Below are 260,120 nucleotides of genomic sequence, written 5' to 3' on the forward strand. Positions count from 1 at the left end.
TGTTTTACAAATGTAAATGTTTGTAAATGTTTTACAAAACTGACAATACTGGAAGATTAAAACGTTCCATCAAATAAACATTTTTATTTCAGAAATTTTCGGTGTAATAATGGCAAATTTGGTAAAAAATAGATTGTTCCATTTAGTCAAACACTTTTTCATTTAGTCTTTACAGTTCAAAGTTTTATTTTTGTTTTATTGTACGATGACATGAGAAAATTTCATTCACTCTATGAACTTGAAATGAATGGTTTTATATGTTGATTTTAGGTGATTTGAGAAAAACTGTGACTTTTCATCGTACATTTGTAGAAAATAAAGCATGGCGACCCCATCCTTTTTTCTCTAATATTTGATTATTCTCATATGCCAGAATTCAATAATTCCTGGCAACTGTTAAGTCTTCTACATGTGTTGCTCTCCAGCTTGATCTTGTGTACAAGTATGAATCACTGTCGATTGAGTGCCCTATGACCCAAACTCTTCAGCTAAATCAGAGTCACAGCTATCACTCTCACTGCCAGTATGCAATATTTACATATACAGGATTTGTTAACAAACTGAATATTGTGTGTTTCAAACTGTATTTGATACATTGCATAGAAATATTGAAAAAAATTGTCAACAGTTAAAGCTTCTGCCCATTACAAGACCAACTTGTCGATTTTACGAAAATTGAATGGCAGTCATACATTTTTAGATTTTTTGAGATAAAAGTCATAAAATGCGACAAAATGGTTCTGGATTTTGTTTAATTGTTACTAATATTAGAACCTGACATCGAAATTTCCCCCCCCCCCCCCGCCGTAGGCAGAGCAAAACTTTCAAGTCCCCTTCTACCCCTAGAATTTTTGAATTCCCCTGAATTCCTCCGGCCCCCTCACCACTTTTTGTGAAGGCAGCCTTATGTGACATAAGAATCAGTACATGTTCAATGTTGATCTGAATATGCTGTGTGTACTGAGTTGTCAATGCAGGAAACAACTGTGTAGTACTAGTTTCATGAATGCATTTCCGTAGAAGCACATATTTAGTGTAAATGTCATGGGAGGAATTGCCACTCTCTGTTTTAGTCTCCATGAAGCCATGCCAGATCCCATTAAATCCAGACTATTCTCTCCAGTGCACAACAGTACTCCGTCATGTCAGATGGCAGATTTCATTCAAACTTTGCGGGTGGATATTGTGATAGTGCCAGACTGAGTATATGATGGCTCAAGACCGATAGTTCATTTCCCATAGGCCACCAGGGTAGCGTTGGGCTAAATTTCCCAATTTTAAAACATTTAGCGGCACGAATTCTGTTTATAGGTGTTAGAGCAATGTCAGCTTGACAACTAATATTGAATATTTCTGTGGGCAAAGTTTGAGTAAGTGAAGAAATCATGAATTGTAAAGAGCGCCATCTGTGGCGTTTTTTGCAGAAATCCATGCCTTTTGCTATAAATTTACTTTGGCCATATAACTTTCAATATTATAACAGAATGATGCAAGCCGTCTTTCACGTGCCACAATCTGCATTTTGATTCGAACAGAACTCAAAAGTAAAAAAGTCAGCACTATTAGGGTAACGAATCCTGAAGTGAATTATAAGTCTGCCACAGTATGCACCTCAGTTAGTTTTTACAATACGATGAACGGTCTTCTTAATTTTGCTCATTTGTACGTTTTCCATGGACAGCAAAGGGCAAGATTTTCACCTCTACTGTCCATGGTTTTCTCCGTCAGTACCCACCTGTGGTTAACTACGTCTGAAATAATTTCATTTAAACCCAGACAGCAAAGGGGGATCTCTCTTCAGTGTCTCTGAGATTTAAACCGGCACAGATTTTATACAACGGCGGCATACGTATGCCAGTCTCTGTTTTTCACTATCAAGTCCAATAAGCTCACGGCGAATGCATGTCGATCATTTATTAGTAACATGTTCACTCTTGTGAGCTGTTGTCATACCTGCCTGTCTGCACTGTGTCTATCTGTCTGTCTGTCTGTCTGTCTGTCTGTCTGCCTGTCTGTCTGTTGACATTATATCTCAAGAATCACTCAACAGATTGGAATTAATTAAGTACATAGCTAAATTTTACTTATGAATGGCGAGAACTGAAAAGTCAAAGAAAGATATTAAGCGGTGACATGAAAGTGATTATACTAGTTTTCAAGGTCGTTTAGCAGTTTCTTGTCGATGATATGGCTCATTTGTATTTTTAACGAACTTTAACAATTAGAGATACATGTATGTATCAGGAGAGAATTGATCAAAGTCAATTAAACTTGCGATAAATGTGCATAATAAAAAGATATACTGGTAGCGGAAGACATTAGTTTCATGTCAGTAAATTTGAATATTTTTAATTAAAGCTACATATTAACGAAACTTGAAAAAATATTACTCATAACATCATGTTTTTAATAACAAATATATCGACGATGTCATCAAAATACGACCAACAATGCCACACAGGGGATTATGGCGCGAGGAGGGTAAGAGGTCATATTTTTGAGATGGTTAGAGGTTTCACCCATTTTAACGGGGGAACACGAACACTTTGCCTGCCACTCCCTGCAATAATAAGTGAACGTTCATTAAACTAATATTTGTATAACTTAACTCTTTTGTTTTAGCAAAGTCTTGCGTTAGGTTTATGAAAACGTCAGCTTTTTACATTGAACAGCCATATTGTTGTCTCAGCGTTTTGTAAGACTTTCATTATGATAAATATCACCAGGCAGATATCAAAGAACTGAAGACAACTAATGAATTGTCAAAACGATTGGAAATGTATGAAGCAAACTTTTCGCTGTCAATCTCCTTTGAAAGCAGTGTCTAAAAAAGGTAAACATCTACCTCTTTCTAATCAAGTAACAACACAAAAACATTAACTCTCAGCTTGTTAGGAAGTCTTTAGCGCAATAAACATTTGCAAATGTAATTCTCTGATAAAGTAATGTTTCTACTGACTCGGGGACAGTTTAGTAAATTATACTGATGACTGCAATGTGACATGACCTGAAAAAGTATCGATATGGAAACGTTTAAGGCCTGCCAGCAGTTTGTTGTCTCAGGCGTTGTCTCTGAGTCGTGGACAAAATTTCACCATTCATTTGAACCATTTCGCTCTCTCCCTTGTCTCAAGAGTCAGTATAAATACAGTCATCTTTTCTTTTGAGCACTCATCAAAACGTACAAGCACAGGTGCCTGGAATTACCAGTGTGGTATCTCTGTGTATACCACACTGGCAATCCAAGGCACCTGTGCGTACTACTAACTTTGAAGTAACAAAACTATTTGGCGACTTCCCTGCGCCAACTCCCCCCGTGCAAATGGCTACTACTCACAATTTTGCAAAATACACTGAACATCATTTGTACGATTTGTCGTTAGTACTTTAGTACTTTCCGTCCCCTTTCCAACTTACTGTAATTAGCCCCAAGCTATTACATTTCGTTAGCGATAAGTAATGTGAACACACCTGTTGATTTTGAAATATACCAGGTTGGAACACCGACCTTACACGTCCAATGTGTTTTTTTAAGTTCCATTAAGCTTATGTGTGTAACTTGCATGATGCATTTTGTATTTTTTTCTGTTTGCGAATTAAAGTTTCATCTTTTACTATCGAACTCGTGTCGGAATGCCTACATCAAAGTGTTATACACAGATTATACGTGTTGAATGTCTAACTTTCTTCTTGACAGCTGATTCTTATCGCGGAATAATATTCAATCATAAAGAAAAATACCGCACAGAGTACACAATGTGTCGTGTGTGTAAGGCTAACTTTTCGTCTACTTAAGTTAACCTTGAATTTACTCGTTTGCAAGTAAGAAAAAGATGAACATATTTCAAAAGCAACAGCTATTGTCACTGTTACTAACGCCACATAGTTGACAGACTATAATACAATGTCAACAAATCACGATGCATTGATGGTTGTCAAGCACGTGACCGATGACATCGCGTACGTCGGGGTTGGGGTGTGACGGATGCTTTCACAGGGATTGGTGAAAATGTGACTGATTTGTAAGATAATCTATGGTGACAAAACTACTCAATAGATAGGGAATAGTCCGCGATCACAAAAGTGTTTTTATCATTTATTAATTGGTCAACTTGTTCCGAAGTGGCATCAACAGACGGACATTTACTCATTTACTCAGGAGATTTACTCAACACGTCAGAAATTTTACGTAGCGTAATTTTTTCCTAAATTTAAGGATATGAACCACCAATCTTGCCGTTTCTAGAGTTTTTGCTAATTTAAAAGTGACTCTGTACTCGGTGGCACATCATTTTATCCATGAATGGCACCAGAGCGTTACGGAACAATAAAAAATCGTTATGCAAATTGATCTTCTGTATCCTTGTACGATAAATGTGATTTTCACACATTTCAGGAAAGTCAGCAGTAACGCGACATCAAGTTTCTTGTGTAATTGCAGGGCGAGTAATACAATGGTCACCAGTCGTGATGTCATCGCTGGTCACATGGTCTGACAGAAATTAAACACGTGGAGTGGCTTTTCGTTCGTACAGGCAAGTAGGTAAAATTCATTCAGTATCAGTCCACAAGGTGACTGAGTTGTCGAATCGAGTTAATATTATACATATAACACGGAGGAACAGCAAATAAATGTGCAAATAATCTACGTAATAAGCTAATTACTGCCGTCATGACGTTGACAGAACCACAGGATTTTGAACCTCACAAGGAATCTATAGTTATGACAAATACATTTGTCAAGTTGTAATTTCTGCACAGAGCTCACCCCCAGCAAGCGTGACAAACAAGTAGTATTGTGATCGTCTGTTTTATTCCAACACTGGTGTTTATCGCATCTATCGACAATTTGATTCAATAGAGAGGTTTCAAACAAACCAAGGGCAACCCAGTCCCCGAAATTAACACCCCGAAATCATTCTGTCAAAACTATTTCATTAGACCACAGGCTCTCTCACCACGTCTTCCACGAGTAATTCTTTTTTATTAAATTTTCAAAAATGCCCTGGAACACAGCTCGAAGATTTGAAGGTGTGAATTTTCCAAGAAACGAATCCGATTTCACTGGTGAATTTTTCTATCGGATGAAAGAAACGCGGTCCACTATCAACCGATCAGCAACAAGGAACCAGCAAGATGATTTGTTCTACAAGTTCGTTACGGCTAAACTTGCAACCTACAGCAAGGGAATGTTTCCCAACTATGACCCCGATATAAGGGCATCGCTTGGATCTTCAAGTTCACGAGGATCATATGGGAGAACCCGAGGTAAGAGAAACTTGGGAAATATTCGATTGTCCAGCCTTGCGACCTCCAATAACGTTTTGAGGGACATTCAAACAATTCACGATGAAAAATCCGAGCAAGCAAGGAGGATCATACAGGATGAATTGCGAGCCAGAGTTAGCAGACAATTGACCGCCGGATCATCACAAAATATGCCGACAATCGATATCAACAAAGTTCTAACCCTAGCTGAAGCTGGCGGTGGTATCTTGACGCCAGAAAAATTAGCACCGTCACCACTAGTCAGCAGAAAGAAAGACAATCTCAGAAAACATGAACGACAGTCTCTTGAATCAGCTCAACTTGAACTTGAAGATGTTAACAACTCCGAACAACACAGAATATACCGTTTACCGTCGTTTAAGCTGCAAAAGGGAAATCTCAACGTCACAAACCAGTCCGAACTTATGATTGATTTGGAAGGATCATATGTTAATAGTGGTAACCATGGCAACTCTGCCAAACAAGAAACAAAAGTGAACAAATCCAAAAAGGACAAAAGCAGTAAAAAATCTAAAAACGACTTGTCAGGCTGGCGAAACGAAAGAAAGGAAAACGGAAATGATGATGAAGGCAATGCTCACCAAGACACAACCATTGAAGAATACTATGAAGACTATAAGAGCGAAGCGTCGTCGACTTGTAACGAGAAATCTTTTCTTCCTCCTATCATCGAAAACGATTCGGAAAGAGAGAAAAACAACTCAGACCACACACATGACGAAGCGACACATATGAGCCAAAAACAAACCAGACCCGATACCAAACCGTCAACTAAATATAACAAGGACGGGTTTGAAACCACTGAAGTGACCAGCTCAGTGAAGAAATCCGTCAGCTTTCAAATAGATCAGCTTGAATCTGTCAGATTTATTTCACCTCTGAAAGAACAAAGAAACTCTGGAAATGATGAAAGAAGTGAAAACTCTGTCGATACCTTGAAAGATGACCATTTGCCTCCTTGGCGATTGCTTGGCGCCATTATCAAATCGAAGGGGAAATTTAGAAAAAAGAAAAAGAAGAAAATAGAACCAGCATCTGCTTTCTCTCAACGGGCTGGAAGTCCTATACCAAGAGAATATATTTCAGAGTCAACAGATGATGCATTCACTGAGAAACCGATGTCAACTATCAAAGGAAAGAAGAAACGGAAAAGAGATAACAGAAAAATACAGTCAACGGCGTATGAAGACATCTCCGAAACCAAAGTAGCTGATCTGGTAGAGCACCCTGAAGAGAAGGTCAAAAATCACAGAGACATCACATCCTCGCAGATCAAAACTTTACCAAGTGGATTTTTCTACGAACGTCGGCGTCAACGACTACCGAGCACTGAATACATCAGTGATGAAGATTTTCGAAGTCGAATACAGAACATTCTCGAAAGTGACAATGAAAAACTAGCTGACAACCCTAAAGAGCAGCCTCCAACTCGGGTCGAAGACACGGAAGACGCACAAAGTTGGCGGAGTGATCCGCCATTCTTGTTACCGGAGTTCCGTCGACCTGATAATTCTCCATTTGTGACGTCATGTGTTGCCTGGAATGAAGTATCCAAACGTGAGAATAGAGGGACGATAGAAGAAAAAGATATTCAAGTTACAGGTCTCTTACTCCAAATGAGAAATTGTAGATACATTAGATGGGGAAAGAAAGACCTCGAAATATTGAAAAGACTTGAAGAACTAGAGGATTGTGCCTTTTTGTAGCATTTTTACTGGTTTTCATTTTAAAACATACTTTCTATCAATCCTGTCGGTATATGGTATCGGTGATTCCTTGCACTGGTTTTTATTTTGTAAATTTAATAAAAGGCATGATTTTAATACCACCTGATGGTAGAGAGTATTTAAAGTCTTGAAGTATGCGATGATCCAATTTTACTACCTAAGACAAGTGGTGGCTGTAGTGAGCGATACGCAGTATGATTGTTGTATCTCTATTGTAACGATACTAGTGACGTCACACATTGTTCACAGTGGTCATTCTGTATCCTATTGAGCTATTCACATGAAGTTGATTTCAGAAATGCCAACACAGTGTGTTTATCACAAATGGATGGAATTGTAGGATTGCTGATGTACATAAAACTATTCCAATTTCAAAAGTTAAACAGTCGCCGTCATTATCTATCGGACACAATAATGTCAGGCCAAATGATTATGTAAGCTTATTTGCGAAGTTCAGCGGCCAATGGCCCTTTAAAAACGAAAATGTGGATCGAAGTCGTCGAGGAGCGAGAATTTCCCTTCTCTGATCGCTTTTGAAACTAGAAGCATTTAGGTCACACTTTTCAACTTTGAGGGCAGTCACATTCCTTCCTAGGATTTTCCGGTATAATTTAATGTGAACACTCTCAGCAATTTGTTCTCCGTAGCATGACTGTTCCACTTCAACTTATTCTAAACGAATAATGAACTTATTCCTTGACAGGCAGTGATACTCTGTTTGCTGACGCTAGACAAGATAAATTTTTAAGGTACAAAATTTCGAATATAAGCGCGGGGCCTGCTATAGGACGAAGAGTGATGGTTTGAAAAATGAAAATTACTGAAAAAAGTTGTCGCTTGCCACCGTAGTGTTTATGTCATGCAACATGAAAGCCTTATGCCATTTTAAGATTTATACTTGATTGATGATTGATTGATTTGAATAGGCCTCGAGGCAAGTAGAAATACAAGAGTTACTTTGATTTGCACGAGAAAGTAAATAAAAAGAGACACCCAGGGAAGAATATATATATATATATATATATATATATATATATATATATATATATATATATATATATATATATATATATATATATATATATATATATATATATATATATATATATATATATATATATATATATATATATATATATATATATATATATATATAGTGTATTTGTTCACACATATTGTTCAGAGGTGTGTCATTGAATGCACAAACACATGTATTGATATGTATATTATGTATACAAACCACGTAGATATGGTATGACTTGCTTTCGATAACTAATTTCATCGTTGAAATACTATAAACATTACAGCAGCTCTTTAGTAATAAGCTGAAAGCGAACGGCGAATATAAAAGCCATCAAGTCAAGAGATCCATTTATGCATTACATCTCCTAGCAACCATTTCTTTACAGTATCCGTCGCTTCCGGTTCAACTTTTACCCTGAATGGTTGCAATATCCTTTGGAGGCTGCTTTGGTGTCAGCTAATATCGCCTAAATTACAAGTAAATGCAGTGTGGCAGTTAGCTGTTCAGAAGAATACATTCATCATGGTAGAAAATAAATCTGTACATTAAATGTGATATTAAACAATGCTGAGAAGACATACACAGTGTATGTATTATCCAAGATGTTGACTGTGTTTGCTTCTTGAAAAGTAATCTTGATTTTCTGTTTTTAAAGATTTATTTGCTTTGGTTTTTTTGTTGTTAATCATAGTACTGGGAAAGCGTTTGCTTGATAGACTCCATCGTTCTATTTCAATGCCTTTCTCTCTCGGGAATTCCGTTTACAACTGGTGTGAAGTAAACTCGAAAAAAAACCGCTAATAGATTCACATCAACCCATTCACTCATGTAAATATTTTTAAAATTATATTAATAATCTCTAAAGTACTTCAGTAATAATCTTACCTACAGAAGTACTGAAAACACAAATATGTTAAATCTCTATCGGAGACAGATATTCGGAACCTCAAGTGTTTCCAATACTTTTCTGATCACCGCTTCTGTTGCTTCATTTTGAAGCTTGTGAAGTAAATTAAGTTGTCACCGTCTTATTTTTGAAAATGAAACTTTTATTTTCCCCATTGAGTTAGCACAGGGACTGCAACTATTTTGAATTTTAAATTTGAATTAGTATATTCGTTTCCATAACGCCAAACTTTGCACGGTGACCCCTGATTTTTATTCTTGATTTTGAAAGAATGGTTGAAAGTTTCCTAGAGGAAAGTTACTACAAAATCTTTAGGTCTTCCTGTTTCGAGGCAAATATTTACCTTAACAGTGAGTTATGTTGATATCAAATTTATCACGTTGCTGGCTTTATTACATCCTCCTGCCAATAAGTCAGTTTTGAGAAGGGCAAATATCAGTAATTATTCAGCAGACCGGTGTTGTGTTGACATACTCTTATGGTTAGGCAATATATTACCAAAGTGTCAATTCCAACCCTTCAAAAAATCCCTACAGCTTTTGAATAATAGATTATCGGTTGACGGAGGTACGGACTGACGGATGTAACCTCTTCTGCAAGGCATCGACTTTCGTGATTTCTTTTTAACGAGCCAGTCATTTGCATCGACTTCTGGTTACTCACTCAATGATGGGTTGAAATCACAGTTGGTGATGTACTGGAGTATTGCCATCGCAAATCTCATATCCCATGTATTTTCGGTAAACTACATTGCCATTACTCGCAATGACGTTCGTTTGTAGACTTGAATTGAAAGCGTACAGATTATTTTCTCATAGTGGCCTGATAGCGGGATAGCGGGAAGGCCAGAGTCTATGAATATAATTTAAACAAATATATACACATACCATGTAAAACTCGTCAAATAGGTTCAATATTGCCATTGCAAGATATATGACATTCCTAACAATGATATATTTACAACCGTTTTCTATTATCTTATTAAGATACTCATTTATTATCTTTGCACAGAAAACTTCCATACTTTGTTGTGTGTCACAGTGCTAACATGAAATGGACTCATTTATTATCGTTGCACAGAAAACTTCCATACTTTGTTGTGTGTCACAGTGCTAATATTGAAATGGGGTCCTAATGATGTTATTTCAGTCATTTATACAAGTTTAGTATATGTTTATTATCATATTGATTTGTAAATAAGGTGGATGTGATAGGAACTTTGAGATATAAATTGTACTGTTTGTAAGACTACCGATGGATTTCACTTACACTACGGAGAGTGGCGAGCAAAAATCGATGGCTGGACCAAACCATTTGTAACTATCGTGGGATGCTGTTCTCTTTGCTCAACTTTCCTCCAAAACAGAAAATCAACTCAACAGCACTGGAAAAAGTCGTAATATTTCTATTCTTAGCGGTAGATGTGAGAAATTGTGATTTTGACCATACCTTCCTTGGTAGCAAAATGCGTATACAATGTTTAGATTGATACAAAATCGATTTCTCCATTCACCCTCCCCTCCATGTGAAACTGGAGATGGAAACATACCAGACGTGAAAGGAAAATCGAACGAAAAACAAATATTGGATTACATTTAGCATCCCTAGCAGTGAGTCAATAGCCAACTTCGTTACCATGGTGATATTACGCTGTCGATCACGCTGAGAAAGCGGCTGTCATCGAAACACTCTGATAATTCCACATTAGCAGCCATACTGTATCGCGGTAGTGGCTCATCTCTCAGACGTTCAATCTCAGAGCAGCTCTGCTTTCAAGAATAGAAGCTGCTACATCGTGTAAGCCATCGAGAAGTTAAACATCCTTGTTAGTTATGACAGAGCAATGGGAATCATGTACTCTGCGCTGTCGTTGTTTTGTTGTATCACTGTCGTGCTGTTCAGTGAAGGTAAGCACACTTGCTATATTCAATCCCATGATGAAATATTTAATGCAAGATTTGTTTCTGTAACAATACCCGCAGAAGCCAAAAATACTGCATCAGGTCTTTCATATCGTTGCGATAGTTTCAGAGAATTCAATAGAAAAAATGCTATGTAAATATCTTGACGAGCCACAAACGACAATTTGTGACCAACAGGTAATCACTCCAGAGGTTTATGGAAGCATGTCGTTCGTTTCGGTATGCAAATGTAACCGTAATTTTCGTATTTTCCTGGATAAACATTGATATGCCAATGATCCTTTAACGCAAATAATAATGATGAATTCAAATTTCACTCTGAATGATAATGAATGGATAAAAACTATCAAACTCCTTTACAAATTGTTGGAAGACTAAGTACTTAGAATAATAGCTGTACAAACGTACACTTTGCCATGTATGGATCAGCCATTACCTGGCAAAAGACGTGTGTCTCACAAACCAATTTTTACTGTATAATTGGCATAAAAGGGTACTACGTACATCAACTGGGAACTGCCATCAATTAATCTCTCGTCTGTTTGCCTTCCCATACTCACAGTTTGCATGGCCAATATCTACACAGGTAGAGTTTGTTTTCATCTATTACACAGCAACGGACTATATTAGATGCGTAAATCCAAACTTTGTTTTCCGTTTATGAAATACCGGGATGAATCTCGCGATGGACGATGTCGTATTTTGTAGAATGCTGTTTGTAATCCAGAACTTAAACACGTCATTTAATGACACAGAAGCATTTCTCATATTAATGTCAATTTTGCATTACTGTGACAACTTCCAGATATTATTCGAAAACACTAAAACAGAAAATTAGGTTTTAATTGACGGTATTTACATCTTCACATTCGATATGTACTCTAACATTCAAATTTGTATATTTCCGTCCGTTCAATTTCAAGACAGAACCTTGCATTCAGGTTTGCATCACATTGGTGTTTAGGTATCAACATTTCTTTAAATGAAACCTATGCTGACTACAAAATTTTCTATGTTGAATTTGTTTGTCTAATGTCACATTAAATACGACCAAGCTGTCATAAAAAGCAGCCAAATATTTTATATTGCACGGTTATCTGATCTTAATCAATAGATTATTCTGATGTATCCATGATTATGTGACGTCTGACTGAGATAACGTTGTCAGGTCCAACGATGAGTCTCCAATTTATGCCCTGTTTGTGTCTGTTACAGCGCTACCGGTAATTCTGCTTTGATATACTGTCACAGCCTTGCAAAACAATCAAAACAGAGAGGAAATATACGAAGAACAGCTACATTAACTTAACAAAGGTTACGGGGTCACACAATTCGTTATGCAAATTGGTCCTATGATATACATTTGAAGAAATTAAAATTCAGTGTACGTCTAAATCATGAAATTCTGCAAACCAATCTTTTCCGCTGATTACTACTAGACTGACAAGATAGTACAAATAGTATTAACTATCGGCGTAAAAGGTATTCTGATAAACAGCGTGGTGCAATTATCAATTCTGTGTCCTGTATATCAATGGTGTGTCCTTGTATGCATGCATTTTACCGTCCAATAATGGTGAACGCATCGGGACTGTGTCAAGAAGATTCATGCATTGACTACAAGCATAGAAGCAATTGTCTTGTACATCGGAATTGATGTCGAATTTCTGTTTGATTTTTTACCTCCATTTATTTCTTTTTTGTCGTCGATTTATTTACCGCAATATATTGTCATGTCATCGTTCACTTGTCCAATACTAGCGACAAACACAAAGCAATTCATGTGAAGGAATAGAATGACCTTTACCAACCACCATAACCTCATCATTTTTTTGAAAAGGTAGTTTTTATGGTTGAAAACTTTAGATAGAAACTGTAAAATTGGTAGTTATTGACAGGCAATGATACCGTATGTTAGAATGTTTGTATGCAAATCAGGTTACTTCAACTATACTTGCTCTGTAGCCATATTGAGTGTTTTTACAAAACTCCACAACTTCCATATTCCGATCCATCTATTGAATATGGCTAGTAATTTCTCTTCAATTGCAATCCAAAACAGAAGTCACCAAAACAGAACAATTTCTAAGTCATTCTGTCGTCGGTGCAAAAACTCAAATAATTCGTTGTCTACGTTTCGTATGATAGCTTATAAATTGAATTCTGCGTTTAATCTTATGTAGAATATACATGAACCCGTTTTTCAACAATCTACGTACAACGAAGTAGTTTCCATATATGTATGTTCTCTTTTATATCAACCAGGTCCTGCTTTTAACAGCACAAATTTGTACACTTTTCCTATTCTGTCTCTTCGTATAATTACTGTGTTGAAGTTGCTAAATGTGTCGCGTGGATATATCGTGATGTTGCTGATCTTTTATGCTGCACTCTGTAATTACATTGCAGAGCCCTAGCGCAGCGATAATATGCTCCATCAATGACATAATCACTGGTGAAAGAAAGTAATTAGAGCAACCAGCTGTGTCTTCCTCCAACATCATTTTGAAATTTAATTCACATTCACTTATGACATGCAATACATTGAAGATTATCGACAATCGGAAATCAAATTCCTTTGGTATTTAAATTGTGTTTTGAACCGCTGGTAGCCGAAGCTCTGTAGGTACAACCATGACTAGATCGAGGTTAACTAATGGCTATACATCGAAAGAAAGAAAGAAACGCGTTTATCCAGTTCTATTTGTGACAACACATCAATAATTAGAGAAAGCTTGAGAGGAATGAGACGTAAAATGTCGGGAAAGTTCATGGTAATCCTCTTTCTAGGTGTAGGTGTCACTGTTTGATATGTCTGAGCATTTTTTAAATGACAATGTCAGTTATCTTTTCAAATACAAAGAATGTGGACCCTGGTCACAAAGGTCAAATTTCAATTCAAGCACAATTTATAATGATGGACTATGTCATTGTCAAAATGTTTTTTTGCAAATTCGGATAAGTGTTGCCCAGATTTAAAAATGTCTGAGATGATACGACCCCATGCAACACCAGAAGACATTTTGCAATGTAATGAAGTATACATAAATTAGTTTATGAATATTTTAATAATTTGCTAACGTTGGTAACAAATATTTGACATCATCTGCCAAACTGGATACGTAAGGTAGAACGCACCTCGAGGACAGATATTTGGACTCTCAAATTTCTACAATTCTTTTCTGATCTACCACTTGTTGGGACTCGTTGTAAAGCTCTTGGAGAAAGAATAACATTCACCGTCACAGTTTTTCGAAAATCTGAAATTTAATTGTTTTCCCCAAACAGTAACGTTAGTCACAGTGATGGCGGCAATTTTATATTTCGAATATCGCAAAATGTTGGGCAATTTGTTCCGCTATATCCAAACTTTGCACGGTGACCCCCGATTTTCATTGTTGATTTAAAGACAACGAAGCTGAAAGATAGCTGAATAAGTTCGATAACCCCAGTTCTCCTGTCAACATATCCTTGTACTTTTGCAAATTCTATCATATATTTGTGGTGACTTGACTTATCCCTTGATCAACGTTTCTGACAAAATGGTCAAGTCATTACTTTAGACGATGCCATTTTGTGAGGGTCAGGTATTAACGGACGGTAAATTCAATGAATACGACTGTTTACCCAAGATGTCAGTAGTCACTGTCAAGACTGCCCATATTTAACGTCAGTTGTGTTCGTAACAGCGACAATAGAAAGTTATTATATACAGTACATGACGCATAGTCCGGTTACACCGAGTCAAATTAACAGTTACATGTGCAAATAATCTTGAACAGCGACTGTTACTTCTCAAATCATACTATAGTCACCGCTATGTTAAACTGATGGAGACAAACTAGCCGAAGATATCACTTTGTATTACTCTATCGGGCTTATTAGCTACGTACTGGCCATATTGATAGACATTAGAATTAACGAGAGGGCGATATGGAATACAATCTGGCCCTTTTCATTAATTCATCATTTGAAAACGAATTATTTGCAAGGATCAAAATATTTCAAACTTCGCAGCTTCCAGTTGCCTGTGGTAAATACTCACTTGACGAGCCAGATTACCGTTGTTATGACAAAATGTTGCTAGGCAACATGATACAGTGACAGGTGACACATGGACTTTCGTTCCTTTGCTAAAGACGGAATCTCATAGAAATGGATCTACTCGATCACAGATTTGTCAAGAGTGACACGTAAATTACAAAGTCATGTACAAAGTCACAGAAAATCCAGCATTAGACTCATAAATATCAATTGCGTCATTTAGTGCCTCTACTGTATATTCTCAGCAAATAGCTTTCAGTGAACATTTTCAATGCTGCTACTGATGATAATGACAACGATGACGATGACAACAATGATGATGACGTCACCTTCGTTTATAAATTCATCAAGTCAAACTTGTATGGCTAAATACCATGTTAATAGGCTTAATGTCATATGTCATCGCGTCACTAAATTCCGTAGTGCCATATAAACCAAACTGTTGTAGCAGATTTTTTTTAATGAAGGCTGTTATGGTTCATAATGTTTACCACAAAAGTGCAGATGCTGTTTAAAGGCGTACTTGCCGTAATCTCGCCATTTTGTTGTCTTGGAGTGGTTCCTACTTTTCTAAATATCTACAATTCGATGTAACGTAACTTAATGATGTTTCTATTGCCTACAGGGAATTTGGTAATGCCATTTTACCGGTTATCGCTCTCTCAGATAATGTGAAACAAAACATTTATGATCTTGCGGAAATACCATATGTTCCGTCGTCATCATTAGTTTAATTCAACGGCAGGGAAGTAGACGCCTAACAATTTCCAATATGACAACAACTCTCAATAAGTACACAGATGGAAGAGACGCCGAGCGCCATTAAATATATAAAAACATTACAAAGGATTTTCGTCACAGTTCGTATATTACGAAAAATAGTATACCAATTTCAAGCGATAAACAGGTTGTTATATTTTCTCAGATAAGGAGACGAAGCTAAACCACTTTATACAATAAACCTTTATGTAATAAAGGTAGGTAAAAATTTGGGTCGTTTTTCATCGGCGAATACTTGATTGGATGTTGTGAGAACGCGAAAGTACATTTACATGCACCTACACAAAGGGAGGCAGGAATACTATTTCTTTTGAGGCTACGGAGTTATGATGGTTTTATTGTGGTGCACTGGCGCAAACATAATTCAATAAAATTGTAGAAACGTGAGCCAATATTTGATCCTTTGAGTAATGAAACACAAACGAATCAGAAAGGATAACAACACAAATGAGTGACTGGCACAGTAACCTGTACTTATCATATTATACTCTTTATATTTTATGTAGTTCAATAAAATATCAACTGTCCATTAGGATCGCGGTATTCGAGTTTTTGTTTGATGCAGTGATAAAATTAACTTTATTATTCAACACTATCATCGGAATAAAATATCATTAAAATGTTTATTAATGTAACAGCCGACGCAGTTTGGTCGGTATTCGTACTGGGGCCACTAAGGGGTTCTGTAATTTGTGCCACTGTGGTAACATTTCATTCTAGGTATTTTCTGTCATTGAATTCGGGAAGCATTCACTTTGCGTGGTGAATTGTACCATTTACATTTGATGGCAAATGTAAATCATACATACCTCTGCAATATAATCATAAAATCATTTCATTATGACACCTTAATGAAGATTGGTTTTTAATGAGACGTTACATTTAAATGTTATATTTAGTTCTTCATAAATTACCGTACATAAGAACGAAAACACCGACGTTCGAAAGCAAGCGGCCTTAGGGACAAACGTTTCATTTTCCGATACCTGCCCCCGACAAATAGAGCGAAATTTCGAGGGAACGAATGTTGGCAATGGAGATATTTGGAGTCACCTTGGGAAACAAAGTGAAAACCACTCAAGATGTAAGGTCGTCTCATTTCTGCAGCTCTAAGCAACGATAAATAATAGTACATGCAGTAACTAGCTACCGTCTTTTACAACACATAAAATAAATCGATTAATTTGGTAGTCTTTTGATTTTATGGACGGAATAATTGTTCCTTGCCATCCTCGACATTACTAGTAACAGTGATAAAATATGACAAAGTTTAACATAGGAGAACATGAAGCTTTCTTAATGAAGCTTTCTTAACACTTGTGGTCAACGTACTGATAATAGAATCTGTATCAGAGAGATTTAATCACTTGTAGTCATCGTACTGATAATAGAATCTGTATCAGAGAGATTGAATCACTTGTAGTCAACGTACTGATAATAGAATCTGTATCAGAGAGATTGAATCACTTGTAGTCAACGTAATGATAATAGAATCTATATCAGAGAGATTTAATCACTAGTAGTCAACGTAATGATAATAGAATCTATATCAGAGAGATTTAATCACTGGTAGTCAACGTACTGATAATAGAATCTGTATCAGAGAGATTGAATCACTTGTAGTCAACGTAATGATAATAGAATCCGTATCAGAGAGATTGAATCACTTGTAGTCAACGTACTGATAATAGAATCTGTATCAGAGAGATTTAATCACTAGTAGTCAACGTAATGATAATAGAATCTGTATCAGAGAGATTGAATCACTTGTAGTCAACGTACTGACAATAGAATCTGTATCAGAGAGATTGAATCACTTGTAGTCAACGTACTGATAATAGAATCTATATCAGAGAGATTTAATCACTAGTAGTCAACGTAATGATAATAGAATCTGTATCAGAGAGATGGAATCACTTGTAGTCAACGTAATGCTAATCGAATCTGTATCAGAGAGATTTAATCACTTGTAGTCAACGTACTGACAATACATTCTGTATCAGAGAGATTGAATCACTTGTAGTCAACGTAATGATAATAGAATCTATATCAGAGAGATTTAATCACTAGTAGTCAACGTAATGATAATAGAATCTATATCAGAGAGATTTAATCACTTGTAGTCAACGTACTGACAATACATTCTGTATCAGAGAGATTGAATCACTTGTAGTCAACGTAATGATAATAGAATCTGTATCAGAGAGATTGAATCACTTGTAGTCAACGTAATGATAATAGAATCCGTATCAGAGAGATTTAATCACTAGTAGTCAACGTAATGATAATAGAATCTATATCAGAGAGATTTAATCACTTGTAGTCAACGTACTGACAATACATTCTGTATCAGAGAGATTGAATCACTTGTAGTCAACGTAATGATAATAGAATCCGTATCAGAGAGATTTAACCATATAGCTGAATAACAGTAAAGGCTAGATTTGAATCGTGAATGTATCCTTGTGTTGCTCTCTTAATATATATCTGACAGTGGATACATATATCTGACAGTGGATATACATATATCTGGCAGTGGATACATATATCTGACAGTGGATACATATATCTGACAGTGGATATATATTTCATTCAGTGTATATGTTGTTTCAGAAATCAGCGCCACCACTGTTTTCGTCGCCAACATGTAAATGGGTTGTAAATCTACAGTGTTTATGAACTGAATAACCCGGCGCAGTCTTCCACTGTACTAATCAGAAGGCCTTGCATCGAGAGCATTGGACTCTACCAAAGACCCGACAAAGTGCATAGATGTTGAAAGAAGAGATAACATTACTGATTCTGGGAAAAATCGTTGATTTTTTTATAGAAAAGTCAGGTACACCAAAACCAATCATCCTTAAAATAGGAAGTACGAGTTTGCAAAGTGTTTCATACACACATTCGTTGATTGATGGTAAATAAGTTTTTTTTCACATGTCCAAATATTATACTTTGAATAGTTTCCTTGTCGTGCAAAGAACAGGAGTACCTAACCAGGTTGCTGCAGCGGGAGAGTAACCGGGACTAACAATTGAGCAAAAACTGTAGGCTTCCCTTATGGGAATAACAGTAGGTTTTGTTTCTGATCATTACCCAGCAAACAAAGAGGTCTAATCGCATATTTCCATATTCTATTTTTTGTCATTACAAATTGGTTGTCTTTACTCTGTTGAAACCATCTGAGCTGCTAATCGATGTAACAATACCAAGAAGGATACTGGCTTTGCCTATACAAACATCTATATGCTCGCATATGGGGCAGTTTTTCTCATAGACTTTTAAGTTTTCGTTGTACCCAAAGCTCCTTGCAAATACAAATTGAAATCACGGCCAAAGAAAGCACATTTCCATTCACTGTACAAAAGGCAAGTGTGCGCAGTCTATCAACGTTGAAATGTCCTAGAAAAGTAGCACCTTTCTCTTCACTCCAGGGTTTATGATTTAACAAACAGGAATGGCATGGCCAACAGCAATTGACTGTAGTTACCCTCCGGGCATGAACGCAATATCCGCACTAACTTTATCCTCTGTACTCCGGTTCAGCCCTGCGGCGACAATATCCCCGTCGTCTGTCCACCCTAATTTCATTAAGCCACCCGTAAACCGTACAAATATGGTTTGAGAGACGTCGCCGAAATCTTCCTGAGGAAGTTAAGACTGCCCTTGTGCAGTTGTGCGAATGGCAGCCGTACTGAAACTGGTGAGGATGCTGACAGCTTCATATAAGCGATGGGACGCAATTTAAGTTTATTTGGCAAAGTGTTGGAGTGATTGGAAAGCTACAAAACTGGTGAATTATGAACATGCACCAAATGCTGAGTTTGCTTCACATTTGCTTGACATTCATCATTAATTCTGGAAAGAGGCAATGTTTATCAACAAGAAACTCGTGCAGCAGCAGATGGGACGACCCCTGCCTTTAAAGCAAGAGCTACAATGTGTAATATACAAAGTGAACCAATGCACACTAACAACGTACATATTTCAAGAATCAACTATTTGTCCATATCTGTGTACTTATTATTCAACCTCACCAATATTCAGCATATCATTGCCATTGGTCATAGGTATCTAAGCTTATGACCCGCACTATGAAACTTATCAATTTCATATTTATATTTATATCCCCCAAACTATTTGACAACAAATTTGTTTATTTTCAGGTTCAGCTTTGAATTGTTTCGACTGCAGTGAACAGTTTCCTGTAAAATATGATCACACAGATTGCCAATTTCGAGTAAATGACACATTTAATACACGTCAATGTCAACCGCATGAAATATATTGTATGGTAAGAAACTATTTGTCTGATTTTTCTTCTATATGATGTTAGGTCGTGCAATAGATCGATGGTAGATCATTTATTGGATAGTAACGGTCAAATGAGTCACGGTATCAGACTGAAATCTGATTGGATAGTACCGGTCAAATGAATCACGGTTACAAACACGATTGGAACTAATTTGGGATAATTGGATGGTGTCAGTCTAATCTGCAAATGTAAGCTCATCTGCTTTTCTGTTTAAGTTAAACACTTGTTCTTAAGAGTATATTGTAATATTGCCACATTCAGCTATAGGGCACCTAACAATTGTGAGAAATATGAAAAATATGAAAATCCAATTATCCCAAATTAGTTCCAATCGTGTTGGTATCAGACTGAAATCTGATAGACACAGAAGAAACTGAAAGCATTTAACTTGTCATTTTTGTTCTTACTCTTTTCAAACGATTTTATAAACTCTATACTGGTTTTTCGTGGAATTCTAGGAAATCTTTCCTTGGAGATTCAGGTGAATTACCGGCACTTTTTCGGGGCATGAGTTACACAAATAGAATGTTACAGCCCGCATTATCATTAAGGAAACTGATGGAGTTTCAAAAGGCGTGTATTTGTCCACTGTTTCATTCCTCCATTTGATTTCCTATTATATACTGATGGGTTTCATTTCAATATTGCTACTTTGGCAGGTAGAACGTTCGGAAACTAATGGTGTGGTGACTAGTTTCGCAAGGAACTGTGCGGACGAATGTGACTGGGGTTGCCGATATAACGGTTTTGGTGTGACCAGTAAACGATGCGTATCATGCTGTACACGAGATGGTTGTAATACCGACAATGGTGCCATACAAATCAACGCAAACTACTGGACGTCATCGTTTGTCGTTACCTTTATTGTTTGTCTTGACTTACTGCTAAAGAGAAGGTCATAGAACATACAACACACGCTCCTGTCACAAAACTTTCATCCATTTCAATACGGGGATTAGCAAAGCCGAATGAAAGAGATAGGAAAAACAAGTATGTTACAGCCGAGGGAACGCAACTAAACTCTTCAATCATGTTCAATTGCCACATTGAAATGGTTTAATGAGTGATTATGCAGTCGAAAGGTTCTGCCTGTATAACGAATGGAATACCTTTATAAAAATTCGTCAATGTTAACACCTGTCGGTTAGCAAACTTTGATACAGAGAGAAAATGATGCTATTTCTGCTATGATCATAGTGAATGCATCCCTGTGAAATATATTGAAATTTTAAACTCTGGTATACTTCGCTAGTCTATACCTTGTGTAGACTCATTTCGACCTTGTTCGAAAATATATATTTTTGTTTTCGTAATTTCGAAAGTTGTCATTTTTTCTCATATAGTAAATAAATATAGATAATCGTTGCCATCTGACCTTTAAATGTTCGTAAACTCGACGTAGATTGCCTTTCGAGTCAAAAACTTTTCGCGGTGGCTAATGATTTATATTTTTGATTTAGAGAGAGGATATTTTAATTGTCCTTGAGTAAAATATGATCACTTGTTTTAAACTATACTTTTCGAAGTGTGTTAATACGAAATTGTGTTCGAGGTGTATGTTACCTTAATAAGAAATTATATTCAAGTTGAATAAGCACTGTGTTATGTTCACTGTTGGGCTAGACACACATTTGTTATTAGCTCGCGTGTTGTGCAATACTATCGGGTCTTAACCTTCCACTGACATTAAGACAGCATGAAAGGCGTCAACACCAGGAATTTTCATGGAGTTTTCCATTCGTCATGAAGGCAGCATCCATGGATGATATGATCCTACAATGCCAATAGACAGTGTGCACTTTGGAATACCAATAGTTAGAATAATCAGCTGCATAAATGCTGCTGAGTTTAGAAAAAATATATCCCTCCTGTTTAATTCAGTAATGCGAACAGCTTATGTTGGTATGTCACCAAAAGGAAAGGATGTAAAGACACTTTCAAATGTGATGTATAGAAACGAGTTAAATACGCGTATTGTTTAAGTTGTTTTGTGAAGGCTTTTATTGCACATGTATAAGTGGGAAAGTAGATGCATTTGATCTAACTTTCCGTCTTTGAGAGAATTAAAAAATATTCTTCGTCAGAAGCAGCGTCTGTTAGTAAATTACACCGCTGGCTTAGTCAAGAACTATTCATTTTAATAAAATATGTCTTTGTTACAAGTCTATCTGTTGTGTAATTGTATGTCATTTTATCGGCAAATGACGATGACGACTATTCTCTAATTTGATACATGCAAGTCTCTTCGTATAAAACATCAGAGATAAGTTACAATTTAACTGAGGTAGTGTGTAAATATCTTTTCTCTGTGTAAATTCCTCTGATTCAAAATTGACAACTCCAACCGTGGACGTCAAAGCCATAGATGATGATTACGAAACAGTGACAATGAACTATGCATTACATCAGTACATTCGTTGAGGGACAGCAAATCCAACCGATATTCTTACTTAATTTGTTTCACTGTTACGTTTGGTAGTGCATCAGAATATCAAACACTCCACCATCAATTTTGTTTTTTTTTTGGTTTTTGTATTTTTTTGTGGTTTTTTTTGTTGTTTTTTTTTTGGGGGGGGCGGTCAAAAAAGTGCTAAAATATCTCAAGTAAAGAACACTTATGTATATAACAGTCTAAATCTCTGTGAGCACCCACAGGGGCATTATCATAATATCGAGCACAGAATATTCCACACATGTTACTATTCCTAATATAGACTTCCTAAAATATAGCAGGTCTGACATTATATTTCCTTAATATATGTGCACGAGGAGATAATCACACAGGCGACATTTTACATTCTCTGTCCAGATTCATCCAGATTGTATCCTTGATATCTACATTTACTATATCAAAGAGGACTCATTTGATAAATATTGTGCCGGAGGAGTTTTGAATGTTTCGAGATAATTCAAAAATTATGTCAGTTATTTCCAGAGACTTACTTGGCAGTAGCCGAAAGCCTACGCAAACTGAAAACCTGCCATAGAGGTGTGAGTAACCGCAGGGTGCAATGCAGAGGGGAATCTCGGCTAGCTTTCCTAGCTGTAACACTTGAGGCGCACTTCACAGAAGGTCTCCGACGTCGGAAAAAGTAAACAGAAACGTATTACAGATTTAATGAATATCCCTTTTATTCTATGAGTAGCGCCCGCACAGGCGAAAACAACGTTCCTACAGTTAACACCGTAGCAACCAATTTTTCTGGTGATTGATTTACGATAAAAAATTAAAATAAATAAATTAAATAAAGAACTCAAATAGGTAGAAATAGATCAATATAATCCGTGACATTATTCGGTCAACCATTTTTTCACCCTGAGATCAGAGAATGAAAGTCGAAGTAGGCCTATGGGTAAATTTCATGATTTCATCGATTCACTTGACCATTTACATTAAAATTGGACCAAATTTCGATCTTAAATTTGCTCTGTTAGCATTCTATTTCTGAATTAAGAATGACACGTTCAGTGCGGTATTTTTGCAGCCAACCTTATTTGTAATCAATAATGCAAATAGGAATTACGAATAGCGTGAAATACTAAATTTGGTGTTGGTTTTCCTGGATACCAAAAGCAACCTCAATGACGAAACTTCTAGTCGAATTTAGACATTAGAAATAGGCTCTACGTGATTTCTACTGACCCATTTTCAACATAACTTCGTAGGTCTTGGACCCGATTTAGTTAAGTTACATCAAAGTAAAGCCACCGGACACGATCAGGACATAATTGTAACAATTTCTTGGAACACCCGCACTTAATGTGACAATTTTATTAACCTTTACGTGCGCAATTTTACGATAATTCTTAGCTGTGATATTGCAGCACAGTACCGCTGTGAGCCAACCCATAGGCTTTCTTGGTAGTTTACTATGACACCGATCGCTGTCGCTGATTTAGGTAAGCTCGGAAAATTTTCAACCTCTTTCCCGGCAAACCTGTCCCTGGCAGCCCATTCAATGCAATTCCAATCGTCGCACTTTAAGTACGGGGAATGCGTCGCCCCTTTAATTAGCGCAAAGATTCTTATGTTTACAGTCATTGGTGTTGTTGTTCTATTATCCTCTACAATCTTATAAAAATTACACAAGTATTAGACAAAGAACTTTCGATAGTTATTAAATTTGTGAATCATATAACTAAAATGCAGGTAGTTATGAAACACATCGTATGATAGCACTACTCTTTGGCAGTCATTGTCTTTTCTAAAGTGGACCCACGAAGAAAAGATGCAATACTTTGCAAGCGTGATGACTAAAATGACAAATCTAATCAACAAAGATCCATGTAGTGGTTTATAACCTAATACAATGATGTGGAAATCTACAGATATTTGAATATCAAGTTTTGACATCAAAGAATTGACCTGCTGCAAGAATAGGCCAAGCCTTTTGCAATCCAGAAATATGTGCTGGTATGAATCAGTCACATTGCAAACTTTACATTTTCCGCTGGTATCAATGTTCCACTGTAAAAGATTCAGGCCATTCAGAAGGATATTATGTATAATTTTAAAATTAAGCCCGATAGTTTGATGAATCCATATTTTATGCCACTGAGAAGAAGTGTAAAATTTAATATTTTGATTGCAAATGCCTTCTCTATAGGAATGTAAAAAGCGCTTTGATAAGAGGGTTGAGTAAAATAGTTTTGAAGATAACTTTTTAAGGTTTCGTGAAATACAGAGTTTCCCCCCTTGAAAAAAGGACATTGTGAGAACGTCGTATGTAATCAATCCGTGTTCCTGCAAGTGTTCTTTTCCAGCTTGAAGGTATTGCTTTTCTAACGATAGTCATTTCAGATATCCAATTTCTTTTATCTTTCAACTTCCGTAAAATATGATTTGCATCGATAGACCCTGTCTCACTGTCTAGGATATTATTGACAAAGACGATATCCGAGTCAATCCAGTTCTTAAAGTAAGGGCTTTGACCATTACACAAAAATATTTTCGTTTCCCCAAATAATTTGATTCTAAATATCTAGGTGACTGGGATTTGGCAGAATCATATTTCCCCCTCCAGTCTCGTGCCATACCTGAACAATATTCCTGTAAAATTCTAATTTGCAGTATTGAATGTATGGAAATACAACGCTAATTTGATAATTAAGATTGAAGATTAAGAGATCTGGCCCAGAAAGTTCCAATGTTTTAAAAGGTATAGCTTTCCATTTTGCATCGTCACTGGTATACAGTCTACGAATCCAAGATGCATATAAAGACTGTAAAATAAAAATATCCGGCATGTTCATTCCTCCGATTATCGTCCTTCTTTTGATTTTGTCGATGCCGTTGTGCCATAAAAATTGTAGAATAAACGATTGATTTGTTTCAGATAAGTGTCTGGGCATCCAAGCGTTGTCATGGCAAATAAGATTTGTGGCATTGCTAGAGATTTTATTATAGTAATTTTACCATACAGTGTTAAATGTATCTTTCCCCATATTTCTAGAGTTGATTTTAGTCTCTCTATTTTTTTCTCCCAGTTTAAAAGGACTAACTTTGCATGGTCATATCCAAAATATATACCTAGAGATTTTATTGGATCTGACACCCAAGTTAACTCTGCGAACTTATCATTTCGATCTTTATATTTTCCTAACCAGAGACCTGATGATTTGGATACATTTAATTGTAGACCTGATAAGTTCCCGAAGTGTTTTACAACTGCAATTGCTGTTGGTATTGAGGATTCATCAGACACAAAGAGAGTCGTATCATCAGCGACTTGAGATATTTTAATTTCAGTTCTACAAGGATATTTTCCGACCCGAATAGGTCCAACACTAATACCAGGAATATCAGAATTCTGTCTAATGTTGCAAGCCATAATTTCAACTGCGAGAAGGAACAATAGGGCAGAAAGAGGACATCCCTGACGGATGCACCTGTGTAATTTGAAATATGGAGAGCTCCAACCGTTATTGATAATGCTACTTTCACCACCATTATAAATGGTTTTAATATATTGAACAAATTGTGGACCGAAACCAAATTTGGTAAGTAGTTCAAATAAGAAATTCCATTCCAGAGAGTCGAAAGCTTTTGAGAAGTCGAGGAACAGAGTCGCGCCGAAAATACCCTCGTCTTCTGCATAATCAATGATATCTTTTATTAAACGGATGTTTTGTGCAATATATCGACCTTTAATGCAGGCAGTTTGATCGGAATCAATTATGTGTGGTAAGATAATCTGTAGTCGTCGAGCAAGTACTTAAGTGCTAGGGCTAATATTTTATAGTCTGTGTTGAGGAGACTGATTGGCCTCCAATTGTTTAAAATTTCACGATCATTCTTTTTATGGATTAAGCGAATAGTTGCGCGACCTTGCGAAGCTGATAGTTCACCTGTCTTAGGGTGACCCTATTTTTTTATTTGTTTCTCATCTCCAGAGGAATACTCAAGCAGGGCGGGCGGGCGAAATAAAAAAAAACAAGACCCAAAAAAACTATTTGTTTCAGTTCAATGTTTTGTCCATTCAGTCGCTGCAATTTCTTGCCTTTCAATTAAGTGTTCTCTCATTTTAGTCTCTACAATTTTTAAGTACATTGCAGTGTTTCATCTAGGATGCTACACCAGGACAAGTCCCCCTCTACAGGAATTTTGAATTTTGAGGGGGATTTTAAAAATTGGGGGATTTAACTGAAACATATAAGTTTTAATGTTGCAATGATGTCACTTTTGATACACATACTACAAGCTATAGATCACTTGCTTACACAATCCAAGCTGCTTGCTGCAAACACAATCCTCTATAAGATTTTTTCAAAAGTCAACAAATTTGGGTGTCACTGTTGTGAGTTTATAGGTTTTCCAAGAGTGACGGATGGCTCATTAATATTCATAAGTATTAATATTCTTGAAAAAATTGCAGTACATTTTGTATGCTACAGTATTCTGTATGTTTGTTTGTACATATTCTGTATGTTTGCTTTCTTAAGGCTTGAAGTACATTCAAGCATATTGGGTTTCCTCTGGGTCAGCAGGTTACGTTCTCAAAAAATGAGAATGGTGTGCTAAAAAAATTCTCATTTTGAGAAAAATCTTTTCATGCAATAATTACCGCAGACTTTTTCCTCCTCAATGATTAGGCCATCCCAGTACACCCTAAATTTTACTGTATTTCTTGAATTGATTCTAATTGATACAGTCAATTGAAGCAAATAATTCATTCATAAATTTGAACTTGTGAAGTCCGATATCTTTATTTCCAGTGAAAATACTGAAATGTAAGACAGTGAAAGTAGCAATGTAGACTTCATTTTCCAATATTTTGTTCTGTGCAGCAATGTTGTCTTGTTATATTCCCTAAATGACAATAGAATACCAGGTATTAAGGCAAAACAAATCAAGTTTGTTTCTCATCCTTGGTTGCTTACAAAAATGATGCGGTGACATGCTTTTTTATATCATATTCGGGGGGTTTTGTGAGCTTTGATATTTATGTAAATTGGTTCGTACACGTTGACCTTTGTTGCACCATAGTACAAAGTGCTGTGCTTGGTGGACGGACCATGGATAGTAGAAGCGAGACTACCAATGATTGTACAAGTTACGCATCAAAAAGACATACAAAATAAAAGACACAAATGTAAACCTATCAATAATAATGGTTTGATTCGCTGAACAAAATAAATGGGGATGTCAAAATAGACCAATTTGACCGAATAAAAAAATAAATATTACCAACATTCCCAAAACGAATCAAATGATTTTCGAAGTTAAATTAGACCCTCGAATATATCTAAAAGTGCGTGCCGTCAATCTTCGAATCATATACTGAGTGAGATTTGAGTTACGGAACTGATATGACCATCTTTAAAATTATTTTCTATCTTCGATTTCAAACGTTGGTAGCTCTCTATGACGTTCAAATCTGCTGCATAGGGATAACTTCATCTTGCCGAGCTCACGTAGTTCAAAACGGCAATGCTCTTTTTTTGCGAAGTCCCCCAGCAATTTCTCAGTTTGCAGCTCTCGCGCAGCCGAAGATAATCGATTTTTTTCTTTGTCTGATCAAGCTTACCACCGGTAATGCCTTATTAAAGTTTCGGAGATCGGACCTCTTACTACATGTAGTTTTGTCATCGTCGATCGTAAGCAGTAACGACCGCTCCGAATCTAAATAACCCCCATGTGCCATGTGACGTCTGCTGTGTATCCGCTTTTCAAATGCATTGTCCAATTAAAAGATGGTTTTCATGCCGAAAGTGGTCCCAACATCAAAACCTGTGCATTACGAGCGCGGAGACTTAATTATGATTGAGACAGGGCCATTGATTGGTTGAAGATTTTCGACGATGTCATTTTAGTAGACGAACTTAGTCGTCTTCTTTTGCGTGCAAAACCATGAAGTTTCCGGCCCAGGTTCGCGTTACAAACTCAGCAACATAAAAGGTTTGGCGTAAAAACTATGTTTACATTTCCCTTCGAACGTTTTTTCATAGTGATTAATGGTATATATTGCAGTTTCGAAGGCCAAATATCTTCGCAAAATGTATGAATACTAACTAGAATATTTTCGTAAACATCTGATTTTCTTCTGAAAATGCGAAAAAAAACGTGCGGCAGCACAATTGCTCCAATTGCTTTTTTTCAGTCACACGGCAGCACACAGGTACCATAATAACAACAGCTGGCCATTTCCACTGTACCTGCAAGGGATTTTTTCATTGTTAACTGAACTGTATGCACTTACACAAAGCAAGAAAAAATCTCTAGTAGTTATAAAAGAATGTTTTGTAGCTTCTGAAAAAAATTAATTTTCTTGTTTGTCATGTTTTTACTGTACTTATATCATCCCTAACCACTGTAAAGTTTGGATCAACTAGCTGGTCTTGTAGTCTTGTGCGTAGACTCAGTAGAGTTAAAACGAACAACTCAGGAGGTCGGACCGGCCCTAGCCAAGTTTTTAATGCGAAGTTTCTCGACGTCAGACTTGCTCCAATTGCTTTTTGTCAGTCATTTTAGAATGGGAAAATAAAAAACAGAAAGGCTGGTTGTCACAGACAGTTAACTTTAGGGTTTTTTGCCTGAAAAACAAGTCAGTGTTTGTTCATTTAATTCAAAAATTGGACCCATTGACATCACAGCCTTCTTGTGACTTTCGGACACCTGGTACCACCACTAACATCAGTGGTTCAGGATGGTCCTATTTAAATTTGTAAATTACAAATGTCCCATGGACCTGGTAATGTATTGCCTTGAACGGCAATGATTATTGGACCAGTTTAATGTCATATTGCCAAACCCGGGTGGATATGTCTGCTGGTGGATTTCAGTCCCCGAGCATATCAACAGCCTGGTATTCAATAATCGATAAACAACATGAATAGTACTAGTAATTTGAATACTGGTTTGGGTCTAGACCGGATCGACAGAACTACCCCTGATGGGCCATTGAGGGCGAATGGTTCATCAGTCAGAGTTTGCCCACGGATTATATTAAAAGATGTCCTTAAAGGGAATTTAGAATGTGACTGCTCTGTGTCGCCATGTCACACAAGGAATTGTAAAACATGTGCAATTTTGATAACTGACGCTATAATACAGACCAACTTATCCAAAAAGACATACCACACTAAGGCATTTGAAGACCTTTCTTGCCAAACCCAAAATGTCATTTATGGCATTGACTCCACTTTGAGTGGGTTGATATATGTCGGAGAGACTGGAGAAAAACTATCTAAGAGAATGTGTGGCCATAGGTCAGGTATAAATAATAACTTGCCGACATGCCTATACACTCATTTTAACGGTCCTCGACATTCCATACTAAACATGAAAGTCCGAATATTGGAAAAAATCTATCATCCTTCCAATAGTTCTAAACTAAGCAGGAGCTACCGCAAGCAACGTGAACACTATTGGATCACTGAACTTGGTACAGCTATGCCCTATGGATGTAACGATAACATTCTAGGGGTGGGTAATTTATCCAGCCCTAGGGGGAGTCGTGTAAATGTGATGGGTTTATTTAACTCTCACACTAGAAGACGACGAAGCCATGGGCATAGACATGGTAATACCAGCTGTCCTCCAAAGTTCAGTGATCTATTGTCTATGCTTAATCAGCCGTTAGGAGTTCACAGAATAAGAATTACTTTGCTTGCTTGCTCCTTGCAGAAATTGAGATTGCTACTGTCAAGAGTTCAAACCATGAATATCAACCAAAACAGCCCTGATTATCGTTTAGTTCAAATGATTATCGATATCAATTACCGGCTGTTTAATTCAGTAAGGACAGAACTCTTGAACAGTGGCAAGGGTTTATTTTTTCATGTACCATTTGCAAACAAAGGGATTGACCAAATAAACAGCAATATTTTGCATGATAAGAAAGTTGTGGAAAAAATACCTCCATATTTTAAATTTCAAGAACCACCTGTAGTTTCCTACTCATACACAAAAACCATTGGTAGGAAACTTTTTAACTAAAACAATGTCTTGAAAAATGTCGACTTTCCTTCAAACAACAGCAGAACTTGCAATTGCTTGTCATCCCCATTTTGCTATAAACCACTTGGTCACATAATAACTGGTGACCTGACCATCATTACCAACAGCAAACTTCGGCAACTCTTTCAATATGGCCCAAAATATCGAGAGCCACAAAATATTAATTGGAAATTTAATTTTAGAATTATCATGGATGCCGCCGAAAAATATGCAAGACAGTTGGCTGCAGTTGAGGAAGTCGATGTGGAATGCCTCTCTGACTGGCTGAGCAAAGTCAGAGATAAATTAAAGTCATGTATTTCACATATCCGTTCTCACAGTAAAGATGTCAATACTTCAACAGTATTAGATGACCCATCTGTCAAAGTATGCCTTGATTCTTTACACAACGAATATGTTGTAGTTCCTGCAGACAAAGCTTCAAACAACATTATCTTTGTCTGTAAGAATTATTATATCCGGTGTATAATAGATAAATTAAATCTTCATTCAGATAAGAGTAATACAACCTACACTCATTCCTCCCTCACTAATGAAGACATTTTTTCAAACCATTCATCTGTGCTCAATGAATGTGGCATTCCTTTGAAAGAAAAGGACAAAAAACTGCCTATGTTGTATTGGATACCTAAACTGCACAAGAACCCTTACAAACAACGTTTTATTGCAGGATCAAGCAATTGCACTACAAAACATCTGTCTAAATTATTGACTATAATTTTGACAACCATCAAAAATGGTCTTTTTCGGTATTGTGACAAAGTGTATGAAATGAGTGGGTTGAATCAAATGTGGATACTAAAAAATTCGAAGGGATTGTCGCTTGATTTAAAAGTCAAGAAAGTAAAGAAATACAAGTTCTGCTCAATCTGAACATTGACTTTTCCACATTATACGCCACAATTCCCCACGATAAACTTAAAACAAGGCTGTCATCTCTTGTTAAACAAGCTTTCCTGCATAAAAATGGCAGTAGAAGGTACCAATACATTACCATCAAACATAGGTCAGGTTATTTCAGTAAGAACATGGATGCCCAGCATAAATACACAGATGAAGAAATTGTTAAAATGCTTAATTTCTGAATCGACAACATATTTGTTAAGTTTGGCGACATGACATTTCAACAATCTATCGGCATACCAATGGGTACAAATTGTGCATCCCTTCTTGCAGACTTATTTCTGTATTCATATGAAGCAGAGTTCCTACAATCTCTCTACAAAGAAGGGTCTAAAAAACTTGCTAGGCGTTTTAACTACACGCACAGATATATCGATGATCTGATTAGTCTAGACGATCCAGACATATCAAATTACTTACATCATATTTACCCTGATGAGTTGGAAATCAAAGCAACAACAGAGGGTAGGAACTCTGCTTCATATCTTGATCTGTGCCTACAAGTGAGTACTAACTAAACTAAGTTGTATGACAAAAGGGATGATTTCGATTTTGAAATCATAATTTATCCCCACTTGTCAAGTAATATTCCATCTGCACCTGCTTATGGTGTGTACGTGTCTCAACTTCTCAGGTATTGTAGGGCTTGTGATTCCTATGTTGATTTTCAACTGAGATACAGCTCATTGGCATCAAAATTACTGAGACAAGGATACACAACAAAAAGACTCGTCAGGACTTTCAAAAAGTTCTACGGTCGATATGACGACATTGTGGCCAAATATGACACCTCGGTCACTCAAATGATTAGCGACAGCATTCCCGGCTTTGACTTATTACAGTGATTCATATCCTGTATCATTTCATACAATATTTAGACAATTTTGGGACTAATCCTGACGGGTGTAGCATGCTAGCAGGGTACGCTTACCCATTCCGGACACTGGTACCACCACTAATTATCAGTAGTTCGGGATGGTCCTTCTTAAATTAGTAAATCATAAATGTCCCATGGACCTGGTAATGTATGGAAATGATTATTGGACCAGTTTAATGTTATATTTCATTGCATGCAGTCCCGTCACAGTGCCAATGCCATTCACTGAACTCCGGACCTGAACTAAACACGTACGTTTCTGTAACAGTAAAGTCCAATTTTTCGTGTTAATTTTTGCTACCAGAACTATTTTCATAGTGTTGTGGACATTCATACCATGCACAAAAACTTCAGTTGTCTCCTTTTCTCAATCCTATAGACATAAATGTGACACAGAAACCTAATCGAGCTAGGGCAATGAACTTTCGTGAACGTGAGTCTCAACGGGCTGCCAGGTTTTCATATGCAAAATCAACGTACCGAAATTAACGCGTGGTATTGTTTCAAAAAGTATCAAAATCGAACTAAAATTATAGTTCCTTTTATGTATATGTTCTTTCTACACTATACGATGTCAGTTGCCACACTATTAACAGGTACCGATAACGGGTCAAATGCATCGAAATGTGACACCTATGATATTTGATATGCCATTCCAGCCAGCTCAGTGCAGTGCGCGACGGGTCGCCCCTCCTATGTACAATTAGGGGCACCCGGCAAACCAAAGAGGGGAATCGCGCAGCCCAGATGAAAAATACATGCTAGGATGATCGCCTCAGAGGCGGCGCAAATAAAAAAGTATTTTTTTTTTATTTTCATGTCGGAGCTGAAATTTACGGTCGGTCGGGAGATGAAAAACACAAATAAAAATGTCGCCAAATGTTTCAAGAAAAGAATTATGCACGGGTCCAACAATATGCCAGCACTTTTTGTAAAATTCCGCTGGCAGACCATCAGGTCCAGGGGTTTTCCCATTTTTTAAATTTTCAACAGCTTTAGTACATTCATGGAAAGATAGTTCTAAATCACATATTTTCCTTTCATTTTCCGTTACACGTTTAGGAGTGTCAGTATGCTCTAAATAGTTTTGTATTTCAGTGACTGGAATATCAGCGGAGGTATATAACGTTTTGTAAAAATTCAAACAGCAATCCAAAATCTTGTCTACAGAACCCCGGGTACAGAACGCAGTTGTATCATTCACTTTTAATGAAGCAATATTGTTTTGAACATTACGACGGCGTTCCAAGTTCAAGAAGAATTTCGTACACCTTTCTCCTTGCAGTGACCAGGTGGCTCTAGATCTAACGCGCGCTCCTACAAGCTGTTTATCATATTGTAGTTGAATTTCTTGTTTCAGAGTGTTATATTGATCTAGAACTTTAGAATCAAGTGTTTCATCAGTGTTCGAAATAACACCTGTCCGGCAGTCCGAGACTGGTTGCTTTTCTGCAGGACTTGTAAAATAAAAAAGTTACCAGTCCGGCGGACAGGTTGACTTACAGTGAGGGAGTCTTCTTTAAAACTATATGTCTGCTTAATTTTTTCTCTCGGCTCCCATTCAAATTTTATGGCAAGACAGTTTTCTTTCCCGTAAATTCATCCTACTCAACAGCGCATAACAGAAATACTTGGCACTTAAAAGTAATCGCAGTATCAGGACTGGTAAGTTTTTGGCAGGACAGGCAACTTTTTAAGTTACCAGTCCTGGTGACTGGTTGATATTTTCCACAAATTTAGAATCAAGTGTTTCATCTAACTTATTCTCGAGAACCTGCAGATCATTTTCAAGCTGCTGCGCTTTCTCTTTCTTTGTTCTGCAGCATTTTGTGAATTAAATATACTGAATTGTTTTATTCTCTTTTTCGTAATGTCCAACAAAAGCTTCTGACTAACGTGATTTGTGTTAAATTCAGAAACGGTATCATCTACCACTCTTTTAACTCCTTGGATGTATTCCACTTCGTCCAAAATAGAGGTATTTAATCGAAAGAGACCCGGTCCTCTCTCAACACAGGGTCTGATGATCGGAAAGAAAACATGGTCTTATAGAGGATTTCAGAACGTCTGACATTCTAACGATTTTGACAGTAAGAAATAATCAAGCCGACAAGCTATTATAGGTTGAGATTGACGCCAGGTAAACTGTTTGCAGTTTGGATGTTGCGTTCTCCAAATATCGATCAGTTTAAAAGTTTTACAGAGACACGTCAACAATATCGTCAACAGAATGTGGCAGATCTTTCACTCGAATTCGAGTTGCTCCAAGAGCACGCATTGTGGTTGCAAATGAAAGTTAGTATGTTCAAGAATGTCGACAGATCTTCCTCGCAAGGTGATACCATTGTTAAGCAAATGAAGTTGAGATTGTCTGTCTCTGACATGAATACGCCACAAGGCACGAACTTTTTGCACTGAAATCAAATTGTTGCAATGGATTTCTTGAATCAAGCAATGATATAATTCTTCAGAAATCAAAGGCTTTTCCTTGATTCCCCAAAGTCAATAAGTGAGCGTTTGAATATGAAAACCGTGAACTCACGACGTTCAGGTTGACCGTGATGGCCAACCGAGGTCCATTCAGTGTGCAGGTCACTATCGGCCATTTTCAAGAGTGGGCACTTCGAACACTTGAAATCAGAAATCTATCGTCAAAAGGCTCCGCCGATGTGAACAAACAAGATCAGCAGGATGAGGAGGTGGAACAAACTTTCGGGAGACGAGTTGAGAATCCAAATTTTCAAAAAACGGAGAGCCCAGAACTCGTGTTACCGTAGCGAACGGGATCTATTGTTCCGGTACCGAAGATTGCCAGTCTTTTACGGAACACTTCTGTAACCCTGCTCCCGCTGCTGCCATCTTTAGTCACCTAGTTATGTACGGAAAATTGCCTGTTCCGTATCGGATACACCTGTCACCCATTCCCGCCGTCCGACTTTCTACTCCTCGCAAATTTTACTGGTCGGTATTGCCAAACCTTTACCGAGCACATATGTCGTCTAATTCCCGATACTCGACAACATAGGCCTACATCCAAGACTTCCCGGTCGTCGCACTTTAAGTACGGGAAATTTGTCGCCCTCTTGTCAGCGCACCTGTCGTCCAATCGCCGCCATCCAACATTCAAATACCCGTACTTGAGGTACCGAAGATTGTCAGTCTTTACCGGTCAATCAGTTACCCTGCTCCCGTCGCCTGACATCCTTATTCACGCTCTTTATGTACGGAAAATTGACAGGTTTTTATCGGATACACCTGTCGCCGATTACCGCCGCCCAACTTCTGTCCGCGGAAATTTTAGAGATCGGTATTGCCATATCTTTACCGTGCACATTGGTCGCCTAATTCCCGATATTCGACAACATAGGCCAACAGCCGTACTGTCAAGACTTTGTTTGACCACTGAGGAGCAGTACGATACTTTCTTAAGCTTCTATCAGCACGGCCGTCAACTGCCTCGAGGAAGATATTAAAATCCCCGTAGAACCGTGCCAGTCCCACACATCAATAGGCATTTCTGCCATATAATTTTCGCTGACTCATTGAAAGGTAAATATCGTTTAAAAAGAAAATCAATCTAAATTTATGTTTGGCAGGTATAGATTGTTCCATCTGCGGCAAATGTAGAGTCTGACGCAGATTAAAATTTGTACGTTTTTGTCTTAATTTACTTTTCTGACGGGAGATTGGTAGTACTGCAGTGGCATAATTGTTGGCTTTTGCCCGTTTCTGGGCATTGAAATTCCCGCACTTGAGGTACGGAAAATAGTCAGCTGTTTATCGGTCACTTGTCGCAAGCTGCCCGCTCAAAGTTATTCAATTTCACGGACCTTAGGTACGGCAGATTGTCACCCGCTGACGGCCATTTCAGTCCACATTTTTGGTACGGAAAATGACAACCCTTTACCGGGCACAACTGTGGTCTGCTGCCCATAGACAGTGATTCCAATCTACGCGCTTTTAGTACGGGAATTGGCAATCTCTTTTCCGGCATATTTGTCCCAGGCAGCCCATTCAATGCAATTCCAATCGTCGCACTTTAAGTACGGGAAATTTGTCGCCCTTGAGTTAGCGCACCTGTCGTCCAATCGCCGCCATCCAACATTCAAATACCCGTACTTGAGGTACCGAAGATTGTCAGTCTTTACCGGTCAATCAGTTACCCTGCTCCCGTCGCCTGACATCCTTATTCACGCTCTTTATGTACGGAAAATTGACAGTTTTTTATCGGATACACCTGTCGCCGATTACCGCCGCCCAACTTCTGTCCGCGGAAATTTTAGAGATCGGTATTGCCATATCTTTACCGTGCACATTGGTCGCCTAATTCCCGATATTCGACAACATAGGCCAACAGCCGTACTGTCAAGACTGTGTTTGACCACTGAGGAGCAGTACGATACTTTCTTAAGCTTCTATCAGCACGGCCGTCAACTGCCTCGAGGAAGATATTAAAATCCCCGTAGAACCGTGCCAGTCCCACACATCAATAGGCATTTCTGCCATATAATTTTCGCTGACTCATTGAAAGGTAAATATCGTTTAAAAAAGAAAATCAATCTAAATTTATGTTTGGCAGGTATAGATTGTTCCATCTGCGGCAAATGTAGACGCAGAATAAAATTTGTACGTTTTTGTCTTAATTTACTTTTCTGACGGGAGATTGGTAGTACTGCAGTGGCATAATTGTTAGCTTTTGCCCGTTTCTGGGCATTGAAATTCCCGCACTTGAGGTACGGAAGATGGTCAGCTGTTTATCGGGCACTTGTCGCAAGCTGCCCGCTCAAATTCATTCAATTTCACGGACCTTAGGTACGGCAGATTGTCAATCCTTTTTTGGGTAAAACTTTCGCTAACTGCCCGTTGACGGCCATTCTAATCCACATTCTTTGGTACGGAAAATGGCGACCCTTTTCCGGGCTCAACTGTGGTCTACTGCCCGTTGACAGCGATTCCAATCTACGCGCTTTTTGTACGGGAAATTTTCAACCTTTTTTCCGGCATACTTGTCCCGGGCAGCCCATTCAATGCAATTTCAATCGTCGCACTTTAAGTACGGGGAATTTGTCGCCTTTGAATTAGCGCACCTGTCGTCCAATCGCCGCCATCCAACATTCAAATACCCCGGTCTATTCTAGACTAGAAGTACGCACTACGACACAATAAATAAAGGATTGCGGTGCCAGTACACTATCCTGTGCAGGACCGAATGTTTATTAACTGAAAAGTTAACCATGGCAACACGACAAAATGCAAAGCAAATAAACTAAGAGAAGGGGCTCTTCTGTCTATAAGCAAGGCAAACTCCCCGCGAAGAGACTCAAAAAAGCATACACGAAACAAGCACATAGCCGCCAAGGAAAAAACCAGAGAACAAAAACCCTAAAAGCTAAAATTAGGGAAAAAATGCGACTGGGAAACCTGTACCCGATTGCAGTGCTACATGTGCTCAAAGATATCGGGCAAATCTTGAAAATTAACTGAAAATTTTGAACGCAAAGCGAAAAATCAAAATGAAACAATACAAATTCAAAAATTGAAAGAAAAAATATTACAAAGCAAAGAAAAATGTATGCTGCACAGTGAGTGGCACACTGCTAGACTGACAATATTTCAAAACCGACACACTGGACAAACATCCTAACACCTGCCGACAGGCCACCCATTGGCTAACAATGACGTCACGCTAAGACAATAATTTCCCGCTATTCTTCAAACCGCGGGAAATTTCATGTCTATTCTAGACTATAACTACGCATACGACACAATAAATAAAGGATTGTGGTGCCAGTACACTATAGACTCAACTTTAAAGAACGGGAAAAAGAGAAAAACAAAAAAACTTTTACAAATTATAAAAGTAAACTCTGAGAAACAGCTAAACGATTTTCCAAAGACTCTACCACATAGGCGTCCTTGGAATTAGATCTCCATCTTCCATGACGTTGCCAACACCGATCTCCAATGCCAGCACTAGCGGCAGCAGTAGCTCCGCCTGAACGAAGGGAATGTAACCCAAACGACTTGTCATCAGCACCCACCTCCTTCAGACGTGCAATAATGCACTCTCTTGCTCTGCTATAACTAAGCTTTTTATTAACAGAAACTAATCTACAAATGCTATTAGATCTATAAAGTGGACGGAACAAAAAACTGGAAGAAGAAAATTCAACATCAGCCGCCTCGGCATATCTCAATAACATAGCATAAGGGCAGGCGATAGAACTAAGCTTGGAAATTACTAACTTATCGCCCTGCCGATACTGATCTGTTTTACTGCGTTGAAAACACAAAACAAGATGGCCTGGATTAACAAGCAAATCACAACATCTCAAATTACTATATAAATTCATTCCAATCTCAAGAAACCTGTGAAACTTAGCAAAATAATCGCAAGATATCGCAACACTAATAAATCATTACATGACTGATACTTTAAACAAAGTGCACGTAACATATCACTAGACACGGGATCTTTTCTTCCTCTAACAATGCAGCATGTCTCTTGGAAGTCTCCAATAAATTGATGACAAAAGGATGTGAAGTAGGGTCTACATGACCGCATACACTATGTGCCCACTTGATCCCACAAACAACACTTGAAATAACGCCAGGAGAACAATTTTGTTCTAGTAAATAAGTAACAAACAAAGCAACGTGCACCGGATTCCCTGGCAAGGAAATCTCTCCCTTGTTGCGGATAAATTGGTCCCAACGCTTGAAGTAACTGTAATACTTTTTAACTGTATTGTCACTTCTTGAAGCAATCAAATGAATGGGTAACTTCTCTGCCAGTCGCTCCAAGTCCGGATTCTGTAAAGATGCTCCCACTGCTGTCTTAACAGTGTTGTCAAGATCTAGACCTGCAAGCAATAACATCAATGGGAATATAAATCGTTTAGCTCGAAAAATCAACTCGAAGTGCAATCATACAAAAATTCAGAGGACGACCTGAAAAAATCCCGTTTCTACCTATAGCCCTCTGACAATGACGCCGGATTTCGGCAGAATACGAACTGATCGAATGAAATCAGCGTACATATCACCGTTTGGCATCAAAAATGGCCAAAAAGGCGCCGATCGCCACAAAGGAACCACTAAAGTCCCCTTAGCTCTATCAGAATTCAACTTCTTTACAACTCTTATTATTATAGTCGGAGGAGGAACTAGCCAATTATTTTCTCCTTCCCAGGATAGAGAAAAAGCATCTGCGGCCGCTGAACTGGACACCAAAATCTGGAATTAAAAATACCACATTTTGCATTGTAGTTAGAAGCAAATCTGTCAACAGTGTGAGGTCCCCAAATATTATCCAAGAATCTGAACACATCGTCACTTATACTCCAATCATCGTCATCAACATACTTACTGAGCAAATCTGCCTTCACATTGTTCTCTCTTGGCACCCAACGTGGAAACAGAACAACATCGATACCGGCCAAAAAGTTAACGATAGCAACCGCCAGATGTTGCAACTCGGGAATTCTACTCCCAGCTTGAAGAATCCAGACAACATTCTTGTTGTCAGTATTTAGTTGCACCTTTTTACCTCTAAGAACTTCACTGTTACTTCGCAAAACACGATAAACCGCTTGTAATTCTCTCCAAGTCGAACTTTTCTGACATTCAACCTTTGACCACAATCCGACAGTTTCTTTCCCATCGTGACAAACCAGATAATCACCATAACCAGTAGCCGAAGCATCTGTAAACACAATTTCCGAACACTGATCAACATGTGAAAGACTAGTGCCGTTCTAGCTGCAAAATTGTAGCTCTACGGTGAGGCGGTCGGTGAGTTTTGGTTTTTGCGACCTCGCTCACCAGTAGAGCTACAATGCCGAAGGCCCTGAAGCATACAAATAAGGGGAGAACCATTTGATTTTTTTGGGGTATGGAGGAAATGGGTATGGGAGCAATTTTTTTTCCTGTCACAGTGACAGCAATTTTTTTTTTCTGCTGTCAGAGCTGCGTCAATTTTTTTTTTCAAATGGAGTAGCAATGCAATTTTTTTTTCTTTGTCATCAAGTTTGTGATGCGTTGTCATTATTTACGGCCTGAAACTCAGAAATTTTGAGTGACGCCCCCCCTCAACCATGATGAATTTGAGTAACTCCTCTCTCTAACTCTAAAATTTTGACTGATCCCGCCCACTTAGAAAAGTTAAATACAAATACATGTATTTGTAAAATTTACAAAATACAGCAACAGTAAAGACCTTTGAAATCCTGATGTACTCTGCTAGACTATCATTAGTTATCTCATGATGGTTCAAAAAAGGGTGAACCCATCAAAATGAAATTGCAAGTCACAATAAAATAAAGATATAAAAGCTCACGTAGTATCTAACCATATAATATATTGTTTAATTTGGATGGGTATTATGACAGGGTTTTCACTAGGATATCTGACGGCAGAATTTGAAAGTACAGGGGGAACATGCCAGAGGCTTAGGGGGGAAGAGTCACAGGGGCTTTCCCCTATCTTGCATGGAAAGTTTTAAGATATTGATGTGTGCAATGGTGCAGTCTGGTGCAATCTGAGAGGTGTTTTTTAATTTTTTTACTATGTGAAACTGTTATAACACCCCAAGGGGGAGAGCACGAGAGGGGGTTTCCCCCTCTCGTATTGGAAATTTTGGGAAATTGATGTGTTTCATGGTGCAATCTGAGAGGAGTTTCAGGTTATTTGCACTCGGTAAAACTGTTTGAAAATGACATTGAACACTGCAATATTTTTTTACATTTTATGCATGATCAGTGTTTGTGTCACAATATTCAACAACCAAACAATGACAATACAATTTGTAAAAAACAGTTCTGTTTGCCAGAGACTGAAGATAAATAAATATACAGGAATGGAAAATCTGTGACCTTCTTGTGTCATTTCTCCAGCTGCCAGCTTCTAATGAAAAGCCTGAATATGGTATGTTTAACTGTCAAAATGGTCATTGAACTGAGGTAAATGAAAACATGTTTCTGTGATAATAAAGGATGAATTCACAACAGTTCAGTTTTGTCCTAGATCCTGTGAAAATTTTGAGAAATTGATGTGCGCCACGGTGCAGTGTAGTGCAATCCGAGAGGTATTTTAAATTTGTCTTTTACCAGTAAAACTGTTAGAAGACCCAAGGGTGGGAGAGCACGAGAGGGGGTGCCCCCCTCTCGCATTGAAAATTTTGAGAAATGGATGTGTGCAATGGTGCAATCTGAGATGTGTTTCAATTTGTTTCGCCAAAAAAAATTGAGTAACCCCGCCCCCTTCTTCCTCTCCACATTTTGAGTAACGCCCCCCTGAAGTTTTCAATTTTTTAGTGCATGACCCCCTCCCTTGTATTTCATTATATTTGTTGTTCCTCAATTTTTCATGGTCAACTTGTACATCTTCCTAATATATTATCTTAATATTTTTTATATTGAGAGAATAATATATTGATTTTAACACTAGTTTATTGACTCCTGTCTTGTTTTAAAATTTTCACAATTTACAGAAGTCAAAAAGTCCCCTTTAGATAGTGCCTATGCCATTGAGATATTGCAACAGAAATCCTGAAATATGATTTCTTGGGTCAGAAAAGGGAAGGAAAACATTGAGTGTACGGAGGTGAAAAGTAGACCTATAGTAGTATGTAGTGCATGCTTATATTAGGGATTTTACATGAAATTGATAAATAGCTACAATAATGATAAATTATATATCAAAAGAAAGTTCTCTTCAAGACCAATTGATTGCATTTTGTTTGATGAAAATTGGTTCAGTACGTGCAGAGATATGTCCTGTTGAATTTGAAAAAATCAGCTTCCTATTTAGAAATTATGCAATGGTAGACACCTGTAGTTTTCATTACAACCAGGTGACCCCATATTGAACAATGTTTGAGGAAACTAGAATTGCAATTTCTAGTGCTTTTTGCAATAACCCAAGCATTTCTTATCGAAAATTGATGAAATTTTTTGTGGATATTGCTGATGAAATGTTCAATGGTTTTTAATTATTATAAATGAAAAATATTATTTAGAATGCTGTTTACAAGGTAAACAAATAAACAATACCTGTAAACAATCAAATGATACCTGTGACATTGATCACTGTATGAATTATGTATTGTGAACATCAACAGAAATATGATAATCATATTCCATCATATATTACTTTGCATATATGAAAAAAGTTATTTAGATTTATGTTTACAAGGTAAACAAATAAACAACAATACCTGTAAACAATCTAATGATACCTGTGACATTTTAGAACTTGATTTAAATTTAACAAAATATTTTTTATATTTTTTTTTAATTTGTACTTCTGAATTTCTTTTAATATTTTTTGTGTGATTACAACTTTATTAAATGATAATGAAATATGTCTGATTAATGTAGATTTTAAGTTTAACAATTACAGAGAACAATTACAGTCAAAAAAAACTTCGTTCTCAACCCTTTTACTATGCCGTAAAACAGCAACACGCATTTATAGAATGAACAACTGCATTAAAATGGATGCAAAATTACGCTGCCCCGGAAATACCATAGGCCCTCGAAGTCAGCGGTCCGAAATACAAACCAGTATAAAAACCAACTTTTCCAAAGTCCGGAACACCATCAATGAGGAAAGAACAAATTAATAATCTACGGCCTTTTTCTTCAGAGAGAACCAAAATAGTCCCCTTCTCGGGAACTAAAGATCGAAACTAAAATTTCAGTATAGTATCGGCAAAGTGTGGTGCACGTACGTGAGCAGTTCAGTATGGTATCGCCAAAGTGCGGTGCACGTGAGTATGCCTACACTGCAGTGCTGGCTTGACAACTTCTCAGTGTCTATCGAAAAATATCACCCGGAAATCAAACTACTTCGAACAAGATAACGTTTGAAAGGGTAAAGTATATAAATATATGTCTAGATCCTTGCGTTTAATAAGAAATCAGACAAATCTAGCTGCAAAATCGTGAACGTCGGAACTCAGCTTAGACCTCCCAACACAGAACATGCGGCGAAGCGCTGATTACTTGTATGTGATTCCTGGGAGTGCCCGGATGTAAAGTTTGGGGTGAAACCATACTTGCTAAAAAGGGCCTTAAGCATCATTTTTCGCATCGTCAGACTTGTAATTATTGCAGAATTACAATTAATATTTATCATAAAATCAATTTTTGGGCCGAAACGTTTAAGAAAATCAAGATTTTCTTTCAAAAAAAACACAAACAAAACACAAAGTTTGATCATTGATTGAGTTTTTCTCGGCCGATTTTAACGTTCGCCCCCTCAAAATGAAGCCCATGATCTCGTCTTTCGTGCCATCCCTAAAAAATAGTGATGCATTCGGAATAAGTCATGCGGAGAACCTATCAAAGAGGTATAAGTTCGATCTCCTTCGAAGGACATTCGAGATTACGGCACAACGCTCATAATGGACGCCAAAATCGCCGGTACGCGTGAGTTTGTTGTCGTGCTGCTTTGCCATTTATCGTAGTACAAAAGTGAATTTTTCCCAAAATGAAGTTAAAATAATAATCTTCAACACTACAGTTTCATTTTCTCTGATTATTTGGTCTATTTAAGAATTAACACGAAAGTTCGGACTAGACCTGCATCGAACGCGTACGTTCAACACGAATGTCATGTGACCTAAAATCCCTACTTATATCATAAGTGCTGGGAAAAAAACATAAGAATTGCTTGTGGTAAAAACATTTGCGCCGCCTATGGCGGCGCGCCGGCAAAGAATATATGAGAATAGGGTTTCCAAATTTTGCTAATTTCTGGTGCATTGTGACAATTTTTTTTTTCACTTCTGTCTGTTATGACAATTTTTTTTTTCTCAGGCCATGACAGGATCAATTTTTTTTTCTTCTATCTCACCTGGCGACAAATTTTTTTTTCTCAAAATCCTCCATACCCCCCCCCGAAATCAAATGGTGTTCCCCTAAGCACGCTGCACATGGCACGGCATTTTGATGTAAAATCCCATATATTTACTACATTTGGTCATACTGATTTATCACTACTGAAGATTAAACAATATAATATTATATAGGGCTCAGCCCTTGGTGTCGCGCCAGGGGTTAAGATTGGCAATGTTATTTGTATTGATTCATGATAAACTGTAATTGTTACTTCATAAACGTTTATATGACAACTATGCCCAGTTTCCCTCTGATGAAAGCAGTTCACGTACTTACACGACGTCAAACCCTGCAGCAGGGCAGGTATAGATTTTCTGTAGCGTGTAAAAATTTTGGACAAAAATTGGCAATTTTTACAATGATAACAGCCTATGGCGTTAAACAAGGGACGTATTATGCAATAATTATCATTGCAATGGTAACCGCACTGCCCACCTTCCACTTGCAAGCTGAAAACTATAGCGTTCCGTCTAAAAACTTGCAATTTTTTAATCTAATTATTGACACAGGGGGCGCTCTTCTATAATTCAATCCCAGCATTCTTTGCGTATGCCCCCGTTCATATGCACGACAGTTTTCTCCGTTTATCTGTATCAACGATACTTTGTATCAGCGACAAGGTGTATAATAACATTTACTGGCTAATAAAAGAGGTATATTTTATAAAAGGCATGTTATATCATAATAATTTGTTTCGTATTTGTTTATTTACGAGTACTCAAAAAAAAAAAACATGGCGGCGCCCAATGAGAAAGAAGGGTACACTTCCGGTTACTCGCATAGTATATTATGAATAAGCGCATGCGTAGTCAGTAAGCCGCTGGCGCGACTACTACACTAACCTTGTCGTTTATGGGGTTTGCTATTTGTTCAAATACGTCGATCGCGTTCCAAAAACATTTCTTGGAGCCGCCATTACCAACTTCCGGTAATGGCGGCTCCCTGAAACACGCTCAATGTTTATAAAATGCGATCGACGTGTCTGTGCTAATACCAAACCCCATAAACGACAAGGTTAGTGTAGTATAGTGTTTAGTCTTCAGTAGTGATAAATCGGTACGACCAAATGCAGTACATATGTGGGATTTTACATGAAACGCCGCGTCATGTGTGGCGCGCTTATTTTGTATGCTACAGGGCCTTCGGCATTGTAGCTCTACTGGTGAGCGATGTCGCAAAAACCAAAACTCACCGACCGCCTCACCGTAGAGCTACAATTTTGCAGCTAGTGCCGTTCAAGCGACAAACATTGTGAAGCCAAAATTATAATTCGTCTAAGGCAAACGAATCAATACGAACAACAGAATCCCAACTTGCCCGCTTTTCGAGGCAAATATACAAATATCTTGTTCGAAGTCTGACCAGTGGGCCTATGCCACCCTGCATCGAAATTATTTGACCAATGATAGAAGCCAGATATCTAGCCTTGAACAATAAAACACCCTTTGCAATCTCAATTCACTAAGCAACGAATGGAATCAGTCAATTTTCTGATTATTTTATCTGTTACAGATATCAGTCCCCGCTGCATATCAAAGCGATGACCCAACCTTTCGATCAGCAGCTGTGGCTGCCAGTGACATTTCTCATCAGCAATAAGAACCCAAAGGAGCAAATGTCTGGACTTGACAATCCGACTTACCCGACTTGCATCCTTCACTCCTGCTCCACCCCCTAAACCATCATCAAAAAACACGAAAATCTTAAAAGCCAAGAGAACGCCACCAGGACACGAGAACTCTTGTGACTTTGGTAAAAATGTACGGCGCTGTAGCCAAACCAAAAGGCAGAACGTTGAACACAAAAAACACGTGTTTCTTATCCCCAGCGAATTTCCAGGCAAAACCTAAATAGGTTCTATGAAAATGAAAAATTTCAATGTAATGATACGCAGATTTGATTTCAAAAGAAAAAAGAAAATCACCAACAGAAAAAACCTGTCTTGCTAAGGAGACATCTTCACAACGAAACTTAAATTTATATAAACACAAATTAACATGCCTGCAGTCTAAAACCAATCTAGATTTCCCACTGCCGCTAACAGCAACCGTCAAAGGATTTACTACACAAGGCGCCTCTGAAACTTTAGAAATGCATCCCTTAGAAAGCAACTTAGATAAATCTTGCTCCACAAAAACAGTGTTGATTAACGCCGAACGATTGTTCGGAAAAAAAGCCCTAACCGGTAAATCTTTCAACGGCAATTTGTAACCATTGTTAATTACGTCCAAAACAGAAACACTAGCGCCCGCAGATTCCCAAAATTTAACAGCCGAAACCAACCTGCCACGAGGAGAAACCAGTGGCCCTTCGAAATCACCATCGTTCAGACCACGACAATTAACATTTTCCAGTGATGAGGACTTGCCAATTGACTCATTAAAAACCAACAAATCGGAAAAATTTCTATGGCCCAAAACATTCACGACGACATCACAATTATTATCCATCTTCGAGTAGGATGTAAACTCAACAAAGTTATCAAAAGAACTACTTACATGTATCTTGTCAACACCCGCAGTGGAGGTAGTTCTTGTAGCCTGCATCAAAGGACATTCATTCCGCCAATGGCTAATTTTACCACAAGCAAATCATGTATGCATGAACCAGGTTTTCTCTGACTAAAGGTGCCATACGATGAAGAAGTAGCTGTAGAAATCTTGTCTTTTTCTGAAGGCGGGTATGGACTCCATCGTGAGTTACCAAAGTTCAAAACATTAGAACGGCGTTTGGCGCTTTGCTCTTTTTTTTCTTAGCGGCTCGTGCTGCTGACTTGTATATTCTTTTTTCATTGTCGGATCCGTCTGCCAACTCGTGGGTTTCATATTCATCGACTGTATACCAACCATACTCAGATTTATCTGCCATACGGACTAGCTTTTGCCTGTGAGTAACGAGTTCAATACCTTTTATAATTTGCTGTTTAGCCTCGGTGACATGGTTGTCAACAGGATCTGGTAAAGACTGCAACTGAGAATGGGCTTCAGCCAAGTGATCTCCAACTCTTTGGTTATACTTGTATTGAGCTTCACAGCCTTTCTTCTTAAATGCTGGGGTTTCGGAATACTTGATCTCTTTAATAGCCGAGAGCTTAGAAGTGGCAAATTGACGCTGGCCGTCGGTAATGTCCTTGAGACCGTCAAATCGGGCTGCCATCAACTTTTCTAAGTCGCCCAAAAGTTTATGACTGCTTCTGTCCACAGCCTGATTAACCTGACTTTGTACCAAGGTTTGTAAGTTCTGCATCTCTAGAGAGTGTCCTTAAGGCTGTTGTGCCATGACGTAGAAAAAAACAAAAATCAAGCAGAACTAGAAACAAGAAAAATGGATGCTGCACAGTGAGTGACACACTGCTAGACTGACAATATTTCAAAACCGACACACTGGACAAACATCCTAACACCTGCCGACAGGCCACCCATTGGCTAACAATGACGTCACGCTAAGACAATAATTTCCCGCTATTCTTCAAACCGCGGGAAATTTCATTACTTGAGGTACCGAAGATTGTCAGTCTTTTATCGACACTTCTGTTACCCTGCCCCGCCGCCTGACATCCTTATTCACGCTCTTTATGTTCGGAAAATTGTCTGTTCTTTTCGGATACACCTGTCACCAAATTCCCGACGTTCGACTTTCTAGTCCTCGGCAATCTTAGTGGTTGGTATTGCTGAACCTTTACCGAGCACATTTGTCGCCTAATTCCCCATACTCGACAACATAAGCTTACATCCGTTCTGTCAAGACAGTCAAGACTTGGTTCGACCACTCAGGAGCAGTACCATGCATACTTTCTTAAACTTCTATCAGCACGGCCGTCAATTGCCGCGGGGGGGGGGGGGGGAAGATATCAAAATCCGTGTAGAACTATGCCACACCTACGGAACACAATTAAGCTAAATTAGCGACACCGATCGGTGTCGTAGTAAACTACCATAAAAACCCCGTATGGGTTGGCTCGCAGCGCAGCGGTACCGTGGCCGTGACCCTTGACTCGAACGCGTTCGATAGACGCCACTAGCACCGCGGGAATATCACAGCTAAGAATTACCCTAAAATTGCGTGCGTAAGGTTCATAAAATTGTCACATCTATACTGCGGGTCTTCCAAAAAATTGTTACAATTATGTCTTAATCGTGTCCGGTGGCTTTACTTTGTGTCACTTATATTGACCTTAATCGGGTCAAGGACATACGAAGTGATATTGAAAATAGGTAAGTAGAAATCACGTGGAGCCAGTTTCTAATTTCTCATTTTGATTTGCTGTGAACATCTTGCACAACTAGAAGTTTCGTCATTGAGGTTCTATTCGTATTCAGGAAAACCGACACCAAATTTAGTATTTCACGCTATTCGTAATTTCAATTTGCATTATTGATTACAAATAAGGTTGGCCGCAAAAGATACCTCGCTGAACGTGTCATTCTTAATTCAGACATAGAATGCTAACAGAGCAAATTCAAGATCGAAATTTTGTCAAATTTTAATGTAAATGGTCAAGTGAACAGATGAAATCATGAAATTTGCCCAGATTTCGACTTTCATTCTCTGATTTCAGTGTGAAAAAATGGTTGGCCGAATAATGTCACAGATTATTACGGGGTTAAAAACTCGAAAATTAAAAAGTTGTAATTACGAGAATTGACAACCAGCAATCAAGAGAATTAAAATCTCCTAATTACGAGAATCCGAAACTCGTAATCAGGAGAATCAAAAAGGGTCCGTGGCTAATGGCGGCCAAGTAAAATTCTAATATTTCTCGAAATCGACTAAATTAGCTTTTTGGCATAATTTCAGTTTTTGGGGTTAGTTTTAATTCAGATATTGCATTTTTGGTATTCACTATCCAGGATTTGACGCTAGAAAAAGTCGTAATTACGAGATGTTCTCGTATTTTCTTCAAAAAAAATGGCATCACTATGCTTCCATAGATGAGAATCAAAAGCCTCTCAAAATTGTACGGTATTTAGTATGCCAGAATGTGTGCAAAATGATAATGTTGTAGTGTCAATATCTAAGGATTCATATAAAAATTTAATTGTCATCAAGTCACTTGTAGTTGATAACAAATATGATAAAAATAGCCGTCTTTTTGTTCTTATTTGCCATTTTCAATTATGCTGTGGTTCGTGCAAGGGGACTGCTTCAATAATACACAATGCCCCTTGACTGTTCTTTGCAGTAGAGAGGATCAGTGTAAGGACAATTACTGTAAAGTATCGATCTATATCTGTCTAAATAAGAACTTGGATTTTTTATATCTTTGCTAGCAATAATTGGGAAATTTGGAAATCTGTCCGACTTCCTAATATACAGCTGCTCGGCTATGTCGGAGAAACAATGAAATCATACAGAAGAACAGTTCAAATATTTCAGAAGAGATTATGTTGAATGCAAACCCTACATGGGAAAAACTCCATTCTATGCTTGATTTTGAAAAAAATCAACATTAAATTGGTAGGTAGCAATTTATCTGTAGCAATTTATTTGTAATATGGGGATTATCTCAGGGGGCTGGCCGACTTGTCGGAGAGGACATTGATAATTTAAAGGTGCAATCCCTTCACAATTTCTCGGCTCAGTTATTAGTTTTAACCAAGCCTGTATACAACACTACGTTAGGTCAGTTCATAACTTTTCAGGTAGCGATGTTGAACATAGCGTGTAGCGCCATCTGGAGATTAAGTTGAACATCTAAATCGTTTGGTCACATGCAACCTAACAATATACATGTATACTAGCCATATGAAGAGTCATTGTAGTCAGGGAATGAAGACTGTCGAAAGGCACCCTCAAACACTGAGTCGCTAACAATCCATTCAAGATATCGCAACATCATTGAAATTCCCCAGAAACCTATGTTAAGCTGGAATTGGTCGAGACCGAATTATGCGAGTGCAATCAGAGAGAAATAAATATACAAGGCCATACATAAAACGATTTCTTCATTAACGAATGAAACAAAAGTCAACCTATATTCAGTGCATTTGATTCTCCATCAAGCCAGCCCGATATGAAAGAAAACTGCCCACAGAGCACATGGTTTGATCGCCCAATTATATTGTATGTATTTTCGTTCCTCATCATTGACACATATTTTATTTGTTATGTCTAAAATATCATTTCTATGGCAACAGTTTCTAAAAATAGCGCCAAACAACAGCAACATTATTTGATGATGCATAGAATTTCTGTTTCAGAAACTCTTTAAATTTAAACACCTGACAAAGTAAAAAGAAAAAATTACAGCCGACACTGGTCTCTGTTAGGCTGAACACAAGTTGTGACAATGACCAAGTGGAAGTAACTTCACAGAAAAATGTTGAAGCTGCACGATGACTGAATCAATACTGAGTAAAAAAACACTTTCTGTAGATAAAAACACTGAGTTGGAAAGGATAAAAATACGATTGGAACTAATTTGCGATAATTGGATTGTGAAGTAATGCTGTAAATGATTTTTCCTTTTAAGTTAACACTTGTTTTTATGAATGATTTGTAATATTGCAACATTCAGCTAAAGGGCACCTAACATTTTTGAGAAATTTGAAAAAAATGAAGATCCAATTATCCCAAATTAGTTCCAATTATGTTTAAAGAACATGTGTTAGAATTCATCTTCTAAATATTACAGCATGTCTTCACCACAGATAATTATATTCCCCGCTTGATTTACTCAATGATGACAGTCACATCAATGTGGAACATCAATCCGTTTGTTCATATTTTTTATAATTATTTGTCAAAATTAGAAGACTATGCAATTTATTTTTACAAAATTACTGAAGAAAGCATATTTTGTTAAACACAATACATCTTTAGAAAAACACCTGAATTGAATAATTATATCATTATGCTGCTGTACAGAACGACTTTTATGAGGGCATTGTGATTCAATTCAGAGCATGTGTCCGTTTACCCACGATCCTGCACATCGATTTCACCTCAGACAACTTCCTGAGGGGTTAAGTAGTTCAATCTAGTGTGTTTTTCCATGAACAATTGTCGTATCGGCATGACTCTTACGCCGCTCTATGCAAACTGTCGGAAAGTCTTCGTATGTTATGTTTTCTACTTCAGATTGTATTGAGGGTCAAAGATCAAGGGAGTGCTCTGACGGGTTTGCTTCAGAGCTTACGACTCTTTATATGGCAAGTACCAAGACGTAGACTGAACAAAAAACGTTCTTTTTAAGATAATCCAGTTGCCACAAAATCTACGTAGTTGCACTCTTTACAGGGGAAAGTACGCTGAAGGTTACTTTTATTTAGAACGCGATATTATCTTGTGTAAATAAATATTTCTTGAGAATAAAATTTTAAACGTGTTATCAAGACATACCTAATCATATTACCTTTTGCGCATGCTTCACATAAATAGAGCTACAATCAAACGGACACAGTTTATCACCACCGGAAAAACGTTTCGACTCATTTACTTGTCTAAAATGCACCAAATATTGTACTCCTTTTTGACGCAGAGTAGATGTGTAGAAACAGTTTGGTCCTCTTGAAGGCTCAAGCAAGGCTCAGGCACATGTGATATGTTCTTATATTCGAGCAGTTTTGAATTCTATGTTTATACCTCCAGGCCACACATTTTGTAAAATACACACAGATCAGGTTGCTTTACTCGAAGGCGTCAATCACCATTAATGCAATAAGAGCCAGTATCATATGTTAGATAACCCCTGTCATGACATTTCTGAATTTCTTTCAAGGTTTGTATAAGAAGCAAAGTAGCCTCAAGTCGGACAAGCGCAAGGCATTGACATTGACGGGTTAATGATCATATTTCGTTTCGAATATGAAACGTTCCAACTGAATAAGACAACAATATTTAAAAGCAAGACAACTTCTAGTTTTGTTAATGTCTCAGTACCGAAGTGACACATATCTGTGAAACATATCATGACACATCTGAAGAATGATTGTGTTACAACGTCAGTATCACGTGTACACTACATGTTAATGCATGTTACAACGTCAGTATCACGTGGACACTACATGTTAATGCATGTTCCACGACTGACTATTTTAGTATCCCAGGGAAAAAAAATAAACAATATAATTATCAGAAGACAATCGTATAGAATTTCTTCCATTCGTTTCACATACTTCCATCGAAAATGTATCCGCAATTAGATAAATATATGGGTGTGTTATCAAATGTTTTCATGAGTTTCGTAGGGAAAATATCCTGTCAGACGTAGCCAACGGGTAATTCACACTTTGATCAAGAAAACTATCACAGACCACCGACGGTGGATGGAGGGACTGTGCATAGACTAAGAGGATGTCTTTAAGCAAAGTTTTTAAAAAATGTAATCAATCATTATACTCTGTAATTCACCTGAAATAAATACACACTTCATTACCATAATTAATTGTTCTACATCATGACATCACAATATGTTTCAGTTCAACCATAACATAGACTGTTTAAACAGTAATTAATATACACAGGAAAGTTCAAATTGGTAAAGTTAAGATTCCAAGGTATCGTTACGACCTTGTGTAGGAAGATCATGTTAGTTACATATAAGCTGCACGCTGTAGTTTAAGACATCTTCCTTACAATGGTACACAATGCGTGTGACAAGTGACAATGTACACAATGCATGTGACAACTGACAATGGTACACAATGCATGTGACTAGTGACAATGGTACACAATGCATGTGACAACTGACAATGGTACACAATGCATGTGACAACTGACAATGGTATACAATACATGTGACTAGTGACAATAGTACACAATGCATGTGACAAGTGACAATGGTAAACAATGCATGTGACTAGTGACAACGGTACACAATGCATGTGACAACTGACAATGGTACACAATGCATGTGACTAGTGACAACGGTACACAATGCATGTGACAACTGACAATGGTACACAATGCATGTGACTAGTGACAACGGTACACAATGCATGTGACAACTGACAATTTATCAATTTTCCAGACTTCAGCACGTATCTAATATGTGTATGAAATCCGAAGAACCACAATTATGCGCTTAATGACCTACATTTGCTTTAAAATGAAAGACAGAGGGGGGAGGGAGGGAGGGAGGGAAACGCTCTGAAGAGAGCAGAACGCAATCGAGGGCACCAACGGTCTCAGATACGGAAGACCAAGTCGAAGACACCGATAAAAAGTAAAGTGCACTGTGAGACAGGTTGGCACAAGCGAGCAGAATAGATAGACACAGTTACTTAATGACACAGATAATTGAAATTACAGAGTCGATCTATTTTTTATTTTCATATCAAACAGAAAGGGACACCGAGAGGGGTTTACGGGCCAGGTTGACATACAGACACGGACATGGAGGAGGGTGACTGACCAGGTAGACATACAGACAGAGGCACGGAGGAGGGTGACTGACCAGGTAGACATACAGACAGAGGCACGGAGGAGGGTGACTGACCAGGTAGACATACAGACAGAGGCACGGAGGAGGGTGACTGACCAGGTAGACATACAGACAGAGACATGGAGGTTTACGGGCCAGGTAGACATACAAACAGAGCTACGAAGGAGGGTGACAGGCCAGGTAGACATACAGACAGAGGCACGGAGGAGGGTGACTGACCAGGTAGACATACAGACAGGGGCACGGTGGCGGGTGACTGACTAGGTAGACATACAGACAGGGGCACGGAGGAGGGTGACTGACCAGGTAGACATACAGACAGAGATATGGAGGGTGACTGACCAGGTAGACATACAAACAGAGACATGGAGGTTGACGAGTCAGGTAGATATACAAACGGAGCTACGAAGGAGGGTGACAGGCCAGGTAGACATACAGACAGAGGCACGAAGGAGGGTGACGGGCCAGGTAGACATACAGACAGGGGCACGGTGGCGGATGACTGACCAGGTAGACATACAGATAGAGGCATAGAGAGGGTGACTGACCAGGTAGACATACAGACAGGGGCACGGTGGCGGGTGACTGACCAGGTAGACATACAGACAGAGGCATAGAGGAGGATGACGGGCCAGGTAAACGTTGATGTAGACAAATAAAAGAGACAGGCGCTGTGTCTATACATATGCGTTTCACTTTCTGGTTGGAAGACGATCACAAGGTGGCAGTAGTACTCGAAACGACGAAATATCTTCGACCGACGCATAATTTCACTTCTTACCCTTTCGCTGTCCACCATCAAACCGAGCCATGTACTTATATAAGAGGACAGCCACAAATGACAAGTTTATTGTATGGTTTAGAATGGACATGTTGCCGATTCGCACATCGGATATCTCTAATATGTATTTCACTTACTGTCAAACTAAGCAGTTTTAATGCACCGGCGTACATTATTGCGCTGCATTGGATGTCGTAAGCTCTCCTTATTCAATGAAGTTTATTCCCATCAATTCTAGAGACATACTAACATTATTGACGCGTCCTGGTTATGACAAATACGAGGAGAAAATGACTGATGAAGACACGCCATAGATAATAATCATACCTAGAGTTATAAATCCGTTGCGTTTTCAAGATGGCGGTATAGTGAAGTCTGAGCGCCAAGACTACTTCCGTTGTCGTTGAATGATATTTTACTGAAGAATATCAGGAAATTAACTCAGTTCATGAAGAAAGACAAACTAACAAAGCAATGTAGGTACATACGTTCATGCACCACTGACACACGCTAGACACGCCTACCTACTTGTGTACATTCAAAACGCAAACAAACTTTGAGGTAGAAAATAAGTTGCAAAGGATATTTGACATCACCTCACATACCTACATCTCAATGCATCTTGTTTTCTCCAACAAACCTCCAAACAACTTGTCAAATGTCATTACAGTAAATATTTACAATACATTGTGACATGGAAATCGCAAAGTTATGATGTATCTTGAAACACCTTGTGATTATGTCAAATACCACAGTCATGTTTTTTCTTTGCGTGACCTTGTCATCTTTGAAAGCATACAATTCATTTATACAATTTGAAAATTGATGTTTCGTTAAGTACGTCATTCTATTTGATCGATGATCGACAAACGAATCAATATAAGATCGACTGAACGATTCTGCACAACACATTCTCCATGCAAAAATTAGCCACTCACTTCCGACATCACATCAAGAATTTACCTGCCGAGAAAATGGAATTACCCACGGCCGTTCCTGTTGGCCAGTTACACTGTACGATTCCAAATGGAAATCTTATTATCGACGATATACTCCATCAGAAGATATGCGGTACGAGCAGTTGCCTTGGTGTGTTTGTTCGATCTAAAGTCAACACACTTCATGTATTCATCTATGCGACAATCTCATCCCGATTGTCAGTTGAAAATTTGGACTGAAATTGTGACAAGGATTCAACACAGAAACTGGATTTCATGTGACTGCTTCTGGAATTCGCCGTAACGATATTTGTCAAAATAGATGTACATATGGCTGACGGTAATGTATGATCTTTAATTGTATTTCGGTGTTTTATTTTAGATGAAACTTGTATGGCAGAAACAATGCAATTTTCAATCTACACTGTCTTCACAGCTATGAGAGGTACACAAAGTAATACGCCTGTTAAATCACGTTGTGTTTCATTCATCGTTGACAATTTTCCAATGCAAACTTAATCTGAATGAGATTAATAGGTACTGTACAACATATGATGTATGTATATTGTCATTAGCACGGTAGATGTTCCTCCTAGGAGAAATATGAGCCTGGGGAAGTAATAGTGGGTGTTTGTTCGCATCGATATTACCCTTACGACTTACTGATTTATTTTAATAACGTGGATGTCGTATGTGTCAGGAACATCTGACGCCCAAGGCTTACGTATGGTTAGAGAGCCTATTACAGGGCTTTATATGTCTACTAGTCAGTCATTTCAGAGAGAATACATGCTCTGAAAGAAATATCGTAGATAAAAGTTGATCGATTACACAGAGACATGTCAACAAGGCTAGGTGACCTGACCTAAGCTTGAGTTTTTTCTCAGCCGCAAATATTTAACGACAATTGGAGTGTCATATTTAACAAACCGTCTCTAGAAGGTCTGCGATACAATATTGTGACGCAATTGAAATGATGAGGAGCATAATAAAGAGTAATAACAGTGTATTCAAATTGTCAAACTTGAATAAATAAGTCACCTGTCAATAATTTTCATAACTAAAGGATCATACAAATGATAGTCAAACATCGTCTTCGAGTCGACCTCATAAAAATCTGTAAGCAATACTCGTCGTTGTAAAATTGATCCCGATACCGCTATCTCTTCAGAAAATCAAAGTAAGCCATGCTCTTAGTATGTCACATTAAGCAACGGATGTGCTTCAACGACCTATGATCTTCCTGAACATTAATAATGCAGCCGTCTTTGTCAAATGCAAATTATTGTACAAGTATCTCGCCTTGTGTTTTGTCGACGTCCGTTCCCATTTCCCTGTTCGTGGTCGAATACGACAAAATTCCACCCAGTATTCCTTGCAGCAGCGTTAGCGTAAATTGTAAACGTTGTCTGTAGTTTTTGGTTAATAAATCGTGAATATTGTCACGAAAATTCTTATAAATATGAAATCGTTTAAATCACCTTTTGGTTCTTTTATTTATTTCAGATTAACCCTAACTAAGACAGTCAATTCTTGAAAAAGCGAGAATCGCGAACTGAATTTTAAACACTTTTCCATGATATGTTTGCAAGCATCGACGAGAAATATAATAAGATGGAAGTTGGGAGGGTGGTGCAGATGATGAATAGAATAAGATGGAAGTTGGGAGGGTGGTGCAGATGATGAAAGTCTTGAGAGGAAGACTCAAGCTGTCCTGTAGATCGTCCCATTTCATTTCATCCTATCCATGTCAGCAGCCATGAATATCAAATAGCTGCCCTGCTGCCAAACGCGTTCCCGTGTTTAATATTGCATATCCTTCAATTCCTAGGCTGACAATCTTTGGCATTATCAGATATTTAAATGTGTTACGGCTCGGGTAGTTCTTCACTTCATTACGAAGACTGCAGAATTAAATGTGATGTTTTCTCGAGCGTGCACTTTCATTTCATTCTGACAAAGTAAATTTTATAAGCGGGTAGAAAAACCGACGACATTTGTCCCCAAGCAAAGCCAAGCTGCGGGAGAGAATTGATGTCATAGGTGCATTAGAGTAAATAGAAAACAGTATTACTATCGCTCTTCCACTATAACTAGATTTCTACGATAGAGAAAGATTTCGTATTATTCTATTTCGCACGAATAACTGAAAATTAACTTGTTCTGAAAGCAATTATACATTCTCCATCGAAATGTTGGTCCAGGCACACACCGATCTCAGAGGATTTGTGACGTATGCTTCTCGACTGCAAATTGAAACTTATCCGGCGGGGTTTTAGGATCACACAATGAAAGCAAAGATAGTCCTGCTCGAGAATTTGTCTTATGTGAGATGAGTTTCACATGTGCTTCAGGTATGACCGTCAAGTCTTACTTATATCTCAACATTAACAGGGTAAATATATACATAATTTCATGAGATCCTAACGATAAAAAAACCGAGATTTTTTTTTGAAAGCTGTGAAACGGTATATCAGGTTGTGTTTAGACAGTTGAAATGCTTCTTCAGTGAGATTTTAATCATAATGATTGCACGAATTGATACCACATTTCCCCCACAAAGGCACATTTCCAAACAAAACATAGTTTTAGGTCCCCAACATACACGAAAACAGCTAGTACAATTACAGTTCCCTTAAAATAAGACTAATAGAACAAGAAAACATTCAATATGCATTTACTGAGTTTATTCAAACTTTTTTTTGTGATAAATTTCTTCAATATTTTAGGCATATTAAAGCTATACATTACCGAGTTTGATATCGAAAAGCGATTCTTCAACCCATTTTACGGCACCTGGATAGTCCCTATCATACTTGATAGGCAAGACATCTGAGATATTCATTCAATAGAATAGTCCCTATCATACTTGATAGGCAAGACATCTGAGATATTCATTCAATAGAATAGTCCCTATCATACTTGATAGGCTAGACATCTGAGATATTCATTTAATAGAATAAAGGTCAATACACGATGAAATTTATTTTTTAACTTTTATGTATCCACGAGGTGAATTTAAGCAGATAGATGATTGTGCTTGGAGATGTTTCTGTGACACTTAGGTTTTCAACTTTGCTTACGTCTTGAAACTGGTGTCATAATCACTGTTTGATTGAATTAATTAATTACCCAATTAAATTATCAAATGTGTCCCCAGCGTCTTCGAAGCGTGTTGTATCTTGAATACGCATCGTCTTCAAGTTAATTGAAGATTCTTGTGGTTTATGTGATGAAAGATGGCGTCCATTAAGGGAAGCGATGGGGTTATTTGACTTCAATGTAACATGTTTTATGTCTGAAGTACATCTTCTTAACCTTGACGATTTTTGAAGGCTCATCCGGCCCTCATCCGTGTCTGCAATGATATGACTTATTTTGACAGCCGAACTCAACTCTTCAAATTGTTTAGATCACGTGATATCCGGTAAGATCCAATGATTCATGTCATCTGCTAGATGGCATTAATGTGTGCATAATTATGATGCAATCATCTTCAGTTCAATTACCACTGACATAAATAATATCTTCTCCATTATGCATTCTAATGGTAAATGACACTTCAATTCCTTTTCGACGATTGAAGCTCTGTGTGTACAAATGTGTGAGTGATAAATTGATAATATTAAGTGCCATATGCCAATGAAAACACAACTTGGCACGTATATGCCCTATTTATTCATTCGTTCAGTATTCTTCTTCATTGGATTTAAGATGTATGTTTACGTATGTACGTGTGCCTACATGCTACAAGAAACCTTTCTCGTTTGTGTGTTCTGTCAATATGGACCGATTTACCTCTCCTTGTGTTTTGAGAACCTGTTCTGTTTTTGTTATTCGAGTTGGTGTTCTCACAATGTATTCAACTTAGCCATAGCGCTTAGCCATAGCGCAATTACTATTTAAACTGTACCGCACGAACCTTAAAAATACGCGATAGTTTCAGAGAATGGCTATAAATTACCATGAAACCTGTAACCTGTCTTACATAAAAAGTTGCATTGCATAAATTTACAGGAAATTTAGCCAGTCTGAAAATTGACCCATAAATATTTCCCTGTTTTTGTCGGTTTGCTTATTTGGTATTTATGAGATTTATGATATCAAAGAGCAATGAAACCATCGTAAAATCATATTACCATCAAATAAGATTTTGCGCAAATGTCTACATTTGTGCTTTGATAAGTTGAGCAGTAATTGTCATTTGGGTCCATGGCATACTAGTCGTATTCAAACCTTCAGGCAATCCACAATTTAAGATGTTAGTGCCGTCGAGTGAACTTCGGGTGGTTGTATTGTTAGGATTCCGTCTGCCCAGGAAAGCACAATAGCACACTGTAGCTTTGATATTACAAGATAAGTTACTTCGTTTCGCAATATTATGTAATATCACCGCCATGCACTATCTTCTTTTGATTTCAATATGTCTGTAACCATTTTTCATGCATGTCTGGGTTGATTATTCAAATTTGCGAAAAGGGAACGTGGGTTTTGATGCACATGTGAATGTAGATTTTCTTAGTGGTCAATCTAACGTGATTGCCAAGCGACCTTTTTGTGTTAAATTTTACCATGTATGAAGCAATTCAATTTCCAGTCAAACAGGGAGACATTCATTGTCCGGTCAAACAGGGAGACATTCATTGTCCAGTCAAACAGGGAGACATTCATTGTCCGGTCAAACAGGGAGACATTCATTGTCCGGTCAAAAGGGAGACATTCATTGTCCAATCAAAACAGATTGTCTCTACTCTCGATCTTAGATATTCTTAACCAACCTTTGCAAGCGAGTCTTGCCTTCACATGTGCAAGCATATCGTTACGTCATCAAAATCAAAACAAGTACCGCTAATATTGGAGAAATAAAATACGGCACGGTGGAGGATGTACGATGTTCCCTCTGGATAGACCGTGGACGTAACAGTAAATACACCTATGAAGAGACTAGTCCCCTATTACTTGTCCTTTGTTAAGCTTCTACGTAGTGATTATATACTGCAAAAACGTGCGTCGTTAGCGTGCAATAAGGGCGTGTTTCGAGTAAATACGGCCCGACGAAGCCGAGGTGGTATTGAGTTTGCAGAGCCTGACACCTGCGGCCAGGTTCTAGATTTGACATACCGAGACGATGAAAGAGACCCCCAAACCCACCGCCTTAGGAAATGGCAACATACATGAACATCTGCCTTACCTTAAGGATGCCACCATCTGAGTATCCATTGCAAACAAACAAAATTGCAGTGCTGTACCACCAAAGAAATAGTATCTATACATTAGACCCACGAGAGTTACAACAGATTCAGCGACCAAAGAAGTGTCAAGATGCCTACATTTCCACGATTACAACACCATCTCGAATCACGACACGTGACATTTAAAAGAAATAGCATTGCGGAAGCAAATTTCCTAGTTAGAGGTTCCATGATTGCCTATGAAATGTCATCTGTAATCATATGATAGTACATAAGGCATATATATCGAGGCATGTCCAAGGCCCCCCTAAAAAACAGTGCTCGGCTACCGAATATGGCCATCCATCAAGTATGCCTGAACTGCTTTCGCTCAAATTAGCGGGTAGAAGCACAATGTAATTTTATGTACATGTGCTAAATAATTTGTATGAGGGTAATATCTGTTGCTATAGTGAACACAATTATATCAGTTTGTTTCAAGATATGATAAAACAGATGTCGAGAAGCCAATTTTAAAGATATGCTGAGCCAGTTCTCAAGTATGCCTGAACCGATGTTGATCAAACTTAGTATGAGGGCGGGCAAGTGTGACTCAAATATAGAAATCAATTTTCCAGTTTAGATGCTCTTTGCCATCACTTAGAACATTCTTGAACCACGTTTTCTCGAATTTTGAAGAAGCGTATAACGTACTATGCAGTTTATGTCAATTTATATCACAATATGATACAAACTTTGTCACGGTGTACATAATTTTCAGAATTTCTGACATTGTGCGTAAAGTGATGTTTTTAATGGACACGATTACTAGGTTTCTCTTGCTCTCAATTTTATTCCACGTGACAACAAATTAACTTTGTCCATTTGCCTAGAATTTTTTGTTCAAGAGTATTTATTCAACATAAAATAATGATTTCCCATGCATATGCTAATATGTTTATGTATCATTGAAATATTAAACAAATTTGGTTGTAAGTTTTTATGAAAGATCCCATAGTGCTATCATTCTGTCATTAAAGGGAGAGCTACTGAAACTTTTGATTTTTTTTTCTTAAATGTCAGCTTCAGTTTCTTGTTCTACTCCTCAAAGTACACTGAGTTACACATTGTTGAGCTTGTCAACTCAGTTTGTGCATGTGCAGACTGCATCGGTATTGTTACTGCATTGTTATTGTTAACGAGTGAATTCTGGTCCGGACTAAAAATTCAAATATAAACGATAACAGTAGATAACGTTGAGACACTGTGTTGAGTTGATCTATCAACATGCTTTTGGGAATGGAACAAAAACTTGCAATTGACAAACAAAACAAAAGTAGCAGGAAAAGTCGTTAAAAGTTACCGCTACTGTCCCTTTAAGTTGACTTTTCCTAGAAGTAATAAGTTATATGTGTGCCAGTTACTTGTAAGGTTGCTTCAATGACTTAATCCTGTCACGTACACTTGCACATCTGTATGTTTGTTAAATTTGTTTCATGTCAAAATCCAAGACGTCTAATTTCCTTTCACCCTTTTCTAAGACCTGTTATTCGTACATCCCTCGACCAATTTCTTATCGAGCTGACTTAGAATAGGCATTTTCAGATATCTGCGGGGATTCTGTTATCGACCATGATTTATTTGGCGATTTTGCTATTAGACGGAGCTCATTACAGACTGTGGGGCACATTGTCACATACACCAGTCTCTGAAAATATAATAATGATCAGTAAACTGACTGCCTCCTTTCTCCATTTCCTAAGAATGGAATAACACACGATACATCATTACTGGTCACACTCTGTTAACGCCATCATAGCTGACATCACAGTATACTAAATACACTGCCAGTGGCACACAAACATAATCGCCAGAACTTTTCGGATATAATATAATGGCGTATCTATTGACGCTGATGATTTAGCAAAAACGAGGTAATAAAGTGATTCTGTTTAATGGCCTTATTTGAGTACGCGTATCAATATTTTGAAATATCCTTCTTAAAAGATGTTGAATGGTGAAACGCACTTCTGGCACGATCATAGTATACGCATGAAATTCAGACAGACAGACAGAGACGCAGACACATTATAGACAGAGGGAGGACAGACGGACGAACAGACAGATACAAACATGCAGCAAGGTAACCAGATATGGTCACCAGACTGTTGGTTTGGCCAAACAGAAGAAGTTTTGTTTAGATAAAAAAAACAATGCATGACTGTTACATGCCGTAATGGTCTAAAACGGACAATCTATGGAGAAGACCGTGACTGAGCTTGCATCATTTAAATCTATGGCCATGCAAATGACAATGACACTACTGAAGATCACTGAACATAAACCGGTGGATTAGAACTAAAAGGCCTCTACTGGGTGGCCTCTAGCCATATTTTGTATCAGTAACCCTACTCTAAGGACTCCCAAGGCTACTAGGGATTAACACACAACATTGCCTATGTCCACTATCTCCAAGGCAGCGTCCCACCAAAATGATTTTGGTACATCTTGTAGTGATCCTGACCATAGGCACCGGGTGTAAAAAGTTCATTATAATCCTAAAGCCCACAGGTATTGTCGTCATTGAACTCATAGTGTATTTGTTAACTAAAGGAATCAATATTTGACCAAGAATGTACATAGATAAATGTACAATACATGCCATAAGTTTCAAGTCCGTTTTCAACTCCGCGGCATTTCTGAAGGTTGACTTGAGAGTAACTGACCTTATTTCAGTTGAGATAATAATATTCCCCTAATTACCTGCCAGTTAATATCAAATCTTCGAAAGGAACGTACGAATATATGGAACCCTCTTAATAACTATCATCCTAACACATCAGTCTTTTATATTTATCGAAATGTTTGTATAAGTCTTTTTCCCGCGAAATCTTGGAGAGAAAGTAAACATTTTGAAGTTTGAGGGGTGTGTATTGATTGATGCACATAACACATAAGCTGACATAATCATTGTTTTCCATCGATATATACTAACAAAACTCTAATAATTATTTTTGCAAAATAAATTGCCAATGAAACGTCAAAATAATTTCATTTCCCGTTAGTTAATTGGATATATTAAAATAAATCACAAGTATTGTGTATAGTGTATTCAAGGTAAGCAAAACAATATTGCAAACCTGCAAACGGTCCTGTAATTGCAATGTTTTACTTGTACTTTTAAGGTAGAATGCGGCTCGGAGAAAGATATTCGGGCTGTCAAATTTGTTCAACACTTTTCTTGCCTACCACTCGTGGGGGCTCATTTTAATGCTGCTAACGTAAGAAAAATTTTTACCTTCTTCCTTTTTCGCAAAAAGGAAAATTTTAATTTGCCCATAGAGTTAACTTCAAATATTGGTATATATCAGGTAATTTGTTTCTATAGTACCAAACTTTGCACGGAAACTCCTGAATTTTATTTTTGATATAGTAAGAGAATGCTTGAAATTTTCATTTCGGAAAGTTTGAGCGAAACTTTAAGTCTTCCACTTTCGAGGCGCATAATACTAGTCCCTTAAAGGATCAGTCAAGGTAGTTAGATCACAAGACAGACAGTAGCTATAACTCTTGATGATGTTATTTTTCAGTATTTTTTTAATGACAACATCAGTTTCTTGTTCTACTCTTCGAAGCATGTTGAGACACACAGTATTGAGGTTGTAAACACAGCCTAACACGATTGGAACTAATGCGGGAGAATTTTCTCTTCATATTGTGTGAATTTCTCAAAAGTGTTAGGTGCCCTATAGCTGAATGTTTGGATATTACAAATTACTCAGAAAACAAATGTATAACTTTAAAAGAAAAGGAGATAAGTTTACATTTGTAGATTAAACCGACATTACTTCACTATCCAATTATCCAAAATTAGTTCTTGTGGTTTCCCTACACTGTCTGCATAGAATCCCTAAACTGTAATTTAATGTCAAGTATTGAGCATATCAACACAACCTATATGAGTATAATCTTCATTGTTATTGTTGAAAATTGTATTCAAGTCCGGACTAGAATTCATTTGTAAACTATAAACAATGATCACTACACACATACAAGCTGTGTTGACAAAAAGAATACTCGAAATTTCAGCATGACAAACGGATTAGGGTCAGATAGGGTAGTTGATATACAGAATTAGAATACTGAAAAAACTTGCCACAAGTTACAGCTTATGTCCCTTTAACATGCATTACATAGAGACCCTTATATTGCCAGAGTATTTTTGAAATCATCGTTGCTCTAGCACATCTCTAAATGGCATTTCGTATGTTCGTAAAGACAGTATGACATAGTTGAAGATAATGCTACGCTCTGCTCGGTTATCAAATTCTCTGTCTTAACATTGTATATAAATCATCGCCTGACTTTACTTGTCAACTTCAGACTTTAGGAAAACAGGTATTCTTCAACTCAGTCTTTGTAAGAACACAAAGAGACATCTATAAGACCATAAAACAGCGAACACTTGTCACTTACACTCTCCATACGGAAAATACAACGCAAATACAAAGCCTGAAATTCAAGCGTTGCTTGTCAAAACCTATTACACAGACGTTATAGTTGTCGGACTTACTTTACTGAATCGAATCACACACCATTTCTTTCCATTACCCAATACTCATCGAAACAGCCTCGTCCAAACTCTGTGTTGTGATACGTTCATTTACGGTAACGTTGTATACATCATTTTGACGCTGATACATGCAAAGAGGAAGTTACAGTTTGACAGTTTCCAAAACTGTTCACCGGTTAACAGTTTGGAGCAACTGTTGACAGGGGAAATTCTGAAAGCGCCGTCTACGTATGCACACCTTCTAGCAGGCTTAAAGGAGATGGTAGCGTCGTTGGTGACGACGATGTGAATATAACTGAGGACGTTTTTGATTTTTCGGCGTGTAAATTGGCCTACGGTCTCGTAAAACAGACTGTTTTTGGGCGACTGTCAGGCCCTCTAGCAACAAACATATGCTGTTACCCTTGTGGCCAGTCAATGCGTATACTATCTCATTATCGTTTTTGTCGTCACTGTACCATACGTATTTAAGATATTCAGAACTGGACGCAAAAGCGACACAGTAACGGGGTTTATTGGTCAATACATTGATTTTTTTATCCAATTCAGCCATTTAAGACACGATATTAATGTGATCTGTATTTCGTATAATAGGCAACCATCTCCCACAACTGTCAGTGGAGTATGTGATCTCATGACGGCAAATAATATTAGGTATCGGTAGGTTTCAAACCCACAACCTTCATTTTGTAATTGTTCTCTACAATAATTGTGCTGCCGACTTGCAAATATGAAGTCTAACAAATTGCAAACTTTTCGTGTTCAGTTACCGTTGTCAGTGACGTGGTCAAGCAGTTTAAATATAGTAAGTGTATTTATCATTTGATTAGGGCCAGGATGTCACCGAAAAGCAGCATGTATGTTAAAGAGCACTTAATTAATCTAAGAGTTTTTCCTTGAAGTGTAACAGTGTCTCCGGATGGCTGACATGTATTCAATTACAGCACCTATGCCCTAGAACTGACACTAAGTTATACACAAACGGTCTGTGTATGTCGACTAAATCAGCTACAGTGAATCCTGATTTTGAACAAAGCTACCTCAAGAGATATCTAAACTGATGTCCATAGCAACACACTGAGTTGAATAAAACCCTCAGCAGTCAGTTTATAAAATAGCATCATTAAGTAGGCATTAAAAATTGGAAGTCGTCAAGATTCTATAACTTTGTCTAAAACTAGCCAAAAATGTAACAGAGCGGTTACTGATTTTTCAATTAGAAGTCTTTGATGTAGAATAGGAAAGTTAAATGATGGTTGGAGGGTCGTTTTACCCAAATGCGCAGTCAAGACAGGGTATCTGATTGGTGCGGGATTTATTATTATTTTGTTTAACTACACTTTATATAAAGAGGGTAATTGACTACAATACAGTAATTGTAATTTCCATGAGAGGGGCCCCCCGAGTAAAGAGGAAAAAAATACACAAAAAAATTGTCAAATTAACAAAAATATACATATGAAATGGGTTTAAAAACAACTATTCAGAAGATTGTCGATATTTACCGATAATGGATGTCCAACGTTAGTTCAGTGAAGAATCAGGGTCATTCGCCAAAAAAACCCCCCGAAACCATTTAGATCCCCAATAAAGGCAATACAACGGCATGCACGTAAACACCATCGGAAAACCATTAATTATTCAGATCATTGGTACAGGGACCGATCTTCTGAGGAAGTACAGATAATTGTGCATAATAACAAAAGAGGCGTTGAAAACGATCTCCTTTAGATGTGGTTTTTTCAATACCCGTAGCATAATGATGCTTATGTGAACTGTCAACTAACAATAAACAGTGTGGAAAGGCATTGGCGACAGATTACCCACCTAGTGATTTTTCAGAAAGTGAAATCGTAAGACGGTAAATGACATATTCCATAGCTGCTTCCCTATCTTGGTTGACTTTGCTATGCGCACTAATTCATTAGCATTAGCCTTCCAAAGTAGCAAAGGGTCCTGTTTGTTATACACGCAACATCAGTGTCGATTGTAATAGTACGTAAGAACTGGGTCTATTGATCGCAGTGTCAAGAAACGTTACTATGGAGTCCCATCAGAGATGCGTGGTCACTCAGGCAGTGATGTACACGTCTGGTCTGTGTGCTTGCAGTGCCTCACTTGAATTTTCCTTTGCTTTAATGTAAAGATTAGCATGGTCACGTCTGTAGACCTGGCATAACATTTCCTTGCTAATTTGCTTTAGCTTTAGGTAAAGCAATACTCTGAGGTCTGGCTAAAGTAATTCTCTGACACAACTTCATAAAAGTCTAAATATATGCAATATTTTCAGTTTTTTTGCAGTCTTATTTTATATGTGCAGTATTATCTGAGATATACTGTATCAATACTAATCAAGTCTTCAGCAGTCATTGTCAGTGTTTGATTTTCACCTTAGCATTTTAGTGACAACTTAAAATCTGTCACAGAGTCAAGTATTTCATTTGCATAACCAGTCGAACATTCAGTCATTTTTGCAAGCCATGTTGAGCTGTTGAAAGAATACTGAAAATTGTCTAGCTAATTTACTGGACGTTCAACATATTCAAGTGGCGAACTTCGTCAGTCGGCGCGTATTTAAGTGTTATTCAATACAATACGCAGATAGTGTAGAGCTTTCTCTACTGATTACCGGGCATTTGTCCCTCGCAACCACAGAGAAAAATGAATCACTATGCGACCGTCTCTATCTTAGAAATGGTCACCATAAAGAGGAAACTATTTATTGACTGTGTACTTTACGTTATTCAAAGGACTTCAAGGAAAGTCCATTTATCACCCAGTTTTTATCATTTGATGAAGTAAAATCCGCAAACTTTATATTTGCCGTGGAGAACAAAACTAAATGTATGCTACTTTTTACAACCCAGGCAAGACGATGTGACGTCTAATGCTAATTTCACAATGTTTTGAACATGCTACTACAGTTTCCCCTATGGTGTGTACAAGTACAAACACCAAGTCTGAACTTCATCTATACTCGTTATTATTTTTTTCGCCATTTCAAGAACTAACAAAAACATGATGTCACATTTCCCGTGTGTCTGCAGCATTACATCGGGATTGTCGACTTGAACATAAAATAAAAGATAAAAGATAAATATCACCTTTAGCAGTACAGCAAGTCAGTGAAGTTTGATTGATATGCTTAAAAATCAATTTGATTCATCTTCTAAACCATTGCTCTCAATGGCTGTACGCTGACATTCGTATAACCATGTTAGACAAACCGATGATGTAATTGCTTCTCTGTAGGGTTTTACGGTCATGCAGACTGTTTAAAGTGCATGCGTTCACTCAACATCTTGACTAAACAAAATATAAGCCATGCTGTCAGACACACTTGCTTTGCTGTATTATCTGATTTCACCGAACGTCGACGTGTTCAAGCCCTTTAACTCACCTGGTATTGTTATGCTTTGTGACACTACATTATACATGATTCCTTTTATCATCTAATTACCTAGCAAATCGCTATAATTCACGCCAAGGCGATGAACCTTCAACATGCTACTCACGCAGGCTATTGACGCGGATCAGGAATGGCTAAGTCGAATTTTGAGCTGGTGCTATCGTTTGACATATGCAATGAGACGTATTTTCCGTAGATTTTATCGATTTTTATTCATTTCAGAACGGTTACCATCGGAACAGATCGGGAGTGGCGATAGAAAAACAATACAACGGTCATGGTTAGGAAGAGTTTGTCGTGCATTAAGGCTATTAGCATTCAACTTCTCTTTAAGGCAGTAAATCGTGTCATTCCATCGCATTGCATAATATCCTAGAATTTATAGGCGCTACAAGGTGTTACGTTTATGAGACTACAGTCAGCCTCTCCAAGCAATCTTCCGGTTTCCATGGCAACTGTACAGGATTCAAGGACTGGACTCAGTAAATGTAATCATTCAAAGTAAAATTTATGATACAGTTTACGTATAACTGACTAATATGTTCTTGATTCAGTGACAAGGTTTTCAACGTTTACTTGCCGAAAATGAACGTTTCCACCCTTTCAACGTTAATACTATTCAATGATAAGTTGATAAATTGAAGGGAATAGAAACACTGACAAAACCGTTGCGTACAGCGTTTGAAGCATGCTACGCTCTAAGCAGCTGTAAAATAAAGCCATCTTTCTCCTGCAAGCTCAGATAATTAAAGATGTAGACGATAAAAATCGCTTATATTTCCGTAAGGCTACCTTGTTATCACAATATTGCCCATATTAATGAACAAAGTACATTGAAATCTTGAAAAATTCCCTGTCTTATAAAGATTTCATTACAAGTTTTGCCATGTGAACTAACCGTCGGAGATTTATCGTTTTTCCGATGTGCTTAATGAGCATGCGCTGAGTGGTGCAATTTCGCTCTTTCTTTATCCAATGGTAATGTTTTAGCTGGAGCCGGGAGCTGCAAATATATATATATATATATATATATATATATATATATATATATATATATATATATATATATATATATATATATATATATATATATATATACACTAATAGCTTACCTATAGTTATGAAATAACGGCACATAACCTATTTGCATCATGTCAGTGTTTTTTACTATGTTGGTAATAAAAATTCGGTTATCAACCTTGAACTACAGGCAATCGGCTTCCGCCGTGCGTATTAAAGAAAGCTTGCTTTCAACGTCAAATTCAAGAACATAATGACGGAAGTAGCAGAATGTAAAATGAGGGAGAAATTTAACAGTGCATTGAAGAGAATTTACCAAAGTGAATAATCGCAGATATTTTCGTCAACTTGGCGATTGTAACTTCTGTATAGATGTTGTTCAGCGACTCATGGCGTCATTTGATATGTTGAGATTGACATTCCAATTTCAAGTGTTTATTTCGATCACAAGTGTCATGTTATTTTTCCGGGTGACGTATGGGCTGCACACGGTCAGAAATTTACTAAATTATTGCCGTTATTCGTCTTTGAATGTGATCCAAAATTCTCACCTTGGGAAGATTCATATCATGCTAAATGGAAGTAAGTTTCTACCTGGGCGAACTTTTCGATTCTTTCAATTATTTTATATAATGGTATCATCTCCAGATTATTTTGTCCAATAAAATGAATGGTGACAACGAAGACGCTGGTAACTATACGTTGATGTACAAAATACTGCATTTTATTTTAATACCTGTAGACTGTGTTTTCCTTTTCAATTATCAAACTCTCATTACTCTTGACCCTTGTATTTCTTTTCGTGACCTACTTAAGACAAATACAGGTGGCACGATGAATGACGATCGTGGTATTAGCAGTTGCAACACATGTTTTCACAGGTCAACAATTTCAACGGTGATTGCTAGTGATTTATTTGGTTATAGCCGCTTGCAAACTGGTTATATCATGCTTAATAGGTCAGTTTATGTCAAAGTCAATTTATAAATCAAGTTATTACTGACATACAACTACACAGTGCAAGTACAGCTCCCTTATGTGTTGTCATCGAAACCGATCAGCTATGAGATCGATATGGTTGTATCGTGGCACTGCAATTGCCATACATGAGTTGACTCAACACTTGACATGTTTACATGAAGCTAGGTGGTACATGTAGAGTTTGACTATTCGCTATCAACGGCACTAGCGTCATTTGAAGGCTATCGGCATTCGTAAAGACTTCAATAATCAGCCGACTCGGTATGAAGTCAGCGAAATACCAAATAAGTGTACAAGCATGTTCGTTGCAAAAATGATAATGAGAAGTTTTTTAAACTCCGATACACAAACAGACAACCGACAGCACGCCAAATTTGTAGTCGTCGTGGGTATATTAAATTTTAATTCAAAAACCTTGAACTTGTAGCTTACACTCATAAATGTATCTGCTGACATTTAATAAACCGAGGATTATCATTACCTTTGCATTTCTTTATATCAGTGGTGGAGATGTTTAAAATCAATGTTTCATTACAAACGACTCAATGCGGGTATATCATATTTTCGAGGCACTATATTTCCAGATGAGACTTTATTGCTGGAAAAAAAGACTCTGCAAAAGATATTCATAAATTATATCTCTGTGGCGCAAAAAAAAATGGAAATCCAATGATAGCTGGAGGGTAGTGGGCTTGAAATGTCAACTTAAGATTCCGTAGTAGGCCACTAAATTATTCGTAATATTTCGATTATCAGACGATTTTTCTTTTCACAGGATATTTCCCAGGCGGAGACCTCAAAACGGATAGATGACTTGCACTAGTATGTTCGGAACAACTGATGGCATTGTGATTGACGGCGCTTTCTGACTGATCAAATGCATGCATGTGATTGTAGCCTGCAGTATTTTTCTAGAGCTGTCATGTTATTGCAGATGGTCTGTTGTTAGTAACCTTTTTTGGTACGGCTTTATTCTGAATGCATATTTCAAGGTTCTTGAACACGACAAACGGCCGTCGTAAACTTCGACACGTAGTTTGTGCGTGATATAGCCAATACATATACATATCCACCATAATGGAGTCATTTTCTCTGTCTTGTGCGTACATGCTCGCAATATAAGCCTATGAGAGTTCTGGATAACCCCGTGTGACCCACCGACCTGGCTAGCAACAACATTTGAGTGTGCAAGTACGGTTGCGCGCGCACACACAAACACATACACACACATGAATGAATACACACGATCTTTTACATTTTACAGCCCTTTGCATTTTGGTGGAGGACGAGTGATTATTTTCTTTACCTATACAGATTAGGAAATTATTAAATGCGTATACAGTCCGAAAGATGTTTTCTGCGTTACAATATAAGTTGAATCACACCATGAGCCGCAATTGCAACCTGCAAACTATCAACGAAAGGCCAGTACAAATGTCTATCAATGACCAACTATTATGCTTGTACGTTTGGACAACGTATTTCAGTTTTATTGTACGCTGCATGTTTTACTTAAGTTTCATTCCAATATGTTATCTTTCGGCCACTAAAACAGAGCAGAAGGTCGTCAGCTCAATGAGGAAAGTGATAGCTTTATTTTGCAAATGTAAACAGTACGCATCTTACATTTCCAAGAAATGAGAATACCAAGAAATAATAAATACACATCCCCACAAGAAAATTCGACAAGCATCCAACTAGCAAACAATGTTATTGGCCATACAGATGTAAAACCTCCAGGTTTGTACGTCTTTTATGGCATACTGAAAGAAAAACGGAAAACTCATAGTGGACATCATTTCACCAATAGACTGAAAAATACCCAGGTACTGAATATTTAAAGCTAACGACGACATCTTGACCGGTTGACCTTTCACATGCTGAGAAAAAATTAAAAGCGTCGTTTATCACTGTGTTCCTCATTTAACAATTGTCTTTCCCTCATTTTTTTATTCGGTATTCGCATAACATCACCGACGACTTGAATATCTGTAGGTAGTAACACCATTCGATTTTTCTTTCTGAGTACCATTTTTTATGCACTTGCAGCTTCGAGAATAGTTTCAGTTGACCTGCTCTAAACACATGTCTAAATTGAAGAATATGGATATGAAAGTCATAAGTAACACTACAAATAGAGACATTTTACATTCAATACAAATGCGAAAGGAAGACAGGGTTTAGACGTTGACTTTGACGGAATTTAATTATATGTAAAACAAAACGTCGACTTCTATCTAATGCATCAAAGTCCACAGAAGTTTGTACAATTCACCATCAGGCAGCATTTCCGCATTAAAAAGATTCAAATTGTCAGTTCCTTTCACCATAGCAATGTAAACCTTTTATGTAAACACTCTGGGCTTCGAACCATCAGAGCACAGGGGTATTGCTCGATGAAACACAATACACAGCCAACGTTGGACTGAATAGCCAATTATTCACGCAGTCTGCTTATGTACCATTCAATTCGTGTGCTAAAGTCGACATTAATGCCCAACCTCTTGTTATTGAGATGCACTTTTACCTAAATCACTGAATCGATTTATCCATCGGCGGTATTCCGGCGACTATTAAGTATTAAGTCAATCTTCGACACAGACAATTCACATTTACACTATGCTTCATCAGTTTGGCAAGACAAATAAATGCATTCTCTTAAATGGAGACTGCACAATGTTCCACGACTAAATCAATTTTACCGTCACAGATATGGCGCTTACCTACAAGCAAATGTCTCTGGTAAAAACCACTGAGTATTTAGTATTACGAGTTATTTCAAGGCAATATCAAAATACCCTCCCGAAAACCAAAATATCACTTTTTTCTCCGTATCAAATCACTTCAAGTTACAAAGTAATGATATCTAAGTAATTTATTTTTGTTTAGAACGCTTAATTTTGGCATATCGCCAATGGGTATTCAGAGGATAGAGGGTAAGGTGTCACAATTGAAAGTATACACTGAAAAACAACAAGGAGACTCACAGACATGAAATTTCGATTTGTTTAGGTGTTGCAAAATGTTATATGGGGGTCTGTACTCATGGGAATTAATATCGCATTTGGTGATATAAACTGCTCTGTCTCACTGTTGGGTATGAAATGATGCTGCTTGCAAGCGTATTTGCTCAATTGCTTACACTGGTAAGACTGTAGACCTTAAAGCATTTAAATAAAACGCCATGATGACAAGAATGAAACGCCAGTGACAGGCAAGTTCACACCATTTATAAAATGATTCTGAACTACTGTCCGTGACATTAATCAGTTCATGATGTCACTAACCTTTAAATATCACGATTAGTTCAGACAGTCAGTGCCAAACGACGCATATCTTCTAAAAAGAAAGCAAAACAGTGAACGTCAGATAAGTTTTCTATGTTTCTTCCAACGCATGTTAACTTTGACTAGTATTTCCATTACCTAAACTCTGTCATTCATTGGATAGGCGTCATTTAACTTCTTAGATGTTGCGCTGAGATAATTGCTTAAAGGCACTGTTCGCGATCCCTGGGATTGCCTTTATTCTGGTCTATAAGATGATTATGGTGGTGTGATAGCCTTTTGTTTTCCATTGAAATTGTAATCTTGTGGGTAAATTTTCTGATGAGACAATCTGGTGCCAACACATGCCTTTAAGGTAATGAATTGATTACACGAAATAAATGTCATTAAAATCTTTATCTTTAATTTTCATTAGATTTTGTGATTAACACTCCTAAATTTGTATAAAATGACCGTTTCCTGTCTCTAACAGTTCCAAAAATGTCAGCTGAAGTGACTTTAGTGAGTCATAACCACCCACCTACTGTTGCGATACTCTGTACAGAATGCTGTGTCTTCTGCGGCTATTCAATTGACAGTGAAAGTGAAAGGCTCTTAAATATCCTCCAAATCCATGATAGTCTAGTTATCAAACAGGTTTTCCAACACATTTTAAAATATTCAATCTTGTTCAGCCAATTCTCAGATGCCAAGACATGCGACCCCAATATTTGAAATGGTTTGCAAAGGTATTCACTGAATTTACCTTGGCATATCGGTATGACCCCATGAGTAAACTTTTCGAGAAGACTCTTGTGTTCGGTCAAAACAACTTATATTCAAGTGAAGATTACTTTATTCAAGTGCCAGTGCAGCTCACGACGCTCACATGCTGATATCAATACAATGATATCATTGACAACAAAGGTAGGCATGGTTTCCCTACACAGGTTCAACTACATCTCAAATGTGTTTTTTAAAAATTACTCTTTCTGATTTTGATAACATTCCTGATTGAGCATGGTCTAGCTCCAACATAGAATCGCACATTGATACATAGTCTAGTTCCAACATAGAATCGCCCATTGATATATGGTCTAGCTCCAACATAGAATCGCCCATTGATACATGGTCTAGCTCCCACATAGAATCGCCCATTGATACATGGTCTAGCTCCAACATAGAATCGCCCATTGATATGTAGAAGCAAATAATATGAATACATTACAAATTTGGTGTTTATGGTTCAATATCAGATTGGCCCTGAACAGAATTCTGTTTCAACATTTGCCTAACAGCAATTTCCCGTCGATACATAACATTAGGAATTCTCCACACTCATTTCTTAAACGTAATTACGATTGATATTTGCCTAGTGTTCAGTACCTAAGTATAGTTATATCTGCTGTTTCCAGGATCAGAAAATACAGTAATTGACGACGCTATTTAGCTATCAAAAATCACTTCATTAAAATCTCTCCTCCTAGATAAACGGACGACTAGATGTAAACAGACAGAGATACTTTGCCAATAAAATCTCTGTTTCTTCATCACATTATTGTGAGCAGATAACTGAGAAAAATGCTTTACAGATATTTAAATCCACTAGTGTTGTTAATGTTTAGATTTGAAGACGACGGCAGGACGATTAGGGGGCGTATACGAGGGACTGTGTGGTTATGATAAAATATAAGATTGGTTCGGCTGAAATATTAGCAAAATATCATGAGATTTGGTAGAAATCTTGAATTGCTGTCACAAGTCTAATGGATATGCAGGAGAAGTAGAAAGTGTCAAGCCCACTGCCTGGAATATTCAGTCCTGGCTTCATGGGATTATCTTGATATGGTTCCATAGCAGTACAGGAAATTCAATGTATGTAAATGTGGTTGATACGTGAATCAAATGTCTTGGAAACTGTACGCCTATATCTCTGCCGCCCTCCCCGATCACAAATTAAATCAGTAAGTTTAACAACAAGAGACCTACAGGAAGTTAGTTATCAGTGCCATGTTTTCGATTTATATTCGGTTGGATTGATGACGTCAAATCCATGAAATATGTTCCTCTCAGTGATATGTTAACGTTAAACTTAGCAACGAAACAAACTAGGGATTCTATTTTTTGCTACATATGCACATACACTCCTCAAATATGTACCTTCACACCAGACCAGACAAGGTAAGGTATATTCATGGTCGATATCACTCATCGTAGTAACAATAATCCATTCTCAGCTGTCGACAGAGTGTACATTCGTCATTGTGTTCGCAGTGTGGGAGCACACAACCTACCCAGCTGCAAACCGTCAGATCAAAGTTTCCCCAGATAAAGGATTGTCACAGCAGCAAAATGCTTCTTTCTAATTATTAAAACTCACGTTAAGGTGTGTCGCTAAGACAGATGGTCAAAGAAGGTATCAATAACTATGTTTTTACAATGCGACCAGTTTCTGTCATGACTTAGTAACAGACAGATAAATGGTTATGCCATTTGCCAAGTAATCGTCACGTCACGGTAATGTGATCGAGGTCGCTCTGTCTCTCATGCCTGACTTCCCTTCGTTCGGTCTTCTCGACCTTTTTTGCCAATTGCTTATTTTGTCAGAAATTGGTTGTGAACCTATTAAATGGGCTGGTTTGATTAAGGTACAGAAATATCGGCTATCTCTACTGTGACTACCAAGAATTTAATGAGTCACTGTCTTCACTGACATGGCTTCCAATCACACACGCACATTGCCAGTCTCGTCAACACCATACACAACGACGAAACCAGTTATACAGGCAATCTTTACAACTGATGGAAACATCAAGGTGTTTTCCTAGCAAGACATTCATACTTGACGAGTTCCATTTAGAATCTCACTCCTATATAGTGCATTACAGAAACATGCGTCACATGTAACAGTAGGTTTGTACTTGAAGCTAACTGTACCCTCTAATCAAAAGTAGGTGTCATCAAATATCACAGGCTGGCATGGCGATTCATTGGACGCTTAGTCATTATGCCGTACTTTGATGGTTGGTATTGAATAGTGCTGTTAGAATGCCATTGCTTCAACTGTGCTTTACCCAGTCCCCTTACACAACATCCTGGATTTGCTGATAGGCCAAGCAATGTCCTCTTATTCATGCATTTCCTATACTTTTCCAAATCTCAGTAATATTCAACGACCAAGAAAAACCAACTACTATCTCGCCTGAAGCAACATTAAGTATCTAAGTAACGATATTCCTGAGCATTTACCGTGGAAAGGTCTTCACCTATCTTTCCCTATCCTGAGAAACCATAGACACAACTACTTACAAGGTTAAAATAGCTAGCATTCTACTGAAAACACGATTGGAACTAATTTGGGATAATTGGGTCTTCCTATTTTTCAAATTTCTCAAAAGTGTTAGGTGCCCTATAGCTGAATGTTGCAATATTACAAATTACTCATAAAAACAAGTGTATAACTTAAAAAGAAAAGCAGACAAGCTTACATTTGCTGATTAAACCGACATAACTTCACCATCCAATTATCCAAAATTAGTTCCAATCGTGTTTGAATGCATTTTGTGATGTGCGATGTTAGTCCATATACAAACTAGGCTATCTCTATGGTCATTATGTTTATCAGTCTAACACTTTGACAGCTATTTTGCTGTTTGTCAAATCAATTGAGTCATAACATTTGTCCCAAGATGTAGCATCAAGAGAGATTAAAATCCCATTATCTGAAGACATGTCATTTTGGCGACAGTTCATAATAGTAATTAGTCTCAGAGTCAGAATGACCCTAGTAAGCAGCAGATCAATAACTATGAAACTTAATACTCTATACTGTACGGAATATCAACGTGATAAAAAATTGTTTTCTTGATTAGCTAGTCAGGAACAGGAAATTCCCGCCGGCCTATGTCATAAAGGAAGCTCCTTTGGACAGCTTGGAAACCAAAAATCGGTAAGAATCAGTCTGACATTTCACTTGACTAACTCATTTCCTGTCATTTAATATGCCTGCTGCATTAATTTACTGTCCATGAAAGTACACTGGCTGGTTAAAATTTGGGAATGTATTTCTTGTCGTATGATTTGAGGTCATTTCTTGCCTACGGCATGAGTAAAATGTAAAGTGAACGAAAAGTGTATTTACATGCAAATTATTATTCTTTTGAAATTGAAGTACCTGTTAAAGACGTATGTTGCCTATAAAATGGGGCAAGAAATATCTCCTCGTGTTCATCAGCTGAAGTATTCTCAAGGACAATCTTCCTCGACGGTGCAGGTGTCTTTCAATGTGCATGAAATAGACTCTTCACATTATGTTTTAAGCGAGTGACAGGCATTCTTGAGGTTACATAGCTTCCAATTAAAAACTCTGACAGCGATCCCATCATCACTTGCGTTGTACTAAGTACAGGAAGTATCACCCATTTTTCATGTATGCTATCACATGTGCGGTATTGGATCGATTTATACAACGATTTGTTATTTTTCAGTTTCAAAAGATGTCGGACACTTTTGAGCTGCTTTCCAAGTTAAGCATTAAGCAGTCACAGTGTTCGATGTTGCCGTAGCTGTACTGACTATTTACTTGTAAAATAATGATATAGTGTCTGACTTTCTTGTAGTCTTTTTTAGTTCGACAGCTTAGTTGTAAACGTCGCGCATATTCTCGCCAATATTCTCATCGCTTTATCGTCAACATAGCATTCTGTTGTATTTTTCTTGCAATCTCAATGATGAATACTATTTTTCTATTCGGTTATAATGACATGTGACTTCTTGCACGCATAAAATTTTAGTCTCCGTCAGACGAACTTTACGTATATGGATTCATTTTGTCATCCGATCCCATTTGCCACCCGGAGGCTATTTTGTGCGAAGAGATTTAATTTACACACGCCCTGACTGATTTCATTCAAAGTTGGCCCTGAGACAGTGACCTATGACTTATACATGCATTCTGTTTGTTTTGCGATGCGATCAAGTATGGGCAATTGCAATTGGTGGCCATTTTGTTATAATTTCTGTTGTTTTGGAGCCAGTATTCTGACATGACTGGACTGATTTCAATCAAACTTGGACTTGGTGCAAGCTTAGACATAGTACCATTACGTTCAGTTGAATGTCAATTCATCTTGAAATGTATTTCAATATGGCAGCCCGGCGGCCATTTTGTTTTTTTATATTTGCCATTCCAGAGCCATTTTCCAGACAATAGGGGACCGATTTTTTTAAAATTTGGCACAAGAACATGGTACATTGACATACACCTGCACGTCATCATGTTTTGCAATACAATCAAATGTATGCCTGGTGGCAATTTTGTTGCAATTCAGTCTTGAGCCAGTGTCCAGACATGTCTAGACAGCTCAGTTACTATTTATGCCGGCACCTTGGGAAATGTAAGTTGAGGTATCAGTCTGCATTGTAATGCTTAAAGTAACTGTAATTGTTTATGTGATATGATCAAATACCTGGCGGCCATTTTGTTCCAATTTTTGTCAGGCTGGAGCAATTACTTAAACATACTAAGGCCACTTTAATTTAAACTTTGCACAAAGACAAGGTGCTGTGACTATATATACCCATGCTTACCATTCACACATTCTGATTGGTGCATTATTTTGACTACAATTCAGTTACATCAAATCAAATCATAAGAGGAACTGGCGGGGACTGTGTCATTTACAATGACTTGTTGTGTAAGGTCTCAGGTATGATCTCAGGTAAAAATCTACGATTGTTCAAAGCAAACGTGCCCTATGCTTGTTCAATTGTTTCGCTGAAATGGAATTGAAACGGTTGATGTTTGGTGGTCTTTATTTCTGTCCAGTTCAGTGTTGGTCAATGAAGGTAAGTGGTCCTTGAGCGGGTGGCTATCCTGAACACTTTACATCGGCAGTGTCCGTCTGTATTTTGTCATTCGGTCGGTTGATGGAAATCAATGCCTTTTGCCTTGGTATTTGTATAATTTTGATCGTCTATCTACCTGAAGCAATTTTTAAAACATTTATTTTTTATTTTCTTTCTAACATGACAAGAGGACAAAACAAAACACTATGATAATGTCGTAGTAATTTCTTTCCGTTTAAGGCCTGCGTTGGCACTGCATTGTCTCATCAGAAAATTTACTCACCAGATTACAATTTCAATGGAAAACAAAAAGCTATCACACCTCCATAATCCTCTTACAGACTAGAATAAAGGCGATCCCAGGGATCGCGAACAGTGCCTTTAATATTAAAAAAAAATTCAAGTCGTCACTTGTCATGTAGAAGGTGCGTGCTTTTTCCTGATGAGTTAGAGGTCAACACTTTCCACAATGTCATTTTGTGGAAGTAACTCACCTACTGTTGTTGGAAGGCATGTGTTTAAGAGTCTTATCTTTTCTATCATCATAAACACGCCATGCACCATCAATACATTCTGTGACCGGTGGAATTATGATCATTTAATGGAACTGTTATTGCATTGGACGACACATGTTTTTATCAATAATTAAAAGATGGGAAGCCATCAAGTTGTAATGCGTGACAGAGTTGTGGTGGCTTATATTGACACGATAGTGAAGTAACTAGACGGATAAGCCATTTAGTGTTCTGAGATCAAATCATGAATTAAGCATTTGCAAGAAGTTAATCTTCTTGTCGATTAAAGAAAATGTTAACCCAAGTACTGTCTAATGCAGGCCGGGCATGGCTAAGAATTGCAAATGCTTCATTTGTTTTAGTGATTTACGTTTTATATTGTGTCTTGAATAGCTTATTCCTTGACCTTTGACCTTTGATACGGCTTGACTTATCCTGAACATCGTGTTGATGCACCGTAACTTACTGTACCCTTCCATTGTTCCTGTCCAATACATCTTCTATTTCCCGGAACTATTTCCTTTGCCGCTTGAACCATTTGCTACCTAATATACAGTATTATATTCCGCTCACTCAGACATCAGTCTGGGAGCGCCGTTCATAAGTGACTGTCTGAGGACGAGTCTTCATGAGCCATGTTTAGCCTTAGAATTTGTCAGTCATACAGAGGACCTACATTAAAACATGCCTGGCTAAACGATTACACGCTGTTTCACTTTTATCAATAAGGGTTAACGTGGCCAAGGTTTAGTACGCTCTGATGAGTCAAGCCTGATTACGATCTGTGTGCCAGCTAGTATGCAGATAGTTGTGCATCGGACAGGAAATAGTAAATCTTCGGACAATGCTAAATCTTCTGATGTTCACTCTGACATGATAAGTCAATTATTAACCTTAAAATGAAACAGTTAATCGTACCCTTCGATATCAATTATTAAGCCATCGACACTTCCAATTGATTGTTTGAGCTTCGTACAGAAATTTTAAAATCAAATTTCCAAATGAAATTCATGTTTGCTTTCTATCGACTATATTCTGAGCATTTCAAAAAGACATACTTGAAATAATCCTCTGTACTTAGCAAGACAAAATACTTTCTGGCTGTTCAATAGAAGAAATAAATTGAAATTGCAATTTTCTGGCTGCTAGTTACTTGACATGGCGGTAGAAGAGATATCATGTGTTCAGAAGAATTGATGTTACGTTAAAATCTGACAAGACATATTACTAGATTTATTATTATCTTGTCATTGCCGAGGTTGTCTGTCGCACGTCGTCTTGTAAAGCGTCTTTTGACTTGTCTTGTAGCTGATGTCGCATACCTTTGTGGTCTGACATGCTATTGTATGGCATATGTCATCGATCTGTTTTCTTCTGACTGGGACAACGATGCGGCTTACGTGAACTGATTGCAGTATTGCAATCTCGGTGTCCTATTGATTCTAAATTATATAACACATGGAATTCATGTTTATCGTGTTATATGGCTTGACATAAACCACTGGTTAAACTATAGCTATGATTTATTAATGGCATGTCGACTCAGGCTATCATTATACAACAGATTTTGTTGCTTCGCGCCTTCGTGAACAACAGATTCTTTCTACCCACCTTGCAGACTGACATGAATTATTTCGCATCAAATATTCTGCTCGACGTCAATGAATATATGGTGCAGTTGTTTTAGACTAGGGTGAGAGTCATAAAATGGCCGAAGACGATGATAAGATTAGTTTGAACTGGAAAATTAAAACTAAATTCAATCTCATGATAGTATGTTATTCATATTTCGTCGGCAGCAAATCGCTGACTGTTCTGTTGTCATTTAATAATTACAGTGTTCACCACCTTGATCCAACTCAATGTCAAATTATTGAAGTATGAAATATCAAGTAGTGCAATCCCTCTGTTACGTTCTTATGTAAGCCTGGTGGATTTTTTTATGTTTTTCCTGCTTTGTGAAAAGAACGCACCTCAAAGCGGAAATTGAAACCTTTATTTTTCAAATATAATATGCGCAATAGGATGACACAAATGTTAAAGTTTGTTTTCTGAGGTACTGGCAGTCACTCTTCAAAACGCACAATTAACGTAAGGGCTGATGAAGTGTGTACACCGACTGCGCTCAAGTCTCAGAGGAATTACAAGAACGCTAAATGACGATGTCTGCGTTTGTTGAACCTTTCCAAAGTGCCATATTCTTTTCGCCTCTTGGTTAAACAACTGTTGTGCAAGTCAGGGTAGATGAATGTCCGGTATTTTAACATTATAAATTATAATATGTGCTAGAAACAGGAGAGTTGGTACACACAGTTGTTCAGCTTGATCATTTTGAAGGTGAAGCTAAATCTAATTCTCAGAGTTGAAAACGAACACCTAGAAGAAGATAATCCAGACATCATGACTCACGTCCTTTTTAGGATGGCGTTTTTTACACATGGGAAAACAGTGTCATTTAAATGGCATTCTCATTTCCTTTGGACCGGGCTCTAGGGAGCTGGTACAGCCAACTCTTACCGGTGTTTGAATTAACCGTAATTGAAGTCATTTCTGCTTATTTTCAGCCATCGGTAAGAGCCTCGTTAAAACTATTATTAAAGGCTAAACGTGAAAGAAATCTCAAACGGTGGCTATAGTCTTGCTACAATCATCTTCCTCAGGAAACCTCTTGATCTATGTATGTCGATAAAGGACCCATTAGAAGCTTATGAGGTACATGAACTGTTTCAATATTCAAACCCATAAAAAACCTTGTTTTTAAGATACGGTAAAAGTAGACGAAGCTGTTGACCTGACCGGCCCGGGTAAATTTGATTATTTCTTATTATGCAAATAGCAAAGAATTGTTGACTATGGAGTTAACAGTACTAAAGGGGGCAACAAGTTCTGTTTTCTCGTCAAGGGTACCGTAACTTCGGTGTGCTTGATTGAATCAAAGAATAACTGTGGGGCGAACACATGTTGGACGGAAAATATGTTTGTCGCAGCTCATTGGCCGATTCAGTAATGAGCTAAGGTCAACGATGCGGGGGTAAGTAAATCGCACAGATATGATTCAGTTTTATCGACACAACACTTAAAAATTGAAATACTTTTTGTCGAGAGGTAAACCGAATTTTTTCAACTTAAAAGTTTGATAGATGTAAAACAAACGCTAGTGACTTGTAGCATTTGTTGTTTTCCCAAACTTGAATGAACATGGATGAGCTTCGACTTGGATCGACAGAAGACAAATCGACCTTGATGCAATATAACCAATGTAGTGAGCAGATCAATCCCCACACTCAATAAAATAATTAGCGAACCAGTTAATAACACCGCCACAAAGCGAACTTTCGCGAACTTGATTGAAAGTCTGTGTTTTGGTCTTATAGCAGTTATCAACTTTAAGTGATAATGTGAAGTCTTTCTCCCGTTTCGAAGTTTAAATTTTATATATGGTCACTTCAGGACAGATATTTGAACTCAAATTGTTTCAATACTTTTCTGGTCTACCGCTTGTGAAGGTAATTTTAAAGCTCTTGGAGTAAGAAACAAATTTTTTCTTAGTTTTTCTAAAATAAAAAAAAATTACGTTTTGCAATAGAGTTAACACAGAGATGGCGGCCATTTTGAATTGCAACTATCGGCAAATCTTGGGTAATTTGTTTCTCAAGTACGAAACTTTGAACGGTGATCCTCGATTTTTATTCTTTATTTGGTAAGAATGGTTTGAAAATTTTATTTAGGAAAGTTTGAGTTGAAGTTTAAGTCTTTCACTTCGGAGGCGCATACTACCTTAAGGGATGTTAGTAGCAAACCCTACAATCTCAATTATTGAGGACATTGCACTTTGGCAAATCATGATGTTTCGCGTTTTGTCTCAGGCTAAATATAGAAATAAGTATTATTTTCCTACCATTTATTAATTTTCTCTCATCTGGGGGAACAGCATTCCATATGAGGTGAAATCATTCCAACATTCCGTTGATACCAGGTAGGGACTAATCAATCTTTAACCGCGTGTTAAAGATATAAAATATGAATATGACTGTGATTTTTACCATCTGTTCAAAGTAAATATATCCTAATATTGATTAGTTACGTTTTATGACGGTTATTTTTTTTACGTTCAAGGTGAGTTTTCCAGTTACTGTATTTTCTTACAGTTTATGTATCATACTCAAGCGCCACAAGGCAAAAAACATTGAAATATAAAGAGAGTAAGCTAACGATACGAAATATCTCAGAAAATGCGATACATTAAGGTGTAGGTTGCTCTGCCATTCCGTGTACTTCTACCTGCGCTTGGATTAATGATTCGTTAATTGGCCCATGAAACTTTAAATTCAGTTTGGCTTCGAAACATCTAAATGTATTCCTTCATTTGACACGAAATACATCACAAGGCTTCCTGTAGGTTTTAATTATCGATCAGTGATAAGCCACATTTCATTTAGCAAATAGCCTCAGTCATTTCCAATTGTCATTTTGGTAAAAAATTCATAACATGTTGTACACTTTGTTTCGTTTAATATTTTACATTATGGAGATACGTTATTAATCGCAAATGGCAAATTTTCATCTTTGTATTTTAGCCGTTGTCTTATTTGACGTGCTGATTAATGACATGATCGGGTTTCAGTAACAATATTACGTAACTCTGTCATGCTCTGCATTTTACGTACATAGACTCACTCCGACAAAGCGTATTTTGCTCAAAATCACTTTTTTGCAAATATTCATTCAATTTTAGTCGATTTGTTAACCCCAAATTAAAATGTTGGTTGGGTTCACCTTTTAGCTTGTCAAGCAGTCATAAGATGCGTGATAAAGAAGTGTTAATTTATGCAAATGTATGAAAATCACCCGATTTCCTGGCTTCTCTCTTCTCCCAATTTCAAGATTTCCAAAGAATTTATCTCCACTCTGGCTGGGTCAATTTTCTGAAATTATTTAAAAGATATATATATAACAAAATGACTATTTTGTTTGGCAATAAAGTTCTTACATTTTGAATAAAAGGCATTTTAAGTATGTTAATTATGTTTTTAATCACATTTTTAGTGTCAGTCTTTCAACCCATGCCATTTTAGAATGAGAGCTGTTACACCAACGCAGGTACTATTTATATTGTATGAAATGCTGTTATATTAAAACGGTCGATGTACAACTGTTCAACCTTCAGAACGTAGCATACTTATGTACACAATTGAGTTCTTCATAAATTCTAAAGCCAGGCTGATTTCTACCTCTGTATCGTTTCGACAGATACAGGTACATGATTTACTGTGGATTGCATAGATACGTATCGTAAACACGTTGTTAGATATGTAATATTTGTCTAAGTATGTGAAAACCCACAGAATAAATCGAACTAAAAGCCTGGTTTAAAGCTCCGTTGCCCTCTCAGTATCATGAAAATGGGACGTTGATAAAATTCCAAGGCTGGTTTTGATCACGCTTAGAGCTTCTAGGGGTGGGGGAGGGGGTCGCGTAACAAAGTTTTGTTTGATATCGCTCTCTGTCGTACAACTACATTTTCTTGCATCACAAGAAGTCATTTCTTCATTTACGTTTATTCAATGACAAACAATCATAGGCATTTTATCATAAGTGTGTCTCGACAGAATCAATGGTTTTGATGAGAAGTGGACCCTCCCTCATACAGGTTTTTCTTCTTGAAGAACGTTGTATATTTCCTCTCAAAGTAGTGTATCTGTGGAGTATTTACATCTAACCAATACCTTGAACAACATCTAACCAACAACTTTACCAACAATGCAGTATTCAGTCATATTGGTGATTGGGACACTCTGTTGTCATGGGGAATAAACGAATGGCATTGGTTTAGAAAGGTATTGCAATACACGTTATGATAAATAGTTTACACGCTGCCATGCTATTAGATGTCGTTATTATTGTCCTTCAACTTTCGTTACTTGATAGAGATATGCCTATAGGCCCAAAATGAACAGACAATCCATTTGAAATGGAATATACTTTGTAAATGATGAGACGGTCCATGATAAAAAGATTAGGCAACCTGCTTACAATACAATACATAGAAAGGGGTTTTAACTTACCTGACTAATGGCTTTAATTGGGAATAGATATGAAGACACTGCACCAAGTGAAAGATGATAGCCTTTCCCAATTTGATTGCATTATCTTCTTAACAAAATGCTATATATAGACGAGACTGCACTTTAAATGAAACTGCCTGATAGTGACAAATTTATTGTATGTAGAGTTGATAGAGACAGCTACAGCTTGCAGACGATTTCATAGGCATGTTAAAAAACCCTCCATCAGATCTAGATTATGCAGATTTATGGAGTATTCAAAAACAGTTTGTCTACCAGATATATTTATTAGCAATAATGCACGTTTCACTGTCAATATTAGATTATTTTACAGTAAATGTTGGATTATTTTTTAAGTGTTTTTGAGTCGTGAACGTGCAATATTAATTGAAAATGACAACTAATCAGAAAGCAAAAAAGGCAAGTCTGTTCTGTGTTAAGCCTAAGATCTTGTAAGTAATTATTGTGAATGCTTTGAAGGTGATTTGCAACTTATCAAGAAACATAATTTCACTGGAAAGTTATAATTTCGCTATCTCACCCTAGGCAATGTTCATTTCCCAGTTGTACGTAGCCGCCTACACCAGGGCAATAATTTTTGCCATTCTATCACATCATTACATTTTATATTTATGTGATGCCTTCACAGGCAATGCCAAAATTGACTGCCCTGACTCTGCTGTAACTAAGTTTGATACGACAGACTAAACTATTATGAAATACATCATTATTTGGTTGTGATTTGTCGTCAGCGTTACTGACTTTGCAGAATATCGACAAACTCGGTCAATATACCAAACATGTTTTTTTTTCATTTCCGATATAAAGTATCATTATTTTCTCATACATAGACATAGATACCCATTGTAAAGGAGTGGAATATTAAATAATACAGCTAATCGACACCTACGTGTCTTCTCATTTGTTCTAAAAATAGCACACAAGAGAAAACATGTTATCATTTACAACCGGCGGGTTCAACAAATCGTACAAGATACGCAGACGTCGACTGATAGACGGATTTCGGTTCATTGATTTCATGTCGATGAGATTTGCCATATTTCGTCATTTGTCATGTGATGTTCAAAATTACACCTATGCTGAAATTACACACAAGTAAGATATTTTGTAGCATTCGATTTATCATATCTATCACGCTTCTTCTCGTGTTTTAAACCAGAGACCATGTTAACTCGATGATCTATGTTTAAACTAACTCAAAAAACGCTCTTACTGGTATGACGTGACAACAATGATACTAATCCCTAAATACATGCCAGCCAAGATATACAATAATCAATGTACCTGTCACAGACAAAAAAATGGATACGTTTTATTAGTCATGTGGACCATAAAAGATGTAATGCACGGCTAATAAAGCTAATGTGAACGTATGCATTGTGACAATTTGAATGTACATTTCATAGAGTTTGCCATGCATGCTGGCAATACAAAGGCACTCCAAAATCGTGTGCTTGCTCGCACCATGATGAATCTGTGTATACATAAATTAGCGGCCTGGATAAACTTATACCTTTGTGTTGAAATCAATAGAAGGGCTACTAAAATTAGCCGGACTTACTATATATTCGATAACTTATTATCAATTATGTATTACTTATTCCTTTACTTAGCTATGCATACTCGATAACATATTCATAATAAGTCTGAACTCTAGCCTTATTAACGTCCGTACGTAATAATGGGTTTTGGAATTCGGTTTTATTTTACAAAGCTTACTTTATAACAAAAGAAGTGCTTCATTAAAAACCATTGGTATTGCATGACGTTACACGAGATTTTGAATTTTCCCCTCCTTACAGATTTGCTCGTGAGTGAATAAAAACGTGGGCATCGAAAGTTTTAGCATGAATAAGTTGGGTTACGGGAACATAACTTTATTGATCGATCTATCATTCATTTAATTCATTCATTCATTTATTTGTTTCTCCTTTTATTCATTCATCCATCAATACATACATTCACCAGTCCACCCACCCACCAACCCATTCATTCATTTATTCATTCATTCATTCATTCATTCATTCATTCATTCATTCATTCATTCATTCATTGCATTTATCTATTCATTCATTGCATTCAAGGGAGGTTTGTCCTTAAGCATATATTCGATGAAATTGGGGAGATTGTACATAGTAATACCAAAATATCAAGTTTATCCAGGCCTACGGCATCCACAAATTGGTGCCAGTTTTCAAGGAAGAATCATACTCACTCATAACTTTTAAGTGTTCCTGCACAGTTAAAATACACTGAGATTGTATGAAAAATAAAATTATTGAATAAAATGAAGTGTTGAAGTTTGCAAAATACATTTAACATACTGTAAGTGACACATACCCTTGATGAAAAAGGATATTTTTGTAAATGGTAAGGCACATGCTTTGTTTGACAAGCGAAAACCAACAGGCACACATACACTGACACACTAAAATACACGTACACGTACTGAGATAAAACGTTTGTGCGTCTCCCTTAGCTCTAGGGGTGCGTGCAAAAGTCTTTGCAAAAGTCTTTCCAGACAAAGCTGTGCTATAAGTTTTCTATATTCAAACATCTATGTTACTCGAGCGTTCGTCTGCTGGTCATATTTATGGACGAACACTAGGCATCTTTATTAAGTCTCTATTTATTTACCATCGGAAACAAAGTGTATGCCGCTTGTAGTGTAGTCCAAAATATTATGGGTTTCAACTTTCACATTGTCAATACGAAGTATGGCGAACAAGTCATATATTGGTGATATATGTTATGCATTTGAGAATACTTTTCTCTATTAGAAATATTCATCCATGAAGCTATGAATGTAGCGTATATACATGTCTAAAATATGCACATTCGCAAGTACCATTGTGTTTTGTTGAAATGCACAGTATTGTAACATCTTGAATGTCCTTGCAAGGCCACGAAGATTGACGTTTTTTGAACGACATGAGGAACTCATTTGTCATTCTGCTCATCACTGACATATATGTATTGACGTAATCAACACATCTGTTGAGAATGATGCATGCATTTATTTTACATCCATTTAAGGGGCAATATAAAAATTTGATATTCCTACACTGTGTGTTTAATAACACCAGTGCGTTCACTATCCAAATTCCTGAATAAATACTATGAAGACGATGCAGTCCTGATATGTGTACTTTTAAGCATTTATCGGAAGTAACATGAGCCTGTCGTGGTTTATACATTTCTGAAGTTGTATCGCCATCAGAAAACACAAAGTGAATTTACGCATGCGCGACTTTATGAAACATGAATTTGTTTGTACTTACTGGTGTCAAGCTTCAATTTACGTCTCCAACTAATTGAGTATATGCTCCAGGTGCTTGGTCATTACATCTACGCTTGCAAAGAAATATCGCTCGGGAACAGTTACAGATTCACAGAAGATAATTATATAATTTGAAAAACACCATCCATTGCTGAAAAGACTCGTCATATTTCCTGACCAGGCACAAATTAGAACAGAGAAAAACTGAGTTAAGCCAAATAAATCCCTGTCGTGTCGAAACGCTTGTCATCGTGGTTTGATGAATTGCCGTAGCGTTAATCAGTATTTCTTGAAGTGATATTGCGTAGTTGATCAAAATAATTTTGTTTCCATTACTCATTTTATATTAGCACCGGTATATTTTTTGTTTCCTTGCCTCTTGCTTGATCACAAGTGGTGCTATCTTGATTCGATAACAACTGCTCTCTGAGACGAAAACTGTAAACAAACGGGAAACAAACATATAATTACAAAACATCGCGTCTTGAAGATCATGACATTTGCCCTATATTAATTATTTCGCTCACGCATAGCTTATCTCATCTTGAGCTTCAGAGCCATAAGTGTCTATTACTTCAAGCTGTTGAACTTCTTTATTCAAACTCTCCAACAGTATTGAAACCCCTCTATAACTGAATAGGACTGAAACTGCCAACTTCATATGCTTGTTTATCAAATATACGAGGATTAGCAGATTGCATATCGAAATGAAATACTTAAATGCTCAACGACAGGAAAAATGTCAGTTTGAAAATAATTGATTATTGCCATTTGGAGACAATTTTACCATTTAAAAGTGTATACATATTCTCGAATTTTCAACACCTACAGAGATATTTTCGAAGATTATGTATTCTATATTTAACAAGGCAGTCTATGAAAATATGGCAGGGCATGCTCAACTAATCTGGTTTAACTTTGATAAATTACTAGTCTGTACTGCAAACCCCATGCCAATGATTATGCAACATAGGTAAAGGACCCTAATCGTAAATGCTCGTTCACATCAGAAAAATCGGCAATTCAAATCTGGTGAATCTTCAGACATTTTCCGCACAAATTCAGATTTTCAAAAATAAACAAATGTCTTCCTGGCAATCATGGCTAAGCTAGGCAATTTCTAGGATGGTAAAATTAATAAAAACACGATTTATTTTCACAGGTGACAAAAATGAAAAATTGGCGGGCTTCAATTTTATCTCTGTTTCTACTTAACTACATGATGTCTCCTGTAATTTTGGACATAGTGTCAGATTGCAAAATGCCATCAGCATTGCAAATAAGAATATATCAATATGCTAATAAGACAGAAATTTCCATTTGTAAAGACTTCAGATATTCTACATGTAGTGAGGTCGTACGCTCCACCATTTCTAGAGCTAGTACGATAGTTTCCATCATTGCTACATCGTTAATCACTGGAACAGCAGACAAGTTCAGGCAACTTATTTTTGATTGAGCATGTACACAAGAAAATTACCGACAGTTAACGCTGTATAATATATGTTGGTATTACTTAAAGACTTAAATTTCATGTTCACGAACGGTTCGATCTTAAGAGTGACCTTGGAAAAGCGCCATTTGCAGGTTTCAGTGAACGATATTGTAGGTGAACAGTCTTCAGTATTATGTCAACCTTTAACCATATTGCTGTGTGGTGTCCAGCTTCTCAGTCAAATGTTACATTGCGTTAACATTTATCTCATGAAGAAATGGGGCCCTGGGCGGTGAGGAATAGAGTTGACTCTCACTCCATATTGGGAGTGAAATTTAAGAAGGCTATATTCTCCCATTTTAATATAAATAAAGTATTAAACCTGCGTTTTATTTGCGATCAATTTAAAAACATAACCATAAAATATCTAGCATACGAATTAAATATTTATTGGCCAAGGAACTTATTCGTTTAACCGACATCTCTCTTGAGAGAAGACTTATATGTAGCTGCGTGTTTTCAGTTTGCGGTGGGTGACCATAATTTTTACATCACTCCTGTTTCAACACTTTGTACGAAGGAAATAAGTAGGCGCAATTTTTACCATAACACACAACATCAGGTATACCTAGGCTGCTCTGTGATTCGTCTAAATAAGTTATCTTTCAGGAGTATAGATTGATTATTTCCTTAGGGAATGTCGTGTCAACTACAACCTGATTGAAAGCAGATGTAGGGATTGACTCCGTCTCTTTGCCTCCGTTTCAACCATGCATTTACGCCCAAGGTACTAAGTTCTCGCTTCCCTGAATCTGAAGCAATGCCAGAGAAAATCTTATCTGATCACACTGATTTACTTGACCAATCAGAATGTATATAGGAGCGATGTTAAGAAACATCTGATATTGTCAGTGCGGAGGTTTGAGGAGAGAAATATTAATTAACAAAGCAAGTACAGAATTAACTTTTTTTCTGGAAAAATAGTTCAAATTGTTGGAGCAAAATAATTCAGACGGATTTGTACTCCAGCCATTCGTAAAGAATCTTAACACATTAAAATTATATGTGCTACATTATAGAGTCTTTAGAATCGCTGATTATATAACATACATGTTTCTGAGTAAAAAGTAATATAAATATCAAGTAAGCTTATATAGTATAAATTCCAGGTTTGAACCGTTTCGACTGATTTCAGACACAATCAAATAGGTTGCGGCTAGAGGTGTATACTTTGTCGCGATGTTAAAAGTAATACAAATATTAATTTTATGCTGTTTACGATGTATTTCAATTTTCTGTGACTGAGGTATCTGTAAATACCTTTCTCAATGAAATCTTGTAAGAGGCATTTTCGCGGATTAAGAAACGGCGCTAGTGACTGGCAGTATTTGTTTATTATCACACACAAAAAACCTGTGGAAGTTAAGCGCTCACAATCAGTCTGCGTGGCACACAGCCAGGTCTTGCGAGACCCTACATCGCTTCAGCGTCTAAAACCAGCGTAGACCAACCAATTAAGATCTCTGTTGATGATTTGATCAGTTTACATCCATCACATCCACCTGCAATAATCATCCTGGCTTGATTGGCAATCTATCGACGGCGTCTAATTCAGTCGGTGATTAATTGTAAGATGTTAATTGCCTAGGCTAGTTTACTCGAAGATACAAAATATATTTGGTGCGGAATAATCCTATCTGGTTAATTTAGGACGACCCAGTAAAAACTGTCTTGAATCAAAATAATCAGACTGCCATTGGAATGCGAGACTCACTTTTTGATACAGCAATCCTCCCGAGAATTGCAAACTCGAGATTTACGATATTGAGACGAAAATGTTTAATGGGAATGGAACAGACCGTTGAAAGCAATCGCATTTAGTGTCAGCTTGAACTTTGAAATTTTTTTATAAGCTTAAATGTCATGGAAAGCGTCATGATATTTTCAGGAATGAATATTTCACTCTCGGGAACGTGGCAGTGAAGACTCACACTTCTCTCCAGATTACAGTCAACGTCTCCTCCTCATAACGGATCATCGATATCTTACACAAGCCTTTCAGTTTTTGCATCAGTACTCTCAGATCATTGGTCATCTTGGACAAAATGGTGGTCTTCAATTTCTGACGTTGCCGATAGAATACCACTAGAGTTGAGCTAGATTGAAATCGAAATATGCTTGGCCTTACTGCCTCTTGTCCTGTCAAGTATCCCAAGGCAATAACTCCTTTACAGCCCATTTCAGCGTTAATGTGATGGTGATATATATACATACCTATAACCACAATTCTGGGTTAGAGTCTCTGCATTCAAATATGTTGACGCAGCTTCAAATGCAGCCTGCCTACAGGAAGATTTTCCGAATAAAGAATAACGACTAGTAAATCAAAGTGTTCCCATACTAAACAACCATGGCACTTATCATTGTGTCTCTTGTCAGCTACCTTTCCTAATATCTGAAATCTTAATGTAGTGTTTGTCATGTTGGCAGACAGGTACAGTATATACATGGGAGGCATTATTATAAGTTGATATGTGCAATATTATAATATAGGACATCAGAAAGTGTAATATATGCCTGCAAAATACATGTATCAACATTTACTAGTATCAACTTGTATACACAGATAAGTATAAATTTCCATTGTGTGTCTGGTAGAAAACGGGCAACATTTTACATTTCACATATTCACATATTTCATTGCTGCTATCATAGTTAAAGGAAATCTTGTTGAAACAGAAACCGAATTCGTTCTAAAAATGAGCACATTAAATATCTTAGCATTGCCAGCTACATTATAACCTGTGTGGATACATTCCGTAAAAAACGTTTGCACCTTATCTGCATGGTGAAAATCAACAATAATTAACACAGCGTATGGCTGCTATTTGAAATTTAAATATGGCCAAATTTTCTGCAGTTTGGTAACCGCTCAAATGTTCTGTGACTACCGTTGTCATAGTGATTTGGACAGGAAATGGTTTAGCAGAGTTACCTCGAACGAGGTATACTCAAAAGTTTCATTCTAAGTCATTCGGGGTGTATACCTTGATTGACACAGAATCGTTATTGAGATGCCTACATACTATCTGTTCATTATGAGCCAATGTAAATTTCATCTTATGTCGGCAATTCTATACCTTTTGGTTTCGCCTGTTGTATTTGAAGAAAACTTTTTCTAAAACTTGCATATATGCTGCCTGTTGACATTCCCTTGCTATTCATATAACCGACATGGTCATTGCGACATCCAGATCGCTTCAAGTATTCTTACAATATCGACCCTGACAGGTGTATTTCATCTTTTGCGGTTCAGTTCAGAGCGCGAAGGGCACTTCCATAATGTCAGCAACTCATTTCCTACTCACACTAACTACAACTTCGACGTATTCCAAACGACAAACTGTCTGTCTGACTCGACAAGGGCTCTGCTCTGCCGCCATTTCGTTTTTCCGTTCCCTAGTGACGTAGTTACTGTGTTTCCGTTCTTCCATCACAGCCGCCAGCTAGATTGTAATTCTGTAGGTTTCATTTCAAACGCAGAGTTCATTTCAAATCTAAGCAGTCCTGTCGATTATAACCTTTTATCCTAGTTCCTTCCTTGTGTTTTCCAGTAATTTATTTGAAGAGCAGACCGTGTTGCGCATGCCTATAAACTAACATTATCTCTGATTTACAAGTGGTAGGTGACATTTTCCACCAATTACATGGTTAACGAAGTGGACGTTGTCCACACTCTACTAAACGACAGAGATATAAGAGAATGCACTTTGAACGACAGCATAAATATTTTTACAAGCAGTGGCGATGAATACACAATGATGTCACTTTAATTCACCAATTACCGTTCGATGCGATGAGGTCAGCACACAATGAGCGTATATTGGCATCGATACATGAACGAATATGATTGGTGCATAGGATTGTTAATTAACACCCGTCTATGAAGGTATCAACAATGACAATAAAACACGATGCCTTCAGACAACTCTAGATTACGTAAACGATCGGATAATCGGTTCCTTTAAAATAAGGTTTAATTGAGAATTACAAGATGCTTATTCACAACGGTCCGTCTTATGGTTCTATTATCATATATAATGATACAATCTTGAATATCAATATTGAATATTATATCGCGGAAATGAAAAAATGATAATACCTCATGGAAACCATTAGAATGTGAATGCTCTTGTCTGTGTAACTGACAAGAGAATCAGGTACAAAGCCATCGGTTGAATGAAATATGGAGGAAATACTTAATTTTGTCAGCAGGCATTGGTGTAACTTTGAAGTTGGATTTATGTAGCTTTTTGGCTGTAAACTCCACCGTATATCGAGAATCCATGTTTTACAATATGAAAACCGGTTTCGTGTTCATTTCCCTCGAAAAGAAATTCAATTCGTTTCGAAGCAGAAGATCACCTGTAACATTATTATATAAGTTGACTTCCTTTGAACCCTAGTGGTTCAATTACCATCCAGATCGTGAATAACTGCCAAATGCATACAAGCCTTACACAGGCAATATTTGTGCGTATACCTGTTCACTGCCTTGCATCACGTGATCGGAGACTACAGTTAACAGTCAAATATATATACTTTAAACACTTTAAACGGATGGTTACATGGTAGGGTAACGACCAGTCATGGATAAATTAGACATGTTATAGTGTAAGTTCGGCACTTGAACAAACGAAAACCCTAACACGGAAGAGAAAGCGTCATTATAGCACAAAGTAAAAACAAGCCTTTCCTCCAGGGCAATTCTATGCCATTGAAATTTCAAATAAATTACAAGGAAATCACGAACCAACGCTCATGGGAGACCATGGAGATCACTAAGATCCCCTAGCTTTGCTATAAAAATCATTGCAAGCAGGCATGCTCCAAGTTTATGTTCGTGCCATTTACAGCGAGATTGTCGTAGATTGTGTGTCAAGAAGACGTTGCTTTATCCTTCTTAACCCGTACTGCTCTCCTTAATATTGGATTTCAGTGAAGGATAAACAGGGCCATGAATGTCTTGGGTCTTACCGACAAAAATCAGAATGTAAATGCAGGTACGTATCATGATCTCTACAAATATTATGAGATTGACGCAATGATGTCGTCAGCTATGAGGTGGGACACATTGATCTACCATAGCCATTGTTTTAAAAGCCAACCGTTTACCTTTCACTCCATAAATGCCGATACCAGATAGACATAATGTCTCAAATTTATCGTAAGGTCTTTGTGTATCTTCCTTCTTCTAAGACATGGACTAAAAGAAAATAAGAAGGAAGACATTAGAGATTGGATTTGAATATTTAATTGCACGATATCATATTGAACAGTAGACTGTCGACTAGCTGATTAATTATACGTTGTAGAGATTTTCCTCTCAGTGGCCGTACCTGTAGCCTTCTTTGCAAATAGAACGCCTTTACCGACAACGTTTATCCTGATTATCTATTAGTTCATTTCAAACAGCTCAAATCTATCAGGGCGTTGGCTTGTTGACTTACAAATAGGCCGTCATTTCTTGTCATATTATGAATCTGTGAATAGGAGCGATTAGCCAGCACGTCAAATGATTTAACGCTAGCTGTTGGACAAGCAGAAATTAAAGACCATTCTTGAATCAAGCCGACATCGGAGATAGTTCTTAGCAGAGGACACTGCTAACAAAAGGCCATTTCCGTGTACCAATTAGTTTAACTATTTCGCTGACGATCAGTCTCATAAATGTGACAAATTGCTTAGCCAGCAAAACCCCTGGAAAATATCATGAAGAAAGATTGACCGACGGATAAAAGGAATAAAAGAAGGGCCTAGAGCATATCATATCCACTATATTAATTGACGTTAAACAATACCATCGGGCCATTGTATCATGCATTTGAAAAATTTGCTCACAAATGGTGTGCGTGATGGGAAAGAAACATACACTACAGCTTCTTGCACTTATTCCTTTACGGCAAGTGTCAGCGCATTCGCCTCGTGTACTAACAATACATTCCGTAATTAATTAATGAAAGACACAACGACTCGATGCATTGCTTGAAAATTAAATGTCACCTATTGATCGGGGAAATGTATATCCTTTCAAGTTGTACGCATATCAAGATATTTTACAATAATTATTAATGTCGATATGCATTACTGTTATTGATTACAGTCAATATATATAATATCGAGTGAGGCCATTTGCAACTGTGTAGTCAATATAATACAGATCTCTGATATTTGGCATGATGCAATCATTCTCTTTTCAACAGAAATCAGAAATGCTGCTCAAACACGAAATGAGAATGATCAGTGTTGATATGGACAGGAAATTTCACATGAAAGAAAAAAAACCCATTTAATTGTTATAAAATAGATTTGTGCTATCTAAGAACAATTCAGCAACCAACACAGATATTTTGGTACAATTCAAGACAGATTTATAGATATGGAGTTGTAATGCCCATTATTATATTTATTTCTCTTTTATAGGACAATGTTTTGAGCGCAAAAGAATATAACCTGTTTTCATCAATTACTTACAGGATTTCTATCTTAATAGTAAGCTGGATCAAACGCAACAACAATCAAAGTAAAATATTATGACCATTTTAAATATATGACTTACTTCACTTGTTTATCTAAGAATGAGTGATTGAAAAGAATTATAATTGCAGCCTAGGGACAACAATCTTGTACCGCACAGTTGTGACAGGGTATACAGAACTAAAGATATCGCCAAAGGGACAACAATTTTTTTAAAAATGTACTAAAGTATTTTCGGGCATTCTACGGCAATAAACTATGCTGAGGTTATGAAAATATACGTACATTGCGATCCTTTACTTTCGGTGTTTTCGTCCAATTTTAACAAATAACGTTAGCTATTTATGAAACCCTGTTGTTTCGGTTGCCATAGCAATTACAGTGGTCGGTATTTCACCGATAAATAATCGAAAAATCACCTAAGGACAAAAAAATTCTTAAAACGACACAAGGATGAACGACAGATATTGACTTTATCTGCTTACATTAAATTACTGGCTCTCATTATCACATATTTTCATTACACCAATTTCAACCTGACGCAACAATAAGTAATTAAAAATTAATCATCTGCTCATTCTCATTCAAGAAGTAACAAACTTTCAATTTGTTCATCATAAATACATAAGAAAAACAACACACTTATTTTCAAACCAGGAAAAATTCTATATTATTCATTATGTGATTGATATTTTAACGGTTATTCTATGTTCAAGGCATGTACATATAAATGAACTTTATCTCATGACGCCTACACCTCGGGCATAACTTAAGAACTTCATTATGATTTCATTGTTGCTAGGCAACCGCAATTTTATCGACATGTTGAAAAGACTGCAGTATGCAAATATCAATTGGTTGAAGTCAAACATTGTCAACAAAAGATTGTTCGCCTAAATCCATTCGATATTATCATTGTTTTCCCGAAATCATCTTTCACAATATGCAGTGATCATTACATATCATTTAAACTAGTTTCTTTCATTATTACATTTGTCGCCGGAGATGAGGGTCACACGATACGTTACTCTAAGGACATTTTACTATATTTCACTAAAACAGTGAAAGTGAAACTTTATAGTATTTCCCACCCAAACATTGAAACATTTATTCCATGTCTATATGAAGAAATGACCTTAGGGAGGTTTCAATAATTCCATTGGGCGATTTAGATGAGATCTCCTCTAGAGTGCCGGCGGGACGATCTCATCGCCGGTCTGCTATTAGGAAGGTAACCTTATTGAGAGGCCCCTTCGTCAAAATGGAAAGACAGAAGTTTATATTCCTACCGAGGTTTCATGAAATATATAAATTATAAACTGTTTCAGTCTTATGTAGTTGTAGTGTTGGATGTCTTCCAGTTAATCTTTTGCATATCGCAGTATCGACCGTTTGACATATCTTAAACAAGGTGACAACCGTATATCGCTGTAATAAATACAGCAAATGATGACAGTAACTAACAAACTAATTACGAAAAGTCAAATGTCGGATCAAGTGTAAAATAACAAATAATTTCACTTTCTTAGTCTTTATTATTTACGTTTTACATGAAAAAATATGAAGGCAGGACTACGCGATTGAATTATATATTACCATTAAGACAATGAGTCCAACACATGACGCACACCTTGGTATAAATACCTTTTAAATTATATGAATCAGCATTTTTGTTTTCGTAATTGTAGATATAAACATTTCAGTAAACACACTTGTTCGATCAGATTTCACATTGAGATCGAAATGTTTACGTTTATGTGAAAACATGACCACTGTGTTGGACACGGGAGATTATTGTAAGTATTTGGCCAGGAATATACCTATATTGTTTTCAAAGATCATCTACTTTTTGTTTACCTTTACAAATAAATTAACTGGTAAGTCACAGAATTTGAGGAGTTTGTTCAGCTACTATAAGGGAACAGCATCTGTGGGCTTCTATCCTTTCCTTTGGCGACTGTTAGCGCTTGTTGTAGTCTACTTATAGTCAGCAGAGAAAGGAAACTATTTACTATTTTTAGAAAACATTTACTTCGAAGTACTTGTACATGTAAACAATATGTAAGTGACTGAAAATAATGAAATATATATTTGATAATCACAAAAATCCACGTGTACCAGAAATAAACAAAGGCAGTTTTGTAAAATGTCAAATATGAGCACGTATCGCCGGTCGATGACAACTAAAGTTTTACTAAAGTGTAAAAGTCTTGTATTTCAGCTGTTACTATTGAATTAAAGAAAGGAATTTGTAGCCTTGTTACACCGTTGTTAGCTTCTCTGTGATAGTTTTGACGCATGTTCTACTATTCTTTGTACAATAATCGATTTGAGATTGGGCGTCAAGTAATGATTCTATTTTGCTCTACAACAAAGGCTTAAATAATTTATACGTGACATTTACACGTTCTTACCAACAAGTCTCATATCAATGTAAAGCCTGTTCCCATTAACTTTGACTTTTCCACACTGACCAAATTAAGATACAGAAATTCGTAGAATTCGTAGAATTTGTATAATCTTAATGAGGTCAGAATGGAAATGTGAAGGTTTTACAAAGTTTTCACTCTATTCAATAAAGTATAAACGTGTTCCCAGCCTGTATGAAGATACCTGTATACTGATACCTGAATAAGCCAGGGCATACACATACTGATGGTGCAGGAATAATTGATAAACATAGTCATCTTTATTCAGCAATTGCATGAAACTCGTTTTACACGGCCAAGATTGTTTGTTTGCATATTCTACATTTTAAGTAGCAGAGCTGAATAACAAAGAACATAGAAGTTTGTTACCCATAAATGTAAACCATGTATCGTGAAAATTTGAAAATCATACACTGTTACATTGTAATAGGTTATTCATGTGACTCTGACTAAAAATTGTTTTCTGTTACGCCAATTGTATTAATCCTAAATAGTCTATTTGAGCTCTATAATCAGGGGGCATATCTCTCATTTCCGTCGTAGAAGAAATCTTTAACATGCTGCGCAGAATATGGTTACCCGCCATTGGCCTGTAAAGCTTATAAAAGGCCTTTCGGACGTATTCGCCACCGTGCTAGATGATGAACACACTCTCTGAGGACGCTTAGTCTACACCTACTCATATGAATGGAGTCTAATACAGGCATTGGAAATTCTCTAATAAGTTTTCATTTCTTTGAATGAGTAAGTTGGGATGCGATAGTTTTGTATTTGCTTGTGGTTGAAGCAATAACATTTTCAGTGTCATGAATTTTTGAAGTGTCTCGTCACTATACATACGCTGTGTCGCCTAGCTAACTCAGTTTTTCGATAATGGAAAAGCATATCTAGCACGGTGAGATCATTTTGTCACAAATATGCCAAAAAGGTCTGTTTTATTCATATATGGAGTGTCTGCATTTCCAGGACATATAAGTATTCAATTATGACTGGTATTTCAAAATTCTTGGCCATGCTTACTGTGTTCATTTGAGCTTAAGTGGATTGATAATGTATCAGGTTGGCATATTAGGTCGTAGAACTGAAACAAAATGGGCAGTTTTGAAGGCTGCATGGGGAGATTCATGTTGTGTGATCTCAACTGAGAATACTGTAGATTATATGGCAGTTAACTGTTGACGACAAGCCGTGAAAGGTTGAAATCGGTGTCTTATGACGTACACAACAAGGTGAAATGATTACGCTATCCAAGTGGGAAGGCATGCTGTACGTATCATCTACGTGGAGAGACTCGTCATAACATAATAGAAATACAGTATTCGGTTAGCAGCAAATTATAAGAAATATAAGACAATCATGGATCCATAAGATGTAAATGTCAACTAAGGGGCTTATTCTTCATTTGCTTGTTTTCACGTTTCCATACTCATTTTTTTATTTCTAGGATCAGTATTGAGTTAACAATCATAAGAATAAATTATAACTTTATGCAAATAAAATGAATTGATATTGCATCGATTTTAAAATGTTTTTAAAATAAAAGAGGAATACCGATAAAAATCAAGCAGAAGTATAAAATTGTGCGCAAAACGATTTTAAAAGGATTTCAAAAAGAGCTTTGTGGAAACACCTAAATTATTAGGATTAAATGTCTAGAAGATAAATTAGTTTATATCAAATAAAACTTTTGAAGAAAAGAAAGAAAGGTGTTATGGACGGGAGAAAAGCGTGCTAAATGTGGAATCGCCTTAGATTTACACACGCGGAAAAATATATGTGAAATTATTCAACCACTGTTTGCGTCTCCAATTGCATTACATCTTACGGCGTTATTATTGCTTAGGATACTCTAAATTTACTTTTTTTTCAATTGTGTCTATTGCTGTACTATACAATATTTAGATGAGCTGTTATGTAAAATGGGATTTTGTGAATGTAGAAGGATTAGCCCCATTTGGTAATAAAGACGTCATGGCCTCGTGAACAATCATTACATAGCCACACATTTGAGACAGCCTGTAACAACATTATGGTGCATAAACTCTGAAAAATAGAGATACTATAAGTTTGCTGTTATATCATGCATAAGCCAGATCAATGTACTATCGTCATAACATGGCACAATTACGGATGAGTGTTGCTTTGTTAACACTTTGAACTGTCAAAGCTGAGCTTGGTGCAATGAGTTCATATGAAGAAAGTATTAAACCGCTTTTGTATTATCTTTGAACACAAAATAGTGGAATGCCTTATGATTTAAAATAGTGTCATGAAATGATAATATTATCTGGAAATATATATATATATATATATATATATTATATATATATATATATATATATATATATATATATATATATATATATATATATATATATATATAAGGTACACTGGTTACATTTAGAAACGTTACCGAGAGGTTTTGTCGCACGATTTCGCATAGAAAAGAATTTCATTTGAAACGGTTCAATGACCTGTGACAATTTGACAATAAAACTCATAATATGATTATTCAAAGACATTGACATATGCCAACAATATTGCCAAATGAATGCTGTTATACAAATTTGTGTATATTTACTGAAAAAGGTTTTATTTTTAGATGACCACTTCAGTAGATGATAATAAACTTGACACAGTTGTTTTTATTTTTGACCTTTAAAACCCGTGTGTTGCATTAAAAGTAACGAAGGAAACAAGGAGAGCAAAAAACACCATCATAAATCAAATGACAACAAACTCACATGAGATAACAATCTTTAGAGTTTGTTTGGGCAGAAATATTCATTATCAAATCAGATTACAGACAACCTTTTAAAAATGAAATGTTCGAGTGGGTAAAAAAGTAAAGCATGCTACTATTGCAGAAGAAATAAAATTCCCCTTGCTGTTTATGTTAGGCATCTGATGTTCCATTCTAAAACCCTGGAAAATCATCGGATCCGAATGTTTGAAATGATGAACAATTTTCTTCAAGATATATTCCGAAGGCCATAGAATACATTTCGTAGTGAAGCATGTCAATGTACGATGTAAGCTGAATATTGGGATTTATGTTCAAATAAATGTGTTCATTCACTACAGTTTTCAAAACAGTTCATACGTATACAAATTCGATTCCTTGTTATTGTCATTTTTGCCTCGAAAATGATTGCTCTGCCCAAATGTATCAAAACATATAAAAATATAATTAATGTTAGTTACTTAGAATATATGATATTGTGTACCCATAAATCTTACTGGTATTGCAATGGTGTACGCCTATGTGACATTGTTTTTTCCTTTCAGTCGTTTCAAAGCAACAACTGTTGATACCGAGAAAGAAAACAGGAGAATTATACGAAACAAGTGTCATTTTAGCATTAGCGATCCACGTATAATTTTGTTGTCTTATGGATGTTTCAAAAAGTTGCTGTAACCAGACTTTTAAGTTGTTTACTTTTGTTGTCATATCATTTCCATGATATCTGGAGTATTGTTGGTATCTCAAGTCACTAAATTTATCACAGGAGTGAGTTGTCCTCTGCTGCTGCTGGAAGCAATCGAAAAAAGTCAAAGTGTTTGAAGAAGAAGTTACATTTATTTACTGTACAACATTGTCTCACAACATCTTACCTGTATACCACGAAACTTTGTTACTGATCATAGTACAAATGCATAAATATAGCTGCAAGCAACGATGCCGGGGCCAAAGCAATCTTAGGTGGGAAAAAGAAGGCAAATGTCATCAGAGAGGGCAAAGGTCATCTCAGTTACACGTGTTTTCTGCAACAAAATTTTTGTTCCTATTGTTACATCTGTCAACCAAAAATTAGACCACTAGGTTTATTGGCTAGCTGAAAATTATATATGTGCATAATTAATGAGGTAAAGGATGTGGCACTCTATGGACTACCATCATACAAATATTGAAGATAATAGCCCTTGTGGGTACTGATAAAGAGGCATAAAAGTAAATTTGAGGTCAAAGGTCATCAAGGTCATGTGACATTTTGTAAAAAATCTTTGCTCTCATAGTAATCCCTGTGTACCAAAAATCGGACGTCCTGCTCTATTGCCTAGCCCAGAATTACATATGTGCATAATTAATGAGGCACTTGATATGGCACTATGAGGTCTACCATGCTACCAAATATAAACTTTAAAGCTGTTGTGGCTAATGATTTATAAGCATAGAAGGAAATTTGAGGTCAAAAGTCATTGAAGTCAAGTGACATTTTGTAAAAAATATTTGCTCCCATACATATGCTTGTGTACCAAACATCAGAGCTCTAGCTGTATTGGCCAGCCTAGAATTAGATATGTGCATAATTAATGCGGCATATGATGTGGCACCGGAAAGTCTACCATGCAACCAAATATGAACTTTATAGCTGTTGTGGCTACTGATTTAAAGGCATATAAGTATATTTGAGGTCAAAGGTCATCGAGGTCACGTGACATTTTGTCAAAAATACTTACTCCCAAAGATATGCCTGTGTACCAAAAATCAGAGCTCTAGCTCTATTATCCAGCTTAGAATTAGATATGTGCATTATAAATGAGGTTTAGGATGTGCTGGTCATGTGACATTTTGTTAAAAAACCTTTATACAGATACTTGTCCCTGTGTACCGAACATCAGAACTCTAGGTCTATTTTGAAGGCTGGAATTAGATATGTGCATAATTAATAAGGTGCAGGAACATGGCAGGGTCATAGGTCAAGTTCATCCTCAAAATTTTTATGTGCAATTATGGTCCCGTCGATCATTGTTCAGTACTCAGTCATTGAAAAATCAGAAAAATAATACTTTAAAAATCTTCTTCTCAAAAGTGGCATGATTAATAACCTTGAAATTTGGTATGTAGCATCTAAGGAGTATGGGCTAAAAAGTTTCGTAACAGATTTTTGATTTTTTAATTTTTATGCAAAGGAGGTGTAATCAAACATTTTGATAAATAATAACAGTCAGGTCATGTGACCAATCAAAATATGAAGGGTCAGGTGCACTAATACTCAGTATATTTAATAAGCCCTGCAAGTTTAAATAGGCTGCGGGCTACGGTTTTGGAGATCTAGCTTTGCAAATAATTTACGGATGAAGAAGAGGAAGAAGTGATCCTGAGTAAATACAATAGAGGACAAGCCCCATAGGGCTTTGGCCCCTAAAAATGTATAAATATCGGAATGCTGAGTTTGTCTACACAAGCTAGACGAAGTGCAATCGATAGCTTAATGAAAGAGTGATTTATTATGTTGAAACACGGTCCCTCAACATAAGGAGGAGACCGTGGAGGGACCTTGGTTGAAACGTTCAAGACATTCTCAAGACAACTTAGAAAAATCAGGGCTTCTGTCAGGAATACCATGTGTTGTGATTAGGATTGTTTAACAATCGGATTTACAGTAAGTATCATGCATAGATATCAGAAACCTTAATACTCTTTAACGTTACCCGAACCAAAGGCAATAAAAGCAACAAAGATCTGGTTCTAAAATGTCTATTCACACTGTTGCAAACAGAAAGAAGCAAAGCGGTTTGAACAATTTAGAGTCATGTTCAAACTGCAGATCAAATAACATTTATAAATCCGCTGTATTACTGGATCGGGGTCTTCCTTTAATGTTCCCACTTTGGTCTCCCAACGAGAATTAGACACTTTGCAATTGTCCAAAATACACTAATTATACAAACTCCTTCGGTGTATACAAGCAAGGTTTATCAGAAAATGTCTCAAATCTTGAAGCATGTTTGCTGTTTGCTGTTTAGTCTATGAAGCTAGAACCAGATTCAAAATAAAGCAACATTAACATACGTTAGAAAATGTTCTTGTTTGATTTTCCTAGGATATTTAAAGATGGGTAGACATGAGGGAGAAAGTTATATCTGACTAGTATTATCATGATCGTGGAAGGTAGGTATAGATGAATTAGAGAGATTAAGAAAAGGCCGATTTGAAGATGAACTTTCTGAGGCAACGTCAGTGATTTGAAACTTTATGGAAAATATAAACTGCTCCTCACGCACAGATGATTATCCGTTCAAAATGCCCACGTAAAATATTGATATAGGTAAATGCCAAGATGGGGGCAAAATATTGCATAAAATCAGATACCCTAACTTCCGTGCAAATTTCTGTCGTTTTGAAGATTTGACAATTCTCGTTCTGTGGAAACCATTAACTACTCTAAACGTTGGTTATGTCGTTATCTGATCAATAAGTACACCAGATTTGAAATGTCAGGAAAGGATTGCAAAGATGGACGACAATAGAAAACATGTACTGATGCCATAAGTGGCCATCAGGTTGGCTCTCATTAGTGGGAGACGAGGAGAAGCGAGTGGATATTTGGGATGCAAGAAAATGATCCATGTGGACATGTTCTAGAGAACCCTGACATAGGATAGGATAGGAGAGGAAGCTGAGAACAGCTCTATTCGTTGTGAATATTGTATAATTGTATATTGACGCAACGAACATGTTTCTCACTATTTCGATACATTTACAGGTTGACTTCTACGGTTTCATGAGATACTTAAAGAGTTGATTGTAAACATACAAGGAGTTTAAAACATTTTACTTTTGAACTACAGTGACGTGAATTCTCATGAGGTATGCATATGAGTCTCAATAGCGGCTACCCTTCAACATATCAAACTTTCTGACATCCTGTAATAATTATGCACCTATAGTTAATGCTTTATGAATGACTTGTTGATACAAATATCTCTGTCTTAATAGTACTGGTAATGTTGCTAATTTTGAAGATACGGTTGAAATGTTGACTTAACTAAAACTTGAAAGGGCTCTAATTGCTAAAATGGGATGCAAAATTGCATTGTTAGAAATTCATTCAATTAATTTAGCTGAAATAAGTCCACAGAAACACCTGGCTTGACATATACTTATAGGGAAAGTTAAAAACTAAATGCTAGTATGATGAAGATATATGTGATGAGAGGGTGTCCGTCCAAAACCCCAATTTTTTGTAATCGTTAACGAAAACTTTAGCCGCTTCCCTGCTCAACCCTTTTCAATGTTGATGATAATCAAGTGTAATATTTGTAGATTTTGTCCGGCCTGATACAAACAAAATTAGTATTAATAGGTTCACTACCATGCCATTATTAATTATATTTCAGACTTATTAACACCTTGATTAGGGTTTTCTCCAACCAGTCGTCTTGCTGCTGAGATGATACCAATGTGAGAAATATACTCACACTATATGAAGATAATATTTTGACCTCCAGTACAGATCGGACGAAATCTACCGACAGTGTTTTAATTTGTTTGATTTTAAATTTCTGTCTCAAGATTAGTCTCCTTTGATAACATACTGAGGTCCCCATATCATTAAATTTTTTATCCTACTAGCTGCTATCTTCTTACAGTTTGTATATCAAGTATATTCATAGCGTCATAATGCATTCGAGTTGAAAAATATTTTCTAAGGGCGTTAACGCCATGTCCCTATGGAAGAATGAGTCGGTTGTATGACTAGACTAGTGAGTGACCTTACGTAAATCAAGTCTGCGTAGCCATTGAAATCTTATGAGACCGAGGGAAACATATTGTTTTCAACGCTGTGCATGATTATTGATGAGGACAAGTGACTTTGCTGCAGTCTTGCAGAAATCTTTCGAGATTCCATGACTAGTTCAGTAATTGTTCTGGCGCTGCGTACAACCAACCATGTTAGACAACAGTACGGCGCAATTCCAATGTATTTGTTATACAATTAGGTCTACGTGTTAAAGTCGGAAGGTAGATTGCATACGCCTGAGTAACACATTAATTTTCGAGCACTGGAATGGCCAAGCAAATCTATCAAACACGACGACCATCAGTCCAATTGTACCGTTGAGGTTAACGTGCCATAGTGTTGAGAAAAATAGTATAAGACATTTTATCAGGAGATTAATATTTCGAAAGTTGGACTTAACACTTCGGGGATATCGTGAAATACGACACGTTTTTATTCCTCGTGCTACTTTATCGATTTCGTAAAATACGGTGAAGGTTTTTTTTGTGCACTCACAACTATTCTCCGTGTTATGGACCACAATAACAACACCTATCATGTATTACACATTATTTGCTTGGAATTCTAATGAAAAGAAGTGTGACCAAAAAGACATCCAGCGAAGAGAATGCAAATGTACTTGATATTATTATTTCAAATAATGTTGACGACAGAGTTTGATATTGTTAATGGACATGATTAATGATTAGAACAGGAAATAATAACTAGACAACTTTAGTTATAGTTGTCATGCAGGCCCAACTAAACAAACATTAACAATCGACAATATCTTAGAAGGACAATATCTTAACATTTTTGTCCTTGGTGATACATTTTAGCGGTCAATGTCACTGCGGGCTGTTGCTTGGCTGGAATTGCTACTGGTTAAAAGCAATGACGATCTTCGAAGCATTTAATCATCATGGATTGCAAAGTTGTACATTTGTATAACAGATGGCGATAATTGTATAGGTACATTTTTGTCTGGTTGCGAGGTGTTTGCATGGTAAATAAAACTTGATATTTTATATTCATCAATTACCTTACAATACATTTCATTGCAGTTCCCGTTGCCGGTATAGCAGCAGCCGTTGTCTGCGGACTTTTGTTTCTGTTTGCGGTGGCGTTCCTGCTCTACAAAGTGTACCGACGAAAATGTAGTAGTCAGTCTCAATATGAAAGAATCGGAAAGGACACAAAAATTTCACCACCGATGCTGAAAATAGAAGGCAAGGGAATAACTCCACCAACCCTAGAGTAAGTGTGTCAAACATATTTCGCTCGGTCTGTGTACTTGATGCAGATTAGTTAACAGACGATGACGTACATAATATATCATAATCTAGGAATCTATTGGCAAATGGCAAAATAAGAAATGTAATGGCCAATGCATCGCCACTTTTACACCATTTACGTGCATATCAATTCACTGAGACATATTTCGCGTCGATAACGCGTCTGTAGTGCTACATAATGACGTAAATGACCTATTACCTAATGTACAATTCTATTCCTCCAGTAAAATTCCCGTATTACAATTCGCTACTTAACCTTTCTAGGTTTTGCAATTTCGGTAGAGCTTTTTGCATTATATTTAAACTTTTCGTCCCTTGATATTTTCCATTTTAATTCTCTATTCCAAATGCTTTGGAAAAACCGTAAGTGTAGATATAGTTGCAAGATATCGGATGTATGAACGGTGGAGAGTACATGACACAAAAATATATGTACTCGGCGCAGTTAAGTAGTGTGACTTCGACAGCACAAATGCCTCATGTCTACAAAACGAGGACAATTTGATAACGGCAACATAGCAAGTGTAGGCTTGTCGAGGGAAACGATCATTACTTATTCATTACAAAAGGGAGGGTGTCTGTTTTCTTCCTGTACGATGACGCAAGAGACACAGTTTGGAACCCCTGAATGAACACGGAAAACCGCTTACTGTATCAGTAAAGATCTAGTCAAACCATACCATCTGTCTGAGTAGCAAAGCCACTTTGCTGTGGTTTAAATTAACAACTTATCAGACAATCACGATGTTTCTCATTAAAGAAAACTACAAATTGGTTTGGCTGGCAACCGTGACAAAGTCCCAAATTTGCGATCATAAAGCACTTCTCTAATTGGTCATTGGCAATTGATGTAACGCAAATATTATAAACAAATTGAAATATAATTACCAGATTTTTATTAATTAAAAACGACGACGGATCGCATATGTCAACTGTTGACCTGACAGTCGCTAAGTAAAGTGATGCGTAAAACAGTGCACACTTCGCGACCAAACTTATGTAACGTGTAATTGTTTAAGTATAGTATGTTTGTTTTCAAAATCCGAAACGGCGACGTTGATTTCGTTTTAGGTCCAACTTAGTTTATAATTTGTGATTATCAAATAAATCACTGCTCTGCAAACTTTCTGGTACTTATAAAGTCCCTTTAATTTTTGCAAATACCTTGTTCTGTGTTTCTTTACAAACGAATAAACTTATAAAGCCGATTAAAATTAAAGTTAATTAAGTAATCGCTCAGCCACTACCATTTATAGTTCGACGATGGCGTTTTCCTGTAGCTTGATGTAGAATTCGTTTTCCTGTAGCTTGATGTAGAATTCGTTTTCTTGTTGCTTGATGTTGAATTCGCCTCTTGATTACGGCCTATGCAAATTCATGTTCACGATAAATCTTTTAGCTTCATGAGCTTCTGCACAGTCGCGGATGACGAATACTTGTATTTGAATCGTGTCAACGGTCAAATTCGAAATAGGAGAGCTACTGAAATGTTGCTTCAGGCATGAAGTGCAGTAGACTATATTTATAATGAATAATGACATTTAACTCGGAACTTCATCGAACATCAAGTGCAGGATCCGCTGGCATAATTATATGTATGCTAATATTTCCATAATTTCGATAAGGGTTTTCACATGTCACAAGGTAAATTTTACTAGACATGCAATACTACTGTGGTGCAATATATTATATTTGCGATGTTTGTTTAACTGCAGTGCTGTTTGCTATATGAAGGGCAGGATCCTATCAATTTTAAATGATTAATGGTTAAGTATTGGATTTCAGCTGATAATCTATTTCAACGGTATGGATTCTGTATAATTTACCGTTTTACATGATTAAAGATTCACTGTTGGATTCGACTGATATCCTCTTTCCGCAGTATCAAACCTGTACAATTTACTGTGCCTCAAACGACTCCCACGAGAGAGATGCAGGATTTTCGATTGTCTACTATTGCTAACCAGGATAAGGGGGACAACACAGGTGTTATTACAAATGGTACAGGTAGTGATTCTGAACCGAATTCCCCTGTTCCATCACGAAGGTCTTCCGTTACTGAAATTCCAGGTAAGTGTATTTGATCCAACCTCTGTTAAACTAAGAATTTCCCGACGAATTCATTGTATTACCGTGTTATTTGAAGGACACGTTAGATCTTTGAAATATCCGACTAGGCCATAAACATAACAGATAGATGGATAGACAGACAGATAGATAGATAGATAGATAGATAGATAGATAGATAGATAGATACATACATACATACATACATACATACATACATACATACATACATACATACATACATATTGTATAAACGTTTGAATTTCTTAAAACGTGTGACGAATGTATTTTCTTGGAGAAAATACAGAGAGAGAGAGAGAGAGAGAGAGAGAGAGAGAGAGAGAGAGAGAGAGAGAGATATCAGGGAAGATTAAACTCTACATGTGTGTACGTGTATAAGTATCGATAGATAGAAACAATCTGTAGGAGATAAAATTTTACATAGAAGCAACAGATTCAGTGTACTCACAATTCCGTGCCAATGATGGAATCCTATGGCGCTGCGTGTTGGGTGACACCAACCATGGAGGTAGCTGTACCCTATACCGGTAGAGTGACAACAAACTACACTATTTCGGCACAGCTCTGCGGGTCGATTGGATGCTGTTGGGTTCGAAGCGGGTTCATAATGTTCGTGTCGACTGTCGGCCTCGAAGTTTGACCAGTAATCTAGGCATAGTTTCCAACACACACACCACCATACCACAGATGGCGTCAATTTACGATGGAAACAAGCTGTAAGTTTGTCAGTGTATGCTGACGCTTCCTGTAAATGTTCCATGCGTGCTATTGTTTGTAAAGATGTTCACAAGTGTTTGTGACCCGATGATGTCTTCGCCCGAATTTGATTGGTACACAAAATGACATAAGGCAGATGCTGCTTTACAAGTACGCAGATTGAGTTCATTACCTGTCAGATAAGAAAACGAAAGGTGCTAATCTCGGCCAATATGCAAATGATCCATCACCACGACAAAGACAAGTCTGGCTATTAATTCATATTCGCCACTTTATTAAACTTCGGTAACTGACATTTTGCAAAGATGTTGCCGTAGCAATCGTCGGGTGACATCTGACAACTGTTGTCAAGAGTAAGTACATGTGTTACTTAAGTTCCATGCATCTAGCAATCGTCTTAGGATTGCTAGATGCAGTAAACTTGAGTAACAGATATACTTACTTTTAATTGACTAATTAATTTGTATTATTATTGTTTATTATAACGCTGGAAGAAGTTTATACAAGTTTATATAAACTTCTGTTGTACCTTGCTGGTGTGTTCGTTGTTGACTTTGTCAAAGTTAATCCGGTGATAATCTAGTGACAGCATCCACAGATCAGTGATTTACCCTTGCTTGCTTGCTCGCATTAGGAAATCAAACGCATCAGATAATAGACGCAACACAGTGACAAATCTTCGCGTAAGATTGTCAAAGGACAAATACGTGACACGGAGAATGAAAAAAGAAATGGCTACGAAACCAGTGCTAACCAAGTGTTGGCAGTGGAAATCTTTAATGGCAATACATATCATAGTCAAACGTATTAAAATAAACAATAGCAGGAAGAAACCTGTGCTGAGATCAAGACACCTCTATCCCCATCCCATCCCGGAGGACGGACATGTAAGAAATTCCCTATGTTCGCACCTAAAACTTTTCAAGTCATCCCTGTTTGTTTTATTGTTTGTTTTGCATCTAAGGATGACTTATCGATGACAGTAATGAATGGTTACAGTGCTAATCATAAGTGTACCAGTACAGCTTTCCGAATTGAAGTCGTCGTTGGTTGTTGATATATGTAGTCTTTACAGCAACATGTCTCAGGTTTATCTTGCTCTAGGTGGTTGCTATGTTTGACCTCTTGCAAGCCATAGCAAATTATGGTTTCCTATTTTCATTTCCTTGCATAGATAAATCGTTTACAAGCTGATGATGAATATGTTGAGCACAAGTGTCTCCAAAAGGTACATCATGAAGTCCCTTTTGTTTTTCGTGACCTCGTGACCTCTTGGTTATTTGAAAATAGTACGAAGCCAACCTACAAATTCAGAATTTCGTCGACGAATATTGTATCAACGGTGGTCTCAAAAATTAATTTTTGTCTCTTTTTTCATTAAAAAACTAGCTTATAGTCTAGTTTACGGTGTGAGTTCAGTGATAGTTAAATGCAGTCAGACAGGATCACAAATACATTAAGATGAAGTTCCTTTTTTTCTAAAAACGTGTCCCGCAAACTCGAAACGTGTTTTTATCCATTGCATATTGGCAAAGTATAATCCCTAGTAAATAAATTGTTAGCGATAAAATATTACATTGATATTTAAGAAGTCTGTCTGATTAACAGACCCCGTAAAATAAATGCCTTGGTAATGATTGCTACGTGCAAGTCAAAATAAATCGTTTGATGTTGAATGTTCAAGGATGGGTTGATCGTGAAAGGTGGTGTCATTCGGTATGACTAATCAGGCCTCCGGTCACATGTTTGATGAGTTGTGCAGAGCATGATGGAAGTGCAAGAACCATACCAATTAATTCCATACACGGCAACACTGCTTCATGCAATGCTCAATTGAATTTTCCCACTTTGCAGTCAAATGGTCAAATTCCATGCCATAAAGCAAACCGTATATGTGACGACTGATTCATGATGCGTTGACCCTAAATGAACTTAAAACCATTTTACAAGTCTGAGTAAATTACACTAGCAGGTGAATATCAAGTCAAAATGAAAGTTTAATACAATTTGGTGTCATGTCACAGTTTAATATCATGTCAGAATTTTAATATCATATCGTATCATTTTTTAGGTGAACATCATTTTACCCCGCGCTAGATTTTTAATTTCATGTCGTATAATGGCAATTTAAGAGCACGTGGTATCTTCAAAGAAACATGACTTCCATACACATAAATCACATTTCGATATTTTTTTTCAGTTATGGCTTCTTATATCAAAATGTAATGAGACAACGACATCGAGGCTGCTGTAATAAATTTGTTCTGCATCTTTTTAAAAACAGAATTCAGAGTTAAAATTGCCCAAGTTATTAGTAGAAAATTTTACTGTCATGCCAATGTCAGGGTTGTTGATCCCTGCTATAAAATAATTGGACAATTTTGACCAAAGGTAGACATAAATTTATTACAGACGTTTAAAAAATCCGAACATTTGCAAAATTCAGACGGCCTCAGCGAAGCTCAGTTCGTAAAAAGAGAAATGATTAAATACCTGGACATATGTAAATTTTGACTTTTCACCGATTGTCTGTGATAGGTCAAGGTTAACGGTATCAGGATTTTTATCGATATATCTGTAAAACCTATCGTCTGCTAACACAGTCAGCTTCTCTCCTTAACATTATTTATCTGCATAATTGTATATTAAGTTTATCCTTTCCTTCATTCTGTCTGACGTTTGTTCCTTCAAGTGTGGGTTGTAGTTTCCTCTCATTTATACGTAAACACCGGTTGTTTTAACCTACACACATGTACTCACAAAAATGCCGAATATCACTCGGCGTTCCGCCATCCACCCACCTACCAAACTATCCGACATCTGACAATTAATCCGAGTTGCAGTCCTCTACTTGATTGCCGTGTTGTGTTTCAACACTGTGGCTAGTAACACATGTCTGCTGGCGACAATTGTCTCTAAATCGCGTTTTTTTCCCCATAAACTCGACAGTAGCTGATAAAGAGTGAAGGATTACGTATTTATAATAAATAACGCGCTGGTATTGGTGTACATACGAGTTACCGCTGTAACATATTTTAGATATGCTAATTGGTAAACACTTAGTATTTTTATTTATTCAAGCAAAAGAGTATGTTCAATAAGTCGTTACAAAGTGTTATTATGATTCCAAACACAGATCATCGATCAATATCTTTATCCTACAAAATAAACAGGATTAAGCAGTTCTAATCATTCAGTATCAATATCTGTGAATCTTACTAAGTTACATATTGAAATTATCATGACAATAAAACATCAAGGACTCACAAACATTTGTAAGTGAATAACACAAAGCAAACACACCTACTACGCCGTCACTTCACAAAATAATCAACAACGACTGGCTTTGGGGAAAAACATGCTATCTGTGTACCATTGAAAATTTTAGTGGGGAAGCGAGTCAACATGTATATATTTAACGATAACATATATCTAGTAAGCCTAAAGAAATTGCCTGTTGAATACGTAATAATAACTCCCAAGTCATGTTTCGTGCATCATATTAGACATATCGAGATTCTGCGCGCGTGGTTTTGTGAAAAATAGGATCTCTCGAAGATTAGAACTTCTTCTAAAGTATGACTTGTGGGGAAAAAGAGTGAACCCAGTCGACCTACTGTAACATGTCTGACTGGTGGTGTTGGTGGTGGTGGTGGTGGCATTGGTTGTGTTGGTGTTAATGGAGTTGATGTTAGTGGTGTTAGTGGTAGTGTTGATGTTGTTGTTATTGCTGGTTGTGGTGATGACATTGGTGGTGGTGGTGGTAGTGGTGGTGGTGTTTGTGTCGTTGTTGGTGGTGGTAGGTGGTGGTGGTGATGACATTGTTGGTGGTGGTAATGCTGGTGGTGGTAGTGGTGGTGGTGGTGGCATTGGTAGTGGTGTTGGTGGTGTTGGTGGTGGTGGTGGTGGCGGCGGCATTGGTGGTGGTAGTGTTGGTTGTTGCAAAATATATAAAGCTTAGCATTTGTGGTGTTGTCATCTATAATGAGCGAGATAAATACAGCAGTCGGCATCGGATGGGCGACGCATGCGCCTTTCAAATGTTTATAATTGTTAATCTGTCTTACTTTTAAAGTACTGTAAGAATATGTTGAACAGTAAAAGCTATGAGTTTCCAGACTTATGATTCAGTGACTATCGCAAAGCCGATTGAAAATCTTTACATCAGTTTGTGCCGAGGATTTTTCCCATCTCTACTTTAGACTACATTTAGTTTAACATTAGTTACATTTTCAGCCATCGTCCTCTCACACGGTTCTACAAAAATATTTACATTCTACAAATTAATTTGGCCTTTTTTTCAAAACTTTACTGATTTTTAAGTCTCTCGAAACATTGAATACGGCAACGGCTAAGATGTGAGACACTATCTAAGGGAGACACATCATCAATTAATGCATAGTTCAGTATTTGGTAACAAGATAATTCAGTAAATTGTCGATCGGATTCAAACCCACAACGTACAGCACCTATTTACTGGTGAAGACATTACAGTAAAAAACGCTCGTCTTAGATCTTTAATAATAACCGAGCTCAGTTATTGCAATTTTCAGACCAAGCCCCCTCAACACGTTGTAAAGTTCATGAAGCACTCGCACATACTCGCTAACGTACATCGCACATGAAGCACTCGCACATACTCGCTATCGTACATCGCACACAAACTTAATGACACCTGTCTTTTAATACCTGTATTCACTTCAGAAACGTGAGAATGAGAAATATTACTACAACAACTCTTAACGTAGGAATATTTGCATGGAGATTAAATTGAAATGAAATCTACACTTTTATTTTCCACTGTCTTTATCAATCGCGTTCTTTGTTTTCATGATACTTTATCCCTGGTGTTTATCAGTTTATTTGCGCCAAATGTATACAAAGGTATAAATTTGAATTTTTTTCTGCAAAATAAGTTTTACTGGCGATTCTACATTTTTCGCCTCATACAATTATCAAGGACAGTTCCTGAAGACAAGAACATACAAATGGTAAGGTGTTTAATTTTCCTAGTGTTGGTTGATATCAAATATAGAACCGTCACGTGAACAAACGCGACAAAGCACAGTTTCAACCAACTTCTTTTACCTGTTCTGATGCTCTGATGCAAACGCGTTTTGATGAACTAAGATGTACATGCTGAACTTTGGGAATAATGCAAAACTGCAAGATGTCAGCTACACTAGTATCAATCAGAATACATTGCCTCAAGTTTGTCGCAACGAATGATTACACGAGTGCTCTCAGGTGATTTGCAGCCTTCCAAGGATCCGAAATATTCATGCCACTAAAAGAGTTTAAAGTGTGTTCAACCTTCGTTTGTCTCAGTCTATATTGATTAATTATTGACGAAAAAAATTGCGACGAATACTTTTCACTCACGGTTCCTGAAAAGTTGAGGTGAAAACCCATCAAGTTGCTTCGAAGTCAATTATGATATTTATTCCCTTCATGAATTCATATTAATGATTACAACCCTTAAAACCTTTCATAAGAGGGTTTAGTTTTTGCTAAACGGGCATTTTTTCTGCTTCTTTGTCGTTTTACAAATCTAACAGAAGACTGTGTATTTGTCACACAGATCAGCGATCAAGAGTTACCAGTAATGTATATTTGAACCAGAGGTACTGTGATTTGAGCGATATACGCAAGCAAATGTATTTATCAACCGTGATTTTCCTTATTCGTGTATCGGTGAATTAGAAATCGAATTACTGGTCCAATGACTGAATTCAAAAATTGGAACAGAGTTGTACCCTTAAGGGGACACTAAACTCTTGCATTTTTTTCATTCGAAATTAAATATATGCCGATAATTTGTGTAGCAATGAATACAACACAAACATAATACCAAGAGGTATCACGCGCAGTCACTTGACGTTCACCGACTGCAAACGTTAAATTGATTCAAAGCCTGCAAGATGTAGCCAATTCCCCGTACACACCATATGTGCAAGCTATGAGCTACTCAGTTGAAAGTTAATACGGAGAATATCGGAACTAGAAGACGTATTTTAAACTGTCAACGTCATTCTCTTCAATTTTAGTTCTTTCACCTTGATCTAGGCCAATTCATGTTGACTCTGGGCAGCAATTGCGTAAACATATCTGGAATGATACAGGCTGAGAAGAGGTCTAAATTGTCCTTGCTCCCTAAACAAGCTACCACCTGTTCCAGGATCATAAGAGCACTGACTGAATTCCCAGGTCCGATAGATAGGTCTTTCTGGATTATTTTCCTGAAAGAAGTTTCAAAGCAAGGCAAAGTGTTATTACTGCACTCTATGGAAGATATATCTTCTTATTTTGTATTGTATTGAATATGGTCAATGATAATCTCTGAGAAATGGCGGTATCGTATGAATGATTGAAATGAACCCTCTACATCTATGATGAAATACTTCATTTATCACAGGTTAGTTGTTTAAAAAGCTGCCATGCAACAAAGGAAGGGTAGCTGCGATGATTGAGTTTTCAAATATCACTTCAAATGTACCTTTGTGATATTAAAGACACTCAAATTGTCGGCTTTTCAAGAACTAAAATGTCGACATTAAAGGGACATTATTTGTATCTTTTGACCTTATATTGTTGCAAACAAGAAGTTGATAATGTTGTTCGACTTATTGAAAGATCTCTAAAGAACGGTCAACCATAGACAACTTCCATCCCATTTGCGTACACTGTATAGAAAAACCTGCGGTCAGAGGTTAATGGTGGGCTACCGTTGACCTGCGATCAGACCACACTGCTAACTGCTATCTAGGCCGCTGTAGCATCCGCGTGTAAAAAAATAAACCATACGAAGTGAAAGTCGAGAGCGCAGTGTAGCAGTTTCGGGATTCCCTATTACCGATGCCGTTTGCTCAGTTACATTTTGACGGTCAGTTTTTCATGGAGATCTTGACGGCCAATCTTGCTCTTAGATACACCATTCTTTGCTGCTACAGAGCACATTTTTGTAATGGGCATTTCAAATGCCTACAAGCTGCAAGAAGCCGACGACTCGGACAAGGCCTATAAATGCGGATTTTTTCGTCTCGTTTGTACCTCCATATATGTAGACTTGCCCAAAGCCTGTGGGCATAGAAATGTCAAAACAGAGTACAATGAAGGGATAAACTTTAGTAGACAGTCACGGTATTGTCGAGGTGATCGCGAAATTGAAGCATATACAACAGAGGGGCCTCTACTGTCTATGATTGAAGCTGCTTTGGCGACTGACACGTACATCATGTACATTGTTGGGTGAAAGCTAGCGCTGCGTGGCAGGGTTGTGCCAAATCGCTGGCAGCACCTCGGTTGCGGCGTGAAGTTTCTCCGCTAAAAACAACCCATTTTTAATGCCAAACTCGCACTGAGTTTCGTTTTCGAGCACACCCGCCTCGCCTGGGTACATGATTAGCCCTGCGTACAGGTCTTTGTGTTCCCGGCGTTATACGGCGAGGAGGTCGTATGACGCTGTGAACACAGACCTGTATGCAGGGCTAGGTACACAATGTGCTCAGCTGCACTTCTAAACTTACGCAAAACCTACTTTTGCCAGTTTTGGGAGTGGGTCGGAGGCACGGAGGCCGTAAGCGACGTATATGGTCTAGGCAACTGTTATTGCGATGTACTCACTTTTGGTTCGAATGCGATGCAACTGATACAAATAATTACACGATGCATAGAGAATAACAACATTCGAACATATCTTGTGTGTCGAGAGGTGACTCCAATCGCGAGCAGTATCAATCGACAGAACAGTACCCGCTCGGCGCGGTGTCACCGTGCACTGTTCAGTCCGAATGCGATGTTTCCAAGTTCAACAAGTGATCATGTCGTGTTTGTAAAACGAACCAACGTAATGTCAAGAAAATGCCCTAAAAATCTTTATAAAAGTTGACTAAGATTTGCTAACGATCAAATGCACGGAAAATGCACTACTCTGTACCTGTTTCGCTATCACCACAGCAATCTGACATCGTTTTAGTTTTACCATTGACCTAGCTGCAATAATTGTAGCCCTTGGTTGGTGGGGATTGGGCTTCTGTCGTGCGGCTCGCGCCTTGCCCCAACCAGGGCTACAATTTCTCCCTATACCTGCTAGTGTAAAAGCTGCAGTGCGGATCTACACTGCATGGTCAAGGCACACACGGGGCCGCATTATTAGAGAATCTCGCCTTACCGTGTGCAAATTTCACTATAATCCTGCTCCCGGATAATGTTAGAGCCCTTGTAACTCCTATCGATGGTCAACTTTACTCCTTGCGGCTGAAAAATGACAGTTTAATGACTCAGGCGCGAAGTCAATTCGAACTGGACCGCCGTCGTTGAACTCTGTACCCAGCCGACTTGTACCATTACATTTTAGGGGTGGCCGACAGGTGTGAGGGAGCTGAATGAGCATGCTTACGGGTAGCCCTTCACTGCCTACGGAGCCAAAGCCGGACACTCTTGCCATACTCGTAGGACTAGTTTATGGGATTGAAAGGGGTGGGTAATTTTCATGACAATATATAACTCTTGGTGAATAAAGAGAGATACTTTTGCCGAAGTTCAACTACGCATTTTAATTAGTTCAATAAATCCTGTGCTCTATCTTCCCAACTTTCTCAAATAAGTTAGGTACTAGTTCAATAAATCCTACACGGGAACGGGTCATTTGAAGCAGTTAGAACTTTGTGTCCATGTACATTGTTCAGAGGCGTGTGCCTAAGTTAAACTCCATATAACTAGTTCAACTTTAACAACTATTAAAGTTCAACCATCCACCTCCATGGTACAACTACATTTACAAGATGCCGCTGTTGTTCAATGTGGAAAGAGTGGTTCCAAGCAAAATCTGTTCGACTAAAAAGGTCACAATGTGTGAAGTGGGGTGCCAAAACGGCATTCTTGTCCATGACGGCGTGACTTTGAACATTTTTTTTTAAAATCGGATATTTTCCATCTAGTATCAAAGTTTGACATATCGACGATTTCGGGATTACTGTGAAATCGCCGATCGACACTGGACTCAGCACTCTGCGTCTGTGAAATCGCCTATACTTACAGAATATTTATCGGCAATTTCCGGACTCTAGACGATACTACAATGACTAGCCTTGTGTCACGGCACGCCGGGTCTGTGAAATCGCCGATATTTATTTATAGTTACTTATAGTGCAGCTTTGCCAAATACTTTGCTATTTGTATACAACACGTAGGTATTTTACTGTTTTTGTAGGGTCGTAGCATTTCTTAACTCATTACACAAACGCGGATTACATTCCAGGTTAATTTTCTCACAGGACATTTATGTAGTCTCGCTTCGAACCGTAGTAAACTTTACAGTGTGCATGATGAACTCAGTATGGAAATAGCCTAATATAGGAACGACTTCCTCCAATCTGATTAAAATCAGAAGTAGAGTACGGCGACGTCTTCTTATGCGTACGCGGTATTCTCTCGCTGTCGCGTAGTGAGAGGCGACAGCGACTCGGAGAGAATACCGCGTACGCATAAGAAGACGTCGCCGTACTCTACACCTGATTTTAATCAGATGGACTTCCTCCATCCATTTGCTCATGACTACTTCAATAATGCAGTGTTTATCAATTTAAAATTTCGGCATTTTCTTGTCTGTCAACATACATCTTAATGATGAAGTAGGCCGGGTTGTATGAGGATTTCTTTACATCATTTTCACATCTGTGCTTTTTCATGGATACATCTTTCTTTTTGTAACAAATTCCTTGTAATCAGCATGTTTTACATACATGCTTTGATATTGACCTCAGCAGTTTTTGAATAAATCTGATAAAATTTGAAGCACCGAAGTAGTAGTAGTCACAGTAGTAGTAGTATCTATTTAAAGCTTCCCATTTTTACACAAAGTTGAGAATGTTCCAGACTAATTAAACTCATGTCATGATGAGTGTGGGGGAAAATGACATACATAACATGATCCGAAGTGGACAAAAATGGACTCCTGAGATACACCGCACCAATCGACAAAACATGAGCGTGTACACACATAGCTAACATTGACTTCTTCCCGTAAGGTCTGATCGAAACCACTTCAGTGACAAATCAGAAAACATGTACACAGAAAGTTCGCTCAGCAAAATGTTATGATCAACGATGAAAAAAATATTTAAGTATATCTAAAAACAATTATCTTCATCTATATTCTGTAAAAGTATAGACCCTGGTCAGTTAACTTGACTAAAGCAATGTGACAAGAGTGATGTTGTCTGATGATTGTGAGTTGTAACAAAAAAGATTAAATGCATAAAACTGTAAAAACTAATATAAACATGTTTTTCTAGTATTTTAGATAGAACTGGTAGAAGGGAGATAGGCCTATAGTTGTTAACATCACTTTTAGAGCCTCCCTTATGAATCGGAACTATTTCAGCACATTTGAAACAGTCGGAAAATGTACCACTATAAGCTTCAAGATTAAAAAGAGTTGCGAATATTTGTCAGACATTTCACCACTTTACAGCTCTGGCCAAGCGCTAGTCTGGCTCGAACTTCGCTACTAGATGATACTAGAGTTTGTTAATTAGGCGGGTAAATATCCGATATATATCGAAGATTTTATAGCCTTAGAGATCTATATCGTATAGTATATTAGCCGTAAATATCGATTGGATATTTTATAATTATATCGCGGTGTCCTCTTGTTGTCAGAGCATCTGTATAAAATGGCAAAGACGAGACGACAGACTTTGCATGGCGTGAATATCTCTTTCACTTCTCAGGAAATAAAGATGGCAAGTTCTTCAATGGTCACTGGTCTCTCTTTGCTTTCAGCGATAGTGGTATTCTAGCAGTAATTGAAAAGGAGCAAACAGTCCTATGACCTTTTTCAATCCTCCGAAAAGATAGCGTTAAATAACAACAACTATACTGCCACTAGCGCGCTACTATACTGCTAGTGCCACCGTTTTCATTAGTCCCTCACACCTGTCGGCCACCCCTAAAATGTAATGGTACAAGTCGGCTGGGTACAGAGTTCAACGACGGCGGTCCAGTTCGAATTGACTTCGCGCCTGAGTCATTAAACTGTCATTTTTCAGCCGCAAGGAGTAAAGTTGACCATCGATAGGAGTTACAAGGGCTCTAACATTATCCGGGAGCAGGATTATAGTGAAATTTGCACACGGTAAGGCGAGATTCTCTAATAATGCGGCCCCGTGTGTGCCTTGACCATGCAGTGTAGATCCGCACTGCAGCTTTTACACTAGCAGGTATAGGGAAGAATTGTAGCCCTGGTTGGGGCAAGGCGCGAGCCGCACGACAGAAGCCCAATCCCCACCAACCAAGGGCTACAATTATTGCAGCTACCATTGACCCAATTGTGTTTATTGTTTTATTTGTTTCACAGTCCGTGTCATCGATACTAAAATCAAACTTACAAGCAAATGCCCTGTTTATTTCACTATTTGACAGTAGTTTGTGAGACGTGCATTTGTTTATGCGCCGTGAGCTCATCGATATGCATTGTGCTGAAGTTAGTGTGTAGGTGACGGCCGCTCAGCGTTCTAGCTGTACTTTGATAGTTGACGTATGCGTAGTAATATTGGTCATGTGCTGGGGTTCAATCATGGCGGTTGGTTCAAATCGCGCGGACGCCCTTACTAACATTGAACCTTGCCGTAAAGAGCAAGAAGGTGGTTTTACATATCCTTGAAGCCGTCCATAGTCACAACTTAGGTCTCCTATTGATTTGACCGGGGATTTCAGTCATCGAAAAAATGAAAAAAAAATGAAAAGATACAAATAATGTCCCTTTCAATAAATACATGTTTATTTACATGTTTAGTGACAATTGACGAAAATGCCTCTCCTACTCAAAAATAAAGCCACTTTAGCATGACTTTACGTGACAAAAGAGAAACATGATAAAATGAGCATTCACCCCTTTTCAGAGTAAACACCGCGGTGCCCCAATCATGGAGCCTTCTGCACGTCAATTACTAAATAGATTCTTTGCGTTGGTTATTAGGTTTGCTTGGGAGGTCATTCCATTCTCATGCCAGGTTATTAGTTTTGATGGAGGGTTATTAAGTTTGAAGGTGAGTTCCCCATTACTACAAGGAGGTTATGAGGGTGGGTAAGGTTCGAAGATTTGTGTTTTCTATTCTAAGGTAAGGTTTAGCAATGTTAATTGAAACCTCAGAGAAGATCATTTTGTTTAGATAACTCTTTATAATACTAAGATTGAAGTACCTGTTCTACAAAATGAAACATTTAAAATCAATAGATATCAGATATGTAAATAAGGAGCTCCCTAAGTATATTATCTGTAATGAAAGGGATTTCCATGGAGAATGCCTGGGCTAGTGCCGGAGGATGTGGTCCGTGTACTTAAAGGATTGCTTACTGTCCGTCCGGAGCCATTACTCATGGATAACCTTACCAGATTTGTTCCAAACGTGGCGCATGGGCAAAGTTAAATTGCATTCATATTCCTGTCAATTTGTTTCGCGATGAAATCAAATATTGCCACAGGAGGTAATTTTGTTGCAAATTTAATCGTGTTCGTACCTATTTATTACAAAGCCGAATGCCTGAACCGAATTCTTGCAAATTTGGCATGAGTTCCATGTGATAATACCACACGTATAGCCACAGTGATATTTTTGTAATACAACCAATTTTGTTACCGCGGGGCCATTGTGTGTCGTCTCAAGGGCTGTTACGCATACATGTTAGACCAACTTCTTTTCCATTTTGGCACAAGTATTGCGTACAATGGCATATATGATGAATAGATGTGTTTCATGATAAAACCTTTCACATGACTACAAGGTACAAGAGCATTTCACCATGAGAAACACATGTTTGTGATTTGTTTTATGAAAATAGAAGAATAGAAGTCAAGTGTCACCGATCGAATAGTCTAGTAAAGATGCAGATAACGTTACATTAACAATATTTTATTTTCAAAAAGACTGCCATTCTTTGTGCTAACTCTAAGGGACCGGCAAAATAAAAACTTCACATATTTTCACAAAAACAAGACCGCGAAAACTTAACCATATACGCGTACTCAACAGGTTTAAGATATAGTCCACACAACTTACAAGATGTTGACAACGTGCATCAAGTAATTGCAAAATGTTTACAGAAAGTAAATCAACACAAAGTGCCTGAAAGGGCAGAACCAGATCAATGTTGAAATTCACATTTAGGTAATAGGAAAGCAACGTGCATAGAATACGATGGCTATACATGTAACGTTTTGGTTTCTCGGAACACATTGAAGAATAATTGATAATTTATATGGCAGAGGTGGGTTTTCCAAGCATCTGGTTTTCAGACATGCGCAGATTGAGGAGTAAAATGTATCATGGTAATAGAATAACGTGGTTAATACTTAGGGGTTATTACACGAAGTTTGGGCGATACCGCGTCGTATTCGAGTGATGTGTCCGTATTTTGACGAGTTGCGCAGCAACGAGTCCAAAATGCGGACACATCACTCGAATACGACGCGGTATCGCCCAAACTTCGTGTAATAACCCCTTTATCATACTTGCATGATTTGGTTACGATTGTTTTCCTACGAACGTTCCGAAATTAGCGACGAAATAAACTGAAATCGACCTTGCTTTCTACTCGCTGTACTCACAAAAAATTGGTTGCTAAGGAGTGATGACAACCGTATCACTTCTTGATATTATTCCGCTGTTGGGCTATTCCACTTCAAGGGAGGGTTTTATAATACACTTTTAAAGCCAACAATTTAAACATTAAGATGTCGACACAGGTTATCAAAATTTGAAGATTTATTTCGAGTTCAAAATGGCGGTGGACGTAAAACATAGACTGGAGTATGTAAAATGAGTGTGTTTTCGTGTTTTGAAACATCACCTCATCCCTTCGCGAAAGTTATTAGGCCCGCCAAAATCGGATCAAAATACTTGCGCCAAGCCAGCGTTCGATTTCAAATTCGATCGAGTATGAACAGATGATAGAGTTAGATCGAGAAAGCAGCTCTGCGACATCTATGAATACATAGTGGATTTACTAATAATAGCCGTACCAGTCAGTTTATTTCCAAGAATTATACATGTTCTCAGACGTCAAATATGCCGAATTTACCATCTTAGAAAGGAATTTTTGAGTGGATTAGGGAAAACGTGAAGTGAGTACACTGTAAGCTGTAGCGTCTTAACTCGATCGTGATTTTGTTGCTGTACGAATAAAACATTTCAAAGGTATTTACATCGTCTGCTCGCATATTTTCGTTACTGGCTTGCCTAAATAGAACTAAACTTCTTTGAAGAAGCTAAACGAAAGTATGACTTTCCTTAGTATCTTACATTATATCCGAAACCCGCACCGGACACGATCAAGCCTTGGGAATCTCATTGTACAAATCGGATAATATGTGCACCTTGTCTGTCGCGAGTATTGTCAGTGCGGTTGGATTTTTGTGGCTCGTTTAATGGCTGTAAACGATGCAATTCACTATCTAGATACTTAAACTCGTCAACAGGAAACTTGTCGTATAGCGGTTCTATCATGATGCACTGTCAAACGGGGACAGTAATCTTCAGAAGTCTATATTCTCTCAGCTATTTTACATAATGAACGTACCTAAGAAGGTCATGCATACCACCAAAGGTCACGCGTACGCGTAGCTGTAAGTAGTTCGGTAACAGTGAAAATATAATTCGTATTTTCACTAGTTAAAATACGGGTTCATATCAGTACCGTCTAAACAATAGGAGAATGACAATACAGGCATAGCATGTATGATAAAGTTGGAAATTTCACAAACAGTGCCCATAATTCCCTCAGAAATGATTGAGTAGAGGGCCTGTGTACAATCTTCGTCCCAAAGCAATCTGAGTCACAGGCAAAAGGGCTCGAGGCGAGATTGAATGGCAACGTTTAGGTGTGTGGTTATTGTGTTCGAAGTGTACAGGCAAACGACAGGAGACTTTTATCGCACTATCAAATGTTACAGGTCGCGAGAATGAAGTAAGTTGCTATGTTCCTTGGAGACCAGATTACGACGTCCATATACAAGTCAGGCTACAGAAATGACTTGTGATACAATATGTTATAATACAGTTGTATCAAATGAGCCGTGCAACAATGTGGCATACTTGAGAATGAAGGTGAAGAATATCGTGCCCAAACACCTTAACTTTCAGGATCTAGGAAGTGCAGATAGAATCACCGCACGCAAGGCCAACTAGGTTGTCGATGCCCTGAACAAAATATACGAGTACATGGAGTAGAGACTGCAGAGTACATGGAGTAGAGACTGCAGAGTACATGGAGTAGAGACTGCAGAGTACATGGAGTAGAGACTGCAGAGTACATGAAGTAGAGACTGCAAATGTAGCTGTTTTTCATCGGTCAAAAATGAACAATGTTATCAAGACAGGAATGAAGAAACAGACATAGAACAAGTGTTTTAATTAAAACTGTGTCCTGAGATCAAAGTAGTGAGATAGATAATAATACATTACTTTGATTGTTTACATGAGTACATCCGGTAGGAAATATATAATATATATGACATGGCTGTTTATGTGCAAACAGAAGTTATTGCATCTCTTCCAGCATCATCATGCCACATATGATGAAGAAATGTGCATTCAGTACATGAATCCCTATCTTCGATAATACGGAACAGTAGATCGAGACAAATAAAACTCCCATCCTGTAGACTGAGGAATACGGCACTAGATCTTAGCAGGGATGAAAATCAGCAATAACATGAGACACAAACAGCAAATGTTTTATGGTTAGAAAAAAATCTTCTATATCTAGAGATTAGGTTTAGCATAGTGATGTAATATGGGCACTTCTGTCCAACAAATACATAACCTAATGACCTTTCAACACTACAAGTAAAGAACGATTTAACAATTTATGATATCGACCAAAATTAATGAATGCTGTTTTTGGCCAGCCTTTCATTTCCTGTCACCAAACTTCAAACCCCTTAAGCATTCAAGCAGAAATTACTCACTTCCTCCTTACACAAAACCTAAAATTGAAAAGTGTCAAAGGAAATCTACAATCCCATTTTTTGTGGGAATATTAATCAAGAATGATAGTCAAATTCATGAGAAAAAAGAGATTCAGTGTAAATGACTTTGTATGATTAACTGCGAAAGTAATGGAGTGTGAGTTTGGAATTGCCATGTCTTGATACCTAAACTATAGTCTAGAATAAGTTGCTGCTCTTATTGGATCTAACCTGTACTGTTGACAACATATGATTGACAGATATGCTGTACAAGACTGCCTACTGATCTATTTCTAGACATTGCAGAGCAAATAACAGGAGTTTTTGCTGTCTATATTTACACGACAGTTATGAAATGAATTTAGTCTCCCGGCCCGTCCGCACTACTACAGTCATATTACAAAGTTGTTAATAGTTACCTTGTCTTATTGATTTAATTACCCTGCGAATGAGATTAAAGAGGCACTCCCATTTGGTAACATTTTTACAACACATTTTACAACATATTTGACGTGGCGACTGCGCGCGGATCGCGAGATATCGATAAAAACATGTCATTTCCCGAGCGTATTTTTCACATCCCGAAGTTTTACGATCGTTTGTGATTATGACCCGAAATCCCCCGAAAGTGTGTTGTTGTGCTGATTGACGATATTCTAAGGAGTCCTAAAACGTTCGAATGACGCAATTAATTTACCTCCTACTGCGATGACTTTATATACATCATTATCAATGCCTCTGGTAATTCTTTTTTAAAACTTCTCCTTAGTTTTTGTTGTTTTCATTATTCTCAATCAGTTGTATTAAATTTTTTAAACAATACCACAAAGATATCAGTTTTTACGTGTAAAATATTAGTTGCCTCTGATGACTACATTTTGTCGTCTGCCACACAGTTACGCGTGGTTCGATACATAGCGGCCGCCGCGTGGTATGCGCGCATACCACGCGGCGGCTACTATGCATACTATGTATCAACCGCACCTATCTGTGCTAGTCCCCTATGCGAATTCTGGTGGAATTAGCAAACTTTGTTTTTCGGGTTTTTTTGCCGAGTCAGTAGGACTCAGCTTTCTCCCACGGGGCATGACCGCGAGTGGTACTGCTGTGGCGTACAGCAGCGTCAGCGTAGACTCGTTCTCCATAGCTTAGTTGACAATGGCCCCAGTGCCGAACGTTCTATGTTCGGAAGCTGAATTCAGGTGGGCCACCGGAATTGAGGACATGTTTTTATCGATATCTCGCGATCCGCGCGCAGTCGCCATGTCAAATATCGACCGTTGGCATTAAAAAGATGTGTTTTAAAAATGTTACCAAGTGGGAGTGCCTCTTTAAGAACACAGGAAGAGTCAATTATTTGGCTGCATTTCTGGATTATTGAAACACATACAATATACAAGAAAGAAACCGTTCACAAATCCGATTATTAAGGCGAGATGGTAGTTTATAACCTCTTTGAGCTTTCAATCACCTCTCGCTTTATTTGAAAATAATGTTTTCCATAAAATATGCTGATTTCTGATTGCCTTTTCATGCCCGTTTCTTACGTAACTCTTTGTACTTGCGAGTAGTGATTGAACATGGAATTGTTTCCAGTCTTGTCAAGTTTCATCTGGTAAATGGTTGCAAGTTGCTGTGTAGTTCTTCAACAATGTCTTTTTTAAGTTTTCTGATTCTGACGGTTCTGTAGTATGCACCATGATCTGTATTTTCACGGTCCACTTGAAGTTAAGATGACATTTTATGGCCGCGTCTGTTGGTATTCTGTGTTTCCTTCAACCTGGATTCCGTCGATTATCTGCAGACGCTGCTGGAATTAACTTTAATCCATCAATCTAGTGTTACTTGTCGGTAAAGCTTGATTCATGTCGCTGCATAATTTGTTTGCATTGAGATATAGAATGTAAACAGTCTGTTTCTGGGGATCATGTACACTTTGAAGGTGAGGATTATTTGCTTTAGCATAACGTGTCGGAGAAATTGAAATGTCAACCTTGTAATCCATTCTCAATAAATACATACATATCACAATTAATTGTCACGGCAAGTTCTTGATAAATGCATCCCACGGTAGTCGGCATTGAGAGCAAAAATTGAGCGAGATCTACATCACATTATTGCACAGACACAGTGCGGAAGTTGTTGAAGACATCAGCTTTATGGAAACATTGTAGTCTGGGTAAAATGGAAGTAAGCTCCTTGTTTTTGAGCAAGATTGTATCCCTTCATCAAGATGTAAGCAAGTCTCCACGGAAATCTGTCAACACTTTAAAGTAGCTAATGTCTATGAAAGACCGGTTCTCGTTTCCTCACTTTAGAAAATAAGCCACTCTGTTTAAATAATTATAGAAATTTTCCTGAGTACTCGGAAAACGTTTTAGGGTTCTCAAATAGATTATTTCACCTGAAATTAACTTAATTTCCTTTTGTTGAACAAAGCCCATTGAAATATTTGAAAGCTCCCTGTTTCGGGGAGATTAGTTTTGCTTGCTATGTAGGAGCATCGAATAAACAGGTGACATTTTGACTTCGTTCCTTCTCAAAATACCTGGGAACCCATGGATTATAATAGTGGTATATTTGTACATGTATTTTTTAAAACTTTTGACATTTTTGAAAGTTCTTCATTCTTGTGGGGTAGAGTGACCGTAATTCCTGATAGAATTTCCATAGTATAACTTGTAGCTTCGTCGGAAATTGTACTTTTGAAAACCATCCTTTCTAATCTCTAAGGTGTGTAATTTTTATGATTAAACGTGGTGTTTTATGCCCTCCAGCAGGCTATTCGTTTTTACGGAGCACGTCATCAGTATTTGCCCTTTCAAACTTTGAAACAAAGTGCTGTCGTCTATGAGATGGGATGTCTCTTTCATATTGATCTAATTTGAAAGAAAATCATTTTTTTGACATTTTAAATTGTCCAGCTCCACATTACATTGTTATATTGATTATCTGATCAATATCAAGTGTTTTTGCCGTTGATAAGCTTGTTGTGTTTACTACCAGAAGCCACAAGTTGTATAACATTGCGAATTTACAGCATTTTATCAACAAACCATCAGACATTGAACCATCCACTACTTTGAGACTTAAAGCGGTAGTCTTCAATCCCTTGTTCTCGCATCAGTAGTTGTTGACATTGACCGTTTCTGTGATTTAGTCCTTTGTTCTCCTTTGAAAATTGTACACATTTTATCAATTGGCTCAGAGATACAGCTGATGAAAAAACCTGCCCCTTTAAGCCAGACCGTTGTACTGTGCTTGAACGAACGCTGATGTAAAATAGTCACTGGTTTAACTACGGCTTTGCTTAGATCGATTTACTGCCCATTTTATCAAAGGAAGACGTGGGTGGTATTCTAATTAATCATTGTGTCGAGCTCCTAGAATTTTTTCTTCAACTTTTAACCAAAGTAACATGCTGCCTTGCTACATTTAAGCTTTCATTCCCCGTTGCCAATCCTAAAGTCAGAGACATAAACACATTAATCGACTCTCAAATGCGAATACACACCTTTGATTTTCACCGCACGTCCTGCCCCAAGGAGTTTCTGTTTATTATTACCTTTTGACTTTATTTGCAGGAAAATATGAGTCATGATTCTTTCGCGCGTCAATATCACGGCAATTTTGTATTTTTTCATTTTCAGTTTCACAATTACTAATATTTCCAAGTCAATGACGTTAAAAGGAATCTTTATGACTGTCCTGTGTTGCCCATTTGAAATGCTTGATCATTGATAATTCTGGTTGCGTGCCCATGCCTTGCAATCAAATTTAATGTGCGCTATCCCTGTCCATGAGCGACGTAAAGAGAGGCAACCCAGTCATTAGAGGCTCATCAGTGGCTTTTCAAATAATTAGAACTTATGCTTGTACAGGGCCAGCTGGATGAATCGATAGGATCTGATTTCTTGAGGAGGCCTCGCGTGTCAATTGTGTTTTTGTGCTGTGTATCAGATAAAGAAAATGGAGACTGACCTAGTGTGATTGCACGACGCCAAGAATCTCATCGATTTACAATCTAGGGGCTTCTCGAAATTATAGTGATTGAGTCTTAATAAGAAAGAGGGTTGCTATGTCTTGAGAGAAATGAAATAAGCTTAAGCAACCAAACTACATGGTTATGTCTGCTAAGTATCTTTTAGTTTTGTGGTTTGGATTCATAACCTATCCAGGAGTTGTCACTTTTCGATCCTTGTTGACGTCACACGTAATATGTTTACATCCTAAAACCGTCGTATTTTTCAGGTCCCTATGGTAACATACGCAAAGAAGTGATCGATTCTGCATACAGAGAGACGCCATTTTGAATGGTGAAATTTAAGACTTCTGCAGCACAAATGCAGTAGATAAAATTTAAGCACCCATATTTTACACGCTAATGGTACAAAGGAAGAATTGCAGTGAATATGAACTGTCCATCGTAAAGCCAGTGACTGCAAACACTTTAAATATCAAACTATGTAAATTAGAGTGCACCTATGTATGGGTAGAATGTATCTTGATGATTAAAATTTACCAGTATGAGACCGACAGATTAGCTGACTATAAATTACACTTTCGTGTTTACCGAGGAGAAACACGTAATCAATGTCAGTATGCCTGACTTGGAAGCGTTCCAGCCCTGGATTCTAGGATTTTGGCCATAAATTCATAATTCATTGTGAACTAGGAGGGAACTTTAAATATTTAAACAGTGATAAAACCTCTAGTGGACGTGCGTTTCGCTGTTATCAGGTTAAGATCTCCACTGGCACAGTACCGTGATGTAGCATTGTGTATTGCACGTCTGTCTGTACATGTGGAGTTAATGACCATTGGTAAAACCTCAGTCAATATGGCACTTACTTGTGACGTGACAGAAACTGAAAGGTTATTCAAGGCACACTTATATATACATACATATATATATATATATATATATATATATATATATATATATATATATATATATATATATATATATATATATATATATATATATGGACAACGTTTATTTTGCTTTTATTTCGAGGTATACACGATAGGCAAATGGTTCAATTATGTCTAAATTAATGAATGACGCAGATGTATGCACAACAGAGTAGTGTCAATGCGAATTTAGGCTAAAAAAATGGAGTTCTTGAAAATTTTACATTTGGGAAAATCGTTCCTACGTCATTTCTTTATCATTACACTGAAAGAATAAATAAAAGCTGGATTAGACATGTTTCTATTGAATTGTCATACAACGGCAATTAAAACAGTGTTTATCTGTCACAGATATTTTTACTTTTCCTTGGACAATTCGAAGAAATTCTTTGCATGTGCACCATCGTCAGTATTGATAAATAGTGTGATCTTCAGTGCCCATTTGGTATGCCTAGAGACATTTCAACTTTAATGTCATCTTCAAAGGTCATGAAGCAATCATCACATTCATATTTCAGTATTCCTTTTCACTCATTGTGACAAAACTCTACTAATCATGGGGATTGCTGTTGGCGCACTCCGTACCATTGTTAATATCGCTTTGCATGGCCTTTCAGTGCTTTTCAATTTCATTCTTTGCCTCACACAAGTATGTGACTCATTTTCCACGTCTTAATAGCAACACTCATTCATGTATTTTCGAGATTACAAGTCATGGCATAACATATGGTACAAACAGCGTGTTTACAATTACTTTCTCTGTCGTGAACTCTTAGAGCGCTGTCGCACGACAGAAAGCCTTGTTCTAGATAAAGATATGTTTTTGAAGATAACTTCAGGTAATTACAAAATACTGTAAATATAAAATTTGTGCCGAAATTTTCTGTTACATCTCAGACAAAGGAAACTGATTGCTGACTTTGCATAATGGATTTCGGGGGACAATTTCATTCGTTTATAAAATTAACCATTGCAGGTATTCTACATAAGACAAATGCAATGAGCACATCATTCTTCTCCGAAGGAACTCCAGTGCTGTAACAGGTTCAGTCTTGGACATTTTGCTAGTAATATGAATCTCAAACATTGTAAACCTTAAGCACAGTTCCCCCAATGTGCCTTAAGTTTAAGATGTTTTCCACATCTCACTTGATAACTAATTTATTTCCAGGTGCCTACGTCCTCGGTGAGATCAATCCGCAGCTATACAAAATACAAGACGATGAGGCTGAGGACAACTACTTTCCGGAAGACCATTCTGGTCGTATTTGGTTCGCTGTGGAGTACGAACACGAAGCTGAACGTCTTGTAGTCTCACTGATGAAAGCTAAGAACTTGCCAAGTCGTGTCCTTGGAAGTGTAAACCAATGTGATCCCTTAGTTAAGATATTTCTTCTACCTGATGAAAGACGCCACCTTCAGTCTAAATTACGAAGGAAGACAACAAATCCAAAGTTTGATGAGAGTTTTGTTTTTCAGGTTAGTCAAAATGATTTGAACTTTGACAAAAAGATATTGATATGTCTGTTTTGAACTTATTTGAATGACTGCGCAATACTACATAAATTCATATTACTTACCTTGTCAAAATAATATAAATATTTAGTAGAAATTAAATTATTACAATCGAGTCTACACTGACAAGATCATCATCTTCAATACGCGATATGTGAAATGCTTTCCTGTGTAATGCATAAATATCCCTTCATCGTGTCTTCCTTTGAGCAATTTCAAGAGCGTTCGATGAGATGTGAACAAAACCTAGAGTGAAAGTGTTCTCCTGTAGGTGAGGAAGAGGCACATCTGTACATTGGAATTCAGAAATATTCACCTGAAAAGCACAAACCTGAAACTAAAAGGTTTTCTTGAAATCACGTATCCTCTTGATGACTAATTTATTCGAATCTCCAGTTTTTCTTTAATTCCGCTAGACAATTTCTCACGTGATAAGAAATAAAATGTACCCGGCGTGCCTACATGCGTGTATCTTACATTCAGTGTTGAAAGGAAATGGCGACTATCCTGCAATATCAGATGGTACTATTCTTCAATAATTAATACGACTGTGTTCTCATAAATCTTTCACTGCGAATCACAAGGTGATCGTTTCGACGAACTCTTATAAAGTGATCACCAAAATCAGTAGCCTCTCTTTGAAAACGATCCTTTATGGTTCATACGCAATAACTGTTAGCACCAGCAATACCCTGATTTACATGTAAAGATTGTGAACATATCACATGATAAACAGCTCAGTAATAAACAATGCCTAATAATATGACCTTTTAAAATGAAATCTTCCCTGTATGCCCTGCTAAAATGCTAGGTTGGTTGTAAGTGGGAATAAATACTGAGATAACAGAAACTGGAAGAAGTTTACGATCAATCAGACCTGAGCCTGACACTGTATCACTTGACGTGTTCAGGTGCAAATGGCATGGCTTGATTTATCCCGGACATACTGCAATGAAGTTTGCAAACAGACAAGGTGAACGAGAAGGTCTTTCCGTATTGCCATATCTTGAAGGAAAACTCTTACTTGTAACATCTCCCTACCGTTAATTGATTGGTTAAACACATTTTGCAGTTGCTATACAGCCAAAGGATACATGTACAAGGTGATCTTAACGACACAGGTGTATCAACTTCCACGGTGTTTCATTACCAGTACTTAGGCATAAACAAACAAGACGAAATGATTGGCTGTTAACAAAATGTGACAATCCCATGCGTTTATCTTTGACAAAGGAGACACCTCTCTAAACTAATTAAGGCAGTTGGCACCTCGAAAATGAAGGACTTAAACTTTTGAACTTTTGCCTGAACTTTCCTCAAGCAAAATCTTCAACAATTCTCTTTCAAAATCGAGAATTAAAAACAGGTGTCACCGTGCAAGTGTTGGTACTGAGCAAACAAATTACCTAACATTTACCGACACTTGAAATCCAAAACGACCGCAATCCCTAAGTTAACTCCATGGAAAAGAAATCATATTTTCGACTTTCCAAAAATAAACCGGTGTAAACTTTGTTTACTTCACGAGCTTCAAAATGAGCCTCTACAAGGGGTAGACTGAACAATTATTATAAAAGTTTGAGAGTCCGAATATTTGTCCGCAAGGCGCGCTTTACCTTAATTTACACTTTGCATACGTATAGTCCCAGAAGTAGCTGTGTGCATCTATTTTCGTGTACATATTGTATAATTCTTCACTATATTAACGATTATTAAAGGGGAAACATTATTGTGACTTTTGATAATGTTTTCATCTTATAAAACATACAAATTTTCTTAAATTTCACCCTAAAAGTGTGCACGAATATAATGTGTTGATGTCGCCAACACAATGTAGACAACAAAGATATCGGACGCTGCACATATATACGGGACGTCCTTAGCAGATGAACACTGAGTATTTCGACATCATCTTGAATAAAGAAGTATATTTTACACAATAAAAATACTAGGGCAGGTAACAACGAAGTTACGAGTTACAAGTCGCTGCTGTCGGAGATGATTTCTACACTTACATAATCCAACGGCCGTCTTTGTATGTGTCTGTTACAATACATTGGTTTGGATCACACGCACAGTGAGGATATGAAAGACCAGAGTTAGAGTGCCACAGAAGTATCTACGGCAGAAACATGTCTAAAAATGATGGTTTAAACATGTAAGAAATGTGATTCAAATATATTATTTGGCATATTAACTAAAACCGTTACGAAAACTGTAATATTCCTTACTTGTAGATAACACACTGTGTGAGGATATTTTACACACAACCTTGTGCGGATGTTGCTTCGCATATATGAAAATAATATACAAATGAAAAATAAGTGTTATTTATCTTTTGTTGTACGATAACCGTATCTTTAATTCGAGAAAGCCGATAACGTCTTTGGAGTAGTAATCTTATTTTGTTGGGCAGTTGGATGACCTTTAGGGCCCAATACCCATTCAACAGTTTAGTCCCCCAGTATACTGGTTCACTGTTCTTGCATGCTGTCTCTGGTCTTCCAAGTCAAGTCCAAAAGGCACTAGGCACTGAAGAGTTTATAACTACTTTCTATTCGTCTGCATGAGGCGCGCTCTTGAATAATAAAAACATTCAAAAATGACTAAATTATGCGTCGTTCCATCACGTGGATCCACAGGTTCCGTAATCGCGGCAATCGAGATCTGCAGATAATTATAAAGGAGAGAATAGGGTTTTCTTTAATGCTGCAGATGTAATTTATGCAGGCATACTTCAGTCCCTGTCGATTAACGCAGTGGATTGTTGACGTCATGTTTTTCTTGGAACAGAAGGTAAAATACCTTTATTCACACTGACTTGGGAACAGCTCAGACATCAGGGATTGCCAACTTATGTATTGACGATGTTATCATACCAGCCATAAAGTAGCTGAGTTGAATATTGCCTCACTCTCAATAATGATTTACCTTTTAACGGACCAGTCAACTATTTTGTAGGGCATGTTGGCGTGGTACATTTTTCATATCCATCAAAAAAGTGTCCTTATTACGTCGACTGAAATGTTTGTAGATACTCACACCAAATTCAATCCACATCCACGTCCATGGACTTTTTCACAAAATTAGTTGTACGTCTGATGAAGACATAGAGACCAAAAATACAGTACATTCATACACCAAATGCCTTTTTTGTACAATATTTAGGCTAAACTAAAATTGTTTCCCCGACAAATGGTTTCTAACCTCGGATGAGGAAATTGAGCAAATAAAATGCCTCGCAGTTTGTAATGCTACACTTCACGATGGACGCCATGTGGAGACACATAAAAGGAAATGGAGTTTATCTTTAGCTTACAGGAGTTACTCGAAAGGTATTCATCTGCTGTCGGATTGGAAAACGCGTAGATATCCTATTCAATGTTCCTGAGGACGCATTCACAATAATACTCATATGCGCTATCAGCTAGAACTTATAGTCTAGTCGGAATATAGGGTCCCCATGCACCCAATGGACATGTTTATGAAACTTACATTATTATAATCCTCATAATTGTCTAGTATTACTTCATGTTCCTTGGTGAAAATTTGTAAGTATTGCCAGTCTGATGTAAGTATTGCCCGTCTGATGTAAGTATTTCCCGTCTGATGTAAGTATTGCCCGTCTGATGTACACTCTACTATAGCTCTGTTTCGTCAAGGCGTTAAGATTGCACGTACTGCGTCAATTATACTCCTGGGGACAAATGTCATATACCAATTACACTGCCCTGGTTTTTAAGGTTAGGCGGAAATAAGCTAAGGGTAACCTCGAGACACTTGTTAATCCAAGTTGCAAATTCAACCAGCCACAGTTGACGTGTGTGTATTTACAACTACACAGACAGCCGATAAACAAAGATAACATTAACTTTGTATTCAACTTATCGCATACACAAACTCTCATTAAATTATTGCTTCAGTAAAAAATAGTTGGCTGATCATGATGATGATCGCTTTATCACGGGAATGTCATCGTAATTTCTATGATGCAAAACTAATGCAAGACACATCCTCCTTTCTGAGAATTTCGTCTTCCATTGAAAAAAATGTGAATATCCAAGACATGACAACATTTCAAATGGCCATGCATCTGAGCACGATAGCAGGTTGTACTCCTAATCTCTCAAAAATCCCCTAACTTTCCGTTGTTACTACGACAACAAAGCTTTGGTAATTTCAGAGAAAATCCAAAAGTATAGCAATTATATTTGAGAGCAAAAGCTAACATATGCTTTATAGGTTACAACACCTTTAAACGGCAGACTAGTTGCTGAGACTACAATACCCAACCATTTTCGCTCAGCAATATCTATATCTGGCAATATCTGTAGCGATTCAAAATAAGACGTAGTTTAACCATTCTGGTAGTCCAAATTACGATAAATCATATTTATTTTAACAATTTGCTTTGACATCGACCTTGTCAACTGCTAACTCTGTGAAATACTAACACCTGTTATTCGAAAAGAAGAAAATGTTATGAACAACATCTACTAGCCCCACACCATAAACATCGCTTGAACGACATTTTAAAGACATTTCTACGAAAATATTGAAGTCATTAGAAATGCGATGTGTTTCACACATTTAATAACTCATGTATATTTCTGTTTTACATTAGAATTTTCTCCACTTAGCAATATTATGAAAGACATAATTTCCACAGAGAGTATCGATCGAAGACGTTGTTTTTAAACATCTCACTCATTAGATTATTATCCATCAACTTGAACTTGGCTACTAATTGTCAATTATATGAGTCAAAGGCAAGAATAGGTGTATTAAAAACGTTCATGGCTTCGGATTGGGCAAATTGTTGTTAAAATAGTCGATTCCAATATACATCTTGACTTCAGGGAACCAATATCAGTGACTATCAGCGAAAGACTTGCAGGGTCCTACACTACGTCATATACAGGGGTTATGTGTCAGTTTTATTCCCATGATTATTTGTGATGACAAAGTACCTCGCATGGGGATTTTCACAAAACTTTTGCATAGTGATATTTGATAAAGTACCTAGGCATCGTTGTAATAAGATGCGTGACCTTTGAACCATACTTGATTTTGACATATATCTTACTGTTTTGATCCTTGACCTTTCCATCTACGCAAACATTAAGCTTACTGCAAATTACCATAAATTATCACATGTCGACCCAGCGAATTTCTGAATTAAATAGACTGCGGTATTCAATTATTGAGACGCAATTTGTTTGCATTAGAATAAATTTATACCATGGTAGACTCCATTACTTTTCGAAATTGCTGTTTTATTTTGAAATCTGTCAGGTGTGACTTCATTTTCTTTTTGCCGTCAAAATGATTTGACAGGAATAATCAATTGCAAACTAATTTATGAAAAATATCGAAGGTGTTTTTGCAAATGAATATAAGCTCTTAAATTTACATGAACCCTAATTTTCACATAAAAATGTCTAAATTATAAATATTATGCAACAATAACTTTCCAATTCCATTCGGTTGACATTGGCTACGTACCACACCTACAGTTAATGAAGTCTAGATATTGCAGTTGCACCGAAAATGCCAGTAAACATTGTGTTGCAGTGATATCTTACCGAAACTACAAAGGAACGTGTATAAAATGGAAACCCACTAAGGTGACTTAAATGGACGGCGGTCAGAAATGAAAGTTAATGGTAAAACAGGTACCCCCCTGATATAATACAAAACTCTTTTGCATTTTCAAAATCCCACTGAGATTGCCGGCTCAGGAAATGATTTGATTGAAGTCTTCCTTCAATACGAGAACAAATATGATTATTATTGCTTTTATTTTCACAGGTCACTTACAAAGCTCTCCTACAAAGGACCCTTAGACTTACTGTGTGTGACGTCGACAGATCAAAGAAGCACAAGGTCATAGGTCATGTTCTACTTCCTCTCAGAGATGTAGATTTCGATGGTAATGAGAAGGTCGTCATGTGGCGTGATCTCGAAAAGGATGTCACAGAGGTGAGATGACAATTTTCCTCGTTTTCCTCAATTTATGTGTAAATCGAAAACATGGTCTGGTATCCAAGTACATTGCGAGATTGTTACATGTGCAGGGTCTCGGATGCTTTAAGCCAACTGTTGACAGAAACTCATTTTACGTCATTGAATTATTTCGAAACAGCCAATCAGATAGAGATTAGTCGTAGTTTCAGACTCCTTAAGTTGCTGTAAATAATGATAATCTACCAATCAGATATCACCTTCCAAGCCACTGCACCTTGCCAGTACTATTATGCTTAGTCTTGCAAATTTTGTCAAAGTACATGAGTCACAATAACACAATCGGAAAAATGGAAGAATTATGTGTCGCTATTTAAGACTATAAAGTCTTGAATCAAAACTTTAAAAGGCACTGTCGTTAAATAGGCGAACAGATAAGAATCTGTTCAATGAAATAAAGATGTATTTTATGTAGACTCACCATCCTCAATTAATAGATTTAACTACATTTATATGCATTGATGGTTTGAAAATGGTTGTGCAAAGCGAGATATTCTAAGTGAGCGCACAATTATTTTCTTATTTGACCAATCCTGTGTCATCACTGACAAAGCTAGCATTTTATCTTGATAAAATCTTCACTACTTATTATTTCATTTTAAAACAGCTCACAGACTGTTCAGTACAGAACGTTGTTTCATTTGGGTGACAACGCATGCGCAGTCAGCGATTGATTTCCGTTACACGATCTTTATTATGTGCGCACATCCTGGTCATTCAATACCATTCTTACCATTTAAATGGAATACACTGAGTGGCTTGGAATATTATTCAGTAAATGTTCTAGGTCATCGGAAGCTATTGATTACTTTCGTCCAAATTTTTTCATGGATGGAAAATAAGATTTGTTTTTGAGGTATTTTACTTTAAATCTATCGCTGAGAGTCATCGGAAAGATTATTGGGAGATGGTTTTTGGAAAATGGAGCATGTTGGAACAGGTGTAAGACAAGCAGGATATGGCGCTTAAAAATATAAAGAATCGATCAATAAACGTAGACTGAGAATATTTCACGCTAGTGAGTGATATCGATTTGAAAAAGGAAGTAAATAGGAAAAAATACAACATCGAAGGTCAAGATCGAAGTGGAATATAACTAACCAAATTACAAATTTTTGTAGACGACTGGTTGTAGAAGAATATGATGATTGCATGCCAGTCATCTATTATGAAGAGAATATTTGCAGAGAAATTCTTGAAAGTGACGTAAACTTTGACGGTGACTACTTTGCATGACAATGGAGAGTTCACGTGACTAACAGTGTCAATTAAACTTTCTGGATTTTAGAGACAACAATGGCAAGCTATTGCACTAACCATTTATGGAAACACAATAATTTATCCTATATGACAAGAAACAACAGAAGCCTTTTGATCACTAATATACTGTACATACATTCATCAATTCATATATATCCCATAACATTGCGAGACACAAAAAAAACAAAACATTTAACATAAAATGAGTGCTTCACATCATTAAAAAAGTTTCAATGTGTGGACTTGCCCCCTACTTTAAATATTATTTGAAAAATTACACTTGAAATTTAGAAATATTTCGCGTACACTAGCAAACGAATATACATCCATGTGTTTTTTACAATCTGTATGACTTGACTTAACGATAATTGTCCACAAAATTTGGGAAACACATAATGTTTGTCCTAAACATATCAAGGAGGAACAATTTTGATCACTAATTTACTGCATGCACATTCAATTTGTCACAAACATTGTAAGCGAAACATTTACAAATGAAATTTGGAAAAAAGTCGAGAACATTAACAACGGAATATAAATTCACTGTGTTTTTTTTCACCCTATTTGAGACGACTTAATTGTAATCGTCCACAAATGAAAACATTTGAGGAATGGTCCATGTACTTGGCCCATTTGTCAGAAAACCTATAAGCCAAGCGTTTGATATTGTAAGTATAAAGAAATATGGTAACAGGCAATATTACTTTATTTGGCAATTTATTATCCACACATCATGTATATTACATGCAAATCAAATCTCCACACATTATGTATATTACATGCAAATCAAATCGCTAGCTTCGAGGGGAAAATGCATGAGAATGATAACTCGGACTTCCTTCACCAAAGGATTGTAATATAAGTTGATGAGTGTCATAACTTATGTTTTAGTGAATCACAAATTGCGATTTACGGCTTTGTTTCAGACAGCATCGGAGAAAGGTGACATCGAATTTTCTCTGGGTTATAACGGCGACATTGAAAGGCTGTCAGTCAAAATACTGGGGGCAAAGGGATTGCCAAAGCCAGAGGGCTACACAACCATTGGTGAGTAACAGAGAGAGAGAGAGAGAGAGAGAGAGAGAGAGAGGGGGGGGAGGGGAAGACAGAGAGGTTACGAGAAACAGTCAATCAAAGAGACAAAGCGACAAAGAATAGAGACAGACGGACAGATATGTTAAGAGAAAGGATAACAGAGAGACAGGAACAGAAAGAACCCAAGATTATTGCTGACGCTCTATCTTCCATGTTTATATTGTCACGAACACAAAGACGGGGAAAAAAATTGTCTGCGTTTCACTCACTAACTACCAGTGATTCTCAACATTCTTTACAGCAAAATCTCAAGGTGTTATTTCTTTAACCTATTTAAAAGACACACTGTGATAAAAAATGTGTTTTCCTTACTTCAATCGAAGGAATTTTTAAAATGCTGTACAAATTTATTGTCATCAATTTGAAAAGCTATTCTACGTTAGGTTTTGAGAATAGTCATCTACGTCACGTTGTATGCACCTGTCTGACATAACATAGTTACCCCAAATTCTAAGTATCCCGGTAAAAGCGTTGCAACTCCTTACGTTCTCTGAATTGCACAATTACAGTAGCGTCAAATATTCCTAACATTTATAAGTTCCTTTGAATTGTGAATGATGGTCGCCAGAAACAGCTGTGTTACTGCTTCTACTATCAACTCATTTTTCTCCTCATTACTTCTGAGTGACTCGGCTATCATATTTTCCAGACACCTATGTCAAGATCAGCCTCCTACACGTCAATAAGGTTATGAAAACGAAGAAATCGTCGGTGATAAAGAGATGCACAGATCCTGTGTTCAATGAATTCTTTTACTTAAAAGTTCCATCAGACCAACTGGACACTACGAGTCTCAGCATTGCCATTATGAGACACGCTCCTGGGGTCAAAGGTGAGAAGATTTATGTCATGTGATTCGACGCACGCATATAAAAGAGATCACATGCCCGAATGAATAATCAAATATTGAACTTAAAATAAGTGCATTAGTCAGTGATTGTTATAGCCAATGTCGTCAATTGTTTCATTTTAATTATAGTGACACTACTACAGTAGGCTTCATCTGATTGGTGCTAACAATACTTTTCAGGAGATTGTATCCAAAAAGGTCTGTGTAAATTTCTAGATAATTGTAAAGGAGCAGTATTTAAGAAATTGTTGTTTGTGTAATTTTAGCAAAGAAAGAGGGTCATTTTCCATTTGATGTGATGTTTCATTAATCTGAGTGTCGCAGGATGGGATAGGATCAATTTAAGTTGACGTTTTCGACAAATGTAAATGTATCAAACGTAAGCATTTTTGCATAATTGTGTTTAATTGAGATGGAACCTCGTATTCTGACACAGCTCGAAGACGGTTTATGCGGAAATTCTTTTGTTTATTATTATTATTATTATTATTATACTTTATTTCAAAAGGGTAATCTGATTAAAATAGATAAATTGTAATTTACATAAGGGAGCCGTGATTAATTACGGCTTGGGGGTCTGAGGAATTTCATCGGAAATTCTGAAATTTCGAGTAAACCCCCATGCCAACAATGATGAATTTCAGTAAGCCCGCTCTCTGACACAGAAATTTTCACTGACTCTCCCCCACTAAGAAAAGTTAAATATCAATACATGTATTTACAAAATTTACAAAACTACAGCAATAGTAAAGACCTTTCAAATCCTGGTGTACCCTGCTTGAATATCATCAGTTATCTCACGGCGGTTGAAAAAGGTGAAACCAACAAAATGAAATTTAAAGTCACAACAAAATATAGATATAAAAGCTCACGCTATAGCCAGTATCCAACCATATAGTATTGTTTAATTTTGATGGGTATCATAACAGGGTTTTCACTAGGATATCTGAAAGGGCTGAATTTGAAAGTACAGAGGGGAGAACGCGCAAGGGGCTGAGGGGGACGTGCCAAAGGGGGTGCCGCCTCTCTTGTGTAGAAAAATTTGAGAAATTGTTGTGTGCAATGGTGCAATCTGAGAGGTGTTTCAATTTATTTAGCGCCAAAAATTGAGTAACCCCCTTCTCTCTCAACATTTTGAGCACTCCCCTTGTAACTTTCAGTTTTTTGAGTGACCCCTCCAGACCCGACCCCCATGCCGTAAATAATGACTTCCTAAGATAGGCATAACTATCGTGAACAGAGGATGTCAATTAATTTTCAGGGAATTTTCAGGGAATTGTCAGGTAATTATCGAACTGTTGCCATCGAGTCCGACAGTTTCACATTAAGAAAGTGCATGCAAATGATATGTTCTGTAGTAATGGATGCCCAGTGGTGATGAACATACTATATTTGTTACGCAAAGCAGATTAACTTGGTTCAGGATCAGAGGTTTATCGGCACCTGGTAGAAGATTGCTTAATGGTAACCTTTCTACGTAGTGAAATAACTGTAACTGAAAATTGACCTGAGGAACACTGTTGTATATTATTCTATGCTGTGACTATTACTTGTAGGTCGATGGTACATGGCATCTCTTTGTGAGAAAAAGTGTTGCCAAGCGATTTCTTTGCGAGCAGACACATTTTTGTCGCATCGGCGGGAGGAGAACGAGCGGGCGGACATTTTTTGTCAGCGGGTGGAGAAATTCTGTTCTCTTTGCCCAGTGCGCAACTTAGGAAAAAAACCCATGTTGAAAAGGCAGGGAGTGTGATTTGATCGTTTTAGGAGGATTCCAATTGGGAAAGCAAAAGAGATGGCGGTGGTAATTTTTTTCGTGGGCACAGGGTAAATGGGTTTCCTGTCGGGGAGATTGGAAACTACATGTAGTTTGTGCGAGGGGAGAAATTCTAGTCGTAGGAGGATTTCAGTCGCGAACAGTAATCACTTTCCCTTCAAATTTTAATAGTGTTCCAAATACATTACAAATAGCACAATTACATATATAATAATACTCCAGTGGTTACAATGTAAAGACTAATTTACTGCCGTTAAAGATATAATAAGAGTACTCTGACTTGCCGATACACTGTACTATCGATTGCTGTGACATAGCACAGCTGTTAGAGTAAGCCCCCAGACAACCACTACATTGTAGCACAGACAAGAATTTCTATGATTGTAGTTGTCTCAAGAAGGGCGTTTGAATTGCCCTGACATCGATGTATATGGCGTTCTTGCTATCGTTGAAATCCAAATTACTTCCTGATATGAAAATGCTCAATGAGAAATAAGAGTGGAACTGCAAGACTCGAAAACTGCACTAAGTGGGCTCAAAAAGTCCCACTGCGCGTTTAGCATCGAATTCACAGATGTTAGGTCTGTTTGCACAATGAAACTGAAATAAAAACCATAAATATGACAGAAATAGACTTAACTGCCCTCTCATAGGAGCCAGATGAAAGAGTGTTCATGGTATTGATTGGCGATCGGCTTGGTATGAAAAGGAAACATCTTAGAGATTTTCTTGAGGAAACATCTTGCCGAATCGCATGAAAGTTAGGAAAATGCTCTCGGCTCCATAAGAGGCAAATTTTTCATTTTGTATTTTTCTCATGAAATACCAACGAATTGTACTACTCCTTGTCGATGTAAAACTCCCAATAAGTAGAGACAGAAAGTCCCAAAGATATCTAGGTCTTACTGCACACACATACTGCACGCTTGTGGTAACAAAATAAGAGAAGCTATATGACCGAACGCAAACTTTCGGTGGAGGCCGATGGTGTAGATGTAATACACGGACTCACCGGTTACAGGGGCACAATCACATATGCAGATCAACCCACAGCTCTTAGTGACGTATTGTGCCAAGCTCTACGTATTTCCTTTCGATTTCAAGTTGTTATTGCCATTTTCTGTGGTGTATATTCAGAATAACCGGTATTAGCTTTAGGTCTCCTGCGATGTTTGCTGGTGAATACATGAAGTTTAAATTTGATGTCCTTCAGTGTTCCCTCAGCGTGCATGTTGTGTCCGTAGTTAAACGAAGATGTACAGTGGCGAGCACTTCGCTCTCGTACTCGAACTATACTGATGATTTTGTTGTAGATGTATAACAACAGGTAGATATCTTTAGGTAAGCACAACACGTGACGAAATCTTGGTAAGAAACATAAAATGAAAACATTAAAAATAACAGCTCTTTCTGCTCTGTTTTATTAAATAGATTAGAAAATATGTCCTTTCCTCCAGTGTTTTAGCCAACGTACATGTTTGAAGGAAATTGTGCTTCCTCTCTTGAAATGATTTTGAATTTAATATTCGAAAAGGGACAGATGATATTATTATATTATCCAGAATTATAATATTAACAGGGGTGATGAATGGCGATGTGACTCTGTTATGTTTGGGTAACGTCCATGACATGCCACAGTACTACAAGGCGCTATAACACAATGCAAAAAGATTAAAAAATAAACAAGATGGTTTACCTTCAGATTCAAAGCATGCCTTGAATTTAGCATGCTTTGCCTCGTGACATATTTTACATTAAGCGTACCGATAGAGTTGCTTGCGGGACGTTTCAGTGTTTAAATTTGAAGGTTGAAATGTGTAACAAAATTTGGGATTAACATTAATTTTCAGTATTTACTACAGGTTTTCGAAAACAAGAAAACTAGAAAAGACATTGTAATCTTATATGTAAATAAACTACAAAACTGGGTTAAATTCGCAGTAATTGGCATTGATGACAATAATGTCTTCAGAAATAGAGAGTTTTTACATTTTGGGAATTATCACTCTTTATTGCATGCATTCCTGCAAAATCACTATATCAAGTAATTCTATTAACACAGTTCGCGCCTATAAAACGAAAGACGTAAACTTTTGCCAAAAGTTTCCTCAAGTAGTAAAATTTTGTTCAACATTATCTTGCAAAATCAAGAATAAAAACTGCAGGTAACCGTGCAAATTTTGGTACCAGAGAAACAACTTACACTTACCCACTCTTGAAATTCAACATGGCCGCCACCCCTGTGTTAACTCTATGGGAAAACATCAGTTTTTCGAATTTAGTAACAATAAGGCGGACAAACCTTTATTTACTTCGTGAGCTTCAAAACCAGCCCTCACATGAGGTACTAGACCAAAAACGTATTGTAAAAGTTTGAGAGTCCGAATTACTGTCCCCGAGGTTCATTCTGTCTTAACAATCAGTGTATTGTATCAGTGTATTGTATCAGTGTATTGTATCAGTGTATTGTATCAGTGTATTGTATCAGTGTATTGTATCAGTGTATTGTATCAGTGTATTGTATCAGTGTATTGTATCAGTGTATTGTATCAGTGTATTGTATCAGTGTATTGTATCAGTGTATTGTATCAGTGTATTGTGTCAGTGTATTGTATCAGTGTATTGTATCAGTGTATTGTATCAGTGTATTGTATCAGTGTATTGTATCAGTGTATTGTATCAGTGTATTGTATCAGTGTATTGTATCAGTGTATTGTATCAGTGTATTGTATCAGTGTATTGTATCAGTGTATTGTATCAGTGTATTGTTAGAAAAGATGAAATTTACCTGATGATTAGATCATTCTTGATATTTACCATTGTGTGGTCGTAGAGCGATCGATGATTACCGCTAGATTTAGAAAGAAAACGTCATATAAACAACTTGTGCTTATCTGTTCCTTTTCGAGATTTAAGTCATACGAACACTATATATCAGCTTATTTGTCTACTAACAAAACAAGAGTTATCTTTTAATAAACAACTTGCAGATTATACTTTTACTTTATATAAACAAAGAAATACCTTGTTATATTTATTATTAGCTAATATTATTATACTGTAATACTTTATCTTTATTGAAGAAAATTTGAACTTATTTTTTATCACACTTTTATTGCCACAAATGTGATGTAAATCCTATATTTACAAGCAGGCAATAAAAATATTATTATTATTATCATATACATTTTGCCACAAGGAAATAGAGACGTTTTCAAATTTTTAATCGAATTCTGAACCCGAAGAGAGGTCAAATCCCGATACGAGATGAACCGGACTGTCTTGTGAGGAAACTGTTCACGCTTGTGTTACAAATCGATTTTACTGAGGGACTGTCAATGGCTACAATTATGTATTATTTGCTGGAAAGGAGCGTATTTTCATGTAATTATGTCATTATCGGCTCAGTAGAGAGTAAATTACAGATCAAAGTCTGGCTTTTAGTAGCTAGCTTATATGTAATTTTGTTAAGTACCCACGACCCAATAAAATTATCAGAAATTTGTTCAAATTATGTGTTGCGTTGCCTAGTGATTTCACAATTTTTTCATCGAACTTCCATCCGTCTCGTTCACCTTAAAAGGGCCGAAAGTGTTAAAGCAATTACAATCGAAGATCGCTGACATAAGAAAATAATGAATGGTCTGAAATTGTTACATGCCACTGTCCGCATGTTTAGTGACTTTGACAAACTGATGGCTTTAAATACCCAAAATATAGACAAATACGAACACTGCAAGTCGTCTTTCCTCTTTGCTGCGATGAAACACCAAGAGATGATTAATAATCGATTTTCATTTACTGATCTTCATCGCATTTATGTGACAGTTTTTTCACCAGAACCTCGATGCGACTTTCATATGACTTCACTCATGAAAAGTAATCTCTCTCTCTCTCTCTCTCTCTCTCTCTCTCTCTCTCTCTCTCTCTCTCTCTCTCTCCCCAGGTGATAGACAAATTGGTCGAGTGGTTGTCGGGCCTTTTATGTATGCGCGTGGCAAAGAATTGGAACACTGGAATGAAATGGTCAGCAACCAAAAGGAACTGGTCACATACTGGCATCCCCTAACATAAGTGAGACGAAACAGAACAAGAAATTCATTGGTATTATATTCATATTTGCATGGCCTCAGCATGTAAAGATGTGCATGCAGGCAATATGAGATCGATGCGAGATAGCTGGATTAGGCAGGGTATGGACAGTGTAAGACCCAAGATATAGTATTAACAACAAGGGATATCGAAGACAGGAAATGAGCAAAATCCTGATTATCTCGAGCATAATCTCCTCATGATGTATTATGAAAAATGAGTGGTATTAAGTATGTTATTAAATATAAGCTATTTCAACCACTGTAAAACAAAAAGTAAATATATTCACATCGATATATTTAATTATTTGGAAAAAGAGTTAAAATTGTACAAGCTTCATGTGACGCTGATGTGAAACACGGTTCCACAATATTTACTATATAGGGACATTGTGAAGCATATTTGTGGCATTTTTTTAATGCCAGGTTGCGCAGTAAAGACTTTCTTGTAACCTGATATCAAATATTTTAAAAATGATGAAAATCTGAAATCACGGCTCCTTATGGAACTAATATAGGATTCATTAATGGATTCTCGTTTTATTTTTAAAGATTAATTTTTGTTACATATTGTTCGAGATAATAAAGCTTACGCAAAGAAATGTTGGTATTGGAGATCTTCAACGCAGCATAAATCATCTTTTCATTCTTTTCGCTGTCGGGGTTTTCTGAGAGAACATCTATCAAAAGATGATAATGTTGTTAAAGCATTGCAGGAACCTTTAGCTTACTACTTCTGTCACTGTATTCCAAGTTTTTAACAGAACTGTCTTTTCACCATCACCTCACGTTTCGAGACTTTTAGCAGTTTTTAATGGAAGCTACCAATTTGAAAGTAATAATTTGAAAAGGGGGAGTGGATAGGAACATTGTCATGTAAAGTCATTACGTATTTAATCTCAAATGATGAAATGATGTACACCATTGAAAGTCTTTGTGTACAGATACTCAGCGTAAGACAGTTTTGCTTCGAAATTGACATAAGCCAACAAAAAGCATGGCTTTGACTTGACATTGCAGGTTGCTGTTGTTCATGTCAGCATACAGTTACGGGGGAAATACGTCGTGTTCGGCAATCTACTTTAAATTTTGTCAGGAAACATCTTAAACTTTGCTATGAAAACCAGTTTAGCCATCGAATGAACACGAGTCTGTGAGAGGACATTTTACTGCTGTGACATCTCACAAAGAAAAGCTAATCAACTCCAAACACAACATCTTTCAAGTTGGAGAAGGAAACTTTCTGCTAGCCAGTAAGTCAAACGTACAGTCCACATCTAGTGTACCCGCGTAACCTTCAGCTTGTTCCTCATGTAAAAGGGGTCATTATTAAAGGAACCGTTTTATGAATATTGTTAATGTTTTTATAATGTATAATTATGTATGAATAACTTAACGACTTTACAAATGTATTCTTACACCCAGATGTGAACTGAATGTGCGCCCGTGTACTGGAGCTAATAAAACAAATATATTGTACTGATTCTCGGTTTGTGCATTTGCATGGAAAGGGATGAGATGAAGGAACGAAAACCTGGCATCAGTTGTGGATGCCAAGAAAATCAAATGGTCTAAAAACCAATGATGAACATTGTGTATACCAACTTTTAGGATGTTTAGTTCAGTACAACTGAGTTATACTCCACCGCAACAGTTCATTAAGCACGCAAATTAATTACGAATGCTCACCAGCACTCTCTTTCGGGATGTCCGAAGTTCTGCCGAGACTGACCGCCATTGGTCCATTTCTTTATGTTTCGTCGTTGGACTAATCTTCGAATTTGTTTGACAAAAATGAAAGTCGTCTGACAAATGTTACTACATCTTCCAACGAGGGCCCGCCCGCAACTTTCTTGCGATCTTATCAACGATTAGTCAATTCTTCATGTTTCATTTGTAGACTAATAAATGAATTAATTTAAATCTCATTACAATATGGTATTGTATCTGCGATATATTGGTATGCCAATCTAGAAAGTTATCTCTGACCCCAGAAAATTGTCTACGCGAAATTATCCAGGTACATCCCAGGCCCGAAGCATTTAATTTTTTTTAAAATTAGGGTGGGTGCTTATCCGGAACCCATCCCGCCATGTCCAAGATGATTGGTTTCACTGTTAGCAAAAGAAGAGAGAAAAAGGTGCGACGTATGCTGTGCTGTTTAAAATACGTGATTCAAGCACATGATAACAGTCATTCAGCGCAAAATCTGCCAATCCCATTGGTTTGCATGTAGAAATGTAAGAATGTATCCTCGTAATATCGTAATTTTCTTGAAACGTTCAAGAAAGATTTGAAATGATAAGTCATTTTATAAATTACATTCAAAAAGAGGGTCACGGTGCTACATTCAAAGATATAACAGCAAAAACTATTCCATTCTTTTAAAAAAACCTCGCAAAAGTGCTGACTCAGCAGTTAACTTTGCCCTTTTGATAAACATATCATTCTGTACCTTCATTGTAAGGTCAGCAACATCCTTCCTTGTACAGCTACAATATGAAATTGTTTATAAAGGAATGATTTCTAACTCTACAGTGCAGGAATAGCGACACTTCAGTGTCAATCAGCTGCCAACATGTTCAGGGCTGAAAGTTGTCTTAAAGCAGTGAAAACTGCATAAAATCAAAGGGTATGGCATATATTAAGATGTGAACACTACTGCTTCTCATCATTATACTTGTCTACTCACTGTATACCCTAAACACCATATGCAAAAATTAGAAAATTTACAATATTTCCTGACAAGTTTTCGACGTGTGATTTGTTGTAATTATCAACAGATGACAAAAAAGGTACCCGTTCATGATAGAAAAAGCAAAGAGTAGAGGTACTTCATGACCCTGTATCTAACATAATAAGACTGTAACCTCCTTACTCTGTATAGTTTCATGATATAATCAATCAATGCAAGACATATGCAAAAATCAGAAAATGACATCGCTGACAAGTTTTATGTTTTGTTGAAATCATAACAAAGTACAAAAAGCGTAAATGCAAAATTTCATTTAAATATACCAATTAATACAGATGCTTCTAGCGTCAACGATTTATGATAAACTATTACCGATTTTTATTTTGTGCGGGTCTGTTACATCGACCATTCAGACCACACCTACAAATTGCATCGATACAAACCACGCCTACAAATTGCATCGATCCAAACCACGCCTACAAATTGCATCAATTCAAACCACGCCTACAAACTGCATCAATCATTCAAACCACGCCTACAAATTGCATCGATCCAAACCACGCCTACAAACTGCATCAATCATTCAAACCACGCCTACAAATTGCATCGATCCAAACCACGCCTACAAATTGCATCGATCCAAACCACGCCTACAAATTGCATCAATCATTCAAACCACGTCTAAAAATTGCATCGATCCAAACCACGCCTACAAACTGCATCGATCGTTCAAACCATGATGCCTATCGGTTCCCAGAAAGTTGTAGTCGTCAAACTTGTATCACTGCAACTACATTCTGCCCTATCTGAAAGTTACTCCAGAGATATCAATTACTTTCCAAGATTATGCAAAGTAGGATTGCAAGTCAAGCACGAGATTAAGTCTAACTGATATAACCTCCAAATTTGATCAGGTCTTGCAATTGACTCGAAATATCTCTACACTAAATCTCGGCTTGGTCTACTAAGCCGTCTTTGAGATACATGTATTGATGACACAGCTAATCACAGGAACACACACACACACGTTCACTGATAGACAAAAAAATTGGAAGACTAAAATTTAATACACAACTATACTCATAAGCAATACTTAAAGTGTGGGTATAAATATACTTACATTTTTCAAAAACCACCACTCAATATTCAATCAATGAAAAAAAGCAAACAGAAGTAACATTACATATTGGACCCTAATGAAGTAAAGCAATTAACTGCCAATGGGAGAGCTAATGGTCTCCTGTATATCATTTTCATTACACACATCCTAACTCATTCCGTCTGTGAAAATCGATATTTATTCATCTAAGTCTGATCAATGCTGCTAAAACGTAACTGAAAGTTACAATAAATGAAAACTGCCACTAAAATGCCAGAGTTCTTGAAGGACAAAGAATTTCGAGACCCATTGATATAATGTATATACAATCAAGTTGCTACTGTTGAAATTGTATCGATGTCATCACTGTTGAAAATCTTCAACATTTTTATCATCATCTTCTTAGTTTTACACCTCTGACGTCATCGGACTGGTAATTATAGGAAAGTTGTCCTTGCAAGGTATACTGTACTACTTGAAATATTGTCAGAACTATCCTTGTCAGTCCATTAGTCGACTCACACGTTTATAACATATTGATTGAATGGATTGTGACAGAAAACACGTGTTGGTCTGGTGCATGGTGGTATGGATATCCCTGTCAATACAATCAATATAATCTGCTGATCACATACACTCACCTTTAGGTAGAACATGCTTTGAAAGTGAAAGTTTGCTAAAACTTTCCTCAAGTAAACTTTCAATCAATCTCTTACAAAATTAAGTATGAAAATCAGGGGTATAAAGCAAAATTTGGTACTAGAGAAACGAATTACCTAACATTTACTGATGTTTGAAATTCAAAATGGCCGCCATCCCTGTATTAACATTACAGGGGAAAAAAATCTTGATTTTCGGAAATCTAAGACTTTGAAAGTTTTCTTACTGCGAGAGCTGTAAAATGAGCCCACACAAGTGGAAACCAGAAGAGTGCGGTAAAAATTTAATCCAAATAGGTGTCCCAAAGGTGCAATTTTATTCTAACACGAACACCAACATTGCCCAAGAATGCCCGAATACTTCATTAGATGACCACAAAGTATATCCAACTGTTGTGTTTTTATCAAGTACTTTCATATCATCCAATCAGTCTCTTAATTTCTACAAAATTCCATTTGTAATTTGTGTACGTCACCGCTGTTATGACCAAGTATTTCCTGAAAGTTGATACCCTACTTGTCCTTTCATAGAAGATTAATATGGAGACTTATCTAGGTGCTTGCCTTCCTGGTTTAAATGCTAAATATTGTGTTTTCCTATCTTCTCAGAGGGAATGCCAGAATCTATTCACAGATTTGCAACTGTAAAGTAAACTGACCTGGAATACGTTGTAATCCTTAGAGACAGCGCCTTCAAAATTTGTCTGATCAAAATATCCAAGGCCATCCTTGGATTTTTTCATCAAATGGTTTACAATCCACCTTTACTTTGGCAACATACAATCATAAATACATACAACCTAAAGCTTCGGTCAAAAAACACTATACAGACTATGGATGAAAATGTTTGTAAATTCATGAAGCCTTTCAATCTTCTCTGATATTATAAGGGCAAAGCTGGATTCATTTTGATTCCTGCAAGATTTTTTTTATTTCCATTGAAAGCATCTGACTCTACAGCTCCCATGTCACTTATCAATAATGCACTGAATGTTGCCACATGAATATTACATTTCATAAAATCTTTGCTGTACTCTAGTCCATGCATTTTACAATCAAAGGTCTAACTTGAATTGCTGCAAATAAAATATCTCACCCATGGGTCTACGACTATAAGCAATAAAAGACGATTTCCAGCTGTATCTTGTACATTACAAAATACAACCAGATAATATGATCAGAATCACCTGATCTACTCTATGTTGCAGGCATTTTTGTCCATGGGTCTGGCTTTCAATTAATGGAGTTCTCTGTGAGACAAAGGTAGATTGTGCCACATCTCTGTCAGCAAGTTTCGGAATTTTTTAAGTGAAGCACACTAAATTTTGCTAGAAAACACACTGGCAAAGTAATAAATTATCAAAAAACACAAGAGAAAAAATAGGGGAAAACTGGTTTTCAATAGAAGAAATACTCTAATAATCAGGATTGGATCTCGAAGTCTCCACATTGATGCAATGCTTTAAAGTGTGCAAGCTGATTATGGGGTACATGTGTTATCAAATAGTAAATATTATGGGATACATGTGTTATCAATATAGTAAATATTATGGATACATGTGTTATCAAAATAGTAAATATTATGGGGTACATGTGTTATCAAATATTAAATATTATGGGGTACATGTGTTATCAAAATAGTAAATATTATGGGGTACATGTGTTATCAAAATAGTAAATATTATGGGGTACATGTGTTATCAAAATAGTAAATATTATGGGGTACATGTGTTATCAAAATAGTAAATATTATGGGGTACATGTGTTATCAAAATAGTAAATATTATGGGATACATGTGTTATCAATATAGTAAATATTGTGCATCCCAGAAATGTAGTACTCTTTTATAACCTTCACAGGAAGGGGCCTAAAAAACAAAATATGAATAAACACAATCTTCTTTTTATGCTATATGGATTCTATTTTAGATTGTCAGTTGAAAACCTTCTTTGATTCCTGCCACTAGAATATTGATATTGTGTCCGATTTTCACCTAAACTATTTTATCAGAGTCTTCTCATGAGTCAGTGTGGTGACCTTCCTTTCTGCCTGAAACACAGTTACAGCTCGGTGTATGAATACCGGTGCGTCTCTACTTTCCTGAAGACCATGAGCAAAGGTCTACCACATCGAGTTCCTCTCATTCTCTTACTTTTGTACCGGAGCATTTCTTAGAAGAAATGCATTGTCAACATTTCCAGGTGATTAGATAAGTATACATACTTCATCACTGACAGATTTGTGCTTACACAGTAAACACTTGCATTGGGTTCGTTTCTAATATTTGGTGATACACTACATGCTCAACAACTCACACAAATCTGACATTTCCAGGAAAATTATTTGTTTTATGACAATTAATCTTTATTCCACTTTAAACAATGATGGCATACTTTCTGGGTATATTGAGCTATATGAATCAAAATCTAAGCAAATATTTGAAAGATGTCACATTATTAAGTTACTGATAAACAGGAATCTGTGGAGGAAAAATTCCTGCTCTCTGTTACGCTGATCTTGTAAGTCAAGAAATTTCCATCTTTTAGATAAGATGATATTTTACTGTAAGTCTAAACATATAAAATGGAAAACACAAATCATGAATCACACTTGCATTGTCCAATAATATCATTATATTACATCTTAATCACTCATTCTTAGCCTCTTACTTAAAGTTTAGTTTGAGCTTTTGTAATTTAAAGAAGTCAAACCAAGAAGAAGTTAAATCCATGCAGTATGAAAAGCTGTCTTAACAGACACCTATTCACATTGACGATATTGCACCTGTACAGATTGGAGATAAGGATATTAACCTTACACCCTTCATAAATATTAGCATCCCTAACTGGTATAAAAAGTGCCTAATAGTTATTATAATCAGTGAGCCAAAGATTCATTTTGAAAGATATTTCTAGTTTTAAATGATTTTATTTTCCCTTGCTCATTTCATTTCTGTGTATCATCACTGTCTGGACATGGAAAACATTGGCATTTTTCTTTGATGTGATTGATATAAAGCAGTTATGTGGTTACACCTTGAAACACACAGAGAACACTATAAACCATTGAGTTGGGTGACACTGTTTGTCATTTTGTTTGAATTTGCTTCAGTGCATCAAGATGAAACAATGTTGCAATTTTCACCATTCATTAATGACTATGGTGTATCTAATTTTATACAATGTAGCAATGTTCACAATTCATTCATGACTATGGTGCATCTATTCTACTAGAATATAACAGTCACATTTAATTCTAGAACTAATACTACAACATTGTGCATTTCTTGCTGGTTTGTTAGATATTCAACACATATTGTGCACAGAAACATTATTGGCTGTATGTAAGCAGTAAAGGTTTTTCATTTACTTCTGACTCTATTATCTGTACACTATGGCATTTTTAATGGTAAATTTTGGCAGATACAGACTTCTTTCACATGTTCCACACTGCAGGGTGTATGTTCACTGCAGAGGGATAATGTTCAATGTAGGGTGTATGTTGCTAAATTGGACATTTTGGGTGTGTAGCACCACATGTCAATCATTTCAATCCACAAATTTGTCTGACTGATGTCTTGAACAGCCCTTGATCAATATTAAGGAGAAGGTTACCAATTAATAAGCAATATATAGTGTAAACTATTATCATTTGTTTAGATTTTCTATTTTTAAATTTGTCTGTTTTTCATGTATACATTTGAAAACTCATTATTTTCTTTGTCTGACAAGCGGCTGCAATTGGTAAGTAACTACACAATGCCAATAAATAAATAAATAAATAAATAAATAAATAAATAAATAAATAAAAATACATTGATAAATGACATATAAAACCCTCTGTCCTACAGTTTGAACATGAAAGGATTGTTGTTTTACAGGCCAAAACCAACAGTCACCTCTCTGTAAAATTTGTAACAATGTTGTACAAAAATTAAATCAAAATTGTGACCTTATTCAATTTTTTTCCAGGTCGGAAAGGACAAAGATTGTCCCATATGACTTAGGATGTGACTAAACATAGTGCAAAAATCAAAAGGTGACAACGTTTTTCGATGTTAGTTATTAGTCATGGGTTAGGGTTACCCACTGTGCCACTTGAATGACAAATTCAGACATCAAAGGTCACAGCTTGAAATAATATTTTCTTTGTAAAATGACTCGAAAAGGATCACAAGTATCAAAAAATAATATTTAGACATTGAATTGGGAATTCAATGATAAAATCAGTTTACAAACAAGTTTTCATGATTGCACAAAGATTTGACTTTTTAAATTAGAAATTCCAATTGTAAATATAAAGAGACTCAACTCATAACCATTTCAGCAAAAGACTTGAACACATGGTTTCAGAACTGTAGTACTGATTTGTAAAAATCAAGCCATTGATCATGTCTCATCAAGGTCTTCAAAGGATGTTGAGTACAGCGCTAGGTTAATGTAAGTGTTTTTCACATCCATCTATATGTGTGCAAATGATGAACCTTTGACTAACTGCACTATAGCTGCTTAAACATTAAACAAGTACATTTAATATCTGTATGATCTTATAAGATTTAATGCTAACTTTTCAAGGATAATAATAGCTGACGATATTTTTGATGATACAGTTAGCAACTACCTATCCAAGCTACAACATTTCCCTGAAAAACATCACCAATCTCACAGTGGAGTTTTTTCATGGAAGCATCAATAATAGACAGACTTGACTCAGCAGATAATAAGAGATACTGACCAAATTGGCCGCTAGAATGAAGGAAAGGTTGGTCATCATTCCATGATGGCTGGTCTGATGATGTGCTTTTACTCACATCAGTGATCATTTCAACTTTACCATCAAGTAAATCAATAAATAATATATCTTTGTTGTCATAGGAACTGGCGTATATGTCATAGCTGGGTCCATTTTCACTTGGATAGAATACAATGTCATGGACAAATACATTTGTTTGCACGTCAAATGTGGCTTGAATTTCCCCGGAGTGTGTTACAGTATGAACACCCAGGTTACTGGTGTTATTGTCAACACTGACAATATACTTTGTGTCCGGTGATACATACAGTTTGCCCTTAACAGCTTCTATCTCAGGCACCACTGTGTCTGTTAAGTAGTCCAAAATGAGTTGCTTGTCATCGCTATTGGCACCAGTACATTGTATCATGATATTGCCACCATTCGGTACAAAGGCAGCTGAAGTTGGATAGCAATTATACTCTGATAGATCTATGTCCTTAACTGTGTTCAGAGATTTCACATCAATTTTCATGAGAGACATTTCATCCTTACGTGTCTGATACACATATCTGAATTCATCTTGTAGTATCATGTTATCAGATGGAAGGAAAAGTGTTTGAAAGTGACCACCTTTCCTCTGTGTTTGAATTGTCATCAACTGATCAACTTCACTTGCTCCAGTTATCACTTCAATCAGTCTTGAATTGTTTCCTTGAAGTGAATCTATCAGTATCACCCACACTTCATCCAATGCTTTGATGTACTTGACATCAACTGGTGTACCACTCACCTCCACTACCTGAAATCACACAACATGATAAAATTAAATTTTTTACACTGTTGATAAGTACCTGTCTCAAAGCTGTCATTCCAGAAAGTCATTAGAATATGGGACAGAACACAAAGAATTGTGTATTCATGCAAAGATTGAATTATGAAATGTCAAGTCACTTCAAAGGAGACACAGTCATTTACAAGCCTTTGCCTCAAACAGACATCTTGACTGTATATACCTCTATTGCTCTCATAAACAACACACCGAGCTAGACAAAAGCAAGGAGCAAGTTCTGGATGGATACACAAAACATGACATGGCCATTTGGTAATATCGAAATAACAAAACACATCTGTATTAGAATAACTGCAATTACAACTAGTTGTTTTAAAGTGTTTTTTAAGGACATCACCATTACAAATTATCACCCTGTACTATGATGCATAAACTCAAATCTATGATGTTATCTGTACAGGATGGTAGACCCTGACATGTTGTATTGAAGCATCAGCCTTCAGTGCTTTGTCTTCTACCCACTACATCATTAAAATACAACTTTCATGCTACACTCTATAGTAGGAAATGAATTGTAAAACGACAAGGATAACTGAAAGTAAAATCTAAGTGTTATCAGTGAGCATGGCAGAATAACAAAAAAACCATTAAACCGACTCTTTATTTCTTTTCATATCAGCATTTGTGTTTTTTCAGCTGAATCAGACACTTAACTTTGTCTCATGTTTTATTGATAAAATTCATGATGATAAGAATTGCAGGACTTGAGGATATTTCATGCCCTGGGTACATCCCATGATGCATCATTCCGCCATCTGTTCAAATCTCTTAATTTTTTCCATTGTAATCAAGATGCTACACTGCAGAGATCAATAGTTTATCCTTACCTACAATTTTCATGGAACTATTTGGCTTTTTAATATGTGTGTATTTATGGATAACATTCATTGGGTAATTTTGATGTCTTTTCTTTCTTCAATATTATCAACTTTTTAAAAATAATTGTAGCAAAACAAACAATAAACATGAAATACATCGATGTGTACTTCATCAGTGCCTTAGGCTTTGCTCAAACGGGCACATGGCATTAACAGGAATCACTTTTCAGAAATTTATTGGTTAAAATTAAACAATACTGATTGGCTTATCTACTGATCAAACAGTTGAATTTGTTAGCCATGCACAGCTGTCTGGAAGAAACAGAGTGTTTGCTGTAGGTTATGCACTCAGAGAGTGTGATCTGCTTTGCTATAGGCTATACACCCACATCTGTTGAATAGCAAATATTGACTGAAAAACAGCTGTATACTTGAACAATCATATGCCATTTGCCAGACATTTGCAATTGGAGACGTTTTGGCAATTTATATATTGAATGTAATAAATTTATCTGAGAAAAGATGCTGTATAGGCAACGTTGTTATGATACTTACATGTACTGTCATTCTAATGGCATAGAAGAAAAAATTTAGAAAAAATATCGACAAAACAGTGATGTGTAGTTATCATACATGATAAGTACTTTTAACTGATTGTCACACATGTTTACACCATATTTTGGAACTATAAAATGAAGAACAAACTGACCTTGATGACTTGTTCAGTTATGACGCTAACAATTAGAACTCTTTTCTCCCTTGGTTGTGTTGCATAGATGAACTTGTTATCGATTTGCACAGCAGCACTCCAACTGCAGTTCTCCATTTTGCAAACTGTGTCATATTCTCCAGCAATGTAATCAGTTGGCAGAACACTTCGGCTTATTTGGCATGTCTTTGGATCATATACTTTGATACCATACTTGTGGAATACATAATACAGATCAAGAGGTCCATGATGTCCTTGGAGTGAAAATTAAGAAAACAGAACTGGATGACACAGGGGCTCTTATAACTGTGCATGTTAACAATAAAAATGATCCAATTTGCTGTCAGAACAGCATGAAGTATGTCTCCTGAGTGTGCTTGACAATTGTCATAAAGAACATCTGACACCATGATAATCATTAGACCTTGGACCAGAACATTGTTGATTTTCTAATTATTTGAGTATCTGAGTAAGATCATCACAGGAAAAATGTACCAGGCAAAACATACATGTTACCTACTGAGCAATTATGTATCAGAAGGGATAAAAATTTGACCAGAGACTCGTTGCTCTGATGTGAGGGCGCAACTCATTGATCTGGACTCATGTGTGTACACACATTTCCAAATACATGTAATCCTCCAAGGCTGAAACCTGATATTCTGTTCATGGTCATAGTCATCTATTGACCAAGTTCCACATCCTTAATTGAACTTGGTTCACATCATGAACTGTAAAATATCACGCAAGTTATATTTCTAAAGGTTTCAACATTTTTGAACAATATTAAACTTTTGGAGAAAATGACCTGTAGATGCTGCACATTAGTTACTTTCATAACCGTCCCTGGTTTTCCAAAGATGATCAAATGAAGGACTCACAAAAATCATATGATTGCTTATTTGAATTGTTGATATTACAATAGTATTAAGCACATATATGCATAGATCAAAAGACTATCATGTAGATTATCACACAATACCAATGGAATGTATTCAGAATGTCATAAAGTAGCATCTGAGATTCTTTAAGAAATTTTCTAAAAAACCTTCGAAGATGTTTCTTAAGCTTTTTCTGAATTTAAAGAGAATTTTGCCAGAACAATGTTACTTACGTGCTCTACGATGATCATCGACAAACACTGTTGCAATCCTCTCTTGGCTGCCTGCATTGTTGGATGCAACACATTCATAGGAACCTGTGTCGTCATACTGGATATTGCTGATATAAAGACCTGTATTATTTGCTGCAAGCCAAACAAACATTTGAGTATTATGGAAAGTGTCTCTCTATGAGTTACAACAGGAATTATTAGGAGAAATGTGAATGCATCAGTTAGCAATGGTTCGTATATAATTTATTGTCAGAAAATCTCAATTTAACGGATGACTCATTTAATTTCCCAAGTGAACCACTGCCATGTTATTTTATCAATGTACAGTATCTTTACAGTAATGTATCTTTGTGTTTAAGTCAAATGACTGTACATGGATTGACGTACTTCTATTCCTAATTTCCAAGTATTTTTTTGTCTATGTAATATAAACTGAATGAATCCATCTTCTTTCAAACTTGGTCAAGTTGTGTTTAAGTCAAATGACTGTACATGGATTGACGTACTTCTATTCCTAATTTCCAAGTATTTTTTTGTCTATGTAATATAAACTGAATGAATCCACCTTCTTTCAAACTTGGTCAAGTCACAGTCCCTCTATGGATAGAGGGACTGTGGTCAAGTACAACATTTTAAAATCTCAGCTACATCTAATTGACAAGCCTTTTACTGACATACACACAGTAAACTCTATTAATTGATATCATTAGCAATGACTTACCCTCACAAGTGATATGGCCAGAGTTCACAGGTTCAACATCAATGCCATTTTTCTTCCATGTGAGTTGAGGCGCCGGAATTCCAAATGCATGGCATTGAATTGATACTGATGAATAAGGAAGTGCAACCTGCCATAGAGGGCAGACTTCAACCTTGGGTGGCACTGCAAAATAAGTAATATCAGCCGTGAATTGTATTAACTTCATAATAACTAGTCTGAAATTATGATTTGAGGAAGTACTATTTGGCAGAAGAAATTAAATAATGTGAATTTTGTCATATTATTTTTTATAAGTACAAAACCCTGCCTATACAGTTGAAAATTACATACAATGACAAATTAGTGAGGAATGGCTTCATTTCACTGAAAAATGAGGAGCTTGAATCTGGATGTGTTTCCAAATTATCTTGATGGGACATATACCTAGGATATGACCATGAAAATGGTAATTTTATACATAATTTGCCTTGGGGACAGTTTTCTACACTCTTATTTTCTAATCTGCTCCTTCTGTGGATTCATTTTGAAGCCTGAGAAGCAAATGTGAAAATAAAAAAAAATTATTTTTGCTGATAGAGTGAACACAAAGTATAACAACAACCCTTTCCAGTTTTTTGATAATTTTTTGAAAATATCTCCACACTTTGTGCAGTGACCTCTGATTTTATCCTGAAAAAAGAGAAGTTCAAAGTAACCTTCAGAAAAGTTGAACAAAAAGTTGACAACAAGGTACATACTTTTCTACTTTTATGACACAGTACACTTCTTATAAACAGTGGTTGGAAATGTGGAAATCACATAGTCACAGTTTTAAATGGTGTTCAGAGACAAGATTGTAGTAATGCTATTTCTGCATGTTGAAAATACAAAGACCTTGTTAATCATCTAAGGAAAATTTCTTGAAAGAAGCAATTATTAAGACAGCTTTGGTTATGAGTGTGTGCATAAAATTGAACACAGCTAAGCCACGTACAATTTTAGTTTATTATTACCTTGAACTCTGAGGAGATGAGTTTGTGTAACAACTTGACTACGATCAGAACTACAGATGTACTTCCCTGTGTGAAGTGTTGACACTTTACTGAAAGTCAGCAAGGCACCATTAACCTTGAAAACATAAAGAGGATATTAAACATGAATGTTCTGCATCCTGACTCTTAGAAAATATCCTGTATGAAAGTCGAGGATTATAAACACCCCAGACACCGATTCAGAATTACCTTTCCAAATTGAATGTGAGGAAATTACAACGTATCTCTATTATACAAGTTTTTATCGGCATGAAGGCTGATGGCGAAACATAAACTGTTGATGGGTGTTTGGAAAATATTTACTTTCAACTGTTGGTTCACGTACAAGAAGTGTTTCTCATTGTGTCTAACACTTGTGTTGTTTTCACTCCAAGCCATCTAACAGACAAGAAGATTATTCATAAGATGCTGTACCCATCATCCCACATCAAGTGAACAATGAAGAGCAAAGTGTCTACATTGATCAAGGGCATAAGACCATGTTAGAGTCTAGAATTCACCATCTTATGACAATGAGTCTGCTATTCTGGCAACATCCAGATTTTGAACTCACCATCCTTTGATCATGAGTCTAGTACCCTACTAACTAGGCCATGGTTCTTCCTTCACAATATGCATGTCAGTAGGCAGAGGATCTAAGCTCCCTTACAGAAATAACATCCCTGCTTATGAACAGTTACTTTCTCATTTTTTGTTTTTTCTCTTCATGTTTGACATACATCAAACCCATTTATGTCAGTGTCACATACATCATCAATTTTGTTTTCTGAGGCTTTGAAATATTGTTAGGACCTTTTTAAATTTTACGCATCAGTCTGATACGCCTAAATATCAAACCAGCAACAAAGTTATGATCTTCACAAATCTTACACTCTAAAATATCAAAAGTACAGACCTTGCACATTTACATGAAATCTACATGTAAAAGAAAAAAAATGGTAGAAATCTAAATGTCACCTATAGCACAATCATTATTTGATAAACTCATCAGACCTATTCTTATGTATGGTTGTGAGGTATTGTGACATGAGTAATAGAAGACGTGCAGCTCAGCTTTTGTCGTTCCTTATTGGGAATTTCAAGAAACACACCAAAACTGGCAATATTCAGAGAACTCGGTTGATATCCTATCAAAAGTTTCATTCAAAAACAGATCATTAAATACTTTATAGTAATAGTGAACACTCTCTGTTAAAGGAAGTATTCCTTGTCCACAAAATTCTGAAAACCAAGTTGTATGACAAGATTGAGTCAATCTGTTGGGGAAATGCAACTGGTTAACTCAAATCAAATTATCACCAGGTCTGAATCTACCAAAATGTATGGCAAACTTAAAGGCACAGATGACGAACAGTGGGAAAGTGAAATCCAAGATGATTAAAGAACTAATAAAGATGCAAAAATTAAATTGAGAACATACAGAATATTTAAACAAAGTATCAAGCTTGAATATTGTTACTGTTATCAATAATATTGATCTCTGAGACTGTCTTGTCAAATTTAGATTAAGTAATCATGTATTAAAAATCGAAACAGGATGCCACAATAAAACACCTGTCCATGAAAGAGTCTGTGAACTCTGTGATAGCAAATTTGTAGAAGATGAGGAACATTTCATCATTTCTTGCAAATTTCACACCAGCCAAAGAAATCTCTTGTTTGCTTCAGCTGAAAAATATAACACCACATTTTATGATATGCCTAACAAATTTGAATTCATTCACTGAAAAATACTAGGATATCAATTCCCCTAGCACAGTACATATCTACGTGTATAAAATTGAGAATAGAACGCCCATCAGAAATGTAATCATTATTTGTTTTTCTCGCTATCTTGATGAGATTGATCATTCTATTGGGTTTTTGGCATGAATTTATTTATTTTTCTTATTATTACTCTGAAACACTGTTTTGGTTTCTTTTGAATAACTTCCTCATTTGTTTTTGTAACGCTTTTCTTCCCGGCGGAGGCTTATTTGTGTGTTCAATAAAGATTGACATATCGATGTGTCTGTAAAGTCTGGACAAGCACATCAAAAACACAACAACTCATTTTGAGTCGGTTAATATATTTTTGACAAACAAAGCTGACCCAACGGGAATTGATCTTATATATATCAAATGTCAAATATTACCAACTCAGTGTTGTTGTATGGTAGATCATCACTTCAAATTCTAAAATCTAGAACATGTTGTTTGAAATAAGGTACCCCACGAATGGATATTAAACATGTCTATTTTGCAGGATATATTGAAGGCCAAGATTTCATGACTGAAATCCTTATACAAAAAACCCACAGCACATTGTAAGATATAAAGAAATACTCTGTGAGAATTTCATCTACGGTATTTGCAGCTTTAAGCCATACAGAGAATCAGCTAAAAATCCCTCAGTGTACCATGGCTTTAAAAATCCAGATTTTAGAATCAGAAAAGGCTACCATGTGTATTTCCTGAAGATAATGAAATAGAAGCGTCCCAAGTCACGTGAAATTAAGCTGAGAGCCATTATGGCTCTGTGAAGCCATGAATCCCTAAAGGCATTGTACTGAGGAGGCAGTGACACGGATATGATTTGACAGTCACCAGGTCACATGGAAGTTTGCTTGATTGAATTGTGTGACCTGAATGATTTATTTTGCCATGAATTGCTCAACCTAGATATTCTTTGTGTTTTCATACTTTATTGTTATAAATTCAGTTCTGAACCATGTAACTACCACAGCCTATTTTGTAAAAATTTGTTAAATATGCATAATCTTGGTAACCTTAAATTAACTGTGATACTGATCTTATTTTCCTAACACTATGATAGTTTCAATGATTTTCATCCATCTTGTATCAGTAACTATAAACATAAAGTTGTGAATTCATCGATTATGCAGTTAACGGCTACATGCAAAGACCACACAGAACTAAATCATTTCGTGAACACAACAGGCAACATATAAATTTGAAATTTTGCATCAAATTTTTTGTGCTATTATCAGAACAACAATCATTTAAGTGACCTTATTCTAACACAAACACCAGACAGAGCTATGTACTCAGAACAACCAGCTTTCCACCCTGGTCTTTTTATATATTGTACAGCATTGCTTGGAAATGACAAAGCTAGTACATGTACTCTGAGTAATATTAAAACATTGTCATTTACTACATTATATCTCACTTTATACATGTTTACTTGAATGATTATATAAAGTTGTTGATGTGACAACCAATATTAATTACTGTGTTTCATCTTTCAGTTGAAGATACGCATATTAACAGATAATATGAAACGTTTCTTTTTTTACACATGTAACCTTTTACAGACACTGCCAGTAAATCAAAGCTTCATCTTGAACCCATAATACATGTAGCTCATCTGTTGAGTTTACAAAAGATACACAAAACTGAATTTCATTTTTACTTGAACCAGAAAGTTAAATCCCAAAATGAATGAGAGAAATACCTGTAGATATGTATGATAAATTATAAGTATAAAAATATATTATTCCGATTTCCCTGTTTTAATAAGTATTGCATTTTCAGAGGAGAGAGCATTTTGTGCAGATAAAGAGTGTTTGACCATTCCAGGATGATATAATATCAGTCTTGTCACTTTCTCTGATCTCTGATGTTGTATCACGGAAGTGCAAGAGCTTTCTGCTGTCAGATCAAATTAGTGCAACCAGTAGCTTGGATATAACCCTTTTGGCACAGTGCCTAACGGTTACTTTTAGCTGACAAGCAATTACATTCTCTAAGCCCTGCAGAAATGCATCCATGAAAAGGCAGAGACCAGCCACATGACATGTAATAGATATAAACCCTCCAAGCATGGCTTAACTTGATATGACAGCCAGTCTGATCTACTTACTGTCATGCCATTAATGGGAATTTCAGCCAAGTCCACACCATTGCGTTTCCATGTAATGACAACATCTGAATCACTAGAGATGTCACATTTCAAAGACACTTGATCTCCGTTGACAACATCCATAGTTTTGTATACAGACTGTTCAGCAAGGGTTACAACTGATACATCTATTGAAAAATTACAAAATACAATGTGATGTCAGAAAGTGTCAATATCACAATGGGGGAAATTGGTTTTTCTCATTTATACTAAATAATAATACCTCCTATTGCAATAGGGTTATCATCATAAAAAGTAAGTTGACAAAGAATTGTGTTGATCTCTACTTTTCTTATTGAAACTTCCATGTATGCATGTTGCTTGGCATTCTAGAAATATCACCTTACAAGCAGTCCATTACATTGGAGGTTATGAGCTTTTCATCTGAACCTGTCACTGGTATGACAGCTTGCCATTCATTTGACATAACAAATGGACTTATTCATTGCCAGACTTTGTCCAGCAAGCTAACAGCTGTAACAATATCTACTTGAATATGCACATCTCATTAAATTAGATTTAATTTTCTACACATTAACTAAATATGCAACTATTCATTACATTAATTAACTACAAATACAAATTTGTTTTATTTATATGTTGTCATTCCAGACATGATTAACTACTGTGTGCGAATCATTTTGAAATTTCCAAGTTTGAAATATTTCTCAAAGATTGCTGGCACTTTGGTATCATATTGTCAATCTGTACATATCTAATTATTTTTACATTTTATAAAACTAAAAAAGTGTGACATTGCTGTCTCATTGTAATCACTATGAATTGATATCAATGTGATTTATACCTATGGCGAGCAAATTCAGTCTCATACTGGTCAGTATTTTTAACAGAACCTGGACTTCACAAGGAAGAAAGCTTTAAATAAACTTTGGAGGGCAAAGTCAACTCTGTCAAACTACATGAATCAGTTTTGTCAAATATGTAAATATCCTAAAGCAAATTTGAATGCCTTAAGTTGATGATTTCTGAAAATAAAAATTCCCATATCAAATGATAAAAATATTCTCATGAATATAATATCGCTTATATATCTAATAAAAATTGACACAAATATTTAGATTACAATGTGGAAATTTTATTAAATAAACATAAACTGAAAGCCTAGTCTATATTTTGCTCTATAAATAATGGAACTTGAAATTGAACAGTACATATAATCAATAATATCAATTTGAAAAATTTTTAAAACGGTAATTATTAGTACTTGAGTTCTATACATGAAGAGTTTGTATTCAATAGATGTGTATAAAAACACCTGAAAGAACCTGCAAATCAAATTTCAAAAACATCAGGAGACTTCTGAGAAGGAAAGTGTTGACCTGTAGGAACCTGTAATTCAACTTGAAACACAATGAGGTGACTAGTTTTCTGACAAAGAACTTATCATCTGTAAGAACATTTGAATCATATTTCAAAGCAGTATATATTGCGTACAGTATATATTGAAATTTAATATTTAATATTTGAGTCATTTTTATTAGATAGAATTGATATTATATTCATGAGAATATTTTTATCATTTGATATGGAAAAATTTGTATTTTACTATTCAATTTGTATACTGCACACATACATACATACACACACATACATACATACATACATACATACATACATACATACATACATACATACATACATACATACATACATACATACATACATACAGACAGACAGACAGACAGACAGACAGACAGACAGACAGACAGATAACCAATATTGGATTTTCACCTATTAGTGAGCTCCCATTATCATAGGCAATGAAAAACTGGGAGCTCAAAAAATAATTGCATATTAATATAATCAAAGAAAACTGACAAACAATAGTGGCTGAGAATGTTATACTCTGCCAAAATGGCCGTTGATTCACGTACAGAAATCATACCATCAAGCATCACATGGCTTTCATCATCAGGAATGTCGAGAAAATAGCTGGCAGCCGGGAAAAACAACCGGCAGTTAGTTAAAATTTGCCAGCTGTGAAAATTTGGCTTCAGTAAAAAATCAAGACATTATGCACAAACTTTGTGCTCTCACACACCACTTGTAACCGCCTACACTTTTATTTTTGCCACATGTAACCAAAATTTTCTACATCCCTGATCATTACTTGTTACATAATTGCATTTGAATCAATAAGCAGTATTCACATTATTGATGAAACAGAAAAACATGACCATTATTGTTACTGCAAATTATATCTGAAGGTAAGTTACATGTATGGCTCACAATATCATTGATATTATCACGTGTAAAATGTACTAAAACTCAGCTGATGTATGCTACTCACCAAAAGCCGTGTAGAATTCCTCAATGCCAATCTTTTTATCAGAATCATTGTCATCATAACGTAACAAGTCAAGCACTGTACATACTCCAGAGATTTCCTTCAATCTTGCTTTGTTTGCAACCATGTCAAGTTCATCACTGTCCAAGTATTGGTCATTGTCAGTGTCATAGTAACCAAACATCATACTGACTGCAAACTTCTTATCAACTGAAAATTACAAAATTATTTTAAAATTTAAATTTGCATGTGAAGACATTTATGTCAGGACATTCTAGTGTTTCACATTGCCTGTAAAAGCTGACTACATTCAAAGATCACTTTTTTGTTGGGCTACAGGTGTCATGAACTAAGAAGAAACCTAAGATTTTGAAAAATTTCCAGGAAATTACATATATTAAATTACAGATATTAAAGAAATCACTTGAAACAAAATCAAAGTTTGATGTTTGTGAAACGTAACACGGCCTCATTTTTGCATTGTTTTAAAATAACAGTGTGAAAAACATGAAATTCAGTAGAAAGATGTCAATAGTTGTTTATCCATATAAAGCTCTGTCACAAGGAAATCAGCTGCATTTCCTGACTGGTAATGGAGGGACTGTGGTTTATATTTGCTCAAAAAAATTTGCTGTCCTCAAACCAGAAAAAATATTAATTTTGAAGAAACACATTGAAAATGACTTTGCTACCATGTTGGCAAATTGCCTCTGGATGTAATTCCTCAGACTATTACCCTCCACCTCCCTAATATCAAAAGGTTCACCCTTTTGTCTCTTTGTGGATGATGACACTGTAGCAGTGGGTGTATAGTACAACTTTAACCCTTTGAGTGCTGTAATTGTTCCTACCAAAATTTTAGTGCAACATTTTACCAATTTTTATGAATTTTTCAGTAATTTTTTGATAATTTTGGACCAAATGGACATGACATTTCATTGGCTAAAGTTTGATATCAAAATTTTGACACAAATCTGAAAAACATTGATGGGAGTATATTTTCTAAAGGTGACAAAAATTTGACTTTGGCACTCAAACGGTTAAGCCTAAGTATTACTGCACACTACACTGTCATATGTAGTGAGCAGGTCAAGTCCAAATATGTTATGTTACACGACTTTGAACTGTGGAGTCAGATTGATAGACAAAAGTATAAGCTAAAAAGTGGTTTGAGGTATAGCGGGCGTATTATCAATTCTGCTGTAGAATTTAAAAATCCATTGCAAAAAATAACTGCATTATTTGTATCATTGGATCAGTCAAACTGACAAACGCCAGGCACTCTCACAGTATTATTCAGTACAGGTTTCATTGTGTCAATTTTTATAAATGAGGAGAACATCAACAAAAGCATTCATACATTGAATTATGTTTTTTGCAAATGTTGATTTAGTGTCACAGGGTGTTAATCACTAGTAGCCTAGGGAGTCAGGGGATAGAGAGTACATATTTCATTAGCCAGAGGCCCTCAAAGGTTGTAGACACTTGATATCTTCACACACACACACACATGAAGTGGTTGATTTGAATGTAGAATACATACTTTGAGGCAAAGCATTGTCTTCAGTATCTCCATGATGTTCACTAAACTCTTCCATATGATGTTCCAATACCTGTACCTTCATCACGGCATAGTTTTCTTTATCACACATGTCATCTGTATAAAAAATCAATTATGTATTGCATGATGGTCATGTCATCAACATATCACTCCCAAATGAATCCATGCAAATTAATTTATTTGGCACTAATTTACATTAAATAACTGATTCTTTCCAATCAAAATCTAACTCTGTAGATTTAATGTGTCAATTTTTTAATTTTTATTTCTAGCCAAGTATTTTAAGAATATATGGTATAATATCCTGATTGCAAAATTAAGAAAGATGCTTATAATTACCAATTGCAAGTAATATTTGCACGCTGTCAAAGATTACACTACATGTATCACATGTAGCCCTGATAGACATACCTGCATAAAAGCAATCTTTGGTGTGTGATATTGTTATATGTTTCCTTTCAATGCAAGATGCTCGATGTAGTTCACAGTGATTTTCATAACGTCGTCCATCAGAACCACAAACTGGTTTATGATGTTGTTTACAAAAGGACATACAAACACATTCAGGCTGACCCTTGGCACTCAGCTGGCATTCCAAACCATTGCCACAGTAAACACCACGACATTGGTCTGTCAGGAAACAAAGCAAAATGAAAATATATCAATAACAAAAACTTTTCATACTCCAATTAGAACCTTTGATGAAGAAATAATAAAAATACTGAATTAGTGAAATGGAATGTACGGTAGTACACTTGAAAGACTCCAAAATTTTTATGAAATAATTATACACCTCTGTAGAGGATTGTATGGCCTCTGTCTTATTTCTGAACTTCTTTGCCTTGGTAACTACCATTTAATTATCAAACTTTTACAAGAATTTTATTGATTAGAAAGCATTTTTGTTTGTCATTCATCTAAATTTACATTTGGTTTGATAATGTTAATGTTTTACTGGAGTGCAAGTAAAAAGTTGTGAGGTTAAACCAGCATCTGATGAAAAAGAAATAGCACAGACATGTATTCAGCTAATAGACTCTGACTGAGAACTGATATGACACCGGTTTAGTGTTCATACTTATTGATGTTTCCACAATCTCTTGATAAACACTTTAATTATCTTGAAGTTGGAAATGCAGAAAATCTTTAACGGCTCAATTTACAAAGAAAATCTAGACAAAGTCCTCAATGATTGAAACAACTTCATAATTTGCTATTGGAATACAACATTTCTGCAACTGTGACCCATCCATTCAATGCACTTACACTATACCAAGCATTTTCAATGTTTATAGCTGTTGCTAATTGACCATACCGGTAGATCTATCCGGCAGTATTTTCCTGCAGATTATTTGTAAGGCTTGTCACCCACTTACAAATTAAAAGATGTCAACATGTGATACATTTTGGAATATTCAACCATTATTTCAGCTGCATGCTACAGTACCATAAAACTTACCTAGGCCATCAGACTCTGGCAACTGAATATTGTGTTTCTATGGAGGAAAGTCCAAAGAAAATTACATAGATTATTGCAACAACATAGATTGTATACAAATGTTTTGTCAAAAAAAAAATTGAAGGCATAGGATCAACGCACAATACAGCACAGTAAATTAAATCAATCTCCTCTTATTCAATAAAAGCTCTACAGCCCATACATTACCTTACATTTATCATGTTTTCCTTTTGTTTTTTTCTCCTTTTCTAATAATTTATTGCAATCCTTTAATCAAGGAATACATTTCATGCAATTAGGTCACATAAGAAAAGTGACCTATTTGCATGAAATATCTAGTCTAGTCAGTCCAATTCATGTTTCATCACATCATGCATCTGCATGGTAAATATCAAAAGTAATGGCTGCTTCTTCAATGTTGTTTTCAAATTCTTAATGAAGAAAGACGAAGTTAAATACATTTAAATAAATGCTACTATTTTACTTGGATATGTACTTCTGAGCCTATTTATTTAGCCAATAAGTTGATAAATGCTAAAATCAAGCTCTTTCAATTTCTATCAAATATTTTTGGATATACATGAATAAAGGATTTGCCAAGTAACATTAAATATGATATATTATGGTGTATGCTGACTTAAAATATGACTTTGTATTTATCTATATGCAAGTCACCATCAATAAATGAATAAATTACGTCCAAATTAAATTAAATTAAATTAAATACGTCAAAATTTGCAACAAATTCACCAAAATGAATTCGGCTGAGAAGTTGATGGCATAGCCAGGCTTTCTTAGGATGACATGACTATATCATATAAGTTCTACAGGTTTCTGAAGAATGTACAATTGATGACCCAGTCACATTTATACTTCTTTAGAAACTGATGTGAAATTCAACTTGAAGAAGTTTGCCTTTGATGTTACTAAAATTCTAATTTATTGCTTTTCAAGTTCCACATACTCTAAGGACACACATTCAAGGTAAAATTTTAGTTTTGAAACACATACATCACCCCTGACAAAACAAACAGACAACTGGGGCTGACACCACCATAACAAAACAGACAGACAACTGGGGCTGACACCACCCATAACAAAACAGACAGACAACTGGGGCTGACATCACCCCTGACAAAACAAACAGACAACTGGGGCTGACACCACCAAAGGGATACAGAAATGTTAGCCGGCAGCTGGCAAAAAAACCAGCTGTTCGCTAATTTTGCTGGCTATGACAATTTAGTTACAGTAAAAATCAAGACATTTTGCACAAACTTTGTGCGCTCACACGCCACTTTTTAACCACCTATACTTTTATTTTTGCCACGTGTAACCAAAATTTTGTACATCCCTGCACCCATAACGAAACAGCTAGACAACTGGGGCTGACACCACCTGTAACAAAACAGCCAGACAACTGGACCTGACACCATCCGTAACAAAACAGACAGACAACTGGGGCTGATCAAGCTGAATGCACAGTTTGAAGTTTTCATGGCATCATCATTGAGACAATACACTGAAATTATCCTCATACTTTGATCTAAAGTTATTCATTTCTCTGATATTTTCTCAGCCTGTACATAATATCAATGTATTGAAGCGTTGGACAAAAGTAGACAGACTTACTGCCAGACCTGAAGGCATATTGTGAAAAAATTGTTATAGCCTTAATCAGAGTTTTGAAAATAAAGAGTATATTCTCCTATAAACACTTGATCGAATGCAATTTCATGAAATTTGGAACTAAATACAATGTACTACTGTAACAGTAGTTACATCATGGTTTTAAAGACTTGCCTTTTTTTTAAATTATCAAAAATATTTGATTATCGTAAACTAGAAAGGGCAGTTGCACTTGTATAACACTATACTTACCTAGAGTTGGTCAAAGACAAATTTCAGTTTTAATGCAAATGTAGTTATCTGCCAAGTCTAGTCACAGCATTAATTCTCACATTCAACATAGATTTAATGAGTAGCAAAGACCTGTGTTTGCTTTACCTTAAAATGAAGTTTTGTCTTGGCTTGAACGACGACAAGATGTAGGATGAATAATGAGAGAAGAGCCATAATTGGCCAAATTGTGTACCTCAGCAACATGACTGCAAAATAATAAGTAATACGGTTACAATGGCTTTACTGCATCCTTGAAGTATGGTACATATATTCTATGTATAGCAATAGATGTAATGATAACAACCAGATGATTGTCATGTGGAGAGTGCTATCAATCCTTCAGGTCAGATATGTCATCAGTTGATTATTTACACTTGATAGTCTAATTATCCATGGAGTTAATAATACGCTATATGTCAATAGGCTGTTTGTCAGTTACATGACCTCCAAGGCCAAAGGTCATATTCACCTTTATCATTTGGGAATGCTTGAGGTTGACCTACTAGATTCATTTGATTTTCCACTACTTGTGAACAAAGTCTGTGACAATGATCAGACCAATGATCTACAATTAAATTGAAAATTTTAGATTTATCACACTTTATGATAAGTATATGAACCTTTCCTTGCCAATAACTTCATTATTATTATTGCATGTTTTACAATTAATTCTTTGCCTTTTTCAACATTGACAACAACAGTTACTGTTAAGTTTCACCTAGGTACCATCTCAATTAGCTCTGTGTGGCAGGGATGTGTGTTATTGGCGTAATATGGCCTCCCACCACCCACGGACCGTGCACCACCATATAACGCCGGTAACACACAGCCCTGCCACACAGAGCTACATCTCTGCTGCTGAGCTGTAAATGCTAACATGACCTACAATAAAGACTGATATGACCCTATTGCCCTCCTACTAAGCTAAGTATTACATATCATCAGAAGTCATTTCTTTCAGTCTGATGATTAAATGCTCAAAATAAGCTCACCTGGAAATATTTCAAAATTTAGAATTCTAAGACAGAATGATTTCAACGTTGCACACTGATCAGTATTGTGATTAAACATTATTTTGTGAAGTTTGGTGAAAATAAAATGATTCAGAGAGCTGTGACTCAAGCTGTAATCATTTGAATCAATGAATATTGTACTTACTATTCTACACCAGTGTCAAAGATGTGCTGCAAATTTCAAGATGACTTTTTTATCCAATGTCTTGGTATTTTGTTGTACTAATATTACTTGGAGTATATGATTCATCTTTCAATTTATAGCATATTATGTTTTTTTTACATCCTTTTCAATTAAAAACTGCTTTTCATGGCCTACATCTGTTTCCACAGAAACAAGCACAGTGCAAACATTTTCATTTTTTGAAATTATAAAATATATGTCTCAGTTTCATGAAACTGATAAGGACTTTTAATTTCAACAAAATTTAGTTATTTTATGGTTTATTTCATCTTCACTTTCTATTATCTCATTTTTCATTATTTAATCATGTAACATTTCTTTATATTACATTTTTGCCTGTATTATGATCCTGTCATTGATAGTTATATTTCATAATTTGATAAATCTTTGAGTCAATATTTGAAATTTTGAAATATGATACTACCACTGACTACCAGATGATTTCATTATTCAAGCATTTCATTAGTAACTCAATCCATTCCTTGATTCCTCTGGTTCTGTATTTATTCACCAATTGGCTACTTCATTCCTTCTTCATTTAAAATAAGATTAATTTTGGCATAGAAATGATAGATAGCTTCAATTATGATAACGAGGCACTGAGTTCATGGGTATTTTATGGGGAAATTGACAAAATTTAAGACTAAGCCATGACTAATGCTACAGCTGCACTTGATAGTATCACATTATTGTCTTACAGTAAATCAACAAGCAGACAGACTGATGGAGGTGTCACAACAACATTGCTGTATAAAGGTACAACTACAAGTCATAACTTAGTCATCAGCCTAGAGTGATGCTATGAATACAGAATTCTATGTTAAATACAGCATAGATTAGGTCAGTCTGGACAAAGAGTGCCAACACATACAGTTATAACAAGGCTCTTTTGTGAATAGGACAATGGTTTCAACAGACTAGATATAATTTTAATAGTTGCATATAATTAATCTAATATCCTATCATACAACAATACTGAATAACAGCATTATAACAATTAATATTATACCAGATCATTGACCAGAATATATCTGAGTAAATAATACAACAAAAATGACAATAAAATGACCATTTATTCAACATTGCAAGATTATATTATGATTAAATAAAGATTATACTACAACTGTGCAATTGATAATAAACACTGATACAGGAAAATGAAAAGTGGCATTGTTAAATTGACTGCACTTCTCTATGAAATAACAGAAAATATAAAAAAAATTGATGGTAAAGTAATGCAATATTAATGCTAAAATGAACACTTCCTGATCATATGCCTGACCTACTACATCTGAAATATTCTTGGAATAGATTAATGCATTAAGTGTAAAAAGAATAGCATTATTCTGACATTGATCTCATTCCATATTTAAATGGCAGGGAAATCAACAAGAAAAAAAAAGATCATCATAAAATATAAAAATTTAGTCAAGCAAATATTAGAAAAGTAATATTGGTTCATCAAATTACAATTATTATGATAAACAAAATATGCCCATTTCAAAGGAAAAATTTCAACATTCTGTCAATGACACTTGGCTCACATTTGGTTCGATGTGGCAGGCCAGAGTGAGTATACTTAAACTAAGTTTACTCCTGGGAACATGCATACCAAGCTTCAAAGCAATCAGACAAGCAATATCAGAGAAAATGAGTTTTTGACCAAAACGGGGAAAAACTACCCCAAAAATACAAATATGAAAATGTCACTACAATTTGAAAACACTTAAGTAAGGTACATGTTTACCAAGTTTCAAAGCAATCAGAATAGTTAATTCAGAGAAAATGATTTTTTGACCAAAAATGACAAAAAATTGCTCTAAAAATACAAATATGAAAATTTTTCCACAATTTTCACAAATGCGACAGAAGTCAACCCTAAGATCAAGAATATGAAGTTTTGAAGCAATCCAATGAGAACTTTGGGAGGAAATTAATTTGCAAAAATGCAAAAAAAATTGCCCCAAAAATACAAATATGAAAATTTCACCACAATCAAACAAATCCTTCAGAAGTCAACCCTAGGATTAATAGTATCAAGTTTCAAAGTAATTTCATGAGAACTTTGGGAAATAATGATTTTTTGACCAAAAATGGGAGAAATTGCCCCAATAATACAAATATGAAAATTTCACCACAATCCGAGGATCATGCATACCAAGTTTCAATGCAATGGGACAAGCAGTTTCAGACTAGAAGATTTTTTTAACCAAAAATTGGAAAAATTGCCCAAAAAATACAACTACAAAAATTTCACCACCATTTGAACAAATCTAATTAAAGTCACCATACAGAACTTGCATACCATGTTTCAACCAAATCTTGCCAGTGGTTACAGAGTTTTAGCAGTTTGCTGGATTTTCCCTTTTCTTACCTCATTTGCATATTTTTGACACTGATATGTTCATTTGAAGAAATTCACATCTCCACCCCTGGATGCACCTGTACACCATTTACTAAGATGTTAGGAGCTGTGATTTTGGAGTTTTTGGTGTGGAAAGACATACATCCATACATACATACATCTGCACATACATACATACGTACATATATACACATGTACAGATGCCACTGACTTACCATATAAGCTCTCTTTGATATATCTACATATACCAATTGTGAGCTAAAAATTAATGATTTTTATGAAGAAAAACTTAAGTTTTTGAGTGCTGTTATTTTTCCAATCAAAATTTGAGAGAAACTCTGTAATTTTTTGGCAATTTTTTGTCCAAATTACTCTTCATTGACCATAGTTTTTGAACAAACTTTAAAAAAAATTTGTCTGGGTCTAACAAAACATTGTCTTGATCATATTTTATATTGACTTTGGCACTCAAAAGGTTAATCGATTCATTTAGAGGAGTAAGAGAAGCAACAAGCTTACACAAAGTTATACTGTTTCAATACGGTCTTGAACAAAATTATTAAAAGTAATAACAAATGCAGCGAAAACTTGGGAATAATTATTTTATGATGAAATACTGCTAAATCAATTAGAAATGATAACAGGAAACTAACTCAATATTTGACCCTGAAAATTATTGTTTGAGTTATGGAATAGTCGGTTTACTGTAATTCGCACAAGGGACCGTCAACTTTGAAGGTCCTGCTGAGTTGCACAAAGCCTTAGGATACTCCCTTGTGTTGCACCTGGGACTAGAAAGAAGTTTGAGGGCATTGCGTGGGTTATAGGTATGGCTAAACTTGCAGTTAGAGATACGTTGGTGTCTTAAAAATCAGCTGGAAACACGTAGGTGGGTTGAACGCGCACGGTGCAGTGTAATTAATATGAACAGGAAGATTGAGGCACCGGATTTTAGCAAATGATCGCAGCATTTTTACGCTGTGTGGCGGTACATGGTGTTTATATTTTGAAAAATTCGTTTTGTTGGGAATTCGTTCTGTTCCATTGCATTGGGACGTTGTGTTAGAGATCAAGGAGGAATCAATGAATGGATCGTCTAAACACAGTTCAACACTTCTAACTTGCTAATGAATTGTAGTACAGGATTATGAATACTAAGCCTGAATGATTGATAACCGTTGGATACGGATACTGGGTTCACCTTCGCATCATCAGCTGATTACCTTTTAGTCTTTCACCAGAATATCATAGCCCATTCATCCATAACATTCATAATCTCGAGAGACAGGATTTGAGGAAAGTAAATAATCAGAATGGGGTTTCCTACAAACGCCGCTAAAGGACATGCTCCCATCATGAGGTATGGAGCGCCACTAAAGTGAACTGAGATGCAGGCAGGCCTTCATAGGGAAACAGTTTAATTGAATACATGAATGAAAGGCGACCAATCGTCCTTTGAAATATATTCTCATATTAAACTGCAGCATTGACCTAGCCGGACACGAATGACAAAAAATGGCCGCTTGTTAATATTCTAGCTCGGCTTTTATCATCTATGTGGCAGCTTACCTGTGAAAATGTTCAGGCCTGCTGAACTTGATTAATAGAACGGTTCCGTTTCGGATGGAGCTCAGTTTGAAGATGCCTGGTTTGAATGAATCTTTCGGGCGGTCGGTCACCTATTTGTTCAGATCCCCATTTGACGTCAAATCGTACTCTGTGAACTATAAGGAATACAGACGGAAGCGTAGATAGCTTGTGTAGGGTATGTTCTCCTACAGGCGCTAGGCAAGCCCGAGTTGGCAGGAGCCTCACGGTGTATTATAATATCGTAATCGACAGAGGGCAAACTGTGTATTAATACAGTCGAGTCTGTATCCTCAACGCAGCGCGCACGCGTGCATTCTTAATCACATTAATACCCTACTTTTGTGATATTGGCCCTACGCGTCAATTTCGTTGTATGCCTATATTTTATTGAAAAACATCTTTTAGCAGTTTCTTCCAAATTGAAAGAAATTGCTGCTCCATAGTAAAAATAGACGTACGACAAAAAAGTACCAGGGTTGAGTTTATTGGGACTGGTCAGTTTCTTCGGCCTGGGGGGGGGGGGCGGTGGATTATTTTTGCCGACGTCAAAAAGTGGCTGACCCCCCTATTCCAAATTTTGAAAACAGGGTGACCACCCCTATCCCAATTTCGAAAACAGGGTGACCCCCCCCCCTGCACACGACAACTGTAAAACAAAAGGTGGACATAAATTATATATATATATATATATATATATATATATATATATATATATATATATATATATATATATATATATATATATATATATTATTATACCGGTATATATATATTTTATATTTTACATACATTTATATTTTAACAGTCATTCTGTGTTTTAATGAAATTGTGACATGTCAGTTGTAACATAGAAATTTCAAAGTGTCAATCTTATAGTTTGAATACAGTACATTTTGAATGAGCTGTGAATGTATTTCACACATTCTATGCTTAACCAGATGTCCTTTACAGAAATGGATGTCAATCATTAATATCAAAGAGGAAAAAGCAGTAAATCAAAAATTTTGATGGGTGTTAAGACTTGCCAGCCATCCAATTAAATTACCTGAGGAGCCATAGAGAGGCATTTTAGCCAAATTTGATGTGTGCAGTGTCTGAGATATGACCTTTTCTTGTAACATTGAAACCATAAAAGCACAGCTAATAATGACAAAAACTGCCTTTTTAACTGTTATTTTGGTCATAAAAAAGCATCATTCTACAGAAAACCTGAGACACAAAGGAAAACAGTTGCATCAATGAGAACGAAAAATATCTTGTCATTTTTCTATCTCTAAAACAAGTCACTGTATCAAATATACATTGTGAAATATTAGTGCATGTTGCTTTCTCATACTGAATTCTCATAGAGAGAACAGAAAAGTATCAGGAATTTGTCTTGCTTTTCATATGAAATGCAGATTTCATAATGGTACACTTTCACCTAGCAAACATCAAGATATCTCTGGCATATATCTCTGATTTATTAAAGTATGGCGCCTGAAGGGCGCGGAGAAAAATATGAAACATCCTGATATCTCTGATATATATGTCTTGTATATTAAAGTCATGCACAGGAAGGGCCTGCGAAAAATGTCTGATATATTAAAGTAATGTGCTCAAAGAGCACGCTGAAAAATATTGAACATGCAGATATCTCTGATATATGTATGCCTGATATGTTAAAGTTGGGCGTGCTGAAAAATATGTCTGATTATTAAAGTTATGCGCCCGAGGGCGCGCCGAAAAACGCAACTGAATGATGAAATTTGTGGCTGACACGATGCATTTTAGGCAATGATGAGCCTGTGTCGAAATTCAAAAACACACTGGCCCCCCCTATTGGGCATTTCAAAAACATGGTGCATGACCCCCCCCCCATCACCAAAGTCAAAAACAGGGTGACCCCCCCCCCCATGAATCCACCGCCCCCCCCCCCGGCTGAAGAAACTGACCAGTCCCTTATTCGGAATCTTCAGTGATTCGGCGATAGCTGAGGCCTAAAACCACAGTTGCGACCGGGCGGGAGTGGAAAAATTTTAAAATCTTCATTGAGGGAGGAATGTTGCAAACAGCTTTTACTTTCCGTGCCATATTTTCAGTTTGTTAAAACATATGCAGTTCCTTAAAATTCCATTATATTGCGTTACATGTAAAACTCAGACAGCTACCAGAGTTGTCCAAAATTTGTATGAGAATTTACATCAAAATGTAATGTAATTGACAGCAGCAATCTATCAGTCTTCATTTGGTGCGGAGATTGTTAGGCCCACGCAAAAGCGAACGCTTTACAACAACAAAACAAACGTCCGCAGAGAGTTTTATTCAAAAATCTACGTATTCGTATACATTTCGGCTTTTTTTTGATAATTCGCCCGATAATCAATCGATATGCAGGATATAAAAATTTTTTGGCCAAAAAAGTGAGTTTCTCATTCGACGTTTAACATTCTGCGTCGCCTCTAGTATAAGGTCAATTTTTATATTAATTGATATCAAAAGAAGCTAGGTAGACTAGAATAAAATGTCAATTTAAGAATATAATTACGCTCTGAGTTTCGATTTACCAGTTAGCATACTGGAGACAGACGAACGTCAAGTGGATAATAACTCCTGAGAAAAAGCATAGTCACACTGTACAAGTACAATGTTCACACTGTACATTTCCTTACCCGTGTCATTGGGTTCTTGCATGTATTAGCGTACATCTAAGGTTAGGCTGCATTTCGCAAATATAGGGGGGGGGGGGTTAAAGGAGATTTGAAAGTTCTGGGAAAGTAGAGGGGATTTGTATGGTTTGCACTGGGTATAGGGGTAGGATCTGAAAATATTTTGGTTCACTAGTTTTTTCCATTTTCAGGTTCCGCAGTTTGGTAGGTAACTCAATAAAAACATGAATGGATAATATTGTTTTGTCTTTCAAAATGACTCGAATGTTCGTACATGTAATAATGGAATTAACAAATTGTTGAATCATTCTATAAAATTTCATGATTTTAATTCTGAAAAACTCTAAAATACCATGAATACCATTTGATTTTCGTGAGAAAAACAGTGAGTAGACATTGTAACACGGGGCAGAAGCAGCAGTTGTTGATAATTTTTTAAATATTTCTTTGCGATGTATCAACTACAATTTCTTGCTATCTCCATATAGCATGCTGAAACACACAATATTCAACTTGTCAAAAAAGTCTGAATATGTATATACTGTATAATTGCTGATGATTGAATTAGAATCCAGACTGAAATTCATTTATGAACTATACAAATGCACAGTAAACATACAACGGCTATGTTGGCAGGCTGCATATTGAGTTTTTCAACATAATAGGGTATAAAAGAAGAGGTTGGAGTTGATACAAAGAGGAAAAATACTTCGAGAAAGATTCAAAAAGTTGAGTTTAGGCCGGAATGTTGTTGGCCTAATAAAGTGTGGGGGATTTGAATATTTCTCATCATATAGAAGGGTGGAATCTGCAATGTCTTTTATGGTATTGAGGTGTCTCTAAAACTAGTTCCTCAACTTGAGACCCCTCCAGTATTCATGAACGAACATTTCGGGACGATGTCATGGGTCACGCTCCGGGAATTGGTACGTTTAGCTGCGTCATTGCCCAATGAGAAACAGGCAAACATCAAATCAACACAGTAATTATTTGTTGTGTGCAGTTGCTACAGGAAGTTACGCCCTGCATTCCACGAGGGAATTGCATAGTTGATTATGTTCAGAAGTAAATGTATGTATCAAGTGCTCTGTACCCGATCTGACAAATATTTCCAACTTTATAGTCCGATGTGGAAATCTACTAGGATAGAGGTTATATACAGAATATCAGGTCTAAATACACAGGTGTAGCTCTGGTAAGTTACCAGAAAGTCCGGCCTGAAAAGATTAAAAGGCCACAAAATACGATTGTGTAAAGATCGACCCATCTCTATTAAAGCGGATTTTCATCAGATTACAATAATGACGACATGGCGGTTCAAAAAAGGAAAAAAGGAAGAAAGGAAGGAAGGAAGAAAGATAAAAACAAAGTGGGTGGTAAAGCGCGCGCAAGCACGCACGCATTTGGCATTGAGACGCCAGAACTTTTTTTTTTGAAAAAGATAAATTTATTTCAACATGGTCGCAAATAAAACAAATCTACATAACTTTGAATGCATTAAAATTACAATGCGTCTTGTCTGAAACAAAAAACAAAAAAAAAAAAAATTAGCTGTTTAATTAAAAGATCATCATATGAATACATTCGAGATGCCAGAACTATGACGTCATTTAAGTTGAACTCGCCCTCAACGGTAATATTATGAGCCGTCATCCTGTTCCCATAATGCATCGAAAACTAGCGAAAATAGTCAATATGGCCGTCTCATTCAATGGAATTAGATATTTATCGTGTGTCAAATTCAGCAGGATTTTCCCGCGGAATTAGTCAGGTAAGAAACGTTTTCAAGATGGCAACATCTTCAGAATGTGGTATTACTTAAAATCAAGTCCTGTCTATCCTCGATATTCAGTATTTTGCTGATGTAAGGGAAACACTTATGACGGGAATCACCGGAGGAGGAGGGGCTAGACAACGTTAGAGTGTACGTACGGATTTTTCGCAGACACATCTCATAATAATCTTTTAGATACTTGTTTTTTGTACGATCGCTTTAGTGTACTTGTACCACAGCTGGTAGGTCTCTTACTGTGTTCTTAAATACTTGCGACGATCGAAAAGTTCAAGTTCCGTTGATGTTCAATGTGTGGTATATGTGTGGTATACTCAGTGTACCGGCTTCCGTATGCCACTCTATGTATTAGGAACATTCGTCTTCAGAACCTAGGACGTCGGGAAATTTTCATGGTCGATTTGTCGCTTAAAAAGTTCAAATTAATGGTTAGTCACTGCACCAAACATTTGTATACATCTTCCAAATCTAATGGGAATCGGCACTTCCTTACAAACCGGCCTAGATTTCATGATTAGGTGTCGATTCTTTGGCGTGTCATATGGTAAGTTCATTGGAATATTGTCTTTGATCTGATCAGATCTCAAACATCTCAAACACAGGAAGTAATGAAGGTGAAGTTTGTGGAAGTTTCTTACAAAGCTTTTGCTATCACAACGAGACTGAGTGAAAGGAGCAATGACCCCGATCGCGTACGCTTGTATGTAATGAAAATGTAAAAAGACAAATATAAACAACAGCGATGTCAACACGCCATCCCTCCACAAAGAAGAAAGACCAGTGTATACATTGCCATTAAGACTACATGGGTAGCTTGATGGCCTAAGATACTTCTGGTGAGGGAAGGTAACTCAGTCAGACACTAACAAAATGTATGGTATTTTATGGCAGCAAGAAAAATCAAGTCAGCTTATCGAAGGTATAACCTTTGTAGCTTCTATGTCATTGGAATCATACTATGCCACATCCATGATCAAAATTGTGTGCAATTTACTATGGAGGTACCAACAGAGAACCTCCATGGTACAATCATGGAGCTTTTTTATCTCCATTGTACAATAAAACATGATGGGAAAAACCAAACTTTTCATAACTGAAAGTTTCAATGCCCTACAGTAGTTTAAGACCAATATTTCATAAATAAGAGACTCAATAGACATGGGCATACATTATTTTGCTCAGTAAAAGATAAAACTGTTAATTGAATCGATGTTGTTTGAGTAGTATTGACTGTGCAGCCAATGTGCTGACTTTTGGCAACATTAGGTAATGATCAAAATTTCTACAATTCTACTTTTTGGAAACAAATTGCAATATGCAACATCAGAACTTGACTTTACCATATGCACACAACATAATTACATTTTCTATGTCCATGTTTGCTTTGAATGTGAACATGTTCATGGATGGCTGATCTTTGATTCGGCATAAACATACATAACTTTAGATATACACGTTGGCAATCATGAAGTACAGATGTACTGGGATCTCAGAGTAACAGGAGCATGCTGTTATAGTTTTCCCCGTATTATCTGTTACAAAGGACACTGTCCTATTCAACTGAATCCATTTTCTGTACAGCATGCCTCAATAGTCTAGGCTATGTAATTGGCCCAATTAAAACAAATCATTGTTTTTCATAAATTTCAGTACGTATTCAATAACCTGAAAATCCTGTTGCAAGAGATATCACAATATATCTTGTGCAGTATTGTCACTGGCAAAGCCAGTATTTGTGATTGCCCTCAATCAAAGTCAAAGCATGACAGAACAAATTTATGGATATCACGTGACACTAAGAGGTGAAAATAGCTCTAAAATCTGAGGTGCATTCCATCATTACAATGTCCAATCACAGTTTTTCTTCCCCTCACTCTATTGTTGATAATTAGTTTGTAAACAAAATGATAAAAACAGAAACAACAACAGAATCATTGTAATATATTAGTTGTCCTTAGTAATGGTATGTGTAAGTCTTGCATTTTGAAGATAATGATATGTAGTGTATTGGTTAAGGATTGTTTTTGCTATGCTAAGGCCAAACAAAAATAATTGTGCTGTTCCAATAACCCAACCTACACTATTTTTACCCGCCAACCCTAGACTTTTTAGAGCTATGTAGACGCGTAAGTAAAAAAAAAGAAAGAAAATCCCACAAAATCACACATGCAAATAAAGAGAAAATCACGCAAGAACTAGCGCGACACCTATGACGTCATTCATCGTCGCACATACGTCACAAACAATATGGCGGCCAGAGATACACACAACGTGTAGTGTATTACGTAAGTTTTGCAAAAGTGATCACAGCAAGGAAGATGGTTATTGTCTGCTGTAAATCGGAATCAGACTTTTCAAACAAATTCTTGAGGAAAATGACCAAGGTTGCTCTCAATGTAAAAAACACTCCTCTTGAGTTCAGTTTGCCAGTGTTACAGCTGGGCCCTGGTTTGAAGTCCAGCAGATAAATATCCAAGTTGGCGACACTGCAATGAACTTGAACGTGAAATACATTCACTCTGTGACTGTGATTCACTTTTATTTTGAGCGACTGCGAAAGTTGAGGAATTACGAGAGCCAAGAAAACCGTTGATGCATTTCATGTTCTGATGGTGGGCGACCAGCAGTTTGCACCACCCATGGACGTAACCATGTATCACCGAAGACAAGCAGGTCTGAAACCGGACTGTGCTTTTACAGTACAATTTGCTGTCAAAGAATTATGATTCAGACAGTTCAGTTTCTATGACATTCAAACAAACATACATGTCAACCAGTAATCCAATCTGATGATGGAACTGTTAACAGCTACAGAGTTTGAACCCCTGAAAAATGAGATTTAAAAATAAAAATATTTTGAAAAGAAAAAAATCCCTACTGACCTACCTACCCCTATTTTGAAAACCATGTTATCGTAACAGCAGAATTTATTTTTTTTTGCCTACATGTAAATGTAAAGAAAGGGTGACTGGTGAAAGAATTAAAGTCATGCCTATGTTGGAAATGTTAGGCTGTTTTTAGGGGCCGTGGATAATTAAAACATGCGCACGATAAACAAAACTAAGTGTGTTTGGCCTCAACCCCCTTCCCCCTCCCCTAAATGAAAGTTTGAAAGTGCGTAAATTCAACCAAGCCTCATTCTGTATCTGCATCCAACAATCTGTAATTACGTCCCTATGGGATCACGCATACTCTACTGACCATCGTAAATGACTGGTAATACATATTAATCATTTCAAAATGAATGTAAGTCATTTATGAATTAACGTATGAGCTCAATAAGAAAAATGATATGAAGCAAATGCATTTGTAGAGGGTCTTTTGTCTTATAGAAGACCATATTCTTTACTTCATAGAAAAAAATAAACTTGATTCAAAGCAAGCTACCCCTACATTATTTGTGATTGACGTTAAGATTGATTGATTGGTGAATTGTTTTAAAAAGCTGCTATGCTATGGGAACAATACATGTATATGTTAGGGATGCATACTTACATGTATGTGTACTTGTGCAAAAAGATCATTCTATGCTTCAGATTCTCTTATTATTCCATCCCTACATTAATGCAATGAATCGTTCATTCTTGCATAAAACTTTATTGAAATTGTCATTTCAGGAATAAGCAAATCAGTACAGAATGTGATGATCCCTGACTAGTATAATTATAAATGATTAATCCAGTGGTCCTGCACTGCAGTTATTTGATCCTATTTTCCTTTTTCTCAAGTCCATTCAGTTTCAGGAAGTCCACTGTTGCTGAACTAGTTTGAGAAATTGACAAACATAATTTTTCTAGCAAAGCTATCAATGTATTACAATTGTGGACTTGTTGATTCCCTCACACCTGATGTATATCAAGATAGAGTTATACATGTATGTACAGTACATGGAGTGAAAATCTAACATGCTAGCCAATGATATCATAGTCACATTTCCTGCTTGAATAAACCATAGTGATCAGGAAATAGAAGCATGTTGTTTCTTACTGCAGTAATAGTATGAATATCATAAATAAAACAAAATGAGTATCATATGTAAAACGATGAGTCTGTAAGTTAGCCCCAGATTTGGTAAGAGAAGAGATACCCTATGGTGTAACTGTGTATGCTAAGAAAATGAATAGATAATGAACTCTTTACTACATGTATCATGTACAATATGAAGTTCTAAAAGACAACTGTGTAAAGTAATGAGATTTGAAGCAAAGTTCAAAACTGATGAAAATGGTATTGTAGGTCTTGAGAAGCTGATGTGGGTACAGTAGTTAAATGATTTCAGTTACATTTTGACCAAAATATAGCAAGAGTTATGACAGCACCTCATAAAGATAAGAAGACATGGCATAAATTTGATGCTTGAAAAGTATTTTGCTGAAGCTTCTAAATCATGAAAAAGGACTGCAATGTGTTTTGTAGACATTCAGTGTATATTTGTGTATGGCCCACTTACGGAAGTTTCAAAATTTATTCCTGTCAAGGCTTCCTGAGTTTTAATGAGAGGAGATTTAACATTTTTTGAATGTATGTATGTATTAATTAACCGTGATGAGGATTAGAGCGTTTACTCTGTAATGATATGTTGTATTGCTGCAGTAGATTATATATACTGTAGTATGAACATGAATGAAGTTTTGAGTTGAAGTGTATACATTTTGTACCTTGATATACCAGTATGTTTATACTACATAGATGTCCAGGCATCAACAGAAACACCAAAGAAAGCAAGGATCAGTATTACAATTAGTACCAGGCATGCATTAACAAATTGATTGTAATATTGTGTGTGTGTGTGTGTGTGTGTGTGTGTGTGTGTGTGTGTACTGTAATGTGCAAAGATGTACCAGTGTTTTTGTCAAGGCAGGTACCCCTGTAAATGTTACCGGGGTTCCCCCAGTCATTTTACCGTGGTTCCCCTTGGTATATCAATGCAATCAGATTAGGGGACAGCAGCAATGTTACCTGGGTTCCCAAATCATTTACCAATATTCCCCAACCTTAGCAAAAAACACTGTGTACTTATTCATGTATGTGCCATACAGTACATGACTATCACTTAACCAGTCCCAGTTATATTTAATGGTCTTAATTGGTGTTCTTTATGCCTTCCAGGTTATATTGGTTCATGGAATTATCATAGAAAATAGATATTGAAAAACTTCATGATCATCTGAAGATGAATTATGTTAGAAAGTTGATAAATCGCCACCAGGTGGCAGAGGACAACAATACTCAAGATAATGCATTGGGATTAATGCATTTACGTAAATTATGTGTAGAATTGTGTTATTCTGCTCAACCAAGCTCTCCACAAGATCAAGAAGAGAAAGTCTACATGATGTTGCCTCTCTTTTGCAAGGTAAAGTGAACATACATTCATGTTCAAACTTTAATAGTTTTAAGTGTTTGCTCAAAACCTATCTTTTCAGACTCGCATTTATGAAATTAAATTTTTAGGTTGTGATTGGTTCTAATTTGTTTTTTATCTGAAATTTCATTGTTGTTGACTTTTTAAAATTGGTTTTGTATTGTTACTTTGTTAAACTGTATGTAAGTGTCTCTGATCACTGTTTTATGTGGCTTTAGAATCTAAAGAAACAAATTATTATTATTAAATTATTATTGTTGTTAAACTTAATATTTTCACTCAAAATCTTGACAAGTCAGTATTTTGAATGACTGCATCCAAATGATTATTTCAAAGATGACCTCATTCTAATAACATACATTTATACTGTAAAACAGTTATCAGCTTTTGAAAATGTGGTAACGATGGAATGTGTTGCAGCTTTTTGAGTTAAAATACCATGATTGATAAATATTGTATTTCAAATGTGTATGTTGACAGTGAATGCAAGATCTTTCAGAAAAAAAGTCTCTGAAACACTTACAAATTTCCATTGAAGTACATGCAGATAATGAAAAGACATGCAAAATTTTCACACACAAATTTGGAATCGATATAAATACATGTAAACTTGTAAACATCCAATATATTTTGTAGTACACTGAACAGTGTAATGTTGACAATGTTAGCTTACTTTCCTATGATAATCACTTATGCTAGGCATATATTTGTGTATATATGTACTGGTAGCAGTATACTATGACCAGTATGTTTGTACTAGTATACTGTGTACTAGATAGCAGTATGCCGGTACTATGCACCAGTATGTGATAAAGTTATGAGAATAAAAGTATACAGTGCTTATGGTGGTGGTCCATAATGCTTTTTCAGAGTTCAAATGTGCCACTTCACCAACAGACCTCAAGAAAGACTTGATTACGTGATTGGAAGATTTCATAAATACCACTGAACAATAGTTTTACTTGTATTACTATCAACTACATATATTTATATTTTGGACTGTTGTTATACAAAAAAATAGCTTGTGTAGCATGTTAATTATTTTGTTTCAAAATTGCTGTGTGGTACCTTGGTAGAAGAAAATCAGACACAGTGTATCTAAAATATTGATACTTTTGTTATACTCTGCAGGTGTTTGGTTCAGCACCAGCCAGTGATATGATCAATAAATTCAGTGATGTACTTCATTTTACAAGCCATGTTTCAAAGCTGTTTGTAACTGAGATTAGAAGAAGAGCTTCAAATCAGTCCACAGGTAAGGCAAAGTATTCCAAATCAATGTGCATCTACATGTACTGTACAGTATATCCCTTTTGCTCAGTTGGGCCCTTGTTGAATAGTTGATAGTATCTTCAACTAAAAGATACTGTGTTTTGTTGTCATTGCTGGAGTCATAATGTCAACTTTAATTGTTAAATATTTGGCACTAATTGGATCGGCTGATAAGTGGACTGTACATCCAAGGTTTATCTTCACAAGATTGTAAATGTGATGCTGGCCCATCAAAATCCGTACATACCAGTACATGTACTGGTATATAACCTCTGCATAAGTGGTTCTAACACTTCAGTAGTTGTGTCCTCATCCAAGTTAACTATTATGATAATGATATCATAACTGATTAGCCTAACTAATTATTAACATGACAATGTGAACATTGCAATCCACCAAAACATATCAATAAAACAAAGGCTGGCAAAAAAAACCCTAAAATGTCAAACACATTTCACTGTAGGAATCATTTACAATACAAGACATTTTTTTTATTTCATCAGATGTTTAATACTGAGAAAATAAACTTCATTTTTTACGTGATGATTATAATACTATGCTCACAGTGTTTTATGATGTAGTACCTGTTAAGAATGCCGCCAAAGAGTGTGTAGTCTTAATTATGTCTTATAGAAAGCTGTAAACATCAATTAGATTTGAAGGAAGCCATAAACATCATTTTTATGCAAATTTTATGCAAATTGGTAGTTCTTCAAATTATGTAGTGACCCAAGCTACATTAATGTATATATTGTTTTTACCATTCATTTCAAACTCCTGGACAGGTTAGGTGTACAATTCACTTCACTAGGGTGAACAATTCTATTCTGTACTCAGTGGTTCCATGGACAAGTGTTGTAGATTCAAGAAAGTGTCTTTTCAGTTTAACCTAAAGATTCTGCATACACTCTGCTCTCACTGTCACTCGTCACATTTGTAACTTATGACAAAAAATGAATAAATTACAACAAATAATGAATGCGCAATTAAAGATTTACAAACATTTTTGTTAATTTTTGATGATGATTTTTAGTTTAAAAGGATTATGAATTTCAGGGAAATGCTCTGTCATAGCCGTATCTCATCTTTCAAAAATGATCTTAGCCCTGTCATCAGCTGGTGATTGGTGACGCAGTTCTTTGGCATGCAACTGTCAGCTGATAGCAGACCAGAGATAAAATGAGCATGCATGAAAAGGTTCAAGATTCCCGGGTCATATACTCTGCTACTGGTGCACTTTGTATGAGGTTAATTTCAATACATCAAAATATTGTCACATGCTGTCAACTTTCTGAATGGATGGTAGCAGTGAATTTAGGGAAGAGTGTGGTTATCAATGCTTCAAATGGATAGTATTCTCAGCAGGGAAAGAAAGTAAGGGTAAAAACAGCAACTGATATGAAAAAAATATGAAATAAGGAAACCACTGAGACGAGAACAAAAACAGTCTAACCACAGTTGGGGGGGGGGGGCAGCATACATAATTTGTCCAAATCAAAGTCATAAATTTACTAACATTTAGGAAAGGCCATGGAGAGCACAGATATATTTTCTGGTCACACTACTTAAGTATGTATTCGTCAGTCCATCAAATTTAATATCATTTGAATGGCAACTCTACTTGTCCAGACTATCTTTAAAAAAATTAGTGCTTTCAGACAGTTGACTGGTTTTACTGATCTCTGTGATAGCCAATGATTTGCAGCATAGCAAATTACATGTATACCTGTCTCAACATATGAATAAAATAATACTATATATTCCTATTTCTTCATTGTAGAAGCAGCAAGTTGCTCCATAGCTGATTACCTGGAAATACAAAACACTGAAGAGAGTAGTAATGGCTGGATGTTGCTGAGTTCTCTCAATCTATTGGCAGCTGGTGGTAAAACTATAGTTGATGTTATGACGTCAGCTTCTGTTCCGTCCACCCTTGTCAAATGTCTGTATCTGTTTTTTGATCTGCCACCTGTTGTAGAAGTATCACCAGGTGATAGCACACAGCACTCTGATTTCTCACCTCATGAAAGGAGGGTACTACTGCAGAAGATCTGTGTACAGGTACTTTGATTTGTTATTTTATTGACTCCTTCATCAAAGATTATATGGTATATTGATTTTACCGTAGCTGGTACTGTGAGCCAAAAACTACAGTGTAAGTACTTACATGTAGCAATAAAGACTTGGTTTTGCTGAGAAGCATTGATTTACAATAAACATATATGTACGCACACCTTTTTGCTGGTAAACACTCCAGCGTGTTCAGTGTTCAAACTCTGCATGGTACATGTACTAATATAAAAAGTGTATTTGAGCACAAATGCTAAATGATCATGATAGCTTTTAGACATGACTGGATATGCTATCCTGTCTGGAATTGCAATAGTTGCACTGATAAACCACACTCTTTCCTACTTTTAAGTTTGTGTCAAGTTCCTTTTTGGTATTTTTTACAGCTGCTGGTCAGGCTGTGTGGTCATGTAGCTCCAGCAGAAGAGTTAGCCCGTAAAGATGACTTAACACTGCTCTTCAGTGCTATTACAAGTTGGTGTCCTGTTCATAATATTCCATGGAGGAAAGGTGCAGCAGAAGTGCTAGTCACTCTTTCAAGACATGGATTGTCACAAAACGTGGTCAGTTACATCCACAGTAAGTAAAATATTTCTAGGAAACATATTTATTTTAACAGAAAGTCAAACATGGCTACAGACAGATATGTATCACCAAGAACAGGAAACAATTGTTGAGTTGACAATCGTAGGCTTTTCTTTGGGTAAAGTGTATTTTTCCAAACAGTCACTTCAGGCTGGAAACATGTCTTTTACGATATATTCATAGGAGATACACATGTATTGAGGTACAACTCAACTGATTTATCAAAGTTTTTTGATTCATAAATTACTTTGCCCAAACCCTGCTATATGCATGATATGTTTAAAAGTTCTGAACCATAGTGTTGTGTTGAATGATTGGAATATGTTTATTTCTAATTTTGCAGGCAAAGGTTGTGTGGCACTATGCTTAGATAACATGCAGAGAGAGCAAGCATTATCACCATTGGATATTGTAGAGATGTTTGTCACCGTCTTCTGTTTTCTTAAGGACTGCAGTGAAGTCTCTAATGTATTGTTAGATGACTTTAGAACTTGCCAAGGATATATATTTCTGACTGATTTTCTACTGAGGTAAGGAATAGTATTAGTTCACAGTATTGAGTCTATCATTCAGTCTCTCCATGTTCCTTAAAGTTATGATTTTTTAAAGCTTCCCTGAAAGTCGTTGAAAAGTTCTTGAAATGAAAGTGAGTCCTTTAAAGTCTTGGAAGATTGATAAATCACCGACAATATTCAAAAATCACGAGATGATTGGTCCTTATATTTTAAAAATGATACAAAAATTATTTGTAAAAATTATGCATTGTAAATATGATGTATTGTTGAAGCTATCTACAAGGTATTGTCTTTCAGATACACACAATTGATTCCTAAACGATGTAATAAAACATGTGAATTGTAATTATTGTTTGTGCTATTGAAGCATGAATGTACGAGTATCGGTCTTTGCTTTGCTTGGCAAGAAAGGAAAGGAAAGAAGAAGAAAATTTGTGGAACAAGTGATTTTCTGATGTTTGACGTGCGTGTCTTTTAGGTTTGAATTTCAGAAAGGCAAAGTTTTTCTGAGTAGCCTTTGAAATAATACCATTGTAAGAAAATGAATACTTCCTCCATGGGCAGTGAGAGTGCCTCTTCTCTTGTCATCAATCTTCATGAGAATTTGATCTTATCCATCTTTTAAAAATAGTTGCTCTCAATGCCTGCCAGTCTGTTCAGTTTGATCATCAACAGAAAAGTATATACTTATGTATGTTTATATTTTAGAATTGTTCATTAAAGTGTGATTGTGTTTTCACAAATAGGTTGGAAGAGATGAGTGAAGATGAGGCCAGAGATGCCCTGAGAAATTTAGTGTTATTGGTTTCATCATTGACATTATGTGGCTTTGTAGAATTGAAACCCAGTAGTGCTACCAATGGAGCACCATTTCAACAACCAGGATTTACAGTACCACAACCAACAGGAAGAGGTAAATCGTTATGTCTTATTTGTACATATTGATGGATATTACTGCTAATCTCAATCTCCTTAGGTGTCTGTTCTTGTCACTGCTATACTCAAACACAATTTTACATACCATTGTCTCTTTCTATCAGTATCACTGCCAAAAATTCCATGATGTTCACCTATCAATTGTGCATGAGTATGGTCATGCTGTAAAAATTTGTGTCTGTAAAAATTGTATCTATTGGTTCTGGCTGCACAGTTTAAATGAGCAATGATTTCTTCTAATGATAGATAACATCAGTAAATAACTAGGACAATATTTCTGGTATGCATCGGTAGCTTAGACTTAGCTTCTCTGCTAAGATTCACTAGTGTAATGCCATTAACACTATGTTTTAGAAACTGCATAGTGTATTGACATTTTAACTTTAAAAAATTCTGTGCATTGATATTTGAATCCAAAGTGTCTTTTGTCTTTGTGAGTACACTTAAGACATGCACTGTGATACTTGAAATCAACTGTCGTAGTACTTAACAGTTATTTCTGAATCATTTGGTTCTGGTATGAAACTCATAACAGAATAATGATGTCTTTGCAGGAAATTGAAATAATGAGGTTATCATAAAAATACTGTGAAATATAAACAAGAACATTAATGCAATGTTTTGCCCTGATTATCAGCAGAGAGCAATGTACACTGCTATTGTCAGTGTTTATACATTGTACATCCATGATTTGGCTGTAAAATATGCTGTGTAGTGGCTCTTTCCATACAAGGTCAAACTAAGTTTTCTTCCGGTTTCATGCAAGGTCATATTCATGGGGGGTGGGGGGGTGGTTCAAATGCTGGCATTGAGTACAATGTATTGAAATATGGCTGTATTGTCCTTGAGGCACCAGGAAACAGTGAAAGTTATGAAACAGCTCGATGGCAGATGCATGATGAGTTTTTATATTTAACCTTAGTACATGACAAATACCTTTGCCATTCTTTTATCACTGCTTTTGATAAGATTATCAAGATTACATTGTCAGCTAAACTGATCAATTTCAAGGATGCATAGGTTTGCATTGGCATTCAGCCACAGTATGATCCTTCCTGTGTGCAGCCTTGCATTAGGTATATCAGTTTTAATACAAAACTTCCTTGTGACCTTGGTACAGCTGTGGATACATGCAGATTTTATGATGCAACTACAACCATGGATGATTGCCTTTTACTACATTCAGGCTGTTACATCGTAAGATGAAATGCTAGCATTTGTGTCACATGTTTACGTAATTACACAATGATTTCTACCCATGGTGTCATTATACATTCTGTACCATTATTGAGTCTATGACTTACATGAATATGTGCATGTATGATGTGCACATTGATAACTCACACATGAATACATATATATATTTATTCAACATTGGTACAAGGATAAGTCTGTGGTGACCTCTACAAGGAAGTTCTGCATGACTTGAAGTTTGGCATATATATAGAGTTCTCTCATTTCCTGTTTTGTATATGTACTTCCATTCATTCACAGTGTGACACAATAGACCAGCAACGTTATACATCTGAATTGTCAACAGTGAGTTATTTACTAAACATCACAAAAAATGTAAAATTGCAAAGTTCTGTGAGCTATGTGTTTCCTTGAAGTGAATAAATCACGCTTTGTTAAATCAAATACATGTAGAATTAACAAAGCATGATTTATGAATTGTGCATTATGTAATATTTATGAATTTATGAATTGTATTTACATAATTTGGAAAGTTGCTCTGCCTTCTAATTTAGTCTGATACCACTCTTCATAACTGGATTTTCATGCAGTAGAAATGGAAGTTTTTACGTGTAGCTGAACTAATCATAAACCTTTGTAATGTTTATTGTTTCCTTGTCTCATCGCATATACATAACCTAACACAAATTTATGCTGAGTCAAAGACTCAATAATGGTATTCACAATGCACAATGACAAATGGTGCTGTAGAACAGTAGTCTGTTACAGCCCAGATAGGTCATTTACTAGAGAGCATTCTGTTTCAGATTCTGTTGTCTAGGATGATAAATGTCACTCATTATAATAATTTTATTGAATTATTACAGGGGTCAGTGTACGTAATATCCAAGCCTTCCAAGTCCTGCAGACAGTCTTCCTCAAGGTGATTAGTAAATACAATATGATACTAGCACAAAACAACATGCTATTTAACAATTGTTTTGGTTGAAAAATGTATTCTTAGTAACATACAAGGAATATTTTTCTACATGTGAAAAATAATACATCATTTGTCAAGTTGCTCTGCCTTCTAATTAGGGCAGATACCATTCTCTGCATAACTGGATTTTCATTTAGTAAAAATGAATTTTTTACTTGTAGATAAACTGATCATAAATCTTTGTATCATTTGTCGTTTCTTTCTCTCATCTTAACACAAATACTCTACCATAGCTTAATACAAATACTCTACCATAGCTTAATACAAAACTCTACCATATCTTAACACAAATACTCTATCTTCATCACAGGCTCAAACTGCTCACTTGTGCAGTACAATATTGGATGTCGTTTCCACTGTGTACAACTCTGACAATGCCAATTACTTTATATTGGAATCCCAGAATACAATCTCAACATTTGTGGAGAAGATCCATGCCAAACCCATTGAAATACAGGTATGTGCGTTCAGTGTAAATCAGTGTCTTTCACCAAGAAGCCTGCAATTCATAGTTATGGATTTAGCACCATAGCCACACTGTACTTGAGTCAGTAATATTTTAATTTTTGAATGAGCATGCAGTTTGTTTTAATGTATTGTGTGTGTACATGCCATAAGTTAATCCAGTTAACTTATAATGTGTCATTTTACATTATTAACAGGAAAAACTGTTTGAACTATTGGAGTTTGTGGTCATGCATCTTAATTACGTACCTTGTAAAGAGCTGATAAGCCTCAGTATACTTATTAAGACACAACAGTAAGTGACTTTAAATACTTGTATCAGAAGTTTATGTGAAAAGAAAACCGTGAGAATATCTTTCTTTTGGTGCCCATATCAACCCTGTGAGATACGATGATGTTTTGAAGTCTTTTTTACTGTAAATGACATCCAATAATTTCCTCGTTTTAGAAAATTAGCAAATTCCCTGCAATTATTCAGTATGTTCAACATTTCCTTTGGTTCACGATCTCAATTAGTTTCCCCATGTGTGCTATTAAATTTAGTATTTGTTTAATGATAATGCTTTTCTTTGCAAGGAACGTCAGTCAGAGGCTGATCATAAGAGTCAAACTGCAGTATCTAAAACTAAGTTCTGATTAATTTGTATAGTTAAAGATCATACGTATCTCTAGTAAAGATAAACAATAGAACCTAGCAAAGATCTCATGTCAACCTAGTACAGATCTAGGAGAGAATTTACATGTAGGAAATATCTTATGTAGATTTAGCAAAAGTCCCACATAGATCTAGCCACCATCTCATGAAAAAGAAATATGACATTAACAGGTACAAGTAGTGTAATTTACATGATGAAAGGTCATTAACTGGTCCCAAATCAAACTGACAGTGATCCTGCAAACACTTTTGCCATTGACAATCCTCGATGTATACATTTGTTTATGTTTTGGTCAGAGACGTGACTGCCATACATGCAGGTTTATCAATTGACATAACGGCAGATAACTATGTCCTCATTAGTCTCTCTTGATATCAGTCGATAAGATTTGTTTTTAACTATCATTAAGCAACAGTGTTTCCTGTTGACTTACTTGTAAGATTTTTTGTTTTTGTTATTTTTTTATTTTCAGGTCTATTGATTGTAGTACTGTTGCTATTCAGAGTCTACTTAGAATTTTACGTTACAGTGCAATATATAAGGATGTTTACAGAGAAGTAGGTCTTTTAGAAGTTATGGTCACGTGTTTACACCGATATGCAGCATTGTTGAAAGATGTACAAATTGAACCTGTTATTGAGGATGGTGAGTATGAGTGAAAGACAAGTTCAAAGGCCAATAGTTGTAACCTTTTATGATATTCTTCCACTATTTTTGTTTTGTATGTCAATGGCAAGTTCTTGTTCTACTCAAAAAAGCATGGAGAAACACCTTATATGTCATTGTTTACATTTGAATTTGAGCTGGACAAAAATTCAGTTGTCAACAATAACAATGCAGTGTACACATGTACAGGCTGAACTGACAAGGTGAATACTGTGTATATCAACATAATTTAGATAGTAGAACAAGAAACTGTTGTTCACATTAAAAACAAAAATAGTGAAAAATATTAAAATTTGCAGCATTGATTTTCAACGAAGGGATTCTACAAGACAAGTGATGATTCATACATACAACAGCATTGATCAGCAACTCAAAAACTGTTCGTGAATTCTTGCATTTACATACTTATGTCTGTAAAATATCCACCATAAGCATATAATGCAGGAGGAAGTATTGCTGTATTTCCTGGTGAAATACTGACAATACAGTGCAACTCAATACTACAGCTGAGGTCAATGCAATTGTTCAAACTTCAGTCACCAACGACTCAGTTTATGGTGTGACATGTCAACCACTTTTGTGTTTGCACACAAACATGGCCCTTGTGTAAAAAGTGTTAAGACATCAATCTGTACATGTGCACATCCAATTTCAATGTATTTCATATTGCAGGTTATCGGGTGGAAACTGATGTTCCAAAAAAGCAAGAAATATTAGCTTTTGAAGTCATGGAAGCCATGACAACATTAGTGAGCTTCAATGCCAGTAATGCAAGTGAGTGTCTATTATCATTGGTGGATATGCCAGTCTCGAAATGACTAGCCATGATCAGATGACAGGACAATTGTTATATATGCCAGTTTTGAAATCATTAGCCATGACCAGATGACAGGACAATTGTTATATATGCCAGTTTTGAAATCATTAGCCATGACCAGATGACGGGACCATCGTTATATATGCCAGTTTTGAAATCATTAGCCATGACCAGATGACAGGACAATTGTTATATATGCCAGTTTTGAAATCATTAGCCATGATCAGATGACAGGGCAATTGTAATATATATGCCAATTTTGAAATGACAGGGCAATTGTTATATATGCCAGTCTCGAAATCATTAGCCATGACCAGATGATGGGACAATATGCCAGTTTTGAAATCATTAGCCATGATCAGATGACAGGACAATTGTTATATATGCCAGTTTTGAAACATTAGCCATGATCAGATGACAGGGCAATTGTTATATATGCCAGTTTTGAAATCATTAGTCATGACCAGATGACAGGACAATTGTTATATATGCCAATTTTGAAATCATTAGCCGTGATCAGATAACAGAATCATGGCTATATATGCCAGTTTTGAAATAATTGTTGATAGTGTAAATAACTCAGATGAATTACCTTTCATAGCCAGTGATCAAACTGTTCCAAGCTGTACATCTAAGCAGTAAAACTAAAACTACTTGTATTTACATTTTTACACTGACTCAGAAGAAATAAAAATACTTGCCACTGATTGTTGGTTCTCAATTGATATTGAGAACTTTATTCAGCGAACATGTGGTTCAAATTACCTGCAGCAAGTTCAGTTTTTGACATGTTATCTGTGCCCTTCAGGTTGACTGTAACTTTGCAATTGTTATTCAGGCTCAAAATTTTGACTTGTTTTGAAGCTTTTGAAGTAAATGAAAATTTGTGTCTTGTTTTTTTGTGAAAATCAAAAAATGTCATATTCCCCATAGAGTTCAGATAAGGATAGCATTCAGTTTGAATTTGAAATATGGATATATGCCAGGTAATGTCTCTACTTCCATAGTACCAAACTTTGCATAGTGACCCTTCATTCTTATTCTTGATTTTTAAAGAGAATGGTTTAAAGTTTCCTTGAAGAAAGGTTTAGTAAATTTGTTTATGAATTTGCAATATATTTGGCAGGGAAAGGTGGTCAGTCGTCAAGTTCAACCTACAGTAGCTAGAATCAAATTATCTAAATTAAGATTTGGTTCTTTAACTCTTATCCTGCCAAGTCTGTCACTTACCCATATGCCATGTCAGTAAAAATTGTAGTGTGTTAAAACCTACTCCTGTTTGCACCTACTTGCATGTATTTCATAGTGAGTCTGGTCAGTAAAAGTCATGTTTATAGTAACTTTGTTTTCAGGGACCTTCAAATATTTAAGTCTTTGTTGAAACAGGACATGTCATGCCTTACTGATTTTGACCCAGCGTTACCTGAAAGTGACAGTTGAACTTAGCTGGATAAATATTAGGCCTTGAATGTAAAACCAAGTCACTTCAATTTTGTTCATTTTTCAGGTGTGTTTCGTGAGAGTGGTGGAGCAAGGTGTGCTCACAACTTGGTTCCATATGTGCAATGTAGGAAACAAGCCCTTGGCATTGTGCAACAGTTGATTTTATCTAGTGGTGGTGATGATGATATGGGGACACTGTTTAGTATGATGCATTCATCGCCACAAACAGCATTACAATTCAAAACAGATATTTTACAGGTCAGTTCTATCGTTGTAAGAGTGAAATTGAAAGACAATAATTGTATGGGAAAAGCCACCTTTCCAACAGACAGTACCAAATCTAGTTTTACCACTTTCCTGTTCTCACAGCAAGACTTCCAGTTCCAATATGTACCAGCCAATAAATGTAATGCTTGCTAGGAATATGCAATGTATGTAACCTCAGCCATTCCACTCTAAGCTTGTAACATGCACATCATCTGTCTCTCCATGTAGTTAGTTCATTAATCTCAACTTTATACCATCGTTTTTATGCATGCAAGAAAACAGCAGCAATTTTCATACTTTATTAAGAAACAGTGGCAAACTCAGCATGAAAAGTCAATATAATTGACATCAGGTACGGTACATATATGAATTAGCTCCAGATTTTGTATGTTAAAAAGTACACCACAAATGAAAACTTTTGAACTCATACATTAATTAGATGGCTGTTGATGAATCATAATGATATGTGTGTATCAGGCTGAATGACTGAAATAGTCTTTTGTTTTTTCTTTCCACAGTCTTTGTTGTTTGTGTTACGGGAAAGCCACAGATCAAGAACAGTGTTCAGGAAAGTTGGTGGTTTTGTGTACGTTATGTCTGTACTAGTTTCTATGGAAGGATGTCTTGCAGAGCCACCCAAAGCACCATGGGATACCGGTATGTATCATATTTAATCAATGGATCAGGCTGTCACTGTGATGCCAATATCAAACTTTACTGATGTACGGTACAATGCGGTGCTTTCATTTAGTATCTGTTTCAAATATAAAATATTGTAATTTTACAAAAAGTTTGAGGTGTTTGGACAAAAAACTCTCTCCTCAACACTCACCCTTTGATAACTCCCCCTTGATAGGACTACCATTCCCTAATGTTGCCTCACAAGAAGATAACAACTTGACCTCTGCTTTAGGATGAAAAGCTATTACATGCATACATGAAGAAAATTACATGAAATAATATAGACAAATACACAATAATTTATTCATTTGTGGACCTTTTGGTTTGTTACATTTTGAGTACATATTGTGTTGTTTTAGATAAGATCTAGTTTAATTTACTATGCTTTGTTCATTTGGTTAATATTTACATATTCAATGATTTTCTGTATTATGATGATATTTCAGCTGACCCACGTAGTGTCCTACAACTACTTCACATTGTATTTCAAACCTTGACTGCAGCAATGAGACATGAACCAGCCAATGCAAAGTTCTTCATGTCAGAGGTGAGTAATAGTATAAACGCAGTCAAATTATGTTGATGGAGTGCCCACAATGATTTTAATTTTTTGTCTGGTAGTAATATGGTATTTTGTATGGGTAGCCATTTGTGTGGATACCTGTGCAATCATTTAAGACGGCATGCAAATTGTGTATGATACTTTCCTCAAGCAAGCATATGCTACCAGTATAATGCCACTCTGTAGAGACTTCAGACAATCTCATCTCCTGACAAGTGTCCTGGTAGTGAAGTGAAATACATATGCATATGATATATAGTGGGCATAAAATGTACATGGATTTTACTATTCAAGTCTAATATTTCAATCTGTACCATTCAATCTGCTGTTAATAATCCAACTTACATTATACCAGTATATCAATAGCAAAAACATAGCAATCTGATTGAAATGAAATACCGCAGTTTGGAACCTTTCCAAGTGGCCCTGAATACAAACTAATTTTCTAAAATGAGGAGCTTATTGGAAAGGGAATGAAGGATCAATTTGCTGAAATTAATACATAAAACGGAATACAATAATTACAGTAAAAGTGTATCCAGTTTCTCAATCGTGTATACAGATGGTTAATTGTAATGAGGTCTGTGGTGTTGTCTGACAGTCACTGTGTGCGTACATAGAAACAAGTTTAGCTGTGCATTATATCAGTCAAATGTTATTATTCATATTTCACTGGCAGTGTAATACGTATACCTTATTTAAGCTTTTTAGTTTGAGCAAAATCCTTTTTCAAATGTTTCATACCAAAATTTAAATATATTGTTATCATATAAAAACAATAAACCCTCCCCAACGACGTGTATACCACTCGGATTTGACCAGTTCACTCCACATATGCACTTGCTATCTCCAAGTGTATGTGTCTTGAACTTGTCAAAATCTAATGGTATCTGTTGCTGGAGTTGGTTATTGCTAATCACCCATCAAAAGTGCTTTATGTGTCAACTGGAAGCTTTCATATATATCTGCTATGTATGCAGAACATTTGATGAAATGAAATGATTTAGGAGTATTACAAAGTTGAATATTGGTAATAAGTGACAAAAATAATAGCAATTTCATGTATTTCAAGCATGAACAAATCAAAAAGGGTAGTTATGTTACGCTATTGTCCTTTGGTGAATGGTATGATTTTTTTTGCAATGATGGATGTGTTGATATGGTCTCTTAAAATTTGCCCAGACTTGGTTTTTGGTTTCAGTTGGCCATTTCTACAGAAATGAAATATTTTGATAAAACCTCTTTGTGCAGTTGATGTGACAGTAGACAAACCTCAGATTTGAATCTAGAAACACAAACATTACTCATGTTTGCTGACTCATTTATATTATAAACATTAACCCTTTCCCTGGCAGACAGTATCACTTCCCTATCAGCCAACTGAGTGAAAGCGGTATCGAGCCAAAACCATATGTATTTCCACCCATTTGGCTTGGTCTGTTAAAACAGTTTTAGTCCATAAAAATCATGTTTACAGTATCTGTGATTTCAGGGGTCTTTAAATGTTCCAATTTTTTTGTTAAAATACACCAAATGGGATACATTATGTGTCACTAGTTTTAACGAACTTGACCTGATGGTGAAATATGAATTTGGCAGGAAAAGGGTTAAAGTAGATATGTTTCCATATGTATGTTATTTATGGATGGGTGAAATGTTTGTGCATTTATTTATGAATGAATGAATTTGAAAGCTTTTTTGCAGAAGAACTATTTCTCATATCATACAATGTATACTGTGTATAATTTGTATTCTTGGTTTATTTTTCTAGGTTCGATTTGAAAGTTTGACAGATGCCATCAGGTTACTTGGATTCTTCTCATCAGATAGTTATTTACAATCTCCATTTCATAATAATAGTCTTCAAGTTGATATACCCTCTAGTACCCAACCATTTTACAATCTATTTGACATTGAAAGCAGGTATGTCAGAGTAATTCAAATATTCATATTTCTCATGTCCATAAGCGTATGTTGTAGCCTAAATCCTTGTTATACATCTTTGCACAGCTCTTTGTATAGATCAATAAATAGATTGTTTTTTTCTGAATATTTTGTACCGTTTTATATTTGAATCAAGTAAGCCTACAAGCTAGTCTACAGTCTGTATGTGTGACATGATATCATGGAATTAATCAAAACGTTTTTGTATCTCTGAGCTACTGTTATGGCAACTTGTCGGGACTAAAATATGGCAGAAAATGATGTCAGTACTGGCAATGATGACTTAAATTGACATCAATTGAACTTGTACCTTCTTGATTGGAAATCTCATGTTCTCATTGGAAATCTCATGTTCACACTGTATATTCTAAAGCTTTGTAGAGAATGTGCATCGGGGTGATCTATGAATGCATTTTGGAAATATTCCAATTCTTTAATTGCCTGTATCAAGACAGTGCATTGTATGTATATCAAAATCTATTTGGATGCCATAGCAATTGCCAATGTTAACGCAGTAATATAATGCTGTAGCTGGTTTGTGTCCACATTTGTATGTATACTTTATAACTTAGTAAGATTGGGTTTAGTGTACCTTTTTCCATGTGCCAATGGGAACTGTTATGAGTGAGTATATTAATAAACCTATTTATGATTAGTTATAGTGGTGGTATCACTGCTGGTCTGAAGTCTGCATGTCTTCTCTTCCGATGTTTGTATGACCTTGCGATAGATGCATTTGAAAGGTAAGAAATAGACTTACTGTATGTGGTAGGTAGCAATCAGTTCTACACTCAGATTATCTCACATAGTCAATTGAAGGGTATTGTTTTTATAGTGTTTACCTATTTAAACCATGTAGGCCGCAGTCCTATTTTGAATGGAGATGTGAAAATATGAAATTTGAAGAGAGAATTGAAAATCAATAAAAATATTTGTGTGGTAAGGTATGAATGAAAGCATGGTTGACGTTTCAAGAAATATAGTGAAAATAAACACAGAGCAATACCTATGGAAGATGTTCCATTTCATTCCATCAGAGGAGAGAAATTCATACATAAGTACTGTATGGTGCAGAATTAATCTGGTGATGAATTGATATTTTGTGGTATTTTTTATGGAGGTTAATAAGCTTCAAGTCTAAGAAAAATTAAAATAGAAAAGGAAGTTGACGGTAGCCAGTTGAGTAACACTGTCATCCTTAAATGATGACTGGCCAGTATTTGAAAAAAACACAGAAACTTTAATTCAATTCTTTCATTGATAACATAAATGCATGCAATTTTTCCTGTTGCTTTAATGAAATGTCATTATTGTTGTTTTGCAGAAAATCTGCAGAGACCCCAATCACGTCACCAGCAGTATCTAGACATGTACATGATGCTTTCACACCTAAACCATCACCACCAGCATCTCCTATGAGAAAACCACAAACTCTGTCTACATCAAAACCACAGTCTGCAGGCACCACACCAACATCTATCAGTGATGACTCGCAGAGATTGAAGTCACCGAGTAGATCCCCATCTAGATCACAAGTTCAAACACCAGTGTCTCTCTATGTATCACCACCAACTCATCCTACAATAGTACATCCTGGAGCTGTTATTTCAATACTGGATTTACTGCCAGCCATACAATGCAAACAGAATACACAGGTAAGCTTGCAATTACCATATAGGACTTTTACACGTGTCAATATTAGAAAATTTTGACAATGCAAATATGTGGTGGAGCATTTTACTTGGAGTTTCTCAATCTTTAATTCATCAAATGTTTTACTTCTTATTATCATTATTGTTATCACAGTTGAAATTATGTCTGATGGTTATAATATTTTAGCCACCATTTTAAGCTTTTATTATCATTATTGTTATCACAGTTGAAATTATGTCTGATGGTTATAATATTTTAGCCACCATTTTGTAGCATAAGCCTGACAAAAGGAGTTCATATGATAGGTCACCAGTGGAAAAAGACAATGTATGTATGCATGTCTGTTTCCTTGCCTGTCTGTCTTTCTCCATGTGTGTATGCATATATGTATATTTACCTGTAATACAACTAAGCACCAGCTTTTGCCAACATTTCAAAGCCTTTAAAAGAAAAAATACAAGGAATCTCCTCCCTCTTATTTATTTTAATCAAAATTTTACACAATTATAGGAATAAGATATGTTTGTTTTCCTAGTATTTGTAGCTTTAGACTCAATTATTTTCCATTCATATTTGTTTGCAGTTGCATTGTAAGGTGAAGGGTGACGAATTCGGACGCGCACACGCTTTAGAACGTTTCTGCGCATATTTAACTCCAGCCTGCCGCAAATGGGTTATTTTGTAGGGCATGTATTTACATCACCTGTCATTGTTGAAATTGCACTTTTACCTAATTTTTGACCCAGTGTCTTAGAAATACATGTGACCTATAACTTGTCATATTTGACCCCTAGGAAGCTGGTTTTTATTCAATATGAGCGAAAAATTAACATTTCTCTCCCATTTATATGGCGCAAATTACCCATTCACCTGGAGATATTGTAAAAAGTAGCGTGGTGACACCCTTTTATTAAAAGCGTAAACTAAATGGTATTATGTCAGGAGTTTATTCGCCAAGTTTGGTCAAAATGACACCATTCAAAGCGACAGGAAGAAAAGTTCGAAAATTATATAGTGATATAATTTCGATATCGTCATTTTGTAATCGATACTTATGTTAAAATTTCTTCACAAACATCATGAAAACTATACATTCAATAAATATGGATCCTAAGTCTTGGTGTTTATTAAAATTAACTCATTTGCTAAGCGTTTTATAATTGCTTTCTTTAGTTTAAGTGAATTATATCATTTTTATTTATTTCTAACGACGCCATTTTAACGTCCGTTTCCATGGAAACAAGCGTGGTGACCCCCATTTTTTATTTCATTTTTGCACTTGCACAACTTCCAGAATATTTGTGCAAAGTTTCAAGAAAATGACACCACAACTTAATTTTGACGTAATTCGTAGTACTTCACCTTAATCTTATCTCTTGAAATCTTGATTGTCAATACAGATGGCAGTGGCATTACAAATCCATGTAGCAGATGTAATACAGAACTTAGTCAAAAGTGAGAGAAACCAACAAGTGATGTGTGAAGCAGGGCTTCTACAAAGACTATTGAAGAGAGCTGCAGTTGCACTGGCAGATGAACAACACCCATTACACAGCTATTTGCAGCATATACTGGAAAGGCTTGCTTCGCAGGCTTTAGAACCCAAAGATCTCAGGTAAGTCCATGTACTTGGTATTGTGTTGAGACATAAATAGCTGTATAATTTAATTTATTCATGAGTATTTACATCTTGGGAGGATACGGCTCTTACACAGAAATCACATGTCTGCAATCAGCCACATGAATGAGGAATAAGGGGGATTATATATTTATCACATGCATAGACCCAATTTGTTGTGAATTAAGCTTTGGGTATGGTATTTCAAACTTATGCTGGGAGAGAATGATGGGACTATTTGTAAAGAATTCAAGCAGTCATGTTATGTCGTCACAGCTGACATGACCTGTTCATAGTCATGTCATAGTTAACTTCATGCTGAAGCTTCTCTTGTGGATAATAGCAACTCTCGTTGAGGTTTTTCTGTGCAAATCAAGTGCAAATATAAAAGACCAGGCATTTTAATGCAAGGTGTTTATGTGGTACATGGATGTGCAAGCGGGACATAGCAACATATACATGTATTGCTAGCTGGAACAACAATGACAATGGGGAATTGGAGATTGATATTCATGAACTGTAGGGTGTCGATACTACCTCTCTGCATGGCCATAGGCTTACCGTACTAAAGCAGTGTATGTCAGAGGAAAATCGTTGTCATGGATTTTGATTTGTATATGACGTGGAGCAATCATTTGCCTTAGAATGAATGTCATGCAATCAGTCAATAAAAAAAAAATAATACTTCACTCAGAAAGGTGTGAAAGTGGCATTGTTTCACTCTGTACAAAGACAGTCTGCTGACTTCATTTCAAATTAAAGTCACAGTTCAAAAGTTCAAAGCATAGACTATGGCAGCCCAGCTGAGCATACAATGTTGGGACAGCCACAAGAATAAAGTAGTTACAGATTGAAGGAGCATGGCAACCAAACACTCTGATTGTTCGCTTGAGAGAACGCTGTGGTTTATGTTCATTTTTCCAAGACATATGTCAGTAACCCTCAAATTTCTTCAAAGGCTATGATATGATAATCCAGGAGTTCACAGGGTTAAGTTTACATTTTATTGCATTTGATAAGCTATGCAGATTTGCAATTTGTTGAACCAACTTTATAAAAACTTTTCTGACATGTTTCTTTCCTTTGTTTATATTATAGAGATTTTCTGCGACTTGGACAACCGCTTTGTTGTACTGGTTGGGATGAAAAATATGACAGCATGGAGAATATATCCTCTGGTTCATCAACGGCCATAGAACAGTCAGTTGAGTCAAATTCCTCTGATAACAAATCAACTCATTCAATGGAGATTTTACCAACCAAATGTAACTGTAATCTTTGCAAGGTAGAAGGAGACAGTGTACCACTGACACGGGTCAAATGTCTGGTATCCATGACAACCCCTCGTGATGTTCGTCTACATGGGGCATCAGTAACGCCATCTTTTGTAGAATTTGATATGAGTGCTGAAGGCTTTGGATGTCTATATTTACCAAGCATTGCCCCACAGCAACCACCCACTGTTACTGTAGTATCTGTACCAGGAGTAGTTGGTGGTGTAGAAAACACTGTTGTTGGAGGCATCGGATCAGGTAAACACTCATCTTACATTATCAAACATTCAGCCAACTAACCAATCATATCTCTGCCATGTTATTACTCTTTAAAGGCAGGCAGAATGTGATACAATACCTTACTGGCGGTTTTATGACTGAGTGTAAATTATTTGATGTATCCTATATAAAGTAATTTTGATAACACTGGATTTTATAAACATTGCCTCATCACCCAGGGAAACACATGTGTAACAATACTGCTACATCTTGTACATCAGAATAGATTCATTGCTATCTGTTTTCAAATGAAAGGCCATTGGAAAGATATCTGCCGTGGAGCAATTATCCTCAAAGAGAGCTACACTCCCTCACTGTCATTTGTGCATTCTTAGCGATTGATATGCAAAATAATCAATCTCAAATTGTAAATGGCAATTGACCTATATTTTTTTTACAAGCACGTGAAATGTTTTGACTATTTTGCTTGTTTCATTCTTCATGTAGACTATTAGTAACCATGTATTATTATCAGAAAACTTGTGGTAATAAAGTCAAAATGAATCATTTGATTAATACATGACACATTTTCCCTAGTTCAGTCTCGATGATAAAAACCTTACCCTGGTCTACAGCTACGCCAGTCACATGCATACTTTAGTTCTATGTATACATGTTTATTGCATATGCTGTAGTGTTGTTATGCATCTGTTATCATTTCCATTGCATGGTAAAAAGAGATTGAATGATATGACCACCAGTAATGATTACATTTGATTTGTTTTTACCTTACAGGAGAAAGAGTTTTTCCACCGCAATCTGGTATTACATATTCTGTCTGGTTGTGTGTGGATAGATTCAGTTCACCAATAGCTGATCCTCATCCTGTACGGCTACTTACAGTCACTAGGAATGTTTCTGGCAGTGAAAACCATTTTGTTTGCCTGTCTGTAAATCTTGCAGCTCAAGATAGGACTCTTGTTGTCAGCACACTGGAAGACAAAGTACAACAAAAAAGTTAGTAACAATATATCATTTTAGCAGTGTGAGAATTGCTATTGTCAATGCAGTTTGCATCTTTTATGCCGCTAGATCAAAACAATTGCAAATACAACCATCCATTTCAACATAATGTTTCATTTCTACACAAAAGCAGCCATTTAAATTCATATATACTCATGTACACACTCATGATCACTGAAGATGGCGATAATCGACAGCTGAATTTGTTAACTGTCAATAAACATATGGCTGTTGAACATCATTGTTATCAGTGTACCCGTGAAACAATCCAGGTAAATGAGGAAATGTTTAATACAGTGAAGATTTACACAACTGATGATAGAGAAAGACTTGATCTGTTGTTATCCTCAATTGAAAGACAGCTTTGTTTAGGGATGGAATTTACATTGTTGTTTAAAGAGTGTTTGTAGAATAGCAATGGCCATGCAACCAAAGTTATAACAGAAGAATTATGTGCTGCAACTGATAATGTTGGATTTTGGGGTTCTATAAGGGAAGATGTTAAGCTGTGGACTTTCTTAATATGAAAGATGAATATAGCTTCACCATATTTACATGGATTAATAGAAGATTATGTCTTGATTTTTTATTAGATCCAGAAGATATGTCTACACCATCGCATGGAGAATCTGTCGCTAAATTTTGGATCCCAGAATTGGCACAAGAAGGTCAATGGCATCACCTGGTTGTGGTTCTCAACAGAGCAGTACTGAAAAATAGTTCAGTGTCTGTGTATTTGAATGGTATACTCATGAACTCTCAAAAGGTAAGTATCTGTGTGTGGATTTGTCATTATTGATGTTGGAAAGGAGACTCTGCCACAAAGTGACATTGAAAAGTATGTGCAGCTATTGTCATAATGGAGATTGATGTTGTTGTGTTATTGTCACTATTTTTGATCAGCAATAAATGTCAGTTGGTGAAAGGTCTGGGATTCCATTTGATTTGTTGACAGTGCCTACTGTTAAAGCTGAAGTCGGATGTATTTTCACAAAATCATGCTTGTTTTGGCCACTAGAAGAAAACTGTTTCGTTGTTTGTGTTCTGTAAAATGCCCATACACAGTGTCACTGTCTATACATGTAGCCCCAGCTTTATATACACTGTAGAGGATTAAGAATAATTCATTGATTTGTCTTCTGTTTCTTAGCTTCATTACATCCAGACAAACCCAGGAGGAGGGACATCCAGTCCAGCCAACATTCAAACCATTTATGCCTTTGTAGGCACACCACCTAGCCAACACTGTCCATCAAGGTTGCTATGGAGATTGGGTCCAGCACATTTGCTTGAAGATGCTTTGAATGGTACAGCTATAACTGCAATCACTAAACTTGGACCTAATTATGTAGGAAGTTTCCAGGCTCCTCATCACCAAGGTAAATATTAACACTCTTATAGAAATACTGTGCAGTGAGAACAAAACTTTCCATTATTTCTGTGTGTATGTAAATGTAGTGTTCTGTAAACTTTAAGTGATATGTAAGTTGGTCAAGCTAATGATTCCTAATGCAATATTAGAACAATACCGTCTGCTCTGCAGAATTACTTCAACAATTCATGTAGCAGGTGACGTTCTACTGGTTATGCTGAGGCAGAAGAATATTATTATCAATTGTCAGACTGGCACCTTACTTTTGAGGATGTTTTCAAAGATATCCCTGTAATATCCAATATTCACCCTTTGCGTGTAATGTACAGTGAAATGCCTTGCAATCGTAGCTTCTCTAGAAAAAGATTGCCATTACTAATAATAACTTTTTTAATCTGCAGGAATCAAAGTATTCAAACCTGATTCCAATGTGACATTAGTTATTGAAGATAAACTAATGTTTGGAATTCATGCCCATGCATTGTCATTGTTGACAATTTCAAAGATTCGTAAAGTCTACAACAAAGTAGATAGCAAGGCGGTGGCAAAACAGGTAAGTATCCCTCTGACAGGTATCTACACCTAATGTTAGCTGTAGTGTCTAAATAAACAGTTGAAAAAGAACTTGGTACAAATCAACTAATGTGTTGTTAAGTTACTTTACCAACTGATAAGCTATGTTTGACATTCATCAACTAATTGATCATTTCACATTTCACAAAGTGAAGGTCAAGGCTTCTATGAATTCTTACTGATCTGACACCACTGCAGACTTGTCATTACTTATTATTAATTCATTTAGAATCCTATTCTGATTACCAATAAGTTTTATCAAAAGAGCCATATTTCACTCTTATATAACTTTATTCCTGTACCAAGAAAGAGAAAGTTACAGTGATATTGCAAGCTTTAAGGCAAATTCCATGGTCAAAAATAGGCACACAGTCCATGTAGCCGGCAATGAGATGCAAATGATATGCGGTAAAGGTCTCCTCGACTAACTTTCAGCTGGTTGCTCACTTTCTAGGATTTTTATAGTATTTTATACAAAGGCACAGACTTATTCTACCTTCAACTTAAAACTGATAGTGATTTTGTAGCTCGCTCTTTACTATTTTTCATAGTTTTTGGTAGCCGGTAACAGACACTTCGTGTTCGTGTCGGCTACACGGACGATCTGCCCAAAAATAACCTGTCTTACAAGTTACTAGGAGAAGGAGAATTTCAACCTGTCGTTGAATAGCACGTGGAATTTCAAATAAGTAAATAAACATGACTGCACTGTTGGGAATCATGGTGTTTATGTAAATACAGTATAAATTTTGCCAAGTATGCATTCATTGAAGTGTGCTATTATTGTCTATTTACAGCTTGGACTGTCTTCTCATGAGAATGCCACACCAATCCGAGTCTTGCAGAATTCTGTTGGCCATCTGAATGGCCCAGCTAGATCACTTGGTGCAATATTGCTTGGTAACATAGGTTAGTTTCAACATTCACAGTTACCATCAATCAGCGTTTGATGTATTCAAATATCAATTGGCATTTGATGTATTTCAATAACCATTTCTGCTGAAATATTACTATGTTGAATTATTTTAACTAATATTTGAAATCTGCCTGTACCTGTTTCGTGTCTGATTTTTCATCTTTTGGCTAAGATTACTGTGAAGTCTAATTTGAATTTTATACATGTACATGCTCTTTTGCACACCAATGTGTGTCTCCAACTTTCAGCTTGGAGTCATCGTCCTTATAAATCTTTATGTCTTTAAAATTCAGTTAATTTTCATGGTAAAATCTGATTAGGCACAGCAATGGTCTTTTGGTTCATGTTTTCATCTGTTAATATGATTCCCGGCTTTGATTAGCGACAGAATTCCCGGCTTTGACTTATAACAGTGATTCATATACTGTATCACTTCATACAATATTTAGACAATTTTGGGACCAATCCTGCAAGCATGCTAGCAGGGTACGCTTACCCATTCCGGACACCTGGTACCACCACTAACTATCAGTGGTTCAGGATGGTCCTACTTAAATTTGTAAATCACAAATGTCCCATGGACCTGGTAATGTGTTACCTTGAATGGAAATGATTATTGGACCAGTTTAATGTCATATATGAAGTCATGTTTTCATCCTAATATATTATGTTGTTAAATTGTTATCCAGGTGTAAGAACATTTTGTCCAAAGCCAGTTGCAAGAACATTAGAAAATGTTGGTGGGTCTGCAGCATTGCTTGGATTGATTGCCATGGCAACAGATGTGGAAGGGTTGTATGCAGCGGTAAAAGCTTTAGTTTGTGTTGTCAAAAATAATGGACCAGCTTTACAAGAAATGGAACGAACCAGAGGTTACCAGGTATGGCATAGTGTACAAGGATATTTTGTTATAATTTGATTTTGTTGAGACTTTTGCTGTGAAAAATTCCATAAGTATAGAGCTTTAGCATTTGTGAATAGTCATCCCACTTAAATGCAGATACATCTTTGTATTACATTTCATTCTTATTTATTTTGGTTGTTGTTTTTCAAACAATAATGACTGTCTCAAGTTTTGTACCAGTATATGGAACCACATATATCTACTCTTGGACAAGTAACCTCTCCCAGTGCTGACATGTTAAAAAAACAATTAAACACATACATCTTTCAGAGAAAATTTCATCCCCGTATCACTCAATGCACTACTGAACATTGCTTAATGTTGGATATTTATCACATACATACAATATTGCCATCAGCAAGTCAAACCAAACAAATACGTCTTCTAAAATTTCATTGCATATGTTCTCATGCTGTTGTTGTGTAAGACCCCATTCATTTCAGTTATATCCTGGGTATTATTGATAGTCACAATTGATATTTCATTTCAGAGATTGGCAATGCTGTTGAAGAAAAAGAAACATTTATTGAACAGTCACATACTGCACCTGACGTTTTCCCTGGTTGGGACAGTTGACAGTGGTAGAGAAACAACAGTAATACCCAATCCAGTAGCCTTTGAAGATTTACTCTGTGATATGGAGGTAAGTTACAAATTGTATCCTCTACTGTTTGGCCTCAGCAGTTGTATTGTTCAATGGTACACTCCTGGCAAATCCTGGAAATGCTTTTTAGAATGGATTGACCCATTGCAACTTGCATGCCTTATCATCTTGTAAATTTTTTATTAGAAATTTATCTGAAGAACTATCTATCTTGTAAAATGTCAATAGTCCTAGAAAGCTGTTTTGGAACATTGTTTAGCCCTGCATCAATGTTTTGATTGTGCACAGTACTTTCAGATTGTAATGCTATTTGTCACTGTTTAACACTTTCCTCATTAATAGATATGGCATAATGCACCATATGGACTGCAGAAATCTCTCTTTGATCATTTCTTTGAACTACTCATGGAATCAAGGTAAGAACTCTACTCATTGATTCATCATTATTTTCTGTTATTTGGTTTCAATTTCTTGTCAAAGGAGATTTTGCTACTCACAGCTTGTATTTCTAGGTTTTTCAATGTAGATTGCATTGTTTGAGTGTATTTAAGTTAGTATGCACCTTGAAACTACTTTTTCACAAACTTTCCTTAGAAAACTTTCAACCATATTCCTACGTATTCAAAAATAAAAATCGGGTCACTGTTCAAATTTTGGTACTAAAACAAATTACCCAACATTTAGTGGTATTTGAAATTCAAAATAGTGACCCTGTGTTGACTTCATTCCTGTGTTGCCTCTATTGAAAAAGTTAAATTTTTCATTTTCATGAAAAGAAGACCAGTGAGAACTTCACTTCTTCAGCACACACAAGCAGTAAACCAGAAAGTACTGTAAAAATTGTAGAGTCTGAATATCTGTCCTTGAGGTACATTCAAGGTTAAAGTTAATTTGATGTACAGAGAATCTTTCCTTCAGACCCATAGCTTTTTATTAATTGAAAGTTGATTTCAAATTGACTTCAATCTATCTGTCCATCCATTGATCCATATGAGCCATTGATTGTGTCACTGTGAGTGAGAAATTCTTTGCTCAGAATTTGCAGTGGGAAATGCTTTTAAGTTTTTTGTTTTTTAATCAAATTGCAGTGAATCAGAACAGAACCGAAGACTGATGAGAAAACTGAATGTGATATACAAGTTACTTTATATGTTCCAAGATACCAATCTATCACAAAATACAATCCAAGCACTTTGTAGTGTCATCGCAGTGCTACTTCAAGGTACCACAAATGATTCACACATGAGAAGGTATGGTTTCTTTCATAGCATACTTTCTCCCAATACAGACAGATAAGTGTACATTCTCCCAATACAGACAGATAAGTGTACATTCTCCCAATACAGACAGATAAGTGTACATTCTCCCAATACAGACAGATAAGTGTACATTCTCCCAATACAGACAGATAAGTGTACATTCTCCCAATACAGACAGATAAGTGTACATTCTCCCAATACAGACAGATAAGTGTACATTCTCCCAATACAGACAGATAAGTGTACATTCTCCCAATACAGACAGATCAGTGTACATTCTCCCAATACAGACAGATAAGTGTACATTCTCCCAATACAGACAGATCAGTGTACATTCTCCCAATACAGACAGATAAGTGTACATTCTCCCAATACAGACAGATAAGTGTACATTCTCCCAATACAGACAGATAAGTGTACATTCTGCCAATACAGACAGATAAGTGTGAATACTCTCTCAATGTTTGGCACTCAGGCATTGAAAACTGCAGTCTTCCATCATCATATCAACATTGTACAGAGATTTTGAGAAACTCTGGAGCAGAAAATGATTTTCACTTTATTTTTCCATTATGCTGTTTGAAGTCAGTTTATGAAGTAGTTTTAAACTGCTTATAAATAGTAAACAACACAAACAACAAAACTCTGGAATGTATCACTGTTTTTACAATTCACATGGATACACAAAGTAACTCTTAAATTACACATCCTGCTCCAAATGTGGTAACCACCAGATACTAATTTCATATTGTCCATAGAAAAGATCAAAAGTAGCATTTTGAACTGCTTGCATATGCTTTCAGCTCTCTGATATCTTCATTGACACATGGTCACTCCATGTGGAGTGACCGTGATTGACACAAGTGAAGTGAATTTTGTTGAGTGACTGTGACTGACACATGTGAAGTGAATTTTGTTTACAAATTTCATAGCCTTCAACAATTGCTTCACATTCAATATGGACTGTGTATTTCCATAACAATTACTGTTTTTAGAAGTACTGCACAAAATTTGATCCAATCTGTTAAAGAGATTTCTACATAGTATGCAACTGAATCAGGTAATGTTTTAGCAGATACAGAAAGCTAAATCAAACAATGCAGTATGACTTGACTTTTGTCAATTCTTTGATTTCAGATTTGGTCAGTTTCTAGTGTCAACATTGCCATTGTTTTCAGTGAGTGAAAAATCCATCAGTGTAGAAAGTATTGCCACAGTAGGAATGAATAGTGAGGCATCCACACCAATTGCACATTCCAACTCAAAAGGTAAAGTTCCAATACAACTTACATCACTATATTTTCTAATATACTGTGTATTTCCGACTTAATGTTCATTTTCAGGAACAATATTACCAAATCTGTAAGAAGATGGTAAATGTGTATTAAACACAAATTCAACTAGTACAGGATATGAGGCGCAAGTTGATATTTGAATTAGTGGTTTTATCAAATCTGGTAAATTGTAATTGAAATACACTGACTCTTACCAGTTCATCAATTGTTGTACACAGAGATCTATGCACCTACATTTCTACCTGTGTGTCAACAATTCCATAGGATCATTTCAGTGTAGGATAATAAATACAGACTAGAATTACCTTCAATTTGAAAGAGTGGATCTATAAATCAAGCCAAACTGTCCTTTTGACAACATGCAAATAACTGAATGTTATCCAGGTGGAACACCTTTTATAAGAATACATGTACTGAAATTATGTTGAATTATTTTTTAGTGAGGTCCGTAACACTTCAAGTGTAGTAAAGTAAAATCGATCAATATTATTAGCTCCCATTTGCCATACATATATGGCAATTGGGAGGTTATCTGGTTGAAAAAAGTCTGTATGTGAGGTGTCTGTCTGTACGTATGTATGTAAGTATGTATGTATGGATGTCTGTCCGTCCAACGCAAAAACTCTGAAATTGCTGCACGTATAAAGCTGATTTTTGGTGTAGTGATGCCATATTTGGTCTAGATGTGCCGTTGTTAAAATGAACTTGTTAATCTCATGGATATGCAAATGAGGTAGAAAAAAGGGCGAAAATGGTCAAAAATCAATAACTCAGGAACTACTCTTCTGATCATTGTCATATTTGGTTTTTAGGTACCTTGGGCCCCACTCAATCAAACATATAGATTTGGTGTCAATATTGGCTGCTTTCTATTTTTAATGAATTTTTTCTCTATATGTTTTGCCATTTCAGTAAAAAATTGTTTCCTCTAAAACCAATGGTCTGTTCGCTTTAAAATTTGGTTTGCAGGTTTCTTGTGATGACCCAAAATAAGATTCATCGAAATTATGGCAAACTTTGCGTATTTGTATTTTTTGGCAATTTTTGCCATTTTTTGTCGAAAAATCTTCTTTTAAACTGTGTATGCCATTACTTTCTAATTGGGTGTGCAGGTTCCTAGGAGTGACCTGAAGATGATTCGGTGAACTAAAGGCAAAATTTACAAATTTGTGGTACTTTTTGCCATGCTTTCAAATTTGGTACACAGGTGAAATGTAGTAGGTCATTCATTTAAGTCAAGTACTACCAGTGTGAATGAGCAGAGTATGATTGTGCTGTTCCAGGCTGAGGTGTATTTATAGGAATGATGCAATGAGAGATAGAGAAAGTTCCAATTTCCAGTTGTGGTCAACTTGATAAGGATAAGATAAAATTACATTTTTGGGAAAAAAATAGAGTGGTCAATTAAAGGAGTGGTCAAAGTGATAGGGTTTTATGGTAAAGCTAGGCTATAAGATTCCTCATGTTCTATTTATAGCAATTATGCAATCTGTGTAAACAGTGCAATATGAAAGAGTTACATGATTCCAATGCTTTTGATGACCTTGAACTTCTAAAGTTGCAAACATTTGTCTCTTCAGTGTGCTTTCTCTGAGTACGTACAGTCTCAACTTATTCAACAGAACTTACTTGCAATGTTAATTTGAGAATTAAAATGTGATGGTTAATAGGATGAAAATACTGATTAAGATAACCAGCTGAAGATTCTTTATGACCTGACAGATATGCTGTTTTTTTATGACATAATCTTGACAAGCAAGGCATGTTTACTTCAATTGGAATGTAATTAACTCTTGTTATTATAAGCAGTAGTATCAAGTTGAACAAGCTGATATTGATAGGTTGGGCGGCTGTTGGAGGGTAAAAGCTGTAAAAATAAATGTATGTATGTATGCATGTCTATCTGTCTGTCTGTCTGTCTGTCTGTATGTATGTATGTATGCATGCATGCATGCATGTATGTATGTATGTTAGTATGTGCAGATGTTTGTCCGTCCATATTAAAAACTCCTAAACCGCAGCACCTACCATCTTAGTATTTGGTGGACAGGTGCACCCAGGGGTTGAGATGTGAATTTGTTCAAATGAATATGCCAAAGTCAAAAATATGCAAATGTGTGGGAAAAACAGGAAAAATCCTGCAAATTGCTAAAACTCTGTAACCACTGGCCAGATTTGGTCGAAACTTGGTATGCAGGCTCTTTATAGTGACTTTAGTTACATTTCTTCAAATTGTGGTGAAATGTTGAAAGTTGTATTTTTTGGGCGATTTTCCCGTTTTTGGTCAAAAAATCGTATTTTATGAAAGCGCTCATCCCATTGCCTTAAAAACTTGTATGTATGATCCCAGGGTTTGCCTTTGTCAGATTCGTTCAAATTGTGGTGAAATTTTCATATTTGTATTTTTGGGGCAATTTTTTCCACTTTTTGTAAAAAATCATTTTCTCCCAAAGTGTTTGTTAGATTGCTTTAAAATATGATAGTCTTGATCCTTGGGTTGTTTTCTTTCAGATGTGTAAAAGTCATTATGAGATGGACCATTTCATATTACTGGGGTATAAGATTAATTTGGACTTACAATGGAATTTTCTTAGTAATCAACCTGTAAGAATGCAATGTCATGTGTGTACTAATACTTAGTATTTCTGTAAAATGGGAGCACAGTGTCATTGACACTATTATTTTGGAAGATTTTAAAGTCTTTCAGTGCATAACAATCACAAAATTGTGTTGGTAAGTTCAAGTCCAAAAGCATGTTGGATGCTTTGCATTTAAGTTTAATATGTATTGTTAGTTAATGTATCGGTACAAGAATGTACTCAAGTTGAAATCCAAGAACACTGACTTTATGAGAGAACTCAGAAATACTTGACAAATCTTATGTGTAGGTGACCTTGTAGAGGAAGAATGGAGTGGTATGGTATCAGCAAGAAACATCAAACTCAGGAATAATTTACTGGAAATATTTATACAACTACTTACCAATCCTGGGACCCACATTGTTAATTAGTAAGTTCCATTTATCTATTATTGTAGTGTTCATCCACAGTAAATGGCTTATCTCTTCAGTGTAAGTTTGATGAAAACCAACGCCATCAGTTCTGATAATACATTTCTTAGCTATTTTACATGATTATTAGTCTTGATCTTATTTTCTTGTCAGTTATTTTCCTCATCTCTGGTCACTGAAGTACCATCTCTCTGATGATTCATACAGGTAAAGGTTCATTTGCCTTCATGTAGCAAAAGGCAAAACTTAACTACTGATTGATTTGCTTCGTGTTAAAATGAAACACCTAAAAATGAAATAAGTCTGTGAGGACCATACATGTTTATTTTAACATTTATAAGAAACATAGCAGTCTTTCATTCAAAGTTAAATTACATCTGTACAATTTTCAATGCTTCAAGCATTTATGAGTAGGGATACCAAAACAACTATTAATTTTCCACATCTTCACCATTTTTATATTGTTTCCCTCACAGTGTATCTGATCAGTTGCAAAGAGTGCTGGGATTTGATTGGTTGTTGCTGTTTATGCAAGGACATCTACATTCAACCACTGTCATACAAGCCATGAGAATTCTACTTCTAATGTTATCAAATCCTACAACAATGCAAAAATTCAAGGAGGGTACCTGTGGAGGAGGTTGGTTAGATGAAACAGAACCAGTTTTACACAACAGAATGGGTGTTGTACTTGGTAAGTCATACACACCTGATATTATTACAGTATTTATTGATACAGTGACATTATTGAGTGAGTACACTCCAGTTTGATGGGAAGAATCTGTATGCAGTGATAGACACTCCAAAATACACAAAGACTTGTATGGCTGTAAACATAGTTTTCAGTGGAAAAGCTTACATCCAACTCAAGGTTCTGTTCACTGATTGTTTTTCTTCATTGTCCCTGTATAAAATGTCAAATTCTGATACATCAATCACCACTGTTGAACGGAAGTATTTGGCAACAGGGTTTAAGCATAGTAAAAGTAAAAAGTTTGTTAATTTTCACAAGCTTCATCAACACAAGGAGTTGTGAGTTTTAGTGACTTTACTACTAACCAAAGCTAGGTCATATAAATCATGTTTAACTGACTGGGACAGTGATAAAAACCATTTATGTATATGTCTCACACTCAATGTAGTACTTTGTGATATTCAGATAAAAATGACAGTTCATTAGTTTCTGTGTGGTCACTTTTAGTAATTCATTATTTTTATTGTTTAGGTTTCAATGTTGGAAAAACAAGTCATGCAGGGCGTGGAAAGGATAACAGGGAACTCAACATGGAAGCCTGTCATTTACCAGGATTTACAATGTTACAGTGTCTACTACCAAAACATGCTAATATACCACAAGTCTATTTCCTTCTGATGGCTCTTCTGCTTGGACAACCAAACCATAAAGTAAAGGCCAGTGTTGAGGTAACAAACAGTTGATATATGTGACATCTTATTAATATCTTCATGATCATGAACAGTTAGATTTAAGTTAGTGGAATACTAACAATCAGACCTAATACACTGTGAATTAACAAGCGGGAATCTTACTGTAAGGATGTAAACCTTTGTGATATGGTCTGATGTCAGATTTTAACCTTTTCATCCCATGTCCAGCTGTAGAGAACCAATTATACTATGTACCATAGATTAGATATTCATTGATGTTCACTCTGCATTCATGAATTGATCAACAGCTTGATTTAGATTCTATATGAATTGATCAACAGCTTGATTTCGATTCTATGTGAATTGATCAACAGCTTGATTTAGATTCTATATGAATTGATCAACAGCTTGATTTAGATTCTATGTGAATTGATCAACAGCTTGATTTAGATTCTACATGAATTGATCAACAGCTTGATTTAGATTCTACATGAATTGATCAACAGCTTGATTTAGATTCTATATGAATTGATCAACAGCTTGATTTAGATTCTATGTGAATTGATCAACAGCTTGATTTAGATTCTATGTGAATTGATCAACAGCTTGATTTAGATTCTATGTGAATTGATCAACAGCTTGATTTAGATTCTATGTGAATTGATCAACAGCTTGATTTAGATTCTATATGAATTGATCAACACTTGATTTAGATTCTATATGAATTGATCAACAGCTTAATTTAGATTCTATATGAATTGATCAACAGCTTGATTTAGATGCTATATGAATTGATCAACAGCTTGACTTAAATTCTATGTGCATTGATCAACAGCTTGATTTAGATTCTATATAAAATAATCAACAGCTTGATTTAGATTCTATGTGAATTGATCAACAGCTTGATTTAGATTCTATGTGAATTGATCAACAGCTTGATTTAGATTCTATGTGAATTGATCAACAGCTTGATTTAGATTCTATATGAATTGATCAACAGCTTGATTTAGATTCTATATGAATTGATATACAGCTTGATTTAGATTCTACATGAATTGATCAACAGCTTGATTTAGATTCTATGTGAATTGATCAACAGCTTGATTTAGATTCCATGTGGAAGTTTATCTTTGGTGTAGCTGCGAGTCAGACAGGAACAAGATGTCATGTACCACAAAACAGTATCTGTACTGATGCAGTGTTAGTCATTCTAGCAATGATCAGAGCAATGTTAAATCAGGTATGTCAACACTTGCCAGTATTAGTCATTCTGCAATGATCAGAGCAATGTTAAAGGTATACAGTCACCTGTAATCTAAATATGCCCATATATGGTCAAGGGGTGTTCTGTTGTATTCAAAATGCCCATGTGAGGGCGCTGTTTTTAAAAAGCGGCCACCCGCTTAAAATCTGTGATTGGTTAGATTTTCTCTTTCCATGGTAACTGTGGCAAAATTGGAACAGGTGACAGTATACCTTTAAATCAGGTATGTCAACACTTGCCCATTTGCACACAAAGCACTCTGAAACCAAGTGGTAGTGTACCTTTATTTACAGCATTCTGCAGGTTTTTGTATCTTTATAGAAAAACAACCTTGGAAGATGTTGACTACTTTTTCTCTTGTCTTGTTCATTAGTTAGTTGACCTGTAGAAAGTGAAATGCAGAGTCAGGAGATATCAGTTGCTAATCTTTAGCACAGTTATATGTAAAACATATTAAACTTATTATCACATGAACTGGCCCGTATCTCCACCTGTGTGACTACACCAGCACAGATAAGAAATCCATATTACCGCTGTTGTACGTCATCAACCGGAACTTTTTTTTCTGCAATGGTACCGTTCGTACATGCACGTTGCCACACAGACCGATTTGTCGTGATCGATGCCGTGCTCTCATGACATTTTGACAAAAAGGTGACCCGATAAATCAAGATATGGAAATATAGAAGGCATGTCCAACGACATTTCGAGTCGCTAAAGCTTTAGCTATTCCCAAGAATCGAATGAGGATACCGTCGATCGTTATAATGGCTCGGTAACGTCACGGCTCAAGTCGTAAGGCGAAAAGTGGACGTCGTCGTACCTGGCGATCGCCAAGCGACGTTGTGTACCTGGCGATCGAGGTTGGCGATAAACCCGAAATATACACCTCAACGAAAGTTCAACTTAATAAATGAGTACCGTATAATCTTCGGGAAAGCGACAAAGAAGGCACAAGCATAAAGTCATTTTACGAACAACGATAAATTTCCTTCATCACCCAAATTATTCCGTCGTTTCTCGATCGGAATCAAACCTGCAGCGTGAAAACATAAGCTGTCGACCTACAGTGCAGCGCCGTAGAATCTAGAATCCGATGTATTTCGAAAGTTGACTCGGACAACACTCACAACAGAACAGAGTTCCCGTCAAGTAACAAAATTGGGAAGTACCTACGGGCAATATATGTGTCACAGCAAACATAAATGTCCGTAAGACGAAAAATTGACGACCGAGATGGCCACCGGCGAAGTGACGGCAGTGCCCACTAAGCTTACAACTTACAAGCGTACACTCTGTGTGTCATCGATCTGAAACTTTCGGGCTCGCCAAGGTCGTAAACTTGTGATATTTTAAAATCCACAGCATCTCTAAGAATGGTAACTACTGTTTCGATCGTGTCGTTGCATTAGTTTCATAAATATAATTGTAAATATTCTAAATAACTCAAAATACTATGGTTATCCGTCGCTAGCGCGATGAAAGTCATGTCCGCCGATGGTAGATTGCCTTGGCATCGGTCCAGCGCGAGACAATGATTGACATGCGCACGTGACCGAATCCGTATGTCTGATTGGTGGAGATACCATTTCATGTATCAAAAGTTCAGCTTAATCGTATTTATGAATGAAAGTATGCCTGTAAAATTCGCACATCTCCTGGTGACGGGCCGCTTTACTCAATAAATGAAAGTAATCTGCGTAAGGAAAAACACAAAATCGCGATAAAAAACATGCAATTTGTTACAATAATTTTGATCCATCCACATCAACGAAAAATAAGAAGACTGTTCATGTGATAAATATATAATCCCATGGTATTTTCTCTGTTTGACGTCATCGTATACGAGTGTTTTTCGCGGAGCCGTACAACTTCGAGCCGAAATGGGATTATATATAATTACATTGATATGATTCAGTGGATTTACTGGCCCAGATCTCACAGTAATTCATGAAAATATCATAAAAGGCTGGAAAATTTAGTTCAAGTGTGAAACACAAATCCCAAACAAAGAAACAACTGTTCAAAACTTGTTTACACAACAAATGGTACCTAATAAATTTCATGATGAAGTTTAAAGTCATGCTTATGATTCTATTCACAACAATAAGATTTTTTTCATGAAATTGCTGTCTTTTGCTTTTATAAAACTGTCCTTCCAACATTGTAGAATTCTAGTCATGTGACAAATTTGACGACATGGTGAATTTCATGACCGATATCCTTTGTTCAACAACATTGTAGCAGAGCACAGAGAAAATCTTGTAACACTTCAAAGTAAACTGACTTGTGGATGTTATGTTCTTTCCATCAGAACTGCCATACAGAAGATGAGGATTTCTGGCTGAGAGAGTACCCTGTGACATTGATACAGTTCTTGCTCTACCTCTATCACAACACAGCTGACTTTGTACCTGTCTGTATGAATAGTGAATTTCTGTGTGGTTTAGCTGCTACACTCTTCCCCATGCGACCAAGTTCTGATCAGGTAAGTAATGCTATTGTGACAACAATCATCAACACTATACACACATACACCAAAATTGGATTGACAGTGAATAATTATATCATTACACTCAGCACATTTGCTTCCATGGAAATTAAAATGGTAGATTCTATACCAAGCTTCTACCTTTTCACCCCATTACCTGTAAATTGGTCCACTCTCACTATTGATAACAATGGGTTTGGGTCAAACCATCGTGGTGAAAGGGTTAAAGATTCAACCTGTTCTGGCAGTCAGCTCTGTTTCTTCTGTTACCTTGCTTATTTTGTCATTTACCTTGGTTATTTTGTCAGAGTTCAAAGTAATAGATGTAGTGGCATTCATTAACTGTATATCAATTACAGCTAGCTGTATAATTTGCTACCATAATCTGAACAACAAAATAACCAGTGAACTGTCTTCAGCAGCATTCTCATATTATTACTAGACTGGAATAGAACCATTGGAGTCAGTCTGTCTGCTTCACTTTTGTATTTATATAGAGTGTGACAGGCAATCAAGAAATGAATCCAGTAGAAATGTATTATTGTGCCAGCGTAAATGTCCAGTAGAAATGTATTATTGTGCCAGCATAAATGTCCAGTAGAAATGTATTATTGTGCCAGGATAAATGTCCAGTAGAAATGTATTATTGTGCCAGGATAAATGTCCAGTAGAAATGTATTATTGTGCCAGGATAAATGAATCCAGTAGAAATGTATTATTGTGCCAGCGTAAATGTCCTTATAGGGAAGTGGCAGTGATGCATTTACTAATTGAATTGAAACTTAAAAGGAAGATAGCAACAGCAAATGTATTGGGGCAGGGGGGTGTTACACTGAAGTCCAATTTCCAGAATCCACCAATATTTTTGCTGAAATCGGTGAATCTGTCTTCCTGATGCAGTAGATCACTAATTACTAATGCAACAATAGGGAAATAGAATGAATATAGGACTGGGAGACTAGGGTGTAGAACTACCAGACTAGGATTTGGTGTAGAGACCAACAGACTAGGTAACAGGAATATTTTTTACTCTACTGTGTAGTGTGACTACTGAGTCCATCAGACCACCAAATACTGATTGTATAATCAGTCAGTTGTATGCTATTCCATTGATTCAACTCTGATAGTGTAACATTCACTTTGTGTTTTAGGTTAGTGAAAGTGGGAGTGAGCTCTGTTCACCAACTGATGAGTATAAGGTAAGATTTCTTAAAATTGACTCCATCAATACAGTGTAAATGACTCATGATGTGATGGATATGGAAAACCTACTTCAAATGCACAGCATGTGACAATTAGTAAGCAGATTATATGACTCAAATAAAAACAATATTTGTAAGCACTGTTGTACATAGCATGATATCAATATTGATTTGTCATCGTTGTACTAGCAGCGCAATAGACCTACCCTAATATTACATACGTGCCTTAGTGTATGGGGATATCAATCAACACACAGCTGATGAAGATCAATGTAGTAATTGAAATGTTCAAGGTACAAATTTCCTTTTTTGAGTCCAGAAACCAACCACCATGTCAACTCCAGAACAAGAAAACAATGTCTTCAATTGTATATGTCCCTTTGTACATAAAAATGTAATGAATGTTTGTGAGATGTTATATCTTGTGTGTAGAATGGACACAGGTATCCACATAATCAACTTGCATACAAGTGTTTGTGTTTTATCAACTCTTGAGAAGTTTACCTGTATATACTGGCATGTACATGTAGTTACAATAGCTACTTGCAGTAACTGTAGTCGCTGCATGTTGCTTCAACTTTCAAGTACCTTAAAACCAACCAAGTAACCATTTCCAAGTTTTGTAGAATGGCTTTTCAACAGATTGCCAGTCATATAATGATATTTTGGTCAGTGTACAAAGTTGGATAATACTATTTCAAATTTAAGTTCCACATAGTAGTTGAAGTACCAGCAATTAGTGTACAACTTATAATGCTTCAACATTTTAAAGTGTGAACCCATATCTGTTGTGTAGTTTATATGCTGTATGTACCAGACACACTGAGAAAACCAGCTTAAAGTAGTATAGCAGTCATTGAGAGGTATACAAACTTAATGAAACATGTGAAATACTATTTTTGATGCAGTTAAAGCGTTAGAAACCCATGGATGCCAATAATACTTCAGGATGTTAGATTTTAGTCAATGGAAATCGTAACAATCGGATGAAGCACAGATTTCACACAGTAATGTTGAATGCGACCAGTGATAATGCTGTGAAAACAAACATATAGGTACACTGAAAAAACACCATAAGAGTAGTCTGTCCAATTGTTTCCAGGTGCTCTCAAAATAAGGGTTTTATGTCAAACTTTTCTGAGTATTCAGCCATGTAACACAATGCAATTTTGGTTTGACAGGTCTATAGCAATTTAGAATCACCAGTGAGTATCAGGACACCATTGGATTCAACCAACTCAATACCAGGTAACTATACTTTCAAAGACATAACCTGATAGACACTGCATGTGGTACATATACTGCAAATTTCTATTGTGGAATAAAGAGCATGATAGGTTTCTGTGTTTTAGGCAATGTTATTCTGTTTGGATGCATAATTACACAGCTAGTGGCTGTGTAATTTTTGATGATTTTTTCACTGTCGATGTTTGAGTATCAACTACTGTTCCAAGTTCTACTCCCGAAAGCATGTTTAAATACACAGTGTTCAGCTCATCAACTCAGCACGTACATGTGTGAACCGCAGTGTTATTGTTGACAAGTGAATTCTAGCCAAGATTTAAATTCAAATATAAACTGTTATTGCTTTTTACAGTTACAGACACTGTGTTGACAAGCTAAATAGTAGGTATTTCAGCAAGCTTTAATAAGTGGAAGTAGAATTTGCAATTGTCATATAAAATACAAATAGTGAAAAATATAATCAAAATTTACTGCTACTGGCTTTTTAAATATTGTACATTAGATTGTTTAGTATAATTTAGCAAATTTTGTCAACTCAGTCGAGATTGAAGCATACTAATACTCAAAATTTGAATAATAAAGTAGTAGTTACTGTTTCAATATTATCATTCTATTAGAAACCACCATTAAAGACATTAGAAATATTTGTGGCAAGTCACTTGAATGCTTACTTTCTATGTATGGTATTAGGTACTTTGACAACCCATCCAGCTAGAAAGTATGTCATGGATTTCATGAGAGTCTTAGTAGTTGACAGCCTGTCATTACCAATGCCAACCAAAGGAGCACCTGTTCTTGACCTTCTCCTTGAGGTAAATATAAATTATAAGTGATAATTGTTGAACCAGAACTTAGCTTTTAAGTTGTCTTATGAGGAATAATAGTAACTCGTGTGAACAGCTACAATAGTACTAACCATTTGACATAGTACAGTTTTGATAAACAGTGGCCAAGACAGAGATTAAAAATCTGGCTTAGTTACAAAATGCAACAGAAAACAAGTATTTACATATATTGACTATTAATGCTTGGTTAAATGCAATGGAGAAAGCCTATCGTCTGAGGTCTTTTGTGTTAATAGATCTATAGAGATACATGGATATATTGAACTCATGATAAAATAATCAGCACTTGTTTACCATTATTGAAGGCTTGCTTTGCTCCTGTATATATTATACTGTTACATCTTTAAAGTGACAAAGTCAGCTATTTTTCATGAATTTTGTTTGATACGAGATACTACTTATATTGTTTGACATGTTGAAAGATAATGAATGGGTTGCCATGCATATATTCAACCCTGGTTGTGGACAAATTAAATGAAACCATGGCGAAAATGAATTAATGGTCATGACCATTAATTCATTTTCGTGATGTTTCATGTATCGTGTTTAAAACCGGGGTCAAATATATGCATGGTCACCCATTCATTCAGTATCTTTCAACATGTCAAACAATATAAGTAGTATCTCGTATCAAACAAAATTCATGAAAAATGGGCGACTTTGTCCCTTTAAGTGTTGTCTATTTGATTCTTCTTTCAGGGTAATTAATTTCATGTCAAACTGATCATGTATAAGTACTATGACTAAATAAAGATTTCTAAGTGTTGCTTATGGTAGCATGTTGTAAGACGTTGTTCAATATCTTTCAGTCATCTCCAGAGAAAGCCAGTAAAACATTGGTGAAGGAGTTTCAGACAGAGATTCTGATGACATTAATGGAACATCTACTGGCAGCTGATGCACTGCTTGGAGAGGAAGCTGCTATACCAATTGCTGTCGGTGGAAGTTATAGTAACATGGTGCAAAACATCTTCTATTTTGCTTCCAGAGTTGTTGATAAACTATGGCAGGGTAGGTTGAGCTATTAGTTACTGTATGCAACAATTCAAGTTTTATATTGTCACTCGGTGGTAAAACCTTGTACTGCCATTATGGGTAGCCAAAGGCTGAATTTTTGTTGGCATTGTCATTGCAAATAAACAAAACTTTTCCAACTCCAGAAGGTATCCTCAGTATTTGTATCAAGCCATGTTGCAGTGTGTAAATTTTTGCTGGAAGGTAAACCCTTTCTATGCTCTGTCTGTAAATTGTTGTCAACATTGAAGTCCAAATTCTGTCCAAAGTCTACAAGAGTCTGATGGTAATGACAATGGTACAGTTTATTTAATATTTCTGTTGATATTTCTGTTAGATGTGGTATTTCTGTTTTATTCCATCAGAAAATGGATATCTTAGCCACATGTGTTTTGAAAATTTAAAATATAATCAAATGTTACCTGTGTCTGAACTTGTGTCATAGATAGCCATCAACATTTGACCAAAACAATCTAGATGGTTGGTCTTTGCTGCTTGTTATTGTAAATTATATTATATCAGTGTATCAGTCATGCTAATGTATCATTGTGATACAATTTCTATTCTATAGGTATGTATACAAGGGAGTCCAAAGAAGTATTTGATTTCATCAGTAAGCTCATTTCACAGGCTAAAAGACGATGTAAGTTGCATTTTTTTTCATAACTTTTTACCTGTTATAGTCTGTCATGGAAACATAAGTAATTTAGAATCCTAACATTTGTACTGTCTACAGAATTGAGTTTCTTACAACCTGGTTAGGAATCACTAATATTGTGAAATGAAGTGACCAGCTTACAGCTTACCAGGTGAAAGAAAAAACAGTATTATCATTACTTCATAAAATTGGTCCAGGAGAGCCATTCTAGAGACTTCAAAATCAAAAAGTCCACACCGTGGGAGGTGTAAGATGTTGACTGAGAATGTTTATTGATCCATGCACTATTGTACTTCTGGGCTTATTTCAGTTGGATTTGTATAAATCAACAAGGCTGGTCCTATAATCATACTGTTAACACATTAAACTTAGCATGTTCAGAGTGCATGTCCTCTGACACTGAATAACTTGTTCAGTTTTCTATTTTGTAAAAGGGCAAGGGTTTATTTTCATGGTTAATAGTGTGTTATTCAAATGCCATAATGTGTACATATTTAACATCTGTTTCTATTGAACTCAACCAGATGACAAAATTATTTCAAAAACTGGAAATTTCAAGGTCATTGAGACTCATAGCATTCTAAATATATTGAGGCATTAGTGATCTCTATTAGCGTTACAGAATTTCTATAATCAGCCAGACATGCAAACTTCTGCCATGATTTTCAGTTTTCACAATTTTTCTGTTTACTTTGAAACACAAATCTTTGATTACTTGCCATAAAGTTTTATTAAAGAATCATTAATTTTTCTTTCAGCCACTGGTATCTCTCTTGATCCAATCTATCATTGTTTGAACAGGACAGTGTTATATCAACTTTCACGGCCACACTCCACAGTTGCAGGTAGGAAAATGTCATCAAAGTATTGCTATGAACTCATAGGAACTTCTGTTGCACCAGTGTATTAACATGTGTATGTGTATGTGTATGTGTGTATATGTGTGTGTGTGTGTGTTTGTTTATTTATTTGCATGTGTCCACTGTACTGTAGTACTCTACTGTAGAAAAGACTAGTGTTGCAAGGAGAGTCACCACAACTACAACTATTGGAGTCCTTAACGGAGGTCAGGAATACACCAAGGCCATAGCAATAGTGTGTTGTGAAAATAAAGCAGTTATTTTGTAAAGATCACTTTAAGATTGGAGACTGGTTGAACAGCGTTATTGTTGACTGAACACAAATAATTATGAAATGTATAAATTCTCAGTATCAAGTGATATGAAGTTTTGCAAGAATTTATGTTTGATAAAATTTGAAGCAATTCCTGGCTATTACTTGTCTGATGTTTAGTTTCACAAGAAGGCAATCATGTTAGAGTTTAAATGACATATCATTAAAATTCAAATGTGATATATCTTATCTTTCAGATCAAATGGCACTGTTAGACTCCCTGCATCGGTTGACAAATAGTCGAAATTTGGTGTTTGGTCCAGGAAACTATGAACAAGATTTCATTGGTTGTTTGTGCCATTGTTTGTTTTGTCTTACCGATCAAATAAGGTACTGTCCTGTTCAGCTGTGTTTTGGCATTTATATCACTGACAGTATGTGAATTGTCTTTCTTTGAAACAGTTAAAAATTCTTTAATCTATCAAATGAAAGCTTAAGTTTTACCAACCATGCCTCTTTAAAACTTTCACTAATATGTAGCAAGACTGTGAGAATGGCATTGGAGACATTTAATCATCTCCACTAGCTTTCATCTTGCTTCAAATATGATTTTCATATTCCTACCTGAACAGTTTGAATGCAGGCTCCCTATCATCATCAACCACTGAGGTTGGCAGTAACAGGACAACATTGTGGCATGTTGGTGTGACAGATGAAGACACTGATACAACACTAACATCATCAACTACTGAAAGTAGTACTTCACAGGAAGGACAACTCTTGGTTAGAAACGCAGCAAAGAGAGTCTGGGATGAACTCATGACTTGCAAAAAATCTGTGAGTTTTTTGCAAAACCTATGTTTACCAAGTTATACTGATTTTTTCTAATTTTATCATGGATATTCTGCTGACTTGTTGGTATTCAGCAGAGAATTATGAATTATGAGCATTAATGTTTAAATTGATATCTTTAGAGAATAGCAATGTTTAACATACACGATTGAGATACTACTTTTCAAACAAATTATTAAAATCTTTGAATGACATTAAAGCAAATACTTTTGTTGTCTTCATCAATGTCTGATTTTATTTCAACTTTGCATATTTCTGTGAGCTGGTTCTCGAAATAAATGTTATTATTATTATTTTCAAAACAGTTGATCTTGTTGTGTAAAGATGAACATAGAATGATGCAGATGATACTCTTCAGAATTTCCATCTACATTCTAAATTCAATCATTCACAGACTGCTTGGTTTTAACTCTGACTCAACCTCTGTGAGAGTCGCATTCTTTCTGATCAGTTCATCTCTATGATGTGAGTTAACAGCCCACAACTTTTTACGTTGTTTTGTTACTTCAATCAAAGACAGTGTGTATGAGAAATGCATAGATACTGCGACATAAGTTATACCTGCTATGAAGACCACCGCTGGTAACTCTCAGAAAAATTATCATTTTATGTACTTATAAGATACAGCAGTATTGCGTTTTCATGTAACAGATGCATACTGTTTACTGAACACAAAACTGAGGTGTGTGAAATCTAATGTTTTCATAGCCAGTAATATTTTCTCCTTATCAAAATTGCTGTATTTTATCATGTATTTCATTGTATAACAGGTGATTGAAGATATCTTCAAAGTCACCTTACCACAAAGCATGCCAATCAGTAACAATGGGTAAGTTGAATTTTGTTTCAGTTGTGGTTTGTTTTTATGAAAACAGTTCATAGTTTTATCCACCAACAACTCGGGTGTCATCCCATCATTAAATTAAAAGATACTTTCCTATATCAGAGGCATTATACATATAAGTGTTATCATATCGGTATAAATATTTCAATCATTTTACCATCAAGGCCTCTTTTATTCTGTCTTCACTGATTATCATGTCAGATCTTGTTTTCTGTGAAACATGCAGCCTACCTTGTCAACTCTTAGTAAGCAAAAAGCAAGAGTACAGATTTTCAGTGAAATATTCAAGCTAGTAGCCAGTTTACTGGTATATGGACATTGCTAGCTACTAGGCAGTCAGGTGACACCCATATCTATATCTCAACTTTACAAATTTACAGAGATACATGTAGACTTAGCATGACCATTTCTTGGCCGTAATATTTTGTTTGAAAAGAATAAAGCATTTTTATTTGTCACTTTTATTCATTTAAATCAATTCAACATTTGAGATTGCAGATGAATTTTTGAGCAAATGACAAACATTTCTTTATTTGCCATACAAGTATGAGTAACCTTGCCATGCTTACACACTATTTGTTGAAGGAAAAGGTGTAAAAATTATCAGGTACGATTTGAGATCTATAAAATAACAGAAACGTTGGAATGGCACAGTGTACAAGTCAAAGTATACTTCAACCAATAGATGACAGAAGTGAAATATCAAATAATTCAAATAATTAGGTTGTTATCAGTCAGTAAAGTTCCATTTTTTCATTTTTCTCTGAATACTCATATCATTTCATTTGTAGATCTCCTGCCAGGCAGGTTCATACAGTTGATCTTAACATAGCACGGTAAGTGTACATCATATCACATTTACTGTAAGTCACGCGTTGTCCAAGTCAGTATAACAGGGACTTTTCACAGACCATACAACTCTGTGTAAGATGCATGTATAAACACATAAGTCTGTTTCTATAAGAGTCTCCTCACATGTTCTTGGTTCATCTCAAGTGACATAATTCAGTATTAAGGTTTGAAGGAGGTGACAATTATCATCATCAACCACCAATCTTTTCTTACATGATCTATTCAAAACACCAATGCATTATTTCAATAAATTATAGCAGGTATGTAATTGTGATTCAAATTATTTATCATCAGCCCCTATGACCTTAAGAGTCCAGTTGGCTCTCTCAAAGTATTAATAAATACAAATATGAATAGTAAATTTAGGAAAAATCAAAATAGGCGCTGAGTAATATGAATAGTAAATTTAGGAAAAATCAAAATAGGCGCTGAGACTGCAAACTTTGTATTCGTTATCAAGTGGAGTATTCTATCAATTAGACTTTGTTTCATGTTTTATCACATAACAAGTCACATAATGGGTCACACGATTGAGCTGACCCTAGAATGATATGATAGCAACCATGATTTGCCTTTTATAGCAATGTTTGCAATCTGATTGGTCTGAAAAGTTCCTGAACAACCTTCAATTTTAAAAAGTGGTTAACTTGTTGCAGAAGAACATAACAACTACGTGCCCTAATAAGACGGTAACACTGCAAGAAATGCAGTGAAACAGAATTCACATCAGATAATCCTTTCAGGTCCAGCTTTCTGGTAACTTACAAGAAGTACCTCTCTATATACCACAGGAGTAATAGCATAAAAAAGAATAAGTTACTTTATGTCATAATGAACTTTATGAATAAGTCATTCCAGAACACAGTGTTGCACACGATATGTGTGTAATGAAGTATTCAAGCCACATACAAAAACATAACATAAAACATTGCAACTGTCTTTTTGTAAATATTCATTCGTTGTCATTTTCAACAGTAAGCAACTCTTTGCTAATTTTCAACAACAGCCCCTGTAATTATTGGTTTAGATACATTGACATGTTCTATATCTTCACAAGATTGTACATGAAAACTGGAAAACAGTTTGAACTAATCCAATCCTATTACTAATCATGTCCATGACTTTACAGCGCAAATATTACAAACAGTAAACAATCTCTTCAGTGCAAGTTCTCAGGATCTTCTTTGATGGCCGTGATCTGCACATGTCTATCAGTAAACAAAACTAATGTCAGTAATTTGAATTTGTTTCCATTACAGACCAGCCATGTCTGAACAGGCTTCAAAAATGTGGAGTAATTTGTTGGCAGGTGAAAAAAGAAGAGATATCACACAACAAAATCAATCGGTATGTATAACCTGCTCACCCCAATGCATTGTGAATGGGTCCACACTCACTATTGTTAACAATGGGGTTTGACCAAACCATGGTGGTGAAAGGGTAAACTTGTATGCGGTTCATTTTATAATAACACTATCTTGGTCAGTTACACGTACATGTATATAACTTTCATTTTGGAAGCTCTTTTTAACAATGGTAATATACTTTTGTGTGTATCAAGGATACCAGAATATAATTACTGTAGTTTAGGGTGCATTTAAAATTTGTTAAAGTTACCTTTTAATGTTGAGAGCTTGATGAAGTAATTTTTGTCAAAGTTGCTTCAAATGAAAGACACAGCACCAAACATAGAATAGGCAAACATTTCAACATACAGACAAGTATAATGGGTGTGAGAAGTAGATTCAAGACATTATGCACATCAATGGTAGAAAACTGACAACAACACTATTGTATAATTCCATTCTTTGACATGTATCCTTTCATTTTGAACTGTCTATTCAGAAACTAGGCAAAGTTAGCAGTGGCTTACAGAAATTGACAAGAGCTGGTAGAAGCAGAAAGGACACACAATCTGTGAAACACAGCCTTTCAACGATACAGGTATGTAAACTTTTATAAATTTGGAAAAACACAAATATCAATCTGTGTTAACATGTGTTAGATCAAAAAATGACTAGTGGAATGAATTTTTCAACAAATTTAATACTCATAATTGTGTAAGGCATCCACACAGAGTTGTACTGGAGAGACCTAAAAGTACACTATAAGTACCCCATGGATGTATGTGTATATGCTACTTATACATGTGGATGTGTCTAGTTTCCAATCATTGTGTTGTTCAGAACCAAAGGTCACACTGTCCATTTAATTTTCCAGATATTGTAACAATCAGTGAAAATTAACGGAAAGAATGACTTTAGCCTCAGAAAATATACCAAAATTATTATCAAATTACTCATACACATAGTATGAATTGGTACATCAAATTTGTAATGGTATTCTGAGCATAAAACTTGCAAACAATTCACAAAATGTACCTTGAAGCTTTGCAGGCCTGTTTTAATGACATTATCTCTTCTGAAATCACATGATCATATAGCAAATCATAATTGTCTCACTGTGTGTTTCATGTATGCATACTCATGAAATGTCACTGATTATACTTTTCAACAATTTTGTTTACATTTTGTTTTCTTCCATACTTCACTACACTGAATTTTATAGCAGTAACATGTACATATCAAAATATAGGTTGACTTGAAAATGGACAGCATTTGTAGATAACTGTGTGTAGCTTCACTGTCATCTGCATATTTACCAAGGTGTTCACTGTGTTTCAGGAAGCCAACATGTGGATGTTTACACACACAGGAATTGTCCGAGATCTTGTAATCCTTCAATATGAACAATACCAACAGGTAAATCTCCCGACTACATCAATAGTTTAAAGTTTAATATTGCTGTTTAGGTCAGCAATGGTTGAAAGCCATTTCAAGAAATACTCCGCGTGCAATTCTGTGTTTAACTCAGTTTCAGTTGGCCTGTTTCCTCAAAGATGGGCTCTGTATGTAAGATTGTGTTTTTTTCTTCCTTGTCTTCTTTTACATTTCTGAAATGATATTTCTGAGAATGGAAGTTACTGTAACGTTCATCCTGAGGGTCTTTACCAATATGAACTAAATTGTTTGCATAAATTTAAATGTTATGAAATGATTAATCATGGACTCCATGATAAACCTATTGAGAGCAGCCATCATTGGTTACACAGGGTTCATTCACTCAATAGGTTAGTTATCTGATTCACAAGATACTGAATGAAGAACTGCAAATGTAGGTAACCGTACATGAATGGATATTATACAGTCTATTTTGAACTGAATGAACCTACCTGCGGTGTAACACCCACAATTGTTTATAATGGTTTAGAGGTGTTTCCAAATGCCGTGTGCCAGCAATATTACAGATGACTTTGTGATTTGGAATAATTGCAGTACCTTTGAAATCATTTCAACATCATGCAACCAGTCTTATTTAATGCTAGCCTTTGTTTTAGAATGAGCAAAAGCCTTATTCACAAGTCATAAACATGACATCAGTAATTTGATAATTGTACTGTAATTAGCGAAAAATAAGGTTGTCCAGTGCCAACAGTGTATCTGGGTTGACATAGTACATGCAATACAAATCACATCCCCTGTAGAGGGCGCTGTGATGAAATAAGTGAATTCATGCTAGAGGCCATGCAATAGATGTAGTAAGTGTCTTACAAGTAGGGATCAAAATGGTGTTATATCTGTGTCCTGTCAATCTGTATTCAATGGAATGTGTTTGTGTTCATACACAGAGCCAGCAATACATGCAGCGGTATATTTATGAACAATGGAGACAGACAGAGACAGAATTGACTCGTGAGAGAGGACTGTGGGGACCAGCTACAGGATCTAGACTGGATAAATGGATGTTAGATATGACTGAAGGACCATGCAGAATGAGGAAGAAAATGGAACCAAATGATTTGTTTTATGTGTTGTATCCATACAAAGCTGAGCAAGAAACCACTACTGGGGTGAGTTACACTATCAATGTGAAACATGTAAGATTTTGTTGTTATGAAATTGTCACATGAAGAAGATGTTGACTGCAAACTCTTGCAAGATGCAATGATGTCAGTCCAACCAAACAAACAAACAATCAGTGACAAGAAACTGTTGACATTCTGTGCAGTAAACAAATCTTGCAACACACCTGAAAGAAAATCTGATCAGAGAGTTTTCACAGATTTTTTTCCAAACATGCAAGTACAGTTCCACACAATGCTAAGCTAATGACATATTGCTGCAAATTGGATTACATGTTGGTCATTTGCTGTCACAGCCAGTGTTTATTATAAACTTTGATTGTATTCATGGCTTAGAAGATTAAGTGATCCCTTTGAATTGGACTAGGCACCTTTATTTTCTAGTATTTTTACTCCTGTAGAATAGTACTTCTTACAATCAACACTTTTTGTGATAACATATCATTTCTCTTTTATGATAGAAACCATCAAAGTATCGGATTGCAATCAGTAAAGACAGCAAAGAGTACTACCAAAGACTTCAGAAACTGAAATCACAGCATATAGTGGATACAGAAGTATCTGAACAACCATTGACAGACACTGATAGTGTTCAAGATATGGATATCACAGAGGATGATGCAAGTAGGTTATGTTTCCTCAATGTAACATTTGGTGGAAATGTCAGAAAATGACAACATTTTTATGTTGTTACGCTGCTGGATATCTCAACTTATTCTAGAGACACTCACTTTTGATTTGTCTCAATATTTACAACAAACACACATTTCTTATGAGAAACATGGCAGAGAAGTTTGAGGAATGGTTTACTGTGCTCATCCATTCATGATCAGAGCCTTAACTTATATTTTAGTTTATAAAGAATCAGTTTAAGGGCTTATAGCATCAAAGATGTCATATCCATTGAGTCAGGTAGATGGATAATGCCCTGACCGTCACTTCATATGCTTTCTTGCCGTTAAATAGTAATTCAAAGTAAACTATTCTGTTGTTAGTCATATGGTCATCATATTACAATGATTTTCAATTTTGAATTTCAAAGATAGCCAGTATCAAAATAATTTATTGAACTTTCACAAAATAAACAGATTTCATCGCTGCCAATTCAGATAGAAAACATTTTGCATGATTTCCAAGAAGCCAAAGGTAGTTCACCATACCTTTCATTACTCAATTTAGGATAAAAGTGTATTTATATGTTTCAAAGTGTACAAATATTCAGATTCATAAAATACATGATGTTACAGACATTTATAAAATTATTGAAATGTAGGGAGTATCGATAAACATAAGTAAACAGATGCTATGTTGTCTAACGTAGGTACAGGAAGTGTGGACTTGAGACCAGTGTGTTTGTTGTCAAGGCAAGGAAGTTTTAAGTCACCGTCAGAGAAATCAGACAAAGATGATGATGACGCTGAATCTACAACTTCTGTGGAAACTGATACTTCCAATGATGGAGAGAAACCTGACAACCAAACTGTTTTGAGATTGTTAGAGGAAGGTGAAAAGGTAATGTTTTGATCACTACACTGCTTATTTTGTTTGAAAAAATGGAGAAAGAAGCAAAGTCTTTAAATTTGACTGACACCGTGGTCTTTCAAGTACAGAATGTTGGTATGAAATCAGATGTAATTTCAATGTTACAGCTATGAAATAGCTTAGAGTTAAGTACATCTGCCAATGCATTTCCATTGAGTACAGTTATTGTTACGGCTATTGAAACAGTCGATTTTACAAAATCTAAATTTAACACAAACGTTGAAAATTTGAAAATTCTAGATTATTGGAGACAGCGTAAATCGGACATTTTTGAAATTCAAGTTAATATATCACTCATGACAGTTACAGTATAGACGTAGTAAGAGATTTTACTGTAATAGATTTTGGTATTTCTTTGAAACAAATTTAAGTCATCTCTGTGACCCCATCAGATTGCAGACTTTTACAGTGATTTTGTGTTATTTGTATTTTTTTTTTCGTCATCTGATGACATAAATATACAAATATACAATATACAATACACAAATTATAGAATGGCTTTGCATACAAAGATGTGAAATGATCCTGTAAAGCAGCTCACCAACATGTCGTAAAGAATTTTGAAATTAAGTCATTAGTCTTCCACTTCCATGTTTCAATTGGGCTTTACCACTTTCCTATCAAATATCTGTCATTTACTCCTCTGTCTTATATCACAATGAAGACAACCTCTTTCATCGTTCAGTTTACACACTTTGTTCATGGAATTAAATATTACCATGCACATCTTTACACTCATTTGAATATTTCTGTTGACTTTGTAGATCCGGCATATGTTTCGATGTGCCAGAATACAAGGCTTGGACACCTCGGAAGGATTACTTTTATTCTGCAAAGAACATTTCTACATCGTTGATGGCTTTACTTTGCTTTCAACAAGAGAGATATGTGATATTGACATGATAGCACCGGGGTGAGTTTACTATGGTTCTTCAACATTGCAATAGTCATGAATTTTTCTAAAAGCTTTCTTGTTTCAATCATTAAATGTCAATTTTCCCGTTTGGTTGATTCATTTGATTTGTTGGTTCTGTTCTAAAATTTGTGAACTTTTCAATGTAGTATTGTTAAATCTATATTTTGATGATCAGATTGTAGCCTTATCGAAGTGTCGGATATACAGTGACATGACAATTTGATGTTTACAGACACCAAGACCCTATTGTACCTAGAGGTACTTCCAAGAGAACTGCTCAGAAGAGATTTGTCAGTAAATTTACTTATGAAGATATTCGAGAAGTCCACAAAAGAAGATATCTTCTCCAGGTTAGTTATAGGAATATTCCCTTTGAGTATTTTATTTCAATAATCAATAATTTGATACAGTAGAATCTCTGTTGAAATGAATGTATACTGTACCTATTCAAGTTATTAATTCTAATAAAAGGTTACAAAAATTATAATCCTGTGTAGCAGTGGAGAGAGAGGCCTTCCAGTATTTTTGTTTAAAATACTTTCTAAGCTTGTACAACACAAATAAGACAAAAGTCTGCCATCATAGAAAAAATCCACCCGTGATTTCAATTTGAAGAGAGCAACCATAGCTTGTTTCATCTGACTGATCAAACTTCAAAATGGAAAGCCAAATAAAGTTAAATATTAAAAGTACATCAATTCATTTTAATGGAAATGAATAAATTTCAAATTCTATCAAGATCATTGTATACAGACATACAATTTGTCAATTTTTCCTCTTTCAGCCAATTGCTATTGAAGTTTTCTCATCGGATGGTAGAAATTTCTTACTGGCATTTCCAAGAAGGGTTAGAAACAAAGTGTATTCCAGATTTATTGCTGAGGCTACAGGTTTGACAGACAATGCTAGCCAGTCAGTGTCTGGTCAGAAAAGAAATGCTCAAGTAGAAGTTGGGTAAGTATGGTATAGATCCATATGTCTATACTGCCCTTTGATAGTGTGTGCCAGTGTTGGAACTTACAGTGCCCATGTAAACCTTATCATATTGCCAATTGTGCTTGTAATCAATAAATAATGACCAAATAAACCTTACTGCAGGACAATGAGGAAAGCTTCCATTAACCTGAATTGAAAGGAAATGCACTGTGTGAATTACTGTTCACAATGATGTTTGCTTCATTCAGTTAACAGGATAGAACATTGAAAATGCAAAATTTTGACGTTCCTGCATATTTCTATGTGCTGATACAATGAGGAATGTATATATAATGCACCTGGAAGGTAGGGGGGTGTATAGACTCTACAAAATCACAAAGTTTCAGAGCTGTATTTGAAATTGTCAACTTAGGCTGTATAGAAATTTGCAATGAGATATGTTACATTATTCAAGAGCCCTTGAGTGGTATTATTTTATATGAATGAAGCCCAACAGTTCTTCAGAAATTGAAATATCCCTAAAAGGAGTTGAATGTATAGTGATTGTCCTTGACAGACTACTGTCACCCAGATAGAACTTTCAATACCTCATCTACATTCCAAAATAAAGTTACATGTACCTTTGCAAAGCACTTTTTTAGTACCATGGTGTATGTTCTTGTAAGTTAGGAAGTCAGATTGTAGGGTAAAGTTGCAGGTACTGAAAGATAGCTTTTTTGAAAAAAAAAAATCGCTATTGTGTAGAGATTATGTATCTGAGTGAAGGGGACCTGTTACATGTAATAAATGGAAGAAGTTTTTGGTGACTTCTTTCATTTTACAGCTTATGTCTACATATCTGTGCTGCTTGTAGTAAGGTTATGTGTTTGTACCAATGCTCTCTAATTTTGAGTATTGATACTCAACCCAAATGGTACATTTGTTGCAGGTCTGGTCTATTCAGTAGTCTTATGGGAGAAAAATCCGTCACACAAAGGTGGGAGGTAAGTGGCAATAATGTCGATTTCACTTGTGTGATATTTAATTACCATCTACCATAAATGTACTGTATCACTTTCCATTTGCTGAACATGAACATTTGGTACATGGACTTCTCTGTCACCAGCAATTGGCTGAACATTTTGACACTGTGTTTGCACTGTAATATGATCACCTTTATGTTTTGTTCATGATTAATAAATTACAGAATGAATGTTTATTGTTCAGTTTTTCCTTGTGGTCATAAAGTTACACAAGTCATCTGTTGTTTTTGAGTCATGTCTGTATTCTGGTAAAAATTTACTCCATGTAGACTTATTGAAAGTTTACTTGACACATGTTGCTGTGTTATCTATAGGTACATCTGAACAGCTTTGATTTCCTTTGAATTCATAATGGTAAAGATTTCAAAGTATGATGTGGTACATGAACAGTGATTGAAATATTATCTTTGTATGATTTCTTCCAATTTCACTCTAAGCTGCTGCAAGCTAAAAATGAGGTTTATAATGTGTTTGTTGTAATTGTGTTGAAGCATTAAGAATTCAGTTTGTTAACCAGTCCCAGGCTTCATCTATTCTGTCTGTATGCATATTTCTAACCATGTTGGCAACACCTATGACCGTAATCTTTCAACTCAGAAACCAGAGGAAAAGCTGATGTGTAATATGACAATAATACAATTTGATTTATCTTTCAGCGTGGTGAACTGAGTAACTTTCAGTACTTGATGCATCTCAACACGCTAGCAGGTAGATCTTACAATGATCTGATGCAGTATCCAGTTTTCCCATGGATTCTTGCAGATTATGACTCTGAGGTAAGTCAGATAATGAGTTTACATCAAACATCAAGCCACCATGCAGCCAAGATTCCCAACTAGCAAGAAATGGATCCATCACGGAATTCATATCTGGGTTTTGTGTGGAGATAATATTTTGGATGGTACAAACAAATGTTGTCAGCATGTATGGTGTTATCAGCATGTATGGTGTTATCAGCATGTATGGTGTTATCAGCATGTATGGTGTTATAAGCATGTATGGTGTTATCAGCATGTATGGTGTTATCAGCATGTATGGTGTTACTAGCATGTATGGTGTTATCAGCATGTATGGTGTTATCAGCATGTATGGAGTTATAAGCATGTATGGAGTTATTAGCATGTATGGTGTTATCAGCATGTATGGTGTTATTAGCATGTATGGTGTTATCAGCATGTATGGAGTTATTAGCATGTATGGTGTTATCAGCATGTATGGTGTTATCAGCATGTATGGTGTTACTAGGATGTACGTGTTATCAGCATGTATGGTGTTATCAGCATGTATGGTGTTATCAGCATGTATGGTGTTATCTGCATGTATGGTGTTATTAGCATGTATGGTGTTATTAGCATGTATGGAGAAATATCAAGTATCATGACATGATTCATAAATGAATTGTATAGATGAATGGGCTGATCTTTCTTTGTAGGAACTGGATTTGACTGACAGCAAGACATTCAGAGACTTGTCTAAACCAATGGGTGCTCAGACTGAAGATAGACTCAAGCAATTTGAAAAACGGTTCAGAGATTGGGAAGATCCTATCGGTAAGAAGTGTACATGACATGATCAGTCAATTGCTCGACAATTCATTCTCGTAGTGTCAAGAGTCTTTTCCAGAGATATCCACAGCCCTTTCAATAACCAATTGCTATGTTATCAGTCAGTCTCTTTTTCCATTGTTTCAATGATTGATGATTTCATGAGCCTTTGAAAACCATGGTAACAAGTGTTGTGAAATGTAAAATACAAGAACTCGTCCATTCTCTATTACTGCTATTATATTAACTAAGCAGGGCTTTCTTTGTGTAGTAAAATGGCATTTTGGAAAGCAATTTGCTTTCTCCCAGTGCCAATCTACCATATCATGGGCTGTCAAAAGAAGCTGTACTTATCATGTGATATTGCATGAATTTTCAATAAGTTTTCAATGTCAGAGTTGTCAAAGTTTGAAATGTAAGAACACCATCAGAAATGTCTCCAGAACCTCTCTGAAATGGTACAAACAGTATTATTAAAGATGTAAATCTAGGTGAAACACCTCCATACCATATTACGGAACACACTATTCAGAACCTCTCTGAAATGGTACAAACAGTATTATTAATGATCATTTGTATATTTTGTTGTAAATCTAGGTGAAACACCTCCATACCATTACGGAACACACTATTCTTCAGCCATGATTGTTGCATCTTATCTTGTCAGAATGGAACCATTCTCTCAACATTTCTTGAGACTGCAGGTATGCAAGGCAACTTTTATTTTGAAAAAGGTTTCATTTTTAAGTCCAGTGTTTCAAAAGGAGTGAGAAAATGCCACTCCTCAAATGACATCAGAAAACAGTCATTAGATATATGTCATCGATATCAGATTACCAATGATTTAAAAAGTTGTACAGTTTGTTTTTGTGAAATGATTAGAAAACTCTGATTTATTCTTGATTCTTTATTCCCAGGGCGGTCATTTTGATTTGGCTGATAGAATGTTCCACAGTGTCAGGGAAGGTTGGCTGTCAGCTTCCAAACACAATATGGCTGATGTCAAGGAGCTCATCCCAGAGTTTTTCTACTTGCCAGAATTTCTAGGCAACCATAACAATTTTGATCTTGGTACTAAACAAAGTGGTGTAAGTCTGGGTGATGTTGTTCTGCCACCATGGGCAAAGTGTGACCCACGGGAGTTCATTCGAGTTCACAGAGAGGTGAGTCTAGACAGCATGGTATTTCCAAAACAATATCCAATTAAATATAACATACTTCAACTTGTATTGAAGAGACAGAAATGCATATTTCTAGTGTGATTTTGCATGTAATGAGTTGTTGTGAAGGATGGAATCAAGGAACTACTGCACTGTACTTTTGCTCAATGAGACTGCACACTAGTAGAGGACAGTTTTGGTCATGTTAGCAGTGTTGTCCTTAGAAGCCTGGTGCCGGGTAAATAACCCGCCTGTTTTGCATTTTTTCCTGGCTACTTTTAACGTAATTAGATTATTTTTATAGACCTATTAATTTCAAGATCGCACTGCTAGCTATTAGACGGCACACGTACGATTAGCAGTTTCACGATCCCTTTCACCACTTTGAACTGCACAAACATAAAACAGTTTCTAAATACTCATTTGTGGCTTTTTGAGCCCGATCTTTTACTTGTTAAATAGTGTGATTGGCTGATGGACGCGCCTATGATGTTACCTTTGTTACGAGCAGCGTGATTGGTTTGATTAGTATGAAGGTCATCTTAGGTCATCTTTAACTTGTTAATGATGGCGTCAAGATTGGGCTTTCATTGGGAAAAAATATTCCGTTGGCAAGGTGCCAGTGGCCGACGCCACATTTCTCTTCACTCTATACAGGCATTGGAATGTAACATTACTGTATTACACTCTATACAGGCATTGGAATGTAACATTACTGTATTACACTCTATACAGGCATTGGAATGTAACATTACTGTATTACACTCTATACAGGCATTGGAATGTAACATTACTGTATTACACTCTATACAGGCATTGGAATGTAACATTACTGTATTACACTCTATACAGGCATTGGAATGTAACATTACTGTATTACACTCTATACAGGCATTGGAATGTAACATTACTGTATTACACTCTATACAGGCATTGGAATGTAACATGACTGTATTACACTCTATACAGGCATTGGAATGTAACATTACTGTATTACACTCTATACAGGCATTGGAATGTAACATTACTGTATTACACTCTATACAGGCATTGGAATGTAACATTACTGTATTACACTCTATACAGGCATTGGAATGTAACATTACTGTATTACACTCTATACAGGCATTGGAATGTAACATTACTGTATTACACTCTATACAGGCATTGGAATGTGACTATGTCAGTGCTCATCTACATGAATGGATTGATCTCATATTTGGTTACAAACAAAACGGTCCAGCAGCTGAAGAAGCTGTCAATGTATTTCATCATCTATTCTATGAAGGCAATGTAGATATCTATAATATTGATGATCCACTCAAGAAAAATGCAACTATTGGCTTCATCAATAACTTTGGACAAATACCAAAACAGGTAAATGAAAATGTTACATTGAGGTACACTATATGTGTTGGTTAACTTCTGACACTAATCTGCAAGTATGTATGTAATTGACATTATGTGTAAAACTTACATTTACAAGCCTAAGCTCATTATTTATAACAGTTTCTTAATGTCAAAAGTTATTTAATTAAAATTGCCAAAGCAAATTACAAATGCCAAACTTCTTTACTGTAAATATCAGACTGATGTTTTCAAAGTTAGTCTGTTTTTGCAGAGAAAGATATTTTCACAAAGAGACAGTATACATTTATATTTGTGTGTACATCTGTGTATCTCATTGCGTGTATGTTTCAATATGTTAACTCAGTCTATCTCATGTTATCACTGTGTGTCTCTGTTTCAACTGCTTTAAATTCAGACAGTGTTTTTCATCTTATGAGGTGTGCAATCCAGAAAAAGTGTATTTCTTTGAAATTTGCCACAGAGACACTGCACTATCATGGTATCAAATGCAGTATGAATTGTAAATAATTTACATGATTTTCAGGTCTATGGAATCTTGCGTAATGTTTTGTATTCTATTTGTGTCCTTGTTTGGTGTACTTGTTTTCAATCTGTAGTATGTACAGTATGCTGATCCAAATGAAGAGATTTAGCCTTGTTAGGATATTTGTGTGACTTTTGTCTGCCAGTTTGACCACAAACTTTGGTCATTGCTGTGGAAATATATCTGTTGAATTATATCAGTATATTCCAGCACTTTTCATCGCATGATATCTTGAACATTAACTGTTTAACCAAGATAATTCATGTTGTCTATTTTACTATCTCTATTTAACCAAGATAATTCATGTTGTCTATTTGTCTATCTCTATTTAACCAAAATAATTCATGTTGTCTATTTTACTATCTCTATTTAACCAAGATAATTCATGTTGTCTATTTTACTATCTCTATTTAACCAAGATAATTCATGTTGTCTATTTGTCTATCTCTAGCTGTTCAAGAGACCACACCCTCCACGTAGGATATTCAACCGTATTGGTGACAGCAGTGGTTCAACCATTGTCTCAATGGATAGGTTGTTCTTCAATAATCTGGACAATCTCAAACCATCAATGCAACCTATCAAAGGTTTGATTGCTTGCTACCTTCAAATATTGAAAAACTTTGTTTGAGAATGTTGTGTTGATTCCCCATATGTATTGTAAAGTTAATGTTTTATGTGTGGCAGTGATCGGATGTGAAAGTGAAATACTCATACAACTTGAAAAACAATTTGTCTCAGTTTGTGAATGTGTAAGAATGTAGAAATAAAGTATTTAAAAACTAAATAACAAACGATAAAGATTCAATGTAGTCACTGTGCATACAAATGCTGGTATATGGGATATAACTCAACTGGACAGTTCCCTTTATTGAAGAATCAAAAGTGTAGTCATCAGCTGTCCATTATCAGAGTTACTTTTCAGACTTGACAAGACTGATTTGTTTATAAACTTACCACAAGTACATTGGATAACCTAATAATATATCAATGTCATTGATGGCTTTTTAACGTGATCTCACATCCCTTTTAATTCAAGACATGGCTGGAAGTTCAGGGATTCGTATGTATGTTTGTGTCAGTAAACTCCCATATATTTATTGTTTATATTTCAGAGTTGAAAATGAGTGTAGGTCAGATAATTCCCACAGAGAGATCAGTTTTAGCTGTGGAGCCAAATAAAGTATTGATTCCACCATCTTACAGTCGCTATGTGGCATGGGGATATGCAGATCTGAGTCTCAGAATGGGTGGTTATGACTCTGAGAAGGTGTGTATCCTTTACTTCTCTTTATTATGTACTTTGTCAAGCAGACAACTCAACTCTGTTGATGAAACAAACATGGTTCAAATAATGCAGTTTTTTTCTTAGCATTATAATTGAAAGTGTCCATCTTGTTGCTTTGAAGTTTGGTATACAGTTCCTCAGGTATGATCAAAAACACTACCAATAATTTGCCTTGGAGGATAGTTTGACATGTCAGTGGAACAATCATCTTTTTACAAAATGGCCAAAAAGATTGGCGTAACATTTGATTTGTGAATATCTGCTATTGTTCAGCAGACTGTAGCATGCAAATCTAAATGAAATAATCAGTCATTTATCTGAAAATCATTTATGATAAAAAATTATCAGAATTGAATGTACTCATCATCAGAATATCAATATGAAATAGCATCTGATTATTTATTCCATTGTTAGAATCATTACAGCAGTGCTGTGTCAGATGTTTTGTCATTTGTTTTGAAAAAAATGACATTTTCGGTTACTTTTACCAAATCTCGAAACACTAAGCAATATTGTTTATCAGGTAAGTTCAGGTAATTTTAGCAACATTGCAGTTCTTGACATCGCTGATGTGCCCATATTTGCAATCAGTTTCATATACTAAATCACAGGTAGGGCTGAATGTTGATTTTGTATCTGCAAATCTCACCACCAGATATTGTATTGTACATGTATGTGTATGTCTGCTTCCTACCATAAAGCTACTGACAATAATTCTCTGTATTGTTACTGTACAATTTCCATACCAGGCTCACACAGTGTTTGAAGGTACTCATTGTGGAGAGAGATTCTGTGCTGTACGTCCAAATTCTAAATACCTACTGACAATAATTCTCTGTATTGTTATTGTACAATTTCCATACCAGGCTCACACAGTGTTTGAAGGTACTCATTGTGGAGAAATATTCTGTGCTGTATGTCCAAATTCTAAATACCTAGTGACAGGAGGAACAAGCACCGTAAGTCAAGTATTGTACATTTATTATCAAATAATAGGATCAGGTATGATTTATATAAACATACTATTTTGTACTTGGCTAACAGTTATTCACACTGATTTTAAGCAGATTGAACATCATATTGTATGTATGTCAATCAGAAAGTTAGTTTTATCATAATGGTATCACTCATGTGTCTTGTCATATATTCAATTTATTCAATTTAATTTGAGAACACCTACACCATAGTTTTGCAACATATGGAGCATGCTATTTGTAATGCTGATATTGTAATACAGTTGGTAAGGCTTCGTCTATCAGCAACAAGCATTGCTACTCTGCACACTTCAGTCCAGCAGAGTTTTATGGTTAATACGATGTTATTGACTCAATCTCATTTTGCTTATAACAAAATCAAAGTGTTCTGCGCCAGTATTGTTGCTCCGATTTTGTCTTTCCCAATGTCATGTACAATTTCATAAAGTTGGTTGTTATCCAGTGCCATTACTTACTTAATTTATGTGATTTCACACACTTTGACTAATAGTACATATTTGAAATAGAAATAACGTTATTTCATCAGTTTTCATGTTTATATTTTTATATCACACTTCAAAGGAAGAGGAACAGATGTGAATAGGACAATTCAATTTATATGAATAAATCAACTAAGAACAATGTAGCTTTTTGTTGTCTTTAGGTGAATTGATTTAATATTTACTTGTAAATAACTCAGCATATTACATTTGTTACTTGATTCAAGGTTGTCCATGTTTGGCAATTGATGATAACCAAAGAGAAATCAAGACAACTTGAATTAAAACAGGTAAGTCTTTCCAAACTAATCTAATGAAATTTTTTGGAATTCCTCAATTAACACAATCCTAACTGACTTGTCTTGGTGTGAATTGACCAGACTAGGCTAGACTTGACTTGATGTAACTTGATATAACTGGACTACATTTACATGTAGACCAGGCTAGAACAAAACATTAGACTTGACTTGATGTGAATTGACGAGATTAGACTAGACTTCACTTGATATAACTTGATCTGATTTGACCTGATCAAGCTAGAATAAACACTACACTAGTCTTGATTTGATTTGACTTGACCAGACTAGACTAGACCTGACTAGACTTGGTGTAACTAGATGGGACTTGACATTACTAGGCTAGACTAACCAGGCTAGACTTGATTGAACTAGCTTAACGTAGTTGGATATGACCTGACCGGACGTTATGTTACAACATGTGGCTTGACCAGACTTGACTAGCCCAGACTAAACCTGATTTTATGTAACATATGTGACTTGATCAAACCAGACTAGATTTGATATTGTGTACCTGATATGACTTGATCAGACAAGACTTGACTTGATATGACTTGATCAGACAAGACTTGACTTGATATGACTTGATCAGACAAGACTTGACTTGATATGACTTGATCAGACAAGACTTGACTTGATATGACTTGATCAGACAAGACTTGAGTTGATATGACTTGATCAAACCAGACTAGATTTGATATTGTGTACCTGATATGACTTGATCAGACAAGACTTGACTTGATATGACTTGATCAGACAAGACTTGACTTGATATGACTTGATCAGACAAGACTTGAGTTGATATGACTTGATCAGACAAGACTTGACTTGATATGACTTGATCAAACCAGACTAGATTTGATATTGTGTACCTGATACGACTTGATCAAACCAGACTTGACGTGTGACTTGATCTAGCATGACTAGACTAGAGTTGACATGATGTGATTTGACCACATCAGACCAGACTAAACTTGATTTGATGCTTATTTGCACTGAATGGCATAAGTATTGCTTTAAAATCATTTGGTCATTTCTTGCAGTCATTGTATGGCCATGATGAGGCGGTGACATGTTTGGCAGCGTCATCATCATACAGCATCATTGTAAGTGGATCAAGAGATAAAACATGCATGGTCTGGGATTTAAACAAGCTGGTCTTTGTTCGACAACTCAGAAACCATGCTGCACCAGTAGCTGCTATTGCTATCAACAATCTTACAGTAAGTTTTCAACAATCACTTTACACAGGTGTACGTAGTATTGTTCTAAATGAGGGCATGTACTACTGTACTGTTCCATGCAGTACAGTGACTGTGTTCAGAATGTATTCATACTCCCTGGATCAGATTACATGGATGCCAGAGGTGACTGTCCATTGTTGGAACTTATAGTTCAGTTGGTCATTGAAATACAAACTTACCATATAGTCCTCATTTTGCCATCTCTCTGGTGAGATAGGTGCATTATTACAACGTAACTAATGACCTTTGGTATTAAAAGAAAATACAAAAATGCAATATCACTTTAAAGTAAAGCAAAATACTATATGAATCAAAAATTTGAACATCCACACCAATGTTTTGTCAATGCATTGGTAAGCTTACCATAATAGGTTTGGAAGGTATTTTTGTGTACACATTGTTGATGGGAATTTCATATTACTTTAGAATGTTTCAAAATGTATGTTTCTACATTTTGTTAATGATTTGCTCTGTATACAGGGTGATATTGTGACATGTGCTGGCACATTTCTGTATATTTGGAGTATTAATGGTGATCTTGTGGCAAGTGTCAATACATCAACTGGTCGAGATCAACAGATATTATGTTGTGCAGTTTCAGAGGTGAGTGCTCATTTCAAAGTCATTCATTCTGGCTGTTGCAATTGCAATACAAATATAACACAGAGTATAGTGAAATGGAGGAGAAAAATTTATAGCCTTCCAGACGTCTTTGAAATGAGCTTTCATATTTTCAACATATTCATCTCTATGCTAGATCTGTTCACATTCTTACTGTTATATAGGGATGAAGTAATTAACAGAATCTTAGAACAGATTAGCTGCAGTCAAACTACCTCTTTGACCTCAATAAAATTCAGCACTTTTGACCAGTTTATTTCTGTGATCTGTATCTTCATTCGTGATGAAATAAATTTCGTAAAATCTGCAAGTTTCAAGTTATTTCCAGTAGAAATGTTACATTGTAGTTGCGCCTAAGTCTGAATATTGACAGTTAACATGCCACTGAATTTAAGATTTTACCAGTCTGAAATCACCTGAAGCCAAACAACCATTTGGCTGACATTTGATACAAAGATGGTTTTGCAATCCTTGTAAGTGAGACTAGCAAGGGTCATATAGACAGTGGTTGATTCAGGGAAATGACCGTTATCAGTGCTGCAGATTGAAATTTGATTGAGATATGCCCTGTAGTAAGAGGGATTGATAAATGCCACATTTCCTTTGAAACAATTTAAGGTTTGCTACAGTCTACCACTGCCTGGTTTGTGACTGGTGATGATGAGATAACTGACTGGTGATGATGAGATATTTGTGGACTGAATATCAGTGTGTAGTTTCAAAATATGTAGAATAAAACTGACATTTGATTGGTTATTGGTAGAGGCCTTGCCTGCTCAATACAGGCCTTCTACAAATATTTTTAAGTAGCCTGACTGATTGTACAGCAAAAAAACATACAGTGCACTTGCCAAGACTTCCCATGGTCTGTATACATTTTCCCTGATCAACTCTGGTATTTCTTTCATTGCAGCTAGTTGAATGGGATCCTGCTAATGTTATAGTGACTGGCTCAAGTGATGGCGTAATTAGGGTGAGTTGTTACTCATTTACTCATTTGAGTTGTTACTCATTTGTCGCTTTGGGTCAATCTTGACGGGTGCGGCTAGCTGGCAGGGTACGCTTACCCATTCCGGACACCTGGTACCACCACTATTTTGTGGTTCAAGATGGCCCCATTGCCTTTGTCATCATCTATATGTTCCTTGGACCTGGTAAATTTCACAGTTTACCTTGAATGATAACGATTATTGGATCTGATTTGATGTCTATTACAACAAGTACCAATAATGTGACATTTTTCCTTGTCACTTTGATCATTCAATGGGTTTTACACTGTAAACATCATCCTCCATAGTGTGTAATTTGTATAGGACCTTTCTGATTAATAATAACTCAAATGGTTTCCATAGCAATGAATACTTTGCATTTCTATTTGCTGTATTTGCATGTATATGTAATCACAGGAGTTCTCATTGTCAGTTTTGTTGTCTGTACATCTGTGTGTATGGATCACCTCAATGTCTGTGTGTGTGTAGATATTTCAGCTGTGAAAGAAAGACAAGAAATATCAGGGACTGTGGTACAATATGCCAAACACTTGATGTCGTGTCAGATTCAATGATACAGTGTAGTTACAATATGGTATCTTACAATGATATAATGTGATAATGTTCTTCAAATACCAGATGTGGGGAATTGAATTTGTACAAGTTCCTGCAGAACCTCATCAGAAAAGCTTAACTGGAGAGAATAAGAATGATGAAGAAGAGTTTCAGTCAAGCAGAAATTTACCCAACAGTTTGATTGGCTGCAAGCAAGAATCAATAGACAGTAGTATATCTGAAGCTGAAACCAAGAGTATGGAGAGTGTTAACATTACAAGTGAACAGCCCACACCAGCAAATACCTGCTTGACAACACCTAGTGCTGATAATCAGTCTATATCCAGTATTTCTGATGACATTGTAGCTGATATCCAAATAGACTTGGCTGATAGAGACAGCTGCCTACCTGTGGATACACTTTATTCAGGCTCAGAACGTAAATCATCCAATGATGATAACACAAGCCAACAATTCAAAGACACAGAGTTAAAGGATCCACAAGGACAAGGACCCCTTAGCCAACCTGTTGAACAGCATGAATTAGAACTGAAACTGGAGGAAATAAGCAATAAGCCTGTCTCTATAAACTACACTGCTGATGAAAATGTGCTACCAACTGGACCAAGTACAAACACTGAACAGTCAAATGTCTCAAGTTTGGAAGTTGTTGACAGGGCAAGACCAGAGTCACCTGCAAGTGACTCGGGATCATTTGTTGTAATCACAGAGACAGATGCAATGGATATTCCAGTTGAAGGCAAAAGATTGTCAAGACAAGACACCGGACCTAAAGCATCACATAAAAATAAACTCAAACCAGGTTTGTAATTTCAAATGAAAGAGATTTTCCTGACTTGAGATTCAAAAGCAACTTAAAACAGTGTGTGAATTGTTTGAACAAACTATTGATCATAATACACAATAACATCCTGTACATTTATATGGCTGATTTCACTATTATCTACATAAGTAAGTACTTTATTATTCCATTGTTGGCTTGATAACAAATCGAGAAAGATGTAAACAAGGAAGAATTTGCAAACAACATCCACATGTAAAATTGAAGGCATTACCAGTAGGGAGTTTACAAAACTGAGTTACAAAGCCAGCAATTAATACCCCTAGGAACTGACTTTTCAACTTTACAAGATGATTTTGAAAGTCCAAAATAAGTCATTAAATGGTTGATTTTGTTTGTATGCCAGGTTTCAAGTGGGAGAGACAACTTATATTCCGCAGCAAATTAACAATGCACACTGCTTATGAGAGGAAAGATAATAGCTCTCCAGCATCTGTCACTGCCTTGGCTATTTCCAAGTAAGTAGTACTGTTACTATACATCATTAGCTAATCTACCTCATTTGTTCTGGATAATCAGCTCCATAAAATGTTATACAACACAAGCTTTGCTGTAAGATTATACAACTGACTTGCTTTGTAATAAATTTCTCTAAAGTCATAAATAGAAATTTATTGGAAGATTCATCCAAAATCATTTCTCAAGCTACCTTGATCAGATTGTTTAATATCAATATCACATTATCAGCTTTCACATTTCAAGTTTATGTTCAAGGGCAAACAAGTCTGGCTCACAAAATGTTCATAGAATATACATGTAGGGATTTTCTTTGTATTCATTTGGTATTATATTAGAAGTATGGTACTAAATGGCTCCATGCTGACCATGGACATCATTTTTTGACGTAGGAGATGAAGGCCAAATTAGCATATTTCAACAAAGTCTTAACTGTTAATTTTGGCTTTATTCTCAGTCTTGCCAATAAATTACAGTTTAACGGTCAGGGCATCGCCCTTTATTGTTTAAATACACAAAGGGCAATATTTGAAACCTGCTGACATTTTTATATCTCCTACACCTTAAAAATGTCATGCACTTTAGTAATTACAAATTTAAGCAGATAAAACACAAGATTCTTTTTCATCTCTTCTACCCATATATAATATTTCATAAGATGATTTTGTTACAAATGCATTTCATTATTATTTGATATCTAAATCTTACAGAGATCATGGCAATTGTTTGATATCTAAATCTTACAGAGATCATGGCAAATTGTTTGATATCTAAATCTTGCAGAGATCATGGCAAATTGTTTGATATCTAAATCTTGCAGAGATCATGGCAAATTGTTTGTTGGAGACGATAGAGGGCGTGTATTCAGTTGGACAGTGTCAGATCAACCAGGGAGGACAGCGGCTGACCATTGGATCAAGATGAAGGTGGTGATAGCTGTGTTGCCTGCAATATCAAATTTTCATTCTCTGAGAGACGACATCATTGCAGAAATTGTGGACAGCTTTTTTGTTCAAAGTAAGTGAAGACAGGTTATTACTTAATGATATACTGTCACCTGTTCCAATTTTGCCACAGTTACCATGGAAAGAGAAAATTTAACCAATCACAGATTTTAAGCGGGTGGCCGCTTTTTAAAAACAGCGCCCTCACATGGACATTTTGAATACCAAGGAACGCCCCTTTGACCATATATGGACATATTTAGATTACAGGTGATTGTATACCTTAATGTACCTGTTTCTTATCAGCAGAAGTGTTTCATTAATGCTGCATCATATCAATACACAAGATGAACTCCAGGATCTGATACAGCATAGACGATATGGATTATTAGTCCCCACGGACACCGTCCGGGGGGACTTATAGGTTTGGTCATGTCCGTGCGTGCGTGCGTCCGTCCGTGCGTCCGTCCGTTCACGCAGATATCTCAGAGATGCCTGGAGCGATTTCATTCAAACTTGGTACAAGGATTACTTCATATGTCATACAGATGCACATCGATTTGTTTCGTGATACGATCCAATATGGCTGCCAGGCAGCCATTTTATTACGATTTTTTCATGTACAGAGCAACAACTCAGGCATGTTTCAACTGATTTTATTCAAAGTTGATACAAGGACATTGACCAATGTCATAGATATGCACTTCAATTTTTTTGGTGATACGATCCAATATGGCCGCCGTGCGGCCATTTTGTTACGATTTTTTCATGTACAGAGCCATAATTCAGGCGTATCTCAATTGATTTTATTCAAAGTTGGTACAAGGACATTGACCTATGTCATACATATGCACGTCAATTTGTTTTGCGATACGATCCAATATGGCCGCCAGGCGGCCATTTTATTATGATTTTTTCATGTACAGAGCCATTACTCAGGCATGTTTCAACAGAATTTATTCAAAGTTGGTACAAGGACATTGACCAATGTCATAGCTATGCACATCAATTTGTTTTGTGATACGATCCAATATGGCCGCTATGCGGCCATTTTGTTACGATTTTTTCATGTACAGAGCCATTACTCAGGCATATCTCAACCGATTTTATTCAAACTTGGTACAAGGACATTGACCTATGTCATACACATGCACATTGATTTGTTTTGTAATACGATCCAATATGGCCGCCGTGTGGCCATTTTATTGCGTTTTTTCATGTCCAGAACCATAACTCAGACATGTATCAAGCGATTTTATTCAAAGTTGGTAAAAGGAGATTGACCAATGTCATACATATGCACGTTAATTTGTTTTGTGATACGATTGGTCATACATATGCACGTTAATTTGTTTTGTGATACGATTCAATATAGCTGCTGTGCGGCCATTTTGTTCTGATTTTTTCATGTCCTGAACTCAGACATGTATCAAGCGAATTTATTCAAAAGTATTTTATCACAGTATTTTTATCACAGACCTAATGAAGAGGACTCTATCCTCTCTGAGGACCTGTAATCAAAGTACCCATTAACAAGTGGGGACTGTGTCATCAACGATGACTTGTATTCAATGGAACTTCTATAAGATCAATTTAGCCACCTAAACCATCTGTATTCTTCAAAGTGCTTCAATTTTTGATGTCAGAAACATGGCATGATTTGCAGACAGCAGTAGACATTCTGTTTGTTTACTTCCAATTGTTTACTTGCAAGTCACAGCTGTGACAAGGGTGCTTTTTAATTTGCACATCTCATCATTTACCTAAAATATATCAACTGATATTTTATGGTAAACGTTTCACGGATTGAACAATATGGTCATTGAGATAATGATAAGGTGTTTTTATAATTTTTGATTTTACACTGCTTGTCATGTACTTGTCAGTTGGTGACATCACAAGGGGTAAACAAATAGGACATTGTTGTCAAAAACAGGACACTTGATATCACTTGGCGCATGACTTGTAATTTTGAACCCTGATACAGCTAATACTGCATTTTAATCTTTAACAATTTGGACATAAAAAATTACATAAGCTTTGTATTTCTCCCCTTCCAGGTGTAGTCGCTTTGAGACAGAAATCAGTCGATTGCGTATTGTCAAACCTGTAAGAGTTTGTCAAGCTTGTTACAACATACTGAAAGCAGAGCAAGCTACACAGACATCTCAGAGGAACTAAACAAAGATCAGTAATCAACTGCCTTCCAACTTTTCATTGTAATGAAAAATCAAGATATGATGCTATCAAAACATGAAGGGGAGTCTTCCATTATTTACATTGATTTGTTTTTTTCATGAGCTATTTATTTCTTTTTGACAGGGTCTTGAAATGTTACTTGACTTTGCTATTGAAACACTTTATTGTGAGTCCAGGTAGAATGTCATCAATGTAGAGTAGACACAATACAGACTGTTATGAAGGGAGTATTCACTGTGCTAAGGGACATGTATGTACTACCAGCATTGTGTTAGTAACTGGAGCTCTAAGGGTCACTTCACTTGTTAAGTTCTCTGAAACTTCAAGTTATGAAAGTTTGAGTCAACAAAAATGGTTAACTTTTGGCGCATATTACAGGGATCATGTGTGAAAGCCATTTCCTAGTTTTATGATGGAAAAAAGGTTGGAAATTACATGATTTGAATTGTAATAATGATGGCAAAAAGTTTGAAATTACATGATTTGAATTATAAAAATGATGGAAAAAAGTTTGAAATTACATGATTTGAATTGTAATAATGATGGAAAAAGTTTGAAATTACATGATTTGAATTGTAATAATGATGGGAAAAAGTTTGAAATTACATGATTTGAATTGTAATAATGATGGAAAAAAGTTTGAAATTACATGATTTGAATTGTAATAATGATGGGAAAAAGTTTGAAATTACATGATTTGAATTGTAATAATGATGGAAAAAAGTTTGAAATTACATGATTTGAATTGTAATAATGATGGGAAAAAGGTTGGAAATTACATGATTTGAATTGTAATAATGATGGCAAAAAGTTTGAAATTACATGATTTGAATTATAAAAATGATGATAAAATCTGTCAAAAGTTTTGCTTGTGTACATGCAGTAGTTTCCAAAGACTTGATTGTCATCTTTGCATGCCGAGAAAGTGAGAGAGTTGATAGAAATTTCAGATATTGACCTGCTAAGGTCATAAGATTTGATGAAATAACATAAAATGAAAACTGTATACTGTACTGTGAAGTGTTATCATTCAAGGTATCTTTGGTCATTGACTTTTGTTTGTTAAATTGGCACAGAAAATATAATTTGAAGATCTTCAAGTTGTCACAATCAATACAGGGTGGCATGTTACTTATTGAACATTATGTCACAGTTGGAAAGCTACTGTTCAGTTTTCACAGTGTTCAAGATAAATCAGTAGCATGTGTAGATAACACTGTCATAGACTGATTCCAAAATACTTTCTGTAAATATACCACACATCAAAACAGAAAGAAGTGGTTTTCTCTTTGAATTGTGTTGAATTAGAGTATTTATTTACTGAAATACAATTACATATTCTTAAACAACATCTACTTATATACTGGGAGTAAGTCCTGTCAGCGTTCAATGTAAGTTTCACAGTAAAAACAAAACAAAAACGATAATCTTACTTCATAAGTCCAGTAAAATTAATACGTTTGTAGCATACTGGCCTACTTTGTACAAAATACAATTAACACAAGAAAACCTTTCCAACATGGACCACCAAAGATTGTAATATTGTAGCAAAGTAGCCAGCTGTGTAGAGTAAACAAACTTGAAATCAACATGAACTCAGCCTGAGTGCAATCAATGAACATAGTAATACAAGAATCTCACAATGAAAAAACAAGCCTCAATTAATATTTTGCTGCCAAGGTTCAAACTTTATTAGTTACCATATCTGTAAACCATTGCAAGTTTTTTTGCTTTGCACCTTTACTCCAACATAATTTGATATAACCAATGTCATTTATATTGGAGACATAAGAGTTACCCTTCCAGTATATTTTTGTTAGTCATGTAGTTTTATCTAAGATTAATTTATAACATTTTTATCACAGATAATGAAAGAGTGATTTTACTCCAGCATAGCATATGCACATGAGTGTCATTACGTCCAAACTGATTGGTCTGCTTGTTCATTCACTCTCAGTTATTAAATTCATTAACATAAAACGTTGCCAGTCATACAGACATAGATTTCATGTGGAAAACATTTTTTGAAGTGTATAATGATGCAGTGTATAATTTTCCTTTAGCATGTAATTAGAGTTTACATTTTTTTCACTGCCACATTGTAAGTATTAAAAGTGGTATTCTCTGTGACAGACTATTTGTGCAATTCTTTCAAAGATAGCAATTTTTGAAAATTTCCATTTACTGTTTTGATTTTAGGTAGAAAGACTTCTTGATTGAATAATTAGAATTTCTATGGGTGTAACTTAGATGGGAACTTATCACATCGCAAAGCACAGTAATCGAGTA

General features: G+C 36.2%; 4 protein-coding genes and 1 long non-coding RNA gene across 6 annotated transcripts; 3 read left to right on the top strand and 2 right to left on the bottom strand.

Moving 5' to 3' along the window:
• Positions 1-10,538: 10,538 nt before the first annotated feature.
• On the top strand, positions 10,539-22,175 carry LOC139122473 (uncharacterized). Its single transcript, XR_011549478.1, has 3 exons — positions 10,539-10,854; positions 19,860-19,987; positions 20,668-22,175. It is a non-coding gene; the product is annotated as an uncharacterized lncRNA (long non-coding RNA).
• A 15,239-nt stretch (positions 22,176-37,414) lies between these two features.
• LOC139122474 (uncharacterized) lies at positions 37,415-47,526 on the bottom strand. The gene is made up of 2 exons (XM_070687869.1): positions 47,057-47,526; positions 37,415-39,110 (listed from the first exon to the last, which is right to left on the bottom strand). Exons 1-2 carry the CDS (start codon positions 47,394-47,396, stop codon positions 38,683-38,685), a joined length of 768 nt encoding a protein of 255 aa, XP_070543970.1. The 5' UTR covers positions 47,397-47,526; the 3' UTR covers positions 37,415-38,682.
• Positions 47,527-55,318: 7,792 nt separating this feature from the next.
• On the top strand, positions 55,319-150,391 carry LOC139122476 (synaptotagmin-15-like). Of its 2 annotated transcripts, none has more exons than XM_070687873.1 (8): positions 55,319-55,594; positions 108,376-108,568; positions 110,489-110,676; positions 133,467-133,774; positions 139,622-139,792; positions 142,021-142,141; positions 142,839-143,021; positions 148,763-150,391. In XM_070687873.1, exons 1-8 carry the CDS (start codon positions 55,585-55,587, stop codon positions 148,888-148,890), a joined length of 1,302 nt encoding a protein of 433 aa, XP_070543974.1. In that variant the 5' UTR covers positions 55,319-55,584; the 3' UTR covers positions 148,891-150,391. The 2 variants fall into 2 exon arrangements, with proteins under 2 accessions (XP_070543974.1, XP_070543973.1); XM_070687872.1 differs by lacking the exon at positions 55,319-55,594 and adding an exon at positions 95,702-95,900.
• Positions 150,392-155,700: 5,309 nt separating this feature from the next.
• LOC139122475 (follistatin-related protein 5-like) lies at positions 155,701-179,921 on the bottom strand. The gene is made up of 12 exons (XM_070687871.1): positions 179,604-179,921; positions 174,578-174,678; positions 172,571-172,607; positions 171,523-171,741; positions 171,094-171,207; positions 169,554-169,760; positions 167,204-167,370; positions 163,300-163,414; positions 162,308-162,469; positions 161,587-161,718; positions 160,473-160,726; positions 155,701-158,894 (listed from the first exon to the last, which is right to left on the bottom strand). The coding sequence occupies exons 2-12, from the start codon at positions 174,674-174,676 to the stop codon at positions 157,971-157,973; spliced, it is 2,430 nt and encodes an 809-aa protein (XP_070543972.1). The 5' UTR covers positions 174,677-174,678; positions 179,604-179,921; the 3' UTR covers positions 155,701-157,970.
• A 4,005-nt stretch (positions 179,922-183,926) lies between these two features.
• LOC139122477 (WD repeat and FYVE domain-containing protein 3-like) lies at positions 183,927-257,960 on the top strand. Its single transcript, XM_070687874.1, is given in 72 exon segments — positions 183,927-184,043; positions 189,174-189,420; positions 190,561-190,684; positions 192,482-192,762; positions 193,158-193,350; positions 193,700-193,886; positions 194,618-194,784; positions 196,868-196,923; positions 197,291-197,437; positions 197,643-197,740; positions 198,574-198,746; positions 199,440-199,541; positions 201,092-201,285; positions 201,813-201,951; positions 202,422-202,522; positions 204,309-204,460; positions 205,138-205,224; positions 205,806-206,136; positions 207,535-207,749; positions 208,851-209,284; positions 210,041-210,262; positions 210,862-211,034; positions 211,419-211,647; positions 212,042-212,193; positions 213,011-213,122; positions 213,819-214,009; positions 214,524-214,676; positions 214,980-215,053; positions 215,726-215,887; positions 217,034-217,164; positions 220,080-220,200; positions 220,678-220,895; positions 221,427-221,623; positions 222,687-222,827; positions 225,166-225,339; positions 226,494-226,541; positions 227,726-227,792; positions 228,480-228,601; positions 229,444-229,645; positions 230,220-230,291; positions 231,065-231,151; positions 231,677-231,809; positions 232,052-232,256; positions 233,042-233,100; positions 233,907-233,951; positions 235,227-235,314; positions 235,813-235,911; positions 236,652-236,729; positions 237,656-237,877; positions 238,351-238,513; positions 239,211-239,401; positions 240,196-240,344; positions 240,580-240,697; positions 241,132-241,301; positions 242,212-242,266; positions 242,962-243,081; positions 243,738-243,855; positions 244,447-244,553; positions 244,767-245,012; positions 246,174-246,386; positions 247,355-247,490; positions 248,019-248,173; positions 249,058-249,150; positions 249,893-249,955; positions 251,005-251,184; positions 251,686-251,808; positions 252,740-252,799; positions 253,455-254,193; positions 254,579-254,690; positions 255,509-255,603; positions 255,606-255,705; positions 257,693-257,960. Coding segments are annotated over 71 exon segments (10,968 nt in total). The 5' UTR covers positions 183,927-184,043; positions 189,174-189,237; the 3' UTR covers positions 257,814-257,960.
• The last annotated feature ends 2,160 nt before the right edge of the window (positions 257,961-260,120 follow it).

Source organism: Ptychodera flava, chromosome 22, assembly GCF_041260155.1.
Source record: "Ptychodera flava strain L36383 chromosome 22, AS_Pfla_20210202, whole genome shotgun sequence".
Classification (NCBI taxonomy): domain Eukaryota; kingdom Metazoa; phylum Hemichordata; class Enteropneusta; family Ptychoderidae; genus Ptychodera; species Ptychodera flava.

Excerpts from the sequence above, each read along its gene's own strand:
- LOC139122474 (XM_070687869.1), bottom strand. The coding sequence starts at position 47,396 with ATGCAGAACTTACAAACCTTGGTACAAAGTCAGGTTAATCAGGCTGTG. Across the intron at positions 39,111-47,056 it reads TAAACAGCAAATTATAAAAG|GTCTAGATCTTGACAACACT; the intron begins GTATTGAACTCG and ends TATTGCTTGCAG.
- LOC139122476 (XM_070687872.1), top strand. The coding sequence starts at position 95,855 with ATGAATGTCTTGGGTCTTACCGACAAAAATCAGAATGTAAATGCAG. Across the intron at positions 133,775-139,621 it reads ATGAGAGTTTTGTTTTTCAG|GTCACTTACAAAGCTCTCCT; the intron begins GTTAGTCAAAAT and ends TTATTTTCACAG. Across the intron at positions 143,022-148,762 it reads ACACGCTCCTGGGGTCAAAG|GTGATAGACAAATTGGTCGA; the intron begins GTGAGAAGATTT and ends CTCTCTCCCCAG.
- LOC139122475 (XM_070687871.1), bottom strand. The coding sequence starts at position 174,676 with ATGTTGCTGAGGTACACAATTTGGCCAATTATGGCTCTTCTCTCATTA. Across the intron at positions 162,470-163,299 it reads TCATCTCCTCAGAGTTCAAG|TGCCACCCAAGGTTGAAGTC; the intron begins GTAATAATAAAC and ends CTTATTTTGCAG. Across the intron at positions 160,727-161,586 it reads CGATGATCATCGTAGAGCAC|GACATCATGGACCTCTTGAT; the intron begins GTAAGTAACATT and ends TTTCACTCCAAG.